Source organism: Cnephaeus nilssonii, assembly GCF_951640355.1.
Source record: "Cnephaeus nilssonii genome assembly, chromosome: 4".
Lineage (NCBI taxonomy): Eukaryota > Metazoa > Chordata > Mammalia > Chiroptera > Vespertilionidae > Cnephaeus > Cnephaeus nilssonii.
In genome coordinates, this window is record NC_137075.1 from 101,632,352 (window position 1) to 101,902,950 (window position 270,599).

Below are 270,599 nucleotides of genomic sequence, written 5' to 3' on the forward strand. Positions count from 1 at the left end.
TCTGGAAAAAATAACATGCAAAATAGAAAATTCTCTAATTTCCATTTTTTATTTATTTTTAAAATATATTTTATTGATTTTTTTACAGAGAGGAAGGGAGAGGGATAGAGAGTTAGAAACATTGATGAGAGAGAAACATCAATCAGCTGCCTCCTGCACACTCCCTACTGGGGATGTGCCTGCAACCAAGGTACATGCCCTTGACCGGAATCGAACCTGGGACCCTTCAGTCCGCAGGCCGACACTCTATCCACTGAGCCAAACCGGTCGGGGCTAATTTCCATTTTTTAATTGCTATTAACCTTTTGCACTCGGATGTCAAGTGTGACTCGACACGGTTAGCATTAGAATAAAGGAATAGAGAAAAAAGCAAGCGAGTGCAAAGGGTTAAGTAGCTATTATTTAATCATTCCACTAAGTAAGCTCCATCTTATTTTGCCCTTCATGCTTCACTATGGTAATTCTATAACCATCTTAGGTTTAACTGTGGAGTATCAAACAAAAATCTGAGGTTTTTGTGAGTGGGCATCTTAAAAACCTTAAAAAGAAAACCGAGTAAGGCAACATTCGTGTCTTTACTTGGATTTCCCCTGGAAGAGTTTAGGCTGGCTTCCCTCACCACCCTAGGCCTTCTTTCTTCTTGGTGCATGAGGGAATGTTTGAATCTACTTTTCCCAGCGTCAGGAATTGAGCCCCTGACAAAACAGACAGGATACATATTCTCAGAAACTTGGAAATGACTTTGTCCTGGAAACAATCAGAACAGTATACGTATTCTGATTATCTGGTTATCATGGCTGAGGGGAAGGCTGGCTTGATGTGGCCCAGGAATGAATGAGGAGAAATATGTTGGTTTCAGTGCTGTGTACTTTTTTCTTCTTCAATCAGTGAATTAGGTACTGTTTTCTTTATTCCTTCCTGAATTACATACTATTTTTGGTGCCATTTTACAAATGAGAAAACGGAAGCACAGATACCCAGTAAGTAACTTGTCCAAGGTCACGCAGCTAATAAGTTGGCCGAGCCAGCCCAGAGAGTATGGTGGCCCAGGCAGGGGGAACATAATGTTTAGGATGGAGGTATGTATTCCTTTGTTTAGCAAACATCAAATAAGCAACTTGTACCTGCCAGGCACAGCTAGGTCCTGAGGTGACAGTGATGACCAAGACAGCCACGGTCCCGCCCATTGCAATTTTAGGACCTCAAGGAAGAAAAGACAATTATAGCAGCAAGGCCGGTTCTTGGATTGGGAAGACTTCAAAATGCAGGTAAAGGAAGTCCGGACAACAGGACGAGGAGGGATTCTGGGGAGGTTTCCAGGAAGAGGTGGAGCCTGAAGCAGGCTGGCCGAGCACTAGGGAAGGAGCTTCATGGGGTCTGGGCCCACCTTGCCAGCCCTCAGAAGATGTTGCTCCTAACAGCAACAGGAAGCTGCTACGGGGTTTTGAACAGGGACAAAAGGTAATAGAATTTGCATGGTCTGTGTCGCTCGGTTGAGGAGTAGGAGTGGATCAGAAAATCAGGCAGAGGTTTGGCAGCTCTCCAGGGGAGAGCCCGAATAGCTCAGAGAACCAAGAGGATGATTTCAAATATGAATATGATTAGGGCGTAATATCTGTAGGACATGGCGATTGGGTGTGGGGAGAAAGCAGAAGGCATCAGATAGGAGAAAGGGCACGAGTTTCATGTTGGTCTCCGTGCCCAGCCTTGCTTTGGGAGACTGAGGAGAATTCATGTTTCTTGGAAGATTTAGAAAACCCTGGAGTGGTTAAGATGCTGGAAGACTTGGTTGTTCTGTCGTTTATGTTCTCCCCACTATGGATCCTGGCCCAATGCCTGCCACATGATAGGTGCTACACTGTTTGTGAAATACGTAAGTGGGAGTGCTCATTCATGCATCAAAGGTTTGCTGAGCACAGCCACAAGCCGGAAGCTACTGTGCACATGATCTCCTTTTGTCCACCCACAATGACCCTAATATAATTGCCAACCCCCATTTTACAGATGTGGAAACAGGCTGAAAGAAGCGGAGATTCCACATCTAGTTGGTGACTCCAGGTTCAGGTATGTAAGCAGCTCTAGGGCTGCAAGGAGCCCTTCACTCACCTGAGCATAATTCACAGGATGATGACCACTGGTCTGAATTTCCAAGGAAGCAAGAACTGGGGGAAGGCCAAAGGTGGGCCTCTGGATTGGCTTTTTGGTTTGTTTTTACATTTACTGTTGAAATAATGGCTACCATTAGGTGGGCCTCATCTTTTCCTGACTGTGGGCTCCTAGCCCCCTCTCCTGCACAGCAGCACCTGCACAAACGGGTCACTCACACACTCACAACCCAAGCCCCTTTCTTTGTTCTACTGTTGATTTAGGTCCCTATGGCAGCTCCCTCCCAGGTGTTGTAAAGCCAGGGACCTCAGGCCAGGCCACACCTTATGAAACAGGAGGAGAAATGAACCAGTCCCCTACTGAGCAGGACCCCAGGGGAGGAATAGCTGTTGGGAGTATACTCATTTCCTTATAACAGGCACTGAGAGGCTGTGCACATTTAAGTAACTAAAAACAATCTGAAAAGCCACTATTTTGAATGGGTTTTATTTAATCTTACAGAAACCTGATTGGAGTTTAGTATGTAGTTATAAGTCCAGTAATAATTCTACAAAAATGGACATACAATGCTGAATTCCTTCAAAGCAACAATATCATAGTCTTCTTTTGCATAAAACATGCATTAACTGCCACATGTTGGCCAAAATCAGTCTCCACAAGAAGAGACGGTCCAATGCAGTCAAGAAAACTAGCTATGAACAACAGGTATAAAAGGAGGTGTTCTGGTTAGTGTAAAAGAAGGAACAGTACCTTTCAGAAAACAAGCCCTTCAGCACTGGGTGATTTGTATTGTGTTGCAATGTAACGCGTCACCTCAGACCTGGTCCTGACCTGTCATAAGAAGGAACATTCTGGTAGTTACACATTTGAGAAGATATAAACTTGCAGGCCACAATGGTCCACTACTTGTGCAGCCTTGCAGAGGGGGCGCAGATATCCTGACCTGGAAGAGCTCCCAAGCTGGGGGTTGTAAACAAACTCAAAGACGCCCTGAGCTTTCCAACCTAGCCTTTTACCTTTTCCTACAAGGCCAGCCCTGGGCACACAAGCATCTCCTGTGGCCGTAAGACCTCCAGCTCCACACATCACTCTTCACGGGGATCTGTAATTGGGTGTGATGCAGAGAAACATGGGATGGATCATTTCTTTGAGGCCTTGACTTTCTGTAGTTCTCACTCACCTCACCCAGGGATCCGTGGGCACTTGTCTACATGGCTGCTGCACACACCAAGGGATATTAATAAACACTTGTGGCCCCAAAGCCTCAAATGCTTGTAGTCACGTAACTCAGTTTGTCGTCTATTGTCAGGACAGACCTTGTTCCTCCAGAGCAGGGGCCATTTGGATATTTGTAACGTTATTCACGGGCCATACAAAATTATCAACTTAAAAACTAGCCTGCTATATTTGGTCAAACATTTAATTAGCTTACCCCTAATGCCTTGGCAGGGCCAAACCCAATGATTTCCATGAGCCTTATACGGCCCAGGCCGACGTTCCCCAGCCCTGCTCCAGAGGGAGCAACTCCGTTTATCAAAGGGTGTTTCCCCGTAGACTGAAGGGCTTTAAAGAGATTTCAAACAAACTGAAAGGACCTCCCTTCAAATATGGGGTTTTATGCAATATTCCTTGAGGTTCTTCAAAAGATCTTCGTCATTAGGGAACCAGTTGTGGGCATTAATGCTTATGTACATAAAGCTCATCATTCTTGCAGCCTAGGAGTCTGCCTCTTCCACAACAGGGCTCTCGCTGCCCTGCTCACAAGTAAGCTAAGCCAGTATCTTTTCCTTCAGCACAATTTAAGGGGGGAAATAATTTATTAGGGTTCTAATAACATTTTCATAACAGAACAATATCAAAATAGGTTTGTTTTTAATATATGCTTATGAATATCCCTGATAATATAAAGAAATCCAGAGGACTTTGTAAACCACCGAGATTTTGCAGGGTAGCGCCCGATCTGGTTTCTAGGCAGCAGGAGAGGGACTACTGTATGGCATGTGTTCTCCAGGAAGCCCTGTGAGCACCACAGTTCTGAAACTCTAACATGCTAGTGCCAGCAGAATTGTGAATGACATTTCACTTTAAATTTATTAGTAAAATTCCTATCAAAGGTTGGCTTCCTCAATCCTGCCATCAGCTAATCTCCCTGCCTATAACAGGCCACAAAACCATCAATCCTGGCCACTCCAGAGGTTGAGCCCAGAGGAAACAAGTTGTGAGATCCCTTGTAAGCCGTGACCAAACCTCAGAAAGGAGGGATGTGGGAGGAGAAGCAGACCAGGCTTGAGGAAGCTTGGACCCAAGGCACCACGATCATAGGGGTGAGGGGACCTAGAGAGGTTCTAGCTGCAGGAAGAGGCCCCCAAAGCAGGTCCTGGAAGACAACAGCTCTGTGGCAGAGTAGACACATTTGGGAGTTAAAGACCAAAAAATTAGAAAAGAAACTAGTTTACTTTCTCAAAACCAAATCAAACTACTTAAAACTTACAAGCAAATAACCCTGGATAGACTGGGGGTGTGTGATGGGGGCTGAAGTCTGTGGAATGAGTTGCTTTTAGCTGAGTCAGAAAGAATGCTGGTTGTGAAATCAGCATAAACACTGTGGCTACTGCAGTTAAGGAGAGTGAAGGAAGCTCAAGGTCAGAGGAGGAGGCCTCTCCAAAGAGAGGATGGAAGAGGAGCAAATGTGAAATATGCCTCTTTTATTCCTGGATCAGTAAGTGGCATTTCCACCGCCTGGCTGAGAAGGTGCCATACTCCACTCTAGCTGCAATAATACTGCATCCCATCCACTCTTCTTCTCTTTTTTGACTGAAACTCTTCAAAGAACTGCTGGATGTCCTCTCTCTTTACAACCTGTTGATGAAAAGCAAAGATTAGGAAAGGGAACTACATTACAGAACAATAATAACTGGTTGTAATGTTCACAAAGAAGTCAAACAATATTGCTGATATGGATTATTTTAATGGGTAGTTTATTACACTACCTCTATTTTATAGAGTTCATCCATGCTCAGAGACTGGCCTGTTCAGATCACACAGCTGGCAGAATGGCATTAGGCACCAAGCATAGGTCCCACCACCTTGCTGGGTTTCCTCATACAAAGTGAGATAAAAGCAGCACCAATGTGAAAGGGTCATTGGAAGAGAGGATGAGATACAGTGCCTGTGGAACACTGCGAGCACATAGTAAGTTCTCAATAACTGGCATGAAGAGTGGCAGAGCCAGACAAAGACTGAGAACCGGAAAGGTCTCCTCAACCACTGCTCCCACTCATTCCACCACGGGCTTCTGGGACTGTCACTCCATTCTGAATAAGCACCCACAAAACAACATGTTTTGTGTTGAGATTTGTGTTTTCTTCTTTCGTGAAGAAAAAGGAACCTGAAAACGTTTACCTCTTCCAGAGTCCAAAACTAAAGATGCTTGTACATAAATAAATAATTGGTAAAAACTACAGAAGCACTACTCTTAGTAAAAATGAGAAATTTATCTTCCATTTTATTGGAAAAAGGATTGGAGCATGATACAAAGGTGTTTATGACAGAAGCAAAATAGAATATTAAAAGACACCAGTAAACTGGAACAGCCTGGATGAAGTCCCAGTTCACCCAAGAGTGAGTCTTGCCAGTGACCTGATCTAAAGCTAAGGGCCATCCCTTAAGAGACAGGTCTGTTAATTACTTTTTAATTACAAAGGTAACACATGCTTATTGTTCTGAAGAAACGAAGGTGGGGCATGAGGGAGGGAGAAAGTAGCGAATGCGTGTGAGCAAGAGAGAGGTACAGAGGAAAATTCAGGTGTGTAAGATGAAAATCTCCCTTTCTCGCTCTCCAGGGGTAAGAGCTGCTAACATATGCAAATGGCAATGCTAACTGGAAGAACTTCCTTGGGGTAAGGTATTTATGCTCTGGTCCAGTGCCCAGTTGGTTGGAACATTGTCTTGTATACCAAAAGGTGGCGGGTTGAATTCCCAGTCAGGACACATACCCAGGTTGTGGGTTTGATCCCCAGTCGGAGCCTATATAGGAGGCAATCAATCAATGTGTTTTTCTCTCTCTCTCTTTCCCCCTTCCTCTCTCTAAAATCAATCAAAAAAAGAATGTATGTTTGGAAAAAAAAAAAAGATTCTTATTAATCCTCTACATGAAAGAACTTAACATTTGTCAATACTCTACACACACCAATAGTTGATATGCCAGTTTCACACGCACTATGAGTAAAAATGCGGGTCAACCAGCGAGGAATTAGAACCCCTAACAGATTCAATATCTACATGGCTAACACTCAGAGATGACTGTAGCTCAGAGCTCCAGTGGCTTCTCCAAAGCTACAACCACTCTCTCCAGACCCTGTGTGGCTGCTCGTCCCCAGTTCCTTCTGGCCTACAGTTGGGAAGAAGGCCCAATGTGGCTGGACTATGGATGTCTCACCACCGCTTACTGATTTCCGTTAGCTCTGTCTGAATTAGACTCTCAAGTATCCAGTTTAAGATGCATGTTTTTTTTATCACAGAAAATAAACAGTTTATTCAAAACACACAGGGTTATGATTAAAATTCTTTAACTCAACATACCGTGCCTTCATCAGCAAATCTCTTCAGATAGTCTTTAAGTTCAGTCTTCAAGTCATTATATTCTAAATCAAAACAACAAAATAGGCCATTGGCTTTTAGAAACAAAATATTTCTTTACCACCGACTTGAGTATCTAGAATTTAAATTTTAGTTAATAGTTTAAATTTTTTAGTTAACAAGTTTTGATTTTTCTTTAAATGAAACCTGCATAGAAATGTGTTCCTCAAATTCCTTCATTTTGATATCAAAAATGATATTTTCATTAAAACAAAAAAAGCTCAAAAACCAGAGAGAGCCTCACTCCCAAAAAGATAAGCGAAGAATTTTAAAAGGGTTTTCTATCTCTCTGGAATTCTAATATTTGAAATCACCTCAGATTTATCAAATATTGCCCTAGCTGGTTTGGCTCAGTGGATAGAATGTTGGCCTGTGGACTGAAGGGTCCCTGGTTTGATTCTGGTCAAGGGGACATGCCTGAATTGCGGGCTCGATCCCCAGTAGGGGGCATACAAGAGGCAGCTGATCAATGATTCTCTCTCATCATTGATGTTTCTATCTCTCTCTCCCTCTCCCTTCCTCTCTGAAATCAATAAAAATCTACTTTTTTAAAAAAAGAAATTGACTAGTGATTGCCTTTAAAAAAAAAGATTTGTCAAATACTAAGTTTTAAAATTTGTTCACTCAATCAACAGTTTGTATTATGTATGAAGCACCTTGAAGGCTACAAAAATCATTTAGCTGCATCCTCCATCCTCAAAAAGCTTTTAGTCTAATAATGGGAAAAGGAATCAAATAGTTACAAATAAAAGATAGAAACAATCAATGTCATAAAAGGGGCACACAGGTGGTGGCATCCCCGGAGAAAATGGCTGGGACAGAAATCACTGACATAAGTTGGGTACGCCGTGGGGAACATGTCAAAGCCTGCAATTAAGAGTCTGGGGCTATTTTCTCCTCTAGTGGATTCTTGTGAACCACTGAAGCAACCTCAAGAACTGTCAAAAAGATGACATGTAATGCTCAATGAAAATTATTTTTCATTGGATGAAAAAAGAAATTGATTCTCTAATACTCTTTACTCACACATCCACCCTTAATCAAGACACATGCTGTAGTTTCTTCATCATGAATTATTCTAGCATGTAACCCATAATAGCAACTAAATACCCAGCAACATTACCCTTAAGCAAGTATAGTTGAGGTCTACTATACAATTCCAAACTTAAACTTTAAAACAAAAGGTATTAGTTGTTCTCCTTACATATATATTTTTTTTTCAATTGTGAGGGAAACTTTATGGACTTCATGAATTTTCACACTCAAGCAGAATTTACCACAAATGAGTTCCACTTGCTGGACTCTGTTCATGCTGTTAAGGGTGTCCATTAAAGGATCTGTCCTGCCAGCCGCCTGGTCAACCTTGCCCTTGTTTTCATAAGCCAGAACTGTGTCATATTCATCTGTCAGGAACAGGACATCTAAATCGCCATACATTTTCTTTAAAAAATAAAACCAGTTTCCCCATTAGAACAGCATGCCATTTACCAGTCAATCTCTGAAAATTTATTTTTAAATTAATTGCCAGAAAAACCTGAGCCTTTCCCTACAGAGTTGCTTGAGTGATTTATTCTTTTTTTGCCCAAATCTCTTTTAGAAATCTCTCAACTTCCTAGTAGGTATTGTATGATCTAAGAGATCTTTATTTAAAAAACCACTGACTTACTGTAACTCTCAACAATTTGTGTTTCAAGCAATTTTATTATATAAGAAAGCTAAGAATTGCTATTTTTCCACTAAAATGAAGTAAATAAAAAGTAATTCATAATTCTGCATTTCTTCCACAAGCATTTAGACTGTAAACACTAATAAATTTGCTTAATATAAAAATTTTTGGTGGAAGAGTATAGCATAGGGTGGATAAATGGTGATGGAAACAAAAATATTTTTTTTAAATTTTAAGCTTCTTTACACTCCTCACATGATTTTCATAAATATATGAAAATATGATGTTCTTATTTTAGGCATCAGTCCACAAAACAACTAACACTAAACTTGATCAGGTACTTACCATACAGTCTTTGCAGGTACATAACTTGCTACGCCAGTTCAGGGGCCAGAAGGTGGCAGTGTCTTTCTTTATAAAATGCTTAGCTTTAAGATCCTGAAATTTGCAGCCAGACTGTGATTCTGTGTTGAGATGTTGATTCTTAAACACTGTCTAAAATAAAATTAAGTTTTGAAGTATGTTTTTAAATTATCATGTTTTCATACTTTAGATTTGTAAAAGGATTTCTTTAGGCAAAATATACAATTGAGATCCCAAACTATAGAGCTTACAGAATTAATTTTGCTTAAGTTTTATTTCTTTTATGGCTCCTACTTCAGCTGTTACCTGGAGATCAGATTCAGAACTAGAGCTGGCACATGGTTCATTAGTCTGCTCTGTTTTAACTGCCTTGACAGCATCCTTTGCATGTTCTGGAACATCCTCTTTGAGGGGACTATCATGATGATCTCCATTTTCAGGTTTGGTAACTTCCTCATCACCTATTCCATCAACATTCAGAGCCAATCCATCCTCCTCAGCAGATACTTTGGTTACTGTAGTTTCAATGAAAAAAAAAAAAAAAAGGCACAAATACACAGGTCCACAGACCTATTAGACAATGAAATCACTTTACCTGATTAAAAAATATTTCAGAATTTGGAAAAGGAGTCAATCTTAATCTCTGGAATAATGAGAAAGGAAACATCAATATTTTTTTAAGTTATGCCTGCCAATCCAAAGAGTTCAAATAATTGAACAGTTCATTTAAAAATATAATCACTACTTAAGCACTTTATATGTAAAGGAGAAAGAAAAATACCACAGATGCTAAAGAGAGATGGGATACCTCAAGAAGCAAGAGGCAGTAGGAAGAGACTTAACTGCAGACACAAGTACTAGGGTAGTGTTGTTTTTTATAGTCAGTATCTATCTATCTATCTATCTATCTATCTATCTATCTATCTATGTATCTATCTATCTTTATTGTTGAAAGTATTACTAATGTCCCCTTTTTCCCCCCTAACAGGGTAGTTTTGAAAAGACAATCAGCTTTTTTTCATAAAGAAGAAATAAAAAGGATGGGTACAGAGGCAGAAATACTGTGAAGGAGCTCATGGTACATGATGGCATTTCAATTTAGTAGAAGATGAAGCCATCTGCTGACAGGGAAGAAAATGAAATGGTGGAGAGGAGATCAATTAAGAAAATCTAATGAATGAGAAATATATATAGGTCCAGTGGAAAGTTAAGAGATAGAGAAGGATATGAACAGAAAGAAGGAGCCTTAAGAACTTTGAGGCAAATCAAAAGTGTAGGATGAGATCTTAAATATGGCTGCTGTTTGTAAGTTTATAGGTAAAGTGTTCCTTAAAGGTGAGAAAGGCAAAAAATTACAAGACAGAGCAGATTCTATGAGTAACTGCCACTTAAAAAAAAAAGTAATGCATACGGCATGACCAATAAAATAAAATTATTTAATGTCTCAAAACTATTCATTGCTGATTATTTGTTTTGGGTCAGTTTCTTAGTGTATAACAAAAACAATAGCTAACATTTCCCACCACTCCCTACACAACCAACAGCAGGTCTTACATTTAAAAACAACTTATTCATGTTCTATTTATCTTTCAAAGTTCCATTAAAAACCACCTCCTTGCCCAGCTGGTGTGGCCCAGTGGTTGAGCATCGACCCATGAACCAGGTCAGAGCTCATGCCCAGGTTTCAGGCCCCATCCCCAGTAGGGGGCATGCAGGAGGCAGCAGATTGATGATTCTCTCTCATCACTGATGTTTCTATCTCTCCCTCTCCATTCCTCTCTGAAATCAATTTAAAAAACCAAACAAACCGCCCCCTTCATTTTCTAATTCTGGTCTCATCTATACTCTGCATCATGCCAATAAAGTACACATTTGCTCTTGGTAGTCTCTTAACCAATCATAAGCACCTTCCTATACCTCAGAGTCCAGTTAATAGTTGTAAAAATTCTGGACTGAACATACAAATTTCACAAGCACAAGTTTGTACAATTCCAGAGATACCTACCTGCCAACTGTGCAGCATAAGCCCACAAGAAAGAGCAGCGCTTCATACAGGCCTGGCATACCATCTCTTGGAAATCCCCACTCTCAGGGGGAATGGCACCAAGATGCTGTGAATACAGAAAACTGAGTATTTTTCTTGTGATCTCCAAGTTGTCCAAAATACCCATAATTTTATAAACAAATATTGCAATAGTACACTGGTAATATCTTTATAGGATATTTTTTGAAAAGTAACTATAATGTAAAATATAACACAATTCAAAAAGAAAACACCTTTTCTCCTTTGGTGAAGATAATGGCTTTAAAAGGGAAAAGCTTTCCTTACCCTTCCATGGAACCAGTCTTCACAGACTACACACTGGATCATCTCATCTGGAATCTAACATGGAAAGGCAATTTGTACTTTAATGATGACACTGAATTCGGAGACATGGAGGTAAATCTGACACAGAGTAGAATTAGATATTCTCTTCCAAATCTGTGAGACCACTCTCTACAGGGATATCCAAGGAGACAGGGGAAGACATCAGATCAAGGGGCCAAAGAGAAGTTCATTCTACATGAACTGGTGGTACATAAGGGTTACAGTGTAATAAGCACTTTGCAAGCAACTGTCAAAGCTCTTTCCCATCATTTGTGATTCTCACAAACCTTTACAAATAAGTAATGTGTTCTCATTTTACACATAAACATAAACCCAGGCCCAGGGAAGTAATATGAATTGACCAATACAGAATTTGACACCCGGCCAGCGTGGCTCAATGGTTGAGTGTAGATCTATGAACCAGGAGGTTGCATTTGATTCTGGGTCAGGGCATATGCCTGAGTTGTGGGCTCTATCCCCAGTGTGGGGTGTGTAGGAGGTAGCCAATCAATGATTCTTTCTTATCATTGATGTTTCTATCTCTCACTCCTCCCTTCCTCTCTAAAATCAATAAAAATATTTTTTTAAAGTTATTACAAATTTCCAATAAACTCATGAAAAGATGTAACCTCATTTATGATCAAGAAAAGAAAAATTTTTTAAAGATACAGTTCATCTATTTTAAAAGACTGGTAATATGTAGGGATGATAAGAGTGTTGGGGAAAAAACAGTATCACATATTACTGGTGGTTGATCACAATTTTAAATACAAATATCCTTTGACCCATCAATTCTACCTCTAGGTCTCCATTCTACATAAATCCTGCAGGAGTTTACTCAGTTATATTACTGTATAAGGGTGTTCACTGCAGCTTTCTTTATAGTAATGAAAAAGTAGAAAATGCCATTCTGCTATAGAGTATTTAGGTAACTAACTTATGGCTTGTCAAAGATATATATACACCAATAGTGTTAACAGTCGTTGCTGTCTAGGAGAAGGAAGGTACAGGAGTGAGGAAGAAGAACTCTTTTTAAATTTTGTGTATATTTCTAATTGAAAACTTTAAGAGGATCATTTGTACATGCTATTTCTTTCCTTTCAGGGAGATAAGAAATTAAAGGCTATTTTTTGGAAAGTATTCAGAACTTGGAGCAGGAAGGCAGGCAAAGAGGGACAGGAAGGATTAAAGGTCCGGGCCCTAAGAAAGTCCTATTCAATATTTCATTCTCATGATGTAAGAATGAGAATAGTTGAGATCTGTACGAGTTAGAGACCCAGCCCAGATTTATCAAAAGAGATAAATTTAGAATCCTTTCACAATCCCCAAATTCCACTTGCACAACTACAGAGGCCCATATGACAAGAGGCTGAGGAGTGAAGGCTAGAGATAACATAGTCCCAGGTGTCAACCCCAAATTCTCTTACCTCATCTTCAGGATCAGGATAAGGTCTCTTACAAATGCAATACAATCCAAAAAAGTTGTCATTATACTTATTGCCAGAATTTATCTTTGCTTTGTCCTGAAAGATATTAATTTCAATATAATATGTTCTAATTGTAACTATAATTTCATGCATCATCACATTTCTGCATTCAACAAATTTCTGCATTGAATATACTAAGAAAAGAGTCACTCCTATTAAAGGGATACTTTTTCCAGGATACAGGGAAAAAATCATTTTTTGTACCATATTTGTTGCAATTGGTGGAAACTGAATATACCTATTTAATAGAATAGTAATGAAAGTTAATCATGAGTATTAATATCAACCTTTGGCTCTGGCCAGTGTGGTGCAGTTGAATGAGCACAGTCCTGTGCACCTGGGGTTGCTTGTTCGATTCCAGGTCAGGCCCATGGCTGGGTTCCTGGCTCCATCTCTAGTAGGGGGCATGCAGGAGGCAGCTGATGGATGTTCCACTTTCACATTATGTTTCTCTCCCTCTCCCTTCCTCTCTCTCTAAAAACCAATAAAAAAATCTTTAAAAAAAAATCAACCTATGCAAACTGACATTGGCCTAGAACAGTGGTCAGCAAACCACGGCTCGCGAGCCACATGTGGCTCTTTGGCCCCTTGAGTGTTCTAACGTCACTTCTTCAAAATAGACTCGCCTAGGCCAAAAACAGACTTCTGCGCATGGGCCACGAAGTTTCAATCACACTGTACGTGCGCGCCCGCACGTGGCATTTTGTGGAAGAGCCACACTCAAGGGGCCAAAGAGCCGCATGTGACTAGCGAGCCGCGGTTTGCCGACCACTGGCCTAGAATTTCAAACTACTCTTAACAGCACCTGTAATAGCCAAAGCCGCCAGATTACCAGGATGTAAAAATAAAAAGACAAGAGGGGGGGAGGGGGGGAATGAGACATACATAATACTTTAAACAATAAAGAATTTAAATTTGTAAAAAAAAAAAAGCAGACAAGAAAATTGTCCAAAAATAGCCTTCTAAGGAGAGAAAATCATAACAGTTTTAGCAATTATGGTTGAATAATATAAAATCCCTTTTTTTGTTGTTAATTCTCACCTGAGGATATTTTTCCATTGATTTTTAGAGAGTGGAAGGGTGGAAGAGAGACAGAGAGAGAGAGAGAAATATCAATGTGAGAGAGATACATCAATTGGTTGCCTCTCACACAGGTCCTGACTGGGGCCGGGATCTACCCTGCAACCAAGGTACATGCCTTTGACTGGAATAGAATCCAGGACCCTTCAGTCTGCAACTGACGCTCCATCCACTGAACAAACTAGCTAGGGGCCCTTAGTTTCTTTCATTTGTTATTTCACCAAAAGTTATTGAATAAGATAGTTTTTATTAACCAAAAAGCAGTGAAAAATTCCTGCATGCATTCATTATTATCAAGTTTTATTTATCTAGTTTTTAGTCATACCCCTTGCTTTAAAAGCTTTATAGCAGTCTCGCTGGTGTGGCTCAATGGTTGAGTGTCGGCTCATGAACCAGGTGATCATAGTTCAATTCCCGGTTAGGGTGCATGCCCGCATTGCCAGTTCAATCCCCAGTAGGGAGCATGCAGGAGGCAGTGGATCGATGTCTCTCATCAATGTTTCTCTCTTTATCTCTGTCGCTTCCTCTCTCTTAAATCAATAATATATATACTAGAGGCCCAGTGCATGAAATTCGTGCACTGGTAGGGTCCCTAGCAACTGCCGGCTGGGTACTCCCTCCCTTCCTCTGGCTGCCTGCCGCCAGATGGTGCCCCCTCCCTTCCCCCGGCTGGCCCCACCCCCTGGTTGAACTCCTGGATGACTTCCCAGTAGAGGGGACAATTTGCACACTACGCTTATATTATATAGGATTATTATATATTATGTAAAAGCCTTAGAGCATAACATGAGCACAACCGACATAATTTAACCTGAATCGCTGCAAAGAACATTTCCCAAAAACCTTTCATATTAATTATAATCTATACTGTAGGTTCTAAACAGGTTACTTAGTTTTCGAACAGGATAAAAAATGGAGTCTAATATTCATTTGCCCATTTGCAGAGAATAAGCATAAGAACTTCCTTTTGAGAAAATATCTGGTTTTTATCCACTCTGTCAAATATCCATCTCAGCTATTTTCAATGCATTTATAGTTACAGTGCTTACTTACAGGAAATAATTTGCATTCCAAATTTTTAAACTTGCTGTTTCCACAATCACAATGAAAATTTCTGAAACAAAGGAAGAGCCAATTTTAATTTTTCTTTTAAATCTAATGACCTTTTAAAGTACATATCATAGCCTCTTCCCTTTCAACTCATTTCTAGGATCTAAAAAGTGGCCTTGGTTGCTGCTCATCTATCCAATTCAGAATTTCTCCAACTACATAACAATAAAAGATTTAATAATTCTGGAAATTAATGTGCAGAAACAAATATTTATATCACATCCAGAGACACAAGTGAATTAATGGCAGTGAAGAATGAGTAGTTTGAGTTTGTACCATAATTATATTTAAAAGGCCGTCTGAAAAAACTATTGTCTCAAATTATATTACATAAAACAACTATAATAAATTTACCAGTACACAGCTACATTGAATGGAAAAGCAAGATTATGGGGAAAAAAGTATAGCTGGGAAAGAATCTAAACATTTAAAAAGCATTAAGCATCAATCTCTGTCTTTACCTTTTTGTATATAGCTCAAATAGTTTATGACTTCCATGACATTCATAACTGCAAGCTAGGCAAATTCCTGCTGGTTCTTCTCCCTTGGGGGTGCAGGTACCACAGGCATATAGTGCTTGTCTCTTTACGGAGCCCTAAAAGACAGCCCCGAAATGAAAAATGAGAATTAATGAAATATGGCATGGCTACCTAATACCCATACTGTGATCTGAGAAATAATTGAAATCAGATTATCTGTGGTCAAAATCTTCCTGTAAAAACCACTAAGGCCGAAACCGGTTTGGCGCAGTGGATAGAGCGTCGGCCTGCGGACTGAAGGGTCCCAGGTTCGATTCCGGTCAAGGGCATGTACCTTGGTTGCGGGCACATCCCCAGTAGGGGGTGTGCAGGAGGCAGCTGATCGATGTTTCTCTCTCATCGATGTTTCTAACTCTCTATCCCTCTCTCTTCCTCTCTGTAGAAAATCAATAAAATATATTAAAAAAAAAAACAACCACCAAGATTAATAAAAAAGCTTACACAAGAGAGTGCCAAAACACTGTTGCATGTTTCGCATCATTATATATACTATACTAGTGCTTGTTTTCATATAATTTTTTCTTAAAGTGATAGGAAGTTTAATATTTTCAATCAGCTGTGAATAAGCTGGTCTGCTTACCATTAGCTGGTCTGCTTAACCAATGTAACACATGAAAATGTAGGAGAATGTGTGTAGGTTGATGTAAGCAATATCATACTTTAATTTTGGAAAATGCTTGATTCCACCAAAGACAAAATCAATGCATTAAAAAAAAAAATCCCCTTTTTTTTAGGAGATGCATGCTGAAACATTTAGAGGTGTAGTGTGGTGATATCTGCAAGTTATTTTCAAATGGTTCATCACAAAACAAAAAAAGTATATTATAAAGAGGAGAAAGATGAATGTAAAATGCTAAAAAGTGAAGGTATATTAAGAGATAACAAGTATTATTTCAATTTATTGGTAGATTAAAAATGTTTCAAAATGAAACGTTAGAGAAAAAACAGGCAAAACTTTTTACAAATTTTGAAGAATTCCCTGTAGGAAGGAGGAAGACACAGGGGAGCTTCGGAATGCCAGTAACGTTCTGTTTCTTGATCTGGGTGGTAGGTGGTACCTGCATGTGTGTTTTTCAAGCCCTACACAGGATTTGTGCGATTGTTTATATATTTCACTAAAGTAAAAAGAAAATTTCAAGTAAGTCTGTTTTATAAAGCTAACTACATTTCAAAAATAGCTTACAAACAGACTTAACAACAACAACAACAAAGGCAGAGGAACAATTGTTCTAGTGGGAGCCAAAGGTTTTAAAACACCAGCCAAGTCGGGGACTATCTGGACACCAGGTGTGTCTGAAAACCTAACCACTCTGCAGGGGGCACTCAACTGGTCAGCGGCAACAAGTCCTATTGTGATCTCAGTCCACACCCCATAAAGGCCCCAAGCAAGCCCCTCCTCATCCCGGCGCTCCATTCCCCAGGCCTGGAAGAGAACCTTCTTCATCCCACCAGTTCCCGGCCCTAGAGTTTCCTTCTACCCACCTCAGTCCGTTTTTGTGCCTAGAAATATACAGGATGAGTCACACCCAACACCACATCACACCCCCTCAAACGCTTGCTCACAACGTCTTCCAAACGCCAAATGTCCTCCTCAAGCAGATCCCTTCGCTCCCCGCCTCCCCGTTACCATCTGCTGTTCCGGTTCCTATCCCCATGGGGGCCGACTGCAGGGCTACTCGGCACTGGTGTCGTCTCGCCAAAAACACTGGCCGCTACACTAAACGGCAGAGGAACTAGCTGTCCAGGAGCCGAGCGCCTACGGGGGGGGGGGGGGGGGGGGGGTTCAAACCCAGCGCTCAACTCTGCTTTGATCCTCCCGTTAGGTTCCCAATAAACACTCTTAGGATGGGAAAAGGAGGGACGAGGAGGTCTGGACTTAAGAGGTCACGGGGATGGTTTCTGTGAGAAGAGGCAGGGGAGGAAGAAACGAGTGCCGTAGCGGTCCAGGGCCAAAGCTTGGAGAATCCCGAACGGCCGGAGGAGGAGCGAGGGAGGAGGGGGCCCTGCTGGGCACGGACTGCGGAAGGGGGCCCAGGAGGCTGAGGGCAAAGGGGCAGCTGGGCCTGGGATGGGGAAGTCCACGACGAACGGCGGCCCCCGTCCGCCACGGAGAAGACGGCCGCGGCCGGCGGTAGAAGGACGAGTCCGCGGGGAAGAGGGTTCCGCCGGAGCCCGAGGAGGCGAGGCCCCCCGCCGCGCGCTCACCTGCGAGTAGGAGCACTTCTCGGAGTCGCTGCCACCCAGGACGGCGCACGCCTCGTTCTCCAACTCCTCGTCCTCCTCCAGGACGTCCACCAGCGACACCACGGGCTCCAGCTCCGACTGCCGCCCGGCGGGACCCTCAGCTCCGGCCATCCTCAACTGTCACCCGCCCGCAGCTCGGCGCCGGCGGAGGCGGGAAAAGCGGCCACGGGAGGCGTGGCCGGAGGAGGCGGACCCTGAGCTCCAGGAACCAATCCTCAAAGAAGGAAGCGAAGGAAGGGGGAGGAGCGACTTCCGACAAACGGAAGTCACTCCTCTCCCTTCTCCCGCCTGCGCCGGCTGCGGACAGGTTTCCGCTTCCGGGTGGTAGTTCCAGGCGGCGCGTTCTGGCCGTTCAGTGGTTGCCATGGAGATTTTGGGCGAGTACGTTGGCCTGGACGGGCAGCGGCACCAGCTGCGGGTGTCCTGTGAGGCGCCCGACGACGCTGACCCTCTCCAGGGCCTATTGTCGGGCGTGGCCCGGATGAGGGAGCTGGTGGCCGAGCTCTTGGACCCCCAGGTGCAGCGGGAAGCGCAGGACACACCGGCGGCGGCTCCAGGCAAGGCCGTGGACGGTGAGCTCGGAGACAGTGGAGGGCGGGGAAGGTGTGGGAACCCGGGGGAAATCTGTTCGGGGAGCCCGTAGAGTTGCAGACTTGAAAAAAGCTTCGAGGGAAGAAGAATTCCGCCTAAATATTTTTTTACACTTTCCGCCCTATCTGGGCGGAATTTGGGCTGATTGATCTGCTTCTACCCAAGCGTTTTCACCACTATTTCATTCCTGTCACACTACACAAAAACACACAGCCGGCTCAATGGTTAAGCCTCGACCTATGAACCAAGAGGTCACGGTTGGATTCCTGGTCAGGACACCATGCCTGCGTTACGGGCTTAATCCCCGGGGCGGGGGGAAGGGCAGGGGAGCATCCCGGAGGCAACAGATCAATGATTCTCCTCATTGATGTTTCTCTCTCTCTCTCTCTCTCTCTCTCTCTTTCCCTTTCTCTCTGAAATCAATAAAAATATATATTTAGAAAACAGAACAACAAACAAAAGAGCCTGCTGAGCGCCCGCTTTGTACCAGGCACTGGGCTGAGCCCTGGAGAAAGGAGGTGGGGTCTGGCCAGGTAGCTCAGTTGGTTAGAGCGTGGGCTGATATGGTGGCGGGTTCCATCTGGATCAGGGCTCATATAGGAATCAACCAATGAATGTATAAATAAGTGGAACAACATGGATATTTCTCTTCTGTCTCTCTCTCATTCTCCCCCTTCCTCTCGCTCACTAAAATAAAAAAGTAAAAATACAAAAAAGAAGGAAAGAAAAACCAAAGTGAATGTGATTCCGTTAACTCTCCTTGTGGATGGACCTCAGAGTGATGAGGGGTGAAACAGGCAAACATTAAAGAGTGGAAGTATGACCCCAGGACCATTGGGAACTACTGCAAACCGAGAGAACCCAGGAAGGCTTCAGAGAGGGCACGACTGTGACATTACAAACGTGTGGAAGACTGGCATCTATCAAAGAATAGGAACAGGTTCCGAAGATTGGGACGGATTTTGGTTTGACGAGTCTTAAGACTCCAGGCACTGCTCTCCCATATCCCAGTTTTGTAGGTGCAGTTTGAAAATAGGTGAAATTTAACTGCATTAATATTTTTTAAATATTGTCTTGAATGCAAAAATAGGTATTCATTTTGACTGCCCTGAACGGAAGAACCTATGAATTAAATATGGGAGTCAGGGCTTAACTCTGCTGTAGAGTAGCTGAAACTGTACTTTTCTTTCTTTTCCATTTTGATTGCATCTTGATAGTTCCAGATAATGTGAAGGAGCCAGTTTGGAACATGACACTGAGTTCAGAGAACAGATTGCTTCCACGTCACATATATTGAGAGTGAAGTCCCGTTTCTTGGCTCCAGAAGGTACCTCTCTAATCTCTTGAAAAATGTCATCATTGGCATATGGACAGGAGTATAACTAGAGCCATTTTTTAAAATCTGTCATTACTTATTGGAAAAATAACTGCCACCTGTTCTATTAATGGTGGGTCAAGCTGCATTGACTAATGACCGACCAATCAGTAGAAACCACAACACTGGAAAGCTGCTGAATAGTCTATTGAGATCCTCCCCTGGGAGCGCCCCTAAAATTCCCACCCTCAAAAGCCTTTAGGACCTAGGAGCCAGCCGGGCTTTCTCTGTGGAACTATAGGCCTTTCTCCACCTCCTTCCCCCCAGGCACGGTTTCCTTGCCTCTTTCTCTGTCTGCATCTCTCTCTCTCTCCCCTAAGCTCCAAGGGCCCTCTTTTGCCTCTGTTAACTTGTTTCCTGAGCCCATTTCTTCTACAGCTCACTTCTGCCTCTGTGACTTTCTAAGTAAACTTTCTCTTATAGTCTGAAAAAAAAAATGGTGGGTCAGTAATATTTTCTATAGGTGGGCATGTTTTTGTACTATTTGTTTAATGAAATCCCAATAAAGCTTAGGTTTGAATTACCTTTGTTAAAAATAATAGAGAGAACACATTGGTCGGTGGTGCTCAGTGGTTAGAGGGTCTGCCCATGCACCTAAAGGTCTTAGGTTCAATTCCTGGTCAAGGGCATGTACCTGGGTTGCAAATTCAATCCCTGTCCCTCGGTCCAAGCACATGGGGGAGGAAACCAATCATTGTGTCTCACATCAGTGTTTCTCTCTCCCTCCTCCCCTCCCTTCTACCCTCTCTGAAAATCAGAGGGGAAAAAATATCCTCAGGTGAGGATTAACAACAACAAAAAGGTAATAGAGATTAAACGGTGAATGTTATGTTATATGAATTATACCTCAAATAACAATGTATAAAATAAAAAATTACTAAAGCAAAGTGATAGAACTTAATGCTAAAAATAACCCAGTTACCAAATACAAAGGAATTGAATAGACAGTTCTCCAAAACAGATATGTGGGGCCAATAAGCACATGGAAAGATGTTCAACATCATTGGCCAGGAGGAAAATGCAAATCAAAACCACAATGAGATACCGCTGCATGCCCACTAGGATGGCTATAATAAAAAAGAACAATAACAAATGTTGGCTAGCATATGAAGAAATTGGAGCCCTTATAATTACTGGTGAAAATGTAAAATGGCCCTAGTTGGTGTGGCTCAGTTGGTTGAGTGTTGGAGTCATCAGTTTGAGTCCCAGTCAGGGCACATACCCAGGTTTTGAGTTTGATCCCTGGTCAGGGTGCATATGAGAGGCAACCAGTTGATGTTTCTCTCTCCCCCTCACTCTTCTTCTCTTTAAAATCAATTTTAAAACATTTTTTTTTAAAGAAGAAAATGTAAAATGGGGTATCTTCTTTAGAAAAGAGTTTCTCAAAAAGTTATACATAATGCTCAGCCAGTGATGCTCACTGGTTAAGTGTCCACCTTGAACCAAGAGGTTGCTGGTTCGATTCCAAGTCAAGGCAAATGCCCGGGTTTTGGGCTCAATCCCCAGAAGGGGCAATGCAGGAGACAGCCAATCGATGTTTCTACCTCTCCATCCCTCGCCCTTCCTCTCTCTAAAATCAATACAAACATATTAAAAAAAACAACACACACAAAGTTAACCATTTATTGACCCAGCAATTCCACTCCTAGTTCTCACAAGAGAATTGGAAGCATGTTCACACAAAAACTTACACAGTAATGTTCATAGCAGCATCATTCATAATAGCTAAAAAGTGGAAACAACACAAATGCTCATTAACTGATGAGTGGATAAACAGACTGTGATATATAGTGAAATATTGTTCAGCAATAAAAAAGAATGAAGTACAGATATATGCTACAACATGAATGAACCTTGAAAACATTATGCTAAGTGAAAGAAGCTAGTTACAAAAGGCCACATATTGTATGATTCCATTTATATAAAATGTCCAGAACAGACAAACCTATAGAGATAGAAAGTGGTTGCCACGGATTGAGGACAATAGAAAGTGACTGCTAATAGATGTGGGATTTATTTTGGGGATGATGAAAGTGTTGTAGAATTAGATAGTCATGTTGTGCAATTTTATGAATATACTGAAAATCAAGCTGTATTCTTTATAAGAGTAAATTTTATGGTTATATGAATTATATCTTCAAAAAAGTGATAGGAACGGTTTTAAACACCAAAATTACTGAAATCTTTCTTTTTTAATTTTAAAATAATATATTTCCATTGGTTTCAGAGAGGAAGGGGGAGGGAGAGAGAGACAGAAACATCAATGATGAGAGAGAATCACCGATCGGCCACCTCCTGCACACCCCAACCTGAGGACCGAGCCCGCAACCAGGGCATATGCCTCTACCAGGAACCGAACCGCGAACCTCTGGTTCATAGGTCAACGCCCAACCACCAAACCACGCCGGCTGGACTGGAATCTTTTTAATGATACATACTTCAAATCTGGAATATACATGGTTTTATTAATCCTAAAGTGAAATGGTCTCATTATCAACCATTTTAATTATAATTTCTTTCAACCACTGAACACATTGTCATACAAGTATTTATTTTAAAAGGTGATAATGAAGATGATGCAGAAGATGAAAATAACATTGATTACAGAACTAACTCAGATGGACCATCTGCAAAACGGCCAAAGACATCATCTTAACAATAGCTTGTATGAAATGTAAAAGACTGCTGCCTGCTTGCTCTGCAGCCCACATACTAAAATTGGAACAATACAGAGAAGATTAGCATGGCCCCTGCACAAGGATGACACACATTTGTGAAGTGTTAAAAAAGAAAAAAAAAGACTACAACCATATCAACATCTGCTTTAGTTGAGAAAAGTATTTGTTTTGTTCCCCTGGGACAGTTGTCAAAGAAAAGAACTTCTGTTTCCAGCAAAGACAGACAAAATAAAATAAATGTTTACAAATGAATCTGTTTTCTTGAGTGAAGAATTTCAGATCATGGAAATAATAGAGAACACTTCATAATGTGTAAAATCCTTGAAGTTGGCAATTAAATTCGTATTGTTTCCTACTTTTTTAAAAAAGATTTTTAAAATGGATTTTTAGAGAAATGTTGATGTGAGAGTGAAACATCGATATGTTGCCTCCTGCATGCCCCCTTACCAGGGATGGAGTCTGAAACCCGGGCATGTGCCTTGACTGGGAATCGAACTGACAACCTTTCCATGCACAGGATAACACCCAATCAACTGAGCCACACTGGCCAGAGCTTTTTCATTTGTTTTCTATTTTTAAAAATAATTATTGAATTAATTTGTGTGATATCTGTATCTTTTAACTTCTCCTTCTGTTATAAAAAGTACATATCACCCAGCTGGTGTGGCTCAGTGGTTGAGCATCGACCCATGAACCAAGAGGTCACTGGTTCAATTCCCAATCAGGGCACATGCCTAGGTTATGGGCTTAATCCCCAGCCAATCAATGTTTCTCTCATTGATGTTTCTAGCTCTCTCCCTTCCCCTCTCTCTAAAATCATATATTTTTTAAAAAGTACATGTCATGGTTTGTGGACAAAAATATTTCAAAGAACTGATGTGAGCAAGTGATAAGATTGGGGATTGAATATAAGAATGGCAATCTGGTCCTGGCCAGGTGGTTCAATTGGTTGGAGTTGCATCCCATACACAGTCAGGGCACATACCTTGGTTGCAGTTTCACTTTCTGGTTGAGGTGCATACAGGAGGCAACCAATCTTTCTCTCTCCCTCTCTCTTTAAAAACACCAATAAAAAATATATCCTCGGGTGAGGATTAAAAAACAAAAAGAATGGCAATATGTATCATAGAATTGTACACTTGAAACCTCTATAATTTTATTAACCAATGTCACCCCAACAAACTTAATTAAAAAAAAAAATAGCAGTCTGCTTAACTAGAAGGAAAACAGGAATAGAAGTACTGAATGAAGATAAAGAAGACCCCTTGAGAACAACCCAAGGAAACCTTGAATCCACACTCAGACCCAATATACAGACATCCAGAGATGATACCATTCAGTGACTATACAGGGTGTGGCAAAAGTAGGTTTACAGTTGTGAGTGCACAAAACAGTTTATTCTTATGCTAGAGACCTGAAACAATTTATTCTTATACTAGAGACCTGGTGCACGACATTTGTGCATGGGGGGAGGAAGGGATCCCTCAACCCAGCCCTGCGCCCTCTCACAGTCCGGGACCCCTCGGGGAATGTCCACCTGCTGGCTTGGGCCTGCTCCCTGCCAGGCGGACATCCCCTGAGGGGTCCTTAGTGCTGCTGCAGAGGCAGGAGAGGCTCCCGCCACCCCTGCTGTGATCACCAGCCGTGATCCCGGCTTCTGGCTGAGCGGCACGCCCCCTGTGGGAGTGCACTGACCACCAGGGGGCAGCTCCTGCGTTCAGTGTCTTCCCCCTGATAGTCAGTGCACATCATAGCGATCCGTCATTCCAACATTCGGTCAATTTGCATACTAGCCTTTTATTATATAGGATTATTATTAATTACTAGAGGCCCGGTGCACGAAATTCATGCACGGAGGGGGTGTGTGTCCCTCAGCCCAGCCTGCACCCTTTCCAATCTGGGACCCCTCAAGGGATATCCGACTGGGCAGTCGGACATCCCTCTCACAATCCAGGACTGCTGGCTCCCAACCACTCGCCTGCCTGCCTGCCTGATTGCCCCTAATTGCTTCTGCCTGCCAGCCTGATCACCCCCTAACCACTCTCCTGCCAGCCTGATCAATGCCTAACTGCTCCCCTGCCAGCCCAATTGCCCCTAACTGCCCTCCCCTGCCAGCCTGGTCACCCCTAACTGTCCTCCCCTGGTCACCCCTAACTACCCTCCCTTGCCAGCGTGGTCATCACCAACTGCCCTCCCCTGCAGGCCTGGTCCCCCCCAACTTCTTTCCCCTACAGGCCCGGTCACCCCCAACTGCCCTCTCCTGCAGGCCTGGTCCCCCCCCAACTTCTCTCCCCTGCAGTCCTGGTCACTCCCAACTGCCCTGCCCTGCTGGCCTAGTCAACCCCAACTGCCTTCCCCTGAAGGCCTGGTCCCCCCCAACTGCCCTCCCCTGCCGACCTGGTCCCCCCCAACTGCCCTCCTCTGCCAGCCTGGTCACCCCTAACTGCCCTCCCCTGCAGGCCTGATCACCTCCAACTGCCCTCCCTTGCAGGCCTGGTCCCTCCTAACTGCCCTCCCCTGCTGACCTGATCGCCCACAACTGCCCTCCCCGGCCGGCCATCTTGTGTCCACATGGGGGCAGCCATCTTGTGTGTTGGAGTGATGGTCAATTTGCATATTACTCTTTTATTAGATAGGATTGTATTTTCCATGCAAACAACTGTAAACCTATTTTTGTTACACCCAGTATATTTTAAAATATATATATTTTATTAATTTAGAGAGGAAGGGAGAGGGATAGAGAGTTAGGAACATCAATGAGAGAGAAACATCGATCAGCTGCCCCCTGCACACCCCCTACTGGGGATGTGCCCGCAACCAAGGTACATGCCCTTGACCGGAATCAAATCTGGGACTCTTCAGTCCGCAGGCTGACGCTCTATCCACTGAGCCAAACCAGTTAGGCCCCACCCAGTATATTTAATTTGTAACTTAAGAGAGCCAAATGGGGTGTTCTTTTATGCTGTGAACACAAATATAATCTTTTTTTTATTTATTGACTTTTTACAGAGAGGAAGGGAGAGAGAGAGAGAGTTAGAAACATCGATGAGAGAGATACATCGATCAGCTGCCTCCTGCACAGCCCCCACTGGGGATGTGCCCGCAACTAAGGTACATGCCCTTGACCGGAATCGAACCCAGGACCTTTCAGTCCACAAGCCGACGCTCTATCCACTGAGCCAAACTGGTTTCGGCACAAATATAATCTTTAAGTAAACATTCTGTGTTGACTTCGATATTTCCTCTCATCCTGTAACCATACTGATTTTGCTTAACAAAGGACTATTTTTTATTATCCCCCTTTTTTAAAAAAAAATGTTTTTATTGATTTCAAAGAGAGGAAGGGAGAGGGAGAGAGATAGAAACATCTATGAAGAGAGAGAATCATCAATCAACTGCTTCCTGGGTGCCCCCAACTGGGGATCAAGCCCACAACCCGGGCATGTGCCCTGAATTGAACTGTGACCTCGTACATAGTTCGACACTCAACCACTGAGCCTGCCGGCTGGGCTCATTTTGTTTCCTTCTTTGTTTAATAAATATGTTTATTTTTAAAAATATGTTTATAAATAAGAAATTTCAAGATACCCGTGCTTGTGATTCAGTGTTTTATGGTCTGGGTATAGATTTGATTAATCTTTTCCTTTAATACTTATTTTAATTCTAATGCTGTCTTCTTCATAAGTGAGCCATATGTGTAACAAAAATGTCAGGTTGAAGGACCAGTATAGAAGAAATGCCTAGCTTCTGTGGCACCTAGCGTCATCATATGAAAGGTACTATATCAGCATTATTTCTTCAGCTACTCAGGATTTTTTTAAACTTTTAATAAAAAGGCCTGGACTTTTAAAGGAAATAAAGTTTATGTTTTTTTCCAAGTGAGAAAATCAATTGGAGACATCTGTGGCCCTCAAAGTTTATTATGTAGTATTTTTATCTAGTTCCTATTTAGCCTATTAAAGATACACCAAACTCTCAGTGAAATTGTTCAGTCTGTACAAATATAGAATATCATTTATTATGTGGCTAGAAGAGTCATACCTTTGACATCCTGAAAATCTATGCTTTTTGACTGAATGTCAGCCACCATGTGGTGATAAAATGTTTATAAGAAATTCCTGTTTGAACGGATTGTGGTTGAGTACTGCAAAACTCAAAACTATTACCATAAATGCAGGCAGTGATAGTTTCAAATAAAATTAACATGTTAATTAAATAATACTACAATCATTTTGTGGTAATTATTTCTTGGATATCTAAGTATATCGTAAATAGAGTGTAAAATTCTTATCGAATTGAAAAATACAGGGGTGAGCAAAAGTAGATTTACAGTTTTGAGTATATAAAATGCAGAGTTTATTCTTGTATTATTATTATTATTATTCATTAATTGTTGTATTATTTCTTTGTATTATAACTATAAACCTACTTTTGTCCATCCCTATATTTGTAAAACAGTACTCAGTTTTAACAAATGAGAAATGAATTGATTTCTCATAGTTTTTGTGATGAAGTTGGGTTCTTTTCTCATTACTTAGAACATCATAAATTTCAGGTAGATTCAAGAATTTTAGAGTAAAGAACAAAACCATAAAAGTACTAAAAGAACCCTGACTGGGTAGCTCAGTTGATTAGAGCGTCGTCCGATATGCCAAGGTTGCTGGTTCCACCCCCAGTCAGGGGCACATACAAGAATCTACCAATGAATACATAAATAAGTGGAACAACAAATCCATGCTTCCCTCTCTCTCTTCCCCCCTCTCTAAAATCAACAGAATAAAAAATGATAGTAAAAGAAAATGGGATAATAGTTCCTATAATTTCAGAGTGAAGTTTTCCTAAGCAAGTTTTTAAAAATCTAGAAACCATAATAGAAAAGATTAGTAAATATGATTACATAATAAAGTTTCTGAACATCCTGTAAATAAAAGAAGGTAAAAGTATTTCATATTTTCAGCACAAATGACTAAGAATTATTTCCTTTTATGGATCTCACCTGTACCTGTCAGAAAGACAATAGAAATGGGCAAAGTAAAGGAACAGCAGGATCACAAGAAATACACATGGCTTTTAAATGAAAATGTTCCACTCCCAATTAAGTGAAAATTAAAACCACAATAGAATACCATTTTTTTTACTTTCAAACTGAAAGATCACAAGTTTTGATGCAAGATTGAGCTGGGAAGAATGTGAGGTCTGTAATACTAGTTAGTGTATTGATGGTGAGTATAAAATGATATAAGCTCTTTGAAAGTCAAGTTGACAATTCTGTTAAAATGTTAAATGTACATGCTCTTTGACTCAGCAATTTTACTTACAGAAATTTTACCTTACATATAATAGCAACAAGTGGACAGATCTGTTTACAAAACTATTCCCTGCAGCATTATTCTTAGTAACAAGAAAGAGTGCACAACCCAAATAAATGTCCATCGGAAGGCCCTGGTTAAATATAGAACATTCACATACTAGAGCATTTGTGGGGGCACTAAAATAACCAAGGTATAGCTCTGTGTTGTTAAGGATCAATCTCTAGGATATGATGTTAAATGTAAACTAGCAAAATATAGAACTGTGTAGAATGCTACTATTGTAGACTATTGGCTTAGATATGCTTATAATTTCTCTGAAAGGATAGTCAACCTGCTTCTAGAGAGAGTAGGGGTCGGGAGTGAGAGGGGGATTTTTCATCATATACTCATTTTGTTCTTTTTGCATAAAAAAAATCATGTTACGTATTTTTATACACAAATACAGAAAAAATATTGTGGAGTCTGCCACCACCACCACGGCTGCCACGGCCACCTCCGGGACAGCTGCGCTCCTGAGCATCCCCAGGGCAGCGTGTTGGAAGTTACTGACCGCTATACCCAGCCCTCACCAGATCCATCTCCTCCACACATTCAGGGTGAGACCCCTCCAGATACAAGTCGGACTCCATGTCTGAGAAGTTTAGCTGCCACTACTGCAAGAGCTCCCTGCACGGGAAGAAGTACATAGAGAAGGATGGCCACCACTGCTGCCTGAGCTGCTATGACAAGCACTGCGCCAACACCTGCTCGGAATGCCGCCAGACCATCGGCGCAGACTCCAAGGAGGTCCACTATAAGGAAGGCTTCTGGCACGACACCTGCTTCCGCTGTGCCCAGTGCCAGCACCCCTTAGCCACCGAGAGCTTTGTGGCCAAAGAGAACAAGATCCTGTGCAAACAGTGCAGCCTGCTCGAGAACGCCCACATATGCAAGGGCTGCTCACAGCCCATTGTGCCAGGAGATCAGAACGTAGAGTACAAGGGGACCGTATGGCACCAAGACTGCTTCATCTGCAGCGACTGCAAGCAAGTCATCGGGACGGGAAGCTTCTTCCCGAAAGGGGAGGAATTCTACTGCATGGCTTGCTATGAGGTCAGATTTGCCAAGCACTGCATGAAGTGCAACAAGGCCATCACCTCTGGAGGAATCACGTACCAGGATCAGCCCTGGCATGCCGACTGCTTTGTGTGTGTCACCTGCTCGAAGAAGCTGGCCGGGCAGCGTTTCACGGCTGTGGAGGACCAGTACTACTGCGTGGATTGCTACAAGAACTACGTGGCTAAGAAGTGTTCTGGATGCAAAAACCCCATCACTGGGTTTGGTAAGGGCTCCAGTGTAGTGACCTATGAAGGACAATCCTGGCATGACTACTGCTTCCACTGTAAAAAGTGCTCCATGAATCTGGCCAGCAAGCGCTTTGTTTTCCATCAGGAGCAAGTGTATTGCCCCGACTGTGCCAAAAAGCTGTAAAGTGACAGGGGCTCCTGTCCTGTAAAATGGAATTGTCTTGTCTTTTTGTGTTCTTGCCCTCTGCCCTGCACCACCCACAGGGAAAGAGTGGTCTGTCACCTCTTCCAAGTTGTTCCTTCTGTCTTTCCTCCTATTTTACAGTATTGCTCAAATAAGGGCACTCACATTAGGATTTAGCAAAAAGCAACCCCACGGCAGTTAATTTTGCGATGGCTACAATTAAAAAAAAGAACACTTAGTTTACTTTTCTGCATATTTATCATAGAGCAGAAAAGCACCAGCCATTTAGCTGCTTAGCGATGTAAGCGAGAAACCTAGGCGATAAGGCCCCCACTCAGGTGCCCTTCCTGGCTCTGTGGGGACCCATCGTGTCATCACAGGACACGCAATTGCACCGGCTACTCCAACTCCCTGTCCACCCTGTTATGTAAGTAGAATGAGGACTTAGCGAAATGCATGGTTTAACTTCCTCATCAAAACCTTCTTTCTGTTCTTTGTGCTTTCAATCGACTAATACAAATTTCCAGAAAATTAACATTTGAACTTAGCTGTGATTCTAAGCTGACCTTTTTCCCGTACTAAGGTTTGAGTTCCCTGTGTGCCGTGTTTTCTGGACATTCCTACTTCCAAGCATGGGACGTGCGGGTGATGCGGAGGGTGCAGGCAAATCGGAGAGAACGGCCTGTTTCAAAGGAACAGTGTCACAGTGAATTCTGGAAGCTAACAAAACTAACCCAGCTGTCCTTTTTCTTTTAATTAATATTTTTGTTTTAATTAACAGCAGCATAGTTTATGGGTTTGGAGACTTACATGAAAATACTTGAGTCCTTCTAATGTTCCTAAAGTTTTAAAATCATCGTACAGAAGTAACCATGAAACTCTAGGGGGGTTCTGAGCAGGTGCCAGGACTGTCATTGACACGGATGTGACATTTCCAAACAATGGCAAGTTGAATCCCATGTGACAATAGCTGTCTGCTGTTTGTGCTGTGTTAGAGGCTTGCCAGCATCCCTTCTCTGTGATTCTTAGGGTTGTTTCTCACGAGCTTAGCTAGCTGGGTTCCTCAGGGAGGAGGGCCACCATCCTCAGAGGCAGAACCGGATTTCCATGCAGTGCTTACCTGAGATGCAGGACCACCTACTTATTGTATTCTCGCTGTTACATTGTTACATTACATAACTAATAGAATGAGAGGATGTCAAAGTGGACATGTAATGACAATACATATTAACACACTCCTAGCAGTGGTTAGAGAAGCAGACGCCTCGTTTCTACATTTTGTCATTAGCTGTTATCATCTAATGTGGCAGGGTGTCCTTACGGAATAAAGCAACATATAAATTTTAAAAAAGAGTTATTGTGAAACTTTCTAATGATTTTTACTTTCCAAAAGTCATTCTTTAAATTTAGTAAGGGCAAAAAATGAACCAATCCAGACTTAAAAAATAAAAAATTCCACCCTGCCATTGTGGCTCAGCAGTTGAGCATCGACCCAGGAACCCAGAGGTCACCGATTCGATACCCAGTCAGGGCACATGCCCGGTCCCAAGAGAGGGGCATGCAGGAGGCGGCTGATCAGTGATGTTTCTCTCTCATCAATACTTCTCCCTTCCTTTCTCTCTAAAAATCAACAAAAACTTTTTTTTTTTAATCCACAATTCCCATCTGACTACTATTTGTCAGATTAGGGAATATAAAGTGATTTCTAAATTAGTTTGGAAAACAAAACAAAACCAAAATAGAAAAATAAAAAGGTTAGGAAAACTCGACTAAATATGAGGTAGGATACCATAAAAAAAAAAAGGTCAGAGGTGTTTCTAAAACCAAAGTGCCTTGCCTTGAAGAAACTGCCTCTAGCCAGTGCATTATTCTTAAACTATTAAGCAAATTTCAGTGTAGCTGCGACTTTTCCATTCTCAGGTGACCTTTGGGATCAGAATTGCTCTATTTAAAGACATGGCCCAGGAAACAGTGAATGCTAGACAGTAAGCTTCTATTTAAATCTTTTAAAAAGCAGCAGTTCACATTGGGGCCATTGGGAATTTACTCTGGTGCCAAAAATTCTGTTGAAGATAGAGGCCACTTTAGAAAAACATTACTAGTTTAAGTAAGTGCTTTATGGGGCCATGGTATTGCCCTGAACACCAGAACACTATAATGTGTGTTGTAGCTCTAAGGGGTCTTCATGACACTTGGTGCATGTTAGGTGGTTTTCTCAAGGTTCTAACCACCACTTAAAATATACACTTGTTTGTGAATGTGGTATATGTTTTTCTCTGCATCAAGAAGGAAAACCCTGCCCTGGCCAGGTAGCTCAGTTGGTTAGAGCATCTTCCTGATACACCAAGATTGAAGGTTCAATCCCCAGTCAGGGCACATATAGGAATCAACCAATGAATGCATAAATAAATGGGACAACAAACCGATGTTTAAAAAAAAAAAGAAAAATCCCAAGACAACCAACACAAGAATTGTTGGCAAAAATAAATTGGGAGACTCATTTTAAATTTTGGCCTTAAAAGAACATACCAGTCCATGCTGAAACCTGAAAGTTTAATAATTATCTGCAATAGTGTCAACAACAAAAATAGAAGTTTAATAACCAAACTTATCTAGCATGTGAGACAGATTATGCTCTGCACTTAGTAATAAATGTTAACTTTAACCTTTATTCTCCCTGGAGAGTGAACTAGACTGTTCTGCAGCCTAGTGAAAGAGGTATTCAGTGACAGCATCATTCATGCAATAAATAATTACTGAGCACCTACTGCTCTAGGCACTGGGGCAGAGGGCATACAGCAGTGAACAGGCAAAATTGTTCCGCTCATGGAGTTTAGATCCTGACAAAACAAATGTCATGTGATATCATACGGTTAAGTGCTTCCGAGAAAAACAGGGAAGGGGCATGCTGGATTTTCAATTGGGTGGTGAGAGGCAGCCTCACTAAGCTGGCACTTGAGCAGAGGTCTGAAGAAGGTGATGGAGCAGGCCAGGGCCAAGCACCCAGGCAGACAGTACAGAGTGCAGAGGCCCTGAAACAGGTTTTTCTGGTGTGTTCTAGAATCAAGAAAACCAGGGTGGCTGGAGTGGAGTCAGGGGCTGAGAGAGTATTAGGAACTGAAGTAAAGGTCAAGGGCCGCTTATTTATGACTGGATGCCATGGCAAGGACTTTAGCTTTTATTCTGAGAAGGGAAACCACAGGAGGAACTTTTGAGAGGGGGAAGAGTTTAAAAGGATCCCTCGTCTCAAGTGTTTGGCAGCCATCTTGTAGGGGACTTAAGGAGCAGATTTTGGTGGGTGGAGAGATCAGCAGCTGTTTAGGACATATAGTAAATACCAAGTAGGCAGTTGGATATTCAAATCTGCGGCTCGGGAGAGAGAGACAAGGTAGTAATATAAATGGGCATTTAAAGCCATGAGCCTGGATGAGATGATCACGGGAGTAGAAAGAGAAAAGGGACCGGGGCATGCCAGCCTTTAGAAATCAGGCAGATCCCCAACAGCAAAGGAGATGGGAGGAGCTGGTAAGGAAGAGAAAAACCAGAATATCTAGACCTGGGCTAATACATAGTGGCTACTAGCCACTTGTGGCTATTTAAATTCTAATTGAAACTTTAAACCCAGTTCCCCAGTCACATTGGCCACATCTCAAGGGCTCATTTCATGTGGCTAGTGGCCACTGATGGGGACAGCACAGATAAAGAACATTCCATCCTCGCTAAAGTTCTACTGGGCAGTGGTGATGAGAAGCCAACTGAAGAAAGTCTCAAAGAGAGGGAATGTGTCAACAGCTGCTAGTAAGTAATTTGAGGCCCGAGACTTGACCAATAGATTCAGTTCTATGTAAGTTACCAGTGACCACTCGACAAGAAAACAGTTTTGGTAGAGTGGGGGCAAAAACCTGACAAACGGTCTTTAGGATTAACTGCAGGAGAGGAGTTGGAATCAGAATAGGCAGACACTTCATTCCCAAACTTGGGCTCCAGCTGGCAGCTGTCTGCAGTCTGCTCGCGGAGGTCCACGGCTGAGGGGCCTGACAGGCCCAGCCCGGACTCCTGGTGCTTCCTGCCCAGATCCATTCCAAGCAGTTCAGGACCATGGATGTCACCCTTGGGCTCACCTTCTGCTTCCTGTTTTCTCCGGCTGTGGGGCTGGGTCTTGTCACACCTGGAGAACTTCAAGAAGCAGGAGTGAAGCTGTCCTCTCCCTCACCTTGCCACCTGACCACCCCAGCCTGTCCTGATCGTCTGCTGCTGACTCCCCTGGATCCTGGCCTTCAGTCAGTGACTTCCTCTGCAATCATAACCTCTGATTTCTCCATGGTGACACGCCGGAACTACATATATCGGTTATAAGCCTCTGGTCAGTAGGCCTCCCCCTTGTAATAACAAAGTCTATTTAAACCTTGTGGGGGAGGGGGAGAGAAAATATAAACACCTCTTTTAAAGATTTGCAATTCAAACAGCTAGGGTGAAGTTACCGCAAAATATTTTTTGAGGCTGTTTCAAAAACAAACAGATCTCGTGACTAACAATGGAGTCTTTATGGTGCAGAAAACCCTGACAGAAGCACTTGGAAGACCTGCCTCTCAAAACAGGCTATGCCCACAGAAATGGACATAATTGGTTGAGAAGGGATCCTGACTTTGTTCATATGAGCTTTGCTATTTTTATTTCTTTGGGTGATTCTAATATACAGCCACAGTTCAAGACCCCACTCACTGCCTTAGACCAAAACAAATACACTGATGCACAATGATTCCCAATCATGGTCTAGAATTACATGGCACTTAAAAAATATGTTGTAGAATTTATAATGACGGCAAATGTTTGATGCAAACATGAGTCACGTGGTATTGTGGCAAGCTTTTCTGCCAGTATTTTTGAGATTGAAAATGTTAAACCCATCCAAAAAATCCACACTAGATAATCTCAATAAAGATTTTAACAATACCCATGGTAAATGAAATATACCAGTTTGATTGTATTATGGGTACAGTTATTCTCTTGGGCGTACTTTATCTAACGACTCCACTTCCCCAAAGAAAAGCTTTGTTACCACTCTATTTTTCTCATACCTGGAAGCAAATACTGACTGGTTAGGGATCCTAAGATGCTTGTCTCTTTCCTAAAATCTCTGACGCACTTCCCTTATTTGCCATTTATCTCACTACCTAATCCTGTAGTCACTGCTTTTTCGTATTGTGATGAGAATATAAAATAAACGATGACCTGCTATAATAATAGGTCTCCAATCCATCAATTTTAACCTCCTCCTCAGTCTAATAGAGCTAGGAGATAAATTTCACCTTTCCCTCTAAAGAGTGCTTTGAACTCTTAAATAGCCATAGACAAAATGGTAATAATCCAACTAGGATAATTAATTCCTAAATAATCAAAAACAGATGAACTTTGCAATCTGAAACATTTAGAAATACTGCATTACTCCTACTGTAATTATTTTAACATTTCTACTACCAAGGAAATATTATCTTAAAAGACAGAGATGAGCATTTACTTACCAAATCTCAGAATTTGAAGAGATAAAATGCACTTCAATAAAAATGAAGTCACTTTACAAGACAAGTGACCAATCCACAAACCTTGCATTATACCAAACATTTGTCAAACAAAAAGTAACAAATAATTTTCTTAAATCATTTCCCAACTATCACTGCTTCAAGACGAATCAAATAAAACAAACTGCTCAGTGATTTTCCTCAAATTATTGAGAAGCAATAGATTGGAATGACAAAGCTGGAGATCTGAAGCCAGACATCCCCAGTTCAATGTCCTGGCTCTTCCACTTACTTGCCGTGTGGTCATGGGCAAGTTATTAATTCCTATGTGCTTCAGGTTTCCTCATTTTACTCTTCTGTAAATGGCACTAGTACCAGTACATACCAGCCTCATAGGGCTGTCATGAAGAATGACTGCAAATCACTCAACGCAGTGCCTGCAGCATGCATACTACACTGCTCCTTAACTTATGATGGTTACTCTCAAACCCATCATGAGTTAAAAATATAAGTCGAAAATGCATTTACACACCTAACCCACTGGACCTCTGAGCTTAGCCTAGCCTGCCTTAAACATGCTCAGCACACTTATATCAGCCTACAGTTGGGCAAGATCATCCTGCTGCTGCCCAGCATCCTGAGACTCTTACTGCATTATCACTAGCCTGGGAAAAGAGCAGAATTCAAATACAGTTCCTACTGAATGCATATTGCTTTAATATCATCATAAAGTGGAAAAATCCTGTCAAACCATGGTAAGTCAGGGACCGTCTGTAATTAGTAAGCACTCAAAAGATACAAGTGATTGGGTTATCTGTCCTTCACAGAGATGCAGATACTTCAAACTGCCACTTACTTTGAAGATTCTATGTACTGTAGCAGAAGATAAATCATTTCAGGAACTAGACCTATGGAGGCAGTAGAAGAAAGACATGGGGCTAATTAGAGAGAATCTGATCTTGCTGCTTTTGAGTTGCAAAAGTACCTGCTGTATCTTTCAAGTAAAAGATTGCTGTGGAAAGCGCAGCATTCCATTCTAGTCAAATCAGACTTAAAGGCTGAGATTGCTAGAAACTTTTAGATTTCCAGTAGCCCATACACACTGAGAAAAACCTTCCTCAATGACGCCATTTCCATTCTTGAGCGTGGCGAGGCAGACAGTGCGCAGTGCTGAAACAGCTGTCACTTGTGAGTAGCGCTGTAGCTGTGGTTAGGAACAGGCATCAGATGCCTGGTTACAACTCTGGCTGTGCCACCGACCAGCTGTGTGACCTCTGGCAAGTTACTTAACTGCTCCACCTCAGCATCCTTATCTGTAAAATCTAGCTAATTGTTAGCTCATAGGGCTGTTGCATTAAGTGAGTTCACTTATGCAAAGTTCTTAGAACAGGGCCCAACACAGTAAGCACCCAAAACGTTATTAAAACCTATCAGTGTGAAACATTTCCCTGGTATTAATGACATAACTGTATAAAAATATATCTTTATCTCACCCAGAAAAAAAATCCTAAAATCTAATATTTCCATTTTTTAGATATTTGTATTGGTACCAGACATGAGGTAGTAAGTACAAATGCACAGGAGGAAGTACAAGGATCACATCTTCATGCAACTAACCTATCGCCTAAAGACCAGCCCTTAGGCTAGGAAGGAGTATCAGGATGACTTGATAGCATCTTTTAGAGCTACCACACATCTGACAGGCACTGGGACAAATGTTTTCATTGAACACCTTGTTTCCATCTCCTATGTATAAGTTAGATTTCTCAGCTTTCAAACATTTAGTCTCTTCCCAAGTCCTTTTTTTTTTTAAATCAGTAGCATTAAGAATGCCAATAGCATTAACCAAAAGGAGGAACAAATTCTGTGTATCAGGACACCAATCATCTCAATAATTTTATACCAATTTCTCACAAACTGATAAATAGCTGGCTTACTCAGAAAAGGATGAATTGGTGTTTTCGTTGGAAGAATTTTAAAGCAAGCCAAGTAATTGTATAAAATTTAAATTTTATGACCATGTTTGGACCTTTTTACATATTAAACACAATGGAAATGTTCATGTTCATTTTTTCCCCCAAAGGAAAAATATCTTGAACCATCACTATGTTGCACAGTAGAATAAGAATATGAGTTTAGGAAGTTATTCAAGTTTCTAAAGAATGCAAATAACAGACATGATTTTACTTCCAAAATCTGAAGTCATCAACATTATTTTGTAGTACTGTATCTCAGGCTTCACCTAAAAACTCATTAGTCAGATAAAGATAGCCCCCTAGTCACATTTTTTAAAAAGCCTCTGCCCCACCACAACTTCCTGAGATCTGTGAAAAAACTGCAGTCTTGTGATCAGGTTCCACACAGCACTGGCAGTTTTGTAATCATAAGGGGAAAATGGTGACTGAGTCTATGTGTCAATCAGTTGCAGTCTGCTGATCTGATTAGAAGCCTTGACAAATGCCTGGTGGCGATTGCAAATAACTGCCAAGCATATAGGGATAATACAGTAGCCCACCGTTTTGGGGTCAGCTCTTGTACAAGAATATAGGAACAAAAACATCTGTAAGTAAGGTATCAGAAAAATAACTGTCCAAAACCAAAATGGCAGGGAGAGGAACCGAGCCTTCAAGGAGTGTGTCCATGTGGTTCCTTCACGGGGCTCCTCTGGGTGCTGTTGAATGTGTTCCAAGGCCAGTCTGTTGTAAGTCTCATTGATTTCAAAAACATAGTAAAATGCTGCTGCACTTGCCAACAGATACAATCCCACTCCAATCCATCCCATCCGCTGGCGAAAATTCATCATTCTCCATGCTCTGTGCCTTCAAATTAAAAACAAATTAATAGAAAATACAGTTAGGGTCTAGTAATGCTGTCAGGGCAACTATTCCAAATGTGTACTTGCTTTATTTCCAACGACTTCTAAAATACCCCATTACTACAGTTACGGTTTAAAATAAATTCAAATTGCATTTATGAAGACATGTAAACAACTTACAGGTGGTTTGATGTAATGGTTCTGAGGAAGTACAAAAGCGTTTCAGTGTTTAGTGAGTCTGGTTTTATGTGAATCCCACAGAATAACTCACTGCATATGGCTTAAATAGGTCCAGTACACCTTCCATTAAAAAACTGGAATCGAAGTGGTTTCCTAAGGAACATTTCACTTTTCCACTGCAAATACTTTCTGACTTAATAGTATTGCTTCAGAGCGAACACTTGGTTCTACAAGTCAAGCCAATGCCGCGGGGGGGGGGGGGGGGGGGGTCCCCTGGTCAAGACAGTAACTCTTCAACACTTACAAGGGTCCCGAGAATCTTGCTGTTCCCACGGCAAGCGTTGAAGAGTCACTCAGTTCTGAATACTCGGGTAGCTTTGGCATGTCAGAGAAAGCCACCATAAGAGAAACCCCCGGCGTCACCGGCTGGGGGACGGTGAACACGACCCGCCTGGAGCACAAGCTGGTTGTGATTAAGCTCGGCGTTACTGCGCGGGTCACGCGGCGGCCGGCCCCGGAGCCCCCAGCGCTGTCACCGGCCCCGCCAGAGACTCCCTAGCCGGCCCCGCCCCCCGACACGCTGCTGCGCCCGTGGCCGCGACCAGGGCTGCGCGGGCGGCGTCCGGCCCGGGCCTCTCCGCCTTGCAGCGCCGGGAGCCCAGTGCCGGGCAGCGGCCAGCGGCCGAGCCTGCAGAGCTGGGCAGGCGCCGGATCTCACCTTCCTGTCTGGGTTGGCCCGCCCGCCTGCCGTCCCGGATGCTGCCACAGTCGGGGCTTCCGGCTTGTCCCGGAAGCGCGCTCGCCCCGCCTCGAAAGGCCCGCCCTTCGCGACGTCAGGGTGCGTCACCCCCGCGGCGCCGCCTCCTCGGGCACGCCCCAAACAGCTCCTGTTGGGACCCGGGCTGAGGCTGCGACCACTGCGGGGAAGTGCGTCTGTTCGGGTGGGCGGCCGTCTCGGCCTCGCCTCATCGCTCCTCGCCGCGGAGAGAACCGCAGAGTCCAGGAGGTCCGCCATCGCCCCCGCCCGCGTCGCGCCTCTGCACAACGCCTCTGCTGTGCCCGTCTGAGCGGAGGAGAGGCCGTCCTCCCGCTCCTCAGGGCTGGCCTCCTGGGAAGCGTCGGGAGCCGGCCCTAGCGCCTCGGCCGCCGCGGGGGGACGCAGGCATGGACCACTAGATGACGGCGGGGCGCCCGAGGAGGGGTAAGATGGCTGCTTGCCGCAGTGGGGCCGCCTGGCGTCGCCCGCCGGTTAGGGTACGCGGGGATTTCCGGGCCCTGGGTCCTTGACACCTTCAGCTGACCTGACTGCTTTGTCCTCACAGGACCTGGAACTCGGGACGTTGACGGGACCTAAACGGGGCTACTTCGGAGGAGTACTGTGAATTGCGGTGGCATCACTATCCCCAACAAATTGGGCACTGAAATATAGTGCTTGGGGCACCATGACGCTGAGGCTCTTGGAAGACTGGTGTAGGGGGATGGATATGAACCCTCGGAAGGCGCTGTTGATTGCCGGCATCCCCCAGACCTGTAATGTGGCCGAAATCGAGGAGGCTCTGCGCGCTGGCCTAGCTCCCTTGGGCGAGCACCGACTGCTCGGGAGGATGTTCCGGAGGGACGAGAACAGGAATGTAGCCTTAGTAGGGCTTACTGAGGAGACTAGTTTTGCTCTGGTCCCGAAGGAGATACCTGGCAAAGGGGGTAGCTGGAGAGTGATCTTTAAGCCCCCTGACCCAGATAATGAATTTTTAAGCAGATTAACTGCATTCTTAGAAGGAGAGGGCATGACATTGGTTGAGTTGACCAGAGCTTTTGGGTATGGAAACGACCCTTTTGACCTAGACCAGAACATGATCCCAGAAGTGCGGGCCCCCATGTTGGCACAGGCGTTAGATGAGGCTCTTCAGCCTGCCCTGCAATACGTGAACTACAAAAAGCTGAGAGTATTCTCGGGCAGTGATTCTCCAGAGCCTGAAGAAGAAAACTTTGAATCCTGGCTGTTTCATACCACTCAAATGATGAAGACCTGGCAGGTGTCAGATGCCGAGAAAAGAAGGCGATTGCTAGAGAGCCTTAGAAGCCCAGCATATGATGTTATTCGTGTCCTCAAGATAAACAATCCTTTAATTACGGTCCCTGAATGCCTGAAGGCTCTTGAGCAGGTTTTTGGGGTTATTGATAATCCTAGGGAGTTGCAGGTCAGATATCTGAGGACTTACCAGAAGGATGAAGAAAAATTGTCTGCTTACATACTAAGGTTGGAGCCTTTATTACAGAAACTGGTAGAGAGAGGAGCAGTTGAGAGAGAAGTTGTGAATCAGGCCCGCCTCGACCAAATCATTGCTGGAGCAGGGGACAAAACACTGCGCAGGCGGCTTGCTGTGCCAGAGGATGGCTCAGCCCCTGGCTTATTAGAGCTACTGGAGCTGATAAAGGATGAAGAGGCAACTGAGGCAGAGAAGGAGGAGGCCCTTCTCCAGGCAGAGTTACTAGAGGGACATTTCACCTGAATCTTAGGAAACCAGGAAAGGACAGTGACAGTGAGCAGGGCATGGAGGTAGAATAGTCCATATACCACAGTGGTAGACATTAACCAAGCCCTACCTTGTGATGCCCAGTAACTCATTTTCGCACAGTTCTCAGTACAAATCCATTGTCAGTTGTGTGCCTATTTAAGGTCTCCTAAATGTATCATTGACTAGGAAGACTAGTTCTGCACTGGTATTTATATATTTAAATTCATTCCGGCGAATTTTTTATCACACAAAACTGTACAAAGTTCTATCACTGCATGTGTACTCTGCTCTGAGAGGAAGGCAGGGGTCAGGTACCTCTGCTGACCTGATCTTATGGAGATGTCAGCTTGTGTGGTAGCAGGTGCACGTGTCGCATGTCAAATGTGATTATGTATCAGCTTGTGGGTGTCTGTTGCCCTCCATTTATCATGATTGTGAGCAGTGGTTAAGATATTTTCTATGTGAACCAGAATTTTGTTGATTCTGTGCAATCAAAACAAGAGACAGAACTAAATGCTGAAGTTAACTTTGCAGCTTCCATCTCTCACCTCAGGTTCCTGATGTACGTCATCATATACCTAGTTGTGAATATCATTTTAATAGGTGTTATAAAATTATAAGTATGAACTTATAAAATAAAGGAATGCTGACAAAATGACCTCTCTTATCTGTTTGGTTTATATCGAGTTTCCAAAAGAAATTTCAAAAGTGTGAATCTGAAAACCACGTAGTCCCTAAGTGAGATTGCTGGAGAGAGCTCCTGAAGCACATGGAATGAAACAGGACAGTACACAAATTAGTGCACATAGCAGGTGAGTACATTGATGCATCAGTGCATTGGTTTGAATGGTTTCCCAGCTAATAAGTACAGGGACAAGATTTACATTCAGGTCGTCTATTTCCAGAGTTCTTGCTCTTAATCTATTCTATGCTGCCTGGTAAAATATTCATAGAAGCCTGTAAGAAACACCATCATTGCCCATTTTATTTAATTTTTTGGTTAGTCCTCACCCAAGGATATTTTTCCATTGATTTTAGAGAGAATGGAAAGGGTAGGGGGAGAAAGAGAAACATCAGTGTGAGAGAGAAACACATTGATTGCTTGCCTGTAACCTAGGTACATACCCTTGACCAGGAATCAAACCTGAGACCCTTTAGTGCATGGACCGATGCTCTGATCACTGAGCATACCGTCAGAGCACATTGCCCTTGTTTTGCAAGTGAAAGGCTTGAGGCTCAGAAAGCCTCAGAACTAAGGGCAAAGGCACATAATCTGACTCCCAAGAGCTTTTTTTTTTTTTTAATATTTAAAAAAAATACTTTCTTTGATTTTTAGAGAGAGAAGAAAGGAGAGAAAGATAACATCCATGTGAGAGTAGCACATGTGAGGGTGGAACATCGATTGACAACTTGGGCATGTGCTCTGATGGGGAATGGAACCCGCAACCTTTCAGTGCACAGGACAACGCCCAACCAACTGAGTCACACCCGCCAGGGCCTGAGAGCTTTTCTGAAGGTGCTCTGACGTGCATTTGGTAAACACTACATCATTGTCAAACACCAAAAAAGGCAGTTGTGTTTATGAAGTCATGTAAAGTAAAAAAACAACAACAAACCTATGTTCTTTAAAAGCTATGTTTTGCCCAGCTGGCGTGGCTCAGAGGTTGAGTGTTGACCTGTGAACCAGGAGGTCACGGTTCAATTCAGGTTTGTTGCCTCAGTCCCCAGTGGGGGGGCATGCAGGAGACAGACGATCAATGATTCTCATCATTGATGTTTCTATCTCTCCCTCTCTCTCTCTGGAATATATATATATATATATATATATATATATATATATATATATATACTAGTAGCCCGTTTGCACGAAGATTCGTGCAATAGACCTTCATTCACCTGGCTGCCTGCACCAGTTTTCTGCCGGCACCAGGGACCCAGGCCTTGGCTGTGGCCACCGCCTTCTGCCTTTTTCAGGGTCGGGGCTTGGCCCCAGGCGGTGGCATTGGGCTCGGCGGCACCCAACATCCTTGCTAAGGATCGCAGGAGCTGACCCCCAGTGGTTTCCTGCCATCCGTGCAGGCTGCCCACTGGTGCCCAAGGCCGGGAAAGCCTCCGCCCCAGGCTTTCCTGGCCTTGGGCTCGCCGCACCCAGCGTCCCTGCTACCGATCACAGGAGCCAACCCCCAGTGGTTTCCTGCGATCGGTGCAGGTGCCCAAGGCCCAGAAAGCCTCAGCCCCTGGGACCCCCAGGAGCGGCGGGAGGGGCCGGGCCACGCCCCCCAAGGTGGCCGATCGACCCCCGGAACCCCAGAGAGGGGCGGGAGGGGCCCTGACAGCCCCCCTAGGTGGCCGATCGCCCCAGGCACCCCCGGGAGCGGTGGCATGGGCCCGGCCACGCCCCCCCGGGGTGCCGATCGCTTCAGGCACCCCCGGGAGCGGTGGCATGGGTCCGGCCACGCACCCCGGGGTGCCGATGGGCCCGGCCATGCCCCCCAGGGTGCCGATCGCCCCAGGCACCCCGGGGAGCGGCGGCATGGGCCCGGCCACGCCCCCCCGGGGTGCCGATCGCCCCAGGCACCCCCGGGAGCGGCGGCATGGGCCCGGCCACGCCCCCCGGGGTGCCAATCGCCCCAGGCACCCCCAGAAGCAACGGCATGGGTCCGGCCACGCCCCCCCCGGGGTGCCAATGGGCCTGGCCACGCCCCCCGGGGTGCCAATCGCCCCAGGCATCCCCGGGAGTGGCGGCATGGTCCCGGCCACTGGGCACCGCCATCTTGATCTTCTCAACGGTGGATAAGCCACCCGGAGTCCCGCTCCCAGCCTCCTGCCGGCCAATCGTGGGCATAGCGGAGGTGCGGTCAATTTGCATGTTTCTCTATTATAAGGTAAGATATATATATATATATATATATATATATATATATGTATATGTATATGTATGTATTTTTTTAAAAAAGCTATGCTTCAACATGAATGACAAAACCCTAAAATATTATAACTAGTTGTGTTGGGATGATGGGATTATAAGGCTGAGGTAGTTTTTTTTTTGTTTCCTAAGTGTGTTTTTTAAACAAACAAATATGTAAAGGAGGTGCTCAAGAAGGAAGTTGGCATTTTAAAGGACACAGGAACCAGCCTGAAAGAGCTCCCACTGGTGGAGCTAACTGCTTGAGCAACAAAATTGAATTATAACTCAAAATTGTATTTTAACCTAAATTATAAAACAAATGTCTACAACTCCACACTGATATGAATGAATGAATGAATGACTTCTGTAAGTCTAAAACTATTCTAATATAAAATATTCATTGAAACACATACATAGATACTTACATACATACATATGCAAGCAAATAATAAATGATGTGGGATGCCAGCCAGTGAAATAAGTGACTAGAGAGTGAAAAACTAGAGGGCCTCCTATTTCCTAAAAATGGGTTATTCATTAAAAGCACACACACAAACAAAAACAAAAATGCTTATTCACCTAAACACCACTAGGCGGCAGTAAGCACTCAGGGTTAGGCATCCACCAGACAAAGCAGGGAAAAGGATTATTTCTTACATAAGTGGCATCATACCTGCCCCTCTTCAAAGACTGGAAAATTTCTCGTCTTTATGTGGAAAAATACTGAAGTACTTGCTCAATGTAGGACAGTGACTTCCTCTCTAGGTCCCTGACACTTCTAGAATCTTCTAATCAGCTTGTCAGAGAAACCTGGCCTTGGTAAATGGACTGCTGATGTGTCTATACAAGTGAGAACATCCTTTTTTTTAAAAAAAAAATATTTTTATTGATTTCAGAGAAGGGAGTGGGAGAGAGAGATAGAAACATCAATGATGAGAGAGAAAGAACCATTGATCGGCTGCCTCCTGCACACCCCACTCGGGATTAAGCACGCAACCTGGGCATGTGCCCTGACCGAGAATCAAATCCTGACCTCCTGATTCAGAGGTCAATGCTCAACCACTGAGCCACGCTGGTTGGGCCAAGTGAGAGCATTGCTAATGATTTCATAACACTGTAAACTAGATGGTTTCCAAGCTCACCTTCTGAAAGTCTGTTATTCCAAAGAGAATGACATTTAGGTCAAAAGTAATCTTTAGGAGGGCCAGAGTGGCGGAGGGGGGTGGGGGTCAGTCGGGGGAAAAAAGGAGACATATGTAATACTTGAAACAATTAAAAAAATAAAAGTAAAAAAGTACCCTTTAGCTGTTATGGGTTTCCCACTCCTGCCTCTGCTACCAGCAAGTGTAACTCTGCTTTTAGAGGTGTTCATTTTTTTTATGTATACATGGATTACCATATGAACTGGACCAGTTTATTAAATAATTTAATTCACCCTTGCCAGTCTGGCTCAGTAGTGGAGCGTCCACCTATGAACCAGGAGGTCATGGTTTGATTCTCCGTCAGGGTATATGCCTGCTTGTGGGCTCGATCCCCAGTAGGGGTTATGCAGGAGGCAGCCGATCAATAGTTCTCTCTCATCTTTGATGTTTCTATCTCTCCCTCTCCCTTCCTCTCTGAAATCAATAAAAAATATATATTAGAAATAATTTAATTCAGTGAGAGGTAAGTTGGGAGTTAGAAGGCTGTGGTCTAAAATAATAGAATATCACAGATGAGCCAAGTGAGGCTCAGAGAAGGTGAGTAGCATGCTCAAGTACACACAGCTCAAGTAGTGACCGATCAAACTTGAACCCAAATCTGAGCCTGTCTCTGGCTTGCTCTATGACCTAAAGTAACAGCACTTCCTATTCTTGGACTTCAGTTTACTTAGCTACAAAATCTAAAATCTATGGTCACTTTTAGCTTTAAAACGGTGTGACTCAAAAGATCTTCTGTCTTTACTAGAGGCCTGGTGCACGAAATTTGTGCACAGGAGGAGGGCATCATTCCTCAGCCTGGCCTGCACCCTCTCGCAATCTGGGATCCCCCGGGGGATGTTCCACAGGGCTCGGGCCTAACTGGCAGTAGGACATCCCTCTCACAATCTGGGACCACTGGCTCCTAACCGCTCACCTGTCTGCCTGATTGCCCCTAACCACTTGCCTGCCTGCCTCATTGCCCCAACTGCCTCTGCCTTGGTCCCCACCACCGCGGCTTTGTCCGGAACAGTCCAGAATGACGTCCAGAAGGTCATTCAGCTGTCCAGTCTAATTAGCATATTACACTTTTATTATTATAGATTTGAATACTAGAGGCCCAGTACACAGATTCGTGCACTGGTGGGGTGCCTTGGCCTGACCTGCAGGGATTAGGCTGAAACTGGCTCTCTGACATTCCCTGAGGGGTCCCAGATTGCAAGAGGGTGCAGGCCAGGCTAAGGGACCACACCAGTGCACAATCAGGGCTGGGAAGGGACTGTGGGAGGGCTCCGGGGCGTGTCCAGCCCGTCTCTCCCAGTCCCGATCGGTCAGACCCTGCAGCAAACTAACCTACTGGTCAGAGTGTCTGCCCCCTGTGATCAGTGCACGTCATAGCAACTGGTCGAAAGGTTGGACACTTAGCATATTAGACTTTTATTATATAGGATCCTTAATATAAAAACTGACTCTTAAGTTCTTAATATGTCTACTATTTGTCACTTAACATGTGTTCCCAAATATTATCAGGGTATCTTTTATTTATTTTTTAATTGATTTCAGAGAGGAAGGGAGAGGGAGAGAGAGATAGAAACATCAATGATGAGAGAATCATTGATCGGCTGCCTCCTGGAAGCCCCCTACTGGGGATCAAGCTTGCAACCCAGGCATGTGCCCTTGACTGGAATTGAACCCGGGACCCTTCAGTCCACAGGCTGACACTCTATCCACCGAGCCAAACCAGCTAGGGCATCAGGGTATCTTTTAATGAATATGCTTTCTAACTCCCTAAGTAGATTCTGTTCCCCTTGATATCAAGGCATATATATATATATATATATATATATATATATATATATCCCCATATAAGCCCAACATGGCCTTCTACATTTGAAAGGTAATATTTCTTAACTAATTAGTAGTAGCTCTGATGTTCCTTATCTATATATATAAAAGCCCAGTGACCGTTACAGTGGAATGATCAGAACGACCAGTCACTATGACATGCACTGACCACCAGGGGGCAGATGCTCAATGCAGGAGCTTCCCCCTGGTGGTCAGTGCACTCCTACAGCAGGAGCACCGCTCAGCCAGAAGCCGGGCTCACGGATGGCGAGCGCAGCAGCGGTGGCGGGAGTCTCTCCCGCCTCCACGGCAGCACTGAGCAGCAAGCCAAGCAGTAAGGGGTGAGCAGGTGGGCAATTAGGAACGAGCAGGCGGGTGGTAAGGAGCAAGCAGGTGGGCGGTAGGAGCAAGGGGTCCTAGATTGGAGAGGGTGCAGGCTGGGCTGAGGGACACCCTCCCCTGTGCACGAATTTCGTGCACTGAGCCTCTAGTATATAATAATCAGCATGGCTATCATTTGTTAAACTCTTCCTGTGTGCCAGGCATGTTGCTAAATGCTTTACCTATATTACCTCATTTCACTTTAACTGCAGGCCCTTGTGCATATATTACTATTCCTGATTTCAAGTAAGGAAGCAGACCTTTGGATAGGTAAAGTGGCCCGCCCAGAGTCACACAGCTAGAAGTGACAAAGAGAGCTGTCTGGTTCCAAAGCCAGTGCCTTAACCACTGTGCCAGACCACACTGTCGGCCCCCACCCAGCAGCCATAACCCTCTTCCTCCTTCGTATCTAAAGCCAGATTTGCTCACCCACTTTACAGAACTGTGAATTTCAGGGGAAAACCAGCCTTCCCCAGCCCCTGCCGGAAGTGGGGGCGGTAAATCTTAATTAGTTTAAGATGATTCTGTACCCTTTGCCAAGTCACTTGTTGGAGGCATGGGCAAATTACACAATTCTAGCCAGTGAAATATGAGCTGCTGTTTTTAATCTTTATTATATGTGGCTCTGCTGCCAGAATGCCTCAATTCAGATTCCAGCCTCACCGTTCTAACTCTGTGTCTTCCCGCAAGTTACTAACCCTTCCTGGGCTTCAGTTTCTTCAGCAGAAAATGGGGGTGATAATGGCTCTCCTTGTAGGGTCATTGCGAAGACCAAGTGAGTGAATAATGTGAAGTGTGGAGAACTGTACCTGCTACCTACTAAGTAGTCAATAAACATCTATTGTGTTTGTTCTTTGTTGCTGCACAGCAAGTTACCCCAAAACTTGGTGACTGAAAACAGTCGTTACCCCTCAGTTTCTGTGGATCAGGAATCTGGGAGCGACTTCACTGGGAGGTCCTGGCTCTCTGATAGACCGCAACCGAGGTGTCACCCAGGGCTGTGGCCATCTTTTGGAGACCTTCTCCCAAAGCTCACCCACGGGGCTGCGAGTGCCGCACATTGGGCTGCCAGTTGCGAGTGCCCCCCCTCCCACGACCCGCGTGGTTCAGGGTTCAGGTTCAGGGTTCGGGCTCTGGAGGAGGCCGCACGCAAATGAAAGAGACTAGAAAATATTAATTTGGAAATATTGGGGGCCAGGCGGGAGCCCAGCTTAAGGGGAAGGACTTCACCCTGCTCTGGCCTTGCTATCCCTTTTATTAAGAATATGGGATACACCCATAGCCCTTAGGCAGGCAATTCCAATAACAGCCAATCAGCAAGGATTTGCATAAGACTAAAAGGTGGAGGCTGCTTTAGCTACCATTGTCTCAACTAGACAGTTGGTGGTTGGCTCTGACCTTTCAGAGCTTCAAGGTTGACCAGCCTTCCGGGTTCCTTGTCCACACCTCTCTGCTAGTGAGGACAATGGGCGGCTTCCAACACGGGGCCTCTCCCACAGGGCTGCCTCATGACCGGGAGCTGACTTCCACCGAAGCAAGCAATCCAAGAGAAAGTGAGAGAACACCCAAGGCGGAAGCCACAGCCTCTTTATAATCTTATCTCAAAAGTGGCATCTCACCAGGCCAGAGTGGCTCAGTGGTTGAGCATAGACCCGTGGTCAGCAAACTGCGGCTCGCAAGCCACATGCGGCTCTTTGGCCCCTTGGGTGTGGCTCTTCCACAAAATACCACAGCCTGGGTGAGTCTATTTTGAAGAAGTGGCGTTAGAAGAGTTTAAGTTTAAAAATTTTGGCTCTCAAAAGCAATTTCAATTGTTGTACTGTTGATATTTGGCTCTGTTGACTCATGAGTTTGCCGACCACTGGCATAGACCTAGGAACCAGAAGGTCATGGTTTAATTCCCAGTCAGGGCACATGCCCAGGTTACGGACTTGATCTCCAGTAGGGGACGTTCAGGAGGCAGCTGATCAATGATTCTCATCATTGATGTTTTTACCTCTCCTCCCTTCTTCTCTGAAATCAATTAAATATATATATGTATTTTTTTTAAATGACACCCCATGACTTCTGTCATATTTTATTCATTAGGAGCAAGTCAAAGGAAGGAGATTACACCAGGGTGTGACCCCAGGAGGTAAGACTCTTTGGGGGCTGAGAGGCTACCCAGACCAGCTATTTATTTATTTTTTTACATATAAAGAGAACAAGTCTATAGTTTTGTTACTTCCACTTGATATTTGAGTAATAAAATTTCTCTATTCAAGTTAAAAGGGAAAAGATCGTCCATTACATTCTTGGTCACTAACTCGTTCATGTATCAGAGTGACAAACACACGGTTGCTTCGTCCACTCTACAGGCTGCCATAGGCCCTCACAGGTTTTACCACCAGCAGACGTCCAGCTTTTTCGAGCACAGGCATAGTCACCTCCTCAGTCTCCCTCTACTCCAAGCAGTAAATGCCCAGCTGCTGCCCAGTTTCCGATTCCCTTCTCATCTCACCTCCCTCCCATTTGATTGCCCTTTAAGAAGCAATAACCCACAGGCCCCTAGCACGCCCATCCTGGGTGTGGGGAGAAGACTTACCCTGTACCATCCAGCTTCTTGCTTCTGAGAAACGATGCCTTCAGTATGCAACCAAAGCGTTTAAAGCGTGCCTTTCTTCATCTAAGTAACCAAATAATCTGATGAACAGAGTGGATCCAGAGGCACGGAAGCATGGAATAGTGTGCGGAGTCTTGGAGGGAAGGAGGCGGGAGGCTGGATGGGTGGGAGGTTATCCATCAAGGACCTTGTAAGCATCACGGACAATAAGCAGTGAGGCCCTGAGGTGGGGGGTGGGGGTGGGCTGGAGGGGGCCACTGGGGGGAAAAGGAGGACATATGTAATACTTGCAACAATGGAGAATTATTTTTAAAAATAAATAAGGGAAAAAATAATAAAGTGTGCCTTTCTTTTATCTAATGAATACCATTCATAGAAATGTATTCTAATAAGGATGTTCACAAAAAGTTGGCTAAAAGACTTCCTTGCAATACTATTTATCATTGTGTGGGAGAAAAAAAAAAGGGAACTTTATCAACTCCCAATAATAAGTGATAGGTTGAGTAAATTATGCCATGCCCAAAGGGCTATAAACTTGGTAGCCATTACAACAAAACTGTGTTGGGTGAAATTGCCATTTTTGTAGGTTAAAACTAGATGCATTTTGGTAATTTCATATGGTTCAACCTAATAGAAGGATATCTTTTGGCATATAAGTAGGTTTACAACCTACTATTGAGTGAAAAAAGCAGAGTACCACAGTATTTGTAGAATAATCTAATTTTTCTGTTGACAAACGCCCATAATTATATTTGTAAAGAAAAAAGTCTGGAAAAGCATGCATGAGATGTTAACAGTAGTTATCTTTGGTGGTAGAACTGTGAGCAATTTTATCCTTTTTTTTAAACGAAGTTTCTGCTCTTCTCCAATGAATACTTCCTACTGGTATAATATTTACAGATTCTTAAATAAAATAAAACAAACAATAAGAGAGAAATTTAAAGAGGCACACCCTAGTCTCCTATTTTTTATTAGTAATTTGTAATTCATTAAACAGGACAGGTGCTAAGCAGCTTCAGAGTCCATGTCCCCATCCGGGCCAGCGGGAGGGGATTCATCTTACATGAGGACAATGGCCCAGCCTGCGACGCTCAAAAGACAGACTTTCTTCTCTAAGTGACTGATCCTATTTGACTTTAGTGGAGACCAGAGCTACTGCAGAAATGTGCACACTCCCCAGGATGTCTGATTAGACACTTGTTTTTCTCTCCAGCACCCATTCTGCCTTCTTCCAGCAATACCCCAGTTCTTACTTGGGGGTTCTCTCACCCACAGCTTAGCCATAGTTTGGGATGGATTGATGACCTAAGCCCATGGTCGGCAAACTGCGGCTCGCAAGCCACATGTGGCTCTTTGGCCCCTTGAGTGTGGCTCTTCCACAAAATACCATGGCCTGGCGAGTCTATTTTGAAGAAGTGGCATTAGAAAAAGTTTAAGTTTAAAAAATTTGGCTCTCAAAAGAAATTTCAATCGTTGTACTGTTGGTATTTGGCTCTGTTGACTAATGAGTTTGCCGACCACTGACCTAAGCTAAAGAAATCAGTGAGTCCCCAGGTGGGCCTGGGACCCATCAAAGCTGCTGAAGCATGAACCCCATGTCCTAAGCTCCCTCTCCCAGCCTTCCTGTTGAATTTTAAATTGTTATAGCTTTATGCCCTGGCCAGTGTGGCTCAGTTGGTTGGGCGTCCTCCCATGCACCAAAGGTTGCCAGCTCGATTCCCGGTGAGGGCCCATGCCCGGGTTTCAAACTCAACACCTGGTAGGGGATGTGCCTGAGACAGCTGGTTGATGTTTCTCTCTCTCTACCTCTCCTTTCCTTTTCAGTCCCAGGTCCTGGCTATGCCTGCCCTGACTCTAGTGCCGTGCATGCCTTTCAGAAGCTCTGCGAGGGGTGCAGATTTGCTTTCCATTTCCCCTGTCTTCGGGGGCTTACAGTGTAGCTTCCTCCGCTCCCCTGGGGTCAGTGCCATTCCTTCAGAGCTTCTCCATACACCAAAACTGTGTGGACAGCTTGCCAGGGTTTCAACGTTCGTCTTCCCCCACCAAAAAATGTATATATGCCGATGTCCTAACCCAAAAAGCTGGTGGCATTAGGAGGTGGTGCCTTGGGGATTTAATCAGATCCTAAGGGTAGAGCCTTCATGAGTGGGGGTAGTGCTCTCGTAAAAGGGACCCCAGCGAGATCCCTAGCCCCTCCCGCCGGGTAAGGATATGGGAAGTCTTTGCCTAGAAGAGGTTCCTCACCCAATCACACTGACACCCTGATCTTGGGCTTCCAGCAGCAGGACTTGGGGAGCAAGTTTCTGTTGTTTATCAGCCACCCAGTCTGTGGGATATTGCTGTGCTGCCCGAACAGACTAAAACACCTCTATTTTCAATGGTTGATGCAACCCCCTTCTCGTCTGGTAGGCGTACACTTGTTTTAGTTCTTGACTGTCATTTTGGATGAGTTTCAGGTGGAAATAGAGATAAACATGTATGTTTAACAGACCGTGTTTAACCAAGTATCTCTCCACTGTGTTAAATATTTCCACAAATAACTTTATTGCTTCTTCCATTTACTACAATATCATATGCATGTTTTCAAAATAGTCCCATACGAAGGGCAAGCAGGCAGGCCATAGACATTGTACTGCTTACCTAAAAGCAATGGTCAAAATAAGAGTCTACCATTGTAATATTTTTAAAGCATATCCCACACATATGGCATTTGTCTGTACATACTTCTGTACCTACCTCTTAAAAAACACCCCTGTCGCCCTCAACGGTGTGGTCAGTGATTAGAGCTTCAGCTGAAGGGTCGCTGGTTTAATTCCTGGTCAAGGGCGGGCAAGTACCTGGTTTGCAGTTTGGATTCCTGGCCCCGGTCAGAGCACTCAGGAGGCGCCCAATAGATATGCCTGTCTTACATCAATGTTTCTCTATCTTCCTCTTCCTCTTCCTCTTCCTTTTCTTCTTCCTCTTCCTCTTCTTCTCTCTCTCTCTCTCTCTCTCTCTCTCTCTCTCTCTCTCTCTCTCTTCCTCTCTCTCTCTCTCTCTCTCTCTCTCTCTCTCTCTCTCTCTCTCCCCCTCCACTTTCCACCCTCTCCAAAATATAAAAGGAAAAGATATCCTCAGGTGAGGATTAACAACAGCAAAAAATAGCCCTGTTCAGCCCTCTGCCAGCCAAAAGGTTATGACTCACTGAGGCTTCAGTCATGTTAGCAGTTTTCAGCAATAAAGTATTTTTTAAATTAAGGTTAAAAAAAAAACAAAAACCCTGTTCTTATAATGCCAATATCACACCTGGTAAAATTGTCAATAATGACTTGAGATCATCTAATACCAGTTCATATTCAGACTTCCCTGGTTATCTCAAACTATCTTTTTCAGTTGATTTATGGGAATCAGCATCCACACAGGAGGCATGGGGTGGAAGATTTCCAAGAAGAAACCCTTCCTGGAAAATAACAGAACCTGTCACACCGGGGCAGCAACATCCCATGCTACAGCGGTGTCGTTTCTGGTCCGGAATGGCGTGTGATTCTGCCTGTGGTTCTGACCCAAGTTCTGATGTCGGTTCTCAAGCTAGTTCTGTGAGATGCCCAAGAGCCTTTGGTAACTTCCTTTTCAGCTCCCACCGGCCAGACTCGGCTTCTGTTGCTTGCAACTAAGAGTCCTGGGTGAAATGCAGCATTTTAACTGCTCTCTGGCCTTAAACAGTCTGTATGTAGAGTCTCTGGGTGGAAGCTGGCAAGGTTCTAGCACAGCCGGGGCTCTCAGTGCCTCACAAGCAGTTCCTCCCCCTCATCTCCCCCGCCTCCCCCCAATGCCTCCGCACAAAAGCCCTCAGCTCTCTTTTTTTGTCCTGGCGGGCCCTGATGGACCAACAAAATTGGACACTACATCATTACCCATTGAACAACTGGTTTTCCTGGCTCCAAGGGCTGGAAGGACTCATTCTCCACCTGCCAGGGGAAAGGGAAGGGAAGTATTGGGGAATATTTCACAGGTGTGTGTGCGCCCTCCCTGGATTGGGTTGAATCCTTCCAAGGCAGGGAAAAAGGGAGAAAAATAAAGCTGTCAAATTTCCATATTTATAAGGCTCATGAGCTCCCTCAGCTTTTAAACTAAAATAGACTTAAAACTACAAGCAGAAAGTCACGTACTTCAAAGTAACCATCTTCAATCAACGTGATGGATGATGTTTCACTGAAACCGAGTCACTGGTGTGTGGTTTGATGTGGGAAAGGTGTATTTTCAACTTTTTAAAAATATATTTTTTATTAATTTTTTACAGAGAGGAAGGGAGAGGGATAGAGAGTTAGAAACATCGATGAGAGAGAAACATCGATCAGCTGCCTTCTGCACACGCCCTATTGGGTATGTGCCTGCAAGCAAGGTACATGCCCTTGACTGGAATCGAACCTGGGACCCTTCAGTCTGCAGGCTGACGCTCTATCCACTGAGCCAAACCAGTTAGGGTTCAACTTTTTTTTTTTTAATAATGGACCATTATTTGAGTCACTGACATTATCCTTGTAGATTTTTTAAAATAATAAACTCCTTTTGAAGTACCTATCCACTTTTTAATGAGCCAAATAATTTAATCATGCATCCCCAAAATATAATACAGAAGACATTTAAAGAGTATTTCATGAAACTTCTTCTTTTATAAAAAAAAAATCTTTATTATTGGAAGTTAATGAAACTTCTTTATTGTTTGTTTATACCACACTTCCGGCTGATCCGTGTTGTTGCGAGTTGGATGGGAGGGAGTGGGAGCTGTGGAACCCTCGTCCCTGAGGACCACACAGTTCTGTTGCCATGGCGCTCTACTTGACCTCTGGTGAAGCATTTGTCTTTGATGACACTGCACACGGATCCATCTGCCATGAGCATGACCTTAATCCTAATGGAAAAGCAGGCTCCTAATGGAAAATTGTGAAACGGCATTTGGTTCCGGGGTGATCATCCAGATGGTCCAAGAATGAAAACAGAACACTGACGACTTCTGATGGAACTCATAGACCCCCAGGAATGTGCCCACACACCCAACCTGAAAATCACCACGGGGGAGAGGATTAGAAAGAAAAGGAGGTTGCTCAGTGGCCACAGGCACTCGGCCTGGAGGTGTCCACTGCTGACCTGCGGAAACAGCGTGGGAAGACTCCAATAGATGGAAGGAGGGAGGGGTGCGTTTCCAGGGACAAGTGTAGACACCTCATACATTGGAGGAAGAGGTGGCCTCTTCCAGGAAGCCAGGTTAATCCTGGCCAGAGTGGGGCTCCTTCTGGAAATTAGGGACATAAGCTTGCCTTTCCTCTGTGCTTCCTTGCAACTTGAGCTGCAAACTTCTCAAGAAGGTTAAAAATGAGTACAGTCTGGAAAAATAACAATGAACAATACTTACCTCTGGAAAGCAGGAAGGACGTAGTCAGGGAACTTCCTTTGCACCCTCGCACACTTTCTGGAGTGTGAACATCAGCACGTCTCACTGACTTTGGAATTCATGTTGTTAGGTAGTAAAGAGTGCCGCCACGCTCTACGGCCAACAGAGCGAGTGGCAGCCGCGCGTCGGGTTTTCTGGCTCAGTACCAAAGTCTGTTTTTTGGTGAAGTGCTGTCTCCCCTGACTAAAGCGTCAGATTCATCGCAGAACATTCAGAAAACACAGTAGAATGGGTAGGAACCAAAGAAATCCCCACCACTCAGAGACAATCACCATCAAGTTTTTTTTTAAAGAATTAGTTGATTCCCTGTCACAGCAAATGGCAGAGCATATGGTTTTCACAGTAATTATGCAAAATTCATAATCTCTGTAGATCTTTGACTGTTAAATACCTCTTATTTTTTTAATTTTTCAGTTACCGTTTACATTCAATATTATCCTGTATTAGTTTCTGATGTACAGGATAGTGCTTAGACAATCATGTACTTTCACCATTAACTTTTGGAAATATCTCTCCCTACTTCTTCTTTGAGAGATAAATTTCCTTCCCTGGAATACAGCCGTAAGCACACCATGAGGGCAATTCAGTAGTTATATTCCTTATTCAAGCAACATTAGGACATAAGCATTTCCCCCATCATTCAGTCAAGACCAGGTGAACGCCCTAGCTGGATAGAGCGTCAGCCTGCGGACTGAGAGGTCCCAGGTTCGATTCTGATCAGGGGCACACGCCCGGGTTACAGGCTCAATCCCCAGTCGGGGGCGTTCAGGAGGCAGCCAACCAATGATTATCTCTCATCATTGATGTTTCTATCTTTCTCTCCCTTCTTCTCTGAAATCAATAAAAATAAATTTTTTAAAAAAGGCCAGGTGAACGTATATTTTGCGGGGAGGTAAAAGAGAGTAAAGGGGGTCAATTATATGGTGAGAGGGGACGAGGTGAACACATAATGTGATATACTAGTGCAGATGAAGTATCATAAATTGTACACTTGAAACCTATATAATTTTACTAACTAATGTCACCCTAGTAAATTTAATAAATTTAAAAAAATTAAAAATTTTAAAATTAATAATGATAACATTTATGCCATTAACTTTTTAAAAAATTCATTTGAGAGAGAGAGAGAGAGATTCTCATTGATTTGTTGTTCTACTTATTTGTGCATTCACTGGTTGATTCTTGTATGTGCCCTGGCCAGAGATCGAACCCACAGGCTTGGCATACCAGACAATGCTCTAACCATTGAACACCGGCCAGGGCATATGCTAATCAACTGTTAAGAAGGGAGATAATGAACTTACAGTAAATGCAAACACATTTTAATGACCTAGTTATCGTTATGGGTGTGTTCCATGAATAAACACCTCATCTAATTAGGAGAGTAGATCTTTAAAAAAAAAGAGAGAGAGAGAGAGAGAGAGATTTTGGAGATTCTGTCTTTATTAATTCATTACCTCATTTAAAAAAATCTTTTCATTGGCACTCTCCCTTCTGGAAGCAAGCCCCTGCTTTTCCCTTTCCCTTCCCCTTAAAAATAAAATAAAATAAAAATATTTTCATTTAAAAAATCAGTCTCACCCTGGCTGGGTAGCTCAGCTGGTTAGAGTGTCCTCCCAATTCACCAAGGTTGTAGGTTCGATCCCCTTGTTAGAGCACATACAAGAATCAACCAATGAATGCATAACTAAGTGGAACAACAAATTGATGTTTCTCTCTCCCCCCCACCCCGATCAATAAACTAAAAAATTTTAATAATCAGCCTCACAAAAAAATAATAGTCTCACAGGAAGTTGCAAACTTAATACAGAGAGTCCCAGGCACTCTTAACCAGCTTGCCTTAATGGTGACATCTTCTATAACTACAGAGCAATATCACAGCCGGGGAACTGGCCTGGGCACCATCGATTTCACCAGCTGTTTCATGCACTGGTATGTGTGGTGACCTCAGTTTTACTGGTGCAGGCAGAGGAACCTAAGGGTCCAATTGGCTTAGTATTTGTCCGAGCGGCACTCCTGGGGCAGCTGGGAAGGAACCCAGGTCTGTCTGCTTTGAAGCCTGCACTTTCCTGCCTCACTGAGGGATGGAAGGAGCAGTGGGACACGGATATTAAGAAACGACAACTGGAACATTAGGAAATTTAAACATCAGTGTTGTCAGAGGATTTGTTTTTGTAACTAGGAGAGATTCTGGCTTATTTCTGATATGAACAATAGGAGGTTGGGCAAACTGTTAAATTTCTACGGCTTCGGAGTCCTGTTCATAAAATAGGGGTGACCCGCACAGCCCCTCCCCCCTCCCCCGCACCCCCAGCTATTTGTAACATAGACTCAATTCCCACAGAAAGAAAAGTTCACTTTACACACACACACACACACACACACACACACACACACACATTATTTTAATCTCAAAATTTAGTAGCCCTCCTAAAAATTTTCTGATTGGAGAAACTAATAGAAATTCCTGAATCTGGAGTTCAAAGATTTAAAATAAGCGAGCATAGTGCAATTACATTTGGTGTCAATTTGAATTGTGGGAATTTGAAATAATGTGAAGACATGAATAAGACCTCATGTTATGCCCCATAATTGAATTAAAGAACCCCACCCTGTTAAAAAAAAAAAAAATCCGTCAAGAATCCCTCGATGCCAAAACTGGTGGGCAGGGGATTGTACACTGTTCATGGCGTTGCCACAGGGTGGCGCCACTTTCTCGGTTTAAAAAAATACCCATCCTGCATGGATGTCCTGACGGGCTTCTGAGTTCAAGCGGTCTTGGAAGCGCTGGGGCTGAAAAACACGTCCATGTGGCTTCGTCACTCTTGCCGGAAGGTTAGCTGAGATAAAGCCCTAGATGAAGAAGGCCAGTCACTGTGAATGGGGTGATATTAATTTGTTGTTGTTAATCCTCCCCTGAGGATATTTTCCATTTATTTTCAGAGAGAGTGGAAAGGAGGAGGGGGGACACAGAGAGAGAGAAACATCAATTGGTTGCCTCCGGCACTCACCCCAAGCCGGGCAGGGGTTTGAGCCTGCAACCGAGGTACATGCCCGTGACTGGAACCGAACGCAGAATTCTGAGGTCTGCAGGCCGAGGCTCTATCCACGGAGGCAAACGGCTAGGGCGCAGTGATATTAATTGACGTGGGAGCCTCCTGCAAAATGACAGAGATGGTGCAGAGAGCGACAGGTCCAGAGAGCACTACAGAGGTTGGTGCTCTGAGGAGCAGGCTCCCAGCTTTAGAGGTGTTCGAAACTGGGGAAATTATCCTTGGGTTATGGAGTTTTAATCCTCACAGCTCTACCTGGTTCTGTTATTTACCCACCCGCCCCCACAGCTGACCCTTGGTCCGCGTCTTTACTTCCTTCAACAGATGAGGAAACTGAGGTTCAGAGAGGTTAAGCAATTTGCCCCAGACCCCACAGCTGGCCGTCTGTGGAGCTGGGATTTGAACCCAGGTCAGCTTGACACCGAAGCCTGCTTCTGTTCCCGTGGACCAGGGTGCGTCTAAGCGAGGCCTGTGCCATCAGAAATCCAGCAGGAAGAAGCAGATGTCTGTCTGTGAGGAGGGCGGAGGGAAGGTATTTCTCAACGAGGTATCGTTGATCTTTCATACACGGCTTCAACGTGTGGACAGGATGACTTGGAAGATGGTTCAGGTAGAGGCAGTCACACCTTCTCTCCAGACGTAATGTCACCATCTGTGGTTAACGTAGCAAAATTCTCAATTGGTGATTCACTTGTGAGACTTGATTGTAGTTGAGTCAACAGCTTCTTAATGTCATGGAGTCAAGGAGAGGTAGGTGTAGGCAGGGCAGGAAGGGCAGTAAATTGTGACACGCAGAAAGGGCAGAAAAGACAAATGCTTCCCAGTTCTTTGGAAATTGTGATGTGATTTAGCCACCCACTCTCCAAACACAGATGGCGACCTACAAAGCACGAGACCCTGGATAAGGGACACATTGGCGGGTAACAGGCCGCGCCTGCCTTGTAAAACAGCGTCATTCTGAAAGTAGGGTGGCTGTGGTCTTCATTAAATTGAAAGTAGAAACGCAATGCAGTCTTCTACGTATGATTTAGGGGACGTACATACCATGTGTTTCTTTTCGAAATGCTTTTACATGTTATCTTAATCTCTCTCTGCACGACCTCCCTGCCTTGAACTAACTTTTATTGGAGCACTCACGCCCTGCAGTTAATGTTTAGTGTATATGTCCATCTCTCCAGCTGGTTTATGACTTTCTTCAGAGAAGAGAGGCTGTGATATTTCATGCATCTATAAAACCCTAGCACTTAGCAAGGTATTGGCTAGGGCAAAAGATAGAACCCCACTGCGTGCACTTTAAGCAAAAAGGGGGCTTTGTTTCAAGGCTCCCCAGGGTAGGGGTGCAGCCACCTTTTGGAGGAACAGGAATCAGGCTCTCTGGCGGCTCCTCATCTCTTGCATCTGTCTCATCAACACCTTCTTCCTACAGAGTGTCTTCCACTGCTTCCTGGTCCCCTGGGCTGAAAACCTGGGCACTGAAAGCTTCATCATCCTACTAGAGGCCCAATGCACAAAGATTCGTGCAAGAATGGGCCTTCCTTCCCCTGGCTGCTGGCACTGCCTTCACTCGGGCCAGAGCCGCCTTTTTGCTCTGGGCCAGAACCACCTTTCCGTCTTTCCACGCTGCCCAGAGGTCCAGAGCGGCTGGGGCGGTGCGGACCGGCTGCATCGTTGCCATGGTGATGATGCAAGCGTCCAGCCCCACCCCAGGCCACTCGGTGCCTGCATATGCAAATTATCCCACCATATTTGTTGGGTTAATTTGTATACTCACTCCTGATTGGCTGGTGGGCGTTGTGAAGGTATGGTCAATTTGCATCTTACTCTTTTATTAGTGTAGATTCCTCCCAATCTGCTCAGTCTCCAGGGATAGAGACTTTGATTGGTCTAGCCTCAGTGAGGTGTTTACCTCTAGTCCAATCAACTGTGGCCAGAGGGGTGTGGTTCAACTGTGGGATGCAGGTTGTTCCTATGGTAACTACAAGGCAGGGGCTGGAAGGAAGAGGCACAGTTCCCAGAGAAAAGGGTGAAGGGAAGAGGCAACTCAAACAATAGGGGGCCAGTATATACTTGGTGCTCCATAAATGCTTACTGATCTGTCTTGCTCTAAATGCTGCAGGATGCTGGCCTGATTTTAGTTCCCCAAACACACTCCCTCAGGGGATCGGTACTTTGTACACACTTCTTGTGAAGCTTTTTCCATGTTTTGTTATGGATGTTCTGTTTCAATCTCAGATTACAAACTCTTTGAGGGTAGTGACTAAATCTTATTCCTCTTTCCCTTCCTTTTTAGCCCTATATTGTACCTATTAGACTATATATTCAATACATGTCAAATTAATATTGAATGCATGATTGAATGAATAAATACAAGAATGAATTAGTGGCTAATTCAGTGAATCAGTGGATAGTTCAAAAGACTGGAGGAGAACAAATGAAATGTTATGATTAATTTCCATGCTTTTCAGCTGGTGAAGATACCCGAGGAGTTGGTTGCCCAGATCTTGCTTCCTTTTTTTCTTTGGTTACTTCTCCTTCCCCACCACCCTGTGGTTATAACATCAGAGAGTTTGGTTGCCATCTTGGTATAACGACATCCTATTCCCTTGTCCCAGCTGATTGGACCAGGACTGGGCTCCTGACCCAAACTGAGCCCATGGACGCCTTCTCCAGGGAATCTGAGATTGGGACTAAGAGAGGCCAAGCTTCAGTCTAACTGCTTTTTTTCTTCTTCTTTTTAAAATAATATTATATAAAATATATTTTATATATTTTAGAGATAAAGTAAGGGAGAGGGAGAGAGAGAAACATCAATGTGAGAGAGAATCATGGATGTGAGAGAGAACATTGACTGGTTGCCTCCCACATACACCCAGACAGGGATGGAACCTGCAACCTGGGCATATGCCCTCACTGGGAATTATAGGCTGCAACAGCATGATCTGAGATCCAGCTGTGTGTCCAGCTAGGTCCCCGTGAAGGACCTTTTGTATATATAATAAATGGGGTTTAAGCAATGGTGTGAGGGAGTTGGCTCACACTGGTTCATGAAAGCCAATTGTGCACACATATTTCTTCAATGACATCACATTGGTAGCTTGAAATAAGCCACGGTGGCAGTATTGACACCACAGAAATTGGCCAATGCTACAAACCAGGGATCTGCACTAAGAGCTGGTTATTAAGCACTTACAAGACTGAAACATCTGGGCAAACACCTACCTACTCATGCTTCACAACCCAGTACCGCTGCGGTGGGAAACCTCCTCTGGTGTTTGTGGGCACAGTGCCTAGGAGACACCATGAGACAACCCAGAGCTCTGAGGCTTACCTGACATACGCCAAGGGTAACACAGACACCCGATGAGGCAATGACGGCCTATTGCCCCTGGAGTGAAGCCCAGGCTCCTTGGCATGGCAGGCTGGCCCTCTGAGCAGTGGCCCTTGCCCTCCTTGCATCTTTAGGCTCTTTCCTGCCAGCTCCTCTCCTTCCCTCCCTCCCCATCCCATCCTCACACCCTGACCTCCTGAGCCGCCTCGACCTCCAGCCTAGAGCCTCTACCCCTCAAGCTGTCAATCACCGGAGAATCTGATGAAGGTCATGGGCTTTCTCCCTAGGGGAAGCACACCCAGACATACCGACATTCGCATCTCGTTGCAGGAGATTCATGGACCAAATACTTTCGTTTCTCTGAAGCCTTTCCTGCCTCCCACATCCTGTGTGCCCTCTGCTTTACCCCAAACATACTCTACCTCAGCCCTTTCAGCACTTTGGAATTTGTTTATGTTTGAGTCTTTACTTATTTGAGCCTACAGCCCCCAGTATGCCCACAGTCTCCCATCCAAGTACTAACCAGGCCTGACCCTGCTTAGCTCCGGGGATCAGACAAGATGGGGGGCGCGGCCCGGGTGGTGTGGCCATAGACTATTTCTGAGTCTTTTGCTTCACTGGGAGCTTCTCCGGGGAGCACGTGGTATGTGCTTATTCCTGAGCACCGGGGTGACTGAGGTGTGTTCTGACGCCCAAGTTCTAATCGTGAGATCAGGGTGTAGCCGCGGACACCGCCTGCTGTCTAAGCACAAGGGTGCGTCACTGAGCGTGGCACTGGCACGGCTAAAGGGAGGAGGTGCCAACCAAGACGGGGACGCACGCAGACACCGCGGAGCAGGGCTCTCCGCGGCCAGCATCGTCCCAGCACCATCCTCAGGTGCAACCGAACTGCCAGCCACTGTGCTGGGCGCCGGGCTGGAGGCCCAGCAGGTGTCCCCTTTTTAGTCCTCACAGCCGTTAGCGAGGCAGTATCGTCCCCCTTTTACAGGCGAGGGTACGGAGGCTTGGAGAAGTCACCGACCCGGCCCAAGGTCGCATGAAAGCACCGAGGCCAGAGCTTCAGCCCTGGCCGGCCGGCGGCACGGTCCTGCTCGGCCTGTCAGTGCGCACTGCCCAGGCTCCGGCTCATTCTGGCTTGTCCAGGAAACCGTCCCGGCCTCACAAAAGATGTCAGCGCCAGGCTTTTCCACTAAGCACTAGGATGTGGTATTTCACACGTAAAGAGAAAATAGGTAGCATACACATGCCGTTTACAAAGTTTAATAAAACAACACCCACGCCTCCCAACTTAAAAATGCACTAACACATTTTTTTTAAATTAGGCTTCATCTTTTATGTTTGTAGAGATTCGTTATGTTTTCCAGTTGAAAACCTTTCTCAGGTTTAGTCTAACTAGAAACCTGAATATCCCATGTGGGTGCGCCAGTTGTCGCCCTCTGTCACCCTTTCTCGGAGGGTCAAGTCCTTGACTGCTTTGTGTGTTGCTGTTTTAATCAGACTTACACCAGCAAGTCCTGTGGGTTTCACCTTCAAAATACATCACGGATCTGACAGCTCTTGCCTAAGCCACGGTCAGGGCTGGACCACTGCAGGGTCGCCTCGCTGCTCTCCTTCAGGAAGCCCCAGGGAGCTTTAAAAGGGGGAGGAGGTCAGATTCCGCTCCTCCCTGCTCGGTCCTGGACCTGGAGACAGGACATGCTTGTCCTGCTGGCTCAGCCCTAATCCTCAGCTCAGACCCAGGGGCGGGGCCAGAGTCCGCTGTGGCCTTTGCCAGGCTGACCAGGCCCGTGGGCTCCTTTCCCTGGTCTCCCTCTCCACTCGATGTCTTTACGCTCCCTGTCCCTCTTCCCTACACATGTCCCTGGCCCCTTCCTCCCTCCTGTAGGACCTCTGATCATTAGCATGTTTGCCCAAATGCCCCCGCCCCTTCTTTTGTTGTTAATTCTCACCTGAGGATATTTTCCCATTTATTTTTCCAGAGAGAGTGGAAGGGGAGGGGAGAGACAGAGAGAGAGAAACACCAATGTGAGGGAGACACATCGATTGGTTGCCTCCCCACACGAACCCTGACCAGGGCCAGGGAGGGAGCCTGCAACCGAGGGAGGTGGCCTTTGGCCAGAATAGAATGCCAGACCCTTCAGTCTGTAGACTGACATTCTACCCACTGAGCCGAACAGGCTAGGGCCCAAGTGCCCCCTTTTATAAAATTTTACAAGCATGACATATATTCACAGACAATACAACCTACCTAGGCTCACACTTTTAAAAACCAACAGGGTGTATTGCATGTCATTCATTCATTCATTCATTCATTCATTCTTTACTTCCCCCAGGAAGTGGGGTGCACTATCTCAGAAGCACTGCAATGCTGGGTCGATGTGTGGAATGGAGCAAGCTCCTATTCCACCTCCCTGCTCCAAAACTCCATGGAATCCATTGTCCTCTGGCAGAGGACGAATCAGATAACAGGTACTTAGGAAATTTAAAAGAGAAATAGCCCAGCCGGCATGGCTCAGTGGTTGAGTATCGACCTATGAACCAGGAGGTCACAGTTTCAATTCCTGGTCAGGGCACATGCCAGGGTTGCCGGCTTGATCCCCAAATGGGGGTGTGTAGGAGGCAGCCGATCGGTGATTCTCTCCCATCATTGACGTTTCTATCTCTCTCTCCCTCTCCTTCTTCTCTGAAATCAATAAAAAAAGAAAGAAAAGTAAAGAAAATTAATGCTTAGTAATTTAGTACATATTTTAACATATAAATGTTCTGGCAGCTGTCTGCATTTGTACCTAGAGTTACTATAAATGTGGCAGTAACAAAGATAGGCTGTATTGACTCAAATTTCTCAAAGGTGTCATTCCCTAAAACAGTAAACAACTCTTGGTGCAGTCCCAAAGCAAACAGAATATAACTTTCTTTCTGTGTACATAGCTCTTGAATTCCTGAGAATGCAGTGAGAGATAAGAGATAGATCTGTGTACAAAATACCTTGTGTTTGATTATAAAACCAAGTTAGGTTCCAGGCCCATAAACTTATAAGCAGGTTTTTCACCCACATGGATGTCTGCTGGCACAGTCCAGACTGCAGGAAGGGTGTCCGTCTTCAGACCGTCATCCCTCCGTCTGTCTTGTGTGTTGCAGGATGTCCCATGTCCGTGACACCTGTCTGCTACACGTTTGGTGTGCCCCAAATCAATGCAACTAGAAAAGGGCCCCGAACATTTCAAACGTGTCCTATAGGTGGCGCTAACATCCAGGGCGAAAATGTAACAGAGCCCTCGGTTTATTTTTCTTCTCAGCACCCCGCACTCCCAACAATACATTTTTGTTGTGTATTGCTTGTGTTCAGACTTGTGTGAGGTGCAGGGGGGCAGAGCTCGTAGGTTCCCTGACGCATCCTCAACCCCTAGGACATGTGGGCCCTCAGGGAAGGAGGGGATGAATGAGTGGTGGCCAGGATTGCCCTCATTTACATCCCTGGACCCAACATTACAGTGTGTTCAGAATCATCCCGAAGAGGATGCAAGATTTGGAAGTCAAAGTTGACTCACATCCAACTCCCAACTTTGTACAACATTGAGATTTTTGACCAGGGTGACCACCACCATCCGGTTTTTGTTTGTTTGTTTTGTTTTGCTTTTTGCTCAAATCACATTTTAAGCAACTCCTACAATAACAATGGTTAGTGACATTCATGAGGCATGCCCAGCACTGGGACAAGGATCATCTCTTTTGATCCTCTGGGAAATCTCTTGAGTGAGTGACGTGATATCATAATCCCCATTTTACAGATGAGGAAACTGAGGCTCAGTAGAGAGGCTAAGAAATATTCTCAATGTCATGCTCACACCAAGTACAGGGCCTGGGCTTTGAATACCAGACACTCACTGTCCACTAGCCTGTGCACCCCTCCTGACACCCCCTGGAGCCAGAGACCTGGTCCACAGTATTGTCTGCTGTGACATTGAGCGGCCACTGAGCCTCAGCCTCCTTATCTGTGAAATGAAGGATCAGAACCAGTCAAAAAAGCTAATCTGAGCAGAGGCCACATAAATAGACATATTGCCACCTACAGACATACTGCTGTCTACTTCAAGAGAAGAGAATTCGCCCCAGCCTCTTTGGCTCAGTGGATAGAGTGTCAGTCTGTTGACTGAAGGGTCCTGGGTTTGATTCTGGCCAAGGGCACATGCCGGGTTGTGGGCTTGATCCCCAGTAGGAGGCAGCCGATCAATGATTCTCTCTCATCGTTGATGTTTCTATCTCCCTCTCCCTCTCCCTTCCTCTCTGAAATAAATAAAAATATATTAAAAAAAGAAGAAGGCGTTCAAAAGGTCTGATTCTACCCCAAGGGAATGGGAGATTGAGCACAAAAGACAGAAGAACTTTCTGGAGGTCAGGCTGTGGGTGCCAGCCAAGCTGCCTTTGATGAGCAGACACCAGTCAGGAACCTTGTCCAGGGAGCTCCCAGCAGGTCTTGAGTCTGTCCTTCCACACCAAGATGCCGGACGGTCCCCGACGGCACTTTCAGCTTGACCCACCTGCACCCCGTGGCCCCCCACTGTCCCCTTCTTAAGGCTAAGATGCGCTTTTCTTTTCCCACTGAGAATCCTTGAAGGGCTTTCCTCAGGGGTGATGTGGAGGAAGCTGCTCTGACCTATCCCACCAACCATTCTGGGGCCAGGGCGGCCTGGATATTTCTGGCTCTCCCAAAAGAAAACAAACCTTTACCCACTAATGTAATCAGGCAAAATCTTTACCCAACAAAACAAACAGCCCTAGCTCCTCCAGGACATACCCAGCTTTCCTAATAGAAACTATACCTTGGCATCCAATCAACACGGTAGTCCCACTCCCTGGAGAAGAGGACGGACTGACCCCAGGTGGCAGATAAAGGTCACAGTCGCACTGACGTGGCTTCAAATGGTGGATTCAGGCACTCTCTCTCATAAACAACGAATACTTCTTTAAAAGTTTAAGTATAGTGCCGAAGCCGGTTTGGCTCAGTGGATAGAGCGTCCGTCTGTGGATTGAAAGGTCCCAGGTTCGATTCTGGTCAAGGGCATGTACCTTGGTTGCGGGCACATCCCCAGTAGGGAGTGTGCAAGAGGCAGCTGATGGATGTTTCTCTCTCATCGATGTTTCTAACTCTCTATCCCTCTCCCTTCCTCTCTGTAAAAAATCAATAAAATATATTTTTAAAAAGTAAAAAAAAAAAAAAATTAAGTATAGCCCTGGCTGGTGTGGCTCAGTTGATTGGAGCATCATCCAGTACACTGAAAGGTTATGGGTTCGATTCCCAGTCAGGGCACATACCCAGGTTTCAGGTTCCATCTCTGGTCGTGAGGGAGGCAACCGATTGATGGTTCTCACATCTCACTCTCACGTTCTCACATCAATGTTTCTCTCTCTCTCTCTCTCTCTCTCTCTCTCCTTGCTTCCTCTTTCTCTAAAATCAATAAAAACAAAATACTGATACTTTAAGAAAAGATTTAAAAATAAAAAGTTTAAGTATACTCCACAGCTCATTTGGGATATACTTATACTTAAAAAAAAATTAGTCATTGTTTATCAGAGATTCCAATCGAACTGGCTTCCTGTACTTATTTCTATTTGCTCCATCGGGCAACTTTTGGGGCTGCATGTAATACGGCAAACAGCAGGGGGCTCACCCGGGTCTTTAAAGGCCGTGAGCAGCTGTCAAGGAAGGACAGCGCTGGTGGGTGATGCAGGGCTTCTTCCTATGTCATTTACCCATGAAAACTCAGCCCCATTTGTCCTAAAAACAAGCGAAACGGAAATGGCTGCTGCTGAGTGGGTCTCACCATTTGAAAAGCTGGAGAGGCTGAAGTCAGCTTCAGCCCTTGGGAAATAGCTCTGAGATTCTGTTACTGAAGGCGTTGGCCACCGCTCCCCCCATGATTCCTCTCTGAGGAGTCATTGGCAAGAACAAAATCCTAAGTAAGCTTCAGGGTTAAAGACATCAGTCAGCACTACCTGGAATAGCTGCTATCTCTCTAGTCAGACGTATGTAGCCGTATCGGGAACAGTTGCTAATACTCAGATGGCCGTGCTGGAAGCGAATTGCTGAGTCCTCACAATAGGATGGAGCACTGGAGAACAACTCTGTCCGGTCTCAGGGGACCAGTTACGTGAGCTGATGGCCCATCACCAGGCGAGATAGCAGGCTGTCGTTGAAACTAATGATTATTAAGACTTTTACAACAGAGAGCATACTTGAGGTATGATGATGAGACGGGGGAAAGCAGGATATAACATTAAAATAAAAACTTGTTACCTATTTATAGAACAGACACTGGGAGGAAATACATACTGTGATGGTTAGGTAATTTTTTTCTTTTTTTCTAAAGATCCTTTAATGGGTGTGTTATTCATTTTATCTTTAAAACACAAAACAAATTGAAAAAATCACCCAGAAACTTCACTTTCTCCCGGGGTATAAAAATAATATTTAATAAGTGCCTCTTGGCCCTGTCTAGGTAGCTCAGTTGGTTAGAGCATTGTCCGGATACAACGAAGTTGTGGGTTTGATCCTCAGTCAGGGCACATATAAAAAGCAACCAGGGCACTTTCAATGAATGCATAAATAAGTGGAAAAACAAATTGATGTCTCTCTCTCCCATCAATTAAAAAAAAATTCTGAGCAATTGGAATATGGAATTGAGAAACACACAGAGCCGGCCCTCCAGGGTCTTAGAGTCACAACATCTTTTAAAAAAATATATGTTTTTATTGATTTTAGACAGAGAGGAAGGGAGAGGGAGAGGAAGATAGAAATATCCATTAGAAAGGATGAGAATCATTGATTGGCTGCCTCCTAGCCGCCCCCTACCAGGACCCGAACTTCCAACCTGGGCATATGCCTCGACCGGGAAGCGAACCAGAGACCTTTCTGTGCACGGGACAGCTCTCAACCAGCTGAGCCACACACGCCAGGGCGGGGAAGACCGTTGTGTTTCTTGCATTTATTTATGTTGACCTTAGAGGCAGAGGAATTTAAAAATTGTACTCCCTTTCATTGCGCATTATCATCACTGGTGCGTGCAAAGGGCCACTCTTGTTTATTTTTTTAGTCCAATATTTCCTCCTTCCTCCTAAGAATCCTCCTCCGTTGGTATGAGTTGGGGCACCAACAGAGGTATTTGTTTTCAAAAGCTCTTCAGTGAGCCATAGCCGGTTTGGCTTAGTGGATAGCGCATCGGCCTGCAGACTGAAGGGTCCTGGGTTCGATTCTGGTCAACGGCATGTATCTTGATTGCAGGCTCCTCCCCAGCCCGGGTCCTGGTCAGGGCTCGTGCAGGAGGCAACCAATAGATGTGTTTCTCTCAGATCAATATTTCTCTCTGTCTTTCCCGCTTCCACTCTCTCTAAAAATCAATGGAAAATTATCCCTGGGTGAGGATTAAAGAAAAAAAGGCAAAAAAAGGCAAAAAAAAAAAAAAAGCTCTTCAGTGATTCTAATGTTCAGCCAGGGACCCACGGATCTAGAGTGTTATTGGAGTTCTGAGTATCTCTGGGCTCAGAGCGGCCCATGCACCAGCGGCGTGGGCACTGCCTGCTAGAAATGCAGGGCCCAGGCCCCCCTGCATCAGAGCCTACACTTCCAAGTGACACGCGTGCTCATTTAAGCTGCAGAAGCACACAGTGTGTGCGCTGGGAATCTTTTAGACGCAAGGGTGCGGAGGCACATGTGCTGGGAGCTGGCTTTTTCTTTTCTTTTTAAATTTAGCGTTCTCATAAAGCGAGTCCCTCTGCACTTCTTGTCTGGCACAGCCCAGAGGGTCAGACTGTGCCAAGAAAATCAACTCAGGACCTGAGAGGCCACCAGGGGCCTCTTTCCCCATGACCCCAGAGGGTGAAGGTCCCTGGGGCTCCTGGGCTGCCAGGGGTGGGCTGTGGATGGCATTCCTTAATATAGTTAGTCAATAGCTATGTTTTCGAAGTGCCACAGAGGACTAGAGGAATGCCGCTAAATGTCTGGAATGGGGGGGGCGTTTCCCAGGCTTCGGAAGGAGGACAGATATAGAAGGGGGCTGACATGGAGACAAATCCCCACGCACAGGCCTGGGCCGTGCTTTTTCACTGCTTCTGCCTTGGGAATGAAGGCAATGGTGTGAGCAGAGCGCTAGCACTGCCCACAGAGGCTCTGGTCTTGTCGTCCTGGGAGCTTGGTCTTGCTCAGGCCACAGCAGAACTGGCCACTGCTGACTTCTGCCCTCTGCCTTGGTTTACTGGCCTGTACAAAGGGCACGTTGCTGCAGCTAGCTGCATTTCGAAATTCGATTGCACTGCCTCTTCTGAGCATTTCCTTCCTTCTTTCCTCTGGAGGTCTCAAGAAGAGCGTTCCTGTCCTCAACCCTTCTTTGTCTCTTCCCACAGAAACGGAATGGGGGCAAGGCCAGCCTGAGGGGCCAGGCCACACTTGGCCATCAGCACGTGACCTCCAGCTGGGCATTTCACCCACTGGTGTCCTCAGCTGGTAAAACGGGGAGCACACACCCTTCTTTGCAGGATGGCTGCAGAAACCCTCATAGCCATGAGTTAGGGAGTTCGTTGAAAACCAGGTTCAGGGGCTTAGTCCCTGTGTATACGCTAATGAACATTTCTTGAATTGAATCATCTCCCTCCCACTAAATCTAGCCCTGGCCTGTGTGGCTCAGTCGGTTGGGCATTGTTCTGTGCACCAAAAGGTTGCTGGTTCGATTCCCGGTCAGGGCACATACCTGGGTGGCAGGTTCCATCCCCGGTAGGGGCTTGCAGGAGGCAGCCAACCCATGTTGCTCTCACATTGATGTTTCTCTCTCTCTCCCTCTCCCTTCCTCTCTCTCTAAAAAATCAATTAAAAATAATCTTAAAAAAAAACATCTCTTCTATCCCACTTCTTCTAGGGATGACAGCCACTTTAGATAGATAGTCTGATCGGTTTCGCAACCTCCAAGGAAATAATGAATTCAGGCGAGATTATCAATTGGTGTTAAAACCAAAGGAGGTTAAGCATATTCACCTAATGAACTAAGACAATAATGGGGAAAAGCCTTGATACACACAACAAACAGTATGTTTGCATCTTGAAACCAGACAACCAATGGGCCTGGGCTATCTGTCCCTACGTGAGCCAATTAAGCAGAGAAGGGGTTGAATCGTAAGAGAGCATTTATTCCAATACTGCCGGCAGCATGGGAGAGCAGGTCAACCAAGAAAATCTGCTCTGCAGCCCCCCCATAAACCAGCTGCTTATATTGGCTAGAAGGACAAAGGTTATGTGGGGAAGGAGGCAAAAGGAATAAAAATGGGTAAAATGGTTACAGATTACAGGCAATGCAGAAGCGGGGGTAGGGGAGGGTGGTTTGCAAAGGGTAGACTCCAGCCTTTCCGTGATGACAGGCAGTTCTTGGATAAGGAGAATGGATGGAATTCCAAGGTTAACTCCCAGGTCCTGGGGCATACAATTCCCGGCCAGACCAGAATATGCTTTCTTTAATCAGAACAAAGCAATCGTGGGTTAACAAAGCATGATTAATATTTCTTATAACTATAGCTAGTCTCTACTATTCTATTTCTGCCCCTAACACAATCTCACTGATAATACCGAGTCAAAGAGTTCTCTTCTTCTTTTTTTTAATAAGGGAAAACTTTTTAGTTTTTATTTTTTTAAAATATATTTTATTGATTTTTTTACAGAGAGGAAGGGAGATGGAGAGAGTTAGAAACATTGATAAGAGAGAAACACCGATCAGCTGCCTCCTGCACACCCCCTACTGGGGATGTGCCCGCAACCCAGGTACATGCCCTTGACCAGAATCGAACCTGGGACCCTTGAGTCTGCAGGCCGACGCTCTATCCACTGAGCCAAACCAGCTAGGGCCAAAGAGTTCTCTTATAAAATCCCAGCTCTAAGAAGTATAGAAACAGGCTAAACTGGCCTGTGTGATCAAAGTCAGAATAGAGGTTTCCTCTGTCTGTGGGCTACTATGTGGGTGGGGGAGCCAGCTGGGGAGCTAGGAAGCTAGGAACATCCTCTGTCTGGATTCAGGCTGTGGTCATGTGGGTGGGTACGTATGTACAAATCTTAGCACAACCAGACCTGATGTATGCTCCGGGACACATAACACTATCTATAACATCCTTCAGCCAAACACTTTGAAGTTGAACCTAATCAAGACTTTAGATCTAACTTCTAGTTTCCAGGAAATGTAGGGAAAGAGGAACCAGCTTAATGGCACCATGAGGAAGCAACCAGACCAACCCAGGAGGCTAGCCCTTCTGTAGGACAATCGCCCAGTCCCTCGCATGGGGGAAACGGGTCAGACGGGCCCAGGAGGCACAGCCAGGGGCAGTGCAAGGTCTCGGTTTGGACCCTGGTTTGGACAAACCACTTGTAAAGTTTTAGAGGCAATTTGGGTATGTAAATATGGACGTTTAGATGACAGTATGGAGCTGTTTTTAACGTTTTTTTATTTTTAATATATTTTTATTGATTTCTAGAGGAAGGAAGAGGGAGAGAGAGATAGAAACGTCAATGATGAGAGAGAATCATGGATTGGCTGCCTCCTGCACACCCCCTATTGGGGATCGAGCCTGCAACTCAGGCATGTGCCCTTGACCGGAATTGAACCTGGGACCCTTCAGTCTGCAGGCCGACGCTCTATCTACTCAACCAAACCGGCTAGGGCTGTTTTTAATGTTTTAAAGTGTGATGTTGGGAAATGCTATTTTAAAAAGATGAATTTGAAAAAAATTCAAATTCATTTTCAGCTTGGTGAAGGACTAGTTAAACAGAGGACACATCTGGAAGCAAGGTCTCCACAGAATGAGCAAAATGCTTTCAAGAAACGAGTTTGCAGCTTCTTGTACGCATTTGGAATGAAGGGGAGAGGGAAGGAAGATTGCATGAAGGTGGGAGGAAGCAAGGCAGGGGTCGGGTCATAGCGTAGTTAAGATGCTGTGCTCCCTCCGAGGGGGTCAGGCTTTAGAAGGAGGGGCCCGAAAAGAGTAGTTTCAAAGGAGGTGCACAGAAACAATGGACAGGGCTTCCTTAAGACAGGGATTAACCTTTCACTACAGTTACACATCTGGGATATGACTACCTACCATGACCTGCCCAGGTAGGAATTTATGATCAGATCAACCTTGAGATTACTTTCCATAAAACCCCCTTTTTCATCCACGGCTCCATGAGAATATAAGTTCCAGGAGGACAGAGATTTTGCAGCTTTCATCATTGCTGTATCCCAGTGCCTGGCACATAGTAGGCGCTTCATAAATATTTAGTGAGTGAATGAATAGATATTATTTTAAAGGTGGGTCCATTGTATGGATGATGTAATAGTAACAGCACAGGAGTGACTACCACTCATAAGGCATGTCTGGTATAGCCCTTTATGAATTTAGTTCCTTCACAAATTTATATTCCTTTACAAGTTCAAAGTCCTTTATGAATTTACACTCATTTAAACTTCTGAACAATCTTATGAACTAGGCTTGAGAGTCACTTCCATTTAATAGATTACAAAACCAAGGTTCAGGCATTTTATTACCTCTCCCCCAGTCACTCAGATAACGGGTCATACCCATCTGGCGACATCTTGAACTAGCACATTTAACTACTTGTGCCAAACTGGCATAGAACGGGGACAATTTACTTCAGTTTTCTCCTACTAATAGACACCATCTTGTGGGTCTCAGATGAGGCAAGTAAGGTCCAGAGAGGTTAAGGCACTTGTTCAAAGTCACACAGCTAGAATTCAAGTCCATCAGCTGAATCTGAGGTCTGGATTCTCAATCATTACATTGTCTCACCTGCCAAAGCCTCCTTCTCTCTCAGGAGAAGGACTAGGGTTAGGAGGTCTTTCCGGGTGGCCCACTCCTGCCCCTTGGCAAAGTCCTTCCTCCCCAGGGTCCTCCTTCCACCACAGTTCCTCTCCCAGCTCTGGAATTCTCTCCCAGGTGGCTCTCGGCCATGGACTTGACCACTTAATCCCCTTAATGGTTCACCTGCCTCCCAGAGGGAATGTGGACATCTCTTCTTTAGGTTCCTGTTCTGGAATTTCCCACGTTTGCATCTTTGTTTGTTTGTTTGTTAATCCTCAACAGAGGATTTTTTTCCCATTGAGGTTTAAATTTTTTATTTTATTTTTCCATTGATTTTTTTTTTTTTTTTGAGAATGGAAGGGAGGGGGAGAGGCACACAGAGAGAAACATCAATGTGAGAGACACACATCAATTGGTTGCCTTCCGCATGCATCCCCACCGGCCAGCCGAACCTGCATCTAAGGCACGTGCCCTAGACCGGAATGGAACCTGCCACACTTCAGTTCACAGGCTGATGCTCTAACCACTGGGAAAAACTGTCCAGGGCCACGTTTGCATCTTTTGGGTCTGAGAGGTCAGGGACCACCTAGGGGGGCTTACCTGACATTCATTCACTCAGTCACTTCTATTGAGCACTTCCACCTGCCAGGGGCACTATTACAATGAGACATCTCTACCCTGCTTTCCCTGTCCCCTCCACACCCCCATAACACCATACAGTTTAGACCTCATAGCTAAAGCTCTGTTGCAGCTTTCTTTCCTTTTTTAATTTGTTTTATAATTATTATCCTTTTTTTTTTTCCTTTTCTATTTTGTGTTTTCTGTGGCAGCTGGAAGTGTCCTCGTGAGGCAGGGCTTATTGGGAGGTAAGATGGAGGACCTGATGCTCAGAGAGGCTAAGTGGCCTGCAAGGTCACACAGCAAGTGTGCAGTCCATCTGAGAGATGGAGGCAGAGGACAGGTCCGATTTCTCCTTCAGGCCCCGAGTGGAAAGCCTCACCTAGTTTTAACTTGGGAAACCAGGGGAAAGGTTGTAATTATGAGAAGCAGGTCTCTAGGGCTTGGGCAGGGTAGCTGGGGTTGTGAACCAAGGGCGCTGAGGCTGCCGCTGACTTGCACCCCAAAAGGAAAGGGTCTACTGAGTGTTCCGCCCTTTAGCCTTGATGCTTCTAGTCCCGTCCCTTCCCCCTCCGTTGAAGGGGACACCCAGAGTGTGAGTCAACATCCTAAGCCTAAGAAGGCCCGTGGGTGTTCATGTGCCCGCCGCAGGGTCACCATCCTGGGCCTGGATCTGTCTATGCTCGGGGGAAGAGATGATCTCACTGAATGCCTGCATCTCCCACAGCCCGCTGCGGTTCCCATGAATTACGCTGGGGGAGGGGCTGAACGCTGCCGGGGGTACAGAAATGCTTTTGATGAATGAAACTCGGCGCCTCGACCACTCCCCAAGGACAAGCAGAGAATGCCCACATCGCCGCTTTAAAAAGTAAAACCGCTGGGCAAGGGCCACCCCAAATCCAGTCCCGCGTTCTCCGTCTCCCAGCTCCACAGCCAGAGCCGGGACCCAAACTGGCACCACGTCCCCAGGCGGGAAAGGCGCGGCGCCTTTAAGAGGTGGCGGGCGGCGCTGCCCCCTGGCGGCCGGCGCGGCCGCGCTTCCTCCGCCCGCGGGTCCAGCGGGCCGGCCGGCCGGGTCAGCGCGGCGGCGGCGGCGGGGCCGGGCTCGGCGAGTGCTCGCGAAGACGAGGACCAGGACGAGCAGGGAGTGGCGGCGGCGGGTGAGGACTGAGGGCGGGGCGGGGCGAGGCCGCGGGAGGCTGCGGGCGGCGGCGTGCGCCCCGCCGGGTCCCAGCGTGCGGGGCAGGGCACGCGCCCGGCTCGGAACGGCAGTCCGCGCCGCCCGGGCTCTGAGGTGGGCCCGCTGGAGAGGCGGGAGGGAGGAGGGCCTCGGGGCGGCGAGGAGCCCGAGCGCGGGCCGGCTCTCCGTGGCCGTCGCCGGAGGGTGGGTTGCTCGGCCCTAGGTGGCCGGAGGGCGGCGGGCTGGGCGGCGCCGGCGAGCAGGGCCTCCCCTCGCTCCTCCCGGCCGGCCCCGCTGCGGCGCTCGCGAACTTGCGCGCCGGCGAGCCCCGCGGGAGGCGGCGGGGGCGGGCCCGGCGCGGCGGCAGCCAGTGGCATTCCGCGCTGAGCGCCGCTCCCCCGCCCGGGCGCCCGCCCCGCCCCGGCCCGCCCCGGCCCGCCCCTCCCGGCAGGACTGCGCGCCCGGAGCCGCGTTCCGCGTCCCCGCCGCCGGGAGGAGGTGCCCGCACGCTCGCGGCGCGCGCTGGCCGCCAGACTCGGCCTGTGGGTGATTTCCTCCGGACCCGAGCTCCCCGCCCGAGGAGGAAGATGCAGACCTTTCTGAAAGGGAAGAGAGTTGGCTACTGGCTGAGCGAGAAGAAAATCAAGAAGCTCAATTTCCAGGCCTTCGCCGAGCTGTGCAGGTAAGCAGGGAACGGGGTTCCGGCGCCCGGGGATCCCTGGCCGGAGCCCGGCTCAGCCCCGGCGGCTCTTTGGGAGGTGAGAGCAAAACGCAGGGAGCAGTGCACGGGGACGCTGAGTCCGAGGAGCCCGGTGGCTGTGGCGGCCGCCGGTGGTGGTCGAGGGGAGCGGTGGCCAAGTGTGAGCGGTGTGGCACAGACCCGGGCTCTCAGGTGCACCGTGACCCGGGCGGGGACGCCTCCAGCCGCCCAGGGCTCGGTGGGAGCGCTGCTCAACGCGGTGGAGGGACCTGGGAAATCGGGGGATCCAAGCTCTGCCTGTGGCTGCAGGTTACTTTGGACTGGAGTGTTTTTCTTCTGTCGTTCCGTTCCCTTCTCTTCGTGGAGAAGGGCACCGGTGTTCGGATGTTTGCGGACCACCTACTATGTGCCCCGCGAGTGCAGCTCTTGAAGCTGACATTGCACGCACGTCACTGGGATAAGCCGATGTGAAGCGAGCAGCAGCACTCGGCTTGTATATGTGGTGATTTGCTGTCTCATTAACAGAGCCTCGCACTAGCCTGGAGAATTGGCCGGGTGGTGATTCTGGGCCACGTGTCTGAGAAGGGGGATCCATCCGCAGAGAGGTGGGGTACCATAGTACCAGGCCAGGGGTCCCAGAACTAGGGAGTGGCTGGTGCTGAGGTGCTGGGTAAATGCATGTGGTATAGGATGGCCCTTCTCTACTTCTCCTTCCCCCCGCCCCCCATGCTGGTGCTCAATGGTGGAGACTTAAGTGTTTTAATATGATGGCATTCTCTTACAGAAACATCCAGTGTTGGGTCAGGTGTGCCTCTCCTTGCCGCCCATTGGTAGCTTTGCCTTGGAGAAGCTGCGAGGGGAATCCCGTTCTCCCAGAAAGCCTAAGATGATTCGCCTCCACCAGCCTTTTGCAAACTCTAGGTGGAAACCTTTTGTTATGCAGTGGCTCCAGTTGATAGATCTGATTCTTGAAAATGGGCCCTACTTGCATTTTCATCCCTGCCGGGTCCTCAGACATCATGAAGAATTGAACAAGTATGATTTCTTATCTCCTGATAGGAGGAGCGAGTGGCCAGTCAGAGCTAGCGGGGCTCGAAGCCCCTCTGTGCCCCTCCTGCCTGTCCCAAGGGCCTGGTGCTGCTTTGCCCCATGCAGGCGCCCTGCAGGCGCTCTTCTCCCCGCAGCCAGAGGGGCGCCCTTTACATAGGACAAGCAGCTCCCGGGTCTGCATCCTTGGTCTGGGGATGGAGTTGGCTTCCTTCGTTCAGGCCCGCTTCCCCAGGAGAGAGCAAGCTTTCCAGGGTCAGTAGGACATGCTGAATACATAAGGGAATCAGGAGGAACTCGAAGTCAGAGTTTTGAAAATGGGTCTGAGGACTTTTGGGACATTCAGAAAGGGCGCTTGAACATTGTACTGGTGGGAAATGTGCTCTGGACACGGAGGAAATGTGTGTGGAGAAGCCCTGTTGATGTGGCTTTGAAGTGTAGTTCTGCTGTGAGGTGCCGGAGCTCCCCCTGCAGTCATCTGAAACTTGGGAAATCCCAGTTAAGACCTTGCACCCGTCTGCCTGAGGTTTGGCTGTCTTTGTGTCCCCCCCCCCCCCCCCCCCGGGTCTGCAGCTAAATCAGGAGGCTTGTCACCTGGTTGGTGTCTTTTGCTCGGTAATTAGGAGGCTCTCATAAAGCGGTTCTAGCCGAGACCCACGGCTAGGTCCTCCTTCTAGACTTGCGGATTGGCTTTTCCTTCCAGTGGACCCACTACCTTTAAACAGGAGGTTCAGGGCAAGCTATGATGTCAACCCTTCTCGGGGAAATCCATTGTGGAGTGTTAATTTCTCTGAAAGCGTTGTTGCCCTTAAAAATGAGTTGCCTTTTGACCAAAATAATGTCTTTGGGGAGAAGAAAGAAAGTGTCTAGGCCAGTGATGGCGAACCTATGACACGCGTATCAGCACTGACACGCGTAGCCATTTCTGATGACACGCGGCCGCTGAGGTGGCCGCATGCCGAGGATGAAACATTTGCTGCTCCTGAGGATGAAACATTTGCGAAATAATGTTTTTCCTCAAAGTGACACATTACCCGAGTTATGCTCAGTTTTTTGGCAAAGTTTGACACACCAAGCTCAAAAGGTTGCCCATCACTGGTCTAGGTAATTTTAGAATCTCAGGCTGCTTTGTGTTTTCATTAGCGACCCTTTTGATATTTTGTCACTGAAGCTTAAGAAGGAAAAGAAAACATCAAAAATAGTTTTCCCCCCTGTTCTCGCCTTTATTATTTTCAGAGCAGCGCCCCCTGGTGGCCATGTTTCTAAACTGGGTGCAAAGTGCTCCCACCCTGGAGAGGGTGGCGGCGTTCTTGGCTGCTGTTGTGTTTGGTGGGGGTGCTGCTGAGAGTTTAGTGGTCCCACCGGTGATGTGGATGGACGGTGCCACGTTTTTGACATTCACGATCTGGGGGTACAGCGCTCCTGTTTTGATGGATGGTGAATTGTCTGTGAATTTCCCAATGAAGAAGTCCAGAGATCTTTGACAATGACTGGGGGCTCTGCTCTGAATGTTTGGGGCAGTGTCAGCGCCAGAGAGGCTGACCCGAACAGACCGGGATGGGTTGTTTAGGTGAACGTCAGGCCTTGAAAAAATCTCTGAGCAGAAAGGGGTGTTGGAGAGCGTCTCATCCAGCCCTTTGTTTTACAGATGGGGAAACAGGCATGAGAGGGCGGCCGGCTCCATAGCTTTCTTCCTTGTCTTTAACTGCTAGAGTGGATCCAATCTGGTGACCTTGAGGCCCACACAGAAAGCCAACCCTTTCTCTTTGAGCACCTCTGACAGTAAGGAGGAGTTGCTGTCCTTGTTATTTTCACAGGCGTCCAGTGACTGCCATCCTGTCCCGGGGACACTTCCCTGCAAGGCTGAGTTGTGCCCTTGGCAGGTGTGATGCCTGCTCTCCGAGGGGGCACTGCACATGGATGGCAGCAGTAGGTGTTTGGAGCCTGGTCCTGCTGGGACACCTTAGGGAAACAGAAGGGCCCACCCTCGGTGCCCCTTGATAGGCGGGCCCTCTGACAAGTCAGCAGATGGGCCTTTGACTCAGCTTGTTTTTAGTGAAGCTGTGTGTTCCTGTGACTCGGCTGGTTCTTCCCCTCCCCCTGGGGACCTGGCTTGTTCTCTTCTACCCCCTCCCCCTCACACAGGAGCAGCTTGCTGCTTCCTCACCCCCACTTTGTGGCCTTTCCAGCATGCCCAGAGGGACTTCAGAGGACAGCAAAGCGGTAGAGCTGTTGGTTGGAATTGCTGGGTGATTTTTGTTGTAGATCTCCACAGGGCCCCATTTGGAAATGCTAGCTTCGTGTTTTCTGTCTCCTCTAGCGCCTTCTTGCCTTCCCACTCTTCTTGTCCCGTGGCGGGAGCTGTGTGGCAGGGGGTGGTGAAAAGGCACATGACTTTATGGAGCATTGCGGTATAAAATGTGGGTGAACCTTGGTCCGTCCATGCTGTAATATTCGCCGACTTTAATGTGGTCCTTCCAGCGTCCTTATCTCACTTCGTGGGAGTCCCAGCAGCCTGGGGATGGAGGGGTGAGGACACCGAGGCCCGGGGAGTGAGTGTCAGGGACTTGTACAACCAGTTGGGCTTCCCTGAGCCCAGTCGTGAGGCCTCTGCACCCGGGAACGTGGCTTCCTGGCGTGTTCTTCTCTGCCCAGGTTAGCCTGGGGCTCCCTGAGGCTCCAGAAGCAGACGTCTGTGAGGTCCTGTCCTTGAGAAACTTGGAGGCCAGCTGGGCTGACGAGCTCGCAGGAAATAGTATGTTTCTGGTGCACTTCAGACTGTGTTATGGATGCCGGCTTTCCCACGGGGACCCTTCGCACACTTCCCCAGAAGGAATGTGGCCAGCACTCTATTGTGGCTCGAGCTCACGGAGGCAGTGGGTGGGGGGCAGTGGGATGGAGCCCCTGCCCTCCCAGAGCCCTGAGTGTGGGGTGAACAGTAACCCGGCCTGGGAGGCACCCCAGGGAGCTTGAGGTGCCAGTGCCCCTTCCCCTCAGGGCCTACATTCCTTCACAAGGGGTTGTCGCTGGGTCCCTTCTGCGGGGATGGCTTACCGTTCTTAGCTGGAATGCTTCCGGAGATGCTTAGCGGGGAGGAAGGCGGATCTTTTCCAGGATTAAATGATGCTGGTCTGTTTGTCTTACGGTCGGGCGTTGGCATCATTGTGGGGGGAGGTGAGGCGGGAGGAGGACTTAGGTTTCCTTTGCAGCAATGCATGGGGACTGTCATATCCCAGCCTTGCAGATGAGCACGTGCCGCAAGCGCCCGGAGTAAACTGGGCTCACGGGGGGAGACGCGGCCGGGTAGACACTGTCGTCTGTTGATGAGACTGCCTGGGCCCCAGGCCCCCTGGGCATGTGACTTAACCCCTTGGTGCCTCAGTTTCCTCTTCTGTAAAGTGAGGATGGTAACAGTACTTAGTCTGGGGATGTCGTGTGCATTAAAGGAGTCAGTGCGGGCATGTGGAATGCCTGGACCTCCGTAAACGGTGCTTGCTGCTATCCTTTTTCTGTTGTTGGTGACCTGGGGGAGCGGGTGAATGGGCCCCTGCCCGTGGACGCCTCTATTCCAGGGTCGTTGGCATTTGTAGACTTAGTGTTCTTGGTTTGGGCAGTGTGTGAGCGACCCTGAGGTCCATATGGATGCTAACTGATCATCCTGCTGGCTGTGGGCGGTATGGGTGTGTGGGCCCAGCGGGCACGGTTAAGGAGGGGCTACCCCGTGTCTTCTCCTTTCAGACGAGACCCCTCTGAACCTTCCAGCCCCCTGGAGGCAGGGGTGCTGTCCTCACCTGTTTAATAGATGGGGAACTAGAGAAAATTAGATGTTAAGGCAAGATACTACTTTCATTTTGACGATTCAAGAAGAGTTTGTGTTGGGGTTCCTGAAAATGCCAGGAGTCTCTATGAGCACTCATGTTATTATTATTGGCTAACAGTTACTGCTTTCTTTGTCATTTTGAATATTAATACACGTACATGTTAAAAGAAAATCAAAGGACTCAAAGTACACAATGAAAAGTCGGTTTCCTTCTTGTTCTCGATTCCGGTCACCCAGGGACCGGCTCTTGGCAGTCTCGGTCGCAGTCTCTGTCCATAGGTTTTTTGTACAAAGGGGCACACACGTATGACGGTCTCTGCATACATACCGTTCGAAACTGCACATTGCTGCCTCATTTGGAGACAGTTCTGTGTTATTTGTTTTATTTCTTTAATGGCTGTGTGGTTCAGCTCTTAAAATGATGGACCATATTTCTTTTCTTTTTCTTTAAGTGTTTTTTTAAATATATATATATATATATATATATATATTTATTGATTTCAGAGAGGAAGGGATAGGGAGAGAGAGAGAGAGAGAGAGCGCGAGCGCGCGCTCTTGACTGGGAATCGAACCCATGACCCTTCAGTGTAGGGGCCAACGCTCTAATCACTGAGGGAGGACTGGACAATGTTGTTTTTATTTTATTTTTATTTTTTGAGAGAGAGAAAGGGAGAGGGCAAGAGAGAGAGAAACATTGATGAGAGAGAAACATCAGTTGGCTGCCTTGCCTTTTTCATGCTCCCCACTGGGGATTGAGCCTGCAACTTGGGCATGTGCCCTGACTGGGAATCGAACCAGCAACCTTTTGGTCCCTGGGACAATGTCCAACCAACTGAGCCACACCAGCCAGGCGAGGAAGGATACGTTTGATTTGCATTTCTCTTATGATGGTGAGATTGAGTTCACATTGTGGGGCTGAATGCATTAGGCAGGCACTGGGCAGAGCTGGGCTCACCTGCACACAGGCTGGGGCCCATTCCTAACCATTGGGCCATCCTGCACCCACTGGTTATTTCTCCCATGATTTAGCAGGTTTGGGGCATTCAGTAAATGCTCAGTGAAGTGCCTCATGAGAGTAACGCCTGAACAGTTGGATGTAAATAGGGCTTTTGTTCCTACTCGTATTTTGAATTCAGCTGGTACACTAGCTTTTTTTTTTAAAGAGTGTTCTAGTACCTCCTTTGAAAAAGTAAGATTCATTTTAGAAAGCAAATCATTCTGGAGCTGTGTACCTACTCCTTCCCTGGCAAAGGCATGGTCTTAAACACCTTTCCCCTTTGTGCACGAGTTCCCCCTCCCCAATCTTTCCCCTTCCGCTGGTCTTCGGAAAGCCTGCCTGGATGGGTGATGGTTGGATTCCTGATCGGGAAATCCAGGCTCAACAGGGTGGCTTGTCCAAGGTCACACAGTGGGTGTGGCAGCTCCAAGACTAGTGCCCCCTCCCGCTGCCTGCTGAAGCCCCCTTTCAGATAGCCCCCCTCCCCCCCACCCCCCTCCTGGTTCCCCTGGACTGTGAACACGGTGCCTGTTGGAGCGGCCAGGCCATTCCCGTTGGGCTGTTTGAATCCCACCTGGTGCTTTGTCTTGCCTGCACCGTGCCACCCTCAGAAAGCAGCTGCCCTGTGGTCTGTGCCTCCCTCGCTGGGCCTCAGGGGTGGGTTCTGTAGGCCCATCATGGTGCCAGGCCGAGGATTATGACACCTCCTGGGGGTGCCTCCACCCCTGCTTTTAGAGCTCAGGGGGTAGATATGTCATCGGCTGTGGAGATTTGAGAAACACTCCCATGAGGGACCTCTAGACTCCTGTCCCTGGGTGCTGGGTGCCCACCCTGGGTGGCCAGAAACTGTCCCACCCTGTTAACTGCTCTTGGTGTTCCTGGAGCCCAACCAGGTAGATTCTTCTAGCCCAGTGGTCGGCAAACTCATTAGTCAGCAGAGCCAAATATCAACAGTACAACGATTGACATTTCTTTTGAGAGCCAAATTTTTTAAACTTAAACTTCTAACGCCACGTCTTCAAAATAGACTCGCCCAGGCCGTGGTATTTTGTGGAAGAGCCACACCCAAGGGGCCAAAGAGCTTCATGTGGCTCGTGAGCCGCAGTTTGCTGACCACGGTTCTAGGGTGCCCCACCGCCCCTGGAGCGAGAATCTGGACACACAGACAACGTCCCTCCCAAAGATGGCTTCTGGGAGACGCCTTTCCCCCCTCACTCAGAATCTTCAGCTCTGGCTGGTTCTTTCTCTCTATTGGACTTGCTCATGGTGCGTCCCTGTCTGTCTCTTCTTTGGAAAGTTGGTTCCATGAAGGTAGAGACTTTGGCAGTTTTATTTGCTGCTGAAACCCCAGTGCCTCTACCAGTGCACATAGTAGCAGCTCAGGAGGCTTCCTGTTAGTGAATGCAGGAACTGACTGGTGAGGTTTGGAAGCCTTTTCCATGTCCCGGTGGCTCAGCCAAAAGCCACCTGTGACTCTGGAGTGCTCTGTGCCAGGAAGGAAACCCCAGGGGTGAGGAGATGGAAGGGATGGGGGTGCGGGGAGATGGATGGGGGTGAGGCGGTGTGTCCCAGGCCAGGAAGTAGCTCAGTGGCTTCATTCCTCTAGTCTTTTATTCACTCAGCAAACCCTGACCGTCCACCCTGACAGCTCTGTGCTGGTGCTGGTTTCCGCCTTGTGCACCTGGATGTATGGTAAGGAGATGAAGGTAGACCCGTACAAATGCATTTAAAATGCTGCAAGGAAGCCTGCAAACAGGAGAGCGCTGAGGCAGGGGTGGCTGCAGCCTCTCTGCAGGGTGACATTTAATGAGAGGGTCTGAGAGTCCATCCTCCAGAGCAGTGGTTCTCAACCTTTCTAATGCCGCGGCCCTTTAATACAGCTCCTCGTGTTGTGGTGACCCCCAACCATAAAATGATTTTTGTTGCTACTTCATAACTGTAATTTTGCTACTGTTATGAATTGTAATGTAAATATCTGTGTTTTCCGGTGGTCTTAGGCTCTACAGCAGCGGTTCTCAACCTGTGGGAGAGTGGAAGAGAGAGGGAACCACAGGTTGAGAACCGCTAGCAGGGTCGCCTAAGACCATCAGAAAACACAGATGCTTGTTCTCTAATAGTCATTCACCTTTTTCTTGGCCAATTTTTGCCCATCTTGTTCAACAAAGGAAGCACCTGGGCACCAGTGAAAACCACACATCCTTGTGTCTCCTCTTCCTCCGTAAAACTCTCCAGGGCAGGGGTCTGGGAGTCTCTCTTTTTTTAAAAAAAATATGTTTTTATTGATTTCAGAGAGAGGCAGGGAGAGAGAGAGAGAGATAGAAGCATCAATGATAAGAGAGAATCATTGATCGGCTGCCTCCTGCATGCCCGCTACTGGAGATCGAGCCTGCAACCTGGGCATGTGCCATGACTGGGTTCCATGACCTCCTGGTTCACAGGTCGACACTCAACCACTGAGCCGCACCAGCTGGGCTGGGCCGGGAGTCTCCTTTTAATACATGCCCTCAGGATTCCTCTGGGGAACCGAAACTGTCATTACTAGGCCTCACCCAAAGCTGGCAGGCATGCTCAACACCACGTTAAACAGCTAACGTGGACTCGTTACCCCGCAGCGCTGGTGTTCCTGGAGCCCAACCAGGTAGATTCTTCTAGGGCGGCCCATCGCCCTGGAGGGAGAATCCGGACACACAGAAGGGCATTGGGATGTAACCGGTCCCAGGCTGGTTGGTCCCAGTCTTGTCTGTGGGAGCCCTTTGTGTGGGATGAGGTTCCTCCAGTTCCTAGAGCACTCGCCAGCTGCTGCCTCCTGAGCGCCGTCACAGAGCGAGGCAGGGCAGGACCCGTCACAGGAACACGTCACAGGAGCCCATCACAGGAACATGTCACAAGAACATGTCACAGGAGCCCGTCACAGGAGCCCGTCACAGGAACACGTCACAGGAGCCCGTCACAGGAACACGTCACAGGAGCCCGTCACAGGAACACGTCACAGGAGGCCGTCACAGGAACACGTCACAGGAGGCCGTCACAGGAGTGAGGCAGGGCAGCAGTCCCAGGTGGCCTGCCCAGCTCCGCTGTGCTCACTACCTTTTGGGCAATCCTCTTTCCCCTTTAAAACAGGAATTGCCTCTGGCTGCTGGTTTGCCCTGGGATGCATATGAAGGTGGATCCGGAGGCTGGACAGGAGCTGGGGTTTGCACAGGATTCATTCCTGGGGACTGGCCTGGTGCGGCGCTGATTGTCAGGCCGCTGCTGGGAGAGGGTGATCTCTGCAGCTTGCTCTGCAAACCCAGCGGCTCCCAGCAGCACCTGCGTGCTTGGGTTTTGGAGCCTGAGCCATGAAGCAGGGCTTGGGCACGTCCAGGCGGCCCTCCATTCAGAAGGGCTGTGCTGAGATCCCCCTCTGCTCACGCCTAGATCAGTGGTTCACCAGACTTGAGGGCGTAGTGAAGGCCAGGCCCTATTGCATCTACCCTCCAAGCTGGATGAGAACACGAGCCTCAGGGAGGGGAGAGATGACTTGCTGGTCACACAGTGTGGGTAGCAGAGCTGGGACTCACCCTCGGGGCTGGTAGATGCCTGAAACCATGCCGGTTCCACCCTGCCAGGTTGCCTCCTGAACTTAACATCTGGGTACTATTGTCTTGATACCCAGTTTCAGAAGAAAATCAGGCATTTTTTTCTGAGCCTCCTCTGCATGCAGTTTTGGGCCCAGGGGGTGGTGGGTGGTGGCATGGCAGTGAACTTGGAGCACAGGACTTGCCTAGCTGTCTGTGATGACTGCTCCTCCATCTGTAAAGCGAGTGAAGTACACTCACCTCTGGGGCAAGTGCGTATGGCAGGTGCTTAGTCAATGGTAGGATTTCCCTCTTCCCCCAGGGGGCCATCTCCCAGGTCCTACCTACCAAGCTGGGGCCTGGGACTTTGACATGTTTTAGAGGGGAACCCCACTCCACACAGACTGGTGGCCTCCCTGCCTCCTCCTCCTGTCCTTTCCTGGCGCGGGGGTCCTCCAGCAGGGGTGACCAGGACATGCCCGGCATCCCAGCTCACTGCTCCTGGGAGGACGGGGCGGAGGTAGGTGGGTCCAGGGAGGACGCCCCTGTGGGAGTTTCACTTTCATTTCTGCCTCACCCTGTTTCTGTCCTGCAGTGGAGGGCTGGGGTGTGGAGGCGAGGAAACATCCGGTCCCCACCCTGGGGCACCGGTCCTAGTGCAGGTTCCTGGGCCGCCCCCTCTTCCCCCTTCCCCATGACCCCCCGCAATGTCTGGAGCCATCTCCTGTAAGAAGCCCCCTCGTGTTCCTTGGTGCAGTCTCACGACATGTATTATTTAGTGTCTGCTGCATGCCATTCACGCTTGGGTTGTGGGGACCCAGTGAGCACTGCAGGGTCCCCTCTAGCCCCAGAGACAGCCTGAGGCCATGAAGGCTCCACCCTGCAGTGCACGAGGGTGCAGGCAGTGTGGATGTTCTTCTGTTCTCCCAGGGGGGCTTGGGGGCGTTTGGAGAGGAGAGCAGGGGGGCACGTTGGCACGCATGCGGGTGTTTGTGCGTCTCTGGAAGCTGGTTCTGGAAGGGCAGCTCCTGCCCCCAGGACCCTGTGCTCGTGGGCATCTCCATGAAGAATGTCATTGCTGTGGGACTGTTGGTTTCACATCCCAGTCTGTGTTACAGGTGGGAAATCAAAGGCCCAGAAAAAAGATGCAGAGTTAGTCCCATGTTGTAGGGCGAGTAGGCAGGACAGCTTGGATTTGACACTAAAGCTTCTTTGCTTTAAGATTCTAAGATCCTTAAAAAAAACTTTATTGTTCAAAGTGTCACATATGTCCCTTTTCCCCCCATTGACCCCTTCTACCACACCATCTACCCCATCTTTTTTTTTTATTTAAATACAATTTATTGATTTTAGACAGAGAGGAAGGGGGAGAGAGAGAGACACATCAATTTGTTGTTTCACCTGTTTATGCATTAATTGGTTGATTCTTTTTAAAAAAATATGCTTTTATTGATTTCAGAGAGGAAGGGAGAGGGAGAGAAACATCAATGATGAGAGAGAATCATTGATTGGCTGCCTCCTGCACGCCCCCTACTGGAGATGGAGCCTGCAACCCGGGCATGTGCCCTTGACTGGAATAGAAACTGGGACCCTTCAGTCCACAGGCTGATGCTCTATCCACTGGGCCAAACTGGTCAGGGCCATTGGTTGATTCTTGTATGTGCCCGGAACCTGCAACGATGTTCTAGCCAACTGAGCTACCCCGCCAGGACACAATTTTATTCTTAAAGTCCTAACATTCATTATGGGATTCTTGAAAAGAAAGGAATTCTGGCTATTCCTTCAGATGTTTCCACCTCCCTGTGGGCATGTCTGGGCAGGAGCTTCAGGATCCTGTTGGGAAGGAGTTGTTTCCTGCGAAATTGGCCCCCAAGCCCCCGGCCCTCACCTTGACCGGCCCTCACCTTGACCGGCCCTCACCTTGACCCGGCGCAGCCATGCCAGGGCCTGTGCTTAAGGAGTCTTGGGCACTCGGTTCTTTGCTGCTATGGGATGGGAGGAAGGTCCAGGCCTGAGCCTCTGGGCCTCACGGAGGCTTCCCTGCTGGTGAGGTCTGAGCTTTGTTCCCTTGCAGGGCTGATGTGGCTGCCCTGGCGTGGAGGGGGCAGGGATCCTCCTCCAAAAATACATTCCAGCCTTTGCTTGAGATGAGAAAGTCGTTCCTGGGAGGCATTGTTTTAGTGGTACAAGCACAGCTGAGCCCTGGAAATACCTGTTCCTCGAGTTCACCTACCGGCCTGACGTGGTGCTGGGAAGGCTCTCAGTCCGTACGTGGAAACTGAGGCTCAGAGAGTGTAAGTGACCTTCCCCGGGTTCAAGGCCGGTTCCCCTGGGGGCAGGATTTGAACAGCAGTCTGTTCAAGCTGAACCCTTGACCATGACAGTGTTTTTTCCCCTGTAAATGAAGGCAGAGGACAAGAGGATGGCTTTCCTTTAGTCTGAGTTCTCCATCGGCCCGTCTTCGGTGTTTCTTAGTTGTTAACTTTTCTCCTTTTCCTTTTCAATTTCATTTGGATGCCTTAGTTGCCTGGAGTCGGGAAATGTAGGTGCTGACTCAGTCGATACCCACCCAGGCAGAGAGGCCGGCCATGTCTCTGCCCAGCACCCAGCCACCATGCAGCAGCGTCGCCACCCGTCCTGTGGGTGCTGAGTTTGGCTGCCCCATTGTGAAGTGCTCTGTTCCAGACGGCCTGTCCGATTCCCAGGATCCTCCATTCTCACCTCATCCTGCTCCTTCCCTGAGCTGGTGCGATGAGGCTGCATGGCCCACTCTCCTGTCCCTTCCTGGAGGTCACCTTGGGAACCTTAGAGCTTTGCTTATTGATGCTAGAGGCCTAGAAGGTCTTGGAAGCTCCTTGGAAAGACCCTAAAAAGCCTGGGGGGCTGACCCTCAGCCTCAGAAGGGGGCTGCTGGCTGCATTCTGGCTCTGACTTTGGTGATGAACCTCTCTGAGCCTTTTGGCTTCTGTACCTGAAATGGGAATTTTCAGACCAGCCTGCAGCAGGCTGGTGTTGCAGATTGGGTGAGCGGTGGCAGCTTGAGTCCTTAGCACAGAGCTGGCCCTCGCTGAGTGCTCAGGAAATGGTAACTGTAATTCATGTCTGGAATCGGCCACGGAGCTCTTTACCAGGAGCTTGTGTTTGAGTATCCCTCACATGTGGGCAGAAGATGGGCAAGCGAGGAACGGAGTCCCAGAAGCCTCCTGGGTAGGGCAGTGCTGGTGCTGTGGATGTTCTGTGGACAGTGTGTGGCTTGGTCAGTGGTGGGATTTGAACCCTGACTCAGCCTCTGACTGGACGGGTGACGGGGTGTGTTTTGGCTCCTTTCTCTGGGCCTCGATTTCCTCCCTGGTGAGAGTCGGGCCCCTGCTTGTGCATCGGAAGGGCTCAGCATGCAAACAGCCTCCTTTCCTGTGAGGGCCAGAGGGGCTCTGATGGAAGAAGGGGGCTGTCCCTCGCTCCTCCAGTCGGTGGTCACACAGCCATGGCTACAGGTGATGGCAGAATAAACCTCTGCCGGTGAGGTGCAGAGGTCCATGATCTACAAGTCGGAAGGGGTCTTAGCTGACAAGGATTCGCAGCTCAGAGCAGCTGGCCTTGCTGGCTTGTGCACCCAGCGGCGCTGCCTGACGGGCTGGGCCTCAGCTCCCAAGCCCACAAGTGCTCCGCCTTGGGCCTCCAGGGAACCTCAGATCACATACGAGGCCAGGGTCCTGTTCTGTTCTGTTCTGTTCTGTTCTGGGCCATGGTTGGCAGACCCTGCCCCTGGCTGGCCAGGGTGAGTGATTTTGGTTCGTGGGCTCAGGTGGTCTGTCTTGTCTTTCCTCCAGCCTTTCTGGGAGTGCTGAAGGGGCAAACTCCTTGCATTTGGGATGCTCCCCTGGGAAGGGTGTGGGGGTGTGTGTGTGGGCAGCCATTTGGAACATGGGCAGTAGTTCTGTGGGTGCAATGTGCTTGAACTCCCCTGAGAGTGAGACTGTGGATGGGGCCACGTGCCTCCAAATCTGTCCCCATTGCTGGCGGGGAGGCCGCCATGGGGCAGCCATGTCCTCTGGTTCTCTTTCTCGGTCAGCTGACAGATGTGGAGAGTTGCCAGGCTGAACTTAATGATCTGAGTAGAAAAGCAATGTGTGGCTGATTCCTACAAGTCGCAGGCTGTATTGGTTCCGACAGAAACTCAGGGCTCACTGGGCTCAGTAGTAAAGGGGCTCCTGAAAGTGGAGATTTAGGCTCCAGGTATAGGAGGGTTCAGGGGCTCAGTTGATGTCCTCAGGACCTGGGCTCCCTGCCTGCCTGGCCTCTGAGTTTCATTTCAGGCCCACGTGGCGCAAGGTGAGCTCTCACAACTGACCTTTATTCTGAGCCAGACCCATGTGAGGAGTTCCTGTGCGTTATCTCACCTGATGTGCACTGCAGTCTGTCGGGTGGGGCTTTAGTGCCCCTGCTTTCTAACTGAAGGAGGCACAGAGGGGTCAAAGAACTTGCCCCCAGGGGTCACACATTTGGCCCAGCTGGGAGTCAGACCTCGGCAGGTTGGCTCCATCTCAGGCGCAGGCCCCCAGGGCCTGGGATTCATTCTGATTGTCCCTGATTGATCAGCCCGAACCACACGCCTGGCCCTGAACCAGTGGCTAGGGCTGGGAGTGCCCGTTCCCTGCCACAGGGTCGGTGTGGGCAAAGGGATCCCCTGCAGGAAGTTGGGGCTGTTCCCTGAAGACAGTGGAGAAAGGGCTCCTGTAATCCTGCCTCAGGGATGGGGATGGGGGTGGGGCTGGGGGTGGGGGTGGGGCTGGGGCTGGGGATGGGGATGGGGGTGGGGGTGGGGGTGGGGGTGGGGATGGGGATGGGGATGGGGATGGGGGTGGGGGTGGGGATGGGGATGGGGATGGGGGTGGGGATGGGGGTGGGGGTGGGGGTGGGGATGGGGTGGGGGCCTTGGGGGAAGGCTGCCTGCAATCCAGGGGAGAGCCTGATGGCTCTCTCCGCCCTGTGCTGTGCGGAACCTCGAAGTTTGACACAGTGTTTTGGGTGAAACAGTCTGTCACCATCGCTTCTCTCTCTGTTTCTGTCCCATGTGGGAGCCTTGAGAAGGTGTCTTCCTCTGGGAGCCTGGAGGACTTGGCAGCTGTGGGCTGTTTGATTGGGGTTGTTGAGCTGGCAGGGTGCCTGTGGGCAGGGTGCTCAGCACACCTGTCCTGGCCCTCCCGTCAGAGCAGGCCGGTGCGCTGCCGGACTACACGTTGGGGCGGGAGGCCACACACCAGGCCCTGCGCACCCGAGGGCTGGCGTCTGGAAGAGGGCTCAGGGTGCTGGGCCCAGTGGGGAACAGAGGAGCCTTGAGGAGCAGGGGCTGCTCTGCCCTGCCCAGAGCCCTGGCCCCGCTGCCGTGTGCCTCTAGCTGGTGTTCCAGCATTCTCATAGGCCAGTGGCTCTTTTCAATGGCGTGGCCTTTGGGCGCAAATAGAGGCAGTGCTGGTGGGGAAGCAGCGGAAGAGAGGGCTCCCCTGGGCCTCCTTTTTGCTGTGACCGCCATGGACAGCCAGCAGGGTACTGTGACCGCCATGGACAGCCAGCAGGGTACTGTGACCGCCATGGACAGCCAGCTGGGTACTGTGACCGCCATGGACAGCCAGCAGGGTACTGTGACCGCCATGGACAGCCAGCTGGGTACTGTGACCGCCATGGACAGCCAGCAGGGTACTGTGACCGCCATGGACAGCCAGCAGGGTACTGTGACCGCCATGGACAGCCAGCAGGGTACTGTGACCGCCATGGACAGCCAGCAGGGTACTGTGACCGCCATGGACAGCCAGCTGGGTACTGTGACCGCCATGGACAGCCAGCAGGGTACTGTGACCGCCATGGACAGCCAGCAGGGCTGGCCTGACCTGACCTGTGTCAGCCCCGAAGCACTGTAGCTTCCTGGGGCCTCTTGAGGCTGTCCCAGGTGGGGAAAGTGGGGCTGGGAGCTCAGGCCTTGCTCTGCTGTCTAGCTGTGTGGGCTTCCTCAGAGTCCCCAGCTCTGAAGCCCTGGGGAGCAAATTTGTAACCCACTGCTTTTGGTCTAGCGGATGGACTGCCATTAGGACCCGAGTGTCAGGTTGTTTAGGTGTGTTATGTGAGGTTCCGAGGAGGGGTCAGTCAGTGTATCAACTGGTACGAACAGAGCAGGTGAAACCAAAAGCCAGGCTGTCAAGTGACGGCGTCCTGTGTGCACGCAATTCCATGGTCTCTCTAGAGCAGGCGCACATTTGACTTGTGAAAACCACCACAAAACGTGCGTTAAAAAGTAATCATGTGCAGATTGGGATGGCTCCTGCTGGCCTCTTCACAGGTGCCTGGTGACGGGGTGTTATCTCCTGTTGACCTCGGGCCCCTCTCAGTCTGGGCCTTGGTTCTGTTGTATATAAAATGGGGGACCCTGGGAGGTGGAGGCCCCAGGGCTAGAAGGCACCCATTGGGGTAGAGGGAAGTGATGGAGGTCAGCCACCCAGCTAGAGCCTAGAGAGCTGAGGAGGGTGGTGTGCCAAGGCTGGGAGGGCCGGGCTGCTCGCTGAGGTCAGGGTGCCGTCGGTCTGCCGGCCCGGCCAGCAGTGGCATACTGAGAAGCTCAGAGTGGCCTCTTTCCACCATCCCCTGAGCCCAGCAGGGATCCAGAGTGACAAGAGTATGGAGTTTAGACTAGGGCAGAGCTGGGTTTGCATCCCTGCTCCTCCCCCTCTAGCTCAGGGGTGGGGAATGTCTGGCCGGGCCGTATAAGGCCTGAGAAATCATTGGGTCTGGCCCTGCCAAGGCAAACCGCAGGCAGGACTCGAAATTCAATAAATCGAGGAGCTTTTTTTATAGCAGCATTTATATTAAGTGAATTATATTAAGTGAATGATGTTATAAATATCAAAATGGCCCTTGGCAGAAAAAAGGTTCCCCACCCCTGCTCTAGCTGAATGGCTCATGTTACTCTCTGAACTTCAGGTTCCACGTCTGTGCAGCGGGGCCAGTGCTGTCCTGAGGGTTAAAGGAGAGGAGGAGTGTGGTGGTTGATATTGACCAGATGCTCACCATGTGCCTGGCATCATTCAGTCCCCCAGAATGTGGAGAGTCGAACACCATTGTCACACCCATGTTACAGATGGAAAAACTGAGGCACAGAGTACAGACCTGGCCATGGGAGGCATGCAATCAGTGAAGCTGTTCTTGTTGTTATGAACTGGCTGTTCTTGGGACTTGAGTTTGAACACCAAATACCCTTGGGCAGAATCCCGAGCCAGCTGTGGAGGGGAGCCAGGCTGGTTCTGAGCTGGGTTTCCTGGGCCGGTGCTTTCCCTGGGCAATGGGAAGCCTTTGTCCTCTCCCCAAACCCCGGAGGGACCTGAAGGATAAAACATTTGTGGGGCAGTCGCTGTAATCACACTGCAAGGTACACTTGAAATTATATCTGCGTTTGAGAAGCTAATTTTAAAGAGCGTTTCCCCCTTCATAATTATATGCAATCAGCCAGCCTGTGTTAAGGGGGGGGGGGTGTCTCATTTTCCCTCAGCCGAGTGGCCATCTGCTTTTCTCTTCCTGGTCTCTATTCAGCATGCAGCAGGCCACCTCCCTGGTGGAGGGGCCACCAGCCCTTGGCTGCCTAGAGGTCCAGATGAAACCCTTCTGTGTGACTGGCATAGGGACACGGGAGAAAAGTGGAGGGTGATGCTAGGCCTCTGGCTGGGTGGTGGTGGTTGCTTTCAAGATTGAGGTGCAGTCCTGGTGGGTGCAGCTGAGTTGATTGAGCGTTTTGCCATGCACTACGTTTCGATTCTCGGTCAGGGCACTTGCCTGGGTTGCATGGCTCTGTCCCCAGTAGGAGATGTATAGGAGGCAGCCGACTAATGTTTCTCTCTCTCCCTCTCCCGTCTTCTCTCTCTCTCTCAAAAAAAAAAAAAAAAAAATCAATATAACCATATTTAAAAAAATAAGAGGTTGAGGCGCAGGTTGGTGGAGAAGGTGGTAGAATATGATGTTTTGGTTTGGACGTTGTAGTAGCCAGGATTCTTGTGGCTGCAAGTAAGAGAAGAGCCAGATCAGATGAGCTTAAGCAAAGAGAGAACTTCTTGGCCCAGGTTACTAAATAGCACAAGAATGGGCCCTCAGGCCCTGGAGACATGCCTCCTGCCCCTCTCACTCCCCACTGGGGCTCTGCCACCATGGTCTTTTCTCAGTTCTTCAGCTGTTCTTTCCTGCCTCAGGACCTTTGCATATTCTGTTGCTGCTGTCTACCAGATTCTTTCTCCCTCATAACTTTAGATCTCAGCACCCATCCCCCTTCTCTGTCTCAACCGCTTGAGTGTTCCTTTCAGAACATTTCCCACATGCTTATTTCAGTTATTGGCTTGTTCACCCTCCTGTCTATGCTCAGGACAGGTACCCTTTCCATCGTGTTCACTGTCTCGGCAGTGAAACCGTGCTGGGCACACAGTAGGTTCTCAGGAAGTATGCATGAGGTCAGTGGAATCAATAGAATACCTTGGATAGAAAGGTGGTTCATGAGAAAGCGAGGCACTAGGAGACATTTAGTTTAAGAAAACCTGGCAAAACAAACAAAAACGCGCCCTCTACCCACCCCCGTATTAGGGCAACTAGGATCATTCCTGGAGAGTTGTGGAACAGATTAAATCCTGCATCAGGGAAGTGTGCATGGACTTTTAGAGACCCCCTGCCCCCAGCACACAAGGATTGGGACAGAGCGGGCTGTGCCCTGTCCTTCGGTAAGGAGGAATTGTGTTGAGGAGGAGGCATCGTTTGCTGGTCCTTGGGCTCCTCAGGGGCCGTCTTCTCGGGCTGCCCTCCAGCAGGGTCATACAAGGAAGAGCCTGCCAGTGTTGTGGACAGTGGGCAAGGGGTGCGGCGTTCCAGACGAGGTGCCAACAGGGTGGGCAGGTGTTTGGAAGTGTGGAAGAACCAGCCTGTCGGGGAGGGCATGAAGCCAGGTGTGCGAGGAGCAGATGGGGTGAAGATTGCTGGACAAGGAAAGGAGGTGGGCAGACGGGTGTCGCAGAGGCCTTGATGACAGGGTGCACGAGGGAGGCCTCAGAAAGACTTTGGGGGGGGTGGGGGCATATATGGGAGTGGGGTGTGGGGGGGGGCAATGGTAAGATATGTACACATATAATACCTTAATAAAAAAATTGGAAAAAAAAAAAAAGAAAGACTTTGAGGAGCAGTGAGGTTATGAGTCGTGTCTCAGATGTAGAGGGTCACAGGCTGAGGGGAGTGTGCAGGGACAGCGGGAGGGTGGCCTGGTGGCCTTCAGGACAGAGGCTGCGTCTCTTGGCAGGGAGCTGCCCTTTGCCACACTCAAGCATTCTCTTTTGGCTGGAACCAGGGCTTCCTCTTTTTGGTGTGTCTCACTGGTTCCTGGCTTTGGTTGGTGGCAGCTGTGACACCCTGCGTGGGACTCTCCGAGGGATTTCTTGAGCTGTTTGGGGCCTGTTGCCATGGCTCCCAGCTGCAGAGCCTGGTAGGGCATGAGGCTGGGCAGGAAGGAGGTGGGGGTATGCGCCCGCCTGCTGGGAGCAGGCTCTGGGGCTCATTCTTTCCTCCTTGGGAGGCCCAGCCGGCCTCACATTGTAACTCCTCTGCTTTCCTGGGACCTGAGTCCTGTGGCCAGCCCATTGCTCTCCTTGGTAGGTTCAGAAAGCTTCAGAGATGGGGAGGGACTCTGAGACCCGAGCTCTAACACCTGCCCCACGTCCTAGTCTGCCCTCCGTGATGTGGGCATCCCGCCTCAGCTTGAATCCCTCCCACCAAGAGTGGTGACTGGATCCGACGGCCTCATGCATCTTCCTTCCTGTGGGAGCTGGCAGCCTCTTCCTAGGCTGAGCTGAGACCTGCTTCCTGTCCTCTGCTTTATAGAAAGGGTGCCCGCTGCTCGGAGAGTGTGCATTCGAGGCGCCATTGTCCTTGAAGGAGCGAGCTGTCAACCCGTGGGGAGGAGAGACAGGCATGCCAGTTCCTCCCGCTTCTGGGCCTTAAGTAACCCAGGGCACGGCAGTGCCCACTCCGCCTCTGAGGCCGCCACAGCTCCTCAGGAAGTGCCTCTGCAGGCCACCCAGGGGTCAAGGGTCTCAGGAGGGAGTTTAGTCCCCACTGGGGCAATGGATGAGCAGGGAGGGGCAGCAGCTCTGTCCAGAGCAGTTTCTCCCCAGAAAGCCTCACCCCCGCAGATCTGGCTGGACCCCACCCTCACAGGTGGGGTGGTCACATAGGGTCACGTGATGAGGGTGGTCTTTGCTGACAGGAAGACCTGACTTTAGATTGTGGTTCTGCTGTGCTTATGTGCGGTGAGTCTTTGGATGTGCTTCTTTGGATGTGTATTCCCGCTTTATGGAGGTATAACTGGCAAATAAAGTGGTAAGCTATTTAAAGTGTACCACGTGATGATTTGATATATGTATAAATCATGGAAGGACTTCCACCATTGAGATAATTAAAACACCCATCACCTCCCATATTTACCTTTTTAATTTTTTTTTTTTTTTGTAAAACACTTCTCTCAGCAAATTTCAACTAAATAACACAGTGTTATCAACTAGGTCACTATGTACATCACTAGATCCTATGGCCTTATTCATCTTACTGCTGAAAGTTTGTACCCTTTTACAACCTCTCCCCATTTTTCCCACCCCCAGCCCCTGGCAACCACCATTCTACTCTGTTTCTATGAGTTCAACTCTTTTTTTTTTCTTCTTTCTTTTTTTAAGCATTACCATGCAGTATATGTGTTTCTGTGTCTGGCTTATTTCACTTAGCATAATGTTTAGGCAAGTTTCTTAATTTCTCTGAATTTCCTCACTTGAAAAAATAGGACAGCCACCCTCTCCAATGCAGCTGTGGAAATTAATGCTACATTGACCATCGGAGTGCCAGCTCGTAGGCCCTCCAGCCCACCTCCTCCTCTATTCCCTCTCTTCCTTGCTTGGGGAGAGCAGGCTGTGTGGGGAGCGTGGGCCCAGGAATTACTGGTGTTGTCTCCCATTTGTTTGAGTTGTGCCTAGGCCTTTGGAATCCTCCCTGGAATCTGAGGGTCTCAGGGGCACCAGAAGAAGTCGCTGCCTGACTCTAGAGTCCTTAGATCAGTGCATCTGGAAAGGGGGCTGGGGCTAGGGCCTGGCACCTGGGCCTGTTAATGGGGGCTGAGTGGGCTCTGTTGATGCTAGTGTGCCTGGGTGCTGGGCTCCGGCTCCAGACGCCTCTGCGTGTGGGGAGTGTCTGTAGCTGCTTGGAGCCACTTGGCAGGGTCTGAGCGACATGGCCTTCAGTGGAGCCAGGTGACCTTGGAGTGAGTGAGTGTGTGTGTGTATGTGTGTGTATGTGTGTGTGTGTGTGTGTGTGTGTGTGTGTGTGTTTTGGGGTGCGGGGTGGGAAGGTGTAGCTGGTCTGGTCCTCTCTCATGGGTCTCCAGGTGGACCTAAGGGTCAGGAATCATCACCCCCTCACCACTTACAGCCAAGTCTTCCAGGCCTGGGGCTTCAGGTCTCCACCACCCAGTCCCCTTCCTCCCTGCCCTGGGTGCCTCTTCCCAGGGACCCCAGTGTCTGTGTTGGTTAAGCCCAGTATACCTTTGGAACCCTGCAGGCACTGTGGGGGCTGAGCACCAGCCTTTTCCTTGTTGACTGCTAAGGCCCCCAACAAACCTCTGGATGAATTCTCATCTGCCCACAGGTCACACATGGACACACGGAACGTCTGAGATTCGTGGGGTGGCAGAGTGGTAAGAGCCCTGGTTTTTAGGTAGACAGGAAGATGCCACTCCCCCCCTTCCAGTGTGTCCCCAGAACCTGAATATGGTACCTTACATGGGGAAAGGGACTTTGCAGTTGTGTTAAGGTTAAGGATCTTGAGATGGGAGATTATCCTGGGTTATCTGAGAGGGCCAAATGTAAACCACAAGGGTCCTTAGAAGTAGACAGGAGGGTCCAAGTTACAGAAGATGTGACAATAGAAACAGGTCAAAGTGATGTGGCCACAAGCCAAGAAATGCAGGCAGCCTCTAGAACTGGGAAAGGTGAAGGCGTGATCTTTCCCTACAGCCCCCAGAAGGAATCAGCCCTGCTGTCGCATTTCAGATTCCTCACCTCCAGAACTGTAAGAGAATATCTTGTGTTGTTTTCAACCAGTACGTTTGTATTGATTTGTTAAGTAGCAATAGGACATGAATACAGTGTTCATATACTGTATATGTATGGGGCCTGAAAGGGGAGTGACTGGTCAAGGTCAGAACCAGGCTCCCTACCCTCAATCACAGACCAATGGATAAAGTTGTAGCTTGACTCCTTGGGCCTGCCTTCCCACTCCCTCGCCTGTTAATAGTTGAGGGGTTGGCGAAATATTTGAATAAGGTGTTTCAGAGTTTAAGTTTCTTGAGATTGTTGGTGAGGGTAACTTCACCTTTGGTTTGATGTGACAGCAACCCTGGTGCTGTGCAGAGGGGCCCAGGAAACCCCAAATGCCCAGAGGCCCTGGCTTTGCCCCAGCTGCGCATGGTACTTGCTGATGACCTGTGTTGGTAGCCTCTTTCCTGGTCACCCCAGGGCGCAGCTCCAAGAGCGTCTTCTGTCACCTTCCCGTGCCCCTGCCATCCCAGATGTTTGCTGTATTCAGGGGCCTGTGGTTCACACAGCAGTTCGCTGACTTGCTTTCCTTGGCCACCTGCTTCTCTATGCAGGGCTTATGGCTTATGGCTTATGGCTTAGAGGTCTGTCTGCTCCTGGGCCAGCCCAGGCCTGGACAGAAAAGCCCAGCAAACATCTGATGACAGTCAGAGGGGAACTCAGGGCTTGTGCGGTTGGAGACCCAGCACAGGATAGAGACTCCTCCTCCCCCACAATGGCAGGGCTCAAGGAACTCTGAACCCTCCACCCGCTGGGAGTGTTCGCAGGAACGGTGGGTGGGGATGTTCAGTCTGCTGGGGAGCACAGCCTTCAGAAGTGTCAGCCGCCCAAAACACAGGCTGGGACACATACCTGAGCACTTACTTTTTTATTTTTAAAAATATATTTTTATTCATTCCGAGAGGAAGGGAGAAGGAGAGAGATAGAAACATCAATGATGAGAGAGAATCATTGATCGGCTGCCTCCTGCACATCCTCCACTAGGGATTGAGTCCACAACCGGGGCATATGCCCTGACCAGAATCGAACTGTGACCTCCTAGCTCAGTGGTCGGCAAACTGCGGCTCTTGAGCCACATGCAGCTCTTTGGCCCCTTGAGTGTGGCTCTTCCACAAAATACCACGGCCTGGGCGAGTCTATTTTGAAGAAGTGGCGTTAGAAGAAGTTTAAGTTTAAAAAATTTGGCTCTCAAAAGAAATTTCAATAGTTGTACTGTTGATATTTGGCTCTGTTGACTAATGCCTAGCTCATAGGTCAATGCTCAATCACTGAGCCATGCCAGCCGGGCCTGAGCAGTTACTGTAAGAGCTTTGGTACCTTGAGGATAGGTGCAGAAGAAACGATTCAGGCCTTGGGCAGGCTTCTCCCTCCCCCATGGGTGCCAAGGAGGGAAGTGTCCGCACAGGAATGCCTGTCATCTTCCTTCCTCTGTAGCTTACCTAGCTTTTTAGACTGATGATAAATGACTTAGCATTCTTGGGAATGAGCAACTGCTGCGAAGATTTTGAGCCTCTGAGTCATTAGCCCTGAGGCAGGAGGCTAACAGCTGGAGGTAGTGGTGGTGGGAGTCTGGAACAGGCTCTTCCTGCAGCCTCTCTTGCTCTTATAACCTCCCCCTGCAATTTAGGGCCCATCTCTATTTAGGAGAAAGAAAAATTACAGCACTTGCAAGGGGGTAGTAAAAACCTTAAAAAGACATCAAAGTAGAGAATATTTATATTAAAAGGTAGGGGTGTGTCCAGCACCATTAAGGGAATTTCAACATTAGTTTTCAGATGAAAAATTTGGGGTGATTTCCAGTCTGAAAAGGTGACACTTTGGATGCAGCAGAACACATCCTTGGGTAATCTCCAGCCCACTCCTGCCTCAGTTTCCCCATCCTGAACGTTGAGGTGTGTTTAAAGGTGCCTTAGCAGCAGAGGCCTCTCCGCCCTGGAGGTTCTGCTTTCCCGGGAAGGTGAGTCACTGCCTCTGCCTTCCACCCACATCCTGGGTTCCTGAAGAGAAGCCGCTTCCTGCTTTCCCGCTTCCCAACCAAGCGCTTGATTCGGCTCTGCAGGAACACAGACTCACGCCGAGGTGCACTTGGGTGCCCTGTGGCCTGCCCTCCCCTGCCTCCTCCAGGTGGGGCACCTATTGTAAGGGAAGGTTTTTAGACCCCAATCAGGGGAAGGGTGCCACGCCACCCTCCTCCTCCTCCTCAAAAAAAAAAAAAAAAAAAAAAAAAAGAGAGAGAGAGAGAGAGAGAGAGAGAGAGAGAGAGAGAGAGAGAGACATATGGCAGCTTCCAGTTTATCTGGTTCTTTCCTGGAGCTGTCCAAACAATTCAAATGTTTGTGCTGGCTTTATAATTCTGTTCATATGTTGCCTTTATATTGGGGCATTTCAGTTTCTGGAACTATTAATAGGAGGAAAATCCAAATTATGAAACTATCAGCAAGTGAGCCAGGCTGCCCAGGAAGCAAACGGGCAGGGATGGCTCTGGGCTGGAGCCTGGCACTGGGAGGCTGGGATGCTTATTCAGCAAGTACTTGAGAGCACCAGCCAGCGGCGGGGTCTGCCGCGGGCACCGTCTCTGGCCTCAGGGGCTCACCGTCGGAAGCCAAGCACAGAGCAGTCTTAAGTGTCAGAGGGCTGAATGCCTAAGGAGCCATCGTTGCTGCCCTGGGAAGGGCCAGACAACGGCCTCTCTGTGAGGATGACGTTTGAGCTGTTTTTGATGGGTGAGCAGGCGTTTGCCAGGGAGGAAAGGAATTCTAGCAGAGGGAACAGCTTCTAGCAGAGGGAGCAGCTGGTGCAAATGCACTCAGTTGTGTCTGGCCTGGGTGTTTTTATAGAACAAGGTCCGTCCTGGGAGGCTTTGATGAGAGGAGGGACGGGCACTATTTCCCCGCACCCTCACCCCAACCCCCGATACCTTGTATGCTATACTTCCAAACGCCACATGCCAGGTACTGTAAGAATTTGGGATACAGACAGGGGACACAAGCCTTGTTTCCTCCGTCAGGATAGGCCAGGTTAGGCTGCAATAACAAGCAACCCTGGGAGGTTTGCAACAAAGGTTTATAGCCTATTCAGTGATTACTCTGGAGCGGTGTGACTCCCCAGGGCTGGTGCCCTCCCTGTGGTGGCTCAGTGCTGGTCTTCTGTATCCCACATTCTTAACCTCGGCAACGTGGACAGTTCAGGCCGGATAGTTCTTTGTTTTAAGGGGCTGTCCTGTGCACTGTAGGGCCTTTACTTTCTGGATGCCAGTAGAACTTTGCCTAGTTATGACAGAGAAATGTCTTCAGGTTATTAAATGTCCCCTGGGGGCAGAATGGCTTGGGTGAGAACCACTGCTAGCCGAATAGTCTCTCTCTGGGTCCCGGCCTGGCTTCATTGCCACCAGCCCAGTTTCTTTCCAGGAATGGGTTTGGACTGGCTTTGGGAGTTGTCGGTGTCCTCGTGCTCCTACAGTCGCTGAGGTCCAGGAGGACTGGCCAGGACGCCGGGTACTGGCAGTTGAATGCTTCTACTTGGATGTGATATTGGCCAAAGCAGGGCACACCGCTCTGCCTAACCTGGGGGTGGGGCTGCACGGCGGAATTCCTAGAGGAGGAGAGCTGCCAGTGCTGGTGGCCAGCACTGATGTCTGCCCGGAGCTTTCAGCTAGGCCGCCTCCGCATCTGGGCTCGGTGCTGGGGTGCAGAGGCCCGGGCGGCTGCGAGGTGGGGGAGCCAAGGAGGGTGGGCTACGTGTTGGTGCTGGGGTGTCTTCTGAGGCAGCGGGAACAGCATGTCCTCTGCATGCACGGGTGAGAGGAGGCCCAGCCACCTGTTCAGGGAACCCCGGGGCCTTGGCAGGGCAGGGAGAGCGGGAGGCGGTTGCCTGCAGGCTTTGTGGGTATAAAGGGACTTTGTATTGGGGCTTCGGAAATCTGGTGATTACCAAAGTGTGCTCTGAACAGCTTGGATGAGAGTGTGCCTGGCTTAGCACGGGCATAATTACACACTTCGTCTCTAAGTGGGTGTTAGCTCTGTGCAGGTGCAGCTGCTTTCTCCTTGCCCGTTGGTGGGGGGAGCCTGCGTTTCTGGGTCGATTCCCTCTCCTGTGACATTGTTCCTTGGAGACCTGGTCTCCCTGCACAGCCGGCTGATCCTGTGGGCCCTCTCTTCAGGGGCGGCTTGCACGTGGCTGTGACCTTGCACATTGCGGGAAAGCGGTTCTTGATGAGGGGCCCCGTTTTTTCAAGCTTCAAGCGTTGGTCACTGCTCTGCCCTCTTTAAGCTTCTGGAATTCTTCCAGCTGTTACTGGACTGTCTCTCCTCGTTGGTCAGAGGGAACCTCTGTGTCTCGGCCTGCATCTCTCTCCCCTGCTGATGCACCATTTCACAGGCTTCACTTGCTTGTAGCCCTCAGGTCTCATACCTGCCCGGAAAAGTCCTATTGGACCAAAAGGTGTACCCATTTAACAGATGCGAAAGCTGAGACCCAGGGTGGCTCAGCAACATGTCCTGAGCCTACTGCTGGTTTTCACAGGGCCTTGCAGGTCTGCTGCTCGATGGGGGTCGTAGTTCCAAGGTGTCTAGTGATAACCTTCCTGATGTCACATCCATGGCCTGTGCCTAGGGCCTGACATGGCCTTGTGGCATGGATGCTTCTCCTTCTTGATGGCCCTGCCTCTTGGGCTTCTGGGGAGCTCTTTTCTCTTCCTCCTGCCTTGGGTCGTCTTTGTCAGGCTCCTTTGCCATCCCCTCTCCCTCCAGGCAGGTCACCCAGGGTAACTTCTGTCAACTCCAGGACCAGGTGGCCACTGTCACTTACTGAGGACCTGCTGTAGTAAGCAGGGCAGTGGCCAGTGACAGAAACTCGGTGTAAACTGGTCTCAGCAAAACCCCGCAGCTGGAAGCCCCGAGAAGACAGGCTCTAGGCCGTCTGGGTCAGGGCCTTGACCTCGGGCAGAGAATGCTGGCCTTTACTCCTGGCGTGACCTCGAGAGTCTGAGCACACAGAGGCAGCAGTGGCTGTGCCCTTTGCTGCTGGCAGTCCCCAGGACCCATCCTGGGAAGGGTCAGGGATGGCCTGGCTCAGGTTGCACACCCATCCTACAACTATGTGAGGTGCCAGGCCACATACCAACCCCTGGAGGGGGGGCGTGGCTGCCCCTCAGTTGTTTGCCCTTCGGAACCATGCAGGACTGAGGAGGGCAGATCCGAAAGTAGGAAGGCAGGGCAGAGCAGCCCCTTGGGCTGGGTTCCAGGATTCTCCTCATTTGACAGACGAGGAAACTGAGGCACAAGGTACAGTTGGGTCTGGTTCCATGCTCTCCTTTGGGGACGTACCCCACCTCTTCCATTTTGATAGACAGTTCCTGAACTGTCTGGTCAGCTGAGTCCTGGGATTCTCACCACCTCCTGGCACCACCGTGGTTGCAAAGATGGAAATGTGCCCAGGTTCTGTGAGATACACTTTCCTGTCCTCTCCTGGGGCTGCCCGTGGCCTGCACCTGTGCCCAGACTGTGAGCTTCACAGCTCTTTATGGTTCTTTTGTGCCCTTTCTTCCTGTCCCAAGATCGGGCAGGGCTGCCCTGGAATGAAACCTGTTCCCCTCCCCCCTTTCTTGGGCAAATTTGGTCCTGCTACCAGCAGCTCGAGGAGTTGCTTCCGGTGGACGAGCAGCCGTTCCCACACCTGGCCGCTCCCCAGGGACACCTAGGTGCTTGACAAACTCCGGTCTGTTTTCCAGGTTCCGAGTCTTTAAATGGGCTCAGAATCCAATCGAATGTTCCCACGCGTGGCAGCCCCTGGCCCGGAGTGGGTGTGGCTGCCGCTGCTCTGAGCATTTGGAAGCTCTCCTGGTGAATCCTGAGCTCTCTCACTTCAGTCAGTCGATTGACTCATGTCCTTATCAGGCATCTGCTTCATGCCAGGCACTGGGAATGCTGGTAGCTAGTGTTACCTATCATTTAAAAGATAGTTCAAAGAAAGTTACTTCTCTAGTTTTTGAGATTATATTAGAGGCACATGGCACAAAATGCCAGAGATGCAGGGGCATGCACAGTGAAAAGGAAGTCTCCCCCCCCGCCCCCCGCCCCCAGCCACACTTGGCCTCCGACAAGAGGCCACCCTGCGACCATTTTCTTGTAGTGCTTTCGGATTCGTTCTGTGTACTGGTTGTTGTGCTTAACCCAGATAATGTCTGCTGCGCGTAGGGTTTTACAGCTTCAGGTCACGTAGCCGTGTCTTAGAGAGCGTGAATGCCCCGTGTGTGCCTGGAGCACTTCCTCATTCTTTTAGAGGGAAGGGAGGGGGAGAGACTGAGAGAGACATCAATGTGAGAGAGACACCTGATTGGTTGCCTCCCTCACGCACCCCGACCAAGGTACCTGCCCTTGACTGGGAATGGAACCCGGGCCCCTTCAGTCTGCGGGCCAACGCTCTTGCCACTGAGCCAAACCGGCTAGGGCCCTCATTCTTGTTAACTGCCGCCTAGTATTCCCTGATGTGGGTGCCCCTTCTTTGGGGGTGGGGAGAGCTCACTGCCCGTCCGTTGCTATCACAGACAGCGGGCGTGGCAGTTGACAGCCACAGCCTGGAACACTGGGCATGTTTGCATGTCTGTGGGTGGGATCCTGGAGTTGGGGTTTCCGTGAGGAGCAGCTAATCACTTGACAACCAGCTCTCTGGTTTCTCTTTCCTTCTCTCCCTGCTCCTGCCTCCCTCCCTCCCTCCCTTCCTCGCCCCTTCGCCTTTGGTGTTAGGATTCAGCTTCTGGACTTTCTGGTCATGGCTGGTTTCAGGAGCCTGCTGCTCGGGAATGGAGGTTGTGGGTACCTCTGTCCTGCAGGAGTTCCCCACGAGGAAGGCAGCTCAGCAGGTTCTCATTGTGTTTTCCTGAGCGGCTGCGCATCTTTCACCTGCCCCTCCTTGTCCCCAGTTACACCAGGGTCCTGGAGTATGCAGGCCAGGCTTGCCCAGCTCAGGCCTCTCTCAGCTTGCTCATCCGAGTAATGGGCCACCACTGCCCCTCCCTTGGTGCTGGGGGGCATCTGTGCGGTGGGCACTGGGGGTGCCTCAGCTCCCACACCGTCCAGGGGGTATGGTGCACGTGGTAGGGCCTGGACTGACGGGAACTCAGCCCCCTCTTTTCTGCCAGAGTCGCAGTTTCTCCTGTTCTTGGAGCCCTGAGCTACCCAGGAACTGTGCTCTCACTCCTGGGAGGTCAACCCCACTTCAGGGTTTCAGCCTGTCCGTTCTCAGCATTACTTTGTTTCTTTTATGTTTCGGGTTCCATCTGTTTTCAAAGTTAGAGACCTGTTTGTTTGTAGGACTGGGGGAGGGAGCGCTGTCTGGGAAGATGTCACATGCACAGTGGAAATGACTAGGCTTCCTCGGGAGAATGACAGGCACACGCGGATAATCTGGATGCCGCAAAGATTAACTCAGAGGGAAAGACGCAGGCCCTGGCCGGCACCCAGGGAGGCCCTGCACCTGGTGTGGGTCACGTCCACATGCCCTCTGGCTCCTCAGTGTCCCTGTCTTTCCTGTCGTGCGGCCCCGTTCTTGTCATTTGGCGCTTTCCTGGGGACTTCTCCCTCAACTGTTTAAGATTTCTGTCCAGAAGCGGGGGGTGGGGAGGAGGGAAGGGTCGGGGGTCGGGTGGTACACGGAGCCCAACCTGTCTAGTTCCAGTTGAGTGCCGAGTGACGGTGGCAGTTTACTGTCCCTGATGCTCATATGGGGCCAGGACAACCTGGGAATGAGGCAGGGCTCCGAAATAGTGTGGGTTGTGAGCTGGTGACCGGGTGTGGCCCAGGTCCTGGCGATGCTGGCTGTGCTGTTGTGTCCAGTCTGTCCTGGTGAGCCATCTCTGTTCAATCTTGCTGTCTCACGTAGTGGCTTCCTGTGAGGTTCCGCTCCTGGCCGGGCTCTCGGAAGGCTCTGGGGCCCACTTGTTGCATGAGCGAGCCAACAAATGTAAGATTGGTAGGTGTCCCCTCAGCTGTGCCATGTGAGGTGACAGGGCCTGTTCCCTCAGGGCCTGAGCTGTGGCTGTTGCATTTGTTGTGCCCCCTGAGTGCCAGGCCCGGCCAGGCTGGGCGCAGGAACTGAGCTATGGTTTACATACTTAGGTTTTCGGAGCATCTATATGCTAGGCGGGCACCATGGCTAGGCCTGGGGCACACAGTCACTGAATCTGCCACGGTCCCTGCTCTAAGGAAGGGATGTGAGCCAGGAAACTGGATACCTGACCTTTGCTGGTTCCAGCCCTGAGCATCTACAGGAGCCCTCGACTTTTTTCCAGGAAAATGCGCATGGGCATGGCAGTGGGCATGCCGTCTACGGTATATACTGACTCCTGTGCTTCTCCAGCACTGCCCCCAGTGACAGAGGGCCGGGGTAGGGGGGAAGGTGGGTCAGGGCTGGCTTCCTGGGGGCATTTTTGTGCGAGCCCAATCCTAAGGCTGAGGTGGAAGGTAAAGACCAAGGCTTGGAGATGCGGCCCAGCCCTGTAGTCCTGCTTGCAGTGAGAATGTGGGGCGGGGAAGGCCAAGGTGAGTGAATCGTCAGGGAGCCTTTGCTGCTCTGGGGAGACCCCCACCCCCTGGGAGGCTCTGTAATGGGGCAGGTGAGTCAGGGCACTGGTATTGGAGATCAGAGGCCCTGGGATTGTGGGAGAGAGGACGGAGATGAGGCCCAACTCCGGGGGAAGTCGGTGAGGCTGAGATGGTTGAACCAGGGTCAGAGGGTGGGCAGGGTGTCAGTGGGGGCCAGAGATAGCTGGGAGTGGACAAGCAGCCGGAAGGACTGAAGGTTTGGGGGCTCCTGCATGAGGGAGAGTGGATGGGCTGGAGTGGGACAGGCTGGGCCAGACCTGGGAACCAGGCCAAGGTGTGTGACCAGCGTTGGGGGTGAATAGGGGAGTGAATATGGGGGTGGGAGGGGCCTCGGGCAGTGCAGGCTGGAGCTGCCCTGACAGAGGCCTGGCCAGGGGTTGAAGGGGAGATGCCGGCTGTGAGGAAAACTGGGGTCTCTGTAGGACCCTGGCCAAGTTCTTCTGGGGAACCACCCTCTCTTTCTGCCAGAAGGTGGCTTTGAGGACCGCCTGGAAGTTCATAGGCCTTCCCCTTGAAGGTGAGGCCATTCTGGGGAGCATGGCCTGAGAGGTGCAGCCGCCGGCTCTCCTCCCCTCCTGCCTTCAGCTGGCTGTAGAGAACATTCTGGAAGGACACTTCCTGCCTGCCCAGTAACCTTTGTTTTCTTTGTTTTCCTCCACAGGAAGCGAGGGATAGAAGTGGTGCAGGTGAGTACAGGCCCTGCCTCCCCCACCTTTCAGGCTGGGGCCTTTCAGCGCTCAGCTTCTTCCCTCCTGGGGTCTGGGCGCTGCCTCTCGCCTCTTCACATGCATCTGGCCTTGAACTTCTCCCCACCAACCTCTGTGATTCCCTCCTGGGCAGGGCTTGGGTTGGGGCTGCTGGCCTGTCAGGTTTATGGAGTTGCTGTGGCTTTGTCCGTGGACGGAGCTGGCTGGGGGAAGAGATGAGGCTCTTGGGGGAAAGGGTAGGCAGGGTGAGGGGGGCATAGCCACCCAGCCAGATGTCCGTGGTCCTGATGCCCCCACAGTTTGTCTGTGCCTGTCCTCAGGCTCTGCTGAGGGAGCACGAGCCCCCTGCTCTTGCCTGGGTGGTTTGGTCCTGGGGGTGAGCCCTCTCCTATATCAGTCCTTCCTGTGAGTGGTGTCATCTCCAAGACCACTCCTGTCCCCCCACTCCCCAAGTCAGTGTGTGCCTTCCCCCTGGCACCCCTTTTCTGCTGTCAGACCAAACCTGACCTTCCCATTGGGCCCCTGGCTCCTGGGTGTACTGAATCAGTGGGGGGCTGACCCCATGTTGCCTCACCCTAGAGTGGACTTGGGTTAGGTGCGCATTGGCTGGAGGCAGAAGGAAGGATGGACAGAGAGAAGCTCTCCCAGGGCCTGGAGCTAACTCTGTGGCCCAGAGATGAATGTACCAGCCTGCCCTGAGGGTGGCTGGTGAAGTGGGGCCAACTGTCTAGCAGCCTTGGCGAGTTCTCCTTCTGGCCTCCCTTTTCTGCAGCCTGTGGGTTGAACTTGTCACCGGAGGCTGAGGTTTGTTTTGGGGGAGGAGGCAGTTCCTGGAAGCCTCGTCATGGCTCTAGCATTTTCCTCCAGGCTCTTGTCTGGGCAGAGGTGCTCGCCTGCTCTGAGCTTTTCTGTGGCCCTTACTTTCTCTGTACACCAAAAGGGGGAAGTCAGAATTCAGGAATGGCTAAGAAGTTTGCCTTCAGGGCATCTCTGATTGACTGACTGCGGGTGCCTGGAGGATTCTAAATCCAACTGGCTGAAGGGAGGGATTGATTGACAATGCCTTTGGGGCGGGTGGTCCTGCAGTGGGCAGAGGGGATGCAGTTGTAAGTTTGCCATTCTGGGCTAGGTGTCTCAGCTCCTTCCTGCTCCAGCATGCTTCGGCTTGTTTTTGTCTCTTAGTCCTTTCCGGTGGTTACCTTGTAGCACCTGGTTCCTTTGCCCAGGCCTGGACCCGTAGTTGGAGCTTAGTATGCGAAGGACCCAGTGCCTCCCTGAGGTTAGCTCCAGCCTCTCTCCTCAGGGTCCACTTGGAAATTTGTTGGGAGCCGTTTTTAGAGGAAGTGACTTTATGTGCCCACCAACAGTTACACTGCTTGGAAGAAATGTGCATGTCCCCCAACACCTGATTCCTGTTCACGCAGATTCCAGATGGGACACAGTGGGATGCCACCCCCACCGCTCGAGGGGGAGGCCTTGGAACCTCAGGGGGTGAGGGACAACCCGGGGGTCAGGGTGTTCAATTTACGTGGCTTCCCCAGGAGGATTTAGACTAAAACCTTTAATCCACTTAGTCTGTGGCTGGAACTGGAGCCTGGAGCCATTATTTTAGAATTAAGTACCAGGCAGAAAGTTATGAAATCTTTCTGGATGTATCTGCTGTTCACTTTGGTGATGCCATGGGGAGGAAGTGGTGGCTGACAACCAGAATGAAGCCAAACTGGATGCTTTCCACACCGGCATCTAAAAATAAAACCCACCTCACCGCTTCTCCGTTCACCTCTTCCTGGAGTCTCTGGGTGTTTGGAGAACTTGAAATTTCAAGACACAGAGAAACTCTCATTGCAAAAATGGGAAGGGAAACCATTTAGCTGGTTTTTAAAAATCAGCCAGGCTTCTGTGTGCCAGGTCTGCAGGCTGTGGCTGCTGGAGATGACTGGCCAGCCACTTAGGTGTCCGTGACTGAAGAGGTGCCAGCATTTCCTGTGTCAGGTGCCCTGATGGATATTCTCCCGTTTTGTGCAGCCACCTAGTGATGTGGGTGGAGTTTTCATGTCTGTCTAGAGAGGAGGAAACTGAGACTCAGATGTTGTGACTTCTCTTGAGGGACTCAGCTGGTAAGTGAGTAGAGCTGAGAGTTGAATGCAGGTCTGTCCATCTCCAAAGCCCGCATGCTAATAGGCTGTCTGTCCATTTACTAAACAGGCCTCTTATTATCTGGGGATTGGCTACTGTTTAATAAAGGATGTTGGGCCTGTAGTCAGGAATGAAGACTAAAACGCTGGTTAGATCTACAGTGTTTGCCCCTGTCATGGGAGTTATTCTCTTCCTGCCGTTAAATGGCAGCAGTAACAGTGAGGGTTTCACATTGACTTGGTTCTTTGGGGTTCTGAGCATTGACAGCATTTACTTTGAACAAGCATGTGTGTGTAACCTCTCCAGGGTGGCGGTGGGAGCACATTTAAGAAGTCCATTTTGCAGCTCCTCAGCTCCCTCATGCTCATTCCTGCAGCTGACCTGCTGGGGAAGGAGCTTATAAACTGTCCTTCCCGGCCACCCCTTTGCATCAGCCGCCCTCCCATCTCCAAGAAGGCAGAGCACCGAGTGGGGAGCAAGACACTTGGGTTCATGGTTCTGGCTGTGTGACCTCTGGCCTGTAGTCTAACTGCTCGGCAGGCATCTCAGTTGGCCCATCTGTTAGATGGAATAATAATGGTACCTGTCCCCTGGGAATGCTGTTAGTCTGCGTGCAGTTAATTTGGGTAAAGCAGGAGGTAAGGAACCTGGCCCTGCGGGAAGCTGGTTATCTACAGCAGAACTGCACCCTCATTATCAGGTGTGAATCTGGTGTGTGATGGGGGAGGGGAGTGGGAGGAGGGTGCGTCATGAGGCTGGTCATTGTGATCCTGGGGCAAGTGAGGGACTTCCTTTCTTTGCTTGCAGTGAAACTGAAAGAGGACTTGATTGAGTTGTCAGCTGATAGAACATTAACAATGATTTTTGAGAATAAATTACTGTAATTCTTAGCATATAATTCTGAAGGAATTCAGAGAATGTGCTGTGGTAAACTCTTTCCATTTCATCTTACTTATTTGAATGAGTGGTCTCAGCACTTATAGCTATACAAATTGAAAAATGGAGATAGAATTGGTAATAAACTCAGTCTTATTCTAGCAATAGGTATTATCCATTCTGTAGATACAGGAAGCAGTTAAATTTCCATTCATCTCTTCTGAGATGTATTTCTAACAATGTTTTAATTTTTTGTGCTTATTGTTAACACAAATTTGTAATATATCTTGGTTGTATTAATTATGTACTAGTAGTAATCTTACCTAATAATAGACAAACATGCAAATTGACCATACCTCCACTATGCCCACCAGCCCATCAAGAGTGATATGCAAATTAACCCAACAAAGATGGCGGTTAATTTGCATACGCAGGCAGGTGCTGAGTGACCGGGGGGCGGGCGGGACGCTTGTGTCGTTGCCATGGTGATGACGCAGGAGTTCCACCCCAACTCCAGTCTCTCAAGGCCTCTGGGCAGCGTGGGAAGGTGGGGCCAGAGCGGAAAGGCAGTTCTGGGGCTGGTCCGGAGTGGAAAGGCGGTGCCGGCAGCCAGGGAAAGGAAGGCCCATTCTAGCATGAATCTTCGTGCATCAGGCTTCTAGTCCTATATAATAAAAAGCTAATATGCAAATCGACTGAATGGTGGAATGACAGGTTGCTATGATGTGCACTGACCACCAGGGGGCAGATGCTCAACGCAGGCGCTGCCCCCTGGTGGTCAGTGCACCAGAAGTCAGGCTTACGGCTGGCGAGTGAAGCGGTGGTAGTGGGAGCCTCTCCCGCCTTCATGGTAGTGCCAAGCCGTCAGTCGGACATCCCCCAAAGGGTCCCCGATTGGAGAGGGTGCAGGCTAGGTTGAGGGAAACCCCCTCTGTGCACGAATTTCATGCACCAGGCCACTAGTACTCAATAAAAGACCTTCAAACATAAAACACACTGAGAATGGAAACATCTGAGGGATGTGGATTGGAAAGTTGGAGGAGGCAAAGGGAACATTGCCAACTTCCCAGGTGTTTAAGAATCTGATTCTGTAATTTTAAGATGGATGGTGGTTGCTCTCAAATCGCTATGATATTTAGATTCCATTGGATCCATTTAAAAGAGAAACAGTAACAGTTTTATTTTGAAATGTTAATATTTACAGTATGTTGGAAATTACATCCTCTACAAGTATTTAAACTTATGATGAGAAATTTTAGATGTCAACTTGAAAATGTGCAAATAGAAACATAGTTTTAAACATTTATTTTGGGGGTTTGGTTTGAAGGCCAGTGTTTTCCAACATTACCCCGTTTACTTCTAAAAAAAATCAGGCCCTTCGGCAAGTACCGCTACAGAGAGAGATGGTGCCTGGCTCTCAGGCCGTCATGCAGAGGCCCGACCAGGCTGGACCACTCGGACTCCGGGTCCTCTCTGTCTACTGAGCACCAGAATGCCTGTGCAGTGGGCTTGTCTCCCAGCCGCTTGCCTTCCTAACCTGGGTCTGTTAGGGCCTAGGCAGTGGTCTGCAACTCATTAGTCAACAGAGCTAAATATCAACAGTACAACGATTGAAATTTCTTTTGAGAGCCAAATTTTTTAAACTTAAACTTCTTCTAATGCCACTTCTTCAAAATAGACTCGCCCAGGCCGTGGTATTTTGTGGGAGAGCCACACTCAAGGGGCCAAAGAGCCACATGTGGCTTACGAGCCGCAGTTTGCCAAACACGGGGCCGCCAAGGGATGCTTGATAATAAGGAAAACTTGCCATTCTCTGCTCACATAGTGTGAGAAGCCCCAGGTGAGGCCGAGGCTGGGAGCAGGCGTGGGGCAAGGGCTGTGGGACAAGAGGCCCCTCACCCCGTGTCCTGAGGGGCTGACTCCCTGTGGTGACCGTGATGGTTTCAGGCACCTGTCTTAAAGGAGGTGCTCACAGGTACCTGTCATGACGATGGTTTCAGGCACCTGTCTTAAAGGATGTGCTCACAGGTACCTGTCATGATGATGGTTTCAGGCACCTGTCTTAAAGGAGATGCTCACAGGTACCTGTCATGACAATGGTTTCAGGCACCTGTCTTAAAGGAGATGCTCACAGGTACCTGTCATGACAATGGTTTCAGGCACCTCTCTTAAAGGAGATGCTCACAGGTACCTGTCATGACGATGGTTTCAGGCACCTGTCTTGAAGGTGATGGTCTGCAGGTACTCCGCCTCGGTTTCCTCCTCTGTACTATTGTAATGAGGATGCTGGCTGCACAGTCCCTCCTGACTCTACCATTTCAGGTGTTAACAGTTGGCCTCACTCAGCCTTTGGGATGAGAGTCCCTCCCAGCTGGCAGGTGTGGATTGGGCAGCCGGCCTCTCCTTGCAGCAACATTCAGCAGTCTTTCCTGGGTGCCTGCTGTGTACCAGGCTGCAGGTGCAGGATTCACATGGGTCAAGGTGAGATTCCTTCAGCTCTGCAGTCTGCAGTGGATAACCAGAGGCCAGGGTGGGTGGGGATCACTGGCATAGGCCCAAAGGAGGGTCCTGACCCAGCATGGTAAGCCAGGAAGGCTTCCTGGAGGAGAGCAGGGAGAGCCTGGCTAGTGGTGATGAGCCTCATCCACCTCATAGACCGGGCCAGGGCTGATTCCACTCTCCAGGCTCTTCTGCTCCTCCTGTCCCGGAAACAGCTAGTTTCTGAGATGCCTAGTGCCCAGCATGGCCCAGCCGTCACTGCCCCTCCACCCAGTGAGCCTTTGTTGGAAGGAGGAGACACTCTTTGGCCATTTGGGTCACCTGTGGCCTTAGGGGGGCAGTGAGGTGGGGCTCTGTATCGGCCACGCAGGGCGTGTCACCAGGAGCGTTTTCCACTCTGACCTGACCTGTGGGGAAGGCTTGCCAGGGAAGCCCTTGAGGTTTCATCGCTGGTCTCCACCGCCCCTTTTAGAGCAGCCCAGCATTGGGTGGAAGGAGACCTGAAAGAACAAGGTACTCACTGCCCTGCCCACCCCATCTCCTACCCCAGCGTGCTCCTGGGGCTGCCTTTGCCCCGGTGTTTTCTAAGCGCAGGGGGAGGAGATGCCTCTTAGCCTGTGAGGGCTTGCCGTTTTATTTTAAAATGCAAATGATTAAAATGCAAATGAGCAAGCCGTAAGTGTGAGAAGTTCTGTCGCTGATTATAGATGCACTGATTATGGATTCACTGTCCTCCTTCCAAATTCCTTGAGAATTCAGGCTGTGAAACCCAGCCTCTGGAGCAGCTGCTGTTTCTCCGGTGGGCGAGGAAGCAGGTTTCCCCACTTGCCAGAGCGCGCAGGCGGGCAGCGGCCGCCCTCAGGGTCTCTCCAGAGTTTCTGCTTGCTTGAGAAGTTGGAGTTCTTTGTCTCTGCATTTGCCCCCTTTCTGCACAAACTACTCAGGGAAGGGAGTTGGAGGGAGGATGTTCAAGCAGGAAAGGAACAAAGAGACACTGAGAGCGGCCCTGGGCCCAGGGCTGATGGACTGGATGCTGGGCACCTGGAGTTGGAGACTCGGTGATGACTACCCCGGCTCATGGGCATGCCCCGAGGGCTGGGAGGGCTTGTCTTTGCTGTGGTAGGGGCCTTCAAGGACATGGGGCCAGCACTTAAAGGGGGGAGTGGACAGAGGGTGGAGGGTGGAGAAAGCCTCATAGGGAAATTGATGCCTCTTGGTAGGAAGTAAACTGGGTGCAGGTGTGGGTGGGGAGGTGTTTGAATGTCTTTCAGGCAGGGAGTGCCATGTGAACAAGGACCCAGAGGCTGGGCAAGGGCTGTGTTGACCTGGAGTGGTTTGGAGTCTCTGGGGCCTTGGCCACGAGGGAGTTGGCAAGCGACCAGGCCAGAGTGGGTGGCAGGGCTGGACCACAAGAATGTCCGGTGAGCTGTTCCTGGGGCCCGGGGACAGGGGGCATTGAGGGGCTTCTATGGGGTAGAGTGCTGGCTCCAGTTAGGGGCCATGGGCAAGGTCCCGTTGGGAGGGCACAGAGGAGGTGACTGGACAGGGCTTGACTGGAGGTGGGGAGCTGGGTTTTCTGATAGGAGGCTGGGACACAGCTGAGTGGGGGTGATGGGGTTTGGCAGAATTAAGGAAGTAGAGGAGGGCCGAGGAGACAGATGGCAGGGTGTGGTACCTGCGTGGATGTGAGGGGTGAGGGAGGCTGAAGGGTCAGTTCCCAGAGTTGGGGTGCAGGAGGAGGAGCAGAGGGGAGAGAAAGCTGGTTCTGGTAGGTGTGTTGAATGCAGGCAGGTAACTTTGGTAGTTGCCTTCATCCTACTCCTAGAGTGAGGGATTATAGAGCCAAATTCTCTGTTAAGCTTTAAAAAATAAATTTGTTATTTAGGTGATATTTTCACATGGTTCAAAAATTGTTTTTATCAGATATGCAGTTAAAGGTGTCAAATGATGAATTCCCAGCTGGCTTCCCTCTGCCACCCGTACTCTCTCCAGGGTGCCCTCACTGGATTTTATTTCCAGGGAAAGAAGTCCAGGTGGAGCTGGGCACCTGTAAACATTTCTCCTTCCACCTGCTCCCTCCAGGTGCTCGGGAGCCAGGTGTAAGGGGCTTTGGGAATATTAGTTGCATTGGTGTTTATTGCGGGCCTGACATCCTTGCCACTGAATGAGCCCATGTTAACCATTTGGCTACCTCATGGGCAGGGGCTCCCCGAAGTCCATCCTGATCCCTGCCAGCAGACCCAGCACCTCCAGGGAGGGTGACTATAGGATGGGGAAGTGGTATATACTAGAGGCCCGGTGCACGAAATTTGTGCATGGGAGGCGGGGTGGTCCCCTCAGCCCAGCCTGTACCCTCTCCAATCCAGGACCCCTTGGGGGATGTTTGACTGCCGGTTTAGGCCCGATCCCAAGGATTGGGCCTAAACCAGCAGTCGGATATCCCTCTCACAATCCAGGACTGCTGGCTCCTAACTGCTCACCTGCCTGCCTGCCTGATCGCCTCTAACTGCCCCCCCCTGCCAGCCCGATCACCCCTAACTGCCTCTGCCTGCCAGCCTGATCTCCCCTTACTGCCCGCCCCCGCCCCCCCCCCCCCGCCGGCCTGGTTGCCCCCAACTGCTGGCCTAGTCGCCCCTAACTACCCCACACCCACTGGCCTGGTTGCCCCTTACTGCCCCCCTCTGCCGGCCTGGTCACTCCTAACTTCCCCCCCACCGGCCTGGTCACCCCCAACAGCCCCCCTGCCGACCTGGTCACTGCCAACTGCCCCCACCCGCTGGCCTGGTTGCCCCCAACTCCTCCCCCTGCCAGCCTGGTTGCCCCCAATTGCCCCCTCCCTGCTGGCCTAGTCGCCCCCAACTTCCCCCCTGCTGGCCTGGTCGCCCCATGCAGCCTGCTGTTCAGTCATTTGGTCGTCCCTCACTAATTTCCCTGCCGGCCTGGTTGCCCCACGCAGCCTGCTGTTTGGTCGTCTAGGTTGTGACGGCCCCTGGCTTTTTATATATTAGGATATCCTATCTAATAAAAGAGTGATATGCAAATTGACCATCACTCCCATGTGGTTAAAGATGGCTGCCCCCATGTGGACACAAGATGGCCAGCAGGGGAGGGCAGTTGGGAGGGACCAGGCCTGCAAGGGAGGGCAGTTGGGGGCAATCAAGTCTGCAGGGGAGGGCAGTTAGGGGTGACCAGGCCGGCAGAGGAGGGAAGTTGGGGGTGACCGGGCCTGCAGGGAAGGGCAGTTGCGGGGGGATCCAGGCCTGCAGGGGAGGGCAGTTAGGGGTGACCAGGCCTACAGGGGAGGGCAGTTAGGGGCAAACAGGCTCGCAGGGGAGCAGTTAGACATCAATCAGGCTGGCAGGGGAGTGGTTAGGGGGTGATCAGGCTGGCAGGCAGAAGTGGTTAGGGGCAATCAGGAAGGCAGGCAGGCGAGCGGTTGGGAGCCAGCAGTCCTGGATTGTGAGAGGGATCGGGCCTAAACGGGCAGTCGGACATCCCTCGAGGGGTCCCAGATTGGAGAGGGTGCAGGCTGGGCTGAGGGACACACACCCCCATGCACGAATTTCGTGCACCGGGCCTCTAGTATCTAATAATAGAGGAATATGCAAATTGTCTGGGACACCATCACAGTAACAGTAATGACCAGCAGGCTGCCTGGGGCTACAAGGCCGGCAGGGCGGTTAGTGAGGGATGACCAAACGACTGAATATCAGGCTGCGTGGGGCGACCAGGTCGGCAGGTGGGGGGGCAGTTAGGGGCGATCAGGCAGGCAGGCAGGTGAGCAGTTAGGAGCCAGTGGTCCCGGATTGTGAGCGGGATCGGGCCTAAATTAGCAGTCGGACATCCCCTGAGGGGTCCCAGATTGGAGAGGGTGCAGGCTGGGCTGAGGGGACCTCCCTCCCCCATGCACAAATTTCGTGCACCGGGCCTGTAGTATGTGTGTGTGTGTGTGTGTGTGTGTGTATGTGTATATATATGTTGTTAATCCTCAGCCAAGGATATATTTCCGTTGATTTTTAGAGAGAGTGGAAGGGAGAGGAAGAGACAGAGAGAAACATCTATGTGAGAGAGACACATCCATTGGTTGCTTCTTGCACATGCTCAGACCAGGGCTAGGGAACCTGCAACTGAGGTACATACCCTTGAACAGAATAAAACCCAGGACCCTTCATCAGCAGGCCGACACTCTATCCACTGAGCCAAACTGGCTAGGGCTGATTTTTTTAAAACATCCCTGGGAGAGAGAAACAGATTGGTTACCTCCCAAATACATCCCGAATCTGCAGCCTGGGTATTTGCCCTGGCTGGGAATTGAACCAGTGACCTTACAGGGCACAGAACAACACTCAACCAACTGAGCCACACCAGCGAGGGCTGGGGCCGTTATTGAAATATAGGTTGTTCTTGGCTGTGTACTCAGCTTCCCTGTGGAGCCCTGAGGTCTGGGCTTGCTTGAGTTTCAGATAGTCTGGTTTCTGACTGTGTGTGATCTCACTTTCCTCATCTTTAAAGTGTGATGACACCACACAGGACCTCAGGCACCTACTAGAAGCTTAAGGAATGAGTTTATTTTCCTCATCCCTCGTTATAAACAGTGTGGCTTATGGGGAGCGGGTAAGCTGTGGATGAATCTGTGCTACTGAGAAAAATTATTGTCAGTGTAAGGAATGTGGTCCCCCCACGTCCCCATGCTACCGCTTGGTTTCTGTTGTGATTTTTTTAGCTTAATACCTTTTTTGAAGATAGATTTTATTTTATTGTTTAAAATTTGAAATGCGTATTTTTTGAGTGAAACATTGAAAATTATTTTCATTCTCAGTCATTTACTTAGGATATATATTTAACAAGTAGAGGTAGAGAAGTTGATGTATAAGCATGGCCATCATAGTGTTTTTATACAGATATAATAATAATACAGGGGGCTGAGGAGTTACATAAATTAGGGTCTGCTCATTCAAATGCTTACAGTAGCCATTAAAAGAGATCTTTGGAGGACAAACATGGGAACATGCTCATGAGATGATGCTAAGTGCTGTCGATGTCTACTGGATGGTTTCAGTCCTGTCAGTTTTATTTTTATTCTGAGCTTTGTAGGCTGGCTGTCACCCACAGACACTGTCTCTGGCGTCGGTGCAGCTCTGCATGCGTAGAGGGCTGCGGTTCTCGTTTCTGGGCGTTATTTCCCACCTTTGACTCGCTGAGTCAACTTGAGCAAGTCCTTAAAACAAAAAAGCGCTCATGCCAGGGAAGCTGGGTGCCCGAGCTTCCGGGCATGTTCTGATTGGACACCATTCCACACGACTCTGACCCCAGCCACCTGATTTCAGCGGCCTCATTGGAGTGTAGCAAGTAAGGACTTCACAGAGAAGCCAAGAGATGGAAGGAGGAATGTGGGCCAATAGGATGGGATGGAAAGGGCCAGAGCAGATTGAATGAGCCAGAAGCGAAGATTCTGCTTTGAAATTAGCCGCCTCTTTTGAGGTTGTGCTGGGGTGAAGTCCAGGGTGGTCTGCCCATGTCAGCATTGCCATTGCTCTCACCGGGTGCTGGTTAGAGTGCCAGCCCAGAGCCACTGGATCCAGACCCCCAATTAAGCCCGTGCACAGTAGAGCAGCAGGAGGTTCCGGTGCAAACCGTGGGTGGTCATTGTTGGGGGCCACTTCCTGGAGCCTGCTCAGGTCCAGGGTCTGAGACTCTGAGTGCGATGGTGAATGGACGGGAAGGGCCTGGACCATGTGCCGGGCCCAGCTGGGCGCACAGCTGGCGCTGTGGAAAGCAGGATGGGGACAGGCGTTGCCTTCCGCTCAGTGTCACAGACCATGAAGCCTCCTTGGATCTTCCGGTTGGCTAAGAAGTTGGCATCTCCCTCTCCAGCCCCTTCTCCCTGCTCATGTTTCTATGTGCTGTTAGAGCCGCTCAAATGCCACCTTGCCTGGCACCTTCCCTGCTCCCCCAGCAGGCCCCAAACCCCAAGCTCAGCCTGCCTGTTGGCGTGTCCCCCTGGGCCAGGACCTTCCTGTGTCTGAGGAGTGCAGGACCGGGCCCTGCTGCGTGCTCTCTGCTGGGTGAGCGAACTGAGCCCAGAGCTGTTTCACGCAGGACAGGGCAGGCCCTGAGGGTCTGTGTTTGTAAAAAAAACTCTGGACTATCCTCAGCTAATATGTTGAAATCTCGGGAAATAAAGACAGGCCTGAAAATGAAAACCCAGAGGTAATCATTAAAACAATTACTTTGATATATTTTTTTCATGATTTTACCAAAAACAGGCTAATTGTTACATTTTGTGTGAATCCAAGTTGGGCTATCTCTGTGCCCATAGTTTTGCGACCTGCATTTAGGGGGTGGGTGGCCATCTGCTCATGAGATTTAATCACCGCTGACATGACTATCCCAGCAGCGGTCACTTCCCACCGTCCCTGTGTCTCTGCGTCTCTGCTCTGGCTCCTCAAGCTATGGAAGTTCTGGTTTGCTGTTAGGAACAGGGCTGCTCTTGTGTCTCTGCACCTCAGTGTTTGTGCACATCTCAGGCTCTCTCTTTGGATTGACTTCTAGAAGTGACGACACTGCGTCTCAGGCATCACGTCTCGGTGTGGCGGGGCCCATGGCTTCAGGCCCTCTCTCATTGCCACCTGCTGTGCGCATGGGGGGGGGGGTGTCCCAGGCCAGTGACTCGGTGGCTGCTTAATGCAGTGTCCCCATGCCTGGGCCTGTGTTAGATGCAGGGGGCTGGGAACCCAGGGATGTCCAAGCCGTGTTGGCAGCCGCCGACGCCTGTGTAAGGGTGCTGGTATGGCCGTCACTCCACCAATTGGCTTGCGATTATAATGGCTAATGTTGATTGAGCATTTGGTTTGTGCCCAACAAGGTCATAGGATTTACATGTATTAATTCATTTATTCTGTACAACTACCCCGTGAGGTGTGTAATGTTGTTGTCCCTGTGTTATAAACGAGGAAACGGAAACAAAGAAAGGTTAAGTAGTTTGCCAAGGCTGCAATTACTGAGTGGAGGAGCTGAGATCCAAATCGAGGCAGCTTGGTTCCAGAAGGCTTATTTATTGTTATAAGTTTTACTTTCTATTACGGAAACAGTCACACGACACACCAAATTGGAGAACATGGTTTGCTGAGTCCCTTCGTGCCTGTCCCTGAGCGTGATGCCCGTCAGCACACGGTCAGTGTGGTTTCATGGAGACCCTGTTCCCTGGGCGGTTTCCGGGCAGGTCTCCGTGCTGTCAGTTCCTCTGTAAACGTTGCAGTCTGTGCCTCTGCCAAGTGAGGGCTAGTCCTTGTTCTTAACTTCTGGACGGGCCTTTGGGGGGGGGGGGGGTCCACCAGGTGATGGGACAGCCTCCTGGGTCTGCCCCTGCACTGTGGGAGGTGGGTGAAGGACGGGGTGGGGGGGGGGGGGGGAGGTCCTCGAGGCCCCAGCTGGCATCCTGTCTGCCGAGACGTACATGAATTGATTGGGTTCTGGGGAATTGTTCATATTGGGACCCCTTCGGAGTGGCCAGCATAAGGGTGTTGGGGAGGTGATCAAAGGAATGTGAACTCAGCCTCACTGAGCTTGGAGACTTCTCTAAGCACGTTTGTGTGGTAACTAATTTAATCCTCACCACTGTCCAGGGAAGTACTATTATTAGCACTATTACTAGCTCTCTTTAATAGACTTTTATTATCCCCACTTTACAGATGAGGAAACTGAGTCAGAGAGAACTCACCTTCGTCCCTCTGCTAGCAGCAGGAGGCGGAGCTGGCGCTCAGCCCAGCATGCTGGCTCCGAGGTCCATGCCTTGACCTCCACACCCACTGCTGATTTTGTGTCTTTTCTGAAGCCAGTGCTTCCTGGCAGTTCCTGTGCATGGGGTGTCTGGATGTGTCTCCTGCACTGGGCCCCACTGCTGCCAGAGTGCCTTTCTCAAACAAGCCCCCTCTGGACCCCGCTTGGCTGCAGCCGAGGGTGCAGGGTAAGACCCATTCCTTGGAGGGATCCATGAGGCCCTTGACAGTCCGTTCCTGCTCTGGAGAACCCCGCCCGAGCCACACCCTCAGGTGCACCGCACAGCCTGTCCTGCAGCCATCACGCCCCTCTTTCTGTCCCATCTGGACCCTCATCGACCTGTCTGACCGAGCTCATGGCCACTCAAAGCCTGGACACCGTCCCAGAGAGCCCCTCCCTTGTCTGGGCCTCCAGCTTCGTAGGCACGGAAGCTGCCAGTTCCTGGTTAGTTCCCTGCTGTGGGGGCTTCCCTCCCTCCCCCAGCTCCTCAGGGCCATGGGCCACGTCTCGTTCTTCTGGGGGCTATGCCCACCTCCTGTACATTCTGGCTTATAGATGTATCTTACCAAGAAATCTTTGGAGACCAGTGGGAAATAATGAAATATTACAGAAATACATGAATTGGAAAAGTTCTCATCATCTCATTCTTCAGCAGTAACTGCCAACTTATTCTTTTTTTTCCTGGTGCCTATGCAGCCCCCACCCAGTTCTCTGACACGTACTTAAAAAACTTTTGAAATTGAGACGGGAACATTTAATGTGACAGTTCTGACTGGTGGCGCCTTTGGACGTAGGACATAGAATAGAAACATTTGAATATCATGGAAGGTTCTTAACCTGCTCTTGGTGGTGTGAAGGCTGGGGCTGGGTGGGGGTATCGGCAATTTTTTTTTCCAGCAGCAGGTTGATTTATCATGTAGCACCGTTTTAAAAGGTCAGAAAGTATACGTGAACTGGAGTTTTCCTTCTTATGGAAGTGCTAATTTATTAGCTAATTGGCCATTTTAACTATTCTCAGAAGAGATAAATTAGTTGCTTTCATTGACTTTATAGTCTAGGCATGTTCCCGGCTTTTAGTGTTCTGTATGCTTTCTCTTCTACTCTCTTTCCTCACGGGAAAGACTAGTAAAGTAGAAGTACACCGAGCCGGAGTAACAGAGGAGGATGTAGCATTACCTGATGGGCCTGCTGCTGGGAGGACGCCAAGGTACCGCTGAGCTTCCTGGTAGCCAGTGTGTGTGGGGAAATGAGATTGGCTCCCACAGAGAAGAGCTCTGAGTCCTTACGACGGGGAGTAAAATCATGGAGAGGATTGAACCTTCGTTCCGAAAATGTAGAAGAACCTTGTCAGTGACACGAATAGGAAATCTCTTCCTTGACCTGGATGTAAAGGGAGAACTATAGAAGCAGAAGTATGGCAGCCATGAGTGTCTCATGCAAGGACATTGCACTTTGCAGGGGCCTCTCCTGGACCCCACCCGCCACCCCCTTCTGCTGGCCAGTTCCCATTCTCCAACACCCTGTCCGCCCACCTGTGGCTGTACTGTGGGGCCACAGGATTTGCATGCCGCTGCCAGTAGCTGAGGAACTAACAATGGCCTGAATAAAATGGTCCATTCATTTCTGTTTGTGTCAAAGAAGCTGGATTCCGGCGGCCTAGGGAGCTCTATAAGTCACATAGAACCCTTCCTCTGTGCTTGTGCCGCACCGCCCCCCACACCGGCTTCTAGGCTCAGGGCACCTCCTGAAGATGGCTGCTGAGGCTCTGGCCGTCATGCTTACATTCCAGGCAGGAGGAAGGCGGCGTGCACCCCCACGTCTGCTCTCATTAGGGGGCCTCCTTAGAAGTCCCACGTTACACTGCTGTCTACATTAGGACCAAGCATCCTGACATCTAGGGGCCAGCCAGCTGGACACACTGTCACCTCATGTGAACTTGGGGTTCTGTTACTGAAGAAGAGGATGAGGAACAGTGTTGGGCTGCAGCCAGCATGTCCAGCACACTTGGGCTCTGGACTTAGAATTGGACAGTTACATGAGTCGAAATGGGTGTTGTGTAGTGAATGACTGTGTGGTTCGGTGAGCCAGAAGGAAAGGATCTCTCTTGTTTGATGGGTTGTCAAGAAGCCAGAACTGTCTGCAGTACAAATTCATCGTCTGGTTTGCTAGACCATGGCTGACAGGGCTGCTTGTCCTGCTGTGGCGCAGTGAGGTCCCAGCTTGGGTGTCTGCTGAACTTGGCACCCTGAGGCCCTCTCCTGGGCGCAGGGATGGCTGGCCGCAGTGCCCACAGTGCCAGTGTGCCCTGGCTGGGTGCCTTTGAGGCCACAGGCTGAGTTCCTTCCTCCCTCTTTCTGGGTCTCCCTGGGACCAGCCAGGATCGGGTGAAGGCCTCATCTCTGAGGGGTGCTGACCCTCGACCCTGGCCACAGAAGGCTCCTGGCTCCCCCCACACCCTGCGAGCTAGCTCACCATTGGTTGAGATTTCATGGCTTTTCCAGAAGCTTGTGCAACCCTTGGCTCCGTCTTTCTCCCCATTCAGCCACCCTCACATTGAGAACCCCCCTGGAAACCCCCGTGGCCCCATCTTCCTCCCGAGTTCCCTGGTGTCCTGCGCAAGAGGCAGCAGGGGAAGCCCTTTCGGGGACCCACTGGCTCGCCTTCCACGCAGGCCTGTTTTCCAGCACGACCGTCAGTCTGAGCATTTCTTTTTGAACTTTCTGTAATGGCCTCAGAGCACACCCTATAAGGAGATCCCGGCTCGCACTGTGTCCGAGAACTTGGCGGTGGGGCAGGGCTGTCATCACTTCCACAGAAGCCACTTGGGAGGCGCTCAGCGGTCTGATGGGAATGGGGACTCTGGTCAGGTGTCCTGGGGGAACATTTAAGGCTCCTGGGTTCTCAAGACGACTGTGTGTGCAGTCATCACCTAGTAAGATTGTGTCAGGCTCTGAAATGCCACGTGACTGTTCCCAAGGCTTTGGTGTCTGGGCTGGGCTGTGAACCAGCCAGGTAACTCCTGTTTGTGCCTAGCCTGCACCCCCACTTGTCAGGTGAGAGCACTGAGGTTCAGACAAGCGGGTGTCTTTGCCCTGTGCCACCCAGGGAGCGAGCTGCAGAGCTGGGGTTGGATTCCTGGGTGCACAGTGGCAAAGCCAGGGCCTTCTCTGCTCAGGAGGCTGCCTCCCTGGACTGGGTCTGGTGAGCTGGCCCCTGTGTAGCTGTGCAACCCTGGGCAAGTGGCAAAACCTCTTTGGGGCTCATCTTCCAGAAAGGGATGGGGTTGATGAGTGAGATGAGGTGAGAGCAGGAGAAGGCCTCCCTGGGGGCAGATTAGGAGGTGGGGTAATGCCCTCTCAGCAGCTCACTGGTTCTCTTGCTCCTGAGATCACGTGTCTAATTTGGCAGAAATTTGGCCTCTGAGCCTCTCCCATCCTTGATGGGTGGGGCCGCTGGGTCCCTGGGCAGGAGGGTGGGTTTCCTGGCATGGAGCAGTCCTTGGCTCACGCCCTTCTTCCTGCCTGGGCAATATTCTCGCTGCAGGCCCTGCCAAGTGGGTATGTTATATGCAGTGTTTTGACAGGATCATCAGAAGCCTGGAGGGGAAAGGATGCCTTTGGGACTGAGCTAATGGCCTAGGCTGGGGGCAGGGGAGCCTGACATAGAAAGCAGGGGCTTACCCGGTGTGTGTGTGTGTGTGTGTGTGTGTGGCACAGCTATTGAACTTTACTAAGGGAGGCCTGGCCTTCCCTTCAGCCCAAGGCATGATGAGGGTGTGTGCTGACTGAATATCCCGGGTGACTGTTTCAGGCTCTCACTTCTTTAGAAAGGTGGGCGTCCCCAGGCCAGCTCTGGCCTCTGCCTCCTGGCTTTGCTGTCTGAGGTCTCTGTGCCCTCATTTGTCTGATGGGGACAATGACCCCTGACTGGGAGAAGATAAAAATCCCTGAGGTGTGACACGGCCAGCCAGGCCTCGGCCTCGACTGTGAGCCAGTCTGTTCCCAGCACCCCCCAGAGACCCTCCAGCTGGGCCTTTATGGACCCGTTTGTGCGCTGCCACAAACAGGATGGAGCTGCTAAGGGGCCAGGCTGCTGGCGAGAGCTCATCTCTGACCCTCCTGAGGGGTTTGGAAATGTCTTTGCAGAAGGTCCAGGAGAGGCTCCGAGGTAGCTGGGGGGAGCCACTGTGTTTACCCGCAGCCCAGAGGCACCCTGCACCATGTCCTTTGAGTTCTTCTCTGTGTGAAGAAATAGAACATGTATTTATAGATTTTAAACAAAATTATTATTCTTTTGTAATCTCCCCACAAACACACTTAGCCTATCGGTGGCATTTCCCCTCTTGTTAAACGTTCTACTTAGCCTTGTTTTCTTAATGGCTGCATAGTGTTCCCTCTGCAGCTGAAGTTGGCAGGTTCTCTTGGAGGGTGCTGGCAGCGGTCTGTTTGTCACTGTTATAAATAGTGACTGTGGCTCTGCTGTCACTGGGGCCAGCCAGTGGTGATCTCTTTGAGCCACGTAAATAATAAAGCATGCATGTTGTTTTTGCAGTTTATAAAAGTAATATGTGCTTCTTGGGGAGCTTCCCCCCCCCCCCCCCCCCCCCCAAGCATTATAGGGAATTGAGGGAAGGGACCATGGCTTTGAAGTTTTACCTTCTGGACTTTGAATGCATCCAGGCACATAAGTGGCATCTGTTTCTCCTTCTTGTGTCCCCTCTTCCCTCCTTTCTTTCTGATTCAGGCCCCAGACCCCTCTCTGCTCCTTGCGGCTGGGCATTGGGGCCTGGCTGCCAATGGGCCCGTGGGCGTTTTGCCCTGCCTGTGTTCCTGGCACAGGGTCGGGGACCAGGAGTATGGAATGGTTGGTCCCAGGTGCTCCCCGAGTCCCACTTCTTCCCAGCACTGCCAGGCTGCAGGCTGCTTCCTGGGCTGGGCTGGGCTGTCTGCGCAGGGTCCTTCAGGAGGCCCCTCTGTGGTGCTTTGCTCCTCTGCGTCTGTGAGCCGGGGGAAATTCAGACTGCATGAGAAACCTGGGGGCTGGGGAACCGCCACCCTACTCCATCTCCCTCAGAGGCGGCAAGCATCACGCAGTGCCCAAACAACCAGACAGCCTTGTCCACGTGAGAGTGTTGGTGGCCCGCTTACCAGCGAGGTACTTGCCCTGTGGACTGCAGCCTCCTCACCTGGAAAAAGGTTGTCATGGCACCTACCTCTAAGGTCAGGAAGACCAGGGAGGTAGAGACTTGGATGTGGGGACTGATCGCCGACGTGTGGGCAGCGTGAAGGGCCCGGATGGGGCTGGAGCGGCACCCAGAGCCTCGCTGTGGGAGCTGTTACTGCTCCTCGGGCCAGTGGGGCAGGGGCCTGCGGGGTTATTCTAAACCCCGGCCCCAGGCGTGTTGTTGAAGCAGGGGGAGGGGAACTCATACCCCAGCCCTCTCTCCTGCTGCCCTCAGATCTCATCCTGGTGCCCCTTTAGGCCAAATGGAGCGGGAAGCCTGGGATCCTGAGTGCTTCAGTCCTTAGAGGGTCGGCCTGCCGACACAGAGCAGGGTGGAGGATGGGTGGGGTCAGCAGGGAGCCACCAGCACCCCTCTCCGCTCTGCTTTGTGACCTCGGCAGAGCAGCATTGTGTCTTGTGCCCCCCAAGGTGCCATCCTTGAGCAGTCGGGAGGGGGACCCAGGGTTCTCTGTCTGTACCCAGACTCCAGCATGGCACCCCAGCCCTGACTTCCCGGCCCAGCCCTTCCAGATGGCCCTGCGGCCGTCATCCCACGGGCCCATTTTCTGGTTGTGATTGACTCTTGGAGGGAGCTGATAGACTCGCAGGACTGGGGCCCAACGGGCTGGACTTTCACCCAGGCCCCGGGAAGCGGGCCCTCTACTGTCCTCTGGGGCCACCGAGATGACCAAGCCTCCGACCACGTGGTACCATGTCTTAGACAGACAGCCCTAGGGCCGCTTCAGAAGAGCAGGGGTGAGGGGGCTGTCCACCTGGAAGCAGGGGAGGGCTACTGCCGACGCCATGTGCCCAGCGGGTGAATCTCTGCCACCTGTTTGTGGTCACTCAGGAGACCAAGTATTGCTCAAGTGGAAACTTGGGTCATAGAACCTGCAAGTCTGGAGAGAATGGCCGGGCGGGCACCTGCCGGTGTTCCCAAGTTGTGGGACACTCGTGGGAGGAGAGGGCATTAAGTCAAGGCTGCTGGCGCTGGAGGCCCCAGGTCTGGGCAGCAGGGGTCCCCCTCCCCCGTATCTGGGCCCGGCTCCGGTCCTTCTCTGAAATAATAGGCTGGTGGCCCTGATGGGACCTCTAGGGTTCCCTCTTACTCTCCCCTCCTGCGAATCTGACTCTCCAGAAAGCAGAGGTGGGAAACCTCCCAGTGTTCTCTCATCGTTGTCTCCTTACTTCTTCGCCTTTCATCTTGGAAACAGCCTGGTGAAGTCGCCGATGAGCTGGGGATCTGAGTCCTCCTGTCCCCTTGGGTGGTGAGTGAGTGTGTGTGTGCATGAGAATGTGTTGGTCTGTTTGAAGGAAGCCCCTTTTGATGCTTTTTAAGTAGGGCAGATTTCTAGAGAAGTCAGGCAGCTCCCCACATCATACTTCACTTGGGTGTAATTTTTGTGTGTATAGCAAATGTACACGTGGCTGCTTGTGTGTGCATAGTGGTGCCCAGTGTTTTTGGAATCGGATCGACTTGGGTTTGCATCCTGTCTCTGACCTTGACCAGCTGTGTGACCTTGGGCAAGTCCCTGTGCTTCAGTCTAACAAGGCTCATTGTCATAACAGTGTTCATCATACTTGCCCCACTGTCTCCCAGGCAGCATTTATGGGACCAGGTGGGAGAACACAGGTGCAGGTGCCTTACAAAGTGTGAAGCGCCCTGTGAGGTGAGCAGACGTGCGGGCGTGCTCTCCCCAGCAGCACCCAGCTCCGAGGCTCAGGAAGCATTCCCGGCAGCCCATTTCGTAGCCTTGCAGCATCATGCTGAAAAAATGCTTGCATGCGGTTTATTTAACTTTAAGTGGGGCAAATTCTGAAATGGGTTTGTTTATTGTCCAAGTTGAAATTTTAATTTCTCATAAATTCCCCACAAATTGCTGTAGTACATTTGTTATTTATTGAATCTGTCAGGGTTGTTTATGGCACTGAGGCCCGGGCTCCCGTGTTTGTGGGCTGTTGCCACGGTGATGCAGGGGTCTAAAGCTCTGGAGGAGAGGCCCTACTCCGAGGTGCTATGGAAGGTTCTGGAACAGGCTGGTGGTGTGAAGTAGAGCTGAGTCTGCTGCACTGAAGTCTGGCCTTGGTGAGCTGTTGAAGACTGGATTCCATTCCAGCTTTACTACATCCGGTTGGTCCCTCTTTCCTCCATTCTGCTCTTTTTTTGTTTTTTGTTAATCCTCACCTGAGGATACTTTGTCCATTGATTTTTAGAGAGTGGAAGGGAGGGTGGGAGGGAGAGGGAGAGAGAAACATTGATTCGTTGCCTCTGCATGTGTCCCGACCAGCACCAGGGATTGAACCTGAAACCCAGATACATGTCCTTGACTGTGAATCGAACCTGCGACCCTTCAGTGCGCAGGCTGGCGCTCTAACCACTGAGCAATTCTGCTCTTTAATGCTCCCACAATCCCTTGCTGCTCCTAGTGTGGTCTGGGAACAAGCAGCGACTGCACCTGGGGGCACCTGTGGGAAATGCACACACTCCCCCAGACCTGCTGGGTCGGAGTCTCCAGTTCAAAAAGAAGGCAGGTGGCTTCTCGCCTGTGTCCGCCACACGCCCTCGGATGACGTGGAACACCCATGAGCTCCGGCACCCTCAGGTGCACACGAGAGGCCCTTGCGGTGATTCTTTGTTCCCGCTACCACTCTGCCCTGGGATCTTTATCACTCAGTCTCCCTCACTCCCCTCTGCCTTGCCAGCAGTGGGCATCACCCCACAACCCTGCCTAATTCAGCCTGTCCCCCTGTCTTGCACATGCCAGACTCAGCTTGCACTGCCCAGCCTTCTCTCTGTGGGGAAATATAGTCATCTCAGAAGAGGCAGCTCCCGAGACACCTCCTTGAAGCCCTCTGATTTCCCTGACGGGTCAGTTCCACTTCATCAGAGTTCCCTGGTGGCCCAAAGGCCTCACCTGCCTCAGCCCCATGGGGCTGCTTGACCCACTGCACTAGCTCTCTCCACTGATTGTGAGCTCACTGGGTCTCTGACTGTCCTGCCTTCTCTTGGGGCCTTGGCACTCTGGAATGCCACTCCAGCCAGCCAGTCTTCATAGGGCCAAGATTATAGGTTGGACTTTCCCCAAGAGCCTGGACTCTCCATCCCGTGGAAGGGACATTGTTTGGTAGGCATGGCAGGAATCGCCAGGAACTCTTAGTCTCAAGTTGAGGCCTGATTGGCAGCTGGGCTAGGGACTGGATGAGGGCGTGACCTCCGGCTTTGGGAAGGCACCTGTGGAGGAAGGGACCGGAGGGGACAGCTGAGAGGTGGCCTGAGCTTCTGTGTGCAGGTGAGAATGCAGAAGCTCACTTGGCCTGCAGGTGTTCATTGAGTGTCTGCTCTGGGAATTCTACCCTCAGAGCGTCCACGTCTATAAGGGCGAGAGATAGCAAACAGGTAAATATATGAAGTGAAGTAGATGGCAGAGGGGGACAGGGAGAAAAATACAGCAGGGTGATTGATGGGCTGGGATTTTGGAACATCTCATGGTTGAAATTGAGCACATGCTGCCTTTTAACCCCAGTTCTCCCACTGGGTATATACCCAAGAGAAAGGAGTGCTCATGTCCACCGAAAGGCAGGCATAGGATGTCAGAGCATCTGTATTCACAATAGCTTCAAAGTGGAGACAGCCCAGATGTCCATCAGCGCTGGACGGACACGTACGTTGTGTTGTCGTCACATGATGGAACCCTGTACAGCACTAGAACGAACCAGACCCAGAAGAGCCCTCAGCGTCCCTCCCATTAACGTGAAGTTCCTGAACAGGCAGAACTGCTCTGGGGACCTAAGGCAGGCGCTGGTGACCTCTGGGGAGGGGACTAGGTGGGGATGTGACGGAGCCTGCTGGGGTCCTGCAGCCTTCTATTCTCAGTCTTGCTCTTGGGTGTCAGTTTGTGAATAATCATCAAGTTGCTCACTTAGGATGCATGCTTTTTCTCTTGTTATATGTTACACTCCAATAAAAGGCTTATAAAATAAACAAAAGGGAAAGAAAGCCGCGGGAGGCAGAGGGTGTGCTGTTTCCGGTAACACGTACCCTCGGGTTCTCTCTAGAACGTTGGTGCTCAAGCAGCAGTGCCTGTGGGGACAGGGAGTACCCTCTGGGGTGAGGCTCTCCTTGTCATGGGTGGTCCAGGCTCCATGGAGAGGCCAACCTGGTGGGAAGCCAGCACCTCAGGGATGTCCTCCTTGCTCCTCACGGGATCCTGGTGGGAGAAGCAGGCTGCCCTCGATGCCGGCATCTGTAATAAGAGACCTTCAGTGGAAGCTAAGTCTCCTGTGTTTGGCCTTCTAGAAAGGCAGTAATAAAATCTGTGTAAATACAGCTAATTTTGGGAGCGGTTTAAAAAGCACTTAAAGAGATCCCTCAGATAAACCCCAAGACAGTGCTATGAGCTGTCGGGATGATGAATTATTCTGCCTTTTAGATGTGGAAACTTTAGGGGCACAGAGCTCCTAATTGGCGGGGCTGGGATTTGAACCCAGGGTGCATTCTGTTCTCTCAATCGTCCACCCCCATGGCAACCCCCAGGCAGAGATTGTGGCTCCTCCCGAGCAAGCTCTGGCCGGTGCGCTCAGGAGTGGAATGTGCTGGGATTTCTCATAACAGACTTGCTCTTGAAATGGGTGGTAGTTTCTGACATTCTATTCCATTTTCAGATTGAAAGACATTGCCATCTGTGCTCCCCGGTCCCCATGCTGAGGCACAGGGTGCTTTTCCAAGCTCATTGGCTGGGCGCTGGCCAGAGGGGCCAGCACAGGTGTCCAGATTGGGCTCCGTGAGGAACCCAGGCGGTATTGGGGGTGGTGTCTTTTTCTTGTTGGGGGGTTGCTGACCCCCACACACAGCAGACTCCCCTCAACTATAGCAACAAACTTGTATCTGTTTTTTTATTTATTTTGGGGATCTTCTTGTTAGATTTCATTTCAAGCAAGACATCAGAGGTCAGAGAATGTTTGAAAACCTCTGGTGTGGGGGCAGAGCCCGGGCCCTGGAGCCTGGGTCATTGAGGTACGGTGTGTGCAGAGTGCTGGTGAGCTCTGGGGAGCAGGGCGGCCCTGGCGAGTGAGCCCCGCTGTCCTTGGCTTGGCTGATTCATTGCCTGTCCATCGGGCATTGGGCTGTGTGCTGGGCTGCCGAGAGCAGAACAGACCCAGTCCTCGGTGGGGAGACACTATCTGGCTTCCGTTGACTTTGAATCTCTTTCCGCACTTTCTGGGCACTATCGTTGGAGCCTATGAGCATGTTAATCTGCACAGGTACCTCTGCAGGCCTCATTTCCGCTGTTGGGTCAGCATCACTCACTTCCTCCCAAGTCCTGGAGGGTGTGCCACCTACTGGACACTGCCCATCATGGCGGGCTCTGCAGCAGGTCCCTGTGGCTCCCTGGGTCTCTAACTGTCCCCATCTGACCCCATCTTTCAGGAATTAGGCTTGCTGAACCTCCTGCCTCCAGGACTTTATTTGGCACCTTTCTAAGTGGGTGAATGAAACGGGGAATGTTACTTATGTGAGGAGGGGCCAGGAGCCAGGTAGGACCTTGAAGTGTAGGTGATGTGCTTTCAAAGGCCAACTGCAGGGACCCCCGCTTGCACCCCCTGACCTCAGCTGTCAGACTTTGTTTCTTTCTCTTGCGCGGTGGAGAGGGCTGAAGTTGCTCCTTGGGGCTCTCGGAGAACCACGTGGAATGCATGGAGCTCAAAAGCGAAGGGCAGCCCTGCCCAGGACAGCGGGCGTGGAAGTACCTGCCTCCTCCCCGCTCTGCACGAGGTGGTTGAGATAAGAGGGGCCGCATCCTGCCTATTTGAGGCTCTTGGAAGACAAGACTTTACAAATGGAAACTCAGTTCTGATTTTACAGACTGTCAGCCCCGATGTGAGAATGAGCGTAACTACTGGGCTTCCTTTCGCCGGCCGGGTAACCCATCCCTCCTTGTGTGAACTCATGCAGGCCCTCCGAGCATCGCTTCTGTTTAAGGCGGTGAGCGAGAAGGTCTCTCCAGCCCCTGCCCTTGGCTTGCCCAGCAAGGCTGTTCCTCACTCGTCCGTCTTTTGCAGCTGGTGGAACAGAGCAGGGGGTGCCCTTCCCAGCAGGAGGGTTGTCTGCCCCCTCCCACCCCAAGCAGGCCTACAGTGTTTGGGAAGCACCATGTTCTGTGCCTTGACTCACCAGCCTCCCTTTCAAACCGCTCTGCCCATGATTTCTTGCATCAGAATGAAGATGCTGCCCCATCTCCAGCCAACCAACCGGCTCGGATGCCTCTGTCCCTCCAACCCCCACATCTCATCGGTTTCCGGGTCCTATTGACTCTCCCTTTGGAAGTTGCCCTGACAGTTCCCACCTGCACCTTTTTGTCATAGGTCCCCTGTCCTCCCTCACCTAGTATTGCCGATCCTCTGGCTGGCATCCCTGCCTCGTGCCCCACGCCCTCCTGGTGGAGTGGTCTTTCAGCAAGCAGCATTACCTGAGTCACTCCCCTGCTGTAACCTTCCCTGCTTTCCATGCCTTTAGGCGACTGTCTCAGCTCTTCAGATGGTTTGCCACGCTCATCCCAGTTTTGTCCTGCCACCCTGGCTACCTTGCCCTGCCCCTCCCCAAGTCAGACACTAGCAACTCCCAGCTGCCCCATCTCCGTGCCTCTGCACACACCCTTTGTGACCCACCCTGGCACTCCTGCTTTCATCCTCAGACACGGGTCAGGTGTGACTTCCTGGGGGAAGCATTCTCACTCCCCCTTTGCCCCTCCTCTCCGAGGAAACCCTCCCTCCTCGGTGCTGCCCAGCTGTGCCGGGCTCCTGGCTCCCCGGATTCTCAGCTGTCTAAGTGACCGTTCTCCCTTACCCTTCCTTACCTCTGAGGTCATGAGGGCCCTCGTCTCAGAACCTAGCAAAGGACCTGGCACACAAGAGGCCCTTGACAAGTGATTCGTCCATATTTGTTGACTTTACCCTAAAGGTCAGCTTATAAGCCGCAGAATGTTTTTAGGACTTTTAAGGGGCACATGGGCTCCATATCTGGGAAAGTCGCCTTCTCAGTGTACCTTCACTCCATCTTCCGGGCAGACCCATGTGGCTCAGTGTGGCATTGGTGATTGACCCAGGCCCGTCATGAAAACACGGTTCCCTTTGCCAGAGACTTGCCCCAAGGCTCCCTGTGGCCACAGTGCCCAGGTTGAGCAGTTCTGATCAGTAACATGTCAGGAAGCAGAGTTCCCTCTGTTACCAAGAGCAGCTGTTTGCCTGGGTCCTCTTTCCTGCCTCCAGGTATGCTCGGGGGCATGGTACCTGGACCTGTGGCAGCTATATTTTGACTGTGAAGTGATGGGCATAGGAGAATAAAAACTTGGAAAGAGCCTGGGTTCTTGCTGACTCTAAGCTGTTGAAACACCCTAGGGGCCCACCTCTCCACCCTTTCTGTCTTTGTGATTTAAACATTTTCAGTCAGAATTTCTTACAATCAAACACATCTTTGCTGTTGTTGTGAGCCTGGTTGAACTGTTTTTATTAAAGATCAAGTTCACCTTTGGGACCCGGACTGGCCATCATTGAATCAAAACTTTGAAGGCTGAAGGCATGTGCCCGAGAGGCTGTGCCAGTGTGTTGAGTGTTGTTATGGTTGGTATTGAAAGTTTACATGCCCAAGGGAATGGCTGTTGGGGATCATGTTCATTTGGACGTATGTTACGTTAAAATAACAAATTGTACCTTGTGTATGATAAAACCTAAAGGCTGCTCAGGTTGTAAGCAAGATTTTCAACATGAGAAAAAGGACGTAGGAAACATGAAGAAATAGAACTTGTGAGCAGGTAAGTCTGGAAAAGTCCAGAGGTAGGTGTGACAGTGTCAGGCCACCACGCACTCAGCTGTGTGTCTTCAGAGACTTTCCTCACTTTTCAGGCTCCTTGCCTAGGTTGTGTTGGGGCCGGCTTTGCCAAGTCACGTGGGAATGGTTGCCCACACCACCATCCCACCAGCTCAGCAACCTCACAGGAAGCAAGTGAGACTCTGTTTGCCCCGAGGTCTGTCCAGCAGCAGTCCCAGGGCTGGTGTCTGGTGGTTCTGATTGGTCTGGCCTGGGTTACATCCCTGTTACTTTAGTTTTCTAGGCCACCACAACAAAGCAAAACAACAGAAGCTTATTCCCGGTTCTGGTGGCTAGAACTTGGAAATCAAGGCAGGGCCATGCTCCCTCTGATCCTTCTGGCTTCGGGTGGCCCCAGGTGTCCCTGGACTGTGGCAGCATCCCTCCGGTCTCGGCCTTCATGTTCACATGGCCACCCTCTTCCGCTGTGTCTGTCTTTGTATGGCGTTCTCCTCTCTTATAAGAGCACCGGTCCTACCCTAATGACCTTACATCTCAGCTTGATTGCAAATCAGGCCACATTCGCAGGTAGGGGGTTAGGACTTTAGCCTGTCTTACAGGGGGTCACAGTTCAACCCGTAACACCTATTCCTACACCAGTCACTTAGGTCTGGATGATGGGATGTTCTCATTGGCCAGGCCTGAGTCACATGCCCACCCAGAAAGTGAGTAGGGACTCACCCCTCTGGAATTATGTGTCTTAAACGTACAGGCCTTGGATGCAAAGCTGGCAAAAACTGGTAATGATGGTTACCAGCAGCCTCACTCACTGCAAGGCCCGACTTTTCGGTTTATGATTCTTCGCAGCTCAGCCCCCACTTCCGCACTCATTCTTTGGTGCTGGGGAAGCGCAGTTGGTTCAGATGGGAGGTGGATGGAGAAAGAAAGGCAAGTCACAGCACGTAGGCCTTTGTGATTTACCTGCTCGCTGCTCACCCTGGGCCGAGGCTGACAATGGACTTGACGCCAGGCGGTACATACCGCCCTTGCCCATTTATCCTTCAGGTGGTTCCATTGACAAGAGCAACTGATGTGGGGACGCAGCCTGGGCCGGTTATTTAGTAACCGAGCTCTGAGGATAATGAGTGATCTGTTTACGGTTTGCTCCTTGGATTGTTTCTCAGCTGCTGTGGGAGGAGTAATATTGTCATGGGGGCAGGAAGCTCGTTGGCCTTCTCAGTCCTTAGAGAAATGGAAAAAGACCAGTTCTCTGATTCTGCCCCTTGCTTTCCAGGTGACCACTCATTTGGAGATTGTTTTGTTTGCACTGTTCCCCTCCCCACCCCACTCCAATCCATTGTGCCGTCCCTCCCTCCCTGGCCTTTCCCTGTGGGTCCTGAAGCCCAGAGCCTGAGCGCCTCTGAGCACGAATTGGCCCAGCGGCTCACCATTTCCTGTGTGCTGGCCTTATCTCTGTTGAGGCAGGGACATGGTTCAGGGTTTTCTTCTATCTAGAGCACATGGGGACACGTGGGACAGGAGGTTTTAGCCAGAGACCCAGGACAGATCGCGGGGCCCTGGGTTAGCACTAGTTCTCTGAGACTCAGTTTCCTCCTCTACAAAATAGAAAGTGGAACTAGCCCGTGACCTGCCTGATGGGGTGGCTTCCCTGTACATGACTTCCTGTAAGCAAGTGTGTGTGTGTGTGAGACCCTGAGCACAGCCCACAAAGATGTCCTAAGCTGAGCTTACGTGGGCCTGGGAGGTGAGGTCAAGATGCTCTGAGAGTTGAGATAGAGTGTGGCTGTGCTTCAAACCACACGCAGGGCATTTGCAGAAGAAAAGAGCCTCTTGGGGGGCGGGGGAGGGAGAGAGGGTAGGGCTCTGTGTGTGCACGTGGAGGGCCTGGGGCCAGTTTCCAGGACCAGGAGTGGACCAGCTCAACCAGAGTAGCAGCTGCACTGCGAGGCAGTGGCCAGTGAGTGCGGAAAGCAAGCTGGAGACAGTGGGTGTCCTTGGTTAGGAGTAATGGGAGCCATTGAAGGTTGTTAGTGGGTGAGGAGAGCATTTTTAGGAAAGATACTCTGGCAGTTCTGGTTCAGGGTGGACTGGGTTTCGCCCAGGCTAGAGACTGGACTTGGAAATTAGCTCTGAAGCAGTAAAAAGTCTATGTTAGAGAGTTTCAAGTAATAAAAATACAGTTTAATTTTCATTACTGGTTCCTGTTCATCACTTCTTTGATTTACATGTAAACCAAAGTTTCTAATTGGCTTCTTTTTTAAAAAAGAAATATTTTTTTATTGATTTCAGAGATGAAGAGAGAAACATCAATGATGAGAGAGAATCTTTGATCGGCTGCCTCCTGCATGCCCCCCACTGAGGATGGAACCCGCAACTTGGGCATGTGCCCTGACTGAGAAACTGTGACCTCTTGGTTCATAGGTGACGCTCAACCACTGAGCCACGCTGGCTGGGCTCTAATTGGCTTCTGAGTGCTGTAATATCTTTTAAGTAGGCACACCACCTCCTTCCCTCTGAACTTTCCCCCACTGAGGAGCCTTAGTTCTGGGGGAGGCAAGTGCACTTTAGGCCCGGGGTCTGCAGCAGGGCTCTTTGGGGTCACCAGAGGAGCTGAATTAAAAGGCTGCGCTGACCTGCCCCTGCAGCGTCCCGGCTGGCCAGGCGGTGCACAGGCAGCGCAGGCTGGAGTTGCACGGGAGGCTGCCGGTTTTCCCAGAGGTCACGGGCCTCTCGGCCTATTTCTGAGAAGTGAGGCTTGAGGGTTTGATTTGATCTTGAAAAGCTGTACTTGTAGAACTTGAGATGCAGGTTTTCATTTCAGGCTGAAAGGGCCGAAGTCAGGGTTCTGGTTCTTTAGGGTACATCTTACAGGGTTGGGGGTCTTAAATGCACCCCCCTCCCCGTCCCCCATCCCCGTCCCCGGCTCCAGAGCCAGACTAGTCCTGGCCCTGGAGCATGCGTGGTCCCTGGTTGGTCATAGTGTCATTGGATTTTCTTGCTGCTTCCTCCTAACCAACCTGGGTGCTTGAGGTGGCCCCTCCAACTGGGCCTGTACGTGGAGACCACACCCCTCTCTCCGGCTCACAGTGCTGTGACCACTCCTCCAGGATCTGAGACTCCCCAGAGTTGGGGTGGTCAGCATTGGTCAGTTATTGCCTGTGAACCCCAGGCTCTTGTGTGGACAGCTCTCAGTCCTTTATCTGGAGGGCCCTGGGGATGATCATCCTCGTCTGAGTTTTCATCTGCCATCGCCTCATGCAGCAGCATTCAGCAGGGCCTCGGCTCAGCGGGTGCCGGAAAGGGGTTAATTAGCACTGGCCTAAGTGTGGGGCTGAGTTTTGTCCTGGACTTGGTAGTTACCAGTGAGACTTCCATCATGTTCCCCACTTCCTTGTGGCTGGCCCTCAGCTGCCCACTCTGTGCAGAGGGTCGTGGGCCAGATGTTGTACTTGGACAGTGTCTGGCCTCCAAGTGCCGGGCTTGGCCCACACAGGATTTTACACTCTTTCCTTTGAGTTAGCGGCCATATTTAAACCAGTTGCCCACAGTTCCCGCCATTCCTGCCGCCACACACCAGCCTCCTCCATGCTTACATTTCCTCTGTGGGCATTTCTTCTGTGCTTCTCTATTTGTCCCCCCTCCCCACCCCCCCGGAATTCCTCTGCAGCCACTGCAGTCTCTGGCCTCCCTGGGTGACAGGCAGGCAGAAGAGAGAGGCCAGAGGCTGGTCATTCACAGGCCGGATTCCAGAATGACAAGAAGAGTTGAGAGTTCTGGGGAAGGGGAAAGGGGGGGATGGTGCTTGAAAAGCGGACTTTGAGGCTGTGAAGATCCCAAGGACAAAGTCAAAACCAGAGTTGCAGAAAGGTGTGGGTGGGCTGTCAGGTGGCCGGGGGCGCGTGGTGTGGGCAGGGCTGGGGCAGCTCCCTGTGGGGCCCTGGGCAGGACGCCAGGCCTGCTGCTGACAGGTCAGCAAGAGATTGTGGTTTGAGCATGACCTCTAGGACCCCGATGTGCTCCAGTAACAGGTACCTGGTTACAACACCTCCAGCCTTGGTAATCAAGTCTGGCTTTAATCAGGCCTTAGATAAGAATTTGCTTCCTCCCAGCCAGGCCCAGGCTGGCCGAGGCCCGGTGCACACTCCTGACAGGCGAACTTTGTTCCTGCAGGCGGGTAGGCTGGGCGGGGTGAGGCTGCCTTGCTAGTGTGGACCCAGCCTGGCATTTCGCCACATGATGGGGTCGCATGGAATTTCCTGTTGGTAATAGCCCTGAAGGAAATAATGGTTAGTGGGTTGACCCATGCCTGTGCTATTGCAATGACCCCAGAGAGCAGGCGGGCTTTTGCAATTTCTATCCCCACGTATCTTTAGCTTTCCTCCTTTTCCTCCTGCTTTCAGAAATCCGCCTGGCTCGCCTTTTCACCTGCCTCCCCCAGGGAACCCTTACTCTCTTCTCCACACACACGGGTGCATTGGAATCCTGGCCTCCCTCAGCTGTGTGACTGCTGGCAAGTCCTTTTCCCTCTCTGAGCCCCAGCTCTACATCCGTGGCCATGAGCCCACCTGTGGCCAACCTGGGTCAGTATTTTGTGGCAATGCGAAGAAATTTCTAGGACTTCATCCTCAAGGTGTGAGCCTTGGTGGGCAGCCTGGTTTTCTTATCCTGGCAGTAGCTGGGCAAAGAAGGATTTGGACTTCAAGTCAATATAGGGATAGGTTTGAAACTTCAATCTTCTTTTCTTTGCTGTGGCTTCTCTCCCTTTCTCTGGCCATTAGCATGTCCCTCTGTTCCTGAGCCCCAACCCAGCATCCTGACGCCAGTACCTGGGTCACCCACAAACCCCAGGTCCCCCAGATATGCAGACAGAGCACAGGCCGAGTTTCAGAACTTTTCTTCAAGTTGGAAAAGGGCCCAGCTCAGCCCTGGTCCTGGTCCCAGCCTGTCTGTGGTAAGAGGGTTTGTCAATACCCTCAAAACAGGTGAGACTGCAGCCTCAAGCCAATGCTTTAGCGAGTTGGCTACATGTCAGCGGGTTTCAGAGAGGAACTGAGCAAGAACTCGGTCACAGGTTTTTGTAAATAGTTATTGGAACATCTTATTTTCTGGCAGCACTAGGAAATTAGGTTTTCCACTAAATGCGTTTTTAGGTAGTTGTTTGAAACTTTCCTCTTTGTCTTCGGAAAAATCACTTTTCAGGTTTAAACAGATCCTACTCTTCTTTCCCTCTTATTTTTAATTTTTATTGAATTTATTGAGCTGACATTGGTTAGTAATGTTACGTAGGTTTCAAATGTACAATTCTGTAATATATCATCTGTATATTGTATTGTGTTTTTACCACCCAAAGTCGAGTCTCCTTCTGTCACCATTTATCCCCCCTCTTCTTTCCTTTTTTTTAATTTTTTAATTTTCTAATATTTTTTTTATTTCAGAGAGAGGAAGGCAGAGGGAGAGAAAGAAAGAAACATCGATGTGAGAGAGAAACATTGATCCTCTGCTTCCTCCACTCCCCCTACTGGGGATCGAGCCTGCAACCCAGGCCTGTGCCCTGACCAGGAATCAAACCAGCGGCATCCTGGTGCATGGGATGGCGCTCAGCCAGCTGAGCCACACCAGCGGGCTTCTTTCCCTTTTAAAAAAGAGTCTATGGGATGCAATTTAATCCCTTTTATATGTTATTGTACAATTAGAAACAATCAAATGTTAAATGGTAGGGAGTTGGTTAAATGAGTTATGCTTTATTGATCTTTCAATGACAGTGGCTTAGAAGAATCTACAGTCTATAGGAAAATGTTCATTATAGCATATTTAATGAAAAAGTAGGATCCAAACCTGTTTAGTATGATTCCAGTTTTGGGAAAAATACATCAACATTGGAGGTTTTGTCCAGCAACGTATTATTGGCTCTCTGCGATCAAGGAAGAATTGTCTGCTGCACACAAGTAACTTGGAATTTAAGCATCTCTTCCAGTGAATGAGCAGGTGTTAATGTGATCAGGATTTTTTAAAGCCTCATTACTTTATAACCACATCTGGTATCTTTCCAGCCTGCCTGGTTGTCACTGTCTCCACTGTGGGACACTAGACCTGAGCTCCTGGTGAGGAGAGGCAGCCCGTGTCCCATTCGGGGTTCACGGGGCGTCAGGTGGAGTTTTGCTGTGCCTTAGGCTCTCAGACGGCACCCTCTGGAAGCCGGGTTTTTGTCCCAGCCTCGCAGTCTTCAGTCAGATGTTCTTGAGTCCAGGCCCGGCTCCCCTTGGTGGAGTGGAGCCTGCAGCTGGCTGTCCACTTCAGGCTGCTCTGAGCTGGGGGCAGATCTGGAGGTAGATGGAAGCCTGGCTGGCCTTCACCTGTGGTAGCCACTTTGTTCCAACAGTGAGACCCGTCCTTCATGTTTCTGGAACTATCTAACAATCCTTACTAAACTTTGAAAATTGTTAGAAGTTAGTGTGAATTTGACCCATGGCCAGGCAGAACCCCCTCCCCTCCCTTGGCAGAGCAGGCAGGTGGGGTCTGACCTCCTCCGTGAGGACGTGCTCTCCTTCCTGGTGACCATGGGAGGGGCCCAGAAGTGGCTTTGTCCTGGGGTCAGGGGAACGTCAGGGAGGCTTGCTCAGGTCAGGGGGTTCCTGTGTGGCTCCCCAGGGATTGAGGTTGCCCCCGCTGGGCCATGCCCCTGAACAGGAGTTCACCCAGGGAGCAGGGAACAGCCCTCAGGCCGGCCTTGTCTCAAAACAGCCCTGACAGTGGGTCAGTGTCTGAGAAGAAAGGAGCACTGTCGAGTGGGTGGGGGTGGGGCTGGGGGGACAGCAGGGTCCTCGCTGCAGGGAGGCTGTTCTGTGGTCCACCCAGCTCTCCAGCGGCCACAGGGCACGTGGTCTGGGGGCTGCACCCCCTCCAGGTGGGTCTTTATTCTTCCTTCATGGACACCTTTCCTGTGGCAGCTGCCAGTCTCTCCCCACCCCTCCTCGCTCTGCTTCTGCGCGATTTTTCGTAGCATTTCCCACGTCGCCCCCCACCCCCCGCCCCCCGCCCCCCGCCTGGGTATTGAGATGATGGGAGAGGAGGCAGCGCGTGGTTTTGGTCGTGCTCCCGGAGCTGAGAGAATAGGCTCAGTGTTCCCGGGCGGGCACTGGGTCTGTGCCTCGGAAAGTCATTATCGCAGCTAGATTGGGAGACCCCCCCCTCCCGGCCTGGGGGCTGAAACCAGTGAGTCCTACTCCTCCCCTCCCGGCGGGTGGGGTTCAGATTGCTGCCGAGACTTGTGGGGAGCAGTGGGGAGGTGCTACCAGCAAGCAGAACGAGACCCTGGAGGATCCCGTGGCCCATGGGATCCACACTCAGAGGAGCCACACTCATTCATTGTTGGCGATGTCAGCCGAACGTGAAATCAACTGTGTATATCGAGGGGCATAAGTCACAGTTCTGCTCGTTCTCTCAGTGTCTTTGGTTTTATCTTAAACCTCAACAAGACATTTGCAGTGTTTCTCATGCTGACAGAGGCTGACCAGCATGGCCTGACCGCGTGTCCTTTGGCCATTTCAGCTCCTTGCACCCCATGGGCCTCCTGAGGCGCGCTTGATGCTACAAGGAGAGCACCCAGCAGGACAGGGACAGCGTTCATCTGGCTGTCCTCTCTCCCTGGCCCTCCAGGCTGCCAGGTTCCCTGGGGAGGGGGCAGGGTTCGCTGACCACATAATGGACACTTTTTGCCAAGCCCATGTGCCTTGGGGAAGAGTGGCCTTGATGAACACCCTCCCACCTGTTCCCATCCTCGCTAAGGATGCTCCTTAGGAATAAGAAAAGCACGCATTTCTCATCAGAGTGCTCAAGTCAGGCTGGGGAGGGGGGCGCCTGGCAACACACATACCCCTCCTGCCAAGGCTTGTGTGGACTGTCCAGGCCCACGGTCCAAACCTTGGCCTCGGACCTCGGACCTCTGTGGAACCCTGGCCAAGCCACACGCCGAGTCCTGGCTTCCAGGCCGCAGGCCGACCCGGGTGGGTTGAATCCTGGCTCTGCTCTCCCCCGGTGCTGGAATGTAGGGAGGTGCTGCCAGGCACCAGTCACGGGCAGCAGTGTGATTGCCGTCCTGGATGGCACAGCATGCCCTGTAGGCCACTGCTTCCCACTCGTCAATGGGGGACCAGCCATGCGGGTTTTTGCTGCCCTGAGTTCCCCCCCTTCCAGTAGTCCTGCTCTTCAAACCTGTTTCCAAGGTAACCCTGCCTCTTAGGCCATCTGCTGACCTCCCACCTCAAGAGGCAGAATCTCCGTAGAGTGTGGTCTGCGAGGTTCATTGGGGACGTCCTGGTAAATGTTTGCAGACAGCACACCACCGTCTTCACAGCCCAGCTCCCCAGCCACTGCCTCGAGTCGACTTCCTGACCCGGCCTGAGCAACCGCACCTTCGTTTCCCACGGCGCCCTTCTGGCCCATTCTGTTCTCCACGTGACAGTGTCTGCCCGCAGAGGTCCTCCCCTTGGCCCTCGGGGAGGTGGGGAGAGGGGAGCGATTAGGTACACACGAGGCTGGGCTTCTGTGCCTTGAATGAATGCCTGTGAAGTGGGGTGACCAGGATCCCGGAGACCATCAGCAGCAGAGTCGAGGTGTTTGTTTGAAAGGGGATGGTGAGCAGGACAGGGCACTACTGTCCTGGGAGACAGCAAAGCCCTGTGGAGAGGGAGGACCCAGGAGAGGTGTGCGCTTGCCAGGGGCTGGCTTGTAGGCGGTGGGTGCCCACAGTGCGAGCCATCAATGCTGCTTGATGGCACACCTTCCCCTTGGGCCCAGGCCTGAGGGGTTCCCTCCACCTCGATGTCCCGCCCTCCCATGGTGCTGCCAGACTAGAGAGGTGAGGGGGACCGTGGGAGGGCGGGACATCGAGGTGGAGGGAACCCCTCAGGCCTGGGCCCAAGGGGAAGGTGTGCGGGCGTGGGCCCCGGGAGCCGGCACTGACCCTACATGCCCAAACCATGCCAGTTCCTCTCTGCCCTCACCGAGTTCACCTTTGCAGTTCTCATCTCAGTTTCTGACTGGACCCAGCCACAGACATTCGCCGAGTCCCCACCTCACACAGGGTCAAGGTCTCGGGTACCCAGGTGACGAGGACACCCCCTGCCTCCTGACTGGGGAAGCACAGCAGACAGGCCATCCCAGCCCAAGCTGGTCAGAGCCCATCTCCCATTTCAACTCCTTGTGGGAGGTTCTAGAAAAACACAAATGAGTAGAGGCAGAACTGGGCAGAGGAACTGGAGTCACCTTCGGAGGAGATCTGTAGGGTCCCCAGAGGGAAGGCGTTTTCTGGGTCAGAACCAAGGAGGCCCTCTCTGCATTCCAATAAACCCAGTGGTTTGCCTTTGGTGGGTGTGGGCTTTCCAGTCTTGCCCTCCTGCAGAGAGGGAGGGGTGGTTGCCATAGGAACCTCTGGTTGTTGCAAGCGCCTATATGAGGGGAAACTACCTCCTAAATCAGCCAGCCTGTGGGACTGAGCTGGGGCAGGATGCTGAGGGGCCCCTGGGAGGAAGGTGTTGGCTCGGGTTAGGGAGAACATTAACCTGCCTTCAGGCACTCTTCTCCCCATTCCCGGCTTTGGAGCACCCCACCTACACCCCTGATGGGATTCTGTCCTGTGTGTGTAGCCCACCCATCCTTGGCCCCTGCCACTCTCGCTGTATATCTGCTGCTTCCCTCACCTCCGCCATTACTGCCCTAGTTCTAGACCTTTCTGTTTACCCCCTCCTGTGCCCTGGTCCCATCCTACTACACACACCGGGCCATTCTCTCCCATCACAATCCCTCCCTGGCTCCTGAGGGCCCTGGGGCTGCTGTGACCCTCTTCCAGCGTTGCCTCCGCCACTCTCCTGTCCTGGCAGGCTCCCCGCTCTTGTCTGACTCAGCCTCTTTACATGTGGGCCCTGCCCTGCCCCCAGTGGTCGCTTACTGGTTGGTTTCTCTCTGTGTCCAGCCCTGGTTCTTATGTCTGGCCCAGCACCGAGCCTGGCCCGAAGGAGGTGCTGGGAATGTTGGATGCGGCAGAGTAAGGTTGGCCACTGCCATGGGACATTATCAAGGTTCCTGCTCAGATGACAGAAGGTAACTGTCTAGGCAAGGTCGCCCTGCCAGCTGACATAATGGCTGCTGCTTAAAGATTTTGTGAAATTTATTTTTAGGGAGAGGAAGGGAGAGGGAAAGGGAGAGAGAGAGAGAGAGAGAGAAACGTTATGCGAGACAACATCGATCGCCTGCCTCCTGCATGCCCCCCACTGGGGATCGAGCCCACAACCTGGGAATCGATCTGGTAACCCCTCGATGCTCAGGACGACAGTCCAACCAACTGAGCCACACCAGTCAGGACATGACTGCTTCTTTGAGTTCCTCTGAGGTGCGAGTGTGCTCAGGCAGTGAGTTTAAACTTGACATCCCCCAACTCAGGAAGCCGTCCTTGATCCTGGTCCTCCTCACCTATAGTGTTGCAGTAATACACGAGTTAAGCTTAGTCACAGGCCTCAGAAGAATCTGAGACGACAAATTTGAATTTGCTCATGTAATTTGTAGACCCTGGGAAAAACCCGTGCCTGGTTTCACTCCACCGCCCGCTTTCGGATGCAGCGCCCCTCGCGCCAGGCGGTGCTTTCAGGGATCTGCTTTCGCTCTGAGTCTCCTGGGCGTCTCTGTGTCGAGGCTTCTCAGCGGCTTCTGAGCAGCTGCTGCCCTGGTGTCAGGAAACGGACCCAGTTTAGCAGGAGGCCCAGGGCCCTCTTTACCCCCCAAGAGAGGGGCTGGCTTCACAGGGTACATGAGCTATCTTGCCATTGTCACTCGCTGCCTGGCTTCAATGCTGAGCTTAAAGGCAGCTGCTTGGAGGCATGGGGTGCATTACAGTCCACAGAATATGGTCTCCCCATCACAAGTCTCAGCAGCTCCCCAAGGTCACCACGCGCTACTCCAGGATGCCGCTAACCCGACGATATCCACGGGCATCAGGCTGCCCCTTCCCGGTGGCGTGCACGTGATGCCTGGGGACTTCCAATTGCAAGCAAAAGTGGGTCACGCATCTTCTAGGGGCACCTGTGCTGATTCTGCCAAGTCTCCAGATTTCTGTGACCTGGCATTCTTCTCTAGATTTCTCCCAGTCGAGGTGGGAAGGGTTTCAACGCCCATTTCTAATGCTGTTGTCATTGTCCAGCGTGTACGTGAGCACCTTGGAGCACCTGAGAAGCCCTGCCCTGAAAACGCCTATTTCACCTGACACAATCCAGTGCCTTTCAAGGGATTCTGAGTACTTCTTTTTCCTGGAATGTGTTTGATGTTGTAAAGAATTCCTTCATTAACTTTGTATCAAATGCCAGTTTGGAAACTGCCCGAAGGACTGCTGTCTTTGGACTGGAAAGAAATGAATATAGAAAGAGTATTCTTTGGGGCTTAAACATTAATCTCTGCAGGCTTAGTAGACATTTGACTCACAAGTTTCCCTTATTGTTAGAGAGGCTGCACAGAGAGCGTGTATTTTTGGCATGGAGAATTCTCAGCACTTGTGCCCTGGGCTGCCAGTTGCCTTTCTGGGAGCAACATGGAGATAAAGGAAACATTGAGATGTGTTTTCCGTTGTCAGCAGAAAAAAACATCCTAGGCCAGGAGCTGGGGTGGAGCAGGGGAGAAGGAAGCTGGTTTGGGACATGACATGGGCATCCCAGCGGGGGGTGGGCTCTGTTCTCATACCAGGAGCTCTCGGCGCCAGACCCGGGGGCCTCAGAGGGGTCTGTAGTCCTCGTTGAAAATTAGACCTCCAGGTTACAGACAAGAAAAATGATGGCCTCGCATCACAGGCATCAGTGCCAGGCCCCTGACCCATGGCCCCCTACTCTTCAAAGCGCTGTCCATTGAAGTTCTTACCTAAGCCCCCTGTTCTGTGGGCCATAAACATGACAACTGCTGGGTGCTAAGTGCTTCCAGCATGGATGAGGCCGGGTGTTGACGCCGCACATGTGTTACCTTCCAGAGTGGTCTCTTCAAAGGGAAGGGAGGCATACCTCCCCGCCGAGCCCTCCAGGGGCTGGGGACACCCCAGCTTCGGATGGGCCCTTGGAGGCTCTGCACAACCTGCCCGTCCCCGTGTCCCCCTCGCGCTAAACGAGACCCACTAAATGCAGCCACTGCTCGGGCCCTCGCTGGCATTTCTCCTTCCCGGGCCTGGTTGGCCTGGTTGGTCGGGGTCCTCCAGGCCTCAGCTCAGACGCTGCTTCCTTAGGGAGGCGTTGTGTTAGTTCCCTGGTCTGCTGACATTTGCACAGACTGGAACTTTGGCAGGAGTCTTTGGCTGGGAGCTTCTCCAGTGGGTCCTGTGGAGTCCTCCCACTCCGAGCCCAACATAGTTGTATTAGGCCTGGGATCCTTGGGGGTCCAGTCTAGGCCTGGGGGGTGGGTGAGGGCAGTTTGGGAAGACAGTGAGGTGGTGGCTGTGGGGGAAGGAGCAGTAAGAGTTTGGTCAGAAATCCCTTGGGCCTGCCTCTTACTGGCAGTGACTTTGGCCGAGTTACCTAACCCAGGCGTCCTCAAACTACGGCCCGCGGGCCACATGCGGGTGTTTTTGCCGTTTTGTTTTTTTACTTCAAAATAAGGTATGTGCAGTGTGCATAGGAATTTGTTCATAGGTTTTTTTTTAAACTATAGTCCGGCCCTCCAGTGGTCTGAGGGACAGTGAACTGGCCCCCTGTTTAAAAAGTTTGAGGACCCCTGACCTAAACTGTCTTCATTTTCTTAATGGAGGGTAACATTTACTTGGGGGGGGGGGTCATTGTGTAAATGCTCAATGAATACTGTGTGAGTGAATGGGTGGATGTATGTATGCGTCTCCAGCTCTGGGGAATGAATTCAGTGCATGTTTGCTGGTTCCTGGCACAGCTGGGCACTGTGCCAGGCCTTGCATGGGTCACAGGGAGGAACAGGGGCAGCATCACCGACCTCGGCGAGGGTGCCCAGGCCAAGGAGAACTCTTCTGCAACTCACCAGGGGAGTAAGCATCGTGCTGGGGACCCGGGTGCTCAGAAAAGTCCCGTCTGAACCCGAGCAGCCATTACTAGTAGCTTCGGAGGTGGAGGGTCCAGCAAGAACTGTGACAGATGAGGACTTGGAGGGTCCAAGAGCAGAGAAGGCTCCAGGAAGCGAGAGTGGACGCCCTGCTCCTTGAATGACTGCGGGAGGGCCTGCTGCGGGCCTGGCGGGAGCTGAGGCTTTACCAACATCTCGTCAGATGCTGGAGGCAGGTGTGCGTGGCTCCATTTTACAGAAGAGGAAACAGAGGCTCAGGGATTGGAGGCCACTGACTTAAGGCCCAGGCTCTGTCCACAACTCTGTCTTCCTCCATCTGTTCCCAGTACTGGAGGCCTGGCATTGGGCAGAGAGTTTCCTGGCTGGGTGTGTTCCTCAGCACAGGCTAAGCTAAGCCACTGTAACCAACGACCCCATACCTCACAGGCTTATCACAGTGAAGCTTTATTTCTGTTCCTGTCACATTCTGATGGAGTCTGGTGGCCTCTCCAGCTTACTGTCTATACCACCACCTCCTACACCTCCCTATTATTTATTTGTTTTTACGCCTCACGGGAGGGTATGTTTCCATTGATTTTAGGGGGAGAGAGAGAGAGAGAGGGAGGGAGAGAGAGAGAGAGAGAGAGACACATTGATGTGAGAGAAACATCTTTCAGTTGCCTCCCACATACCCCTACCTGGGATCCAACCTGCCACCTGGGTATGTGCCCTGACTTGGAATGGAACCTGAGACCTTTTGGTGCATGGGTCGATGCCCCAACCAACTGAGCCATACTGGTCATGGCCCCCCATTGTTTTGCCTCCTGGAACCCTCGTTGCCGCTGCCTCCCAGGGACATTATGAGGATTAGGTGAAGTAAGGCATGTAATGTGCCCAGCACGGCGCCTGGGGACTTCCTCCTCATCTTGGCTGTCCTGGTGGAGGTGACTGTTAGGATCACACCGGCACGGAGCCCCACAGGGCGGTGAGGCTTACAGTGACGCTGGAAAATCAGCCTCCATGGGAAGAAAATCCAAACTGCTGACATCTGTGCAGCGTGCGTGGCTCCGTTCACGTGGGACCTGGTGCCTGTCCCCTCTGCGTGCTGGTGATGACTGTAGGAAGGATGTGTCATTGCCCTCATGCTGCAGGTGAGGAAACAGGCTTAGGGAGGTGAGGGAAGTGCCCTCCCGGGGGCTGGAGACTGCTCTGCCCTTTGCACCTTTCTGCCCGGGGAGGGGATGCTGTGCTGGGGTGGCTCGGGAAGAGGAGAATTGGCCCGGGGAGAGGGGACTGCTGAGACAGGACGCGGTGGGCTTCCTCGGGCCTGGGGACAGGACGTTAGCAATGCGCACGGGACAACCAGCCTGCGTTCTGTGGCCTTGGACTCGCCTCCACGTGGGTCTAGATCTGCCGGTCGCTTCCACGTTCCTCTTTTCATTTTTTCCGAGTGTGTGGTTTTGTTTCCCCCTGAGGACAGGACCAGACCGGTGCCTGGCACATAGCAGGAGGGTTGGTTCCCAGCACTCGGGGCCCGGGCTGCAGGCACCACCGTGAACAGGAACTGATTGGAAGTAGCCCACGTGGCTGAACCACACAGGGTCCAGGGACTCATCTGGCAGAGTTAGGGGTGGGCTTCCCTGGGGTGCTGGGGAGCAGCCACGTTGATGGTGTGGCTCTCTGTTTAAGGTTTCCGCCTTCTGATCTTAAGGGATTGGACACATAATCTTCTCCTTACAGGATAAATCCCCCTGTTGTCGTATTTCACCCAAGTACTAAAGTATAACTGAAAAACAATCCTAACAAAAGCCCAGACTTACCCATCTGCTTCCATGTACTTTCTCCCCCATCCCCCTTCACTTCCATTGTTTAAACACATGGAAGAAGGAAAACCTTCCCCGTGAGGTTAACAAACAACCCCCAAGTCATAGTAGATGAGAACTGTGTGCTGTTATGTCTCATGCCACATGCCCAGAGGGGTCAGCTGGGGCCTCACTGAGTGGCCTCCATCAGGAATGTTGCCAGTCCCGTGCTAGAGGGCTCTGGAGGCCCTGGCATGGGGAGGTAGATGCTCTGCCACGGAAGTGACCTGTTTCACTGTTCCTCACAGCTCATTGGCCAGAAGTGGTCATGTGATGACATCCGGTTACAAGGTAATCAGGAGGAGCAGTCCTGCCCTGTGTCCTGAAAGGCACTACTTGCCCATAGTGACTCCTGTGCCCAGAATCCTCCCAGTCTCAGGTCTGTGTTTCCTTTCCAGCGTCACCCACAGCAAACGTGGTTCCACATGGTTGTGATACACACACCACACTTGTCTCTGCTGGACTTCTTCCATGTCATCCCAGTAACCCTTTAATGTCCCCTGGTGTGGGGGTGTCCGTCATGGCTTAGCCAGTCCCCTGTTTTGGGGACACGCATTCTGTGTCTCTCCTCGTTGATTGGCCTCAGTGAATCTCCCTGGGCCGGGAGTGGTGGTAGCCCGCTGATTTTTTTTCTCAGGCCAGCATCCCAGGAGTGGGCCTGCTGGGTCAAAGGGTGTGGCCCTATCCGTTTTCAAAAATACTTTTTTATTGATTTCAGAGAGGAAGGGGGAGGGAGAGAGAGAAATATCAATGATGAGAGAGAATCATTGACCGGCTGCCTCTTGCACGCCCCTTATTGGGGATCAAGCCCCAACCGGATCCGATAGTGACTACTGTGCCCAGAATCCTCCGGGTTCATAGGTTGACACTCAACCGTTGATCCACGCCAGCTGGGCTCTCCTTTTAATCTACTCTTGAACCTGGCTCCCTAGCATCGGATGCAGCCCAGGGTTTTCTTAGCTCCTGAGAATTTGAATCCTGTTCTCCGGGAGCCGTGCTTGCTGAGCGGGTGTAACTTTTCCTGGCTCTACGAAGTAAAGTCAGCTTGCAAATTGCCAGAACTTTGGAGCTGCCAGGTACCTCATCATGAGGCCATTTCGTCGACTGGGCCCCCTCATCTTCTAGGGGAGAAAGGTCATCCACTCTCCTGCCTTAAACAGATGGCTGTTGACTCTCCTTGCCCCAGTAATTAGACACCAGCTACGGAGAAATTGGGGAATTGGGTGAGGGAGCAAAGGCCACAGCTTTCCCTCCCCAGCCTGGGTCACAGGCTGCGGGGCGGCAGCCTCCTGTGACCCTTCAGCTCCTGAGCCCTCTGGGGCCCACCGTGAAGTCCTTTGGGCATGCGAGTGGCTCTCGCCAGGGGAAAGCCTCAGCCCCCTCTCCCCGAGCTGTCGCTCGCAGCCAGCCGCCATGAAACACACGACCAGGGCTGCATCCACCCAGGCCACGCTCCCTTTTGAAGTCTGTCCATGAGGCACCAGCTTCTGCTTGATGGGGCCTGTAAACATGGGAGGTGGCAGTCCTGTCCCCATCCTCAGATCCTTAGAGAGTGCGAAGGAGTCAATCAGACCTACACCCTCGCCTTTCATCCGGGCCGTTTTGTCTGGACCTTGGTTGAGACAACACTTTTGATCTGGCCGAGTTCCACTTAAGTCACAGCTGAACACACACCACTCTGCGGGTGTGAATTGTGGGAGAAGGGATGGAAAGAGAGCCCCGGCGCCCAGGACACCTTTTGGTTTAGAGGTTAATTATCTGGCTGTGGCTGGAGAGAGACCTGGTCCTGTGCAGCTGTGACTCCCTCTGACCGGGGCGAGTTCCTAACCTCTGTGACTCGGTGTCCTTGTCTGCATCCAGGTGCTTATTAGAGTTCTGTGTGGCCCAGACGCAGAGAGAGTTTTAAAATGTTAATCATCATTAACACCGGCGATACATTTTATTGTAGCAACAAGTACTTTTGAGGAGTCTAATGTTTCTTTCATGTTTAGCTGGTTATTGATCATGTCAGGGAAGCACGTGGGGAAGTTTGGGGGAGAAGGGAGAGCTGGGAATACAGCTGAGAACCCCCTGTCTTTGATTTCTTCCTAACCCCCTGCAGCCCCCCACATTCTCCCTTTGGGGACTGTATTAGATAGGCTAGGCCAGTGGTCGGCAAACCGCGGCTCGCGAGCCACATGCAGCTCTTTGGCCCCTTGAGTGTGGCTCTTCCACAAAATACCAAGTTTAAGTTTAAAAAATTTGGCTCTCGAAAGAAATGACAATCGTTGTACTGTTGATATTTGGCTCTGTTGACTAATGAGTTTGCCGACCACTGGGCTAGGCTAACGGCTAGTGCATATACCGCCCCAAGTTTTGGCTTAACATACTGATATTAGTTTATACCACAGCAGAGTCCTGCTCATGGGAGGCGCCTGGCCCTCTAGGCCTTGGCAGCTTCCATGGGATCCTCTGCTTCCTGCCTGCAGAGGAGGCATGAGAGGGGGTCGTGGGCCCCCCTCCCAAGGTGCCCGCCAGAGGTTGGTGCTGTAGGACACGCCCTTTTTGTCAGAGGTGGTACCTGGGGCACCGAGGCGTTTGGAATTGACAAAGTAAGGAGTGTTCAGTGCAGGCGAGTTCTATATCCTGTCGCTGCCTTCTACCCCGGTCTCACCTTCCTTCCCCACCCTCTCCCTCCTCCATGGCTTGGCCTAGACACCTGCTCCTCTAGGAGTCTGCTTCTAACTCCCAGAGCAGGGAAGGGTCACCCTGCTTCATGGAACGTCCCTTCTGGTTGGTCTCCAAGGTTCGGTTTTTCTTTAAAGCGTGGTTTGCATTTAGCACACATTGAGCCATCGATCTTCTTGCTTGGGGAGGGGTGAGTTGTTTGAAGAAGATGAACTTTTGAGCTGGGACTTGGAACACAAGTAAGAGCTCACTGTGAGGACAAGGGGCTCTGGGGGCAGGCGGACATTCCAGGCAGAGGGGCGTGTCTCCCTGTGGGATACGGAGCTGCATGTGGCTGTATCCCTCGCTTGAATCTGCCTCCCGAGAGAACCAGGGCTCTCTGCCCCACAGGAGAGGGCAGGGGCCTGGCACACAGCAGGTGCCCAGGAAGTGCTTGTGGAAGAAGTGAGCGAGCAAGCAGAAGTGTTGTTCTGAGCATCCTGCATGGGCTGAACACCACCCTGTGCCGCACCCATGAACCGATGTTCTAATCTATCTAAGCAGCCCTGAGAGGTGTAGAGGGAACATAGTCACATCCTTATTTTATGGACGGGGAAACCGAGGCACCGATCAGATAAGCGGCCTGCTGCAGCCTACCTGCGGTGGCCGTCCTCCTCCCGACCAGGCGGTGGGAAGGTGGGGAGGCAGAGCCTCGCTGCCCCGGCTGCCCCTGGCATGACTGGGTTGCCTGTTGGAAGTCGGAGGTGACTTTCCAGCCACTGGGGTTTGCAGGCCTTTGTTTCTCCTCCCAGCCCTCCCCGCTGCCAGCCCGCCTCGCCGCCGAGGGAACAGTGGGCCCTTGTTCCTCCGGTTTGAGCGCTGCGCAGGCGGCATCAGCATTGGCCTCCCAGGATGGCGTGACTTGGAAGCGCGGTGCCCGCAGACCGGCCTCAGTGGGGCCCTTTACTGAGAAGCCTTGTTACTCACAGAGGGAGACCGATCGAGCCCCTTCTGTGGAAAAGAACAGTCCCCTGGAACGTGTTTTCTGGGGACAGAGCGAGGCCAGAAAGACCAAATGACACAATGGAAATGAGTTCACTCTGCCTGAGCCCCTACCCCCACCCCCTCTGGGAAACAGAGGTGCGTCCCCTTCTGAGGGCCCCCTCCTCTGTGGCATCCCCCTTCCTCTGAGGGTCCCCTCGTCTGGTACTTCCTGTCCTCTGAGGGCCCCTCCTGAGGGAGCCGCCTGTCTCCTCCTCCCCAGCCCGTGGGGGCGGCTGAAGCCCCGCTGGAGCCGCTCTGGCCACCGAGGAAAGCCGAGCTGGACAGCCCGTTCGAGGCGCTGGCTTAGGCCTCAGCAAAGACCCTGCAGGGAGGGATGGCCGAGCAGGGACCAGACAGGCCTGATGTGTGTCCCAAGTCGCGTTATCCTGAAAGGGTTATACTGGCATAAAAATGCTTGGAAAATACACAAAGGAAGGTGGCCGGCGTCCAGCACTCGACTGTTTACCTTCAGCGGAGCAGCCGGGAACGCGGAGAGCTTATTTTCCAAACAGCCCATGGTTGTCAGGTCTACAGGCCCTGGCTGATGCCGGGCAAGGATGAGACAGGGCATCTCCTCTGCCACCTGGGACCCCCGGCCCCTCGGGCTGATTTCCGTCCCTCGTGCTGCACAGGAGACCCCGAAAGTTCTCAAGGGGATGGAGTTTCTGACTGACCCCGGGGTGCACTGCCCAGCATCCCTCATGGGACCTGGTTCTCTTCCGGGTGTAGCTGTCTTGGTCTGAAAATACTGGCCTCTTACTTGTGGTGCCTGTCTCGGCAGAGCCACTGGATGCAGCACAGTGGGTCTGTGGCCGTGGCACCTTCTGAGAATTTGCTGTTTTTTTCCCACGTTGCCACTTCCACTGACTTCTCTGTCTTCTTTCACTTTCTGCTTTCTTTCTGGGAAAGACTGTAATACAGAGTCTGCAGGCAGAACCAGGAAGGCCCCAGCGGTTTCCCGTTTTGGTTGAAGGAGAAACTGAGGCCCAGGGGATGCTGAGCTGGGCTTTTGCACAGGCCCAGGAGGCCTGGCAGCTTGGCTGGGCCTGAACCCGTGGGTGTTGCTGCTTGGCTTCTGTCCAGGTCTCAGCTGGGCCACTTCCCAACTGTGTGGCCTTCGCGGTCATTTCTCCTCCCCAGCTCTTGGTGTCCTGGTGTGTGAAGGCGGGAACTTCATCCCCAGCCCTGGGCTTGCTGTGAGGACCAGCACCTCTTTCCCGCCCGGGAGCCCGGAAGCGGGGGTCGGCCTCTCCTTGGTCTGCTTTCTGTTTTGTTTTGTACACAGGCTAGTCACCATGGGAAGGGGAGTCTTCATTATTTTCTTTTTTTAATAGGGGAAATCCCTTAATATCTTTCCTGGCAGGCAGTAAAAAAGAGGAATCAAGGGTATCAGCAGGAATGAGCTGGCACAATCTGAAGGTTTAACTGAAACAGTTTAAATCTGGGAAGGGTCACAGGAGGCACCCTGGGAGGGGGAGCTGTCACTACCCCAGGCCTGAGGGGACAAAGGGAGGGAGGGTGGCACAGGAGCCCTAGAAATAGCAGTGGTCTGTGGGAGGGGCTGCCCTGCCCACGGGGACTGGCTGCTGCCAGAAATATGGTGGGGGCATGAGGACGGTTAACAAACACCCAGACACATCTCTCTCTCTCTCTCCCTCTCCCTCCCCCCCCCTCTCTCTCTTTCTCTTTCTCTTTCTCTTTCTCCCCTCCCCCCCCCCCCCCCTCGCTCTCTCCTTCCCATCTCCCATTGGTGCTTCCAATTGCCCAGACTTGGTGGACAAGGCAGCCAGGTGGTTGTGGCTCCAGAGGACAGCTTCCCAGGGCATAGGGGTGGGGGCACTGAATGACAAGCGGAGGCTCAGATCTGTTTTCGTCCCAGCTCCCCGCTTTCTCCTGAGGTCCCAGACAGGTTCCAGAAGTCTGTTCTCCACCCATCTGTGAAATCGCTTCTCATCATGTGGCTGGGAATGAAATGAATGCACGCTGAGTTGTTAACACGGTGCCTCCGAGAGCCATCATTGGTAGCTGTCCTTGTGACTTCTTGACTAACGACTTTGAAACAGTCAGCCTTGAATCCCGGAGGGAGTCCCACTTGGGAGGGTGGGGCTGAGGGCAGGGGTGGGGTTGGTGCCTCATCTGGCTTCTACCGAGGCCATCCGGGGGGTCAGCCAGGTGCCGTGCTGGCGCCTGCTGCCTCCAAAGGCCTGGCCTTGCAGGTGGTGGTGTCCGCGTGCAGGGCGGCAGACATCTGGCGGGTCAGGCTGCCCTGGCTGTTGGCAGGTGCTCCTGCCTTGGGGTCAGGTGGTGCCGACTGTCTGTCAGCCAGCGGCTCTGGTCCCTGGGGGCCCTGTGCTCTTGAAACAATAAACACATGTCAGTGGCAGCAGGGCGTCGCCAGTGGAGCAGGCGAGCCGTGTCCCACGGATCACAGGCAGCCCTGCGCTCCCTCACTGTCACGATCAGCCCGGTTCCAGTGTGGCGTGTAAGCAGCTGGCCTCTCGAGCAGCAGCTCTCAGATTTATGGAGATCACTGCTTTGCTAAGAGTTTGTGTCGTTTTGTGGAGTGTCCTCTTGGACCTCAGTACACGTCTGGCTGTGTGACTTCACCTCGCTGAGGTCTTTCTGAAAAAATCCAGGCTGTCGGGCAGAGGGGGCGTGTGCAGTAAATTCTCTCTCTATAAAGCGATTTCACAGTGATGGTTCACTCGACCTTTAGGTTCTTGGTCACCTTGATTGCTTGTGTGTCTTCTGCACCCCGGGTAGCGTGGGGCTCGGCGACAGAAGTACAAACACGGGGCCCGCCCCGGTGGAGCTCTAGGATCCCCTTTGTCCTGTCTGTTTCCCACGAGTGCCAGCCCTCCCGCCCCTCGCTTTGTGCTGCAGGGACATGCAGAGGGTGGGGACAGAGCAGGGCAGTGGGCTCAGGTGCTAAAGTTCTTCTCTGTGTCTCCCCCTCACAGCTGAACCTCAGCCGGCCGATCGAGGAGCAGGGCCCCCTGGACGTCATCATCCACAAGCTGACCGATGTCATCCTGGAAGCCGACCAGAACGACAGCCAGTCCCTGGAGCTGGTGCACAGGTTCCAGGTGAGCGGGGACGAGAGGAGGGGAGCTGCGAATGGCTCGTGCGTTTCTAAAGCGGCCTGGCTGTGTGTGTGTTCCCAGAGTGGTTCTGCCCTTGCCAAGACATGGCTTGTGGTCAGGCACTTCCTTGCCAGGGCCTCCATGTGGTTGGGTGTGAAATGGGATTGAACCAGGGTATGGTTGGCACCCCCTCGGCCCTCTGCCTGTGTAGGCATGATTTACTGATCAGAGTCCTGCTGAGCCCAGGTGCGGCTGCACACACACACACACACACACACACACACACACACACACAGCCACAGCCACAGCCAGCAGTTCTGAGTTGGCACAGGAGGTGGAACCTCTTGCCACGCTTGAAGAAAGGGGTCCTTGAGGTCTTAGGATTGGAACTGCCTTGGTGGCGACCCCCTCTGTGCTCATTACCTAGACACTGTGTGCTTGTCTCAGCACAGACCACACCCTCCTGGCCGTTCCCATCTCGCTGCCCCATTTCTCCAGCAGCCTGGGTCCTGACCCCATGGTGACCTGCCCACCACCTCGGGAGGTGCTGCCTTCGCCCCCACGGACTTGTCCTATATTTTCTCTGTTGTGGACAAGAACGTGATTCATTCCTCCGGAAAGCGACTTGGGGGTCATGAAAGACAAGGTCGTGTTATCAGTGAAAAGGCAGCTGAAGCAGGGCCTCCCCAGTGGGAGGGGACGCTGGGGCTCGCACTTTTCAGTGTGATCATTGGAGGCTGACCTCCTGTCTGTCTTTATCAGGACAAAGGGGACTCTCATTGCCACACAGTAGCCCTCTGCTGACAGCATTTTCTTCCTCCCGTGTTCGGGGTCTGTGACCTCTGCCTCCCTCCCTCCCTCCTTCCCATGGCTCTCGGCCCTCCCAGCTGACTCTGCCACAGATTCCTGCTTCCTGTGTGCAAGCCAGATGCAGCTGTGGCCTGTTTGTGGCCCAGCTGGTGGCCCGTTCCCTAGGGCGGGGGGGTGCCGTCCCCATGTGGTGCCCTCCGGGGCCTTTGCCTTGCCAGTGGCCTGAAATGTTTCCCGAGGGCTGGAGGTCACAGGGAAGGGCATGTTCAGGTTCCCCTGTGACCTGGCTGAGCCTGGTTTCTTACTGTAAAAACTAGAGGCCCAGTGCACAAAAGTTTTGCACAGGTAGGGTCCCTAGCCCGGGCCAGCGGTCAGGACCGATTGGGACCTTCCAGCTGCCGGCCGGGGCCTCCCTTCCCCGGCTGCCAGCTGCCGGCTGGGGCCTTCCTTTGTTCCGCACTGCCCCCTGGTGGTCAGTACACATCATAGCGAGCAATCAGTCTCCTGGTCGAACTCCCAAGGGGACAATTTGCATATTAGGCTTTTATATCTATAGATGGTGTTAGTACCAGGAAACCTCCCACAGTGTGGGAGGAGTAGGTGACACGGTGCACATAAAGTGCTTCACACAGTGCTCGGGCCCCAGCGAGTGCAGGTGATGCTTTGATCACATGACCTCCCTGAGCCTTACTTTCCTCTTCTGTAAAATGGGAATGCTGATCGGTCCTACTTCTCAAGGTGGGCGGGTTGCTGCGATGAGTAATGTTCATTACCTTAGAGAGCCTAATGTTTGCTGAGTGCTTCTATTGTAGCTGTGTTCCTGCTTCCTCCAAGACAATGGACTTTACAACCCCCAGCCTGCCCATGCCCTGGCAGCTAGAGAACAACCACACCTGGGGGCCTCACATCCCACAGCCCGGGGCAGGTGACCACTGGAAGTAAAGGAGAGCAGGGACCCTGTGTTCTGGTCTTAATAGAAAAGAAGGTTATAGAGAGAGCATGTCAGGGGGATGTGGGGACGTGCAGTTTAAGGGCTTCAGCCACCGGGTGCGTTTCTCAGGGAGGTCTTGCCGGGTCCCTGGAGGCTGTCCCACCCAGGGCACACACACCCAGCAGCCTCAGATGACTGAGGTGACCGCAGGATAACCTCCCAGCCTCGGGATTTCTGGGATAAATTTTCACTGCAGTCTGTTCTGCATGAGCCGGATATCTGATAAGGACAGGACGTTGCCTCCTTTGTGAAGAGAACAATCCTTTGGGGAAAAGGGTGACAGGCTGCACTTTCCAGAGGCCCCAGGAAGAGGGGAACCAGGCGGGGGCTGGCATAGAGAAGGACCCAGAGGCGCCGGGAGAGGGCCAGGGAAGAGGCGGGCTCAGCGGCTCGCAGGCCTTCCTGCCACCAGGCACGGTGCTGACAGTGGTGACCTGTCCCACTTCAGGCCATACGAGAGTCAAGTCCAGTGCCAGACCACGTAGACTGACACTTGACCTTGATCACATGTTTTCAGATTCCTGTTTTAATGCTTTTGAGATATTAGCAAAGAGGCCTGGGTTTAGGTGGGAGGAGGGGCGCCGGGTCCACGGAGGCAGAGGGAAGTCCGTTTCAGAGGCGGGAAGCAGAGCCCAGGGCTTGGGTTTGCAAAGCTGGTCTTTGCATGTTTTGCTGAAAGAAAACAGTAAGATGGTTTGCTTCAGGCGGGCTCATCTCAAAGGGCCCTTTTCAGAGGTGCCGTTCAGGTCCCTGGGGAGGTGGTTGGGGTGCAGGGGAGATGGACGAGTTTCTGAGATGTCCTGGCAGCCCTAAAGCATTCTGCCTATGGGATGCCCCCGTTCAGCCTGCAGGGCCCGGCGTGGAGAGGGCCTCTCCGAGCGAGAGGCTGTGCTCTTTTCCTGGCTGCCCTCGCTGGACAGGTCGGAGTGTGGGCCTGGGGCTTATTGCAGATCACTAAAGCCAGTTGCCATAGAAACTACCCGTAAGCTTTAAAAAAAAGTTGGCCTCGAGGGCTTGGCTTGAAGAACCATGGGGATGATTCAGTTGTTTTTCTGTGCCAAGTTCATGTGGAGCCAGCAGCCTGGTGCCGCCAGCGCTCTGCCTGGGATGCAGTTCTCAGTGAACAGACTGGCCAGAGGTCTCGGGGGATTCACCACGTGGCCAGTGGGCCTGGAGCAGTGGAGGGTCCTTGCCCCAGGCCGTAGGGGAGCAAAGAGAACTTTCTTCTCACGGGCGTGCTGGACTACCTGTGAGGTGTGGCGAGTGTCCTCCTGCTCCAGCTCACGGTTGTCCAGAAGGTGTCGGTGATTGTCTTCCAAGGGGCATGTGCAGTGGTCTCGGTGGACCTTTGTGACAATTTCCTGTATGAGCTCAGAAGGGAAGGTTTGAGCCTAAACCGTCACCTCTTCTTCCCATCTTGATTAGCTGGAAGGATATGAAGTGTCCCCCGAATGGCCCCTGGATCCCATGTCTGAACACCAGGACAGCTTCCTCTGCAGTGGCACACTGTCGGCTGAGCTCCCAGCCTGGAGGGAGGCCGGGGGGTGGGGTGGTGGGGGCACCAGGATGTGCCCTCAGAGCCCCAGAGCGGGGAGTTAGGAGACAGGCAGACCTGGCACTGCTCGACCTGGCTTAAACCTGTCCCACCCCTCTCACTGAGGTGATGATAAAGCCTGGAATCTCTAATGTGGCCTGTGGGGCTGCCTAGTCTGGCCCCCACCTTCCTCCCCAGTCTCGTCTTGTCCCACCTGCCCTTCCGTGCCGTGCCGTGCTGGCCCTGCCACCGCAGCCACTCAAGCTCCGTGCTCTTGCCCACCTCCGTACCTTTGCACAGCCGTTCCCTCGGGATTCGTTCCCACCCCGGCTCTTAGCTCAGGTGCCCCTTCCTCAGGGATGGCCCCTGATTGGCCGACTAAGGACCTATCCCTATCCTAGACCTGCCCTCACAATGCCACGCTTTCCTTCCCCCCTTTGGGAAGGTTGTAATTCTTTTCTTTTAAAAAAATATATTTTTATGGATTTCAGAGAGGAAGGGAGAGGGAGAGAGCGAGATAAAAACATCAATAATGAGAGACAATCATTGATCGGCTGCCTCCTGCACACCCTACACGGGGGATGGAGCCAGCAACCTGGGCATGTGCCCTGAGTAGTAATCGAACCTCCCGTGATCTGGTTCATAGGTCGATGCTCAACCACTGAGCCACATCGGCCGGGCAGAAGGTTGTAATTCTTTATCAGTTGCTACTGCCCGTCTTTCCATTTGGGGTTAGCTCCACAGGGGTGGGGATTAGGTCTGCTTCATGTGCATCTGGCATCCCTGTTGCCGCACGCGGGCTTCCATGCGTGTGGAGTGAAAGAATATCGTGGGTGCTGGCCTTGTGCAGGGTGCCCTGGCGGGTCAGCGGAGGGAGCAAGCGGTTCCAGTAAGCTGAGGGAGGAGGCCAAGAGGGTTCCTGAGGCCATAGCTCTGCTCTTTGGGTGCGCATGGCGTGCTTCCAGGGTGGGCTGATAAGGTGGGAGACAGGGCTTTGTCACTCCAGGCTGTGGAGCTTGGACTTTGTGCTGCAGGCTCAGGGTGGGGGTGATAAGATCAGATGAAATTGGAGTGAGCGGGGAGGGGGAATGGTTGCCAATGCAAAAAGAACTCTGAGCCGGGGGGGGGGGGGGGGGGGGCGGTGTACACTAGTCATTGGAGCCTGGCAGATTCTGAGATGAAGAGGGAACTCCTGTCATTGGAGGCTCTGCAGTGCCCGCTCCTCACCCCAGGATTCCCCCTCACCTCAGGCCCCGTGGTCCCAGGCGCCCCCCCCCCCCCCCCCGAGCTGTGACAGGTTGAGCAGGGACCCGTGAGGTGAGTGGGCGTCAGACTTAACTGTCAGCCTGTTAGGTTGCGTAAAATGGATCTGGGTGGGGAGCCCTTTCCTGGCTGTGGTGGGTGCAGCCGGGAGTGCACTTTGCCAGCTGGTCCTTTATCACCGTCTGACCCAGTGGTCGGCAAACTCATTAGTCAACAGAGCCAAGTATCAACAGTACAACGATTGAAATTTCTTTTGAGAGCCACATTTTTTAAACTTAAACTTCTTCTAACGCCACTTCTTCAAAATAGGCTCGCCCAGGCCATGGTATTTTGTGGAAGAGCCACATTCAAGGGGCCAAAGAGCCGCATGTGGCTCGCGAGCCGCAGTTTGCCGACCATGGGTCTGACCTAAAAGGTCACAGCACCGAGTGCTCTTTCCTTGCCCAGTTCCCCACCCCCACCCCCACCCCTTATTTAAAAACGGGCTTATTGGGGTATAACTGACGCACCATACAGTTCTCTGAAAAGTGTACAATCAGTGGTTGTTAGTGCATTTACAGTCACTCGCAGCCGCCACCACAGTCAGTTTTAGAACATGTTCATCACCTCAGAAACGGACCTGTCCCCTTTAACTGTCACCCCCGCTCCCAATCCTAGCAACCACCACTTTCTGGCCTCAGATTGCCCTGTTATGGACTTTCATATGATGGAACCACACAGTACGTGGTCTTTTGTGTCTGGCTTTCTTCACTGGCGTGCTTGCAAGGTTCATCCACGTAGTAGCACGAGTCAGTGCTTCGTTGCTCTTTCTGACTGAGTAACATCCCACTGTGCGCATGCATCCCGTGTTGGTCCGGTCACCGCCTGATGGACATTTGGTGGTTGCCATCATTTGGCTGTTACAAATAACACTGCGGTCAACATTCATGTACGCATTTTGCGTTTATGTGTGTTTTTATTTCTCTTTAGTATGTGCCCAGGAGTGGAAACGCTGGGTCATGTGGTCAGTTGGGAGCCACCAGACTTGTCCCAGCAGCTGCATCGTTTTACATCCCCACCAGCAGTGTCGACCTCAAGTCCCCGCGGCTGGTGATGTCCAGCACTTTTCGTGTGCTGGTTAGCCGCCTGTTTATCTTCCTCGCGCCCCCCTTAGACTTTCTGTGTGCATGTCTAGAGCCCACCAATGGGCCTTTTTCCTCCTGTGGACAGTTGTCCCCCCCCCCCCCCCCCCCCCGCTCCCCATAGCAGCATCCTTAGGAACCCAGATGGGAGCCCATTGCAGGTTCGAAGCTCTCCCACCACGTCTTGCTGGCTGGCCTGGATTTCAGTTCCCTCGTCTGTAAAATGTGGACACCTGCACTCCCTACCTGTGAGGGCTGTGGGAGGACTGAGCGTGTCAGCATGTCAGGCACCCAGAGCACTCGGGGCTGATGGTCCTGGAGGAGACGGCAACGTCTGCCGGACCTGGCCACGTTGGACCTGGCCACGTGTGGCCTGTCTCTCCCTGGAAGTGAGCTGCGGGCTCCACTTCCTCTTGGGGATGGCCGAGGGGAGACTTGCAAGGCCCTTCCTGCCCCTGGAGCCCAGCCTGGGACACACCCCGTCGGAAGGTGGCCTGGGCTCTGCGGCGTGTCTGGGACTTGGGATGATGGGGCAGCAGTGACAGGTCATCGTGTCAAAGGGAAGAGAACTCAGCGAAGCTCGTTCAGGCTCTTGTTTCTGCCCCAGAGTGGCACGTGCCCTGGACTGTCACATTTTAGTGGCCGCACCAGTCCTCAAGGCCATGACTGACTGCAGGGAGCCAGGGATGTGGGATCCCCTGCAGGCCAGGGAGCCAGATGTGAACAATAATACAGCAGCCCCTCAGCACTCTTTTCTTCTACAAACCAGGAACGATAATGAAGCTGCCCCATAGGGTTGCTGTGAGGATTAAGTGCATGACCATACATGGTGCCCTCAGAGCATGCCTGCATGAGCGTACGCGCTCACCACTCTGCTGGAGCCTGGGTGCGATGACACACGGGAAGCACTCAGCCAGGTGGCACACTTAGTGGCACTCAGTATGACGGCCCATTATCATCATTATGATGAAGCCAACGCAGTAAGCTCTCATCGCCTTATCTGTGGCTGGCGGCCCCAGCCAACTTGAGAGTTCTTAGTCGTAATTGGAGTCAATGAGCCAGTGATTATGAAAGTGTCCCCAAATGGTAGCTGTGCTCTGCGACAGGGGAGCGGAAATGTGGCCTGATTTTAGCTTAAGAGGCAGGGCAGGTGTCAGGGGTCCTGGGAACCCCTCACCTGGGCCTTGCTTGCCCACCTGCCACACAAGGAACGTGCCGGGATGGCATTGGGGGCTGTGATATCCAAATCAGAAGGCCGTTGCTGGGAGCAGTGGGGATCACCTTCAAGGTCACAGCTCGTTTTGCTCCTGACCCCTAGGGCTCAGCTGTGCTGAATGAAGCCCTGTCAACCTCAGGTGTCCGTTGAGCAGCCAGCAGCACAGGTAGGATGTTGTGGAGGTGGAGTGGGAGTAGAAGAGAGAAGTTTTCTTGTTCTTGGTCTCCTAATCTGATTAGGAAGATAACATCTAAACCCATCAAAATTGTGAGTTTCGGTCTTTTGGGGGCGGAGCCTGGCGGCCTGTGGGCCTCTTGGTGGGTGTAGTCAGAGTAAGAACTCCAGGCGCCAGGTGGTTACCATGGAGCCAGGGAGAGGCCACTGTTGTCCAAGCACATCCCAGGTGGCCCTCTCTGCTTTGGGCACTTCAGTCTCTTGTCTCCTTTGGTGCTTATATCCTTCCCTGGGAAGGTGGAATTACTTCCCCATTTTCCCCGTGAGGAAACTGAGGCCCTGGGATGTTAAGTCAGTTGCCCGGGCTCACTCAGTTAGAACCCCACTTGTGCTTTTTCCAAATACGCCTCAGAGGACCCCTGGGCGGTGAGGGCCAGTGATGCAGGGTCAGCTGAGGAGGAGCTCACCGTCTGGGACAGCCTCCGACAGCTGGTGCCACGTGATGAAACGCTGGCTGGCCGATGCCAGGGGAAGCAGAGCTGGGCATGTGCTGGTCCTGGCCCCAGAGGGCAGACCCTGTCCTGGGGTGGCCATGAGGTCAGCCTCCCCGTGATGCTGCCCTGGGTCCCAAGGCCCCTCCTCCCGTGGAGGGTCAGTGCACAGACGTCCATTGTGTTCCCAGGCGGCAGGCGGTGGCTGTGAGCCTTCTCTCTGCCCGGGAGGTTGGTGCCACTTAGTGCCATTAGCCAGCTGCAGGGCCTTTCCTGTGTGGAGAGAAGACCACGACTTTATGACCCTGTCACCAGCCTGGGGCAGAGCTGGACTTTGTACAGCACTGGGTGGTGTGTGTGGGGGTTGGGGATGGGTGGGTGGCCTCCATGGAAGCTGAGCCCTGGCCCAGCATGCCGGCTGTAGTCGTGTGTGTGTGTAGATGGTCAGTGTGCAGCGGCACAGGCTTTCAGAAATACTGATTTTCCCAAAGTTGTAAAAAGAACTTGTATACGCATTATTTTAGGGATCTTTATCCTTGGCACTGTTGACATGTTGGGCCGGATCAGTCTAAATTGTGGGGAACTGTCCTGTGCATAGTAGGATGTTTAGCAGCATCCCTGGTCTCCACCCACTAAGTGCCAGTAACACCACCCCCAATTGTCACAACCCCAAACCTCTCTGGACATTGCTGACTGTCCCTCCGGGGGGGGGGGGGTGTTCTCCTGGTTGGACCCCTGCATTTCCCAGAGCACCCCAGCTCTGAGGGCATCACGCGTCCGTAAAGCCACCCTCACTGGGCACAGGGCCTGGGTTTTGGAGAACTGGGCCTCTGACTGAGAGGTCTGTATTCTCATGGGTTCTTCACTTCAGTGACACCTGCAGTGGAGAGGTCGCCCTCTGCCTTTCTCCTCCTGCCCTGATTTGGATCCATGACTTCTGCTTGCTTCCTCGCTGCCTATGTGGGCTGCGTGCCCACGGTCAAGCCCAGCGTGGTCTCCTTTGACCTCAGGTAATAACTCACGAAGCCTCGCACTGGCCCAGAGTGAAGCTGTGCATGTGGGACACGTGCTCGGCCTCTGCTGGCCCCGGTCCTCCTGGGCCGGACAGAGCCAGGCCTGAGGACCTTCTCTGAGCCCCTCCCTGCACAGTTCACACTAGCGGGGCCTGTGCCCCTGCCTGCCTCAGCCCCCACACCCCTGGCTTCCAGCCCCTGACCTGTCCATGTCTCTCCATTGATCTGGGAGATCGTTCATCAGATAACTGTTACGTCATCCATTCAACAAGTCTTAACTTACTTGAGCACTTACTCCATTCCAGGAATCATAAACGACATTGCAGATGCAATGAATAAGAGACCAGGTAGACCCCGCCCCTGCCCCATGAGTTGTATTTGTGTGTGTGTGTGTGTGTGTGTGTGTGTGTGTGTGTGTGTGTGTGTTGGGTGGGGGGAGGGGTGGGGGATGGGGCAGGGGTGATGCTAACAGAACACAAGCAAATGGAGGAAAAAGTAACACATTCTCTGATTACATTGTTGTTAAGTTTTAGGAAGAAGAAAAATCTGGGAAAATGAAATCACTTCCCCACTTTTTGGGTGAGGAAACGGAGGCCCCGGGATGTTAAGGCACTTGCCTGGGTTCGCTCACTTAGAACTCTGCTGGGGCTTTTTTCAAATATGCCTCCCAGGGGCTTTGGCCAGCAGCTAACAGCCCCCGAGGGGTAGGGACCCTGTGATTCAGGGTCACCTGAGGAAGAGAAAGGTCACCATTTGGGATTATGAATCAATAGGGAGTTCTTATTACCTTACTAGAGGCCTGGTGCATGAAAATTCATGCATTGGAGGGGGGTGGTCACTTAGCCCGGCCTGCCCCCTCTCACAGCCCTGGAGCCCTCAGGGGCAGGAGGTGACCCGGTGATCAGGGAAAGGCAATGCCCCCATCACACCTCTGCTGCTTCCACTGCCAGCAGTGCAAGCCTCGGCTGGCCCTGGTTACCTGAGCCTCGGGCAGCCCTGGGTCGCTTGGGCAGCTGACATCTGAGGCTTGCCTGTGCCTCGGGCTGGCCCTAGGTGGCTGGGGGTGGGGGGCTGAGAGGACTGGGGGACTCCGGAGGCAGGCGCCCTGAGGGGCTGAGGGGACTGGGTGCCACCATCTTGTGGCTGTGGGCACCGCCATCTTTGAGGGCGTGGCAGTCAATTAGCATATTCACTCCTTATTGGCTTTGGGCATCACCATATTTTGTGAGGATGTGATGGTCAATTAGCATATTCCCTCTTTATTAGATAGGATTCTACAGCCTTCTGAGGAGTAGATACCAGCTCAGAGGCTGAAAGTTCTTGGAAAGCCAGGGGAGATTGGGGAGCAGGTCGAGGGGGCAGCATCTGTCCAGGCTGCTGGGCATGACGGGCACAGAGGGCCAAGGACGTGGAATAAGCTGGTGCAGCCGGAGCACAGTGGCCGGGGGAGCGTGTGCAAACTGAGCATGCTCAATGGCCTCCATGAGAGGAGGCTGAGGTGTGCGGCAGGAAGTCAGGCAGAGGTCTGCGGTACCAGGGTCATGGCCAGGGTTGCCCTGACAGCAGGAGCCCTCTCTGTTCTCATGCAGCCAGAAGCGGTGGATGAGTGCGGAGGGGAGGGCCCCGGTGGCCTCTGGCCAGAGTGACCCTTGGTTGTTGCGGAGCTCAGCAGCTCACTGCAAGCATGGCTGTGGTTCCAGACAGCTGCTCGCACTGCTGACAGCGTGGGTGCCCCGAGTTCTGGCTGTCATGCTTGCACACCCCCTAAACAGGCGGGGAGCCTGTTGGCCCTGGGGAGGCCTTGGCTGGCTCTGGGAACTGAGAGGGGGGCTGTGGCTGCAGCGTGGGGTGGGCCAAGTTGACCTTTGGCTGGATACTGGGAAGCGATGGAGGGCGGGGCCGCTCACAGGTCCACCTGAGCAGGTGTGTGGAGGAGGTGCGTAGCGGCTGAGACAGGCGCTTTAGGAGTGAGGGGCTGTGCTGAGCTGGGGTGGAACCAGGTAGCCCCTTTCTGGTCCCTACTTTGCCCAGCTGTCTGAGCCAGATGACCATTGAGACCCCCTTCAGCCCCGACATGGCCCCTGAGTAGACATGCCAGCCCGGCCTGGCTTAGCGTCAGCCCGTGAGGAGATGCCATCTCGCACCAGCTCCCAGCCCCGCAGGCCCCTTTCCCTGCTCCGGAGGTTGTGTGTGGCCTCAGTGTCTCTCAATTTGCCTGAGGACCTGAATAGTGGGTGGCACTGTAACAGGGAATATGACGTTTGTCAGATGAACAACCTGACTGGGCACCTTGCCAGCCTCCGGGGATGGGAGATGGAGACGCCTATGAGTTTGGTGCTGGAACCTGGGGACAGAAAGGGAGGCATTGTTTCAGTGGGGGCCTGGCAGAGAGGAGGGAGAGGTATTTGCTGTCTCAGATAATAGTGTGCAGTTTCCTTCCCGGCCTTTCTTCCGCATTCTGGGCTATATTTTGGCAAGAGCTAATTTTTCCCCTGAATTCTCCTGTCACCTCTGTGGGACTGTGGTTTCTCCCAGTCCCGCTTGCTGGCTGGCTGAGCCAGGCGTGTGACACCTCAGGTGGTCTGGGCGTGTGAAATCCAGGTGGATGCATAGTTGTGGGTGGTGTCTGCCTTCACCTGGGGGTGCCTCTGACCCACAGGCCACCGAAGGCACACTGGGGCGAGTGTGCAAAGTAGCACCCTGGAGAACCCATTGTCCGTTTGGGTGCTCAGGCCCAGCCACACAGGCACCCTCTCTCTACATTCCTGCATCTGGAATGGGTTCCTTCCCACCGTTGGTGGTGTGTGTCCCCTACAGTTGACTCTGGGTGCTCCAACCTCGCCTTGTCCTTCTGAACCCCTGTTCTGTGAGCCTTCCGCTCACCAGCAGGGTTCTGCCTCGAGGAATCTTCCTCCGCCCTCCCTTAAAGCCCACCTGTTTCTCCCACCTCCAGCCCAGCCTGGGCGGTGAGTTTTACCAGTCTGCCCAGCGACTGGCTCTGGGAGATGCTTTGGTGACTTTGCTGTGCGGTCTCCGTGTGGCTCCTAGCAGTCCCAGCTGACTGCCTTTGGTAACAGGTAACATGTGCACATAGAACAAATTCAGAACAGTCTCCTCCGGTCTTGCCTTGGGCAGCCATTGGCTCCGGTGGCCTTGAACCTTTTCAGGGGGTTCTGTGTCATATTTTACAAACTTGCTGCAGTGATCAAATCCCCTTGTATGGCTATGTTGTGTGCACATGTGGGGAATTCTGAGGCATAAATACCTGGAAAGGCACACGCTGAGTTTATGCATTCTTAATTCAGGCTGTTGCCCAATTTCTCTCCATAGAAGTAGGGCCAGTTGAACTGCCACCCACCGAGTGCTGGTCCATGCTCCACTACTGATCAGTTTCATCCGGCACGGAGACGCGGAGTGTGGGAGAGCGTCAGGGCTCTGGGAGGGGCTGCATCTGTGCCAGGTGCACCCAGGCTGTTTGGACCTTGAACCTGGCTACCATGCCTCTGTCTGGTGCTCGAGTGCTCACACTTCCTGTTTGTCTGCTCTAGTCCCTGTGCTGCGAGGCCCTGACCACCCCCGCCTGAACTTGTGGGTTAAATAGTGGTTCCGAACAGCAAACAGGGCGATGGGAAGATTGCACCGTAATTTCCTCACTCCGGCCCTGAGAGTCACAGCGATGGTATCGTGCCAAAGACCTGGCAGCCTCGGTCCTCCGAAGGGGAAGCCCTGTGCACGTGCCCCCAGGCCAGCGCTGCGTGGGACGCGCTGCTCTGGCCTTGGCCCTTCCAGGGTCAGTCCTTGGGCTCGCACACGGTTGATGGGTCACTGCAAAACTCAGCGCTGGCCCGTCACTCCCTGCTCAGGACCCTGTTGCTTTAGGGTCAAATCCAATCTCCCTGGCTGGTCTGTCTCCAGCTGTCTCTCCTGCCCTCTGCCTTGTGTAACTTTCCCGTGAGACCTCTGTCGACCTAGCCATGCTGGGCCTGTCCCCCCTGCCTATTTAAAAAAAAAAAAATACATTTTTATTGATTTCAGAGAGGAAGGGAGAGGGAGAGATAGAAACATCAATGATGAGAAAGAATCACTGATTGGCTGCCTCCTGCACGCCCCACACTGGGGATCAAGCCTGCAACCTGGGCATGTGCCCTGACCGGGAATCAAACCATGACCACCTGGTTCACAGGTCAATGCTCAACCATTGAGCCACACCAGACAGGCTCCCCCCTGCTGTCCCCTCTGCTTGCAATGCCTTTCCTCCTCCGCCCCTCAGAAACCCTCTGTCTCCCCACCCTTGCACTCATGTGCATTCCCATGTGGCGACATTCCCGCGTGGTAACTGTTACCACCAGGCACCCACGTCTCCCCACCCAGGAGCCCCCAGTGAGGGTGAGCAGAATGGGGCTGCTCTGCATCTGAGGAGGAGATGCCCACACACACACTTCTTAGGGCTCTCACTCTTCCTGGTCTCCTGCTCCGGGAGGCCTCAGGCGGAGTGCTCAGGCACTGGGCACTGCTCTGGGATGCAAAGGAAGGTGGGTTAAGACCAAGTGTCAGCTGTTGGGGAAGCCTACTCTCCCAAGGAGCAATTTCAGGAAAGTTAGAGAAGCAGCATGTGAGGAGATGCCCTCTGCATGCCAGGCTGAGCCTGCAAGACACGTAGGGCCACCTTAGGCCTGCACAGGAGGACAGCGTGGTCCCTGACATGGAGCCATTGTCTGTCTGTCACGTGTGCCTGTCCTGTGGGCACATGTCTCCCTGCCCTGCTGAGATTGGGTCCTGGGTAGTCATTGCACTGTGTAGCTGCAGTTTCTTTTGCACAAACATGGAGTAAATGGTGGAGGCAGGATTTGAACTCGGAACTTCTACCTGCATTTCCTATTGGATGAGAGCAAATCCTTGCATCTCAATCCCTGCTCATTTCCTGCCCATAAATGGAACTGCAGGGGAAACAGTATCTCTGATGTTCATCCCAGTCCTCTCGTTGGGCTTCAGTCAGCGGGGTCCACTGTGACCCTCCCACGGATCCAGCACGTGCCAGCCTGGGGATCCTGCGCGTCCTTCCCTTGGTGCCATGTGGATCCTCATCCCAGAGGTCACTGTGGACTTGGACGTCCAGTCGTGTCATTTGTTCACTCTGCCAAGAGGAGTCTGTCCAGGGCTGGGAACAGATGCAGAGACTCCGGCCCAGCGTGTGCTCCTTGGGGTGGAGGAGGAGCAGATGGGGGCACAGCCTCAGCTCTGCCACTGCACGGTGTGACCGTGGGCTGGTTTCCACTTCCTTCTCCTTTCTGAGAAGGAACCTTAGGTCGTGCAAGGTCTGACCATCTGAGACCGCCTCTGGGAGAGGGAATTGCAAATTCTGTCCCACTTTTTCTTGCTGCACCGAGTGCTGACATCTGACGCAGGGGATTGGGGCCCCTCGAACGGCGTGACAGACTCGCTCTCATGATTGTGCTTGCATAAGAGTGGCTCCATCCGTGTCTGCTGAGATACGACCACCCAGGAAGCCATCACAGAGACCCATTGCAGACTGCTTGTTCGCGGGGGTCTGGGCAGTTCCCAGCCTCATCACGCGTCTCCCACCCGTGGCTCCCAACTTCAGTCCTCTCTCTCCCACTCTAGACCTGCCTGACTGAGTACAGATGAGGACAGAGGCTTATGGAGGCCCATCATTTCAAGGACACTCCCGGATTTTACCCCAGGTCTGGCGGCCTCCAGCTCCTATGCACATAACCTTTTCCCAGCATTGGCCTCATCTGACAAAGGAGGAAGCCAAGGCCCAGACAGAAGGGGGCTTTTAGCCCAGTTGGCATAGCTCAGTGGTTGAGCATCGACCTGTGAACCAGTGTCCAGGAGGTCATGGTTCCATTCCCGGTCAGGGCACGTGCCCAGGTTGCTGGCTGGATCCCCAGTGTTGGGTGTGTGGAGGTGGCTGGTTAATGATTCTCTCTCATCATTGTTGTTTCTATCTCTCTCTCCCTCTCCCTTTCTCTGAAATCAATAAAAAAGTATTTTTTTAAAAAGGGAGCTTCTTGCGCTCTGTGGTGCCCCTCCTCCATCCCACAGGGGAGATTTCATTTCCGGGGCAATTTGTCAAGTTGAATTTCCCAGTCCTGCCAGAGGTTAGAGGTTGGGCAGTGCCTGGCTGGGCTTTTGGGCACACAGCCCAGCAGGCAGCCTTTTTCCTTCTGGGTCCTGAGTGAGGTGAGGTGAGGTGAGGTGAGGTGAGGTGAGGTGAGGTGAGGTGAGGCGGGTGGTGTCCTGGAGTCACAAAAGCGCCTAATGTCGATGTTCATATTATTGTTTCTTTTCTTGCTTGCGCTTTTGGTATCACATTGAAGAAGCCAGTGTAGAATTCGAGGTCAGGAAGATTTACCCCGTGTTTTCTTCTAAGAATTCTATAGTTTTAGCTCTCACCTCATAGGATGGTGTGCATGTTGTGAGTCCCAGATCACGCAGATATTATTATAAAGTCCCTAGTGGCCTGGTGCACAGATTCATGCACATTGAAAGGAAATTAATTAGAATTCCTGGGGTGGCGCCACTGCTAGAAGGGCGTCTGAAGAGTGAGTGGGGTCCCTCCAGCAGGTGGGGGGTCCCTCGGCCTGGCCTGTGGGGATTGGGCTGAAACCGGCTCTCCGACATCCCCCGAGGGGGTCCCAGATTGCAAGAAGGCACTCTGCAGAGCTGCTGTCAGTAAACCAGATTTGGGGCCAGCAGTGCCTCAGGAACAACCTAATGCATGGCCAAAGGTGGAATTGCATGGCTCTGTGAGGAATCGGGTTCCCTCCCCTCCCTCCTCTCTGGTTCCAGGGTGCATCACCCGAGAACTGCCACTGCCAAGTCACCGCAGCTCGGCAGCTCCTGTGTTGAGCATCTGCCCCCTAGTGGTCAGTGTGTATCATAGGTACCAGACGATTGGATAGTCACTTAGCCTTTTATATATATACACTAGAGGTCTGGTGCATGAAAATTCATGCACTGGAGGGGGGTCCCTCAACCCGACCTACCCCCTTGCACAGTCCGGGAGCGCTCGGGCAGGAGGCAACCCGGCAATCAGGGGAAGGTGACGTCCCCATCACACCTCTGCTGCTGCCACTGCCGGCAGCGCAAGCCTCGGCCGGCCCTGGTTACCTGTGCCTCAGGTGGCCCTGGGCGGCTGGGCAGCCACCATCTGAGGCTTGCCTGCGCCTCGGGCCAGTCCTGGGTGGCTGGGCAGCCGCCATCTGAGGCTTGCCTGCGCCTCGGGCCGGCCTTGGACAGCTGGGGGTCTGAGGGGACTGGGGGACTCCGGAGGCAGGTGCGCAGAGTGGCTGGACCCGCCTGGGGATGGGCCCAGCCGTGCCACGCACCTGCTGCCCCAGGGGGGCTGAGGGGACTGGGTGCCGCCATCAAGAGGCACCCCGCCTCCCACCGCTGTGAGGAGGTGCCCTGCGGGGTGCCGGGACCAAGAGGTGCTCCATGCACCTCATGGTGACCGGTCGTTTGGTCGTGACGCCTCTTGGCTTTTTATTATTATGATATTATCGATTATGCTTATTTTTATTATTTATTTTCTGTGATCGGGATTCCCATCTGGGTAGGATGAGTCTTGCTCCTTCCTGAAAGATAGTGTTGGTGTCTGACCGTGCTTCTGGCATAACCAGGGTGTTGAAGAAAGGGAGGATCTGACTACCGAGCCCCCTTTCCCCATTTTCCCCAAAAATTGTCGTTATAGGACATTTAAAACTAACTGAGAGGAGAATGCTGCAGTGTCCTCCTGAGTACCATCACCCAGGGTCACACATTAGCAAATTCTGACCCCCGCGTTCCATCTATGCCACACCTGTTTCTTTTGAAACAAGTACCAGACATCGTGTTATCTGTAAGTAGTTTCTGTGTGCACCTCTAAAAAGGGAATCACTACTTTCTAGAAAGGGACCGCAGTGTTTTGTGGGAGTGGGCCAGAGCCCCTGTTACCTCCCGAGAATCCAAGGGCAGGAACTGTGAGTGGGCGTCCCGCCTTCGCTGTGTAAGGAGCAGGTTGGCTGGCTACAGTGGCATTGGGGACTGTCAGGACCTGGGCTGTTCACAGAGGGGTGCTCCCTGGAACCCCTGCTGCTGTGGGGTGGGGGTTGTGTCCTGCACCAGGCACCAGCAGGAGGGTCAGCCCATCCGAGGTACCGAGCTGGTGGCATGCCCCTCTCTGTCTGCTGGGTGGGCCTGGGCAGGATGAGCTCAGAGAGTCTGTGGGTTACAGAATCATGAGCATCCTTTCATATACATGATCTCTGTTGCCCACCAGACCGCCCTGGGATAGTTTTTATTATTTTATATACAAGGAAACAATCTTGGACATTACTTGTAGTGTCTTTTTCACAAACATGGAGTAAATGGTGGAGGCAGGATTTGAACTCGGAACTTCTACCTGCATTTCCTATTGGATGAGAGCAAATCCTTGCATCTCAATCCCTGCTCATTTCCTGCCCATAAATGGAACTGCAGGGGAAACAGTATCTCTGATGTTCATCCCAGTCCTCTCGTTTGGCTCAGATTCTCAGCGCGGAAACCTTGACTCCCTCCAGTACTGCAGAGGGACTGGCATGCCTCTTGGCACCAGCATCCTATAGTATCCTATGGACTTGGGCTTGGGGGGGGGGGTGCATCTGCTGGTCGCTGCTCCTTTGTCCCCTCAACAAACAGTCGGCATTCTCTAGACCTCCTCCTGGCCCTGCTGACCCATGGCTGTATATTTCTGCTTTTCCAAACTCTGTCCAGTCTGCTCAAAGCCAGGCTCTCCTTGTGAACCTCTGGGATCCCTTCCTAGGTGTTCTCTGCAGGCTCTCTCAGGGAACGTGTTTACCATCTGCCATGGAGACAGTTTGGGCCTTTCCCCCTCTGCGTGCTAATAAAATGGTCCAGGGCGCTCACCCGTCCAGCAGTTTGTTTGGTAATTCTAAGAGACTTGTGAAAAATGCATGAGGCCTGGGATACAATAGATAAGCTGAAATTCTTGAAGAAAATCCACTTGTGGATAGCGGGGTGATTGGAAAAGCCCTTTCTTTGCCCTCTCTGTCCTCGTCCCAGAAGAGATCAAGTTTAGGAATAATTCCTCTATGAATGTGGATGCTTTCATCCTGGGTCAAAAGCTGGTTGGCGCCTGCTTGTCACATATTTTCCCTTTTCTTCTAGCTTCTTCCCCTCATGAGTTTGGCTTAAATTCCTGTCTTAATGGCTCTGAGTTCCCTCTTCAAAGGTCACTGCCCTGAGGCATAAAAGTGGAACCAGAACCGCCAGCTACTCGGTGCTCTTCCTGGGAAGGGGTCACGTTTGAGGGGGAGGCAGTAGGAGGACCACGTTTTGTGTGACTCAGTAGTTGGGGGAGGATTGGGCCAGCCCATCAACACGAGCCTCTCTGCTCCGGCCTCCTTATTGGAAGGCAGGAGGGTGTGTGTGTCCCTGCCCTTGCCTGTGATGCCTCTCACACGCGGCTGTCTGTCCTGCTCTAGAACAGCCCCTGTGTGGCCTTGAAGTCTGTGTTTGTAAACATGGGTCCTTGCTTTTCTCCAGTGTAGACTTGAGTCAGGGGTGAGAAAACCGACACAGTGCCAAGGGCTGTCGATGGAGTGGGGTTTGGTGAGTGGATGGCCTTTCAACAGGAGGACACTAATGTGATTTCATACGTACGTGTGAATGCTGGTGTCTCCTTGGCAGCGATGACCTGGTTCGATGACCTGGTTTGGAGGATCCTGGTTTGGAGGATCGGAGGATGGGGTCAGATGAAGGAATACTGGGCAGTTGCTGATGGGGAGCCCACGTGGGGAGGTGCAGGCACTCAGGTGAGGCCAAGGTGTGGACCAGAGAGAGGAACGGGCATGGCCCCTTGACCTGAAGGATAAACCTTCCTTAAGGACACCTCATAGCTTCGCCCCACGTCCCCTGTGGGTGGCAATGCCTGCATCGGCTGCTGGCTCATTCTGCCGAACCAGGGCAGTGAGCCAGGTGCTGAGCTCACTTGCCAACAGTCACCTCTCTCAGGAGGAGGAGGAGGGGGAGGAACAGGCCGTGAAGGTGGCTTTGATTTCTGCATTTAGACCTACAGAATGCGGGGAGAAGACCTACTGAGGGTGAGAGTGTGTAGGCCCCATGGAGGTCAGGGGTGTGGGGTGGGAAGCAGGCCTCCCATGAGTGTGCACTCTACCTGTTAGGGACAGACATTGTTTTAAACACTCAGAGAAAAGGACACAAATGAGCCCCTAACCAGACCCTCTGGTGTGAAACTCAGTGGGGAGCCGATTTCAGAGAAGTAGATATGAATCTCTGGCTTTTGTGTTGGAGAGCTCTTAAAAATGATGGCTAGGAACCAAAATAGGCTCACTGCAAACAAGAATCATTCTAAAGGGAGCTTTATGTTTGCTGATAAGGTTACTGGAAAAGAAGCAGGACGGCTTTTTCCCTGGCCTTTGCTGACCTCACAGGCTGATCTAGTGGACTGGGCGGGAGGCCGGTGAATTAAGCTTATATACTCGTTCCTTGGGGTGGCCATTACCGAGTGCCCTAGAATGGTAGAAATGTAAGCTCTCACCGTAAGGCGGCCAGAAGCCTAAAATCAAGGCGTCTGCAGGGTGGGTTCCTTCGGGGGCACCCGGAGAGCGAGCATCTGCTCCGTGCCTCCCTTCCAGCTTCTGTGGGGCCAGTGTCCTTGCCCGTCTTGTAGCTGCATGGCTTCCATTGCTGTGTGCATACGGCCTCCTTCCCGTGTGTCTCTGTGTCCAAATTTTTCTCGTCTTAAAGACACCAGTCACTGGATTAGGACCCATCCTAGTCCAGTATGAACTCATCTTAACTCGATTACATATCTGAAGACACTGTTTCCAAATAAGGTCACATTCAAAGGACCTGGGGTTTAGGACTTGAACGGATCTGTTGGGGGTAGGGGTGGGGATACATTTCAACCCACAGTAGCAGCAGCTGCTGATGGGCCTGCCTTACCCGTCTTCTCACTGAGCTCGTCTCGTGACGCCTGCATTCCACAGCTTGAGCCTTAGAGCTGTCGGTTTTAGAGCCAGAGGGACAGTCTCATTGCTGTGTTGGCCTCACACGCTTGCTCTCACCCATGCACGTGGCTTGGGGCTCCGGCAGTCACAGAGGTGATGGTGGCAGGGCCAGAATCCCCGGGTTCTTTTCCTAGAAACCTTCTGCCCTGTCTTGTTGAATTGTTACAGATAGTGGTTTCTGGTTCCACATGCGCACTCGTGTTCTTTCCCCAGGAAGGTTGCAACTTCCGTAAAGGCCAGTTCTGTTCCTCTTGCATTTCCATCGTCGGCCGTGAAGCTAGTGGGGATGAGAGCAGCACTTGTTGGAGTGAGCACCTGAGGGCCAGCTGGTCCCCGTGGCCAGTGTCTCATTGCCAGGCCTTCCCACAGTCCCTCTGAGTCTTGGCATCTCACTGCCGCCGGCCCTGCCTTAGCGTCCTTATCGGTGTGGGTGCCGGGCCACTGCGTGCAGCCACGGGTGCAGTTGTGCGGGGAGCAGCACTGGTTTCAGGGTTTCAGCACTGCTCTACCTTTCTTGGGTGTTTTCTCAATTTGGGTTCCATCTTGAGTTTGGGCTCTATCAGGCCTCTCCTTCCGATCCCTTGGAAACTGCTCCCAGCTTCTCAGTGAGGAGAGCGCTCTTTTCCCAGAATTCTCAGCAGGAGCTCTGAGCCTGCCTCTGATTGGACCAACTCGGGTCACATAACCTCCCATGAGCCCTGATTGGTCTCACCACAGCCCTAGGATCAAGGGGCCCAGTGGGTGGAGGCCCCAGAGGGGACTGAGGGCTGGTGGGAGAGTGAGAAGACGGGGGGCGGTGAGGTGGGGGGTTGTGGGGTGAAGTCTTGCTTGTTATCCACTGTTCAGCCTCTCCTCTCACCGGAAGGGGTGTGCTTTCCTTTCAGGAATACATCGACGCCCACCCTGAGACCATCGTCCTGGACCCCCTTCCTGCCATCAGGACACTGCTCGACCGCTCCAAGTCCTACGAGCTCATCCGGAAGATTGAGACCTACATGAAAGGTATGGCCGCAGGCGGCTCTGCTGGGGCCCAGCCTGTGGTCACTGCCTGGGCGGGAGGGGCTCGGGTCTTTCTGAGCGCTCGGGACGGAAGCAGTTGAATTCCAGGGGCCACCCATTGTGGGGAGGCCCGTCTTCCCTCTGACCAGCAGAGTTGGGGAGTGAAAGCCCAGAGTGCTCCCTGGAGAGCGGCTGCAACCACTTCCACACAGCTTGGCTTTGTTGTCTTGAAGCCACGGAGTGGCCATGAAGTGTCCCCGTAACACAGCGGTTAGAGAGCAGGCGTGTGTGTGTGTGGGGGGGGGGGGGGGGGGGGAAGGCGGGGGGGGGGGGAGTTCAGGGCGGGCCAGTGAGTGCAGTTATGTAACTGGGTGAAGGAGACAAACAGAGACATTAAAGGGCCTTTAATCAAACACACAGAGCTGTGTAATGTGGAGGCTAGACCTCGCGGGGTACGCTGTGTTCTTGAGGCAGGAGCCTCCCTCTTCACCAGCTGTGGCCTCCTGTCCCTGGGGACCCCCCTCCACACCTCCGGGGCAGGGCAGCTCTGAGGAGTCGGACTGCCTTTCCAAGGTGTTTGTTTATGCTTTTTGGAAAGATTCTTGTTAACAGTCACCCTTGGTTCTCTGCCTGGCCAGGCGTTCCCGGCGAGAGCTCTAGTTTAATTGTAAGGAGATGCGCTTTGCCTGCGCCTCGGGCGTTTAGGGATGCATCCCGGGTTGGAGAGGCAGCCCCTGCTTTCCGTCCAGACCACGCGTGTGGCCTACGCACACGGCCTGGAGCCCTGACCTGGGTGACCTGCCTCAGGCGTTGTTTTGTGTGATGGTGGGACCAGTGGGCAGTTTGGCTCACAGGACCGTGATGGGAATAGAGAGCAGCATTTACTGGGTGTGCCAGGTGCCTGGCACTGGGTTAAGCCTTCTCCTTATACTCTCTCTCCGTGCGCTCATGAAGGAGGCCATGGTCTCCCCCCTAGTTTTACAGACGATGCGGAGGCTCGGAGAGGTCAGCAGACATACTGGCGTCACAGCCCGTAAGTGGCATCATAGCCAGGTCTCTCCCCAGGCTCCCTAGCTCCTGACCCCTAAGCATCTAGCAAGCACCTGGCATAGGTGCAGCCACGGACCCTGGCTAGGGGAGTTGGTGAGTTCTTGTATCTTTAAGGAACATGCCCTGTGAGAGAGCTGGGTGCCTGACCTGGTCGTCCTGTAGGGGCTCTCGAGGCCTGACTCCCTGGGCGCCTGGCATTCATCAGGTGGGGTAGATCGTGGAGCTGACTTCCAGGGGGTGGGGGCAAGTGGGCACACCAGCACCCTTTCCTCCTTGGGGCTCGAGAGGTCAGTGACGATGTCAACTTCCCTTGTCTCGTGTTCCTTTCCTGCGTCCGACCAGCGTCCCAGGTGGGAAGGAAGAGCTAGAGTGATGTTTTGGGTGAATGTTGGTTCTGGAAAGAAAATCCATCCCTTCCCGCGAGGTGTGTGTGTTGGACATGGACTGTGTGTGGAGGGACAGGAGATTGTATGAAGAGGTGAGAAGTCCCAATGAGTGGGAGGAGAGGCAGGTTGGCAGCCATGGCTCGTGTCCTCGACAAGTCGACAAGCCCATCCGAAGAGTGCTGGTTCTGGTCCTGGTGGAATTAGGGAGGCGCCTCGGAGGAGGCTTTCTCAGAGCAAAAGGGGCATTCCCCGCTTTTGGAGGGGACAGATAGATTGTATCTGAATCTGGGCTTTTAAAAAATATATTTTAAATTGATTTTGGAGAGGAAGGGAGAGAGAGATAGAAACATCATTGATGAGAGAATCATTGATCGGCTGCCTCCTGCACTCCCCACACTGGGGATTGAGTCCGCAACCCAGGCATGTGCCCTGACCGAGAATCAAACTGTGACCTCCTGGCTCACAGGTCGACGCTCAACCACTGAGCCACGCTGGACCCAAATTTGCACTTTGCTGCTGTGCGGTCTTGGCCAGGTCCCTGCTGGTTTTCTGTGAGACGTAGGTAACAAGTGGTTTATCCATGGGCTGCTGGGTTGGGGTAACTGGGATGATGTCTGACGACAGGTAGTATGGGTACCAGCCCATTGGGGTCACGGGAATGGCAGCTGCTGTTGCTGCTCCCTTATGATGGAAGGGGGCAAGGCATCTGGATTGGATCTTGAAGACATCGGGGCTGAGGGTCAGAGGTGAGCCTGGGCTTGGAGTATGAGCATGTACAGACTTGGGAGCAGGGGGCTAGTGGGGGTTGGAGGGGTCGGGGCTGGACCGCAGGGTGCAATGATGCAGGGCCGCCCTGGTCGGCAGGTGCAGAAGGAGTGACAGCCTGGGTCTCCCAGGCAGGGCAGGAATATGAGCAAAGTGGGGAGAGAGCTGAAGTGTGGGGTGCCTGTGAGAGACTTGCAGACCATCGACTCAGAGTCGAGGCTTGAAGTTGTTTTGTGTGATGGTGGGGGGGACTTCATTCGTGGACAGTCATTGAAGGCATGTGAGCTGGTGAGTGAGAATACATTCTTTTCTTTTAATTAAAATTATTCTCACCTGAGGATATGTTTATTGGTTTGTTCGTTTGTTTTGGAGAGAGAGAGAAACATCAATTTGAGAGAGAAACATTGATCAGTTTCCTCCTGTACACATCCCAACTGGGGATGGAACCCGCCACCTTTTGGTGTACCGGACGACGCTCCAACCAACTATGCCACACCAGCCAAGGCCAGGATACATTTCAGACAGATGGGTGCAGACATGGCCTGGAGACAGGTCCTAATGGCCATTCCCTGTGTCCTGTTGTGCGGGGGACATTCACCCAGCCACAGGCCCAGGGGTGGAATCAGACCCCACTCTGCTAGGTCCAGGAAACCTCAAACCTGGATGTCCTTAGCTCAGGAGCTGCCTGCTGGGGGCACCCCGCCTCCAGGCCTAGCAAGAACTGGTGGAGGAACCCTAAATACGGCCTTGGTCTGAGGCCAGCAGGAACTGTGTGGGTGGGTGGGCCGTGACCGCTGCACCCTGGGTTTTCCTTATCGTGCATGCCAAGCCCGGCTGGTATTATTCCAGGAGGGCAGTCCGAGGCTGAGACTTCCTATAGAGCCTTTTCCTGCCCCCCCCCACCCCCGCTACCCCAGCCTCGGGGCTGTTCATGGGTGAGGCGCTGGCTCCCCCTACTCCCCCCTCCCCCGGGGCTGTTCATGGGGAAGGCTGCTGCCCCCCCCCCCCCCCCCACCCCGTCCCCCAGAGGCCAGCTCCTCTGCAGATGAGAACCTTCTCTGGAAGCGCATCCCTGGCGCTCCTGCCTCCCCCTCCCCCCCCCCCCCCCCCCCCCCCACTGCTGAGATTCCTGGAGGGACACAGCCCTGAGGTGCGCTGGAAACAGCTATGATTACCCTTTTAAATCCCTCAGACGGTTCCAGCAATCAGGGTGACACTGCTTTTGTGTTGGGAGCAGGGGCTTCACGGAGACCTCCAGCCCCGCTCTCCTGTCCTCGGGAGCTTGGGCAGCTGCAGAGAAGACTGGCAGGTGGGAGGCCCTGCAGTGGGGCGGGCCGTGGGCGCTGGGCCATGGCTCAAGGGGAGACTGTTCCAGGAGGAACAGCAGAGCACAGGGGTCCACGCTCAGCAGCCCGCTCTCTCCATGCAGAGCATCGGCTGTGGGGCAGGTGAGGCCTGCTGCCCCGAGCTCCAGCCGCACCTGTCAGGACCTGTCAGCCTCGGGTGGTCGGTGCCGTCTGTTTTACATTCCCTGAGCTCTTCTCATTCTGAGTCTGGAGGGGAAGCAGGGTCCTTTCTCTAAGTCAGACCTGACAGTCTCAGACTACCCCCGCCCACCCCCCAGCCCCCTCCCCCGTTTGGTCTCATGTACGAGCCCAGAGGAAGGTCACCCAGTTGGTTCTGTGTGGGACAGCAAGGACTGAGGCTTCTTCCAGCTCGTGGTGGTGTGGCCCTCCTGGTCCAAGGTGGTGCTTAAACTCAGCCATCACATGATTTAGACGTGGGGGTGAGGAGGAGGGGGGCTAGGAACAAGGAAGCAAAGGGAAGCAGCCCTGGCTACCTTTAGGAAAGGTCTGGAAGTTACAACACGATGCTCCGTTCACACACCGCTGGCCAGAACATAAGTCACACCCTGAGCTACAAGACAGTGGGGAAAGTGGTCTTTATTCTGGGCAGCTATGTGCCCAGCTAAAATGCTAAAATGGATTCCTGCCTGGGGTTGAGTGACCTAGAATGACCCTTTTCCCTGCTGCGGGCCGGGGGGCGTGGCCCCAGCCTGTGACCTCAGCAGTAAGTCCTTCTCCAAAGAGGTCAGTGGGCGCAGAGTGACTCACCCCAGAGCGCCTGGACCATGGGTTTCCCTCGTAGCCCACTGCTTCTGCACCCACACCCCTTAGCCAGAGGCACAGATGGCACTGAACCTGGACCAATTCACACCAAGGGCGGGAGCCTCCCAGAAAGGAACCTGCCTGCGGAGAGGAGGGCACGTTCGGCCCCGTGCCCACCGTCACAGGTCTTTTTCTCAATGACACCGCTCTGCCTTTCAGGCCTGTGACTTTGAGATGGGCTCTGCCACCCCATGCCCAGCGATTCTGGGCCAGGCTGTCGCCAGCTCCTGTGAGAAAGCACCTGGGTTGTGATTGGATGATACAAGTTTGTCCCCTTGGTCCTGGGGCAGCCGCTGGGGACCTGCCTCAGACCACAGGGCAAAGGGGTCCAGAGGCTCTTGCAAGCTGATGGCAGCTGCAGGCTAAGGGTCACTTTCCTGGTCTCCTTTTCCCGAGCCTCCCACACGTGTGCTCTGGAGGTGACAGATGGCCATTGGGTGCGGGTGGGGAGGGGGCTTGGAGTCGAGGCCTGAGCTCAGGTCCCCATGTCCTCTGCGTTGTGTGGCTGTGCAGGTCACCTTTCCTCTGAGCCTGTGTGGTCAGCGCACAGGCAGGCACGGTGAGAATCACCTTACATGGATCAGCTGACTGAATTATCACCATGACCTATGAGCTTCTGTACCCCATAGTGGTGAGGACACTGGAGTGCATTGAGCTTATGTTGGTTGAGGCCACAGAGCTACTAGGGGGCAGAGCTGGGATTCGAACCCACACCTCTGACTGTGCTCTTAGCCAGTGTTCCTGAATGGGACTCCCAGTCCTCGTGGGTACTGCTTCCTCCATGAGCCCAGCGGGGGAGAGGAGGCGAGTGACCAAGGCCTTGGATATAGTAGATACAGTGGGGGTTCTTCTGCCTGAGGGCCAGGGATCCCCAGAGCCTCCAGAGCCTTCCACATGGGCAGCTTGCACGGCTCCCGGGCGCCCTCTGGTGTCCAGGCAGTGGCACTGCCCAGAGAAGGCCCTTGGTGTCCACCAGCAGCTCTGCCCTGTGTTGCGGAGGGAACAGAAATCCTGCCTGGTTGTTGAGAGCAGCCGCACATGTGGAGTGGGACAGAGCAGGGCTGTGGTGCTTACAGGCCTGGCTCACGTCTCAGCCACCTTGAGTGGCCGGGCAGTGACTGCCGTCTGAGCAGGCTGTCAGCCCACCGAGGGGAGGTGCGGGAAGGTCCGGGTCCAGTCCCTGCAGCAGTGCGGCTCGGAGTTAGATGGGACTCCCAGTCCTCGTGGTTTGGGGTGGTGGGTAGTGGGGGGCTGGAGTTGAGGAGGACCAACAGGATGGGGTTATGCCCCCGCGGACTGCGTTCCTGGGTCAGGGCTGGCTTCTAGCCCTGGTTCTGTGCAGGAGGCTGGAGTTTTGGATCAGCCGCTAGGAAAATGCCTCACACCTCACGTGGGTTTCTGAGGAGTTGGCCCCTAGAATGCCTGGCAAAGCTGAGAAGACACTGCCCCCCATCAGGGGGTCTGGTGTGAGGGAGGACAGGGCACCAGGCCAGGCCAAGCTCCTGGAGCAGGTGGTCATGGAAGAGGCATGGGTCCCCTAAGCTGATGGGGAGGTGGGGCCTTTGGGTGGGCACTTGGCTCCTGGTTCCTCTCCCAGAGAGAAACTGTTGCTGCCAGCTGCCACCCAGGCAGAGACCCCCATGCAGGTGAAGGTGGAGGGCCCTACAGTAAACCCCCCCGCCCCCACACCAGGGCAGGTTGAGCACCGGCTGTGGGCCCAGCCCAGGTAGGTACCTCCTCCACATCAGGAGGCTTATGGGTCTGAATCCAGCCCTGCCCTGGGGAAAAACTGCTGGCTACATTGTGACATGCCATCGATAATGAAACATTTCAACTTCAGTGATGGGCAGTGAAGAAAAAACGTGTCTTAGAATCAGTGGAATAGAGCCCAGCTTTCTGCAGGGCTTCTGGGAGGGGCCAGCTCACCCAGCACACACGGGAGTGCCCGACCGCAGGCCCCCCAGGGTGCTCACCTCCAGCGCGCACAGGCACCGATCCGACCTGGAGTCCCCGTCAGCGGGCCGGGCCCTGTTCCCTGGAACTCAGACCTCTTCAGCCTCAGCCTCGCTTCCCAGATGCGTTCTAACAGTGTGAAATCCAGCTTTCTAGACCCTTCTCCTGCACAAATAAATACTATTTGTGCTTTTCAAAAAATAGGAACAGTGTCACGTTACATATGTTCTCATAAGACTTGTTTTTTTCTCACTTAATAGATATCTTGGCTTCTTCCCACGTCAGCTCGTAAAGATGATGGAGGTCAGGTCTGCCCTGCCCTTCTCGTCGGCCGCATATTTCAGCATGTGGGTGAACGCGTCGTAACTCCCTCGGCTGTATTGGGCTTGTTAGGTCATTCCAGCTCGATTTGGGTTTTTAAGAAAATAAACTGCAGTAAACATAGATCTTTGCATACTTCTAGAATTAATCCCTAGAAGTGGAATTTTTCCATCAAAGACTATCATAAACATTTCCCAGGTTGGCAGATCTGCCCGATGGCTCTTCAGAGAGTTTGAACAAACTTGACTCCTAATTGCGCCTGCCTGCCAGGGAATGACGCCTAGCTCAGCTCGCATTGCTTCCACTACTGGCCACGCGGAGCAGCTCTGCCCGTGTTTATTATCAGCCGTTTGCATTTCTCTGCGTGAATCTTTTCGTGTCGTTTGCCCATTTTTCTGTTGGGTTTTTGGTGTTTTTCTTATTGATTGGTTAGAGCCCCTTTTGGGTTAAGGAAATGGTCTACCTGTTTCAGAATATGGACCGTTTCTTTGCGCTGGGGCCAGGCTCACGTTTTCTGCTCTGCGTTTAAAAGATGTGCTGCCAGAGGGAGCACTTCAAATACTATTTTAAAAATGCCTTGGAAGAAAAAGGCTGCTGTGTGGGAGTCGGAGCTGAGTGGGGCCAGCCGTGTCTGCCTGGGTCCGGAAGGGGCCGTAAATCACTGGGAGCAGCTGCCGCGGAGTTAATCCGCGTTTCCAGCAGCCGTTGCACAGGCCGGAGCCGGCTCAGGAGTCTCCGAGCCTCCACCTGGGCCGTGTCTGGCCCCGCTGCAGCGCTCTGGCCCCTCGAGATGAAACCGGTCAGACGGGAGGAACACTGCTCAGCCCCTGACCAGGCCGATATCTGACCAGGAAATGTCAGGCGGGTGATGACGGGGCGTGCACAACAGGGGACAGAGTCTGGGGGCCATTTTAGGGTTCTGCCCGTCACCCTGAGCACACAGGAGAGTTTTCTTGCACACGTCTAAGTTAAGTTGAATTTAATTGACATGAAGTCTCTCTGTCTCTGTAGCCAGTGCATTTGGCCCCTGCCCACCCCCTCCCCGGGACATCGCTTGCCACATCGGCCCTCACTCCCCTCGCTGCAGCCATGCTAGACTTCTCGGCAGCCCCCTCTTGGCCTTTGATCTTTGTCCTTGGTTCCCTCTTCTGGAACACCCTCACTATTTCTAGCTTCGGGATTTGGCTCTGGCGACCTCCTCCAGGTAGCCCTCCTTGCTGCATCCTTCCTTCCCTGCATGGGCCTCAGTGCCCTCCCTCTCTGTTCCCATAGACCCCTGCTGCCCTCGGTCACAGCAGCAATCCCACTGTGTGTTATGTTCTCTCACTTCTCTCTTCCTACCCAACTGAAGGCCTTAAGGACAGGCAGTGTGTCTTTGGGGACCTTGAGACCCCAGAGTGGCCTGGAACATAGTAGTTGTTCAGTAAGTGTGCAAACAGAGGAAGGGTGTTTTCAAGAATCCAATACAGGAGAAGCAGACGCACGAGGAGCTGACCTGTGGCAGGTGGGGTGATGGGCTGGGGTCAGGGAAGGTGGGGTCCCTGGCCATCTGTGGCAACAAGCTGCTGAGGAGTGATGCTTGAAGTGGGTCTGAAACTGGGCCTGGCAGGAGAAAGGGGGGCTGCCATTCCAGAGAGCGAGCAGGGTGGTCGGGAGAAACGGACTGTGTGTGCTGCCGGAGGGGTCACCCGCCGCGTCCCAGCGGCCCTCCGATGCAGTGTGGACGTAGCCCGTGGTTGGAGGCAGGAGGCTGCTGCCGAGCTGGGGGAGAGATGCTGAGGGCCTGGTGGGGTGAGCGGGTGGCAGTGGGCAGGAGCAGAGGGGACAGCCCAGAGATACTGGAGGGCTGGCGTTGTCAGGCGTTGGTGACAGGCATTGTGTTTAGGGTGGGCAAAGGGTGAGGAAAGGAGAAGGAAACACAGTACACGCCACAGCCGTGTGCGCATAGCCAGCTGGCGGAGCAGGGCAGTGCTGTGGGCTCTGGTGAGCGGATGCCTCCATGGGCACCGAGAAAGGCCGAGGTGGGGCTTGTAGTCTCCTAGCGTTAGTAAGCCTCCAGGCGGCCGGGCTCCAGGCTTCAGCAGCAAGGATTCCGGCTCAGCAGTGGAGGTGTGAAGGGAGGAAGGTTCAGGAGGCCAAGGCCAGGCAGGTAAGGGAGCAGGTTAGCAGCAGGAACGGAGCGGTACCCTCTGCGAGAGCCCTGCTGGTGCTGGGCGCAGGGCTGGGGCCAGGCCCTCTCCCCCTCTCCCCCTCTCACCGGTCCCACTGCCACTTTGGGTGTCTGGAGCCCCCCCCCCCCCCCAGTCCCTCCTCTCCCCTACCCCTCCTCTTGAGCTTTTGGAAGAGACTGCTGTGGAGTTCTCACCCTGTGCCTCAGAGCTCAGACCCAGGCCACTCACACTGTCAGGCCGGCTTGTCCCTGTCATTTTTGCTCACCCCTCATTGCCAGCTCCGGTTCTGTGGCCCTGCCGGGGACCAGCCGCTCAGATCCAACTTTGTATTCCAAGCACAGGGTGCGCCTCAAAGTCATGCCCCCTGCCAGTGAGTAAGAGAGGCCCCGGCAGATGGACGGACGAGCAGGCTCGCTCTCCCTCCGAAGCTTGTTGTAAAGAGCGTTGTCTCTGGGTAGGAAAAAGCACTCTGCTCCTGTCTCCATACAGAGCAGCTAGGCTCTCTAAGGTGCTCCTGGACTTTTAAAAAGAGTGGACCCTCAAGTAATGACACCAGTGACGATGGTGATAGAGGGAACTGTGGAATCTGCCAGCTGGTACCTGCTCCGTGCCGGTTCCTATTGTGTTTCGTATATTAACTCATTTGATCCTTACTGGCAGGACTGCTCTTCCTCCCATTTTACAGATCAGGAAACTAAGGTACCAAGAGGAGAAGGCACTTTCTCAAGGCCACACAGACCCCGGCAGCCCAAAGGCTCTGGCCCCCTGTGCCGGGGACACACAGCCAGCTCGGTGGCCTTGTCTCCTGGGCTCTGAGGCAGGAACAGAACCGTCCCTAACCCCTTCCAGGCCCAGAGTCTCCAGGGGACTAGGAGGGTGGGGAGAAGTGATGAAGGGCATGGGGGAGGGCATGGCTCTGGAGCAGGCTGCCTGCCCGGGACGCCCGCTCTGCCACATCCTGCTTTTGACCTTGAAGAAGAACTTAACTTCCTAGGCCTCAGATTCCTCCATGGATGGGCAGCCCCAGCCCCACCTGTAAATCCAGCTTCCCCCGAGCTGCCTTTCAGAGCCCAGTTCCCCGTGGACCACCTTGTTGGTCTCTGTCTGAGCGCCTCAGTGCTGTGATGCCAGGTAGGACCTTCTCTCCTTACCCCACAGAGGGCTTCTGACGCGAGACAATCCCAGCTCCTGAGAGCGCCGGCCCCGTTGTAGGCTCCACATCCTGGATGCTGATTGGACCCCAGTGAATAGGGGAGCAGACCCAACTCTAACAGCAGCACAGCCTTGCTCAGTGCTCATCGTGCAACCGCACACGCGGCCAGCATGCAGGGACGCACGGCAACCTGGGTGGTGGGTGAGCCTTTTATCCCCATGTTACAGAGATGGGCCTTGGGGCACAGAGAGGCAAGCAGTCAGGGTGGGGCAGTGGGCCTGGGCTTAGAATCCAGGCACTTAGTCCACCGCGGCGCATGCCCACAGCCACGAGGAGCGGGGAGCGGGGAGAAAGAGTAGGAGGGGGGCTCTGCTTCTCCTGGGCCTGACCCAGAGCCCTGGCCCATTTCCACGTGGTTTCCATGAGTCAGGCTCCCCAGGGCATGCTGGCTGCGAGGCTGGAACTTTTCTTGTATTTCTCATCTGGGGCTTTGAATGGGCATGAAGATACATACGACCTGTCGTCCAATTGTTTTCACCTTTTAAAGCCCGAAGATTCCCCCTCCCCCCAATTCAGCACCTGGCCTGCAGGGCCCCTGGGCTGCGGGGAGATGAGTCTCCTACTGTAAAGGAACGCAGAATGTGGAAGTGGGTATTAGGGGATGTGGGGACGGAGCAAGGGACAATTTCTACGTGTAACTGGGGGAATCAATACTAAGAGCAGATATTCTGACGAATCTGGAGGAAGCGGGCGGGGGGCGGGGGGGGGGAGGTGAGTCCTGGGCAGTGAGGGTGTCCCAGGAGAGGGGGGGTATCACTTGGGGCCTCGCGTGTGGTTGCTGTGATGGGGTGCTGGGGCCCTTCCTGGCCAGGCCCGTGGGGGGGACATGACACCGGACAGTGGGAGCAGGTCATTGTGGTGAGGACAGGGATGCCCTCCGCGGTCTCAGGCCCAACTGTGTTTCCTCTCCTCCGTGGGCCTGTCATACAGGTCCTTCCTGGCCCCGGCCTGTGGCTGCTTTCCCAGCTGTACTTGATTATTCTGAATTACTGGGAGGCTGCCATCATTGTGAGCCAAAAAGCCATTGGGGTTGTTTTCAAAGCTTCTGTCAGGCTGGAACTTGGTTCACCCGGAATACACGGATGTCTTTTCCTGTTTAGAATTCAAGAGCATGTGGCTTCTGCCCCTAACAGTGTAACAGCAGCGGGAAGGTGACTTTGAACAATTGGGCACCGAGTCATGATCGCTGGAGCCTGCAGGTTGATGGGCCAGGCTTTCGGGCTTTGTCCATTCAAGTCTGTGACCACAGTTATCAGGGCTGTGCCAGGCCAACAGCGCCACACAGTGGCAGGTTGGGGAGTTGCAGGCCCCCTTTCTTTCCCTTGCTGGTTAGCCCTGCCCACTCCATGCTTCCCCCCTCCTTCGCTTGCCAGTGCTTGCAGCCCACTTTTATTTCTCTCTCACTTCATCCCACACATGCACGCTTGTCCGAGAGATGGTTCTTGCTGACGCCTGCCTCCTCTGAGCAGTGCTGGGCCAGGGGTAAGGCCCAGTATTGACCCCAAGGAATGTACTGTCTGGTTGCTGACTCAGAACCAAAATGTGGAAATTTAATAGGTACAAGAGCTGAGCCATCAAACCAGGTAGTGAGTGGCGTGCGAGAAAGACGTTTGTACTAGAACACACGAGACTGCTGGTAGGAGAGGCCTGGTCAGGGGCCATGGTAGGAGGCGGGCATTATTATAAGACAGCTGTTCTCAGGAACTTGCGAGAGCTTTAGGATGCTGGGGTGAGTGGGTTGTTGCCATGGAGGAGGGGAGCCCCGGAGGTGTGTGCAGGGGATGGAGGGGAAGGATGGAGAGGGGAGCACTCCACGGGGCCAGGGTGTGGCTGGGAGTGACCTTGGGCTCTGCATTCTGAGAGGAGCTGGGAAGTGTATTCATCTGATCGGGCTGCCATGGCAAAGCTCCACGGGCTGGTGGCTTAAACAATAGACGTTAAGAAGGTCAAGGTCAAAGTCGAGGCAAAGCTTGTTTCTTCTAAAGCCTCCTTGACTGGTAGGTGGCTGTCCCCTCCCTGTGCCTTCTCACCTTCGCCCTCTGTGTGTGTGTGTGTCCTAATCTCCTCTCATAAGGATCCCAGTCAGATTGGATTAGGGTCTGCCCTGAAGCCTCATGTTAACTTAATCGCCACTTTAAAAGGCCCCGCCTCCAAATACAGTCACAGTGTGAGGGACTGGGTTCGGGGCTTCAGCATGCGAATTTGGGGGACTATAGTGCAGCCCGTAGCAGGAAGGTGAGCAGGGTCAGGTGGCAGAGGTCTGGGAAAGCTGTCACTCAGCGGCCAGCGACAGTTCCAGAGCCTCATTACAGAGGCGGGCGCTTTAGAAAGAGGGCCCAGGATCCAGCAGCCGTGTGCCACTTGGGTTTGGTGTGTGTGTGTGTGGGGGGGGGGGGGGGGGGGGGCACGACGCCAGGAATCTGGTGGTTTGTGGGGGAGAAGCTGGTGGGGCTGAGGGTTGTGGTTGCTGTGATGGGGGGCTGGGGAATTGTTTGCTTAAACGGAGGAACGTTTGGTGGCGGCTGGGAGAAGCCCCAGTGCTGGGCCACAGCGCCTGTCCTGCCCCTGCCCCTGCCCCTGCCCCGGAGCTGCCCAGACCCCGGGTGGAGCTGTATTTAGGAACTGCTTCATAATTTAAAAGTGCATTTTCCAGATGTGGGAGGGGGCAACCCCATGAAGTAGCTACTGTTGTCCACGGAGGCAGGGGAAGTGCTGTGGCCAGGGTCACGCAGCTGCTAGGAGGTGGAGCTGCGATTCACACCTCGGCAGCCCAAGTCCCTGCAGGACCTCCTGGGGCCCAGTCTGTGCGAGGGGGCCCATTATTAGTCACTGAGGTGAGGGGCGTAGGCCTGGGCAAGCCCAGCGGGAGGGGCCTCCTGGATGTGCGGGCAGGGGGTGCTCAGAGGAGGCCCCCTGACCACAGGCGGGGTCCTCAGGCCCTGAGCGACCAGCATGTGCACAGGCTCAGGCCTGCGAGTCAGGGCACTTGACTTCCCCACCTCTGAGATGGAGAGAACCTGAGTCCTGCTGCCCCGGCCCCACTCAGTGACACAATGGGCCTCCTCGCCCTCCTGCAGAGGCTGTTTCCTGCCGTACAACATGGGCCTGGGGAACAGGGAGTAGCCCAGGAAAGCCAGCCCCCGCCCAGCTCTGAGAGGCAGCGTCTGGGTGCCCGGGGCCAGGAGGTGGGAGCCCTGGTCTTAGCTCATCCACCCATCTGTTGGGGATTCACCGTGAACGTGGTCCCTGCTTCACGAGCCTACACTCTGCCTGGAAGGAGGGCGCCACGTGTGCGGCAGCTCTGGCGCAGGCGGAGGGTTTGAATGGGTTGAAACTTGCCCCTCCAGCAAGGCTCTCTGGGATGTCGCCTCCTCCCGCGGAGCCCTCCCTGGACGCAGTCAGAAGTCTGCCCTCTGAGCCGCACACCCTAGTGCCAGGCTGGGGCTGCTGCCACCCCATCCCAGCTCTCCTGGGGTTGGGAGTCCGTCTGCTGGCTAGAAATCTGAGCCACATGCTCTGCCCGGCCCTTGTCTCTGTTCTCCCCTTGCTGGGAGCTGGGGGTGGCAAAGGGCCCCTTGCCTCTGCCTGGCTTGTGGTGGCACCTGGACCCGGAGCCTCCCCTCCCCTTGCGAGGAGAGCGTGAGCGGATGGCAGCACCAGGCCCGTGCCCACACCCCAGGGCGGGGCTGGCTTCTTCACCGGCATTTTGCAGACTCTGCGTCACTTCCTCCTCATCCCTGATTCTCACTCAGCTCCAGCAGGTGGACAGGGCTGGCCTATTAGGACCCCTGTTCTACTCGTCAGGAGCCCAAGACCTGCACAGCCACCCGGGTGGCCTGGAAGCTGCTGGAATTAATTGCATGGTGGTCCTGAGCCCAAGTGCAGGGCCTTAGCTCACGGTGTCACGCATGTGCCTGGCCCCCAGCCCCCCCCCCCCCCCCCCCCCGGGCAGCCTCGGTGTCTTCCTGCCTCGGCTCACTCTGCTGGGGGGCCCGCTGGCAGAGTGACCTTCTTGCCGGATGGGGTCATTCGTGTCGCCGCCATCCTCCCTCACACAGCTATGGCCCTCATTGCTGCAGGTGGGAACAGGCTGGGGACCCGTGGTCAAGGCCCTTCATTGCTGGTGCACCAGCTAAGCACTCGGTCCTTTTGGGAAACAACACGACACTGTGTGGCAAGAACCATAGAAACGTCGACTCCCACGGACTCCCAAACCCACCCCTGGGAGCCTGGTCTGTGGAAATGATTTATCCCCAGCACAGGGCCTTGTGCCTGAGAGATGCGCATCGGAGTCCTGTCTGTGGGGGGAGAAAATTGGCACAAATGTGAATGTCTGAGCAGAGGACATGTCGCCAGTCGGGTGACAGGATATGCAGAGTCATGGGAAAGCGGTGATGGCAGCGTCCAGTACGAGCAATGAAAAAGGAACGTTCAGCCGCAGTCCTGGCAGAGCAGACACGGGACGCTTGTGCCGGGGAACGTTCTTTGGAGAAGTGAGGCCAGGCGGAGGGGATGGGGGCGACTGCCGTGCCATTTTCCAACGGAATACCCTGGGCGGGGCAGGCCTCAGGGGAGCGGGAGGGATGGCAGACGGGCATGAGGGCGTGCGGCAGGCTAGGTCAGGCATGTGGGTCGGGTGCCCCACGGAGGCTCCCTTCACAGCCACAGGCAGAGCCTGTGAGGGGCGTAGGCCTGGCACCGTGCTGGGCACGGAGAAGGCCAGTGAGGGTGAGGTTGGCAGCGACACACCCCGGGATGCTGAACACGGACCGGTGGTCACGACCCAGCATCTCCTGTGGGTGACTCCAGCTGGCCTTACCCAGCGTGATACCAGAAATAGTGCCCGCCCTGCTGGGTGCCTGTTAGGTACTAGGGAGGCATGGCTCCTGGTTACAGACGGGAGAGCGAAGCCCCGCAGAGTTCAGTCATTTCCGAAGCTCACAGCTCATGAGGAGTGAGCCCAGGTTCAGAGTCGGGCTTCAGAGCTACACGTTCCAGCGCCATCTGCCCTCCCCCACCCTTCTGTCCTCGGCATCCACCTGCTTGTCCTCGACTGTGGCTTCTTGCTAGTCCCATAGCAGGCAGGTGAGTGTGGCCACTGACAGCGTGCACAGGGCTGTGGTGTGTGACTCGGGACTCCTGGTCCTCTCCCTGGGCCTGCCAGCAGCTTGTGTGTGACCTTGAACTGTCCTCTTCCCCTCTGGGCTCATGGACGCGGTTGGAACTTGCCCATCTCCAGGGCCTCCAGCTTCGCCCTCTCTGGTGGTGGAGAGGGAAGATGGACGTGTTTCAGTTTCCCAGGGGCTGAAGTTTCAGCTCTGAACAGAACACAGCCCACCATCTCACCAAAAAAAGCCTCTTTCCCGCTCCCATCCAGAAATACAGACGGCAGATAAATAAGCACCAGCAGCCTTTTTCGGGAAACCAGAAATAGCTCCGGGCTCCCAGTGCCGCCGTCTCTTCTGCCTCTATTTGGGCCAGGAGCTGCTGGCGGCGGTGAGTTTCCCAGGGTTGAGCCGCCACAGTTCGTCACGTGGGCCGGGCTGGCGTGTCTCCTGCCCCCAAGGTGCTGGCTTCACTGGTTCCTTCACCGCCTCCCACTCAGCCAGGCGCCCTCGGTCCCCAATCTGACTGCGTGACCGTCCTCATCGCGGGCTGGTCCAGGCTGTGCATCAGACAGCAGCATGTCCGTCAGCGGGCCTTTGTGTGGGCTGTCCCTCTGCGGGGGATGCGCCTGCCCCCACGCAGGCCGTTCCCTCACCCTCTGTCCGCTCAGCCCCACACCCCGGGGATGTGCCTGCCCCCACACAGGCCTGTTCACCCTCACCCTCTGTGTCCGCTCAGCCCCACACCCCGGGGATGTGCCTGTCCCCACACAGGCCTGTTCACCCTCACCCTCTGTCCGCTCAGCCCCACACCCCGGGGATGTGCCTGTCCCCACGCAGGCCGTTCCCTCACCCTCTGTCCGCTCAGCCCCACACCCCGGGGATGTGCCTGCCCCCACACAGGACTGTTCACCCTCACCCTCTGTGTCCGCTCAGCCCCACACCCCGGGGATGTGCCTGTCCCCACACAGGCCTGTTCACCCTCACCCTCTGTCCGCTCAGCCCCACACCCCGGGGATGTGCCTGTCCCCACGCAGGACTGTTCACCCTCACCCTCTGTCCGCTCAGCCCCACACCCCGGGGATGTGCCTGTCCCCACGCAGGCCTGTTCACCCTCACCCTCTGTGTCTGCTCAGCCCCACACCCCGGGGATGTGCCTGCCCCCACACAGGCCTGTTCACCCTCACCCTCTGTCCGCTCAGCCCCACACCCCGGGGATGTGCCTGCCCCCACACAGGCCTGTTCACCCTCACCCTCTGTGTCCGCTCAGCCCCACACCCCGGGGATGTGCCTGCCCCCACGCAGGCCTGTTCACCCTCACCCTCTGTGTCCGCTCAGCCCCACACCCCGGGGATGTGCCTGCCCCCACACAGGCCTGTTCACCCTCACCCTCTGTCCGCTCAGCCCCACACCCCGGGGATGTGCCTGTCCCCACGCAGGACTGTTCACCCTCACCCTCTGTCCGCTCAGCCCCACACCCCGGGGATGTGCCTGCCCCCACGCAGGCCTGTTCACCCTCACCCTCTGTGTCCGCTCAGCCCCACACCCCGGGGATGTGCCTGTCCCCACACAGGCCTGTTCACCCTCACCCTCTGTGTCCGCTCAGCCCCACACCCCGGGGATGTGCCTGCCCCCACACAGGCCTGTTCACCCTCACCCTCTGTCCGCTCAGCCCCACACCCCGGGGATGTGCCTGTCCCCACACAGGCCTGTTCACCCTCACCCTCTGTGTCCGCTCAGCCCCACACCCCGGGGATGTGCCTGCCCCCACACAGGCCTGTTCACCCTCACCCTCTGTCCGCTCAGCCCCACACCCCGGGGATGTGCCTGCCCCCACGCAGGACTGTTCACCCTCACCCTCTGTCCGCTCAGCCCCACACCCCGGGGATGTGCCTGTCCCCACACAGGACTGTTCACCCTCACCCTCTGTGTCTGCTCAGCGACGCACTGGCCCACACCCCCACCCCGTTTCGCGCTTTGTGTTTCTTGCCAGTGCCATCTTGCTGTCCGTTTGACCTGTCAGTAAATCAGGATGTGCATCATCTGTGAGCTGCACGCGGGCGGGCACCTGTGTTCATCACTGTATCTCTAGCTCCTAAGGGTTAGTTGAGTCCCAGCACATTCTTTTGTTGCGAACGGTTGTTGAGGCCAAAACAGGAGCAGTAGTCGTTTCTAGTTGTGATTTCACGGACACGTCAGGATGATTTTGATGCAAGTAGCCAGAAAGCGGCTCCAGCAGCAAACATCAGTCTGCGGTCCGGAGTCGGGAGGAGGCAGGCCGAGGGTCATGGGTTCCTTTCAGCCTCTGCCCGAGCTCAGGACTGGCTTCCCCCAAGGCGAGCCCAGGTGTCCCAGGTGAGAAGGAAGGTCTGGGAAGGGGGCAGGGCTGGGTGGGGGCTGGAGAGGAGAGTGGGGGTGCTTGAGGGGAGTGAGGAAGCAAGACGAACAGGCGAGGCTGACTGGATGGGTCGGGAGCTGTTTTGGTGTCCACCTTTGGTTAGGTGGTGAGAGGGCAGGGCTGGCCTCGCCACAGAAGGAAGGCTGTGCAGCCGCGGGCACGCCCTTTAACCTCCCGGCCCCGGTTTCCTCCTCGGGTTATTTTGCAGACTTCAGTGATGCACGGCTTACAGCGGGAGACATGCGCTAAGAGCTCAGTGCGCAGCCTCGATCCTGCGGTCATTGTTAAGCTGATACCGCGTGTGGCGGGGAAAGTCTCTAGTGAGCCCGAAAGCGTTCTGGTGTGTGGGGTGAACATCCGGGTTGCGCGACAGCGTCCTGTTGGAAAGCTGTATGAGTGTTAACGTCCTTGCGCCCAGATTAAGGCTGAGGAGGTGGGAGGAAGGAGTGGTTTTTACTCTCCTTTGGTCTTCAGGTTGTACAGTTATATGTTGGCTTTATAATTACAGAAATGTTATCAGGAGGTGTAACTTAAAAGTATGCTGTTCTGTGTGAGTGTGTGTGTGTGTGTTCACACATGACTGCGGAGTTTGGGGCATCAGATCAGGGGAGCGGGGTATGGAGGTAGCCCCAGGGAGGTGCATCTGTCCCTGGAGGTGCTGACGGCCTTTCCTCTGCCCGCAGATGACAGGATCTGCTCGCCGCCCTTCATGGAGCTCACGAGCCTGTGCGGGGACGACACCATGCGGCTCCTGGAGAAGAACGGCCTGACCTTCCCATTCAGTGTGTACCACCCGGCTCCGCTGGGAGGGCGGGCGGGGCCCCCTGGCTTTGCACTGTGTGTGTGTGGAGGGGGCAGGGGGGGAGTAAAGGCCTTGGCTGCCAGGGGGGGCATGGCCTGGGGTCCCGCTCCCGCACGCACTGGGGAAATGGGTCCTCGGGCAGCATCGGTCCAGATCCCCCGAGTGCAGTGCTGGCCACTGTTGAGTCAGCGTGTGGCCCCTGTCCCACCCGCCCTTCCCCGGGGGCTGCGGGAGTTTTGAGTTTCCCCCGTAGCTGCCAGGCTGGGCTTTGCAGATGGATGGATGGATGACCTTGCTGACTCCTCTGCTTCTCTCTCCCCACCCTCCACCCACAGTTTGCAAAACCAGAGTGGCTCACGGCACCAACTCCCACGAGGTGAGTGGAAAGTTTGACCACCTGACAGTCTCTGGGCCCCGCTGAGTCCGCTCCATCCACCCCTGCTCCTCCCCGGCCTGCTCTGGTGGCTCTGTGGTCTGTCTGCAGCCTCCCCGCGTGCCTGTCCTTGTCCCCAAGGCCCGGATGGCTGTGCAAGACACCGCTTGAGCCCCTGCAGCAGCTCTCACACCCACCTGACCTGTCCTTGGCTTTGGCCCATCGGTGTCACCACTTCCTGGTGCCTGCTCTGTGCCAGGCACCGGGCTGGGCCCCTCCTCGGGCTGCAGACAGAAAAGATCCCCTCACTGCCGACAAGGATTGGCCGTCCTGCTAGTTTAGAAAGGGCAGGGGAGGAGGGGAGGGCACCGTACTGCTCCCTCTCATCCGTTCCTTGTTCACCCAGCAGTCATTCCCAACCCCACCTCGGTGCCTGGGGAGGATGCTGAGGATGGGAGCTGACCCAGAGTGGGCGACAGTCGCTGGTCAGACAGCAGTGAGGGGTGGTGGGAGGCAAGTGAGGAGGCCCTTTGGGGCAGGAGGAGCAGACAGCCGGCAGGGGCTCCGTGGGGTCTTTGCTGCCCTCACTACCCTTGGGAGCCACACCTGGGACGTGGCCTTTGGCCCTCCACGCCCCCGGCACTGTACACCCTCAGGGGCGGTAGACGTTCAAGCCACAGAGCAGGCCCTTTGGGAGAGCCTGACCCTGGCAGTCCCACCGCAGTGCTCCCTGTGGAAGATTTATGCTGTGCCCTGATCCCTGGCGGGTATTTATGGGGCCCTGTCTGTAAACACGCCTTGTCGGCATCTGCGGTACATGCTGCGGTGGGGGCTGCAAGGCCAAGGGGCACCTCTGCCGTGGGAAGAACGTGGGGGCAGGCAGTGATGGCCTGCTGCAAAGGCCAGCTGCCTCCTACGGTGGGAGCCCTCGTGGGCCGGTCGGGGCTCCGTGCCCGTGTGCTCTGTGCCAGGCACCAGCACTGCCTGCCAGCTCCCACCTGGCCCTTGCCACCACCCAGTGGTCCTCTCTCTCTGCGGGCCGGGGCCGTCAGGATGGAAGGAGGACCAGTCATAGGTGACGGGAGCAGCCCCGTCTGCACAGCCAGCTGCGCGGAGGGGGCTCTGCCATTCGCACAGACCCAGGCTGGCCCGGCCCCGGCCCCGGCCCCGGCCCCGTGTGCGGCCGCGCTGTGTGGCTTGGCAGATGGGCCAGCCTGTCTGAGTGCCGGGCCCACACTAGTAACGGGTGGTGGCTGTGGAGGATAAGGGCGTCGCTGCATGGGCCCGGCACAGGGCGTGTTTGACACACCTGCTGGTCCTCGCAGAGGGGCAGAGGTTCAGACAGACCCTCAGGCACACGCAGTGCCTTCTGGGGAGGCTGTGTCACCCCTCAGCCCAGCAGCCCCGCCCCCGCCCACCCCACAGTGTGCTATTTCAGGGAGGGCTCCTCTCCCGCCCTTCCCCGGAGGAGGAGACACCAGGGGCTGGTGTGGGCTGCGGGCCGCCTGCTTCTGGGAGGCTTTAGCATCAGAGGGGCCCCCTCCAGTGGGTGCCCTCCACAGCAGGAGCCTGGGGGCGGTGGGGCAGGCTCCTCCCCTCATCGGGTGCCTGGGGTGTGAGTGCAGCGAGGACCCCCTGACTGTGTCAGCTCAACCTCTGAGGGCACTCTGCGCCTGGCTGGTGCTCACAGAACTGTTCGGTTTTGTGTTGTTTTTAAGCTGAGGCGAGCACACTGTTTGTGCCACAGTTTGGACTATCCCTCACTCGTTTTTAAACCACTGAGCCAACGCTCAAAGCTCCCCCTACCCCCAAACCTGCCCCTGGGGGTGATGCTACCAGACAGGTGAGGAAATGGGGCTCAGATTGGGCAAGTCCCTGCGTGCTTGTGCAGCGTGGCGCTGGGACTCAAACCCACGTCTGGCCTCTTACCGTCTCTTCTCGCCTCAGAAGGCTAAGGAGACGGTCACCGCGGGGCCTTTTGTCTCCCACGGGACCTGGGTCTCTACTCCTTCCCCATCCGGCTGGGCCAGGCACATCGGTGGCTCTGTGGCGTGGGGGCAGCAGCTGTCCAGCTGTTATCCCTCCCAGCAGCCTCCGGCATCGGTGGCCCCTCTGGGGCCTGCGGGCTGAGGGGTCAGCTGCGGCCGCCAGAGCAGGGCAGTTTCTCTGGCGGTCTCTGCCCTCCCTCCCCCAGTCCCCTCGCAGACCCTCCCGTCGGGACTGGGAGCAGCATGTGCCCGTCTGTGTGTAAGAGGACAAGGCTGCGTGCCGGGCAGACCCAGTCACATTCCAGCAAGCCCCTGAGCTGCTCAAGGCCGCGGTTCCTCATCTGTAAGGGGCCCAGCTCCGAGGCGCACGGTGAACGCAGGCGTCTCACGTGGTCAGGACGGGGCCTGTCGCGGTGCTCAGTGAGAGGCAGCCCTCGTCGTCACAGGCCTTGACCCAGCCTCCCAACTCCTGTTCCACAGTCTTTCGGTTTCTGCCTCTCCGTCCCGGGCCGTGTCCTGGGCCGTGCCCCGGGCTGTGTGGAGGGTCCTCCCAGGAAGCCATGAGTAGCACATAGCCGGGGGTCCCGTTCCCTGGACTGCAGCGTGAACAGGGGGGTTCGCAGTGTAGCCCGCTCAGCCCCGCATGGCGAGCCCGGTGTGCGGGATTTCCAAACCCCACGGGAGTGGATTGATCCCAGTGTTCCTCCAGTCCCGCTCCACTCACCCGGCTTGAGAGTCCTGCGGAGTCCCCAGGCCGTAGGCAGGGCCGGTGGCAGGGGCGGGGTGCACGTGCACCTGAGGCGGGAGGGTGGTGTGCTGACGCCCCTGGGCCTGTCTCCCCAGATGGCCATCGTGTTCAACCAGGAGGGCCTGAGCGCCGTCCAGCCGCCCTGCGTGGTCCAGAACTTCATCAACCACAACGCCGTCCTGTACAAGGTGTTTGTGGTCGGCGAGTCCTACACGGTGGTCCAGAGGCCCTCGCTCAAGAACTTCTCCGCGGGCATGTCAGGTAACCAAGCCTAACGCCTTCTCAGCTTGCCCCGAGCTCAGGGCCCGGCTTGGACACAGCATCGGTTGAGCACTAACCCCTGACACCTGTGTGGTCTGTGGAAGGGAAGCGATATCTGGAGGTTGAACAAATTGTGTGCCGTAATGAAGAGATCTTGGAAAAGAAGTGAACACCCCATCCCATCCATTCGAACCACTGTAAACTCCAAAAAGCCCCCCACAAGGTTGCTTGCTGGGGACCCTCTGCCATGAGACGCCGGAGGAACATGCTGGAACGGATGACGGGCCCTTCAGGGAAGGGAAGGAGGGAGGGGCCCCTCCTGTTTTGAGGGCCCGACCACTGACTACCTATCCCGTCTCCTTTTCCAACTGGGGAAACACCCAAGTTACTGGGGAGGCGAACGTGTGCCCCGTCAGAGGTCAGCGCGCAGGGCCACGGGCTCCCAGCTGCGGGCCTCGGGCAGGCGGTGGGCACGACACCTCACTGTGCCCCGCGGGTGAGGACCGAGTCAGTGGCTGTTGTGGATCAGTGGGGGACGGTCCTACGTGTCCTTCGGGGGACACGGCAATGGCGTCTGCAGGCCGCTGCCGTCCGTGGGGGCAGCTGAGGAGCCCTCAGGGAGGCTGGTGGCTCCACAAGCCCAGCTTTGCCTCCGCTGCTCCCCTGCCGCCTGGGACCGTGGCCGTTTCGCAGACTGGCACTAGGGTAAGCATTTGCTTGTGTTGGGGCTGCTCCCATGAGTGTCCTAGTGGCTGAAGGCATCCCCCAGGCACGTTCCAGAACCTGTTGGAATGGTGGCAGCATCTGTGGAGAGTGGCTTTCCGGAGGACGTTGGTTGCCGGCGTGGTTTGCCCAAGCGCTCTGTGCACTCGGCTCCGCACGGGAAACCCGCCACTGGCGGGGATGTCCAGCTGCGCTACCATCTGCCCGGACAGACGGGCCTCCTGAGACCTCGCTGGGGCTGCCTGTCAGTCCTCCCCGGCGCTCAGGCCGCTCTCCTGAGTGAAGTGCAGCCATTCTTGTCGTCCTCTCAGCCGTCGTCCCCTTTACACACCCAGAGCAGACACTTTGGAAATGTCCTCCCGAGTGCAGGCGGCCTCCCAGCCAGGCTGGGCTCCAGGACGTGAGGCCCTTGTCAGGGTTCAGGGCATCCCCGTCCTCACCCTGGTCCCAGCCCCCACCCACTGGGATTGGATGACGTGGGGGTGGAGGACAGATGTCTGCAGGGGTCCTTTTGTGTGTGACTGTACACCTGCAAGCGGCATTATGTATATGTGTGTGTGTGTGTGTGTGTGTGTGTGTATACATATATATATACACACACACACACACACACACACACACATATATATAAAACATATTTTTATTGATTTTAGAGAGGAAGAGAGAGAGAGAGAGAAACATCAATGATGAGAGAGAATCATTGATCAGCTGCCTCCTGCACACCCCACACTAGGGATCGAGCCCACAACCTGGGCATGTGCCCTGACCTGGAACCATGATTTCCTGGTTCATAGGTCGATGCTCAACCGCTGAGCCATGCCGACTGGGTGCAAGAGGCATTCTTATCAATTGTGGGTCAAAAGGGGCTGATTTTTTTTTTTTTTTAGATCCCCATTTCAAAAAAATATGTGCTTTAAATCTTTGGAAATGTATTAGATTAAGAATAGCCATACCTTATGTTGTCTCCTTTCTTTTTTCTTAAAATCACCCCATCTCTTAAACTCACCATAGTTTCCTTCCTTTCCACGCAGAAAGTCCCCCCTTTCCCTGCTGGTTGCAAAGCGCTGGCCCGTGTCCAGGGCGTGGGCTCCACGTGGCCATTTCCAGGTTGCTAGTTTGCCATAAAATGCGGGCCGGGGCCGAGTGAATGAGCAAATAACACACCGAGCCGGTGGAGAAATGCTATTGGGTCTTCCCACCACCTACCCCAGGGCCGAGTCCCTGTCGCTGTCTTCGGCACCGCCCAGGGAGCTGGCGTGGGCTTTGTTCTTTTTGCACGCGTGTTCTCAACCTGACAGCGGCCCTTGAAGCTGGACCGATTGACAGGCGCCTTGGGGCTCTAGCTCTTTCCAACCCCACCCCCTTCTGGTTCCCATTGCCCAGTGTGGTGGCCCCCCGGCCTCCTCTGTGGCGTGGGGAGCTAGGGGCGACTTGAGCAGGCTTTTCCAGGACAGGGGCGGAGGGGACGCTGTCCTGCCCTCCACAGCTGTGCTCTTTGGCTTCTCCGGTGCACTTCGGTGTTTCCGTTTTAATGTCTCTGAAGTCGGTGTGTCCCACAGCCAGTGGCATCTGGCAAGTTGCGTAGACTTAAACTGAAGTCAGGTTCTTATGCGGGAGGCGTTGGCCTGTACCAGCCACCAGGAGCTCTTCTGTTCTCTGCCTGTGGGTCCCAGTCTTGGGGAGACCGCTCCCTGTCTCCACCCCCTGCCAGGGTCAGAGGGCGCTTCCTCTGCGGACACAGCGCCTTGACTATGCCTTCCATCCGGGGCCTTTTTCGCTTGGGGAGACAGACAAGAATGGTACCACTTCCCATTGAGAGGGTCAGCGGGCGTTTTTCTGCAGAAGGCCAGATAGTAAATATTTCCAGCTCTATCATGGTTATCTCACGCTGCCACTGTAGCGTGACCGCACTGCAGGCACTATGTAACTGAATGGGCACGCTGTGTTCCAATAAAACTTTATTTACAGATGCAGGTGGCAGGCCAGGCGTGGCCTGCAGCCTGTGGTTTGCTGGTCCCTCACCTAGAGCCTCTGAGGGATCCAGCAGTCAGCCACACGTCTTGCCTTCCCGGACTTGGGTTTTCCTGCACACGAGGGAAGAAAGAATAAAAGGATTAATTGAGGCACCAGATAAGTGGGTCCCAGGACACCACTGGGTGAAGGGCGCCACTTGGACAGGGCGGTCAGGGCAGGTCCCCCTGCAGAGGTGACCAGTGTATGGGAACCTGAACCAGACCTGGGTCGCCATCCACGGCTCTGTGACGTCCCCACCCCCTCCCCCAGAGGGAGACAAGGGGCTGAAGAAAGTGGCCGTGGCTCATGGCTGCACCACTGGTTACAGGATATTTGGGGGCTAATCTTGTCATTTACTCTCCTTATTTTGAACCTGCTGTTCTCATCTATAAATTGGGGGCAAAAACACCGATATTCCTCTCATTGCCTCCCTCCCCTGCAGGGAGGTGGTGACGGCCCTTCACCAGGACAGTCCGGGAGCAGAGAGTGGATGGCCCCACATCCAGGGTGTTCCTGCCATCAGAGTGCCAGGGCCTGGCCAGGGCCATTTTAGAGGAATGGGTATCTTTTCTTTAAGCAAACGAGCTCCGTGGGGCTGGGCCAGGCTGGGTGCAGGGTGAGAAGGTGGGCATGCCTGCTGAAGTTCCGAGTGCCCGTCCCAGCAGCTCGAGCCCTGCTCCAGCCTCTGGCCCGGGGGTGCTCTGTCCCCACGGCTCACCCTTGGCTGTCGGTGCTTAGGAGTAGAGGTCGGTGAGCTGCTTGGCACGAGTCCTGCCGGGTGTTTATTTTCCCCAGGCTCCTCCCCAGGACCGTCTCTCATGCCCCCGGTCTGGACCGGCTCTGGTTGGAGCGGCGGGAGGACTGTCGGGCACTCCTGGGCGGCAGGGGGCCTGTGTGCCTCGCTGGCAGGAAGGACGCCAGGTACATCTCAGCGCCTGCCTGCTTGGCCTCCGCCCACGTCACTTCCTCGTGCATGATCGTGGCATCGCCGTAGTCCCTGGTGGGGGCTGTTGGCAGCCAGAGCAGGTGCCCCTCGGACTGGGCCCTGGCACACGATGGTGCTCAGCCTTCCTGTCCTGGTTCAGGGGCCGCATGGGGCCTCATGGGGGTGATAGGCAGCCTTTTCCAGGACCTGGCTCCAGGCTCGTGGTTTGCGATGCTTACGTTCGGTGCCCACTCTTCCAAGTGCTCGAGAACACGTTTCTGCCTGGCCGACGACCTTCGTTTCCTCTCCCAGGGGTGAACACACAAACCGGCCTCGTCGCTCCCATTATTCTTGGGATCGGCCTGCCTGTCTAGGTGCCCCGTGGGATTGAGGGACATGAGGTGCAGTGGAGGTGGGCATGGGTCGGGGAACGGGGCGGAAGGAGGTGGAGGGCATTTCAAGGGGCCATGCCAGCTTCCAGAGCCAGGCAGGTGACTCTGTGCCTTCTTGGGAGTTACCTACAGACGCCCCCGTCTGATTTCCTACTTCCCCTAAGTAGTGGGGAAACAGCAGGACCCTTTGTGTTGTCAGCATCCCGTGCCAAGTGCAGCCTCACTGTGTCTCTGGTGCTCCCGGGAAAGGAGGCCAAGGACAGACACCGGGAGGGCCGGGGAGGCTGGGCGAAGTGGCATTCCCGGCCGCTTCATCCCGGCCTTTGATAGGCGGGTGTGTGTCTTTTCCTGCCCACGGAGCCACACACCCGGATTCCTGATGCGGTGTCCACAGGACACGGTGTGGGGATGGGGCAAACCTTCAGGTGCTGGAGAGAACCAGACCTTACCCTGTGGGGCTCATTCAGCCAGTCATTTTTCTATGCGAAGGAAATTTGAAACAGGAGCCCTGAGCGGGCATCTGTCCATCCGTGGTGTAGTGTCTCCTTGGGGTGGGGGTGCCCAGCTCACTGGGGCGTCAGGTGGCTGCTGCTGGACACCGAGCCTGAAAGCTGATGCGGCCACCGTCACTCGTGGCTGGGGCGGTGCTGCCCCCTGGTGTTAGGCGGTGGCGTCGCCATCCCCGCTTTGAGCTGCTAACTGGCTTCTCCGTGTGTTCGCTTTTTCAGACCGCAAGTCCATCTTCTTCAACAGCCACAACGTGTCCAAGCCGGAGTCGTCATCGGTCCTGACGGAGGTATGTCCCTGCCGCTCCGGTGGCTGGTGGGAGCCTGGGGCGGGTGTGCTCCTGGGTGCGGGGCCCAGGGTCGAGCTCGCCCGTGGGCAGGGTCAGAGGGGCCTTCCCGGCTGCCCGGGACGAGGGGCTCCAGAGACCTTCGTGCTGACGACCTGCGTGCCCAGGCCCGCTCACCACCAGGTCAGGCCAGGGGGGCTTTTCCAGCTCTTCCCCCGTCAGGAGGAGCTTGATACCCTGCTTTTACTGATTTAAAAGAAGGGGCGAGAGGCAACGCCATCTCCTTTCTCTTTCCTTGTCTGCGTGTATCCCGGGCGTGTTAAGAGCCCGCTGTCACTTCTGTGGGTGCTGGCTGCTTCTCGGTGGTGGTGAGCTCAGGGCTGCTGGTCAGTGTTGCTGTGTCAGGCTCCCTCCTGGATGCCCTGGGGCATCGCAGCCAGGCCTGGAGCAGCCCCCGGGGCAGGACGGGCAGGGCCTTGATCCCAGGCAGTCTCATCCCGGAGCTGGTCTCCAGGAGTCGGGGACTTGTTACTCCCTGGGGGCCATGAAGCACCCTCTGCTGGGTCTCCTGCTCCCCGACCGGCCGTCCTCCTGTTTGGGGAGGATTTGCCCGTGTCCCCTTCCCTGTCCTCTGGCCTCACCAACGAGCTCCAGAAAGGCCCTGCCTGGACCCCACTCCCTTCTGTTCCACCCTGCCACCTCCTCCCGGCCGGCCACCTGTCCATCTCTGGTTTCCGGTTCCCTTGAGGAGCCAGCTGTGTGCTGAGGGTGGGCCGCCCACAGGTGTGGACAGGGCCTGGAGGGAACCCAGCGCTCTTCAGAATGGTGAGGGCGTTTCTCAGTCAGGGAAGCTCCGGGAACAGCCGGGAATGCCCAGTGCCTCCTGGGCCTGGCTGTGTGCATTAGGAGATGGAAATAAACTGCACAAGAAAGGGTTTAAAGAGGGTGGGGGCGTCTGGTCTCCTCAGCTCAGACACGTTAGGCGAGCCCAGTTCCCGCGAAGCTGTCAGGATTGCTCGGGCTGGCAGAGGGAAGCCGGCATTCCACAGGCTTCCGCAGTCACTGTCCCTGCCTGTCCCTTGCACCGCGCGGGACATTGGCCGCTGCGGCTGTAGCTGATGCCAGAGGGCCCCACGCAGAGTGACCCACCCAAGTGACCTTGGACAATCCCGTCTCCCACTCACCTGTCTCGGTCTGTGAAGGGGGAGATGGAGAGTCCGCCCAGGGGCACTTCTGGGGCCGCCTCTGTCCCCGTAGGGTCTGCGTTGTCTCCTCCCCGCCCAGCTCATGGCTGCTGTTCAGGAACTCCTGGGACTGAAGGGAAATGCAGTCAGCTGTCCTCTTTCCATTTAGGACACGAGTCTCCTCACACCTGCAGGCTGGCCGGGACCGAGAGCTGCACCCCAGACATGCCCCACCCTCCTCCTGCCCACCCGGGGCCTCCATCCCCTTCACTGTCTCCTGCAGGGAGCCCTGCCTGGCCTTGAAGCCCGCTCCATCCACAGCTGATGCCCCAGCTCCCACACCCAGCGTGCAGACCCCAAACACCAGGATAGGGTATCGGTTAAGAGTGCGGACACTGACTAGGCTGCCTGGGGTCAGACCAGGCTCCACAACATCCCAGCTGTGAGGCCCCAGGAGAGTCACTGTGCCTCTCTGAGCCTCAGTTTCTCCCTCCTGCCCCGCAGGTGGTGGTGGGATTCAGGCACTCCTAGGAAGTGCCAGGCAGTGCAGCTGTGATGGCGGTCCACACGCACACGGCTCCCTCCCTCCTCCATCACTGCCTCATGTCCAGAGCATCATCGTCTCCATTCTGTTTGTGCCACGGGCAGGACTGCCATGCCTTGATCTCGTCTAGGCGGCTCTTTGGGTTCAGATACTGGAGGGCTCCGGGAGGGTGTCTGAGATTCCTGACCGCTGAGAGAGGCTGTGTAAACAGCGGGTCACGAGGCTGCGTGCTAATGCAGCAGCCAGGGCCGTCGCTGCCAGGCCTGCGCTGTGAGCCTTGAACATTAGCTTTGGATCCTCACCACTGTTCCACAGCGAGGTGTCTGTGCTACCCCGCTGACCGGGTAGAAAACAAGGCCCAGAGGGTCCCTGAGGCTCAGCACACAGCAGGCAGGACCAGGGGCAAGCTGCCGCGGGGCCGAGTGGCCAGGAGGCGGGCGGGGCGCAGTGGTGAGTGCCATCACAGCTCCTTGGGAAGTGTGTTCCCCATAAGATGCCAAGAGAGAGGTCTGGGTATGGGGGGTGGCTGCCTTTCGTGCAGAGGCGGGGGGCGGGGGGGGGGCTCACCTAGGAGCACAGACACTGCCCACGTGAGGGGTCCCTGCCCACTGAGGGCCCCTGCCCACTGAGGGGTCCCTGCTCGCACGGGTCAGAAGTTCCCGCCCACCACGCAGCTTCCTGTGCTGGGACAGCGGCCCTTTGTCCTTGGTGCCCAGGGCTGCCCGCAGCCCTCCGGACCCAGCCTCACTTTTTTTAAAGTGAACAGTCAGTGACTTGGGAGTACGTTTACCGTGGTGCGCAGTCACCCCCTCTTTCTAGTTCCAAATGTTTTCATCACCTGCAAAGGAAGCCCCGCCCCATTGCAGTCCCTCCCTGGCACCCCACACCCCCACCCCCCGAGCCCCAGCCCTGGCAACCACTCATCTGCTGTTTGTCTCTGCGGATCCACCCCTCCTGGACCCTCCAGGTTAAGGGAGCCGTGCAGTATGTGCCCTGTGCTGGCTTTCTCACTCGGCCTGCTGCTTCCCATCCGCCGCGCTGTAGCATGGGTGGCTGAGGAACACGCCGTGTGTGGGTGACAGTCTGTTTACCATCCGTTGATGGACATTTCGGTTGTTTCTACCTTTGGCTCTTGTGAATCATGCCGCTGTGAGCATCAGCATGCAGATACCCACTTTTCGCTCTTTGGGGTACACACCTAGGAGTGGAATTGCTGGGTCATAGGTAATTCCTTGTTTAACTTTTGACCCAGCTTCACTTTTATTTCTGATGGGTCAGTGCCCCTTTGGCCCCTGAGCCCACAGCCCTGGGACTCCAGCAAGTAGGGCACCTCCCGGGAGCCCTGCTCTGACTGACGTGAGGTGACACGGCGCTGTCCCCCTCCCCGCAGGCATGTCTGTCCCTGCCACATAGTTCCTCAGGGTTGCTCCAGCAGTCGGGGTGGGAGCCTCATTGGTCCTGTTTCGCAGATGAGCCACTGAGGCACAGAGAGGCCACGTCTGATTCTCAGTCAGGGCACAGGCCCGGGTTATGGGCTTGATCCCCGGTGGGTGGAGGGCGTGCAGAAGGCAGCCAATCGATGTTTCTCTCTTGTCAGTGTTTCTATCTATCTTTCTCCCTTCTTCTCTCTCTAAAATCAATAAAAGCATTTTTTTAAAGGACTTAGGAAATGGCCAGTCCCGGTGCTGGTCTGTCCTACCCCCTTGTCTGAGGGTCTCTGTGGTGTGGCTTCGCGCCTCCCCACTTATGGCCTGACTCGTGTGTGTGTGTGTGTGTGTGTGTGTGTGTGTGTGTGTGGTGTGTTGGCAGCTGGACAAGATCGAGGGTGTGTTCGAGCGGCCGAGTGACGAGGTCATCCGAGAGCTGTCCCGGGCCCTGCGGCAAGCACTGGGCGTGTCTCTCTTCGGGATCGACATCATCATCAACAACCAGACAGGGCAGCACGCTGTCATCGACATCAATGCCTTCCCAGGTGAGCGGCAGGGGCTGGGTCCCCGGGCAGGTGACGGGGCAGGCTCCATCCTCTGTTGGCGGAGCCTGGGGTAAATGCAGCCCCGCTGGGCCTCAGTCCCCCTGCCAATGGGGCTGCAGGTTGTGGGGAGAGTGAAGGTCGGGTCCGGACATCCAGCCAGGTGCATGATGGGCCCGCAAACACGTGTTCTCTCGCCTCCTCTCCTGACCCTGACCCTCACCTTCAGCATTAGCTGCTATTGGCCAAGCCTTAGCCGAACCCTGGGTCCCGTGGAGACGGAGAGCTGAAAGGACGCTGGAGGGAACCCCCACAGGTCTCCGCAGGGCACTGAGCCGCCCAGAGAGAAGCTGTCCCAGATCATGCCTAGTTGGGGCAGGGCTGTGCTCCTTACCCTTCCCGGAGCCGCTGTGCTCCCTGTGGCTGCACGTGCTCCCTGCTGTCTGCTGGAGCCCCGAGCGGGGGAGCACACGCTGGGCCCTCGTGGTCTCGCCTCCGCGAGGGGCTCAGTGGGAGACACCACCACTGTTTGGGGGGCGTTTTCAGGGTGCAAGGAAGCCCTCATGCACAGGGAGGGCACACAGGGCATCAGGCCATGGGTGAGGGCTGCGTGCTGGGCTCCAGGAAGTTGTAGCAGTGGGTGGCATCAGCACCCGCCACGCCAGGCAGCCCTGGGAGCTTTGCTCGGCTGACCGGTGGTGATGGGGAGGCTGAGGGCTGGATGGCTTGTCCAAAGTCACCGCTACCCAGTGGCAGAGCCGGGATGGGCCTGCGCTCCTGACCACAGGCGTCCTGCCTCTCGCGCCGGCTGCTCCATCCTGGCTCTGCCTGCAGTCCGATGGGACAGCCACCCAGCGGGGCAGTCTCGGTGCTCCCTCTGCACCGCGGGGTGTTCCCACCTCGCAGAGACGGAGGAGCCTGGCCTGAGCTGGTGCCCCCGGCTGGTTCACCTCTCAGTTGGAGAGCTGTGGGCCCAGAGCGGCCTGCACGGCCTCCTGTCCACCCTCAGGCCTCCGTCCCCCACCAGCAAGTACACACCCCGCCCGGGGCCTCCAGGCCTCACCAGGGCAGCAGAGCAGTTGCTGAGGGAACGGCTTGTCCCCTGGTGCATCCTGACGTGGCTCCAGCCCGTCCCACGCTGTGTCTCTCCCCTAGAAGCCTGGGCACGCCTGCTGGTGGCTCCCCAGGGGCCTGGGGCCGCCTGCCCTTCTCCCCCAGCCCAGGCTGAAAGAAGCCCCAGCCCTGGGGCGGGGTGCCCAGCACCACACGGGATTCACGGCACAGGTGGGCCCAAGGGCCTGCTTCAGATCCTGGCTGTCACTCGGAGGCCGGTGCTCTGTGAGCCGTGGCCGCCATCACCACCTCCACCCTCATGACCAGTCCCATGTCCGTCTGGGCAGCTCTTCGTGCCTCTGGGGCCAATTACTTGACTCCTCTTCATCTGTGACGTGGGGCGGCGAGCTGTGACGATGAGGCGAGGGCACGTGTGTGCATGGAAGCACTGTGTGTGCAGCTACTTCACCCATTGTGACTCTCACTGTGGGCACCAACACGAGTGAGCAGATGAGGCTGCCCGCCCTTCAGCACGGGGCAGGCCTTGGTGTGAGGTCCATGCACCCTGCCTTCCTGAACCGTGTTCGAACCGTGGTGGTGGGCGCAGTGCGTGGGGCAGGTGTGGGCAGTGCCCGCCCCTCTGAAGCGGGCACACTGGCCTTCAGGGGCACACTTCATGTCCTCACCCTCGTTCTTGCAGCCCTTTGCCTGGTTCTTGTCCTGCCAAATTGGCTTAGGAAGGTGGGGGCACCCACCCCAGGTGGCATGTCTTTTGAAGTAGTTTTCAGGGAGTCAGCAAAATCCTCGCCCTAGATTCTCATTCTGCGCGGCTCCCAAGGACTCCTGTGCTGACATGTGCATTCGCTTCTGCGGTGGGCAGTGCAGGCCCAGCAGTTTCTGATCAGGACCCTGGGCCGCACTCCGTTAGGGAAGCTGGAGCCCGTGTGTGGCCTCACGGGGGTGCTCCGTCTGCCCCCCGGCTGTGATGCTCGGGGCATGGGCACATGCAGTACCCCGCAGGTATTTGGGGGATGAGGACTCAGTTTTGGGAGCAGCTGCTATGGATCAGGCATCGCCCACCTTCCAGCCCCCTCGGTCGTGCCCACAGGAATCTTCCCGAGTTCTCAGCTCACGCGGGAGGAGGCTGAGGCCGGCCACGCGGCGGGAAGGGGGGTTAATGGTTCAGAACGTGAGGAGGAGTGGGCCTCGGCCAGGCCACCTGATTAAGGAGCCTGTGAAGCTGTGCCCGAGAGGGACAGCGTGGGGAGTGTTTGTCCTCGGCTTCTCACACGCGGGGGCAGCACATTCAGGGACCAGCCCTTTGGAGCCACGCGCACTCAGCTTTGAGTCCGGCTGTGTCACTTCCAGCAGCCTTATCCTCTGAGCCTTCTCTCCCCTCGGGCCGCAGCCGCCTCCGGCGCCAGCTGGCTAAGCCTGGTGCTGTCCGTCTCTCCCACCCCAGGCTACGAGGGCGTGAGCGAGTTCTTCACAGACCTCCTGAACCACATCGCCACGATCCTGCAGGGCCAGAGCGCAGCCGCCGGGGACACGGCCCCGCTGAGGCACAGCAGGCTCCTGGCGGAGCAGGCGGACAGCCTGACGGGCGAGCGGACGTGCAGCGCCAGCCCCGGCTGCTGCAGCAGCATGATGGGCCAGGACCCGCCCTGGACCACGGAGGATGACGCGGGTGGCGTGGGCGCCGGCAGCACCGCCAAGCTGCCGCACCAGAGACTGGGCTGCACCGCCGCCGTGTCGCCCAGCTTCCAGCAGCACTGCGTGGCCTCCCTGGCCACCAAGGCCTCCTCCCAGTAGCCACGGAGCGCGGGACCCAGAGGGCGGCGTGGGCCACGAGCAGCCACTGGACCAGCAGCCCCAGTGGTGACTGACATCCTCCTCAGAATTCCCAGCGGTCTGATTTCCCCCATTTTTACCTTGTTTTCTGGTGTCACTAAGTGAGGGGCGGGGGTGGAAGAGCCTGGTGGTCCAGCTCCCGGAAGAGGACCCTGCCTGACTCCTGCTGTGCAGATCTTCACCCAGTTCACACGCATGTGCTTCAACACTAGGTCTGAGTGGAGGGGTGTGTGCACATGTGCGATTGCTGTGTGTGTGCGAGTGTGTGTGCACTTCCGTGTCTTGGTCTCAATGGCTGCTGCGGACCAGGCTGGGGCCTGCAGGGGGCCACCCCTGCTTAGGCTGCGGGCGCTGAACGGAGCGGATGGACGGTTCCCCTTCACTCCCCTCCAAGCCCCACCCCCAGGCCGGCCTCCTCCCAGCTTTGAGAGGAGCGGGCCCAAAACCCCACAAGCTGTGCAGCTGCCCTTCCCAGAAGCATGAGCCCCAGAGGCAAGAGGCCGCAGCTGCCGCTTCTGGGGGGCTCCATGCTGGGTCTGGGCTGTGGCCGCTTGCTTCCTTCTCCCGGAGGGAAGGGGAAGGAAGCTTCCCCGGGGAGGCCAGGCCCTGGATGCGCTGCCTCCCTCACGTCCAGTTCCCTGGAGCCCCTCCGCCCCTCACCACCTGCCCACAGCCCTCAGGGGCCTCTTCCTTCACCAAGCGCTGCTCGTCGGACCCTGGAGCAGACTGCCTGGTTGGGTCCCCCAGGCTGACCCAGCCTGTGCCAAGGATTTGTGCCATGACTTTGGGCAAATCATTCTGAGTCGCCAGGCCTCCGTGGAGACCAGAGCTCTAAAGGGCGGGCTTGACGCCCCAGGTCCTGCGATGCACCTGCTTTCCCGAGAAGTGGACCTGGACGGACCTCCCCTTGGCCTCGAGGCAATGTGGGGTCCCCCTCCCAGGCAGGAGGAGCCGCCCGCCCCACCCCTACCCCGCAGGCCCATCCCCTCCTGTACTCACTGCAGCCCCAAGCACTGAGCCAGCCAGCGGGGAGGAGGTGGGTAGGGAGCAGTCAGAGGCGAGAAAACAGTACCCTCCCCAGCTAGCCACCCAGCCCTGGGGCGGCACACAGGCCGCCCGCTGGTTGTCGCATCCCAAGGCCCACGCTGGCAGCCCCTCCTCAGAGGAGGTGGTGTCTGTCCCAGGACCGTGAGCTCGGAGAGATGCCAGGACCCGCCGAGCATGCTTGGTCTTAGGTACCAGCTGACTTTGAGAAGGAGGGAAAGGCCTGGCTGGCCTGCAAGGCCGGGAGGATGGCCGGAGGCTGCTGAGCTGGGCGCCTGGCTCAGCGGGGAGCAGGGGCTGCCCCCCTCGGCCTGGGGTGGGGGTGGCTGCCTTCAGAACTGCCCGCTGTCCTGGACACGGGCCTGCTGACTAACCGCGTTTACACGACTGAGTGTGGAACCCCAATTACAACGTCTGTGCGTCACTTCCTGGCTGCCCGAGCCCTGGGGAGCGGGATGCGTGGCCGCCTCTTGCACTGCTTTGTCTCCAGAATAAACTACTGAAATCAAACTGCACTGTGCATGTGTGTACACGATGTTGCTAAAAGTTTGTCATCCCCGAGTCTTAATAAAACGGCTTTACTTTTTGAATAAAATTCTAATCCCACTTTGCCTCCAGAGCAGGTGGGGCCTGCGGTGTGACCCTGGCCATCTCGGTGCCTGTGTGATGGATGTCACCCTCAGTGTCACGCCTGTTAGCACCCAGGCCCCAGGTGTCAAGTCACTGCTTTCTGGTGACTCGGCGTTTTCCACTCGCCTCCTGCGGGTGGCGAGCACGGTCATTGCTTTTTCCGGGAGTGGAAACCGAGGGGGCGGCCAGGGGGTGGGGAGGGGCCCAGCTGCACCCACGCATGTGCAGTCCTCTCCCCGGGGCTGAGGACCACCGTGCGGCCAGCGGCAGCCGTCTCTGGAAGGGTTTTGGGGGCCATGTCAGGGAGCACAGTGGAGGGGAGGGGCTGGGGAGTGATGAGCACCCCCCATGTCAGCGGGGTGCACACTGACACCGTCATAGAGCAGCTTTCCCCTTGGGCCTCCTTGTCACTGGCCTCCACCGCATGGGGCTGAGGCCTTGGGGTGGGTCAGAGGGTCACGTGGGAGGCCTGTGCCCTGGGCCAGTCCTTGGGGATGTTGATTATGTAATGATGTGCCCCATCGGAGGCAGGCACCGGTGTCTGTCCCCCCAGGAACCCAGAGGAGTCTCCGAGAGGGGGGTCCTCGCCGACGGCAGCAGCAGGTGACGGGCTGGCAGCGCCTGTGGGTGGGGCTGAGCCCGGAGCCAGCGGCGTCAGCTGCAGAAGGCAGGCCCAGCTGGCGTCCCTGCCTTCACGGAGGGAACCTTGGGAGAGCTGTCCTCCGCTCCGGAGCCTGGGCTTTGGGGGGGCTGAAGGGCCGGCAGGAGGCTGTGGTCTTCAGCCAGCTGGGGAAGCGGCTGCTATCTGTCCTCGCCTGGAAGGCGGGCCCTCAGCTTGGGCACTCACACTGGCCGCTGCCACGAGTGCCATAGAGTGGCTTCACTGGGCTTGGCATCTGCTCTCTCCTCCGTCCCCTAGAAACGGGGCCTTCACCCGGTGAGGTCCTGGCAGCCCGCTCCCTTCTCGGGTCACAGGTCACGGCGCAAGGGCCCTGAGCTGCAGAGACCTTGAGCTGGGAGCTGGCTCCCCACCATGGCTCACCCCGAGGCAGAGAAGTGCCTCCTCCGGCAGCCTGGCCATGCTCTTATCCCACTTACATCTGCCCAACCCGAGCCCGAGGGGATGTGGCCTTCAGATGTAGGGACGCCCCTAAACAGACTGTTCAGAGGGAACTGACTGACACTACCTCCTGGGCCCTCGTCCTGACCACGAAGGGCCTTTTCCAGAGTGGTCTCATCTCCCTTTCCTTCCAGAGTTGGCCCTGACCTGGCAGCCGGAGCCCTTCTCCCAGGGCCGGGGTGGGGGTGGGGGTGGTGGCGGGGGACGCGGACCCTTTCTCCCAGGGCTGGGGGGGGAGGGCGGACCCCTTCTCCCAGGGCTGGGGGGGGAGGGCGGACCCCTTCTCCCAGGGCTGGGGGGGGAGGGCGGACCCTTTCTCCCAGGGCTGTGGGGGGAGGGCGGACCCCTTCTCCCAGGGCTGGGGGGGGGGGAGGGCGGACCCCTTCTCCCAGGGCTGGGGGGGGGAGGGCGGACCCCTTCTCCCAGGGCTGGGGGGGGGGGAGGACAGACCCCTTCTCCCAGGGCTGGGGGGGGGAGGGCGGACCCCTTCTCCCAGGGCTGTTGGGGGAGGGCAGACCCCTTCTCCCAGGGCTGGGGGGGGGGAGGGCGGACCCCTTCTCCCAGGGCTGGGGGGGGGGAGGGCGGACCCCTTCTCCCAGGGCTGGGGGGGGGGAGGGCGGACCCCTTCTCCCAGGGCTGTGGGGGGGGAGGGCGGACCCCTTCTCCCAGGGCTGTGGGGGGGGCGGACCCCTTCTCCCAGGGCTGTGTGTGTGTGGGGCGGACCCCTTCTCCCAGGGCTGGGGGCGGGAGAGGGCAGACCCCTTCTCCCAGGGCTGTTGGGGGGGGAGGGCGGACCCCTTCTCCCAGGGCTGGGGGGGGGAGAGGGCAGACCCCTTCTCCCAGGGCTGTTGGGGGGGAGGGCGGACCCCTTCTCCCAGGGCTGTTGCGGGGGGGAGAGGGTGGACCCCTTCTCCCAGGGCTGGGGGGAGAGGGCAGACCCCTTCTCCCAGGGCTTTGGGGGGGGGCCCAGGCCCCTTCTCCCAGGGCCGTGGGGCGGGGGAGGGCAGACCCCTTCTCCCAGGGCTGGGGGGGGGGGGGCCCGGGCCCCTATTCCCAGGGCCATGGGGGGTGGGGGGAGGGCAGACCCCCGCAGCTTCTCTCTGGAAAGGCTTGTGCAGCAGGCAGGGTCTCACCAGGCTGGCAGCCCTGGCTTTGGTGCTGACACCTGTGCTTTGTGACAAATGCCACGTGCCTCAGCCCTGTTCCCAAGCAGCGTTTCCCAGAGCCCCAAGCTGGCTTTGACCGACTGCACATCTGTGCACATGACGCTTCCATGGACAGGTCCACCACATACAAAAGCACGGCTTCTGTGCCAGCCCAGAGCACCTTGGTCCCCGGCTCTGTGGCGCGTTTGCCCGTGGGATTGGGGTTATGGCCCGCAGGTGGCCCGTCTGGGAGGGGTTACTTCAGGGACGAGTTCCCTCGTTTGCCACCTAGTCTGGGGAGTGGGTGTCCGATACCTGGCTGACTAGTGAAACCCTCGCCCGCTCCACGCGAGGCCCAGACTGCCCGCCCCTCCAGTGCCTCGTGTTGGCGTCACCCTGGTTTCCTGACCCGTCTGCCTGGGCCTCTCGAATCCCCGCCAGGATCTGCTAACCCCGCTCGGTGGACGAGGAAACCAAGGCTCCGAGAGAGCCGGAACGCTCGCCGGAGCGCCCTCGCTGGGCCGGGGACTCCAACTCCCGTCTGCCGCCAAACCCCACCTCTCGGGGCAGCGGCTCCGTGAGGTCAGGGCTTGTCCGTCCACCTGCGAGCTCAGGGCTGCCGGGCCCACGGGGGCCGCTTCAGATGTCTGCCGAGCGACCGGACAGCCCTGACGCTCAGCGGGTCCACACCGGTCCCGCGCACCCGCCCGATCCGTTCTTACGTGTGACCCTGCGCCCCACGGTGAAATGTTTTGGGCATCACCCCTGCCCGTGGCCTTGATGAGCCCTTTCACCCTGTGAGCCTCAGTTTCCTCATTCTCAAAGCTGAGGCGGAGCCCTCGTGAGCCGTTAAATGTGCAAGAACTTCAGACGCCCGATTGCTGTGCACGTGCCCGGCCGGGGATGGCGCGCAGGCCGAGGGCGCCTGTGGCCTGGTGGCACCACGGAGAGCTGAGGCTGTGTCCCTCACTGACCCCGCCTTTGGGGGGCCCAGCTCAGGTGTGGCTGGGAAGTGGGGGAGCGGAAGGAACCGGGGTCCCTTTGCATGTGTGATTTAATCCCCACGCACTTGGAGGCAGATGCCAGCACTCGGTGACACAGAAGATGGGAAACTGGGGCAGCCCTTCGCCCTCGATCCCACGGCTGAGAAGCTGCCCAGAAAGGAGTCGCCCCGGGGAACGGGACCTCCCCTGGTCCCTTTGCGGAATCCCGCCCACGCCACCCCTCTGAGTCACGAGGGGGCAGGTTCAAAGAAACAGGAGAGCCCAGCGCAGATTTATTTTCCTTTTTAAGTTGTGTACAGGGTGTATTACAGTCAGGAATGCTCAACCTTCCCCGAAAGGTCAGAGGTTATTGCAGTTGTGCCCAATGGCTCTGATGTGGAAGGAAAACTTGTAGAAAGCTTCCCGTGTTCAGAGAAAGGATCATCGTTTAGAGTCGTGGGGGTCTGCCCTGCAGAGGGGCGCACGGGGGTCGGAGCAGGTGGAAGGAGCAGGGGCAGCAGGGTGGCCTGGGCGCGGGCGGGCTGGGCTGCCGGGAGCAGCGCACAGGTCGGCCGGCCAGGACCACGGGGCGCCTCGGGGCCCTGGCCGGAGGGGCCAGCCGGCCTCACCCCCGCCGCAGCGCCTGCAGCTGCTGGGCCACCTTCTCCAGCTCCGCCTCGATGGCTGACAGGCTCTCCAGCTCCTGGTCCTGGGGGAGAACGCCGAGGGTTATGCAGGGACCGGCTGGCCGTGCCGGCATGCTGGAGTGTGCCGCCAGCAGACGGGTGGCGTGGCTAGCCGTGTGGCCTCGGTCATGTGGCTTTGCCTCTGAGCCTCGGAGGCCTCTGTGTACCATGCGGACAGTGATGCCACTGGACAAGGCTGCTCTGAGGAGGACTGTGCAAGAATGCGGGGAAAGGGGGGCCCTCACCCCAATGAGTGAGGGGCCCCGAAGCGCCTGCCAGCTCCCTCCTTCACAGGCAGAGGGAGCCCTGGGCTGCAGGAGGAGAAACGGGGACCACTCCACCCAGCCTGCTGCCTCCCGAATGGCTCCAGGTGGGTGCTTGGAAGGCGCCGCCTCTGGCTCAGATTCCTTCCAGCCCCGCCTCCCCCTCGGCCTCGGCTCTGACGACGGCTCCGGGGTGAGCCCAGGCCTGGGTCCCGTCTGCTCCAGGCCTCCCACCTCAGCAGCCAGGGGCCCATGACAGGGGCTAAGGCTGTGGGAACTGCCCCACCCACCTGCCTAGGCTGGGCCTCAGTCCTTGAGCCCAATCAGGGGGGTCGACAGGGTGGTTCGAGGGCACGTTCTGTGTGGCCTGGCTGGGTGCCCCTGCCTCAGGAAGCTTCCAGGTCCCCACAGCCGGGTCTGATGCCCATGAGACTGTGCCCTCTAACTCAGAGCGGGAGTCAGGGAAGGCCCCCCCCTGGCCTTGACTTGGGAGGGGTGGTCTTCCCGGCCCTCCCCTCCCAGCACAGCCAGCCCCACCAGGGCCCATCTGAAACAGACGTCAGTGGTTGCCACGAAAACAGGAACCCAGAGCCCTCCGTCTGGGAGCAGCCACTGGGGCATGAGTTCTGTGATGGGGGCCATTTCTAAGAAGACCCTTGGGCTGGGTGGAGGGGTCCCCGTTTCTCCTCCTGCAGCCCAGGGCTCCCTCTGCCTGTGAGGAAGGGAGCTGGCAGGCGCCTCGGGGCCCCTCACTCCTGTCAGCTTCTGAGTGTGGGGAAGGGGGTGGTCAAAGGGGCCCAACCTTGCTCTGGGTCCAGCAGCCCGGGGTGAGGAGCAAGTTTCTCTTTCCTGTAGCCCCGCCCCCGCCACCTCCTGGGGCTCCGGCCACCGAGAAAGAGCCTCTGTCTGTCCTCTCAGCTCCAAGGGCCTGGTCCCAGACCAGAGAGAGGGGCGGAGACAGAGGAAGGGGCCAGATCCTCTCTGGAGGGACAGTCCCAGCCTCCTAAGGCCTCCATTCCCTCCTGGGCCCTGAGGCCTGAGCCACTGACACCCGCCGCCCCCCACGGCCTCCTCCAGCTCCAAGGCTGTTGCCAGCCCTGCCAGGGACCCCAGCTCCCGCCCCATCCCCTCCTGTGGGGCTGCGTCTCTGCGCCCCATTGAGCTTCTCGAGCAGCTCTGGGCACGGCCAGGTTTCCGAGCTCACCTGGGTTCTGATCGGATAATGAGGTGAGCAGGAAGGGGTAACCCATGAGGTTCAGAGGAGAGTGACCTGCCCAGGGTCACACAGCCAGGAGGAGGCAGAACCACCTGCTTCCCCCTCACCACCAGCAGGAGGTCCAACTGGCCCTGCCCCTCCCCCTCTGCTCCTCAGGGGTGAGAGGCAGGGCCTGGACCTGGGAGCAGAGGGGGTGCGTGGGCTGCCTGGGGTCGGCGAGAGGCCCGGCTGGATCACCACAGGTCTTCCCAGGACACCCCTGTCCCTCGGTGTCCCGTCCTCTCATGCCCTCCCAGCTCCTGGCCCAAGGGTGCCCTGGGCTTGGGTCCCCTCGGCAGCAAGTGGCCCTCCTTAGTTTGGTTCCCTGCTCTCTCCACCCGAGGTCCACACCCGCAGAGGCTCCGGCTGTTCGGGGCATGGCGCTCAGCACCTCACCCCCTCCGTCCCGGGCGCTGACCTGAGCACCTCCCGCCTCCTGTCTGCCTGTCTGCCAGCTTTGCTGGGTGCCCCTGTGAGCCGGGCTCCCTCCCTTCCTGCCTGGCACGCCCTTCCTCCAGCCCCGTCCAGCCGGCCTCGAACCCGGGCCCCCGCGGTGTCTCCGGGCTCCCTGTCTGCGCACCTCTCCAGTCCCGGACTCCAAGGGGACGGGAACCCTCCGTGGGCAGCAGCCCCCTCAGCGGGGCCCGCACCCCGAGGCCCGCCCTGTACCAACCTCCGGTCTGCGGTTGGCGCTGCCCTCCTCCTCCTTCTTCTCCTCCGGGTAGCTGCGCGCCTGGGGGGGCAGGCCCCCCTCGGGGTCCTCCTGGGAGGATGGCCTCCAGCCACGACGCAGCTGCGGCCCGGGGCCCCCGAAGCCATAGCCCCGGGGCCGGAAGGAGAGCTTCATGGAGCGGTCGGGGTCGTCCTCGTCCTCCCCCTCCAGCCGTTTCTCCGCCGTCAGCTCCTTGGCCAGCTGGTCCATTTTGCTCCATCGCTTGGCGTCCTCCCACTCCGTGGAGAGCCGCTCATCCTCCGGCTCCGGCTCCCTGCTCTTCCCGCCCGGGAAGAGGCCCCGAGGGGCCCCTGCCGTCTCCTCCTCGGGCCGGGACCGCTCCCGGTCCCCCTGCCCCTCGGGGGACTGAGCTTCCTCAGCCCCAGGCTTTCCAGCTTCATCCTTGGACCAACCTGGAGCAGGCGGCGGACAAGAGCAGGAGATGAGGGAGAGATCGTCACCTTCCCCGGCCCCGCCACGCCCCGGGCCTCTCTGTGGCCACCGCTGACCACAGCCCCCATCCTGGGCGCTGGCTCAGCCTGTCAGGATTCTCCGTGGAGGGAAAAGCCGTCTTCACACCAGGCTTCCCAAGACCCTCTCAGAGCCCAGAGGGGTGGCTGACTGGAGCCTGCCTCTCCTTCAGCCCCAGCACCCAGGAGCCCGGACTCAGGGGGCACCGTGCGGGGCAGGAGGAAAGACCTTGACAAGGCCCATGGGGAGCCAAGGTCTTTCTCAAACCCTGACTGAAGCGGACAGCTGTCCCAGAGAGGCCTGTTCCCATTGGTCATGCTGTCCCTCTGTCCCCAGAGCCTACCCACCCACCCTGCCAAGCCTACCCACCACCCTGCCAAGCCTACCCACCCACCCTGCAAACCCTACCCACCCACCCTGCCAAGCCTACCCACCCACCCTGCAAACCCTACCCACTCCCCCTGCCATGCCTACCCACCCACCCTGCCAAGCCTACCCACCCACCCTGCAAACCCTACCCACTCCCCCTGCCATGCCTACCCACCCACCCTGCCAAGCCTACCCACTCCCCCTGCAAACCCTACCCACTCCCCCTGCCATGCCTACCCACCCACCCTGCCAAGCCTACCCACCACCCTGCAAACCCTACCCACCCACCCTGCCAAGCCTACCCACCCACCCTGCCAAGCCTACCCACCCACCCTGCCAAGCCTACCCACCCACCCTGCAAACCCTACCCACCCACCCTGCCAAGCCTACCCACCCACCCTGCAAACCCTACCCACTCCCCCTGCCATGCCTACCCACCCACCCTGCAAACCCTACCCACTCCCCCTGCCATGCCTACCCACCCACCCTGCCAAGCCTACCCACTCCCCCTGCAAACCCTACCCACTCCCCCTGCCATGCCTACCCACCCACCCTGCCAAGCCTACCCACTCCCCCTGCAAAGCCTGCCTACTCCCCCTGCCAAGCCTACTCACTCCCCCTGCAAGGCCTACCCACTCCCCTGCCAAGCCTACCCACTCCCCCTGCAAGGCCTACCCACCCACCCTGCAAAGCCCCTCAAGCTTCCTGGGTTGGGGAGGGGATCTGTGTGGAATAGTGGAGATGCATGGTTTGGAGTCAGACAAATCTGGGTTGGAATTTCAGATTTTACTACAAATTAGCTGTGTGACCTTGCACAAATGACTAACCCTCTCTGAGCCTTAGTTTCCCATCTGGAAAATGGACATAACGAGGTAGAATGAGATTATGGATGAGCCCCCCGCACACACACACACCCGTCCCCCGCTCTCCTACACGTTTGTCGAGGTCTCAGACATCATACGTACTCTCGGCCCTCCGGACCGCCTTGTAGCCAAGGCTTGGGTGGGGGTCAGCTGCTTCGGTGGGGCCTTCTCCTTCAGAGAGAACCTTCTCTCCAGCCTCCTCATCGTCGTCGTCGTCCTCCTCTTCTCTCCTTGCCTGCTGTCCTTGCTCCGCATCCTGGCCCTTCTCTCTGTCCACCACATCCTGGGAGGGGCCCTCGCTGTCCCCCTCGGCCGGAGGATCTGGGTGTTTCTGGCTGGGGAGGCTGGCTGGGGGATGGGTGTTGGCGACCCCCTCCTCCCCTGGGACCTGGTTGTCCTCCTCATCCTTGGACCCCTGCCCAAGTTCTGGGGAGGCCTGGGGCCCGGCTCTGTCCATGTCTTCAGCATTCTTCTCCACCTCATTAGAATCCTCCCTTTTCTCTTCATCCTTGGAGGACGTCTCTTCTGTCCCTTCTGCAAAAAGAATAGAGCAGAGTCGGGCCCCAAGGACCAGGCTGCACCCCGGGTCTCCCCAGAGCCCGGTTTCAGATCTTAGTCACTGTATCCCTTCAATTCCAACAAGTCCAGCCTGTAACACCCATGGCAGAATGAGGGTTACCCTCTCCGGATCTGGCTTTGACCTGAGCACAAATGAACTGTTTCTGTCATTCTACCTCTTAAAGAAGGAGGTAACTTAAAAAAAAATAAAGACCTTGAAAATGACCCCAGAAGGTAGAGCCTGAATGGAAAATTAGGACATCAGCTGAACTGCTGTGTGATCGTGGGGCAGTCCCTTAACCTCTCTGTGTAAGAGGCACCATCACTGAGACCGCATTGTCCCCGCCCTGCGGGGCCTGTTTTGAGCATCCTGTGAAAGTGCTCAATTCTCCAATAGTTGTCGTTTTCATTAAGGGGTTTTCTTGTGGTTGCTCTGAAGACAGCCTTTAACTAGTGGAAGCCCCTCCCATCACCGGAATGGTTTCCTTTGCACAAGCACTACCTGGTCCATCCTGCCATCTGGCGCCGGGACTCCTGGCGAAAGTGCTCCCATCCCACTTACAGAAACTCACACCCATCCTCAGAAAGGTAGGGAGGCCTGACGTGCTCCTGAAGTCCGTGGGCAGCAGAGCTGAGCCCCGAGTCCATCCCAGCCTCCTGGTGCCGAGTACGGGGTGCTCTTTGCGCTGACACGTGGCTGCTTTCTTATTGAAGCTTCCAGACACACACACACACACACCACTGCCCCTCCCACAGCCCATGGCCGGCATCCACAGTCATCCGGACACTCGCTCCCTCGGAGCCAGCGTGCGAGTCCATGCCATGCCCTAGGCAAGCAGCCACGGGGGGAGAGCCCACCAGCAGGCTCTCCGAGGGAAGGCCCCCGAGGACCCGGCTCCTGGAAACGGGCCTTATTCACCCCCCTTCCGCAGGCACAGGGCAGGGCCTGTTGGGGCAGTTTGTGGGTGTTTGCAGGTGGGAGGATGAGTCGGGGCAGTTTGTGGGTGTTTGCAGGTGGGAGGATGAGGCGGGGCAGTTTGTGGGTGTTTGCAGGTGGGAGGATGAGGCGGGGCAGTTTGTGGGTGTTTGCAGGTGGGAGGATGAGGCGGGGCAGTTTGTGGGTGTTTGCAGGTAGGAGGATGAGTCGGGGCAGTTTGTGGGTGTTTGCAGGTGGGAGGATGAGGCGGGGCAGTTTGTGGGTGTTTGTTTGCAGGTGGGAGGATGAGTCGGGGCAGTTTGTGGGTGTTTGCAGGTGGGAGGATGAGGCGGGGCAGTTTGTGGGTGTTTGCAGGTGGGAGGATGAGTCGGGGCAGTTTGTGGGTGTTTGCAGGGGGGAGGATGAGTCGGGGCAGTTTGTGGGTGTTTGCAGGTGGGAGGATGAGTCGGGGCAGTTTGTGGGTGTTTGCAGGTGGGAGGATGAGTCGGGGCAGTTTGTGGGTGTCTGCAGGTGGGAGGATGAGTCGGGGCAGTTTGTGGGTGTCTGCAGGTGGGAGGATGAGTCGGGGCAGTTTGTGGGTGTTTGCAGGTGGGAGGATGAGTCGGGGCAGTTTGTGGGTGTTTGTTTGCAGGTGGGAGGATGAGTCGGGGCAGTTGGTGGGTGTTTGCAGGTGGGAGGATGAGGCGGGGCAGTTTGTGGGTGTTTGCAGGTGGGAGGATGAGTCGGGGCAGTTTGTGGGTGTTTGTTTGCAGGTGGGAGGATGAGTCGGGGCAGTTTGTGGGTGTCTGCAGGTGGGAGGATGAGTCGGGGCAGTTTGTGGGTGTTTGCAGGGGGGAGGATGAGTCGGGGCAGTTTGTGGGTGTTTGCAGGTGGGAGGATGAGTCGGGGCAGTTTGTGGGTGTTTGTTTGCAGGTGGGAGGATGAGTCGGGGCAGTTGGTGGGTGTTTGCAGGTGGGAGGATGAGGCGGGGCAGTTTGTGGGTGTTTGCAGGTGGGAGGATGAGTCGGGGCAGTTTGTGGGTGTTTGCAGGTGGGAGGATGAGTCGGGGCAGTTTGTGGGTGTTTGTTTGCAGGTGGGAGGATGAGGCGGGGCAGTTTGTGGGTGTTTGCAGGTGGGAGGATGAGTCGGGGCAGTTTGTGGGTGTCTGCAGGTGGGAGGATGAGTCACAGAGAATCACCTTGACCTACACGATGATCTCTTTGACCCCTAAAAGCTCTCTGGTTTCAAGAAAGATGATTCATTTGGTTGGAGCGTTGTCCCATACACTGAAAGGTGGTGGGTTTGATTCTCAGTCAGAGCATATTCCTAGGTTTCAGGTTCAATTCCTGGTCTCTCTCTCTCTCTCTCTCTCTCTCTCTCTCTCTCTCTCTCTTTCTCTCTCCCTCCCTCCCTCCCCCACTTCCTCTTCTAAAAAAAAAAAAAATCAATGATGAACATGTCCTCAAGTGAGGAGTAAAAAGAGAGAGCTGATCAGGTTCATTCAGGGTTTCGAACCTGCTCCTCTGGGACCCTCCTGCAACGTGGCGATGCTAAGGCACCACCGCACCCCGGGAGGCCGTGTGCCTGGGGCAGGCGCCCTCTGCGGTGCCCACCTGCCAGGCCGGACACTTCCTGCTCTGAGTGTGGCCGCGGGTGGGCGGATGGGCCCGACGGAGGCTTCGAGTGAGGCGGACCCGGATCCGCAGGGGCCGTGATGCCTCGGACAAGCTGCTTACCCTCTCTGGGCCTCGTTTGTAAACGGAAGGAAGTAACCGCCACCTTCCAGGCGTCCAGGAGGGGCTCCTGCCTCCTGGGACCCGCCATCTGTCAGGGCTGCTGTTACTCTCCCCTCCCGCCCCCGCTCTCTGGCCGGACTGGCCAGCACTGACCTTTCAGCTCGGCCTGGTCGTTCTGCTGCCCAAGAACCTCTGAGAGTTCGTCCTCAAAACTGCCGTGTTTCTTCTGCGGACGCGCCCTCTCCTTGGCCCCTGGGAGGAGGAAAACGTCCCATTTGGTCTGAGCTGGCGCATTTGTGCAAGTGAAGGCCTCCATTTGCTCATCTGTGCACTGGGCACGCCCGTTCCAGGCCTGCCCAGCGAGCGGCGGAGGCGGTGAGAGCGTGGGGACGGCGGGAGGGCGGGCTGTCCCTGTCCCCTCCGAGCTGGGGCCCATCCGGTGGCCTGGGGCGCCTCCAGACTCAGTTTCTCACCTAGGAAATGAGAACAAGCCTGCCTGCTGCCTCACAGAGCAGCACAGACTCAGATGGAGCAGAGGGTCCCAGGGGCCGAGGCAAAGAGGGGGCCCCCTCAGGACCTGGCTGGGAGCTAGGGGGCCCTGCAGCAGGTGGCCATGGTGACGGTTACCCTCATGGTCCCCGTAAGTCCAGACACTTGGGAGAAAGCCAAACACGTGCCCGAGTCCAAGCCCAGGGCTGGCACCTGCTGCCATGAGCCGCACACGCCCTCTCCCCGCATCAGCCTGAGGCTGCAGCTGCCGCCCGGGACTGTCCCCTCCTGTGCCTGGCTCCTGGCCCTGGCCCCTTGCCCAGGCACCCGGCAGCTGGCACTGATTTCCCCCCCAGGACGGGAGTTTCTGGAATGGCCATAGGAGCCTGACCCACTGGTTGTGGGCAAGGGAGTGTGCCCAGAGGAAAGAGATCCTCTTTGCCACCCAATCTCGAAAGCACGGCCCAACTCCAGAGCCTGAGCGGCATTAGGAGAGCTGCGTGTGGCCTTGGCATGTCCCTAGCTCACTGTGTGGCCGCAGGCAAGGCTCCCAACCTCTCTGGGCCTTGATCTCTTCCACTATATCATGGCCGACCTGAGCAGGTGGCATGGAGGACCCCGCCGTTCCACTCTCTAGTTAAACAGAAATCACTGCGGACCAGAGAGAGTCAGGACCTTCCGCCCTGACTTCCTGACGCCCGGTCGCTGGAATTTACCCAGGTTCATGCGCGGGGGCTGGAAGTACCTTGGAGAGCGAGGTCTTGGAGCTCTTTCAGCAAATTCTGGTGCCGCAGGATTGAGAGGATCCGCTCATCTGCAACGAAGGAGGGTGTCATGGGCCGCGGCCAGAGGACAGCGAGGGAGAGATTGCCATCAACCGTTTCCGCTGAGCACAAGGACTTCATTCTGGAAACTCAACGCCTGGGTGGCAGCGGCAAGATGGGGTCTTGCGATAACACTTTGGAAATGACCCCTTTCCCAGGTGTCGATCAGTTTCCTACCACAGCAGAAAGGTCAGCCACTGTCCCCGCACCCAGACCCTGGCCGAGAGGGCAGCCCCGAGGGGAGGTACCCACCTCCATGCCTTGGCTCGTGGTGGCCGATCCCCCCGAGTGCCCTTTCTTCATTTTTCTACCTATTGGTTTCCAACTTTTAACTGCCAACCCCAATGCTAATGTTGGCTCCATCCAACAGCTGCTCAAAACTTGACTGCCTGCTTAGCAAAGCTTTCTCCTCATGCCCACCTGCAATGCTGCTTTTTTTTTTATCACCTATCTCTAAGGTGTCTGCCAGGTGCCAGCAGCTGTTCTTGGCACGGGGGATATAGCACACAAGACCCTTGTCCACAGGGAGCGTGCATTCTGGCGGCTGCTGTTCCAGACCTGGTTTCATTCTGCGCAGAGTCCTAACTGTGTTCCTACTTGTCCCTCTGCCCATCTGTGCGCACAGGGCCAGGACCTCCTTCATCTCCCTGTACCACTCAGAGTGCAGCACAGGCCTGGGCGAGGCTGGCACTTGGTCAGGGACAGTTGAGTTAAGTCATTGAATTCCATCAAAAGCCACACCCCCATGTCCTGGCCTTCCAGCCCAGCAGGCAGCAGCCCCTCCCCCCAGCCTGGCCCATACCTCCTCGGAGTGTCTCAAAACACTCCTGGCTCACAGGCATGGGGCTGGGCTTGGAGAGCGTGTCAGAGATAACCTCAACGATGCACTTCATCACCTGGAAAGAGAGTGGGGCAGTTGGGGTGGGTCTGGGCATGGGACTCAGCCCCTGAAGGCTCCAGGGCAGATTTCTAATGAGGACGTAAGGGCATTTGCTCTTGTCTTCAAGAGCCCCTGGATGCCTGGCTCAGGGGCACAGCTCTGCTTTCTCAGACAACAATAGCAATGACAAGAGAAAACCCTCAGATGGTACTTACACGCCAGGCACTCCAATCCCCTGGCCAGCAGGTGCCCCTCTGAGGGGGGTGGGTACCTGGGGCCTTCTCATCTCCAGGGGTTTCTCTAACGATGGGGAAGCTGCTCCCGGGCATCAGACATCTGTTCTGCAAAAGCATCTCCGTCTTGCAGATGCCCACAAACTCAGCTCTGTCCAGGAAGCCTTTCTGGACCACCCAGAGGAGAACAAAGACCTTCCCTGGCTCTACCCTGGCTGGAAACAGGACTTGGATGCCTGTCCCCGAACATCCACAGTGCTGTCCCATGGCGGGAGCGACAGCCTCATGGTCTGGCTCCACATTCACCCGTGGATGAACCTGCTGGCTGGAGGTGGGCACACATTGGCTATCTCTGGATGCCCATCCCAGGCCAACAGCAGCCCTCTCTCAGAAGGTGCTGTGGATAACGGGGCACCTGATAAATGGATATTGGAGGATGGTGCCAACTCTAGTGTGGTATCCTAGCGGTGTTATCTTGGGAATGACCTCTCTGAGTCTCAGTTTCCTCACTTGTGACATGGGAGTGAGAAGAACCTCCCAACTCCCCTCCCAGGGTGACAAGGCACAGATGGGAAAACACTCTATAAAGCTCAAGTGCCACACACACCCAGGGAGAGATACACAACTCCCAACCTGCTTCAGCTGGCTAGAGCTGGGGTGGGGTGGGGGGGCAGGAGGTGTCAGACAGGCATCAGGCAATGCTGGTAGGGAGAGAGGGCATGGAAGGCTGTGTCTACGGATACCAAGGCAACCAGTCCAGGGATCCAGGATGGCAAGCTGGCAAACAGGCTGTACAACTGTCTCAGCATCCTGGGGATGGAACGTTCAGGTCTCTGTTCTAGGGCCCCTGACCCCAGGCTCCTGAGTACAATACGGTGACCTAAATGTCTCCCAGGAGGGATCTGGCGAGGAGGGCCCTTCAGCCTGTACCTTGCATCTCCCTGCAACCCCAGACCTTGCACTGGGAATAGCAGACAACCAAAAGATCCCGAGACCAGATTCTGAGAGAGAGAAACTGGGTCTGGACCCCAAGAACAATAGGGAGATTAAGGAGGGAAGCTCTAGACATAACAGCGCCCATTTACTGAGGACCTACTGTGTGCCAGGTACCTCACATCTGATCCCTACTCCTCACAACTCCCCACAAGGAAAATATTATTACAGATGGGAAAGGGAGAAACTCAGAGAAGTTAAGGGATTTCCCCAAAAACTCACAGCTAAAACGAGTGGTAGAGGTTTAATACAGGCTAAAGAATAGGAAACACAATCGAGCTAATGGATGCCTTGTGTTTTAACCATCGCCTCTCTGGAATGGAAGGAAACGGCTCCTGGAAAGGTGGGAAGCAGACATTTACCCGACTCTCAGGTGGAGGTATCTGTGAGCCCCAGACACTGGAAAAACAGCCCCGGCTCAGGAATGAATGTCAAGTGTACACCTAACAGGAAGTATCTCTTGCTGGCTACAGAGCCTCCATCAGCGTCTCCTAAGTCTCTTTCCTGAGTGACATCCACCGTCAGCCCTAACTGGCTGGGACCCGGGGTGCAGAAGCCATAAACCAAGGATGTTTTCATTGTGGCTCTTTGGGAGAGCCAGGGCTTGAGTGCCTGTGGGGTGGGGTGTGTTGCTGGCAGAGCGCTGGGGGGAGGGGAAAAGCAAAGGGGGAGGTGAAGACCTGGTTCTCCCATGTCTGTGGGCAACCACAACCACAGAACAGAGAAGCCAGCCCCAGCAGCCCTCGGTGGGTCTGCCAGATTCGGGATGTTCGATGGTGGGTCTGGCACCCCAGCCCAGCAGGCAAGACACGGGCCCCATTGGGCTGCAGACACAGCTCCGAGGAAGCTGGGGAAGTCCCGCCGCGGGTGGCAGGGCAATGGGGCAGTCTTGGATCTCTTCTCTCACTAGCTGTCCCCAGGCCCAGCAGCCGCAGTGCTGGCTCTTGGCTTTCTGCCAGCTCACTTCGGCAGCTGCCCAAGAACTGGCTGAAGGTGTCCCCTGGAGCCTCCTACCCCTCCTGGGGCATCCCCACACCCCTTCTTACCTCGGTGTCCCTTTTATTCACAGGGCTGTTCACAGGGAGGGCAATGACTGGGAAGAAAAAGAGAGAGAGAGCTGGGGTCACTTCTCTGTTCTGAGGGGAGAGCCCAGTCCTTCTTGGCCAGGTTCATCAAGGGCCCATCACCTCTTTGCTCCCCCTCAAAACTGCGCCCCCCCAAATGAGATGCTGGGGCTGGTTTTGTTTCCCTTCCCTGGCAGCTGCCCCATGAGGGTGTCTCCCAGAGGCTGCACTTGAGAGCCTCAGCCCTTCCCTTTGGGAAAGCTGCTCAGAACGGGAGCTGAAGGCAAGTGTGAAAACAAGGCCCAGGGCTGAAGGGCTTGGGGCGGGAGGAGAATGCAGGGAGAGGTGGCGAGACCCAGCGGTGAGGGAAAGGAGATGGAGGAGAAGGAGTGTGAGATGACGCTGAGAGGAAGAAGTCAAGGGCAGGAAGACGGGAGAGCGGTAGGATGGAAGAGGGAGAGAGGCAGAGCGGCAGCCCTCCCATCTCCCCCAATGACCTTGGCCAGCCAGGGCGCGGAGCCGGATGCAGCCCGGACGCCCAGCCCAGGTATGAGGTGGGGGCACCTAGGGGCCTGCCTCGCGGAGTCGGGAGTCCAGCCCCAAGGATCGGGTCTGCGGGTTCTGGGCCCAGGACTCCTAGCTGGGTCTGGAGGGAGGCGGGCGCTGTCCGCGGTGCTGAAACTCGCTGCACGTAGGGGAGGGACCGAGGGGCGCGGACGCTGCGCGGGGCCTGGACGCTGGGCAAGCAGGGCCGGAGCAAGAGGGGCGCCCAGGACTCTCTCCCCCACACTCCGCTCACCTTGCCCGGCGCAGAGCAGAAGCGCCAGGACCGCTGCGGAGCGCATGGCGAACCCGGGACGCGGAGCCTCTGGAGGTCTGGGGCCGGGCACGGTGGGCACCTGGGCGCGGGGTGGTTGGACGGGCGGTGCGGGATGGGCTACCGCAGGCGCTAGAGCGGGGATGGGGGTCGCAGAGTCTGTGTGCGTCCGTCTGTCGGTCCACCCACCAGCCTCCCTGCACAGAGTTCCGACACTGCAGTAGCTACAGCAGAGGCGTGCTCGCCCGCTACGGCTTATATACCCCCACCCCGGAAATGACGTCATCGGACCACCCCCTGCCCCTTGCTCCACCCCTCTGGGGGTCCGGCCGCCGTTCGTTCCACCCCCATCCTCACCCCTCTGGCCCGCGCTGCTCACAGCTAGTAAGTCTGGCTGCGAGGCAGGCATCTGGCCTCCAGGAGGTGGCACCGGGGACTTGGCTGATTCTCCACCGCTCAAGGCTCCACCGACTTGCTGTGTGTCTTGGGCAAGATACTCCTGGTCTCTGGGCCTTGTGTTCCTCCACTGTGCGCTGAGGTCCCTGCCAGTCCTCGCACAGCACGCCATCCTTCTTCCAACCCGGGCATGCTCCCCCTGATCTCCATGGCTGAGGTGTGCTCACCATTCAGGGGCTCCCTCAAATATGTAGGAGGCCCTAGAGCGGCTTCCCGACCCGTGTCTGAGTAAGGCCTCTCTCTGGCAACCCAATCGTGTGCCTTCATGACTTGTCATTGTACCAAATATCTATATATTTATTTGAATAACATTTTTGTCTGCATGGCTTTCACAGTGCTCAGCATGGTACCTGGCACAGGGAAACGCATTTAAGAGATGATGTTGAATATACCGAGTGGTAGTTCAACCCGTGCTTGAGCGAGTCCTGGGCTCTGGCCATTGTTGGGCAGCTCTCCTGGGGGGTGGTGAGGGAGGAGTGGGGGCCAGCTCTTGATGTCAAACCAAAAGAGGTGACTTTGAAACTTCTACTCGGTAGCCCTGATCAACCCCTTAGGACCACCTTCTTGCCGCGCTGACCCATCCTGTGTTTGAGAACAGCTCTCACCTCTTCCTGAGTGTTCTCAAAACCCGCGTGTTGTGTGTAAGGTTGGTTCCCTGGCTTGTTTCCCTCTGCCCTCGAGCCCTCGTGCTCGGCCACATGTGTAAGGCGCTGGAGGGTCACTGCCCAACTGCCGTGAAGAAAGCTGAACCACTTTCCAAGGGAGTGGGCCTCTCTCGTGGAAACTTCCAGAGCCGCTGCCAGCCTTCAGGAACGCCTGTTCTCCAGGAGCCGGACCTGTTTGTCATGAGACTGAGCACAATCAGCCAGCAAAGATGACCCAAACCAGGCTTTATGAGTGACAGTGCCACTCGTTAGCATTTGTGCTGTGCGTCACAGCTCTTCAGGATGGTCCATCGCTGATGCCTCGCCCACCCTGGGCCTAAGTCAGAGAGGGATTTTATTCTTCTTTGCAAATTTGCAAACTGCAGAGACCCGGGAAGTGGCAGTGAGCACCATGGCAAGTGAAAGGGAAAGTTGGACGTAGAGCTTGTCTTGCCCAAATGCCCCATGTGTCCCGCCGTCTCATGACCTCTCACATGCCATTCCCTCTCCCTGGAAGGCCTCCCATTACCATCCCACTCCCTCCCCTGTGGCCTGGCACACTTCCACCCCTTTTAAGTCCTGAGGTAATTGCTTCCTTTTCTTGCCTCCACAACACTTCTTTGAGTATTTATCACTGAAGATTGAAAACATTTGCCTTTAGGCCCTGACCAGGTAGCTCCGTTGGTTAGAGCATCGTTCTGATATACCAAGGTTGCCGGTTCGATCCCCCATCAGGGCATGTACAGGAAGCAACTGATGACTGCATAAATAAGTGGAACAACAAAGGGATGTTTCTCTTTCTCTCTCAAATTAATATGTAAATAAAGAGAAAATATTTGCCTTTATCTCATTACACTTTGATTTCCTTAGTGTTTGGTCTGCATCCTTTTCATCTTGGGACTTTAGTTCCTGGCATAGTGCTGGGCACATGGTAGGCACAATGGAAAAACAAAAGAAGGAAGATAGTCACAGCCCTTGATCCCATCTTTGGGCTGGACCAGTTAGGTCAGGATAAGCTTCTGGAACAAAAACCCCTAAAATACAGTGGGATAAGATGGGTCTTATTTCTCTGTCACACAGCAGCCACGAAGTGAACAGTGAGACGCACTCATGGGGTGGCTCCACATGAGATTGCCATCTTTGATACCAAGGCAGCTACTCCAGTCACCACCATTTATCCGTCATCACATAGGGACAAGGGGTGGATGGAGGCCAAGCAGCTTCTTTGTAAGGATATGATGCATGTATCACTTCTCCCGTGGGTGAGCACTCAGGCACAGCTGTAAGGGAGGCAGGACAGACACTGGGGTGGTTCTGATTACTAAAGGAAGGGGGATACTGGAGGACAATGACCATTCTCTACTACACAACCATGGGGATGATGACAGTAACTAACCTCGTGGAAAACTTCCTGTGAACTTGGCGCTGTTCTAAGAGTTTGCATCAGCCCTATGTGAGAGGTGCCATCATCGCACTGTTTACAGGTGGAGTTCTGCAAGAGGATGAAGCCCAGATGCCCGAAGGCACTCACCATATGTAGTGAATTGATGTCTCTTGCATGCATCTAGAATGGCACTAACTATGCACCGCCCTTGGGAGAATTGACGAAATTGTCTCTCAGATAAGCTCTGTGTTGTATGGTTCTGATGGGGAACCGTGCATGGGGCTGTTGATGGGCACATTGTAAGGAGCCAGGCACTGGGTTCGATTCTTGTCTGTGTTTGGGTTCCTCAAAAGCAGATGCCAAGACAAGGATTTGGGATTTCAAAGAGTTCATTTGGAAGTGATTCCAGGAAGCACAATAAGGAAGTAGTAAATGGGACAAGGGAAAGAGAAAAGCCATTGGCGGTTGTGTTGATGATTGAGTCACCTCTGAAGGCAGCACCTCAGAATTGAGCCAATGGGGTGAGGAAGCTGGGTACTTTCCTTCACTGGGGGTCTCTCCTGGAGGCTTGTTTTACCAGCACTCTGCTCTGCTCTGGGCTGCAGGAGGAGGGAATCAGAGAGGAGTATGGTCTGCTCTGAAGATGGGCTTAGCTGCCCACCGTGGAGTCACGTTAGAGTGCCAAGGGGCCAGCAGGGCTCAACCTGCGCATTGCCCACTGGTTCCCCAAGATCTGCTGCCAAACTTTGATCCACGCACACGATATATGGTTATTGCTACATACACATACTGCCTTGGTTTTGTAGGTGACGTGAAGCATTGAGCTGAATGGGTGGTGGAGCTGTAGCATAGCTCACTGAGAGGAGGAGATGGAGAAAAGCAAAGTCAGGAGCTCTTTGCATTGTGAGTATGCCAAGGGCATGTGGGTAAGACTGCTCCACCTTCATCCCAACTCTCTTGTGGTGGGCAGAAATAGGAAAACTAAAAACTACATTTCCCAGACGTCCTTGCAGCCTAGGACCCGGGTGTGATTTAGGTTCTACCAATCAGAGGAGCAGGAACTGGATTTGGAGTTGTGTGTAGAGAGAGACAGGATGCAGAGCCACCCTGTTGCCGGTGTGGGGTGTGGATGGGACAGGGTGGGTGGCTCTGGAGACAGCTGTGGTGCCAGCTTCCCGCAGCTCCCGTGGCAGCGCAGTTCTGACGAGGTTTTGCGAGTGGTTTCTGGAAACACACTTTAGAGTCGGCTTCTTCAGTTCTCCCAGTGATTCTGAAAGCCACTTAATATCCTGTTTTCTGAACTGAACCCCGATTGAAACAAGGAAATGGCCAGTCAGGCCAGCGAGCAGTTCTGACAGCAAATAGCAACACTGGAGTGGAGGGAGGCCGGTGGGTGGGGTGCTGACAATGGGAGTGTGCGTAGGCTCCTTGCACTACGTTGAAGGAAAGGGACAGTGCCAGGCACTATTTATTTCCAATCCCCAGACAGCACTGGCTCAAACCCATCCAAACCTGAGGGTTTCATCCTGGGAGGGTGCCCACTGTGGCATAAGCACGTCTGTGGACTTCCCTCCTCACTCCTCCTCCCTCCGCCCCCCACCCCGGGCCCTTCCCCCCTCTCCACCTGGAATTCCCGTGAACCCTGTCCACTCGCGTGGTTGACTCAGGGACCCCAAGTCCAGATGCTGACACCCACGGGCTCTGTCTGGGGTGAGGGTCTGACAGCGCCCTGAGCCTCGATGGTCCTCACTCCTGCAGCCACACGGAGCTCAGTGCCCCTCACGCCTCACTCACCCCTTCTCAGGCCTTGATAGCTTTCCCTCCATCCCTGGCTCTGAGCTTGATTGTTCTTTTTTTAATTTTGTTTAGTTTTTTTTCAATTACTGTTAACATTCAGTATTATTTTATATGAGTTTCACGTGTGCAGCATAGAGGTTAGACAATCATATACTTTACAACGTGTTCCCCCGATATTTCCAGTACCCACCTGGCACCTACATAGTTATCACAATGTGACTAATCCTGTTCCCTAGGCTGTACTTCACGTCCCTGTGACTATTCCGTAGCTACCAACCTCTATTTCTCAATCCCTTCACCTCTTTCACCCAGTCCCCCTCCCCTCTGGGAGCCATCAGTCTGTTCGCTGTACCTCTGAGTCTGTTTCTTTTTTAAAAATTTTTAAAGCATTTAAAAAAAATACATTTTATTGATTTTTTTACAGCAAGGAAGGGAGAGGGATAGAGAGTCAGAAACATCGATGAGAGAGAAACATCGATCAGCTGCCTCTTGCACACCCCCTACTGGGGATGTGCCCACAACCTAGGCACATGCCCTTGACCGGAATCGAACCTGGGACCCTTCAGCCCGCAGGCCGACACTCTATCCACTGAGCCAAACCAGTTTCGGCTCTCTCTTTTTTTTTCTTTTTTAAATATATTTTATTGATTTTTTACAGAGAGGAAGGGAGAAGGATAGTTAGAAACACCAATGAGAGAGAAACATCGATCAGCTGCCTCCTGCACACCTCCTACTGGGGATGTGCCCACAACCAAGGTACATGCCCTTGACCGGAATTGAACTTGGGACCTTTCAGTCCACAGGCCAACGCTCTATCCGCTGAGCCAAACAGGTTAGGGCTGTTTCTGTTTTCTTGGTTCATTTATGTTGATTTTTAGAGTCACATGTAAATGAAATCTTGATTGTCTTTTTAATTAATTTGGAGTGTGGCTCTTTAGACTCCTGCCCTCCTTAGGAGGTGTCTTGTGAAGCCGAGCTGGAGTGGGGGGTGGGGAGAGCCCCAGACTCCAGGGTCAGCTGGACGTAGAACTTCCCCTGAGCTAGCCCTTCCCACGCTGTGCCCAGTGTCCCCACCTGAGGGGTGCACGCTGTGCTGAGTGTGACAGATCTGAACCACGGTAGCTGACCCTCCGCACCCATCGACTGCTTTTCTCTTCCCACGCCTGCGAGGAATTGCTATCATTCTCCCCCTCATAGACTGACTGGGAGGCGGAGGCTTAAAGAAGTTGCCAAAAATGCCAAGAGGCCATACAGCCTAAGTGGCAGAGGCAGGATTCGGCCTGGAGCTGTAGTGCGGGAAGCAGTAACGTAGAAGTTTCTTTCTTTTAAAGAGAGTAAGTGCTAATATCACCTGATAAGAGGCAGCTGAGACACGGAGATGAACAGCACCTTGTCCCAAGTCACATAGCAAATCAACAGCAGGCTGTGATGGGAGCCAGGCTCTCCTAGGCCCCCCCCAACCCCCCCCTCAAGGTTCTCCTTCCTGGACAAGGCTGCCTTCCTCTCGAGGTCCCCAGGGGGCTGGGGGACGCCCCCCCCCCCCCGGGCCTTTCCTGGGTGCCAGTGACCTTGCGGAGGCGCGCTCTGGAGACAGTCACACAATGGCCTCTCTGGACCCAGCCTCTTTTTCACCCTCTTTCCCAGAACTGTTAGGGGGCTGGGAAGGGGGGACAAACATTTATGGAGCACCTACTGCGTTCCTGGCTCTGTCTGGATGCTTGGAACATGCTTGTGAAGAAAAGAACTTCTTGGAGCGTGTACTCCAGGCTGGGGAGACAGGCAATAAACAAGTGTGTGTGTGCCTGGGAGGCGGCGAGGCTGTGAGAACAGAAAGAGCAGCCCTGGCCGGTGGGGCTCAGGTGGTTGGGGTCAAGCTGCACCGAAAGGTCGCTGGTTCGTTTCCTGCTCAGGGCACATGCCCGGGTTGCAGGCTCGATCCCCGGGGGTGGGGGGTGGGGGTGCAGGAGGCTGTTTCCCTCTCTCCCTCTTACTTCTTCTCTCTCTAAAAAATTAATTTAAAAAAGGAGAAGAGCAGAGCAGGGTAAGGGGCTTGAGAATAGTCGGGCGGGAGGGGTGGCCTCATTAAGCAGGTGGGCAGGAGAGGCCTGGTTGAGACCATCACTTAAGCGAGGCCTCGAAGGGCTTGACAGAGAGAGCCCTGTGGCTTCCTGGGGGAAGAACAGCCAGGCAGAATGCAGAGCCAGAGCAAAGGCCCTGGGGCCGGAGTAAACTGGCAGGTTTGAGGCAGAACCAAGGGCCGAGGCGGCGGGAAGAGGGCAAGTGGGTAGTCGTGGGTGAGGCGGGATCGGGCCGGATTGTGCAGGGCCTCGTGGACTGGGGAGGGTTTGGGCTTTGAATCTGAGAAACAGGAGCCATTGGGAGGAGAGGGGCAGCCGAGGCTGGGGATGATGGGCCAATGGCATTTTATGGAGGTGCCCGCCGTCCTAGCTAGTTCCCAGCTGCCCCCACACCCACCGTCCCGGGGCCTGCAGAGAGGCTTCTGAACAAGGAGAAGCCGTCCCAGGGGCCAGAATCGCCCCCTTCGGTGAGCACCAGGTCCCAGGAGTGACCGACTGCTCCGACATCTCCATGCGGGAGCCCGGCCAGGGGGTCCCTGGGAGCCGCTTTCTCCTGTCCCGCAGGGAAAGCGGCAGCTGCTTATCTGACTGGGGAGCCAGGGCCCTGGACAGCAGAGTCAACACGCCCTCGGCCTCGGCCGGCTTACAAAGCCCTGTTTTCCAAACACTCGGCTCCCCGAGCCCCTTATCAGCCTCCAGGTGGCGAAGCCCGGTTGCTGGGCAATGCTGTTTGTCTGTGCGGAGGCCGGCGCGGTGATTGCATCAGGCCCTCTCCCACCTGTCTCTGCAAACATCTCCGGGGGCCTCCAATTAAGGTTCTGCTTTTCTTCTCTGGCAGATGTTTGTTTTAATCTAATAAAGCTGTTTACAGGCCGCAGTGGGTGGACGAGAGGGCTCAGGGGCCCCCGCCCCGGAGGCCGGTGGGAGACGTGGGGGAGGGTGCCTCGGGCACCGTGCCCTGGACTCGAGGCTGGCTCACTGGAGACGTGAGGACGGCAGGTTGGACAGAAGGACCCGCCTGGACCAAACTGAAATGCGAGAAGTCTCCCGTGCCTCCTCTCCCTCCTGTGTCCCACAGCCGTCTTCCCACAGGGCACACGCGGCCTCACTCCCTGCAGGACGTCCCGTGGGGGGCTCCTCTGGGTCAGTACACGTGTGGCCGTCACAGGGAGAGCAGCGGAGGTGGGTCTGCACAGACGCCGCAGAGAGATGCTGTGGAAGAACGGCTTAGCCACGTGCAAATCCCAGGGTCCCGCCAAGCAGACCAGACATTGGGCACTCAAGGTCTGGGGAGATGGCGTGAGTGTAAGGCTCAGAGGGGTCTGACCACGTGGCCACGGCACCCCTGCCCTAAGAACAGGGTCAGAGCAATGTGGGGGGGGGGCTTCTAGGAGGGGCCAGGTAGCGGGGACTCTGAGGGAGAGACAGCCCCCTTTTCAGGCCCTAAGCTCTCAACCCTATGGGCCCCCAAAGGCTGCTTGTAGGCACCCAGAGAAGAGTCTTCAGGTGACGGCAGGGCCCGCCTGGTGCCCAGAGTCCCTCCAGCGGGCGGAAGCAGCTTGTGCTGCTGGAAAGAGCTGCGCTGTGGCCTCAGGAGACCAAGGTCCGAGTCCTGGCTCTGCCCCGTGTCACCTTGCAAAAGTCACGTAACCTTTCGGAGCCTCTGCTTCCTGTTCCACAAAATGGCCCAAATAATGCCTTGTGTGATTTCTGTGACTCTGAGAAAACTCAGTCACTGACATCTGTAGCACTTGCTGTGTCTGGGGTGGCTCAGGGGTGCTGATAACAAAAGGGAAAGTTCCTGGGTGCTCACCATATGGGGTGTCTCAGGTGGCTGTCACAGCCCCCTCCTCTCTCTGTCTCTCTCTCTCCCCTCCCTCCTCTGGTGGGGCATTTGGTTCATGTGGTTCCATTTGTAGTTCACTGACTGACTAAATGAGCTACCTTCGTCCACTTCAGCATCAGCAGAGCTGGGCCCCCCAACTTCCGGGCGCGCCTCAGCTTTCCCATCTGTAGAATGGGGATGTTGGTGATAGCACCTGCCTCCCGGGCTCTGTGGCGGCTCATGGAGTCGCGGTGAGTCGGGTGTTTGGACACAGGCCTGGCCCAGAATGAGTGCTGAGTCCAGTCAGCACCGGCCTGCTCACGGTAACTTTAGGAGATGGTTTCCTTTAGGATCGAGTGCCTGACGTTGAAGGCGATCCAGCTCCCACGGCAGTATCCAGTGCCCTGCCGAGGTGCGCCCTGGGGCAAGGGATGTTGAAGTAGGGCCGTGGAGAGCTGCGGCTGGGCTGAGTCTGCTCTGCACAGAGGGGCCGGGGGAGAGCTGATCCCTCAGCCTCAGGCCCTGCCCCTCGCCAGCCGGCCCAGCTGGGGGCAGGGGTGCAGGCAGGGGGAGCTTGGGGAGCTCGGCCTACAAGGAGGCCAGGGAGCCCCTATGCCTGGGGCCTGCAAGGCAGTGCCGGAGCCTCTTCTCTCCCGACTACTTCTTAGCCCATTAGCTGAGCAGCCCACCCCCCAAAGCACAGGCTCTCCTCACTCCCCCAGCTGGGTTCCTGTTTCTCCTGCCCCAGACCCCACAGGAGCGGGCAGAGAGTCCTGGACCACGTGGGCTGGATCACAGACCCTCCCCTGACAGAGACCTAGGTGAGCCCAGGTGTCCACCTGGTGTCCGCAGCCTCGTCCACCTGTCCAAGACCTTCCCGCCTGAAGGTCCTCAGAGACGGTCAGTTGCTATGGTACCCCGACCAGGAGGATGCTCTGAAGAAGCCACGCCCCTCCGCCCTGGCTCCCAGTCCTCTTGGGTCCCAGCTCCAGGACAGGTGGTTCGGGCTGGCGGTTCGATGAAGCTCTAGCTCAGGCCCGGACCTTCCCAGGCTACTCAGCCACCTCATCCTGGGATCCCCGTGAGCGATCTGACTCCTGAGGCACCGGTGCCCGTTAGTAATGATGCCCGAGGGCACACGGGACCAGGATACTGAGGCCAAGAGCTCAGTGAGCGCTGAGCCGCGAATACTCTGTGCCAGAATCGCAAGTCCCGTGAGGTCCTTGGAGGTCAGCTTGTGTCCCCACAGCCTCCCCAGCAGCAGGAGAGGAGTGTGAACGGTGCACACACAGAACCACAGGGCTCTGAGCCCGGCCTGCCTTCTCACGGAGAAAGACAACCGGGCGCTTCACTGTGGAGTGAGATTCCACCCACGACTAGCAGAGTGCCCAAAATTAAAAAGACTGGCCCTCGCTGGTGTGGCTCAGTGGATAGAGCGCCGGCCTGCGGACTGAAGGGTCCCGGGTTTGATTCTGGTCAAGGGTACATGCCCGGCTTGCAGGCTCGATCCCCAGTAGGGAGGGTGCAGGAGGCAGCCGATCCATGATTCTCTCTCATCATTGATGTTTCTGTCTCTCTCCCTTCCTCTCTGAAATCAATAAAAATTAATTAATTCATTAATTAAATTTAAAAGACTGCTTGCACCGAGCGTTTGTGGAGAAGTGGAGGAACTTGAGCGCGTACACTGCTGGAGGGGATGTAAAGTGGTGCACTTACTTTGGAAAGCAGTTTGTCGCGTCTTCAAAGATGAAACCTATACCTACGGTACGCCCCAGCCATTGGACTCCCGGGAGTTCCCCAAGACAAATGAAAACCCTCAGGGCTTGTCCGTGAATGTTCAAAGCAGCTTTATTTGTAATAGCCCCAAACGGGGAACAAGCCGGATATCTATCATCAGATAAATGAGTGAAAACGCTGCAGCTTCTCCATCTCATGAGCTGGACTTGGCAATAAGAAGATGTGAGCGGTTGATATGCACCTCGTGTGGATGGCTCAAAATAGAAGCCAGACAGAGAGTACAGACCGTACCATCCCGTGTATGTAAAACTCGGGGACATGCACTCGAATCTGCAGTGACAGAAGGCAGACCGCTGGGTGCCTGGGCTGTGGAGGTGGGGCGGGGAAGGAGAGGCCACAGGGCCAAGAGGGAATTTGGGGAGGCAATGGGTGGGTGGGTCCCCTCGCTTGACTGTGGTGATGTCTTCCGAGGGGGACACATATGTTAGAACTTTTCAAGTTGAGCATTTTCAATAGGTGCAAATGTATGCCAAGAAAGCGCCTTTTTCAAAAAGAGCCGCCACAATGTGGAATCACTTTGTTGAACACCTGAAACTAATATAATATTACTAAAGGCCTGGTGCAGGAAATTCGTGCATGGGGGGGGGGGTGTCCCTCAGCCTGGCCTGCATGCTCTTGCAATCCGGGACCTCTGGCTTCAAACCACTTGCCTGCCTGATCGCCCCTAACCACTCACCTGCCTGCCTGATCACCCCTAACCACTCACCTGCCTGCCTGATCACCCCTAACCACTCACCTGCCTGCCTGATTGCCCCTAACCACTCACCTGCCTGCCTGATTGCCCCTAACCACTCACCTGCCTGCCTGATCTCCCCTAACCACTCACCTGCCTGCCTGATCTCCCCTAACCACTCACCTGCCTGCCTGATCACCCCTAACCACTCACCTGCCTGCCTGATTGCCCCTAACCACTCACCTGCCTGCCTGATTGCCCCTAACCACTCACCTGCCTGCCTGATTGCCCCTAACCACTCACCTGCCTGCCTGATTGCTCCTAACCACTCACCTGCCTGCCTGATCTCCCCTAACAGCCTCTGCCTCAGCCCCCGCTGTGGCGGCTTCATCCGGAAGGATGTCCAGAAGGTGGTTTGGCTGTCCAGTCTAATTAGCATATTATGCTTTTATTATTATAGATGTGACTACTATATTTTAATTTTTAAAAAGCCCACCAGTACATACCTTTAAAAAAAAACACAAGCTCCCACAGGATCCAGAGTACAGGGAGAGTGCATGTAGCGGTGGGTGTCTGCCAGGCCAGCTGGCTGGATTATTGTGGGGAAGAGTTATGGTCCCCATCTGACCCATGAGACTCTGACACTCGGACAGGCTACGTGCCTGAGGCCACACAGCAAGCCCAGGGCAGGGTGCGTGCCCTATCCCGCCTCCTCCTCTGGACCCAGCACATTTCCTGCGGCACAGGCTGTGCTCCCGGGAGTCCTCAGGGCCTGTCAGCGCGCCCTGGGCTGAGGGACAGGGTGTCCCTCCACCTGAAGATGTAATCTCTCCCCTCATCACCCTCCCCCTGACAGCGGCCCCTTGGCCTGTGCCTGTCGCCAGGAGACTGGCTTAATTTGCAGAGAGGCCATGGTTACAGCTCTCCCCAGGGAAGCAATAAAGGGTGAGAGGGAGATAAGGACAAATGCAATTTCCTAATGACCTGTTATCTGTGACAGAGGACTCGGGCCACACTGTGACTCCCCCTCTCTAGCTTCTGAGGAGGCTGAAGGGCCCGTAGCCCAGGAGAGTGCCCCAGGGCGAGGGGTCACTTAGGGAGTGGGAGGGGTGGGGGATGGGTAGCAGTCGGGTGGAGTGGGGTGGGGTGGGGTGGGGTGGGGTGCGGGCTGGGGAAGCACCCCCTTGGTTCCTGTCCCTGTGCTCTCCCTCAGCCCCGGACCCACACCAAGTTTGGAGCCGGAGCTGGAGAGGGACCCTGGACGGGGGCACGGGCACCAGCTTTGTGCACGGACAGACCTGGATGGGAAGCCGGTGCCAGCTGGGCTCAGTCACCCGACCTGGGAAGTGGGGGTAACAGCAGTCCCTGCCTCACGATAATGGCCTGTCCCCTTGCTGTCCTGGTTTATTTTCTCAGCACACTGTGCAAAGCAGAGACTGGACAAGCTTCGGAAGGACTCGCTGTCCCCTGAGAGGGGTGGGTGGGGTGGAGAAGTGGGGGAGGCCACATCTACCGAATGTGAACTGAGCCACACACAGGCTGGGTCCCCTCAACCCCACACCAGCCCTGAGACTGCCACGCCACGTCACCAGCAAGGCATTGCGGCCTTGCCCCATGGTTGCTTTCCCAAAGTCACGGAAAGCAGGGAGAGAAAGAGGCAGGCCTGAGCCCAGGCCGTCTGGCCCCCAAGTCCATGGCCCTGGGAAGCTCCCCACTGGGTTTCTGGGGTCTTTCTTTTTCTGAGTCCTGTGCCCCCTTCCCCGCCACCCCCTCCCCCCCTGGGAGACTTGCTCCAACAGGGCTCCAGGCTCAGGCTCTTTCTGCTACGCAAGCCATCCTCGTGGCCCCGCACGTGTGAACTGCGCTCTGCCGTTTGCAAAGCCCCTCCCATCCCGCACGCCATCAGTGTTCCCGAATCCCTCGGGAAAGGAGAGGGCTGCTGTCACCCCCACTTCATAGACTTTAAAATGACGGCGGATGGCTCCCTTCCCAGGGAGCAAAGGGCTTTACACACATGGGACCACGTTACCTGCACATCCCCCTGAGACGGACGTGCCATCGGCCCAGGGTACCGATGCTGCAGCTGAGCCGAGAGAATGAAATCCTTGGCCTGCATTTACAAAGCTGGGGTGTGGCTGAGCCAGGACTTCCTCCCAGATCTCATGGCCCCCCAAAGCCCAAGCTCTTCGCCACTTTGGAATTGAACTTGAACTGGGTCTAATCCTGTTTCAATGAATGGTGTCAATCATCCTGACATCTAATCTGATCTAGCGCAAAGTGATGGTTAATCCCGCCTTCCCCAGCCCCTCCCAGAGGAAGGGTCTGCAGTTCTTTCTGGAAGGTTCAGTCCTGCCATTTCCTGAGCCAATCAGACAGCATCCATTCATTCACTCATCCCTTCACCTAAAAGGCCTGAGCACGTGCTTGTCCCAGCAACGGTGTAGACGCCGGTTTCTGAGCGTCTGTGGTCACGGGTCCTGCCCTGGGAGAGTTCACCGCCTGGTGAGGAGAGAGAGGAGCAGGTTGGTTAGAAACCTGCCCCCTCTGTGGGCTGCACACTGCAGAGGCCCACGTGGACCTTGGTGTACTCAGCACAGAGGAAAACTGTCTGTTCTGAGTTCGCTGCTCAGCAGTTTCCATGGATACCAGATCACAATAACGAATTAGACCAAATCAAGTGCAAACCAAGTGTCTGTTTCAATCTTTGATGTGATCTGCTTCCAGCCTTTTATCCCCCCTGCATTTATTTCAATCGCTCATTCAACGTTAACTGAATACCTATAAGGCTCTATACTTGAATGAATAAGGTAATAATATTTGTAATAACGGCCACCATAAAAAAAACAAACCCCCAAAATAACATGTATCGAAAACTTATTTTGTGCCAGGCACTGTTCTAAGGATTCACACGCATTCATTCATCCCCCCACCACAGCCCTTGGTGGAAGGAACTGCTATTGTGCCCTATACAGGATGAGGAGACCGAGACAGAAGCAATAAGGATTTTGCCCACTGAGTGGTATTGGGCAGGTAATCATCATCAGATTTCTGGGTAATCTATATATATATAAAAGGCTAATATGCAAAGTGTCCCCTTGGGAGTTTGACCTGGAGACCGGGAGTTTGATCGCTTGCTATGAGGTGCGCTGACCACCAGGGGGTGGTGCGGAATGAAGGAAGGCCCCGGCCGGCAGCTGGAAGGCCCCAATCAGCCCTGACCGCCAGCCAGGCCTAGGGACCCTACCCGTGCATGAATTTCATGCATCAGGCCTCTAGTGTAAATATAATCAGATCTAGAGTTAAGACCCTCCCCCCCAAGCAGGCTGCCTCTTCTTCCTGGTCCCTGATTTCAGCATCAATCTTGCACGTGGTTGTGCTTTTAATGCAAAGCCCCGTGAAAATAAACACGCCGCCCATAGGCTCGGGGCCTGCAGTCTGGCTCCAAGACTGTGCCTTCGGTGGCCCAGCCAGTGTAACTCAATGGTTGAGCATCTACCTATGAACCAGGAGGTCACAGTACAATTCCTGGTCAGGGCACATGCCCAGGTTGTAGGCTCAATCCCCAGTGTGGGGCGGCAGCCAATTGATGATTCTCTCTCATCGTTGATGTTTCTATCTCTCTCTCTCCCTCTCCCTTCCACTCTGAAATCGATCTATATATATAAAAAGGCAGTGACCGTAATGACCGAAGGCTTGACCAAACACCGGAAGTCAGTCCTACAGTAAGTGCTGGGTTGCCGTGGCGACCTGGCACTCACTTCTGCCGCTGCGGGTGCGGTGACCCAGCACTGACTGCCGAGGGGGCTGTGATCAGGCCTGGAGAGAAGCCTGGAGAAACAGGGTCTGATCCGTAGCCTCCGTGGCAGCTGTAGATCAGCCCTTGCCTCTCTCTTTCTCTTTGGGCCTGGCCAGCAGCATGTCTCTCTTTCTCTCCAGGCCTCCATGGGGGCTGCTGATCAGCCCCACCTCTTTGATCAGGCCTAGAGATAGGCCTGGAGACGATGACTGGCATAGAAACCGACCAATCAGAACCAAATCTGGGTGAACTGCGAGGAGGCAATGGCTGCCTAGGAGGCGGAGCTTTTGATGCTGACTGGTATAGAAACTGACCAATCAAAACCTGACATGGGTGAACTGTGAAGGCAAAACCTAAGGTGGGGGCTGAAGAGGGGATTTAAGGCAGTTGGGGATGAGATCAGGCCAGCAGGGGAGGGCAGTTGGGGTGAGATCAGGCTGGCAGGCAGAGGCAGTTGGGGGCAAGATCAGGCTGGCAGGGGAGAGCAGTTGGGTGTGAGATCAGGTCCGCAGGGGAGGGCAGTTAGGGGCGATCAGGCAAGTAGGCAGAGAGGTTAGGGGTGATCGGGCAGGCAGGCAGAGGGGTTAGGGGCAATCAGGCAGGCAGGCAGGTGAGCGGTTAGGAGCCAGGGGTCCCAGATTGTGAGAGGGATGTCCGACTGCCGATTTAGGCCTGATCCCCTAAACTGGGGGTCAGACATTGCCTGATTGGAGAGGGTGCAGGCTGGGCTGAGGAACCCTCCCTTCCCGCCACCCCCCCCCCCCCCCCCCGTACATGAATTTCGTGCACTGTGCCACTAGTAAAAATATATTTAAAGGAAAAAGACTCTATCCTCAGTGGACTAAACTCAGAATTGAGGTGTGGGGACCCACCCAATGGCTCTAGGACAGGAGGTCCTTGAGAAGCATTAGGGTGGGTGTGTGACTCCTTTTCCCCTCTGGCCTCTTCCCCGATCCCCACACATCCCTTCCCTCACACGTGATTGCATGGAAGGCAGGTGCTGAGCCAATGAGAATCTCAGGGGATGTGAGCAGGCAGGGTGCTGTGAGAGCCCCATTCTCATGCAGAGGTAGTGGAAGTCAGTGGACAGAGGAGGGTCCTCCTTGCTGAGATACGAGTGGACTATATCCAGCCGTCATAGTTCCACTAGAGCCGTGGGACAGGGACCCTTTCTTTCTTTTTAAAAATATGTTTTTATTGATTTTAGAGAGAGGGAGAGAGAAACATCAATGAGAGAGAAACCTCGATCGGTTGCCTCCTGCACGCCCCCTACTGGGGATTGAGCCTGCAACCCAGGCATGTGCCCCAGGAATCGAACCAGCAACCTCTTGGTGCGCAGGATGATGCCCAACCACTGAACCACACTGTCCAGGCCAGGGACGCCTTTCTCTCCCCAACCTGTCCAACCGCAGAGGAAGCCTTCCCGACTCTCCTGCCCTCATGACGCCCAGACCACTCTGACCATAAGATCAAGGATCCAAAGGGACCAGCGATCACCTTCATGGGAAAACCAAGACCAGCCCGAAGCGGCTCCTCAGCATCGGACTCCGCCTGCCCTGTGGCCCTGACCTTCACTCCCTGGCTCCTGATTCCCTACAAAATCTCTCCACGTTACTGGAACGTGGCCTGGTCCTGGGGCCGCCCCTCCTGCCCGCCTTTCTCCTGCCCCCTCGCCTCCCCATATTGCGAGGGTAGAGGCCTTCCTGAGGGTCTTCACATGGAGAACAGCCTTTGGTTTGTTCCGGAAACGTAGCATCAGAGGAGCCTGGGACTCAGAAGGCCTGTGCCCAGTCTGGGGCTTTGGGGGGCCAGGCCGGGAACCTGCCTCTGGTTCCAGAGCCGGTAAGTCTGCAGCAGGAGGTGATCTCGCTCTGGCGAGGTGGGGACCAGGGACACCTCCCTCAGCTGGGCGCTCCACCCGGTATTCTGAGCCCCGTGTCAGCCTTGGTGGGTGTGCAGTTAGTGGTGGTGACAGGACTCGAACCCCGGCCCTCTGCGGCCAAGGCTGGGGCTCCTTCCTGCTCCTCAGTGCCTGTTGCCACGGAAGGTCCTCGGAGAGGCTGGAGGCTCCGAACCCACAACCTCGGGACCCCGGGCACGCTGGCCTCGGGAGGAGCCCGGGAGGCCGGTTTCTGTGTCCCTGCGCACCCCCTTCGCACTTTCCTGACTTCTGGACAGTGTGCCCCGCCAGCACGAAGCGCCTCCCGGGCCCACGCCTGAATCGGTTGGCACCACATTGCTGCTATTTCCCCCTCATTTTCATGCAGAGCATTCGCCTCCTTCCAAATCGGGACGGAGCTTAGAAGAAAATAGCTCGCAGCTGCCCGAGGCGCGTGCCTCCTTTGTTGGGCCGCGCAGGGTTTCCATGTGGCTTCGTGACAGGCGTGGCTCTTCCTCCAGCATCCATCGTGGACGCTACTGGGCTCTGCCCCTCGTGTCCCCAGCCCTCCTTGGACATCGGCTGCAGCGCTGTCCCCGGTGAGGAAAGGAGTGCTCCCTTCCCCCCGGAACCACCCTCCATCAGTGGGGGACAGCGGGCAGGGGTACACACTCCAGCCTCCCACTGCTCAGGACGGTTCCTCAGAGGGTCCCTGGTGAGAGGGGGCCTAGCGGCCTCCACCAGGGACCAGCTTGCTATGCACACAGGGTTGGCGTCCCCTCCTTGCCGGTCTCCCTCTCTGGCTCCCTCACGGTAGCTTCCTGGGCTCACCTCCCAGTAAACGCCCTGCACCCAGGCTCTGCTTTAGGGAGAAGCCAGAAGTAAGAGCAAACTGTGAGTGGGGCTGGCGGAGAAGGTGAGTAAGAGGAGGGCAAAGCCTTGGCTTAGGCGTCAGAAGACCCGAGTTCTAATCCGACGGCACTGCTTCACCAGCACCTGGAACAACGAAAACCAGTGAGTCCAGTCTGCAAGGGAACGGGCGTGAATGGTGGCAGGTACTACTTTGCTTGCTTTGCAGAGTTGGAGACAGTGGGTGGCATTTTTAGGGCTCACCGGCCATTTCTAGACAAACTCTGTCATCCCCTGAGAGTGTGAGCATCCGTCTGACTTTCGTTGGCGGTGAAATGTGAGCGGAAGCGATGTGTTTCACTTCGGGATGAAGCGGTTTCGAGCCAGATACTCCGTTTCCTTCCCGCCCCGGCCAACCCTGAAGCTGTGTGTGGAGAAGGAAGTGTCAGAAGACGGAAGCAGCTGGACCAGTGGTCGGCAAACTCATTAGTCCACAGAGCCAAATATCAACAGTATGATTGACATTTCTTTTGAGAGCCAAATTTTTTAAACTTAAACTTCTTCTAACGCCACTTCTTCAAAATAGACTCGCCCAGGCCGTGGTATTTTGTGGAAGAGCCACACTCAAGGGGCCAAAGAGCCGCATATGGATCGCGAGCCGCAGTTTGCCGACCACGGAGCTGGACTATTGAGTCATCTCACAGGGGACAGTGGCTCTGGGGTTTTCCAGACTGGCAGGGTGCGTGTGTGTGTGTGTGTGTGTGTGTGTGTGTGAAATAAACTTTTTTTAAAAAAAATATATTTTATTGATTTTTACAGGGAGGAAAGGAGAGGGATAGAGAGCTAGAAACATCGATGAGAGAGAAACATCGACCAGCTGCCTCCTGCACACCCCCACCAGGGATGTGCCCGCAACCAAGGTACATGCCCTTGACCGGAATCGAACCTGGGACCTTCCAGTCCGCAGGTCGACGCTCTATCCACTGAGCCAAACCGGTTTCGGCAGAAATAAACTTTTGTGGTTTTGTTTTTTTGAGCCACTGAGATTTTGGGATCTTACTTGTTGCTGCAGCATAACCTAGCTCATCCTGACTGATACACAGACCAAGCCCCAAAGGAGCCAATGGCAGAGCTGTGCCTAGAACCTGGGCCTTTCCTCTCCATCCAGGTAACGCTCACCTCTGACAGAGGCCTCTGCTCAGCTCCCTGGATCTGGCAGCAGGACAGTGCGTCCTACTCCCATGGACCCGTCTCAAGTGAGCTCCTTAAAGCTCCTAACCCACCCCCTGGCCTCAGCGTCCTCATTCCTACCAAGAAGAGTTTGGACAAGGTCAGTGTTCTGAAACGGCTCCGCAGAGCCCCTGGGTTCCTTGGAGGTGTCCTGGGTGGGGACTGGTGGATGGAGGCCGACTCCTGCCCTCCTCCTCTAAAGAGAACAGCTCCTCCTGCATCTGTTTTGCATTTGGGGCTTTCACATTGGAGACGATCCATTGGTAGCAGTTTGATGCACGTGGGGCTGGCTGACCCATGGACCCAGCAGTTTGATGCACGTGGGGCTGGCTGACCCATGGACCCAGCAGTTTGATGCACGTGGGGCTGGCTGACCCATGGACCCAGCAGTTTGATGCACGTGGGGCTGGCTCATCTGTGACTTCGGGATGAAGGCATTTTACCTGCAGGCACCTGGACTCATCTGTTCCCACCAGCCCTGTCCCAGTGCCAAGTTCCAGGCCCCCAGCCCTGACTCTCAGCCATCCCATGATGCTCAGATCTCTGATGTGAACTGTCCCAAGAGGACACCCTCTGTGGACGTGGCCTGTGTGGCCAGGGTGTGTGAGCCACCACATACCCACGTGGCTCCTGATGGATCAGCCAAACCCAGAGCCTCACCGTGGGCTGTGGACGGGACAGAGGGAGGGGCCGGGGGTCTAGAGACCTGGTCTCTCTCTCTCTATATATATATATATTTTTTTTTTTAAAATATATATTTTATTGATTTTCTACAGAGAGGAAGAGAGAGGGATAGAGAGTTAGAAATATCGATGAGAGAGAAACATCGATCAGCTGCCTCTTGCACACCCCCTACTGGGGATGTGCCCGCAACCAAGGTACACGCCCTTGACCGGAATCGAACCTGGGACCCTTGAGTCCGCAGGCCGACGCTCTATCCACTGAGCCAAACCGGCTTCGGCGAGAGACCTGGTCTCTAGCCCAGCTCCATCGCCCTCTCCCCGAGCGTGTTACCTTTTCTGTGAAAGGATATTACCCAGCAGTTGAGAGCTGGGCCAGCACTGTGCCAAGCAGGTGACCGGCCGTAATAAAGAACGTGCCGTGTGAGGCAGAGAAAGGGAAGGGTGAGGGCTTTGGGCTGCAGGAGAGAAGTCAGGGGCAGGGGAGCTCGCTGCGAAGCTCCAAGAGACTCTAGCAGAGAGGGTTAGCGTGATGTTTCCTCTAGTGATGGTCACTGCTGAGCAATGTTTTCTGTGTGTTTCTCTACAACAGCAGCCCCATGGAGGATGAGCCCACAGAATGTTGGGACTCTGCTCTCCTGGCCTGGACATGTGTCTGACACTGACATTCCTTCCTATTGGGAGTTCGGAGGATGCTGGAGGCAGTGGTCCTGCTGACTCAGCCTCCCTCCCGTCCCCCAGCTCACGCCCTTGAACTTTGGGGAGCCTGGAATTGCGGAAACCTGACCCCACCATGCTAACGACACCCCACCCTTCCAAGTCACACGATCTAATTATACGTCATTCACATTTTTTCGCTTAAGCTCATGAGTTAAGTCGGTCTTTAATAATAGGAACAATTCTCACTAACACGGACCCCAAGGCTAATGTCTCTTGGGTGTCATTTTTGAGTCCTGATGTGAAAATGTTGTTTGTTTTAAGGATTTTTCCAGAGTTACCCAGACACTTACACACTGACAGTCCCCGGCTACACCATTTCCCTGGGTGTATGAGTTACCTATTACTGTGTAACGAATTATGTCCAAGTGTAGTGCTTAAAAGAACAGTAACCACGGATCATCTTGCAGTTTCTGGGAGTCCCGGAGTGGCTGAGCTGTGCTTCTGTCCCAGCATGTCCCGTGAGGGTGCAGTCAAGATGTCGACCTGGGCAGCAGCCTCATCCGAAGGCTCCATGGAGGCCGGGGGCTCCGCCTTCCAGGTGCTCACTCCTACCAACGGAACATTGGCACTGGCTGTTGGCAGAGGCCTCCGGTCCTCATTCCACGGGCCTCTCCTTAGGCTGCGTGCGTGTCCTCGTGACACGGCAGCTGGCTTCCCCCAGAGAGAACGGTCCAGCCACGACCTGGCCGCAGAAGCCAGTCGTGGTCAGTTCTGCAATGTCACAGGGGTGTGAGGACGAGGAGGGAGGATTATTGGGGGCCATCTGGAGGGGTGCAGAAGTGGGCCACCCGCTAGCTGTGACTAGGGCACCTTCCTAGCATCCCTGCCACCCTGGGGAGAAGGGCTTGTCCCACCCCTCTCTGCATGAGTCAGTCTCATCAGAAGGGAAGGAGCATCATCACCATCCCTGTGGGTGGCTGCTCCAACCCTCCCCCAGCCATGGGGCTCCCCGGACCCCGGGGAGGGCAGCCTCAGGCCCAAGCTGGATACCAGGGCAGTGGGCTCATCTGCTTCTCCCCCCGAGTGCAGGAGACACGGTGATGGCTGTCAGGGGGTATTACTATATCTGAGGCGGATCCTTTGGTTTTTTTTCTCTGATGTCATGTGCGATACCAGGTTAGATCACAGGGACGGGGTTGGATGGGACCCCGTGATGGAACAGGGGTCAAAGCTACTCTTTCTAAACATGAAATGTGCAGGAACCAGACACACATCAATTGGTTGCCTCCTGCACATGCCCCAACCAGGGCTGGGGCACGAACCTGCATCCAAGGTATAGAACCCGAGACCAATGCTGTACCACTGAGCAACACTGGCCAGGGCAACCAGGGCTGTTTTAAAAGCTCATTTAAAGTGGTGTAGCCCAGCTGGGATGGCCCAATGGTTGAGCGTCGACCTAGGAAGCAGGAGGTCATGGTTTGATTCCTGGTCAGGGCACATGCCCGGGTTGCAGGCTCAATCTCCAGTGTGGGGCGTGCAGGAGGCAGCCAATCAACGATTCTCTCTCATCATTGAAGTTTCTATCTCTCTGTCCCTCTCCCTTCCTCTCTGAAATCAATAAAAATATATATTTAAAAAAGAAAGAAAATGGTGGTGTAGGAGGGGGCAGGGCCTGTGCACCAGACGGGTTCAGATCTTGGCTCCAACACTGGCTATTTTTCTTTGGCCAAGACAACTGAATGTTCTGACTCTCAGTTTCTGCATCTGTAAAATGGGGATAATAGTGTCTACTGCTAGTGTTGGATGAGAGAATGTGGGTGAAGCCCCAGCACACACCTGGCACTGAAGGTGACGTCCTTGTACCGATGGCTGTTAAGCTGAAGTCCATGAGAGGAAGAGCAGGAAGCAGGATTGCTACAGGGCAGCGGGGGACAGAGTGACTGAGGCTGCGGGAAGCCTGGGCTCTCTGTGGGAGGAACAGGTGGGGTTGGGGGCGTAGCTGGGGCTGGGAGCTTTAGGGAGGGGGTAAGAGGGTGCTGTTACCTAGATTGGCAGCCTGAGAGGCTCTGGGTTCCTGGGGTGGGGGTAGAGGCTGCTGTTTGCTCTGGCCTCCACTCTGAATCCCCATTCACAGGTTGCCTGGCAACCATTGTTCATTTAATCGCCATTGCCTTTGAAAATAAAAACCAATTTCCTTTATGACATGAGCCAGAGTGTCCAGGTTCACCCCCATGTTTAAAGAGTCCAACTTTGTTGCTCAAAGATTTATGAACAAGGATGTACACAGAGCATTGCTTATCATAGGAAACGTGTTTCAGAGGCGTTGACCCCACGTGTCTGCCCGAAAGGTGTGATTAAATTAAGGCTCTTTCTCGCCACAGAATAATAAAAGCCGCAGCTGGAGAGCTGGGTGCGCCAACGCGGAGACAGCCCCACAATGCGCGTGAAGCAACAAGCATGTCACAGAACACTGTGCCGTGTCTCGCCGTTTTTATTGAACAAAAGAGAGCGTGTGGGCGCACACATGTGCCCATCAACAAAAACATTCTGGAAAAATACACAGCAAAATGTGCACAGTGATTTCCTCTGGGGAACAGATTGTAAGTGATTTTAATTTTATTTCCATCTTTCGGGATTATCTGATCTTAAAAATAAAACCAGCCTGTGTTCCTTTTTCAATCTGCAAAACCAGTAATGTCATTTCTCTTTGCAAATGGAGAATTCTAACTCTGGGGGCCAAGGGGCCCTCGGGGGGCCGATGAGGGTTGAGCCGACAGGGCCAGAAGGGCCAGGCTGGGTCCAAGCTGGGGAGCAGGTGGGGGCAAGAACCAGGGGTGATGAGAGCCCTCCAGGTAGTGAGTCCCTGCTCTGGTCTGGAAGCTGAGGAGAGGGATCCCCACTGTCGTGGAGGCCAGACCAGATGCCTTCTAGGTTCCAGGAAGTGGGGAGATTGAGCCAGTTCACTGTGAGGGCGGGAGAAGCAGGCATAGACAACATGCTAAGACCAGCCGACGAAGGTCAGGGGCAGAGGGGAGCCCACCTCCTTTGACCACTCCTCTCCCTCACCCTCTCTCCAGGCTGTGTCCCCTTAGGTTCTCTCTTAGCTTCACACTCTACACGAAGCTTGTCAAACTCGCGGCCGGCGGGCCTGGTGTACTAGTAGGTGGGAGGGTGGATGGATAGATGGGTGGATGATGGTTGGATGGATGGATGGATGGATGGATGGATGGATAGATGGATGGATGGATGGATGGATGGATGGATGGATGGATAGATGGATGGATGTAGATGAGTGGGTAGATGGATGGATAAATGAATGAGTGGATGGGTGGGTGGGTGGATGATTGGGTAGGTGAGTGAGTGGGTGGATGAATAGATACTGGAATACATTGTTCCTTTCAATATATGAACATGTAATTTCTCCCATCTTAAAAACAAACAAAACCTCCCTTAACCCCACTCCTGCTCCTTTCTTTTATAGCAAAGCTCACAGACCAGGCGTCTGCCATGCAGTCTCCATTTCCTCTCACGTCTCTGTAGCCTCTCTGTCAGGTTTTCACTGCTCCCCTGAAACTGTGCTGGACAAGCTGGACAAGGACGTCCGCCCTACACATCTCTCATTACTGAACTCTCACAACATGCGGCACACTTCTTCCTCTTTTTAAAAAAGTATCTTTATTGATTTCAGAGAGGAAGGGAGAGGGAGAGAGAGATAAAAACATCAATTATGAGAGAGAATTTTTGATCAACTGCCTCCTGCATGCCCCACTTTGGAGATCGAGCCCACAACCCAGGCATGTGCCCTGACCCCGAATCAACACTCAACCACTGAGCCATGCCGGCCGGGCAAGAGTATGCATTCTTAATACCATGTGCTACTATTCTGAGCCTCAGTGTCCCCATCTGTAAAATGGGGAAGATAATATAGCTGCTGTGCAACTCTCACAGGTTGTGTGAGGCTCATATAAAATGATGTTTGTGAGTGAATGTTCTTTCAAACTATAAATGTTAACGATTCTCTTTTTCCCTCCACTCTTAAGAGTCAACATCTCACAGGACAAGAGCGGAAATGAGGACTGTAGAGGTCATCAGGTCTAACTCATTATTCTACAGGTGGGGGTGAGAGATACTTAAGTTTAGGAATCCAGAGTCACATCTCAACACGTGTAGGATGGCTTTGAACAAAAACCTGTGGGCTGACCTCTCAGATTGTAAGGAACAGGGTCTGCAGAGCATCCATCTATCTTTCAATCCATCCTTCCACCCATCCTTTCTCCCATCCACCCACCCATCCACCCATCACCCACCCATCCACCCATTCATCCATCACCCACTCATCCATCACCCACCCATCCACCCATCCATCCATCCACCCACCCATCCATCCATCACCCACCCATCCGAACATCATTCATGCTTCCATCCATCCATGTATCCTTTCTTCCGTCCATCTGTACATCCTTTCATTCTTTTTTCCATCCACCTATCCTTCCCATCACGCATCCTTTTATCCATTATCCATTCATCCTTTCATTCTCTATTCACTGACCCTTCTTTCCATCTGTCAGTCCATCCATCCTTCCACTCATCTATTTATTCTTCATCCCGTGATTCATCCATCTATACATCCAATCATTTTCCCAACTATTCTTCTTCTCACCCCACCATCATTTTACACAGATCATATCCCAAGGGTCTGCCGTGTGCCAGGCTCTGGGCTTGAAGCTGGGAACACGAAGACATCTACCTGCCCTCCTGGCGCTGCTGTCAGCCCTGAGGAGGGGGCTCGAAAGGGATAATGTGGCCAAGCAGGAGGCTCTGGGTGCCTGTAAGTGCGCAGGTCCTGGAACTCTGTGATTAAGCAACTTCCCAGAGGTTCCACACTAGTAAGTGGGGGCGCCGTCCCCAGAGCCCAAGTTTCAGTAAGTATTCTTCTACCCCACCATGCTGTCCCTTCCTGAGAGACTAGCCTGATCGTTGTCAGCTGTGGGCAGAAGATGCTAAGGGGGGAAACGCCAGGGCCAGGATTCACGCAGTGAGGACACCATGCTGGCCATCCTCCTGGCCACCCCTGACACCAGTGACCTCTGCAGGAACCAGGCAAGCAGGCTGCGTGCCAGCAGGCAGGAGGCTGCAGAGGGGGGTGGGGGGGGGAACGGTTAATTTGTAAGACGTGCAGGCCAGCCAAGCTTTTCGCATTAAGCCCCTTTATCTCCTCCTTGCAATTGCATTCGATCAAGGCAATAGAAAGCAATTGGGTTAAGTGGTGAAGTTAATCACGCTGCAGCCATCAGAAACCACTTACTGCCTCTCACTCACTGCAATCGCGTTCTGCTTACCTGGAAAGCACGCCTCCTCCAGCGCAGGATGCCCTCAGCTCCCTCTGCAGGATGATGGGAGTGACAGAGTATTAGAGCTGACCAGCAGCTCCGGGAGGGTCTGGGCGGGTCAAGCCTGTCATCTCGCCCCCATGAGAGATCGAGAGAGAGATCGAGAGAGGGAATGTGATGAGTTCTGTTTCTCATCTATTCCTCCCAACCATCCCCCGGGCACAGGCTCACCTGCCTGGCACAGAGGCTGCCACTGCCACTCAGAGCAGTGAACTTGCTCACCTGAGTTCCAACCCAGAAGCTCTGATGCCCAAGCCTTTGCTTCGATTCGTTTGAATCATTTCTAAATAACCGTATCTTCAATATGACTTTTGCAATGAACATTTTTTCCATTATACTAACCAGCCTCCCGAGTCTTCTCCATTTTATCTCCTAATCTCTCTCTGTAATTTGCTCCCCTCCCCACCCCCCTTCCCACCCCCCACTCCCCCGGGCCACCAGGTTCAGGCCCACATAACTTGGTGCCAGAGTCCCTGCCTCGCCCACTCCGCCCCTATGACCTCCGGGGCCCCAATCTTGATGTCCTCTACTTTTCTGCTGCGAAACTGCCTGGAGGATCGTTCTCAAAAGCAAGTCTGGCCAAGTCTCTCCCCTGCTGACAGTCCCAGTGGCTCTGTCGCCCAACAGCTCTGGGCCCTTCCCAGGAGTCTCCAAGGGCAGAGGAGCGACAGTGACCAGGGAGGCACCGGGCTGTCTTCCCATCAGATTTGCTCTAGAACTCAGCCCCAGGTTCACAGGGTAGCACACAGGCCTCGTCCTGCCCCTTCTGTTCAGGCTCCTTCCTCAGCCCCCACTACTTGCAAAATAAAAATATAAGGATGGCCTGGCCCCTGTGGCTCAGTGGTTGAGCGTCCACCCATGAACCAGGAGGTCAAGGTTCGAATCCTGGTCAGGGCACATGCCCTAGGCCCCAGTGGTCAGCAAACTCATTAGTCAACAGAGCCAAATATCAACAGTACAATGACTGAAATTTCTTTTGAGAGCCAAATTTTTTAAACTTAAACTTCTTCTAACGCCACTTCTTCAAAATAGACTCGCCCAGGCCGTGGTATTTTGTGGAAGAGCCACACTCAAGGGGCCAAAGAGCCGCATGTGGCTCGAGAGCCGCAGTTTGCCGACCACGGGGCTAGGGTTCTGGGCTGGATTCCCCAGTAGGGGGCGTGCAGGAGGCAGCCGATCAATGATTCTCATCTTTGATGTTTCGATCTCTCCCTTCCTCTCTGAAATCAACAAAAATATATATTTTAAAAATCTAAGGATGGCGGTACAGATGCAACGCCCTTCACCCTGCAACTCTGCTCTGTCTTCCCTCCCACAGCCTTCCCAAACAGAACATGCACTTCCAACCCTCTGCCTCCTCAGGGCCTTTGCACACACTCTTTCCTCTCCCCCCAAACCCACCCTCTCATCCTGATCCTCTCTGGCTCTTCCCATGACCAGAAACTTCTTGCATTTTAGGTTTGGGCTTCAGGACCATCTCCTCACAGAGGTTACGTTAAGTCGGGTTCATGTAAAGCAGAGCCTGAGATGGGGAGGTGCAGTGAGTGAGCGATTAAGGACTCACTGGAGGAGGAAAGGGCAACTGAAGGGAGCTGGGGGAGCAGGAAGTGTGTGATCCTCAGTCTGACCCCACAGGGAGCCTCAGAGAGTCAACTATAGCTTGGAGTTTTCCTTGACTCCAGGTAAGGGGTCTGGGCTTTGAACTCCTGCACCAATCAAGTCAGTGGCCTTGAGCCCCAATCCCCTGCCAGAGGGACCTACACCCCAGGCCTCTCCTGCTCCAATGGCCCAAGGGCAGTTCTCTGAAGAAAGCAGTGTGCCCCCTAAGAAGCAGAGCCAGTTGACGGATCACAATGTCTGCCCCAGAGACCATCCTCCCCCACCCCTCCAGAGAGAGTCTTTCCTCCTTATTCATAATCGCAGCCCCTTACTCTGTTTTTACAAATAACTTGTGTCTCATTTTCTTATTTCTTCGCCTGTTGGTGGTCTCTCCTGGAGAATGAGGGCCTTAATGTCCTTTCTCCAGCTCTCAGCACAATGCTTGGCATTAGCGCTAACAGGCAGTTATGGAATGATGAGTGAATGAATGAACGAACGAATAGGCACAGCCAGTAAGTGGTCAAGTCTAGACCCAAACTTAGAACTCCAAGCCCAATTCTTTCCACTCCAGAAACAGAAAAACGGAGTGAATCAGTGGCCAAGAAGGAAGCTAGCGAAGTTGTCAAAAAACAAAAGGGCTTCCATCCCAGTTGTTTTTATGGATGAATTTCAAACTGTCACAGGACAAATAATCCCAAGGAATAGATACACTTTGGGGAACACAGAAGAGTACAGAGAGCCGCCCGATTTATTTTATAGAGTCAATATGGCCCTGGGTGATATCTGAATTAGAACAAGAACTATAGACTCGTCATGAAAACAGACCGACTATACTCATTTCCCTTGGTCTTAACAACAGAGCTCTGGGTTTTAGTTGAGCATGTCGGCGTCTGGAATAAAAGTCAACATTTCGAGAAAGAACCAAGATGGCGGCATAGGGAAATGCCTGTACTTGCTGCCTCCCACTACCACATCAAAATTACAACTAAAATACAGAACAACTGTCATCCAGAACCACGGGAAAGCTGGCTGAGTGGAAGTCCTACAACTGGAGAGGTAAAGAAGAAAGTGCAGTGAGACTGGTGGGAGGTGCAGAGGCGTGGAGTGGGCTGGTTGGCACCCGGGTGTGCCGCTTTTTTAATCGGGAGGGAGATCGCCCCTTTGGAGGTCGCCTGGAGGAGTAAGGAGCCCCAGCCCCACACCAGACCCCCAGCCCAGGGTCCCATAGCTGGGAAAGAAGTCCCTACGGGCCGGGCCATAAGGACGAGGACTGTAAACACCAGTGCGGAGAGGGGCTGAGTGACACACAGGCTGCTGGAGACCCAGCTGCTCCTCTTAAAAGGCCAGCACCACAACTGAATTTACAAGCTCCCACTTGCTCTGAGCTCCAGTGCCGGGCGAGACTCTGGGGGACCCAGACACATATGGGGAGAAACTGGACTGTCTGGCATCAGGACAGGAACGGGAGGGCGGCTTTCTTCCAGACAGAGGTGCTTGCAGCAGTCATTGTTCCCATGTTGGGACTTCCCTGGTGCAGGGATGACTGGCAGCCATTGCTGTTTGCTCTGCCCTGGAGATTCCCTGAGACCCTGCCCCACCCAACTTATAACCCCACCCAAGCTGTGTGCAGCAGCTTTTGCATATGAATGGCCTGTCCTTTCTCAGCCTAAAACCTGTCAAGCTGCAGCTGTGTCAGGGAGCCCCAAAGCTATCAAAAGAAGGTCCAAGGCCGGCACCAGCAGCAGCCTGCCTTACTTCACAGCTGGGCCTCATCTGGGCACTTCCAAACTCAATACAAAGAGGAGGAATTTGCAGATCTCTCTGTAGTTCCTGCTGGGTGGCCCCAGGCAGTGGCTGACTTTGCACCTCCTTGGAGATCCAAGAGTCAGTGTACCCAGTGGTCAGTGAGAGACCATACCAGATTACAACTCTTCACATCCATAAGTGACACAGTGGGCACCAAAGCCCCACTGAAGCAAGTCCTGCCCCATAAGGGTGTCTCCTGCACAGCAGCTCTTCCATTGTAGACACAGCTGGTCCTCATAGCCAATTGACCTGGAGGTCAATTCCGCCCAGTGATACCAACAGCAATCAAGGCTTAACTACAACAAGACTGTGCACACAGCCCACAAAGGGGTGCACCAAGTGTGTTCACCTCAGGTGATTGGGGAGGCTGAGCCACTGGGCCCTATAGGACACCTACTACACAAGGCTACTCTATCAACTCAAGGAGACTTAATAGCTATCCAAATACATAGAAACAAACACAGGGAAGCAGCCAAAATTCAGAGACAAAGAAACATGTCACAAATGAAAGAAATGGAAGAAAGCAAACCACTGGATATAGAGTTTAAAACCACAGTTATAAGGTTACTCAAGAATCTTCTAGAACCCTCCGAAGAACTTAGTAAGACCTTCAAGGATCTTAGTGAGAATTCCAAAAATATGGAAAAGGACCAGTCAGAAATTAAGCATACACTGACTGAAATAAAGAATAATATACGGAGATTCAACAGTAGACTAGAGGATCCCAAGAATCAAGTCAAATATTTGAAATACGAGGAAGCAAAAAACACCCAAGCGGAAGAGCAAAAAGAAAAACAATCCAAAAATATGAAGATAGTGTAAGGAGACTCTGGGACAACTTCAAGTGTATCAACATCCAAATTATGGGGGTGCCAGAAGAAGAGAGAAAGATATTGAAAACCTATTTGAAGAAATAATGACAGAAAACTTCCCCTACCTGGTGAAAGAAATAGACTTACAAGTCCAGGAAGTGCACAGAACCCCAAACAATAAAAATCCAAAGAGGACCACACCAATACACATCATAATTAAAATGCCAAGGGCAAAAGACAAAGAGAGAATCTTAAAAGCAGCAAGAGAAAAACAGTTAGTTACCTACAAGGGAGTACCCATATGACTGTCAGCTGATTTCTCAACAGAAACTTTGCAGGCCAGAAGGGAGTGGCAAAAAATATTCAAAGTGATGAATAGCCAGGACTTACAACCAAGATTACTCTACCCAGCAAAGCTATCATTTAGAATTGAAGGTCAGATAAAGAGCCTCACAGACAAGAAAAAGCTAAAGGAGTTCATCACCACCAAACCAGTATTATATGAAATGCTGAAGGGTATTCTTTAAGAAGAGGAAGAAGAAGAAAAAGGTAAAGATAAAAATTATGAACAACAAAGTGACAACAAATACATATCTATCAACAAATGAATCTAAAAATCAAATGAATAAAAAATCTGATGAACAGAATAAACTTGTGAATGTAATAGAATCGCGGGCATGGAAATGGAGCAGACTGACACTTCTCAGGGGGAAGGGGGTGTGAGGGGTGCGGGAAGAGATTGGACAAAGATATATGCATGTATGCAATACCTATGGATGCGGACAGTGGGGTGGCGAGGGCCTGGGGTGGGGTGGGAACCGGGTGAAGGGGAGCTATGGGGGGGGGGGGGAAGAGGGACATCTATAATAATCTGAACAATAAAGATTTTTTTTTAAATGTCAACATTTCTCAGAAGTTTGGATTCCATTGTATATTTAAACAATTATCCTATATAATAAAAGTGTAATATGCAAATTGTCCCCTCGACCGGGAGTTCATCGGGAGTTCGACCAGGGGATGGGGCCAGCCAGGGGAAGGGAGGTAGGCTCCGGCGGTGGCGGCAGCTGGGGGAAGGGAGGGAGCACCAGGCTGGCAGCCAGCAGCCTTTAGGAACCCTACCAGTGCACAATTTCATGCACTGGGCCTCTAGTGTGACATAACCAAGTGGGATTTATCCCAGGAGTGGGTATCTACAAAGTGTATCAAGTATAATATAAACCCATATCAGAAAAAGCACACAATGACCTCAGTAGATACTCCAAAGGATTCAATAAAATTCAAAAAATTCTTTTAGAAACTCTAAAAATTAAAAACTCAAGGAGATTGTCTTAATGCAATAAAGAAGTATCTCAACTTAGGTGCTCACATCACATTTGAGTCTAAAGAATTCCCATTAAAATCAGGGTTCAAACGAGGTGGTCGCTATCCCTGTAGCAAGCGTTAAGCTTAGCAATTAAAGACCTGAAAAATAATGTCTTGTACAAGATGGAAATTTTTCTCTCAGGCAAGAGAGACCTGGAGGTCGGGATCCAGGGTAACCTTGTCTTTAGGGAGGAAACTCTGCCCTGTGTATTTCAGCCCCCTGGGCTTGCCTGCCATCGTTACGTCTGCATCGTCCCCTGTGGCCGCTGTAACAAACTGCCACAGACTTAGTGGCTTAAGTCCACACACATTGATTCTCTCGTGGGTCTGGAGGTCAGAAGTCCCGACCTACAGGGTCTCACCGGGCTAAATCCAGGTGCTCATGGGAAGACTCCAGAAGCAAGAGATAAGACGCCTCCTACAAGTGCCTCAAACCCGGGCCTGTGGGTGGGCTCAGGGGTCCTGCCCCGGCGGAGACTGAGGAAAATAGTTCTCTGGTGTCAGGACGAAGGCCACCGACACCAATGAAAACATCCGGAACCCATTTCCGTGACCTCGAGGGAAGCACAGGCCGTGGCCACACAGACTGGGACCTGTCGCCTGCTCACACCAGGGCCGGGCACTCAGGCTTGCTTGTGGTCACGGCTGTTGTCCCCCAACACGGCCCTCCCCTCCCCCGGAGAGGCTCAAGCCTGCCTGGAAACGGCCCCGTGTCCTTCAGACACTGGGGTTGGTCTGGGCTCGGGGCCACACTGGGCCACGCTGGTCTGCTCACATGCTCCCTCCACGGCTGAAAGGACCAGGCCAGGGACTCCAGTGTGGACCAGGGCCCAGGTCGTCCTGGGAGGTCACCATGGATGGGAGGACACTGAGTGGGGCAGGGCCTCTAGCAGAACGTGAGAGCCACCTGCAGGGCCCAGTGAGGTCAGTCTCCTGGGGATGGGGGACGGCACTTGATTGGGAAAAATACAGCTTCGACGCACAGTACAACCACATCCCCAAGCCACGACCCTGACAGGCGGTAACGTTAATAGACAAGCCTCCTCCAGACTCACGGACGGACTGGGAGAGCGCGTCCCAGGGCCACCCTTGTCCCCATCGACGACGCTATGGCGGCTTCACGGGGCTCTGGGCTTGGCCCTAGCTGCCTTCCTGTACTCCTGAGGGAAGCTCAGAGAGGTGGGGCAACTTGCCCGGGCTTACACAGCAGCTAAGTAGGGGCAGGGTCGGGGTTTAGGACCGTGTGTCTGACCGCTGGGGGCCAGAGAGGGAACGGCTCTCCCACAGCTGGTGGGGGCAGAGCGGGACTGGACCCCCGACACCCCGTCCCCTCACCTGTGTTTTGTGGGCAAGGAGCCCATTTCACGGAGGTGGGCTCCGCTCTGTGCCGCTCTGCCTGCTCTGCCGTAACCCATCCCTCCCCTCAGGCCCGTGGTCCCGGCTGCTCTTCAGTTGCAAAAGGTCCCTGCAGGTTTTGTTAAATAGCAGCTCCCCCTAGTGCACTGAAAATGCCTGGATTGGTGGTGAAAGAAGGGAAAACGGAGAGCGAGCAGAAAGGAAGAAAAGGAAAGAGAAAAGAGAAGGGACCTTTCTAACGTTCTGGGAGCTGTGACTTGAGTCCCAGGGGTCCTGCTGGCGCTGGCTCGGGGGTTGGGAAAGGAGCTTGGGGTGGGGAACACACAGTACTGGTACAGGTGGTGTGCTGTGGAACTGTGCACCTGAAACCTGTATAACTTTGCTAATCAAGCATCCCAATAAAGTCAATAAAAAGGGGGGGGGGGCGGGAAGGAAAGAGCCAGCATTCCTTGGGGGCCTTGGGAAGAAATGTCCCAGTATCTGTGACCAAGAGGCAGGTGCATCTAAACACCAGCGGGAACCAGCCGGCTGCCCAGGCCCACTCCCCGCGCCCTCTCCAGGGTCTCACAGTGGCTGCACAGGAGCTGGGCCTCCTGCACCAGCTGAGCCAGCCGCCTTCAGTTCCTGGATCGGAGAGGCTGGCCAAGCTCATCACTGCCAACCAGATGCCCCTGGAGGCCGGGTTACCTAACTGATTCCAAGAAGCCAGCACCACGGAGGAGCCGTGGAACCCCGTGGCCAGCACCCCGACTGAGACCAGACCCAGAGAAGGATGTACGTGCCCCACCCCAAGCGCGGACCCAGCAGGCCAGGAACAGGGCTGGGCTGTCCTCTCCCATCTCTATTGTCCCGATCAATGCAGTCATTCCTAACTCTTTCCAAGCCCCAGGAAACATGGGGACAGAGGAGCACTAAGTGACACTATAAAAATGCCATCAGAAAAACCCAAAATGCCCAGCCTGTGTAGCTCAGTTGTTGAGCATCAACCTAAGAACCAGGAGGTCATGGTTTGAGTCCCAGCCAGGGCACAGGCCGGGTTGTGGGCGGCTCCATTCCAGGTGGGGGCCATGCAGGAGGCAGCCGATCAATGATTCTCTCTCATCATTGATGTTTCTATCTCTCTCCCTCTCTCTTCCTCTCTGAAATCAATAAAAATATATTTGGGGGGGAAAAAATAAAGAAAAATCCAAAATGCAAAATCTCTTCAGGACAAATCACCCAGCTTCTTCCATAAATAAATTGCCAAGGAAACAATGAGGGAGGGGGCAGAGACGACAGAGGCGCATCAACCCCATGCAAAGCGCAGCCCCGCCTGGATCCGATTTGACCAAACCATCGGCACACAAGGACATTCGGCACCGACTCAGCATTTTTGAGGCAGTAAGAAATTGTTCTTCTTAGGTGTGATCCGATATCAGGGCCATGTTTAAAAAAAAATAAAGAAACCTTATCTCCTGCACACCAACGCAAGTGTTTATAGAGGAAATGATACGGTGTCTGAAGTCTCTTCTACACTAACCGGGGGTGGGGGGTGGCCAGGGGTGTGTGCACGAGGCCGGGTATGATGATGGTTACCTAGAGATTCATTATCCTGTTCCTTCTAACTTTTAGGGTTAAATTTCCCCTCATTTACAAGATTAGCCCATGGCCCTAACCGGTTTGGCTCAGTGGATAGAGCGTCGGCCTGTAGACTCAAGGGTCCCAGGTTCGATTCCGGTCAAGGGCATGTACCTTGGTTGCAGGCACATCCCCAGTGAGGGGTGTGCAGGAGGCAGCTGATGGATGTTTCTCTCTCATCGATGTTTCTAACTCTCTATCCCTCTCCCTTCCTCTCTGTAAAAAAAAAAAAAAATCAATAAAATATATTTTAAAAAATAAATAAATAAATAAAAGATTAGCCCACGAAAGAAGGAAAACAACATGTGACTCAGAGGAGTGCGGCCGTGAACATTGAAGAAGTTTCTGTTTTTAATAGTTGTCTTTATACGACTGCACAAAAGAGTGACAACTGGCTCAATAAAATCTACATATAAAATCGTAATTATGAGCCGTCACGTGGTGCCCTCGCAGCGTGACAGCTGCTTCCCTGCTGGTGTCTTGGAGGCAGGGGGAGGGGGGGAGAGAGGAGCCCTGCAGAGGAGGGACCGCGCTCAGCTGGGTCCGGGCTGGGCCAGCGGGGCCGCTGAAGCCCGGTGCGGGTGCGGTCTGCCCCTGCAGCGCCCTGGGAGCTGTCCCCGTGCACGGCCCCTCTCCCGGGACACAGCCTGGCCTCTGTGGCCAGGACCCATTGATCAAGAGCAACCCTGGGGCGGCTGACACGCAGCAGGCGGCCTCTGGGAAACAGAGCTGCGTTGGCGGAGGGTCAGGCCCACAGGAAACGTCAAACCCAAACAGGAATCACATTCATCCTCCCCGGAGTTTGGGAGGACGGATGGGGTGTCCTCGCTGGGAACAGGCAACTGTGTTATTTCAAAACTCCGGCCAAGGGGCTGATCGGGGACACGGCGCCTGGAGGATCCAGGTCACTTCTTTTCCCAGGTCAGGGGCCGCTTGGGGAAAGGTCACATCTGACTCCTAAAATGCGGGTATAAATTCGTGGGATAAAGCGGGACGCCCTGATGGGCACAAGAAATGGGGACCCCAACAGGCAGCGCACAAAAGGAGGTACACCGATGAGCAATTCACACTGCAGCTTCGCCAGACACCAGACATGAAAATAACCCGGTACCGTTTGGGGCCCGTCAAGTTGCCCGAGGTTTTAGGAAACATGTACTCTGCCCGGCTCAAGGGGACCAGAGGCACTTGGCAGTTCAGCCTCACGCGGTCTGCGTTCGGATCAGGGGGAGGGGGTGACTTCAGGGGACGTTATTGGAGTAAATGGTAAATTTTGAAGATGGATTATGGATTAGAGAACGGTAGTATTGAACCAAGGCTAAATTACTGACTTTTGTAACTGTTCAGTGTTTACACAAGAGGTTGTTGGGAAACACAGCCTGAAATATTTGAGGGCGAAGGGTCACATACCTGCAATTTACTCTCAAATTGTTCAGAAAAAAAGGGAGGAGGACGAGGAGGGCGCAAATGGGGGAAAGGTTAGCGCTTGGTAAATCTGGGTAAAGAGGGAGTTCTTGGTACTATTCCTGCAATCTTTCTGTAAATTTGAAATTATACGCAAAGTAAGGCTGGGCCAGTGTGGCTCAGTGGTTGAGTGCTGACCCATGAACCAAAAGGTTGCCGGTTTGCTTCCTGGTTAGGGAACACGCCCGGCGTTGCAGACTTTACCCCCACCCTCTCCCGTAGGGAATGTGCAAGAGGCAGCCGATCAATGTTTCTCTTTCACATCGATGTTTCTCTCTCTCTATCCCTCTCCCTCCCCGTCTCTAAAATCAATGAAAACATATTTTTAAAAAAATAACTTTAAAGAAAACGTAATTAAGTGCTGATCAGTGCTGGCAGGGAGCAGGGACCTGAGAACCCTTGTCAGGCCAAAGCGAGAGGAGACCAGCGTATGCGTGCTGAAGGAGAACGAGCAATAAATTGCACTTTTGACCCAGCAATTCCACTTCTAGGTAGTCAGTTAGCCTAAGGCAGTGGTTGGCAAACTGCGGCTCTCGAGCCACATGCAGCTCACGAGCCGCGGTTTGCCGCTCTGTTGACTAATGAGTTTGCCGACCACTGGGATAGGGGCTTAATCACAAGGAACAACAGCAGCCTGTAATTATTGGAATCGAGAGTCTAGGTCAGTGGTCGGCAAACTCATTAGTCAACAGAGGGGCAAACCGCGGCTCGTGAGCTGCATGGGGCTCGAGAGCCGCAGTTTGCCGACCACTGGCCTAAGGGAAGGACCAGAGATGAGCACAAAGATTGCGCTACAAAGATGGTCACGGAAGCGCTGCGTGCTCAACAATGGCTCGGGTAAATGACTGATGGTGCGTTGGCAGGGTGGAACCCAGCGCGCCCACTGAAATGGTTGTTTTCATAAAACCCTGAGGAAGAAAAGGCTCTGCAACATCCTGTGAGCACCAGTCAAAACCAGACCAAACTGTGAGCGTGGGCGTGTGCCCCTGTGTCTCCACGTCCAGCTCCTCGAGGTCGGGAATCAATGCTTTTTCCTGGTTGGAGTCCTGGTGCCTAGGACAGTGCCTGACCCCCAGGAAGCGGCAGGAAGAGTTTGTTGCATGGGTGAGTGAAGAACCTCGGTATAAAGGACCCGGAGGGGGTACTTGTGCATAGCAATATTTCCAGGAGGTGTGAATACAGGTGATCTTATTTTCCTTCTCTCTGTCTACCTGTATGGTGTAAATGCTCTACATAAGAATGTTGACCAGTTTTCCAGTAAATTATTTAAAACAATAAATGCTAGTACTTAAAGCAATTGAGAGTTATTTAAAACAATTGTAAATTATTTAAAACAGTGAATACAAGGCAGGAAAAAAAGCAGCCTCGATCTCGGGGGGCATGCGATAGAGGATCTGTCTGAAAAAAGGTCCTAAACCCCCTGGAAATGCCTCCAGCCGGTCCTCGAAGCCCATCAGTATCCCCCAGCCCACGGCACGGAGGGGGCTGGGACCTGACGCCCGTCCCTGGATCTCCGTGGCCTCGGCTTCCTCCCCTGCGGCGTGGGGTGAGGATCCGTGTGGCACCAGCACAGAGTGGGCAGCCAGTGCCCCTTCCAAGCCCCTGGAGACCTGGCACGGGTGGGAGCAGGTGGTTGTCCCATTTGAAAGCGGGAAGACTGAGGCCCGGACGCTGGAATCCGAACCGCAGAGGGGCTGATTTTTATGGCTTCGGTCCCTCCACCCCTGTGCCCACATTCATGACCCCCTCCTGAGCCCGCTCTGACACTGCCCAAGAACTGCCCTGCCCGGGAAGGTGACACTCGACGTGTCCCCCGTCCCGTGAGCTCCCTGGAGAGAGCAGCGTGTCCCGCCAGGGTGATAAACGGCTGTTCTCAAGTGCTGGCTGAGCCGCGTCACCTCGCTGACCACGGAGTGATCACCCCCGACCCCTCTCCAGCTAAGAGCCTGTCCAGGCCCCTCGGGAAGACACGCAGCCTGCGGCGTGCTCACTGCGAGACGGCGGCTGACAAAACCCAGGCTCCGTTTCTAATGAAGAGCGAAGGGAGGGTTTTTAGATGAATGGGCCTCCTTTAGAGCCCTTGTCAGTGGACAGGAAAACTGAGCAGGAAGGACAGAGTTCCCGTACTGAGCGCCCCCCCGCCCCCAGGCTCTTTGCGGTGTGCGGCACATTCCTTCAAGCCGACGAACCAGTGTGGCTCCACCATTCTACCTTAAAGTCTGTGGGTTACAGAGGCCACTCTTATTTTTAAAAAAATATATTTTATTGATATTTTTACAGCGAGGAAGGGAGAGGGATAGAGAGTTAGAAACATCGATGAGAGAGAAACATCCATCAGCTGCCTCCTGTACACCCCCTACTGGGGATGTGCCCGCAACCGATGTACATGCCCTTGACCGGAATCGAACCTGGGACCTTTCAGTCCGCAGGCTGACGCTCTATCCACTGAGCCAAACCGGTTAGGGCCACTCTTATTTTTAGTTGTGGTAAAACACGCAGAACTCAGACAAATGTGCCGTTGTAACCATTTCTCAGTGTGCAGCTCGGTGGCATACAGCACGTTCACACCGTATGCCACCATCACCACCATCCAACTCCCAAACCGAAGCCCGGGCCCGTAACACGAGCTAAGGCTCGCTGAGCGGGTGCACACGGTGTGTGCTAAGTGTACAATGACACGCAGCCAGCGCCCGGTGTTTGCAGAGTCCGCTGCCCTGAACACCCCGGTGCTCCGCGTAGCCACTGTCCCTCCCTCCGAACCCCTGCCTCCTTCCTCCTGGCACACGTCCAGCTGGACACACTTCCCAGCACCAGCCAGGGCACCATTTCTCAGCAGCGGAATGGGACCAGAAGTGACTCGGGCATGATGAGAATCATTGATTGGCTGCCTCCTGCACGCCCCACAATGGGATCGAGCCTGCAACCCGGGCTTGTGCCCTGACTGGGAAAGGAACCGTGACCTCTTGGTTTATAGGCCAATGTTCAACCACTGAGCTACACCAGCTGGGCAACATTTGTGTTTTTAAAAGAAAGTGGGAGAGAGGGTACGTATTTGGATTTGTTTATATATGTACTAGAGATCCAGTCCATGAAAATTCATGCACTGGGGGTGGGGGGGGGGTCCCTCAGCCCAGCCTGCACCCTCTCACAGTCCAGGACTCCTCAGGGGATGTCTGACTGATGGCTTAGGCCCGCTCCCCGGGGGGATAAGGCCTAAGCTGGCACTCAAACATCCCTCTGGCATCCCGGGAGCCCTCGGGGGATGTCTGACTAATAGCTTAGGCCCGCTCCCCTCCTAAGCCGTTAGTTGAATATCCTTAGTGCTGCTGCGGAGGTGGGAGAGGCTCCTGCCACCGCCCCTGGGCTGGCCAGCCATGAGCTGGCTTCTGGCTGAGCAGCACTCCCCCTGTGGAAGCACACTGACCACCAGGGGGCAGCTCCTGCATTGAGCGTCTGCTCAGGTGGTCAGTGAGCGTCATAGCGACCAGCCGTTCTGCTGTTAGGGTCAATTTGCGTATTACCCTTTTATTATATAGGAGGATAATAGCACTTCTGAAAAGGATCCAGAGAAACCCAGGGCCCATAGTTACCTATTTTGCCTGTGGATGGGGGGGTGGGGGTGGGAACTGGGCAGATGGGGGTCAGGGTGCAAGAAAGACTGCCAGTCTGTCTCTTCACACATTTTGATGTTAGAGTCATGTGAAAGTGTTACCTATTCAAAAACCTAACTAATTCCTTTTTCCATTTTATTGTAACTCAAAGTTCAGATATGCCCCATCCAGGCTTCTGATGCTGACTCTAGCCTGAAAGCTGCCCACTGAAGGCAGAGTGGCTCAGGGTTCGAGCTGTCGTGTGGCCTCCATGCACAGAAGGCAGCTAGGCCACACCCCCTCCCAGGACTGCTGCCCGCATCCGGCCTGCAATGCCCAGCCCAGGCCCAGCCCTCCATCTGCCACCCAGACAGGCAAGCTGTTCACCCTCTTCCTGCCAACTGAGCATCCTAATTACACAATAAATACTAATTGCCCGAGACTAGAATCTTCCGCAGTCATAGACGTTAACCAAAGTCCCGCCTAATGAGCCTTACCATTAATTATCTGTGCTCGCTGCTCCAAATTTAATTAAGCCTTGGCAGGAAATAGCACTCGACAGAGGATGATTGAGGAAACGGAATTTGCAAAGATGCCCTCTTCTCATCGGGCGGCCTGGCAAAACTGCTCCAAGTCTTCCTTCTGAGCGCCCGGGGTTTTCCCAGTGAACAGGAGACACCGGGGAGGGGAGCCTGCGTTTATCCAGTTGAACCAGACATGGTTGCACATATCATCTCATCTAATCCTTGCAATCATGGCAGAGCTCGGTCTCTACTTCCCAGATGAGGAAACAGAGGCTCCGAGAGGACCAGTGACTGGCCAGGCAATTGGCAGAACCAGGTCGGTCTGAGCTGCAGGCCCATCCTTTTCCACTACTCGTTGCTGGAGGAATGGTCTTAATGATACGCTGACCTTGAACTTGTGGGTTTCCCCCCCAAAGCATTTCTAAGCAATATTTCATTTTAGTTTCACGTTTGTTTACTAAGAAAAAAGCTGAAGTATGTGAAGCTTAGAGAAATGGTGATGTACACACAGCCCCACAATGGACCTGGGTCAGATTGCCTGGGTCTAGTCCTGGCTCATCCTTCTGGGGTTCCTTAAACTTCTTGAATCGAAGGCTTGATTTCCACATGAGTTAGAGTAAGTATTGCTAGCTGCTACAACAAGCAACTTTCAAACCTCAGTGGCCTAGAAGAATAAGAGTTCATTTATTGTTCACTCAAAGAAAGTGGGTGGCCCTCAGGGGACCTGCCATGAGCAGTGGCCCAGGGACCCGAGCTCCTTCCATCTATGCAGAGGTTGTGAACCTAGGGTCCACTGTTGTACCCTTGAGATGAAATTCAGGGGGCCTATTAACTTAAATGGGGGAAAATACATGATTATTTTCTTTATTATCTAACTAAAATTTAGCATTTTTCTTTAATGATGAGTCTAGACAACAAACCATTTACCTGTGAATTTGCTACCAATGGACGTCGCAGATATTTCTATATCACATTACAGTTGTTGCAGACGTCCTGAATTATTGACACTCATTCATGACTTTGAAAGTAGCAGTGTTAAACTGCCACTAGCTTGCATGTGATCAAAGACTTCCTGTGTATAGATGCTTGGTTTGAAGCAGCAGGCCTATCTATCATTACTGAACAACTATCTATATAAAGTCTAAGCGACATTTAAGGTGGAACGACCAGTCGCTATGACGCGCACTGAGCAGGCAGGCAAGTGGTTAGGAGTGAGCAGGCAGGCAGGCAAGCAGTTAGGGGCAAGCAGGCAAGCAGGCAGGCAGGTGAGCGATTAGGGGCGAGCAGGCAGGCAGGCAGGCGAGAGGTTAGGGGCAAGCAGGCAGGCAGGCAGGCAGGTGAGTGGTTAGGGGAAAGTGGTCCCAAATTGTGAGAGGGCTCAGGCCAGGCTGAGGGACCCCTCGTGCACCGGGCCTTTAGTGTAGTAATAATTGTTCAGCCACAAAATGGTAGCATTGCAGCTCTCATGTGGGTGACCTCTACCTTGCTTCCCAGCATTCCCTATTGATGATTGTTTGTTGATCAGTACACAAATAAGCAAAGATCTGGCAGGAACCAATTTAACCAAGTGATTAAACTTAGCATCACTGGCGTTGTGTGCCTCCTGAATGGATGTGTCAACCCGACATCATCGATATAGTGTCCTTCCCCAAAATATTAAACCTGGATCTAATCATTAGGAATCAGACAAATCCATACTGTGGGTCCTTCTACACGATAAATGTCAAGAAGTCTGGGCACAGTTTAGCTGGTTCCTCTGTTCTGGGTCTTACATGGCTGCAATCAAGATGGCAGCCAGGGCTGTGGGCTACTCTGGAAGCTCGACTGGAGGAACATCTGCTGGCAAGCTCACTCAGCAGAATTCACTTCCCTGCAGTTGTGTAATTGAGGGCCCCAACTTCTTGCTGCCCATCAGCTGGAGGCTGCCACAAGGTGCTACATGCTACCCACAGTCCCCTGACATGTAGGCTTCCTCAACACGACCCCTCACTCCATCAAGCCAACGAGGAGATCCCAGTCTGCTAGGACAGAATCTTGCACTGTGTAATGAAATCACCAGGCTGGCGTCCTAGCACTTTTGCCTTATAATGTAACCAAATCGAGACAGTGGCATAGCATCACATCTGCCATATTCTGTTGGTCCCACCGGCACTCATGAGGAGGGAATTACACAAAGGCATGGACGCCAGGAGGTGAGCAATCACTGTCGGTCAGCTTAGGGTCTGGCTGCCACAAAGGGATGGAAAGAATCCATTCAACAACTGCCATCCCTACCCCTACCCACTGCTGAACACTTATTTACTGAGTATTTACAGGTGAGCACTAAAGCTGATCTCTTCCTAACTTAACAGTAGTTATCGCTGGGAAGGACGTGGATGGGATGGTGCTAAAAGGGCACTAGAACTTTTTGCTCTGTGTACAGGAATGCTTGGAATTTTTACAACGAGCATGTATTATGTAACTAGAGGCCCGGTGCATGAAATTTGTGCACTGGGGGGGGGGGGGGGGGGGGAGAGGGTGTCCCTCAGCCCAGCCTGCACCCTCTCCAATCTGGGACATCCCTCTCATAATTTGGGACGGCTAGCTCTTAACACTCCCTGCCTCCCTGCCCCTAACTGCTCCCCTGCCAGCCTGATATTCCCCTAACTGCTCCCCTGCTGGCCCAATTTCCCCCAACTGCCCTCCCCTGCCATCCCAGGCACTCCTAACTGCCCTCCCCTGCTGGCCTGGTTGCCCCTAACTGCCCTTCCTTGCAGGCCTGATCGCCCCCAACTGCCCTCCTCTGCAGGCCTGGTTGCCCCCAACTGTCCTCCTCTGCCAGCCATCTTGTGGTGGCCATCTTTGACCACATGGGGGCGGCCATCTTGTGCGAGGGCACGAGGGTCAATTTGCATATTACCGCTTTATTATATAGGATATAGGACTTTAAAATACAATTAAAATTAAAAAATTGTATACACAGTGTGACTTCTACTATAAGCTGCTTTTTTCTCCACTTCTGGACTTTCCTACATACATACACATACACAATGAGGAAAAAAGACTGGAAGGAAACAGGCCAAATGTGAAGACTTATTAGTTTGGACTGTTGGTCTATCAATGCATGAGGCTTTATTCTTTTTATTTTATTATTGATTTCAGAGAGGAAGGAAGAGGGAGAGGGAGGAGAGAGAGAGAGAGAGAGAGAGAGAGAGAGAGAGAGAGAGAGAGAGAGAGAGAGAGAGAGAAACATTCATGATGAGAGAGAATCATGGATCAATCATGGATCGGCTGCCTCCTGCAAGTCTCCCACTGGGGATCGAGCCCACAACCCGGGCATGTGCCCCCAACCAGAATCGAACCTAGAACCCCTCAGTTCGCAGGCCAACGCTCTATCCACTGAGCCAAACTGGCTAGGGCGAGGCTTTATTCTTTATACTTTACTGTATTTTTCACAATTAAGGAATATTACTTTCATAATAAAAAAAAACACCCAAATGATTTAAAATGTTTTTGTAGGTCTCATTTCATGGCTAAAAATAAAGCAAACCCTCTTGTTTACCTTCTGCAGAAAGGCAATTTCCTGCTTGGGTGGCTGATGGAGTGTCGGCTCCTAGAGAGCAGAGAAATAAATCGGATGGCAGCAGGGAGCACACACCTGCTTCCTCTCACACTGATACAGAACAATTAACTCTCATCAGAACATATCTGGCTTTGCCCCAGGACTAAGTGTTTTTTGAAAAAAATATGGCAGGTTTTCTCCAGCGACTAAAAAGCTACTGGAAGGTTCTAGCCAAGATGGGAAATAGAAGACTCTGTACCAGACAGATCTGGTAAGCAGACATGTTCAGCAACCAGACAGTTCAAGCCCATGGCTATCTGAAAACAAACAAAAGATATGTTTGATCTCATTTTTATAGCTAATTGGAGGACCTTAATGGGTTGCTAAACTTGTTTGCTTGTCTGTAAAATCATGGAATTGATTACGAACTTCTATCAAAGCCAACTGACCTGACCACATCTGCAGACAAAACAAACAGAACTCAGACAACCCCTCCCCCCAACACCCCAAATGAGGCTTTTCAAGCTTGCTGCAGCAAGGGAGCATGTGTCCTCAGGGGCACCTCAGTAGGGGAGACTAGAGGGGCTTCTCACCGGGTTTGTGTTGTGTTGGATGATCGTGAGTGGCATTAAAGAGTCAGGGGCCTGCCCTAGCCATTTGGCTCAGTGGGTAGAGCGTCGGCCTGCAGGCTTAAGGGTCCCAGGTTCAATTCCAGTCAAGGGCACATGCCCAGGTTGTGGGCTCCCCAGTAGAGGGCGTGCAGGAGGCAGACGATCAATGATTCTCTCCCATCATTGATGTTTCTCTCTCTTTCTCCCTCTCCTTTCCTCTCTAAAATCAACAAAAATCTATTTAAAAAAGAATCAGGGGCCAGTCTGGGATGGATGCTGTCGAGAAGCAGGGGCAGTGTGGTGACTGAGTGCCTCCCTGACTCATCCAGGAGGAGTTACAGGGGGGATTGAGTCGTTATTGGTGAAACAGCAGCCATTGTCCAGAAAGAAGCGATGCTTGTCGGGAGAGGGGGGTGGTTAGCAATTTTCATGCTCACAGAGTGGCCTTGACAATGTGTTGTTCTGAGTATTGTTTATGCTCTGCAGGGAGCATGGCTGGTTGTTAGCAGGGCTGTTTTCCACTTCCTCAGCCCATCCAACTTTAAAATACACCACCCGATAAAAAACTGACATGTGAATACATGTTCAACTTGGAAAATGCTCTTTTTATCCACGGGGAAACTCTATGTGGCTCTTTCAGCTTCTCCATTCTTAAAGATGAGGAAATTGAGGTCAGGGATGTTTAGTAACTTGCCCAGCACCACAACTCGTTCAGTAAGCCAGAAAATAGCAGCCAGTTTTAAGTTTATATTTCTTTGTTGTCACACGTCACTGTTCCTCATTAGTCCTAGTTTTGAAATTGTTTATTCCAGAAATTTACATTGAGTACTTGATAAGTGCCTTGCGCTCTTCTAGGCTCTGAAGATACAATAGTGATGAGATAGATACATCAAGCTTAGAGTCTGGCTGGAGGGAAGAGGCAATTCAATTCTGAGTAAGTATTATGACTAGGGAACCGCCGTGAGCTACGGGAGCTCGGGAGCTCGTGACCAGGGAGGGACATTGTATTTGGTCTTTTCTGGCCTCCAGAGGCCCCGTGCATCCCTTTGCCAATGGCCCCTTCACCTGTCTCCAAGCCCAGCAGTTGAATCATTCTGATTTCTGACTCTGTCACCACATCTCTTTGTCTGACTCTGCTGCTTTCTTCTTCCATTTTTTAAAGACCCTTACTTTGGGCACAGCTGGGTAATTCAGGATAATCTCCTTGTGTATGATCCTTAATTTAGCCATATCTGCAAAGTGTCCCTTTTGCCATTATTCATGGGTTTCAGGAACATCTTTGGAAGGGTCATTTTTCTGCCTTCTGTAGATACCTACCCTAATATTTATATATTCTTTT

At 53.2% G+C, this 270,599-nt stretch overlaps 7 protein-coding genes across 10 annotated transcripts; 4 read left to right on the top strand and 3 right to left on the bottom strand.

The window, feature by feature from the left end:
- Positions 1-444: 444 nt before the first annotated feature.
- Positions 445-17,743, bottom strand: UBR7 (ubiquitin protein ligase E3 component n-recognin 7). Its single transcript, XM_079768877.1, has 11 exons — positions 17,563-17,743; positions 15,280-15,413; positions 14,762-14,822; positions 12,569-12,664; positions 11,103-11,156; positions 10,779-10,884; positions 9,080-9,288; positions 8,756-8,905; positions 8,022-8,184; positions 6,688-6,749; positions 445-4,965 (listed from the first exon to the last, which is right to left on the bottom strand). The coding sequence occupies exons 1-11, from the start codon at positions 17,710-17,712 to the stop codon at positions 4,873-4,875; spliced, it is 1,278 nt and encodes a 425-aa protein (XP_079625003.1). The 5' UTR covers positions 17,713-17,743; the 3' UTR covers positions 445-4,872.
- A 177-nt stretch (positions 17,744-17,920) lies between these two features.
- Positions 17,921-23,723, top strand: GON7 (GON7 subunit of KEOPS complex). Its single transcript, XM_079768884.1, has 2 exons — positions 17,921-18,173; positions 22,129-23,723. The coding sequence occupies exons 1-2, from the start codon at positions 17,966-17,968 to the stop codon at positions 22,221-22,223; spliced, it is 303 nt and encodes a 100-aa protein (XP_079625010.1). The 5' UTR covers positions 17,921-17,965; the 3' UTR covers positions 22,224-23,723.
- A 4,326-nt stretch (positions 23,724-28,049) lies between these two features.
- On the top strand, positions 28,050-33,227 carry LOC307098213 (four and a half LIM domains protein 1-like). The gene has a single exon (XM_079768881.1). It carries the CDS (start codon positions 28,185-28,187, stop codon positions 29,025-29,027), a length of 843 nt encoding a protein of 280 aa, XP_079625007.1. The 5' UTR covers positions 28,050-28,184; the 3' UTR covers positions 29,028-33,227.
- Positions 33,228-34,738: 1,511 nt separating this feature from the next.
- Positions 34,739-38,324, bottom strand: LYSET (lysosomal enzyme trafficking factor). 2 transcript variants are annotated; one of them, XM_079768883.1, is made up of 2 exons: positions 38,260-38,324; positions 34,739-37,365 (listed from the first exon to the last, which is right to left on the bottom strand). In XM_079768883.1, the coding sequence occupies exon 2, from the start codon at positions 37,347-37,349 to the stop codon at positions 36,954-36,956; it is 396 nt and encodes a 131-aa protein (XP_079625009.1). In that variant the 5' UTR covers positions 37,350-37,365; positions 38,260-38,324; the 3' UTR covers positions 34,739-36,953. The 2 variants fall into 2 exon arrangements, with proteins under 2 accessions (XP_079625009.1, XP_079625008.1); XM_079768882.1 differs by lacking the exon at positions 38,260-38,324 and adding an exon at positions 37,846-38,253.
- Positions 38,325-38,411: 87 nt separating this feature from the next.
- On the top strand, positions 38,412-40,684 carry MOAP1 (modulator of apoptosis 1). The gene is made up of 2 exons (XM_079768880.1): positions 38,412-38,742; positions 38,864-40,684. Exon 2 carries the CDS (start codon positions 38,984-38,986, stop codon positions 40,049-40,051), a length of 1,068 nt encoding a protein of 355 aa, XP_079625006.1. The 5' UTR covers positions 38,412-38,742; positions 38,864-38,983; the 3' UTR covers positions 40,052-40,684.
- Positions 40,685-74,278: 33,594 nt separating this feature from the next.
- ITPK1 (inositol-tetrakisphosphate 1-kinase) lies at positions 74,279-209,439 on the top strand. Of its 2 annotated transcripts, none has more exons than XM_079768878.1 (11): positions 74,279-74,390; positions 74,862-75,092; positions 105,945-105,969; positions 153,873-153,998; positions 174,529-174,646; positions 192,857-192,955; positions 193,311-193,351; positions 196,180-196,345; positions 201,127-201,194; positions 204,729-204,891; positions 207,404-209,439. In XM_079768878.1, the coding sequence occupies exons 2-11, from the start codon at positions 74,998-75,000 to the stop codon at positions 207,751-207,753; spliced, it is 1,251 nt and encodes a 416-aa protein (XP_079625004.1). In that variant the 5' UTR covers positions 74,279-74,390; positions 74,862-74,997; the 3' UTR covers positions 207,754-209,439. The 2 variants fall into 2 exon arrangements, with proteins under 2 accessions (XP_079625004.1, XP_079625005.1); XM_079768879.1 differs by lacking the exon at positions 74,279-74,390 and adding an exon at positions 74,504-74,524.
- A 3,900-nt stretch (positions 209,440-213,339) lies between these two features.
- On the bottom strand, positions 213,340-225,871 carry CHGA (chromogranin A; the record flags this gene model as incomplete). Of its 2 annotated transcripts, XM_079769802.1 has the most annotated exons (8): positions 213,340-213,423; positions 215,592-216,043; positions 217,436-217,867; positions 220,697-220,795; positions 221,778-221,846; positions 222,659-222,752; positions 225,009-225,055; positions 225,826-225,871. In XM_079769802.1, the coding sequence occupies 8 exons, from the start codon at positions 225,869-225,871 to the stop codon at positions 213,340-213,342; spliced, it is 1,323 nt and encodes a 440-aa protein (XP_079625928.1). The 2 variants fall into 2 exon arrangements, with proteins under 2 accessions (XP_079625928.1, XP_079625929.1); XM_079769803.1 differs by lacking the exon at positions 217,436-217,867.
- Between the last annotated feature and the right edge of the window lie 44,728 nt (positions 225,872-270,599).

Bases quoted from the DNA above. Each gene is read 5' to 3' on its own strand.
- MOAP1 (XM_079768880.1), top strand. From the start codon at position 38,984: ATGACGCTGAGGCTCTTGGAAGACTGGTGTAGGGGGATGGATATGAAC.
- GON7 (XM_079768884.1), top strand. From the start codon at position 17,966: ATGGAGATTTTGGGCGAGTACGTTGGCCTGGACGGGCAGCGGCACCAG. The intron at 18,174-22,128 runs GTGAGCTCGGAG...TTATTTTAAAAG, and splicing joins TCCAGGCAAGGCCGTGGACG to GTGATAATGAAGATGATGCA.
- UBR7 (XM_079768877.1), bottom strand. From the start codon at position 17,712: ATGGCCGGAGCTGAGGGTCCCGCCGGGCGGCAGTCGGAGCTGGAGCCC. The intron at 14,823-15,279 runs GTAAAGACAGAG...CCTTTGTTTCAG, and splicing joins TTTGAGCTATATACAAAAAG to AAATTTTCATTGTGATTGTG. The intron at 10,885-11,102 runs GTAAGGAAAGCT...CTGTATTCACAG, and splicing joins AAGACTGGTTCCATGGAAGG to CATCTTGGTGCCATTCCCCC.
- LYSET (XM_079768882.1), bottom strand. From the start codon at position 37,943: ATGGTGGCTTTCTCTGACATGCCAAAGCTACCCGAGTATTCAGAACTG. The intron at 37,366-37,845 runs GTAAGTGTTGAA...TTTAATTTGAAG, and splicing joins GCAAGATTCTCGGGACCCTT to GCACAGAGCATGGAGAATGA.
- ITPK1 (XM_079768878.1), top strand. From the start codon at position 74,998: ATGCAGACCTTTCTGAAAGGGAAGAGAGTTGGCTACTGGCTGAGCGAG. The intron at 153,999-174,528 runs GTGAGCGGGGAC...CTTTCCTTTCAG, and splicing joins AGCTGGTGCACAGGTTCCAG to GAATACATCGACGCCCACCC. The intron at 193,352-196,179 runs GTGAGTGGAAAG...CTGTCTCCCCAG, and splicing joins ACGGCACCAACTCCCACGAG to ATGGCCATCGTGTTCAACCA.
- LOC307098213 (XM_079768881.1), top strand. From the start codon at position 28,185: ATGTCTGAGAAGTTTAGCTGCCACTACTGCAAGAGCTCCCTGCACGGG.